Source organism: Phoenix dactylifera, chromosome 1 (genome assembly GCF_009389715.1).
Source record: "Phoenix dactylifera cultivar Barhee BC4 chromosome 1, palm_55x_up_171113_PBpolish2nd_filt_p, whole genome shotgun sequence".
Classification (NCBI taxonomy): Eukaryota; Viridiplantae; Streptophyta; class Magnoliopsida; order Arecales; family Arecaceae; genus Phoenix; species Phoenix dactylifera.
The window spans coordinates 32,484,515-32,740,524 of record NC_052392.1 but is presented as its reverse complement, the minus strand read 5'-3'; the positions used below and the strand labels follow the sequence as shown (position 1 = coordinate 32,740,524).

The 256,010-nt window shown below is 41.2% G+C and overlaps 12 protein-coding genes, 1 long non-coding RNA gene and 2 other non-coding genes across 38 annotated transcripts in view; 8 read left to right on the top strand and 7 right to left on the bottom strand.

The window, feature by feature from the left end:
* Positions 1-12,432: 12,432 nt before the first annotated feature.
* Positions 12,433-23,906, top strand: LOC103706553 (cleavage and polyadenylation specificity factor subunit 6-like). 2 transcript variants are annotated; one of them, XM_039132261.1, is made up of 3 exons: positions 12,433-14,550; positions 16,590-16,749; positions 23,522-23,906. In XM_039132261.1, the coding sequence occupies exon 1, from the start codon at positions 12,562-12,564 to the stop codon at positions 14,386-14,388; it is 1,827 nt and encodes a 608-aa protein (XP_038988189.1). In that variant the 5' UTR covers positions 12,433-12,561; the 3' UTR covers positions 14,389-14,550; positions 16,590-16,749; positions 23,522-23,906. The 2 variants fall into 2 exon arrangements, with proteins under 2 accessions (XP_038988189.1, XP_008788908.3); XM_008790686.4 differs by lacking the exon at positions 16,590-16,749 and having other exon boundaries at positions 12,434-14,550.
* A 722-nt stretch (positions 23,907-24,628) lies between these two features.
* Positions 24,629-24,701, top strand: TRNAV-UAC. The gene has a single exon. It is a non-coding gene; the product is annotated as a tRNA-Val (tRNA).
* Positions 24,702-35,958: 11,257 nt separating this feature from the next.
* LOC103706554 (protein MICROTUBULE BINDING PROTEIN 2C-like) lies at positions 35,959-45,734 on the bottom strand. The gene is made up of 5 exons (XM_008790687.3): positions 45,460-45,734; positions 45,288-45,362; positions 44,351-44,701; positions 39,061-39,279; positions 35,959-36,317 (listed from the first exon to the last, which is right to left on the bottom strand). The coding sequence occupies exons 1-5, from the start codon at positions 45,673-45,675 to the stop codon at positions 36,168-36,170; spliced, it is 1,011 nt and encodes a 336-aa protein (XP_008788909.1). The 5' UTR covers positions 45,676-45,734; the 3' UTR covers positions 35,959-36,167.
* Positions 45,735-59,165: 13,431 nt separating this feature from the next.
* Positions 59,166-72,698, top strand: LOC103706556. 13 transcript variants are annotated; one of them, XM_008790690.4, is made up of 7 exons: positions 59,167-59,852; positions 59,962-60,066; positions 61,508-61,590; positions 67,421-68,387; positions 68,990-69,711; positions 71,627-71,708; positions 72,255-72,697. In XM_008790690.4, exons 4-7 carry the CDS (start codon positions 67,491-67,493, stop codon positions 72,351-72,353), a joined length of 1,800 nt encoding a protein of 599 aa, XP_008788912.2. In that variant the 5' UTR covers positions 59,167-59,852; positions 59,962-60,066; positions 61,508-61,590; positions 67,421-67,490; the 3' UTR covers positions 72,354-72,697. The 13 variants fall into 13 exon arrangements, with proteins under 13 accessions (XP_008788915.2, XP_017698142.2, XP_008788912.2 ...); XM_026804471.2 differs by lacking the exon at positions 59,167-59,852 and having other exon boundaries at positions 59,862-60,066; positions 68,990-69,515; positions 69,615-69,711; positions 72,255-72,698; XM_008790693.4 differs by lacking the exon at positions 61,508-61,590 and having other exon boundaries at positions 59,166-59,852.
* Positions 72,699-74,749: 2,051 nt separating this feature from the next.
* On the bottom strand, positions 74,750-76,994 carry LOC103706555 (dof zinc finger protein 4-like). The gene has a single exon (XM_008790688.4). It carries the CDS (start codon positions 76,717-76,719, stop codon positions 75,754-75,756), a length of 966 nt encoding a protein of 321 aa, XP_008788910.1. The 5' UTR covers positions 76,720-76,994; the 3' UTR covers positions 74,750-75,753.
* A 13,488-nt stretch (positions 76,995-90,482) lies between these two features.
* LOC103706557 lies at positions 90,483-98,746 on the top strand. 2 transcript variants are annotated; one of them, XM_008790694.3, is made up of 6 exons: positions 90,504-91,040; positions 91,531-91,631; positions 93,701-93,798; positions 95,205-95,413; positions 95,624-95,676; positions 98,371-98,746. In XM_008790694.3, exons 1-6 carry the CDS (start codon positions 90,644-90,646, stop codon positions 98,416-98,418), a joined length of 906 nt encoding a protein of 301 aa, XP_008788916.1. In that variant the 5' UTR covers positions 90,504-90,643; the 3' UTR covers positions 98,419-98,746. The 2 variants fall into 2 exon arrangements, with proteins under 2 accessions (XP_038988140.1, XP_008788916.1); XM_039132212.1 differs by lacking the exons at positions 95,205-95,413; positions 95,624-95,676; positions 98,371-98,746 and having other exon boundaries at positions 90,483-91,040; positions 93,701-93,802.
* A 1,661-nt stretch (positions 98,747-100,407) lies between these two features.
* On the bottom strand, positions 100,408-100,942 carry LOC120112699. The gene is made up of 2 exons (XR_005514297.1): positions 100,855-100,942; positions 100,408-100,771 (listed from the first exon to the last, which is right to left on the bottom strand). It is a non-coding gene; the product is annotated as an uncharacterized LOC120112699 (long non-coding RNA).
* LOC113462694 lies at positions 100,895-101,021 on the bottom strand. The gene has a single exon (XR_003385638.1). It is a non-coding gene; the product is annotated as a U11 spliceosomal RNA (small nuclear RNA).
* Positions 101,022-101,043: 22 nt separating this feature from the next.
* LOC103706558 (protease 2) lies at positions 101,044-116,573 on the top strand. Of its 3 annotated transcripts, XR_003385628.2 has the most exons (13): positions 101,044-101,549; positions 102,361-102,518; positions 103,131-103,353; positions 103,465-103,606; positions 103,719-103,922; positions 105,496-105,630; positions 106,322-106,450; positions 109,393-109,808; positions 110,563-110,776; positions 111,532-111,725; positions 112,675-112,976; positions 115,894-116,011; positions 116,223-116,573. XR_003385628.2 is itself a non-coding variant. In XM_026804472.2 (11 exons), the coding sequence occupies exons 1-11, from the start codon at positions 101,185-101,187 to the stop codon at positions 112,880-112,882; spliced, it is 2,388 nt and encodes a 795-aa protein (XP_026660273.1). In that variant the 5' UTR covers positions 101,044-101,184; the 3' UTR covers positions 112,883-113,096. The 3 variants fall into 3 exon arrangements, 1 of the variants encoding a protein (XP_026660273.1); XR_003385627.2 differs by lacking the exon at positions 115,894-116,011; XM_026804472.2 differs by lacking the exons at positions 115,894-116,011; positions 116,223-116,573 and having other exon boundaries at positions 112,675-113,096.
* A 22,040-nt stretch (positions 116,574-138,613) lies between these two features.
* Positions 138,614-144,102, top strand: LOC103706560 (rhamnogalacturonan I rhamnosyltransferase 1). Of its 2 annotated transcripts, XR_005514267.1 has the most exons (9): positions 138,614-139,560; positions 140,535-140,602; positions 140,730-140,818; positions 140,988-141,153; positions 141,245-141,534; positions 141,650-141,854; positions 141,952-142,109; positions 142,578-142,992; positions 143,682-144,102. XR_005514267.1 is itself a non-coding variant. In XM_008790696.4 (8 exons), exons 1-8 carry the CDS (start codon positions 139,212-139,214, stop codon positions 142,819-142,821), a joined length of 1,569 nt encoding a protein of 522 aa, XP_008788918.1. In that variant the 5' UTR covers positions 138,614-139,211; the 3' UTR covers positions 142,822-143,406. The 2 variants fall into 2 exon arrangements, 1 of the variants encoding a protein (XP_008788918.1); XM_008790696.4 differs by lacking the exon at positions 143,682-144,102 and having other exon boundaries at positions 142,578-143,406.
* Positions 144,103-151,438: 7,336 nt separating this feature from the next.
* LOC103706606 (protein TIC 20-v, chloroplastic-like) lies at positions 151,439-152,420 on the top strand. The gene has a single exon (XM_026804473.2). The coding sequence runs from the start codon at positions 151,454-151,456 to the stop codon at positions 152,069-152,071; it is 618 nt and encodes a 205-aa protein (XP_026660274.1). The 5' UTR covers positions 151,439-151,453; the 3' UTR covers positions 152,072-152,420.
* Positions 152,421-155,397: 2,977 nt separating this feature from the next.
* Positions 155,398-167,583, bottom strand: LOC103706561 (transcription factor BIM2). 6 transcript variants are annotated; one of them, XM_017842643.3, is made up of 14 exons: positions 166,969-167,583; positions 166,771-166,857; positions 165,951-166,310; positions 165,218-165,281; positions 164,968-165,125; positions 164,532-164,649; positions 164,185-164,222; positions 160,377-160,471; positions 160,163-160,258; positions 159,097-159,135; positions 158,772-158,964; positions 158,525-158,672; positions 157,229-157,367; positions 155,398-155,942 (listed from the first exon to the last, which is right to left on the bottom strand). In XM_017842643.3, the coding sequence occupies exons 1-14, from the start codon at positions 166,985-166,987 to the stop codon at positions 155,832-155,834; spliced, it is 1,665 nt and encodes a 554-aa protein (XP_017698132.1). In that variant the 5' UTR covers positions 166,988-167,583; the 3' UTR covers positions 155,398-155,831. The 6 variants fall into 6 exon arrangements, with proteins under 6 accessions (XP_017698132.1, XP_017698134.1, XP_017698135.1 ...); XM_017842645.3 differs by having other exon boundaries at positions 164,968-165,092; XM_017842646.3 differs by lacking the exon at positions 159,097-159,135.
* Positions 167,584-212,696: 45,113 nt separating this feature from the next.
* Positions 212,697-226,202, bottom strand: LOC103706562 (O-fucosyltransferase 27). Of its 2 annotated transcripts, XM_008790703.4 has the most exons (10): positions 225,923-226,202; positions 225,082-225,166; positions 221,877-221,947; positions 221,703-221,791; positions 221,358-221,601; positions 219,033-219,145; positions 218,838-218,928; positions 218,605-218,733; positions 217,946-218,496; positions 212,697-213,590 (listed from the first exon to the last, which is right to left on the bottom strand). In XM_008790703.4, exons 1-10 carry the CDS (start codon positions 226,100-226,102, stop codon positions 213,128-213,130), a joined length of 2,016 nt encoding a protein of 671 aa, XP_008788925.1. In that variant the 5' UTR covers positions 226,103-226,202; the 3' UTR covers positions 212,697-213,127. The 2 variants fall into 2 exon arrangements, with proteins under 2 accessions (XP_008788925.1, XP_026660275.1); XM_026804474.2 differs by lacking the exon at positions 225,082-225,166 and having other exon boundaries at positions 225,923-226,185.
* A 20,122-nt stretch (positions 226,203-246,324) lies between these two features.
* LOC103706563 (phosphatidylinositol 4-kinase gamma 7) lies at positions 246,325-250,775 on the top strand. The gene is made up of 2 exons (XM_008790705.3): positions 246,325-246,588; positions 248,048-250,775. Exon 2 carries the CDS (start codon positions 248,325-248,327, stop codon positions 250,275-250,277), a length of 1,953 nt encoding a protein of 650 aa, XP_008788927.1. The 5' UTR covers positions 246,325-246,588; positions 248,048-248,324; the 3' UTR covers positions 250,278-250,775.
* Positions 250,776-255,124: 4,349 nt separating this feature from the next.
* The window catches only part of LOC103706565 (calcium/calmodulin-regulated receptor-like kinase 2), a 19,753-nt gene continuing 18,867 nt past the window's right edge, over positions 255,125-256,010 (bottom strand). Inside the window, exon 8 of the mRNA XM_008790707.4 lies at positions 255,125-256,010. This exon is cut by the window's right edge and continues 7 nt beyond it. Within this exon, the coding sequence (XP_008788929.1) occupies positions 255,700-256,010 (311 nt within the window). The 3' untranslated portion in view covers positions 255,125-255,699.

The window sequence follows — 256,010 nt, the reverse complement described above, 5'->3', positions numbered from 1 at the left end:
CCTTGGATGGGTGGTGGCTGGTGTCGAGGACTTGTTGGAGGACTCGGTTGGTGATGAGGTTGGGGCCTCGGTCTCGGCCGTAGCACAGAGGGTGGCCGAGGCCAAGAGGAGGACAACAAACACGAGAGCGTGATTCATTTTTCTTTGTAAGAGATAAGGACCAAAAGGGAAAAAAAGAGAAAACCAAAGAAAGAGTAAGGATGGTGATTTGGGGCGAATGGGGAGGGAGATGGGAAGGGGATTTATAAGAGGAGGGAGGGCGAGGAATTCGGAGAATTCAACCGTTGGAGGGGAAGGCCAGAAGCAAGGCTATAGGTGGGACCGGTAATAGGGAGGTTCAAGCATTGGTGGTCCACCCAAAATGGCGCACGGGTTGGAAGGGTCTTGTTCATTGATCGGTGCTTGTGGATTAGAGAGTCATGAGGTGGGGAGAACTTCGTTGACTATGAAAGGAAAAGGAATGGCGAATAAATAAATAAAATGGATGAAGGAGCAAAAGATCAAAAAAAAAGTAAAATAAGACTAGTGGCATTTTGTTGTATTTCTCTAAAAAAGAATAATGAGAGGAAAGCTATGTTGACATGTCTTGTGTTCCTAACATATTTAAAGTATAATTCTTTTAAGTAATAAAAGCTTAATTACTACATTGACAGTGCATTGTGCATAGAGTCCATCATATTCTATCTACATTGTCATTTTATGTAATTTATATTTTTCTCTATTCAAAAAGAAGATATATTGTTGAGGGCGTCAGCTAGTGAAACAAACAAAGTTTTTGTGGTTAGTATCAAGGTTTTGGGTTCAAAATCACATCCTGACTCGGATTTTGGTCGAGATTTCTCAAGTCCTAGTTGTTAAAACAACAGAAGACATATTGCATGAAGCTATGTATGCTTTGCTTACATTTGAACCGATTTTCTTCCCATTCTCCATAAGATAGTTTTTATATTTTCTGATTTTATGCTTGTTATGTGTACCCCTGGGAGCAAGTTCTTCGTTACTTGATTTCTTCCCATTCCCTGGAAGATAATTTTAATATTTCATGACTTTATACTTACTATATGTACCTCAGGAACAAATGCTTCTTTTTTTTTTTTTTTTTTTTTTGCTGAAACGGATACTTCATACAGTACGGGTATGAATACACCCAATAAGATCAAAATACAAAATCTCGCGGAGTGCCAAAGGCAACTCCGCCTCCCCCGACCACAGGGCATACCCCGAGTGGTGGGCCGCATGGGCAGCCACCCAATCGGCTGCCCCATTGGCCTCCCTGAATACATGCTTGGCCAGAAAGGCCCCCTCCTCACACATCATCACAATATCGCGAATCAAGGGATGGTCTGTGCCCTCACCCCTCAACCCCCTCTGTATCCACCGGACGACAGTGGCCGAGTCACCCTCCAGAATAATCGAGCTGGCTCGCAATACTGCCCGCGCATCGAAGGCCTGCCCAGGCTGCTCGCAGCTCAGCTCCAGGAACTGAGATATCGAACAACTGACAGCCACCGGCGGCCACTAACCTGGAGTGCGGGCCCCGTATGACAAAGCCTGCACCGCCACTCGTGCCGCCATCCCAAAACCGATCCATCGAAGTTGACCTTGAGGAAGCTCGGGGGTGGGGGCTCCCAGGTGAAAAACACCAACTGAGGAGCTGCCGAAGCAGGGGGGAACCCCAGGTGTCCCGAGCTGTCAAAGGTCGGTCTGAGTGAGGGGCGGGGTCTGATCTCCGAGGTCTGTGCTCGAGAAACTCTGCCACAAACCTCGGCGACACCCTGCGCTCACCGAGAGTGCGGGCATTCCTTGCCAGCCAGATCTGAAGTGCTGTGCAAGTAGCTCTAATGCCCTCCTCACGGGTCCGTAAACTGGCTAACCACTGCCGTATCACCCGGAGAAACTGTAGCCGCTCACTCCGGGCCTCCTGCGGGATCCCTGCCCATGCCATGTCGACCTCGCCCATGTACACTGGAAGATAACGTGGTCCACTGACTCCTCAGCTCCACACGTCCCGCACTCAGCCGGACCCCCAACCACGCCCTGGCTCAACTCTGCTCTCGTAGGAAGGCGGTCCCAGAACACCTTCCATAGAAAGAGAGCTACCCTCGGGTGAAGTCCGGATCTCCAAATCCACGTGCAATCTGGCCCCGGCTCGTGCTTCTGGCTGAATGGCGCGCGTGAGGTCTCTCAGCCTGGACACTGGCGCGCGGCGCGAAGTGCCCCACACCCCTGACATCTGGCCCCCCGCATTTCCTGGTAACGGGAGGGATCGAATCCTCGCAGATAGGTGTACCCCGATAATAGCCTGAGTCTGGCCTCACTCCCACTCTACACCTCCTGGTGCTAGGAGTCGCACACCCGTAGCCCCTCAGCTGCCTCTGTGTCAAACATAGTCGGGCCAACTGCTCAGGGGCAGGGAGTCCACCCATGAGTCGCCGGTCACATCAATACTACGGCCGTCGCCAATCAAACACCTGATGTGTGCCAGATACTGACGGCAGGTACCTTCCGATCTTACGCCACATGAAGATACTCGGCGACCGCTCTGTGCCACCCCCCAAAGCCCCTCGGCCATATCTGGCTGCCATCACCTGACTCCAGAAGCCGTGTGGCTCTAATATGAACCGAGCCGCATGCCGAGCAATGAACGCCTCGCGCCTCTCAATGAGGGACTGCACTCCCAGACCACCCTCACTAGTGGGACGGCAAACCTGCTCCAAGTACCAGGTGCACGCCGTGACCTCCACCGTATGACCCCCACAGGAAATCCCGAAGAAGGCGTTCGGATCCTTTAACAGGACCGTCTTCGGAACCACTGTGTTGGGCCATGAGATACACCGGTTATAGATCCCAGCACCGGCTCTGACCATCGTCACTCTCCCCATCATGGATAAAGAAGACGCCCTCCAACCCTCCAGCCTGCTCTGAACACGCCTGCACCAAACCGGAACACTCAACCACCCGTAGCCTCCGGCCAATAGTAGGCACACCTAAGTAGGTAAGTGTCCCCTCCTGCTCCGGTATCTGCAGGATCCCTCTGATCTCCTGTCTGACTCCGCTCTCTGTGCTGGGGCTGAAAGAGATGGTAGATTTGGAAAAATTCACTCTCTGTCCGGACGCCGCGCAGTAGGCCGCCACCACCCGGCGAAGAACCCGAGCCACTGAAGTCCGTGCCCTGGCCATAAGAAGACAATCATCAGCAAAGAGTAAGTGGGTGAGAGGGTGGGCCCCCGTGGCTGGGACATAAGCCTCCAGCTCCCGGCTGGCACACGCTCTCTGCAGAGACCGAGATAAAACATCAGCACAGATAATAAACAGATAAGGGGATAAGGGACATCCCTGCCGTAGTCCTATGGAGGACTCGAAGAAAGGTGTTGGTGTGCCGTTGATCAAGATAGAAAACCTTGGCTCCCGGACACACCCCATAACCCAGCCGATCCACTGCCTGGGGAAGCCATATGCCTCCAGCGCCCGCTGAAGAAAGCTCCACCTGATCCTGTCGTAAGCCCGCTCCATATCCAGCTTGACTGCCATCAGGCTGTGCCGCTTCGATGCTCGCCGGAGATCCCACATCATTTCCTGGGCCAACATGACATTATGAGAAATATTCCTGCCGGCCACAAAAGCCCCCTGCTCCTGGCTGATGATACCAGGCAGGAGGGGTTTCATTCTGCCTACCATAATTCTTGCCACAACCTTGTATAGGGTTGTGCACAAGCTAATGGGCCTAAAGTGACAAGGTTCAGCCGCATTTTGACGTTTAGGTATTAGTGTGATGAAGGTGGCCTTCCAGTCCACAGGCATAGCTGCGTGGGCAAAGAAACACTGGATAGCCTCCACCACCGCGAGTCGAATAATACCTCAATACTGCCGAAAGAAAAAGGGGGGAAACCCGTCAGGGTCCCGGGGCCTTGTCCACTGCCAAGGCCCAGACTGCCTCCTGTACCTCCTGTGCCGACACCTGCCGGGTCAGAGATACACTCTCAGCATCACAAATACCTGCATCCACCGTCAGAGGGGGGACCCCATCACTGGCCTCCTCATCCTCCGTCCATCTAGAACAGAAAAAATCGAGTAAGACCTGCCGGATGGCAGGCTCGCCCTCCACACGATGTCCAGATCCATCTCGCAGTGAGTGGATCATGCTCCTCAGTCTCCGGATAACCGTCGACCGATGAAAGAACCTGGTGTTGCGATCACCCTCGCTTACCCACTGCACCCGAGATTTTTGTCGCCAAAAAATCTCATGCTGCCGTAGTAGCGAGTGGTGAGTCGCAAGAAGTCCCCGGAGATCGGCCATATCGTCCTCCGGAAGCACGCCTCCTAGGTCTTCCTTTCTCTGCAGCTCAGCGATCGAGGTCTCAACCCCCTCCAGTCGCCGAAAGATATCGCCCACAACTTCACGGTTCCATCGGCGGAGGCGCCGTTTGGTCAGCTCAAGTTTGCGGGAGACCCGTTGCATGGCATCGCCATGCACCGGGGCCCGCCACGCATCGCGAACAATATCCCAAGACTGGGGGTACGACAGCCAGACCTTCTCAAAGCGGAAGGGGCTGCGGTGCGTGGGGCCTGATGAGGTGGACAGTAGCAGTGGGCAGTGGTCCGAGGCAATCCGTGGCAAATGACTAACTCGGCCTGTGGGAAAACGGAGGATCCAATCAGGGGTCGCAAAAGCCCTATCTAATCGCTCCCAAATCCTAGCACTGCCCAACTGATTATTGCACCAGGTAAACTGTGGTCCCGAGAAACCCAAGTCTACTAGGCCGTTCCGCGACACAAAGTCTCGAAACTCTCTCCTGTCCACTCGATCCGTGAAAGCAGCTCCCCCCCGCTTCTCATTCGCGCTCTGGATACAATTGAAATCACCAATTGCTACCGCCGGGGTGCCCTGGGCGGTCAGGTTGGTGATCTCCTGCCAGAGGACTCTCCTAGCCCGATGGTCCGTGCTAGCGTACACACCACACAGTACCCATGGAGCAGCGTCGGGTCGTGATACTATCATGATTACTTGTTGGGAGCAGTTGTGGAAGACATCAACTGTCCCCACACCCCGCCTCCACAGAACCAAGATGCCTCCCGACAGCCCCTGGGAGTCGACTGCATAGGTCTCCCAATCCCTCTCCATGCGTCGTCTCAAACGGCTGAGCCCGTCGCCAGATAATCGAGTCTCACATAGGAAACATATCTCCGGACTATGGACCTGGACTAGTCGTTTGAAAGTAGACATGAAGGACGGCTTGGCCGCCCCCCTACAGTTCCAAGCAAGTATCATCATGGGTCACAGTCCACATAGTCGGCCTCAGACCCATCCTCTCCCAGAGTCACGGAACCACCCTCAGGCTCGGCGCCCCGGCAGTCTCGCCCCTCCTCGCCACTAGCTACGGCTATGACCCCCATGACTGCTGCCCTGACACGCTGCACGGCAGTAGAATGGTCCGTGCCCCCTCCTAGTGGCGGTGCCTCAGTCATGCTCCCCACCGCATGTGGGGTGGGGGGGGTCCCCCACCACGCACCTGCCTGGGTCAGCATCCTCCCGCACCCCCGCAGCCGGTGTGCCGAAGCGAAAGACTCCATCCGGGCCCCCCCCAGGGCCCACGACCTCACCCCACAGTCGCGGCTCACTTGGTGCACCCTCCATGCGGTGGTCCTGGCCGTCGACCTGAGGGCTAAACTGGAAGGGCCCCGCTGGTGCCACAGGTCCCCCAGCCCGGGTCAGCTCGTCCTGGGCTGGGGAAGCCGGGACACACAGGTCCCCCGGACCCGAGGCTGACTGGGCAGAGTCCAAAGGGCCCCCACCCGCCAGACCCCAGGTTGCCCGGGCCTCCGGGCCAGCCCCAGAGGCCGGAGCCATCAGGGCCTGCGACCCCATGGCAGATTGGGCCCGCAGGCCCTGCAGCTCAAACGGGCTCGCGCCCTGCTCACTGGGAAGGATCCCCGTGACAGGCGCGCCCTCAGCATTGGGCGCGCCCGCGGCAACGGGCGCGGACCCCGTGCGGGGCGCGCCAGCAGCCATCGGCGCGCCGCCGGCGCCTGGCGCGTCGTCAGGGGACGGCGCGCCGATGGCGCAGGGCGCGCCGATTAAGCGGGCCGGCCCACGTCCACGGCGCCCAGCCCGCTGGGCCCGTGCGCGTTGGGCCTGCCCAGGGGCTTGGTTAGGCAGACCTGGGCCCCCTTGTGGGCCGCGGCCCGCTGGGGGCCTGGGCCGTTTTTGGGCTTGGGCCCGTACCACGTCCGTCCCACTGGGCCCAGGATCAGCCCGTGGGAGGACCGAGTCGACCGAGACGATCTGGTCGACCCGCCAGCTCGGCCCCAGGTCCACCGGTTCAACCGAGTCAACCCGGACGGGGCCTGTTAGGAGGTCCAGAGCCGCCCTGTCCCCATCCCCGGCCAGCGGCGACCGGCGGCGCGCGACCTTCGTTGGCTTCTGCCAACCGTCGGTGTCCGCCGGTGACGCCGGCGAGGTCGGGCAGGCCGCCGTGGGTGGCACCCGGGTCGATGACGACCCAGACCCCTTATCGGGCCCAATCGTCTCCCCCGGTCGCGGCGGAGGGTTTTCCCGTGGAGCTCTCCGCCGTGTCGCCACCATCCAAGGGCCAAAGACTGGCCCTTGGTCCTCCTCCTCAGTGGCCGGAGGCGACTGATCTGTCCCGCCCCCCGGGTCCACCGCCCCCGAGAACGAGCCGTCCGCGGCTCGGCCCTTCGCTGGGAAAACGACAGGCGGCGACATCCACATGACCCATGCGCCCACACCGGGGGCAGATCGCCGGCACGTTTTCAAAAACAAAGGGCTGCCAGCGAACCTTCTTGATTCCCTGGATCAAAACCCCCCGGCAACAGGGGCGCCGTGGTGTCGATAGCAACCTTTACCCGGGCAAAGCCCATAGCCCCCTGTTGCTCGGTGATTTCGTCCACCGCAATCGACCGGCCCGCCCTTGCCGCAATGTGGAGGATGGTCGAAGTCGACCAATACTCCGGCGGAAGGCGGGGCAGTCGAAGCCATACCAAAGCCGTCTTCACCGTGTCGGCGTCCGGCTCGAAATCCGGGACCCAAGGGCTCATGGCGAGGAGCTGCCCCGCCACCACCCACGGGCCCTGGCTCAGGGCACGGTCGCGGTCCTCCGTCGACCGGAACCGGAGGGCGAGATGGTCGTCCGCGAGCGGGACGGCCACCACGTCCTTCAGTTTTGCCCGGGCGGCCACATCTTTGGCCACCCACTCCGCCGGGACGCGGCGGCCAAAGCTACGCGCCAACAGAGCACACCCCTCCCATTTCAGCCGGGCCGCCGCTATCGGCTCCTCCGGTAGTCGGAGGACGTCCGGGAAGCGGCGGCTCAACCGCTCCACCTCCTCGGCCATGGGCCATTGAGTAACCCACGGCCCCGGCCGTGACCAAGCGCCGGAGTTCCCACCGCGCCCAAAGGAGTTGGACTTACCTGGGCCTCTAGCCGCTCCCTCCGTCGTCTTCCCCGTCGGCTCCGTCGACTTCCCCGCCGGCGCCTTCCCTTTGCGGTCCATAGGGTTTCCCCCAGCCGCTCGAGGACCACCGGAAGCCGAGGGCACTCGCAGAGAAGGAAAACCCACGTTCCTGTGTTTCACACCGCCCCGCCCGTCCGCCGTGGATGCCACACCGGAAGGCAGGAGCCTAGCCAAGCGCCGATGAGACGCCGCCGGCTAGCCGTTAGCTTTCTCGCACTTCGCTGGAGCTTCTCGCTCTAACTAGCCGTTAGCTTTCTCGCTAACCAAAAACGAACAAATGCTTCTTTGCTTGATTAAAAATGACCTTTCATAATAAGATATGGAAATGTCCATTGGGACTTGATCCATACATTGGGTCACTTAAAAATACGGTCAATTCAAAGCCAACTCAAACCATTGGATTACCAAATCAATGCCCACTCAAATCTACCATGTACTTTTGTCAAGAAACTTTTAGCCTTGGTAATTGAAAGTAGATAAGAATATTTTCTTCCATTGACCCTTTGATAAACTCATAATGTTACCCAAACTCAAATTTTAAGTTTGCCCCCCCTGTATCTCTTTGTCAAGTCTACAACTGTTTATGTTTTCGACTATAGTTAGACTCTCTCAATATTAGACAAGCTAAGTTAGAGCCAGATCCCAAGCTCAACATGACTAAGCTCAAGATATTATTTATTATTTATGAATAAATTTTTATTTTATAACTAATTACTAAAGATTAGTACAATGTATGCATAAACTGTTGTATTTCGATTTCGATCAGAATATTACCACATAATAGTGATAAAAAGCTTGAGGGACCTTAGGCTTTTATTGTGTCCCTTAATTGAGTTGTTTGTGGGCAGCTCGAGCTTGACTTGATTACAAAATAGGACAACCTTGGGCTAAAATTAACTGGTTAAAACTTGGGTTGTTGACATTCATAGCCAATCCTTAGAATGTCATGTCAAGATATGCCCCCTAGTATCCCCATGCCTAATTTAATTAATTAGGAGTCGTCCAAGTATGTTCATTGGTTTTTTCTATGTTTCTTTTTTAAGGTGGTAAGAACTACATTGAGGGCTTTTTACCATACAAAGATGTGCATGAGCTACCTTTGCATCCTAACCTAACCACTTTTAAGACCTCTATATACATCAACAAACTATACCCTCATATATGTTCAACCCTACGCTTTGTACCGCATAATCATTCATGTCTTTACATCCTACTATCCCTTAAATGATGAACTTTTATGAGAATTATCATTTCAGCATTCACAAGGTACTACCTTTTAGAGTCTCTTGTGTTTTGGTTCTTACACTAATTCTAAGTAGTCGTAGGAAACAGAATTTTGATTTCCTCTTGCAACAAGCTTGTCTCATATCTCCTCAAAAAGCCCCATCCATTGGCTATGAAACTATTTTGGTGTTTTATAGCCGTATTAATCTATAGATGATCGCCTTTTTGCTTGATAGCCGACAAAACATAAATCTATCTCCATATCATTGAACTTTCCACCAATTCTAACAATATATGCTGATTTCAATCCATCATCTTCTAGCTAATCCTCTTCTTAACATGTGATCAAGCTTATCCGCACACTAACCTTCTAGAAAATCTAAATGTTGCCCTTACAAGAAAATCCAAGCCAACTCTAACTACTCTTCTCCAATTTCATCCCTAAAGGCCTTCTAAATTTTAGTAGTACTTCTACACTTGTTATGATCCAATCCTAGTCTTCTTAGACATTCCCATCTCTCACACATGAAACTAATTTAAAACATGTTGTGCCTTTAGATACTATCTTAGCTATTGATCTAAAATAACACTCTTTTATTTTTTAATCATTGTTGCCTTTTTAAAGAGTCGGTCTTCTACTACTTGAAATGGTAGCCTTCCCGCAAGTCACTACTAATTTATTTGTAAAAGATCTAGCCTCTTCCCTTCCCTTGGAATCCTAAATTAAGCTCTAACCATAAAATCCATGCAATCCATAGCATGCAAATTATAACAAAATCAAACAATCATTACAAATATTTTAGTAAATAATTGATTTTTTTTAAAAAAAGATATTTTATTTTTGTGATGTTTCATTTCTTCAGAATCTCATATTTATGACATATTAGTTTCCTAAGAAGAAGTTCTATAGGAGCTTAAAAAAGATCATAGAAAAGAAAGAGGTCGAATGGCACAAGATAGAGAGAGCATGGGTCGATCTATTGATGTGATTTTTTGAAATTGCATATTATGGGCCATTCAATTCATCTTAAATTATGCATTATCTGGTTGAAGCAAATATGGATGTCTTGTTTGGGACTCTTAGAATTATGTGATTGGAGAGAAAAATATTAGATAGAGAGAATGTACAGACCACTTCTAACCATAAGTAAGGTATTTTATTTTGTGTAAACTAATGAAACGATGAATCATGGTATTGAAATTGGTCATACATGGTTAATTGGATGTAGATTGAGATATGGATTTATGTAATTTTTTCTCTCCTTTTATCTGTATGGTAAAATATTATTTTATCTAAATGACAAGATGTTGTTCATTAATTTATTTTATAATATGGAAGCTAATTGGATGATACCATGGTTGAAGGTGTTGGTTCAAAGTCCATGCAGGCGATGATTCGAAGTCTTAACCCCTATAATCACGGGATAGGATTGGAGAGGAAAACATTAGATGGAGAGAGAGTGAGAGGCTATGTTTAACCATGTAATATTTAATTATATTTTATTTTCTTCAAAAAATTTAACAAAAGCTCTGAATTCATGGTTCAATAAGTGAGATACAGTCCATTGAATTAGAACACTTCCAAGATAGACACTAGAAACTACTGAACTTGTCATGTGGAATATAAAATAAACAAAGATACAACCATGTTATTTGAATTAAAATTGGGTCATGTTAACTTGTCCTACTTATTAGATCACTGAATCATGAGAACCACCAAGCCACGCCCTCAAATCTAGTGAAAAAAAAGGCTTTTATACTTTTGAACATACTAGATGGACATGATTTTTCAACCACTTGGAGATTGGACATGGCAAGGAGTGGAGTCCTTATTTTCTTTTCTTTTTGCTTTTTTTTATTTTTTTATTTTGAGTGGGTTTCTATTTCTTTGTAAGAAAGACCTCTTTTTCTTTCTTTCTCATGCTGCAATGTTAGTACTATTCACACAAAAAAAGTGGCTTTTTCTCTGTGTAGATGCCTGATCACTCCCTATCCTTCAGCAATGCATATCTTCCACTTCTAAACCCAGTGTCATCCTCTCTTCTTTAAATGCGGATATATAACCCGAGCCCTTCTCTGCGTGTGCCTTACCCTTTCCATGCATGGATCAATAGAGGGACCAGGGCGTTTCTATGTAAAACAAAGAGAGGTGAGGAGTAGGATATTGAACTCAGTGCCACAATTTGGTAAAGTATGAATCCAGTCAATCAATGAAGGATTTCTAAAAGATGAATTGAAATTAGAATTTAATAATGATAGTTAATTTCTACTAAGGGCCCATTTGCAAGAGGTTAGACACTTCTATGATAATTTCTTACTACATAGTTGAGCACTTGATTGTAAATCCAAATCCATTGATCGGTAGCTTGCCCTAATGAAAACTAAGTTCTCATCTCTCAATGTCCAGATGATTATTCAATTTATTTTACATTTTATGAAATTTATCTTGGTAACTATGCTATATAGAGTCCCAAAAAACTTACAATGTTGTTTACAAGAAATTAATTAATTTAACATAATAAGTTTTCAACCAATTAATTTAACATAAGAGGTTGTCGCAACCATAATTTAACATAATTCAAAAAGCTTCACTAAGATGTTCAACTTTGTTTACTACTCCGATATTGATCTTAGAATGAAGGAGATGACCAAAGTATAGCTGCCTGGATATTCATCTTGCGTAATTGCTCAAGAACTTCATTTGTTTATAATTACAAGAACTTTGTTTGCTAAGTAAAAAGATATTGATTGATAAAATTTACAAATACAACAAGCAAGATGACAAGGAAATAAGTGATGACTCTTAGAATGCAGTAATCTAGTATACATCATATGTATGGAATTGTTGCTACGTATTCTCTTGTTTCCAGTATCTTATGAAGTAGGAACTCCTGTTAGTGGTAGGTGGGATCGAAGTGGAAGGATATTTTTTCACACAATTAGGGCATGTTTGAGAAATTCAGTAGAATTGGGCTAAATTTTTCTTAGGAACATGGATTATAGAGTCTATTTAAATAAGGCTCATATCACCTAGTATCTCTCCAGCTCAAATTCTGTAGGAAGAAAAAAAAGACCTATGGAGATGAAAACTTGGATGGATCTTTAGAAGAAAACGGGTTGAGCATGTTAATATAATCAATTCCTATAGAAAATCCAATACAATCCTTTAAACGGGCACTCATTTTGCCATAATTTGGAGCCAACCATCCCAAAATTAGCCGTGCAAGTCTCATATCGTATCAATTATCAAACTCTAAGATGGCAAGTGACTCATATTATCTAGGAGGAATATCTACATCACTGGTTCTGAAGCTTACGGTTGGTATTGTAAATTGTTGGGATTTCAAAGTTGGTTGTATATGTCTGGATGTAAATATGGTAGTATGTATGATGTAACTTAAAACTTCGTTTTTCTGTTTTAATCCAGCGTTAAGCACCCCTTTCAGGAAGGAGGAAAAAAAAAAAAAAATCCAAGGCGGTCTTGTCTTGTGTGGGTCCCAGTTGATACAAATAAGACGGTCAAATCCTATTCCCTGGCAGCAATCTTGGTGTTGGCCGCCAGACAACAGATCCCACACAAGGATAAAACGGCGAAACTCGTCGGCGCACAGCTATTTTGGCATCCATCCAACGGACGGTCCAGATCGGTCGGAAGCCGCCAGATGGTGAGCCAAAGCACGCTCCACACCTCGTGACAATGGCGACACGTCACTGCGAATGATAAAGATCAAATTAGTGTCGAAAAGAAATCCGATCCCCTTCTCTTCCGCCCTGGTACCTTCTTGGAAGCCTTCCAAGGGACTAGGGTTTCGTCCCCATTCCTCTTCGAAACCCTAACCGTACCCGTAGCCGAGGATTTTCGCCATGGAGCCCGGCGGGCAGGGCTTCGCCGGAGGCGTCGGAGACCGCGACGGGTTCCACCGCAACGAGGCGATCTCCGCTGTTCAGGACGAGGAGCAGTTCTACGGGGAGGACGACTACGACGACCTGTACAACGACGTCAACGTCGGGGAGGGCCTCCTCCACTCCGTCCACCGGAGCGACGAGCCCAGGGGGTATCCGAGGGAGGAGGGCAACAGGAGCAACCCGGCGCCGGCGCCGGCGCCGGCCCTCCCGCCCGCGCCGCTCCCGCCGTCCGGGAATGCGCCAGAGAAGGTCCAGATCCCCGGAATCGCTGGCGACCCGAAGATCGAGAGACCAGTGGATGGATCCGGTGGTTTTCATGAGCAAGGGTTCAGGGGAGGCGGGGAATTGGCGGTGGCGGCACGGCCCACGGCGCCACCCCCGGCTGGAAGTAGGCCCGAGTTAGGGCAGTCTTCTGGTCGACCCGGCGGGATCCAGGGGCAAACGGGGAGCTCTGGATATGGGAACGAGGGTTATCGAAGGCCAGGGAGTGGCTTTGGAGGTGACGCGAGGCAGGGAGGAGGCGGAGGACTGGCAGCGGGAGGAGGGGGCGTTAATGGAGGAGGAGAAGGAGCTGGGGGGACTACTCTCTTCGTGGGGGAGCTTCACTGGTGGACGACGGACGCTGATCTCGAGGCAGAGCTCAGCAAGTACGGGCAGGTGAAGGAGGTGAAGTTCTTCGATGAGAAGGCGAGTGGGAAGTCGAAGGGGTACTGCCAGGCTGATTTCTATGATCCAATGGCTGCTGCAGCATGCAAGGAAGGGATGAATGGGCATGTGTTCAACGGCAAGCCCTGTGTTGTGGCATTTGCATCGCCGAGCACTGTTCGTCGGATGGGCGACGCTCAAGTAAAGAATCAGCAGATGACAGCCCAGTCGTCAGCACTAGCTCAGAAGGGCAGAGGAGGGGGAGGAGCCCCATCTGGTGGTAATTGGGGGAGGGGGGGTGGTGGTGGTAATTGGGGGAGGGGTGGAATGGGAAACCGAGGACCGATGGGGAATATGAGGAACAGGATGGGGCCGGTAGGCGGCAGAGGAATTATGGGAAATGGCGGGATGGTCGCTCCACCTCCTCCAGTGCTACACCCTGGTGCCATGCTTGGTCAAGGTTTCGATCCAACTGGTTATGGAGCAGCCATGGGGAGAATCGGTGGCGCATATGGAGGGTTTCCTGCAGGACCAACGGCATCTCCATTCCCAGGATTGATGCCTTCATTTCCTCCAGTTGTGGCTCCTCATGTGAACCCAGCCTTCTTCGGAAGGGGAGGGATGGCTGCTGGTGGGGTTGGGATGTGGCCGGATCCCAGCATGGGTGGATGGGGAGGTGAAGAACAGTCAAGTTATGGGGATGATGCTGCTTCAGACCAGCAGTATGGAGAAGGAAGCCATGGGAAGGATAGGGGTCCTGATCGGGATTGGTCGGGGGCTTCAGATAGAAGGCATGACAGGGAGAAGGATATGGGTCCTGGGCAGGAGTGGTCAGAAAGGAGGCATCGTGATGAAAGAGAAATGGGTAGGGAGAGAGATCGTGACTGGGAGAGAGACAGGGAGAGGGAGAGGGAGAGAGAAAGGGAGAGGGACAGGGATAGAGAGAGGGAAAGGGAGAGGGAAAGAGAGAGGGAGAGGGATAGGTATCGGGATGACAGAGACCGTCATGGGGATCACTACAGGCACAGGGACCGTGAATTGGAGCATGATGATAACTGGGATAGAGGACGATCATCAAGGCAAAGAAGCAGGTCACGGGAGGTGGAGCATTCAAAGAGGCGGCATTTGTCATCTGAGTAAGATGGGACCTTACCGAGTTCCTTAGCTAGGAAGGAGATCAATGATTCCTGGACAAGCATGTTGTCAGACTTATTTAAGTTTTAGACTTAGTATTTTCATGCCTATGGGACACATGTGCAGAGGATGCTTGCAGGGACCTGTTGTTGCTATCATTTTAGATATGTAAGTCTTCTTTGTCACTGAAATCTGTATTTTTGATGCATCTCTTGTTTGTAATCTTGCTTTTTGATTTTTGTGCTTTCTTTCAAACCAGCGCATTTTGTAACCTTTTCGTGCAATTTTAAAAGCACGATGTAATTGTCATTTATCAGATTAATTTATTCTCAATGTTCAATGCATTCTTTATTAGGGGTGAAAGTGGACCGGATATTATCTGATCATATCTGTTTTTATATCCAAATCTATCCAAATATAGATAGAAATTTGAGCATGCGACTATTATCCGTATTTGTACATATATCCGTTAAAGAAAAATGGATATGGATATGGATAGACAACTACCCGACTTGTATCTGAATATCAGATTCTATTTGTAATCCTATTTTATTTTATATAGCACTCATGAATTTTTGAAGAAATTATATGACCACATTGACATGCTATTAACTTAATTTACCATCCACTTAGTAATATCTTTGATTCTGTTGCTATAAAGTTTAATTATCCAACTTATATTCATATTTATATCCATACTTTCAGTATTCGATTTATATCTGTATCTATTAAAACAATTATGGATATGAATTTTTGCATCTGGCTAATATCTATATTTGTATCCGTATTTGGCAAATAAAATAAATATGGATATGGATATATTGGTATTTGATCCGGATTCAACCCTATTCTTTATGCATGCAACTGAGCTTTTTTCCATGAAAATCTTTTAATCGTTTGAACTTCTGATACCGCTTACTGGAATAACAATGATATATGAGATTACTTGCTAGGGATGGCTGGAGAATCTTCTTTTTTTTTTTTTGAGAATCTTTATATGATAGGTCGCTTAATTTGGAAATCGAAGAATTTTCATTTATTATCATTTTTTTAATTTTATGCTCAAGTTGTTCGCAGCAGCATTTGTTAATTTGCTGTTCTTTGGTTTTTTCCTTATGTTTTAATATTGATGTTTACTTCCCATATTTATATCTATGATACTTGCTTTTCATTAAGTATGCAAGAATTGTTGTTAACATTATCTGATAATGAGATGGCAACTCTTCTTTCCAATGTTTGGTCATTTTGTTGTACTATCACATTCCCTTCCTACATCTCTACTGTTGATATGTGATGTCCATAGTTAGAGTGCTGAGTGCTGAGTGCTGTGCCTTAAGCTTCTAAAGAATTTGTATGTTTTTGGAGTATTCAGATTCACAGTATTTCCTTATATGAGTACTTCCTTTTCTAAGTCAAATTTGACTAGGTAGTTTCAAATTCTTGGAAAGTTTGGCACGAGTTGGAAACATCATAAAAATTTTATGGTTGCTATTTTCTGAAACAATAAGTACATTTATGGTTAGTCTGTTGGATATACTGAAAGTTTAACAGAGATAATAGAAGCAGAGTATTTTTTATGATGGAATGGAAGGATAGACACAGTAGAGGTCAGTGACCACTACTTAAGTTGATGGATAAACAATGGAAAAGTGTTCCTACCTTATGGAATGTTGCAGACATAAATGTATCAAGAGATCATGAGCATTTGAAAGGTGATAACTATTACCGAGGAAGGTGCTAGCAATTAAAGGTAAATGAGGTGGTTATATAAGTATTACTCGAGGTTAATAATTGACTTGCAGGTAGAGGTGAAGCTTGCTTATTAAAAGCATTATTCGTGATGAAGCTTTCTGGAGGTAGAGATGAGAATCCATTTTGATCTTAAAAGGTTAAAATTCACGATTTTGGTTGGGGCAAAATGCATTAAGAAAAATGAAGGTTATGATCAGATAATCTGCTGGCATTCCGCTGCTTAAGAAAGGTCCATCAAGTCCATCCAGTTGTAGTTGTGTCTCATTACTATGTTAATTTTGAATATTTTATCCCTTAAATTATACTTAAATATTATGTTTATATATGAATATATGCATATATGTTTTGACTATAGTCAACTTAAGTTTTTTTTGGGTTTCTTCGATTTTGTGTCATTGGCTACCTGCATGTCTAGTTATTGCAAAATTGTCCTTTTTCTCATCTTTATTTTGCAGATAGTGCAGATGCTTTAAAGTGCTGTCAATTGGTGCTAATTGACCTGTGCCACGATATCTGTGGGTCAATTTACTGTAGACAAGGGTGATTTAGGGTGTTATTCAAGCAACATTCAAATGATCATATATAGGTCAAGGATTAATTCAATCATCTTGAAGGGTATTACTCTTAGCATCATCATTATATGGAGGAGTTCCTTAATTTTTTTTTTTATCTAAAACTTTGAATTATCTTGTACTTGGTGCAGCAACTGATATAGGGTGCATCTTCAGAAAGAATTAACTGGCTTATTAGCCACAAGGACCAATATCATTTACCTATCAAAGTTTCCGTTTAAAATGTGCACGGTATTTGGAAAACATTCAGAAAGCAGAGGGGCCTGATGTCAGGAATTTGTGGATTGCCAGGTTACTCTGTAGACTGAAGTCATGGAGAAGTATAGGGCATTAAGTATGACCAAAGTAACCACCTTGGTAGTTAATCTTTATAAATTTTTTGAGGATCTGAACCAAGGATTCCCTTGGTTTAGAATTGCCAAACAGGGAGATTACAGGTAATATGCAAGCAGTTCTGGACTGGCTGTAGCATTATTGAATTAAAGAAGCAATTTGGTAATAAATGGCTAGTACAAAGAGGATAATCCAAATTGTATCAAAGTTGTTTTTTCCTTCAGACCATCACAACCTGAATGGTAATTTCTGCACAAGCTTACTCTGGTAAGCAGTTAGGAGTTCAGAGACCATGACAGATGCTTAACTTTTAACAACTTTATGGTACAGTCTTCTTTATATATGTTGATTATTAACTTGCTCAGATTGATCGGTGATTAATAGGCAGTTTATGTTTGAGTTGATGGATTTATGAGTTTAAAGCAACTAAACTCACAGTTTGGATGGTTTTGTATTTGATAAGAGTGTTCTTTAACAAATCCTAGATGCACTTGTGCAATTGTTTAATCTTGATAACTTTGCATTTGGTAACATTGATCCTAGCTACATCATTCAAGTAGAGTTAACATAGATTGCCTGATTGGTACATGCAACATACAACCCAAATAATGTTGCCAACAATGTTATACCGCATCCATTATCATAACTTCTTATTTTTCATTATCATTTTTATTTTGCTTGTGTCTCTTTGGGGGCTGGGAGTGGGGGTAGGGGCAGGGATAATGTAATATAATTGTATCCAGGGAATGAGGTACCATGACGTACTGGTCTGTATAGTACAACACACATTGTGCTAATAAGGTATCATCATAATACCCCTGTACCATGTGTTCCAGTCCATGCTAGGTCAATGTCAGTCCAAAATGCACCAGCATTACTGATATGAGCCAGCATGGACCCATTTTGGCTGCCTTGAGCCTTGGCATGTGGCCTCCATGGGTAGGTAGTATTCTAACATGCACAGTTCATGTGGCTGCATGGTGAGCCATCAAATGCATGCATAGGCCCCAGAAGCCCAAGCAAACAAAATTCTGATGATGATGGATGTCGCTTCACCTTCCTAAGAGGAATATTGTTCTTCGGGTGTATTTTTGAAAATTAATAATGTAATCACCATATCTTGTTTTCTCGTTAGGTAATGACATTCATTTTTGTTGCTCATTTTCAGTCATTTATCATTTGATAATTTGTTATTTTTTTCATTGCTTTAGTTTATTCAGATTTTGAGCATAGTTGATGGATATATTGTTATTTTTTGGTTGATACAACATAGTATACTAGAATAAGGTCTCAAATAACTAAGGAATAGCATGCATACAGTATTCCTTTTCCCTCTGAAATTTCTTATTTGTTTCTTTTTTAGCTTATTTGTATCTTTATGCATTATGTCTAATTTTAAATACTTTGACATACCGACTGCATAGGTGCCTACATATGCACCTACGTACTGCATATGTTCTATGCCGTATCTCGACCACCCACTTTACTTCTTGATTGTATTAGTTTTATTGGATCTTCATGTTTGTACCTCATCTTTATTTATATTTATGTATCAAACTCATAGGGTTACATCCCATCATAGAGAGATAAATAGGGCTATCAAGATTGGTGGTGGTCTTCTGGAGCATTGTATATTATGTAATCTCACTCTTAAAGTTCCATTTTGTTGAAGATTCAATGTTTAAATATGTTGCATATTTTTTGTGGTGTTAAAAGACCGCATATGTTTTTTTTGTTTGCGCTGTATTTTTTCTCATTTGTTTGGTCCATTATCTCCATTATGAGTGTAGATGTAATGAGTGATAGACATCCAATACAGTGGAGTTTTGGCCGGTTGACCATTTTTTACTACACCATTAGCATGATAAAGGGACACGAGACAGTTGGGATGTGCTATTTTTTCTTCTTTCCAACTTTTTTTTGGTCTCTTCTTTTTAATTTTTTAATTTCTTTCCATTCTTGGAAAATTATCCCATTAAGAGCCTGTTTGGATATTCGTACAGGATTGGGCTGAAAATCATGTAGGAATCGGGCTTGTTGGCTCATCTAGCTTGTATTTTCAAAGTGCATGTCTAAACCTAACCTAGATCCTAGCCTTTGGGCTGCTGGAAGAAGAAAAAAAGACCTATGGAGCGGTCTTTTTTTTTTCTTCTCATAAGATTGGGGCTGGGTGGTATTTGGTTGATACAGGTCCATGCTTAATTGGGCAGCCCAATCTACGAATCCTTCAGAATTTTCAGCCCAATCCTATAGGAATATCCAAACAAGCTCCTTCAAAAGAATGCACAGCCAGACATTATCAGGTTGCTGGTATGTTTTTTAGATTCATATATGGCCCCTTGCTACAGAAATTCAGATTTAGGATTTTGCTAATTCTTGTAGTCTAGAATCACTGGCCTGGAATACTACCATCTTCCATTCCTCCACCTGAAGGAGAGGAGCTCGAAATATATGCCTTGATCAAAATTTTCTCAGATTTCTCTTCTTTTTTTAATGAATATTATGTGGTAACCAATAAATGCAACAGTGGTTCTCGTGTTTGTGCATTTAATTGATGCTGCCTCTCTTGCTATATGCTACATACCATTTGGTGGACAAAGAATGATATCGTATTGAGTATTTCTGACTGCCTTTGTTAGTCAATCTTTCCCTTTATAAACTATACACAAGTGATGTTTGAACCCTTCTGATATCATTGAATAATAAAGCTTTCTGTTTTTTTAAGGTTGGATGCTCTCATCATGTCTGATCTTTATGCTAAAAAATAGACAATGAGGGACAGACAATGATCCAATTCCCACCCATTCTGAAGAACAGTAGCCTCATGCCATATTTTTTTTCCCCAAGTCCATTGAGGATACTGTTATAGAGATTTGAATGGTAAAGATGAATAAAAGGCAAGGGGTGTGTGTAAAGAGTGTGTACAAAACATTTTTCCCCCAATTTCAAATGGTGATGATGTACTAATTGAGGATATTGCTACAGAGTTTGAATGGTAAAGAGGGAAAAAGGCAAGATATCCATTAAGGGGGTGGGAGCAGAGAGATGGCTGGGAAGTTATACTCTGGGGATTAGAGTTGAGTGGTGGACCTTTTTTTGGTGTTGGTTGTTTTGTTTTTGTTTTTGTTTTTTTTAGGGGGGGGGGGGAATGGGGAGATATTTAATTGAGAGTGAAATTAAGAGACAACAACTAAAATAGAAAGCCTATATGCATGTGTGTGTTTCATACATGGCGGAATTGTCCCGAAGTGGGTGGTTCCGTCCGTTCCGAGCTGTACTGGTGGCTCACCGATATGGTTCGGGTTGTAAAATTAGCACGCTGTCGGAGCCGGAAAAGAAGAGAGAGAGAGCAAGCGGGGGAGGAAGGGAGAAGGAGAGGCGGCGGACGTCAACAAAGAGTTGCGGGGGGCAGGTGGAGGCCACGATAGTTGAGGCCGCTGCTGGTTTTTCTATTTCGAACGAAACAAGTGTCCGACTGCTTGCCAACTTTACTTAAAAATTTCGATTTTTTTTTAGCCGCGGCTGGACCCCTGTTTCAGAAAAACCGGCCGCAGCCTTTGCTGCCGCGTTCTCCGCCGGGGTCCGCCTCCTCTCATTCTCCCTCCCTCCCCCGCTCGCTCTCTCTTTCTCTGCTCCTTCTCCGGCTCCGGCAGCGTGCCTTCTCTTAGTACAGGCCCGGCATGGCCTGTGCCGAGTCGTCCCGCCGCAGAACCGGTACGGTGCCTTGTACCGGTTCCTCCAACCTTGGTTCATATCATATCATATATGTATGTATATACACAGAAAGAGAGAGATGCCTGCATCTATTCAGATATTGGTCAATAAGGGATCCATTGTCGTATATGCACGAGAGGTTTTAGGGATGGAGAAATCAGTTCTTCAGGATATCAGATGGGACATTATTTCAGGATAGTGGGAACTCGTCATTTACCCTCTGTCCTTGGTGGGGCTCATCTAAAATATCAATTGAAGTGAAAAGGAGAAAGCATGGTGTGCATAAGAAGTTTTAATCTTCAAGGAGAAAGATAGTTATAAAGAGGCCAAATATTTACTTTGTGTTTCATGTTTGTGTATACTTGAAGCAAAAGCTTGAAAAATTGTTGTTTTATGCGAAATAAATTTTGATAGAGGATCTGTTTGAAATTTAGAATTTCATTTTCTTGACGTGATATATATTTGCTGGAACGTTTGTTGCAAAGCTGTACATTTGATAGGTTTAAACAGCAAATTTTAATGTTTAGAAGTGGAAAGAGGGGATTTTGAACCATAGGAAGGAGAGGAACTAGGTTTCTTTTGAAAAGAGTTTCTAAGAACCAGAATGCTGATTTAAATTTGATTCTCCATTGTTCTGAAAAATTTAGGATTAAGGTCCACAAAACCGGCATTGAGAACCGTATTGACAAGTTACCCATTCAGAACAGTATGGTACACATCCTGTATACAGGCTCATGACACTTCTTTTTCATTCCCATCCATGGTATGATCGGTACGTATTAGCATGGCAAACCTTGTTTAGGATATTTTGAACAGATATACGAGGGAAAAGAGTTGAAAAATGGTAGGAGAAATATAGGCAAAAATGAAAATAATGGAACAGAAGGAAAAGAAAATCGTAGGTGAAAATTGTAGGTGATGTAAGGGAAGGAAGACAAACATGTGCAAATGACAAAATCCCTGTCTCGGCTGCAGCAGACCCCTGTAGTGAACAAAGTGGCAGTGCATCTATTTCATTAGTTAGGAATCCTTTCAGGACGGTATGGAATAACAATAAATGGAAAAGTAAGATAAATAAATTATTATGAGGCAGTACCGTTAGGCTGACATTATTGGCTGGTAGTGTGTTAAGTCCTAAGATCTTAGTGCAGTTAATTCCTATTTTAAGAGATGTCTTTTTCTTCCATAGAAACTCTTGAAACTGAAACAAAAAGTTCATCTTTGTTCCAAGATTGTGATTGCTGTGGTAGCTATGATCCTTTTAACCATATCTGGATCCTCTGGCCGAAGTAGGTCAGAGACTAAGTCTCCACATAGGCCATTGGTGGCTGAACGAAATCTTGCTGCTAACACAAGGATAGGATTTTCATTTTATCCTGTGATTCTTGGTGGAGGTACATGTATGAAATTGGATTATAACAATATGCTTTAACAAGCATTATGTAGGCCATCATGTTTGCATGTACTTTGTTGGATAAAATTTTTGTGAGGAATGTCTGAACTTTTGGCTGTTGCTAGTTCCACTGACAACTGCTCACTTGTCTACAGGACATCAGATAAACGTTTTTCTCAAGTTATGATAATTGGGTCATCATTTAAAAATTTTTCTCTTGATTTCAACGGGAAGAGTCATTAGCATGGTGATTGGATGTTTTTGGAAGCAACTATTGCAAAGGTGGCATGGGTATAAAGTTTTCTCTGCAATTAGTCTTGATCGTCAGTTACCTATACGTTTAAGTTGTACACATCATGAAGTACCATAACCAGCAAGCCAGATCCCATTTATGTAGAATTAGCTTTGTGAATCTCATCTCATTTTTGTAGCAGGCGTTTCATGTGTCATTGCTAGATGGAAGTGGTTGTGTTTTCTCTCATGCTATGGGAGGTAGATGATTTTGTTGGGGACCATATGATTATGATGATGCAAAATTCAGTGTATCATGTAAAGTGAACCTTAAAATTACTGCAACTCAGGTGCATGATTATCGCATAATGATTTTCGTGAAAATTTGGTGGCAAGCCCCAGTCATGGAAACATGGCTTTCAGTAAATTCTTCATCTCTTTTGGTTGCTACAAGGAGCCTCACATATCATTGCAGGATTCTGCTAACTTTAAAAGTAGTCTGTCGTGATTATTGCGCTATTCTGTATAGTAATTGATATGAAATGGGGTTTTTAACTTTGTTAATCCAAAAAAGGTTTTAAGTACTGTATGCTGTCTTGACACTGATCTGGCATACAGCTCTGCATGTGTCTGTAAGCTGTAGCATCTGCATGCCATTGCCACATGCTTGGCACCTTCATCAACGAATTGAAATTACAACCGACTTAATAATGATTCTATGGCCATTTCTGATTTAGTGTTTAATGTGTTTTCTTTTGTTACTTTGTAAGCTCCTCTATCATCAGACTTGTTCCTGTATTACCTTAGTTCTATTTCCAATGTCCGATACAGATACAGTTTCGCTTTATTGAGAAAGAATCACCCATTACAATGCAATGTTAGTATGTTTTTATTTCTAGTGTATGATGTATAGTTTTGCGATATTGCTTTGTAAGATTCTTCCAAATCGGTCACGTTCGGATGTCATCTTTGTTCTATTTCCGCTTCCTGATTAACTTTATTAAGCAAAAATTTTGTCGTGTCCTCAGGCTCCTTAAAACCGTATTGTTGATTTTTGATCAGCTTTACACTTATTGCATGTCTATTTGTTTTTGGTCATGAATAAATATGATGTGTTGACTTTCCCCAATTTATGGAAGCGCAGGTAGAAGAGCAGTTGGAAATGGTTTGGCTACAGTAGCAGGTCCCTCTTTGTCATGTGGATGCTGGTCTTCTTCTGAGCTTACAAATTGAATGAGTGATGCGAATGATTGCATGTATTCTGCTCCAGAACTAATTAGCTGTACTCTTTGAGTTTGAAACCTTTTGACTGTATTAAAGTGCTGTAGGAAATTTCACTGCCTGGAATGTAAGAATTAAGTTAAAAGACAGGAAAATGGTCTTGCTGATTTACATTGGTTCGCTGTTTGTGCAATATCTGATCTTGCGCAAAGCGATGTCGGGATAGATCTTTGGTTAGTCCTGGTGGAAACAGGTGCTGTTCTTGATTTGCTATTCTTTTTTAATGTATGATGATGTTCATGAAATAATTTGCTCCAGGGTTGGTTATCAGATGCATGGCTCCCCTTTGATGTATTATAATTTGTAATGACTCAAGCTTTTAGGAGTTAGCAGGGTGCAGAAGGCGAGCTTTTGATGGTCTATCCTTCTTTTCTTTTCTACACAATTTTTTTTGTAAAGATTACCATTTATAGAAGATTCTGAGATCACCAGCACTTGCGGTGCTTGTGGAGCCGCACCCTTCGGAGCTTGTGTGAGACTTTCTTCAGAACTTTGAATGATTAGTCTGCTTCATGCTGTTTATGATCTTTTACGAATGGATTATTTCCACAGGAAACGGCTGAACTCGCCTTGCAACGGAGCGCCAAATTTGCAGTCAGGGATTGAATGGAATCCAATCCAGTTATATATCAAATTCTATGTAATTGTGGTTGGTGTGAACTAATTATCAGCCAGAATGTGTACTATGATTTTTTGTTGTTGTTGTTGTTGGAGTCTGCTAGTCACAGTTGACATTGGTGTGATGTTATTGTTTGGAAAAATAATTGATCTCCACAGAACTATATTGGGAAATATCTTGATCTCAACCCCTTTGTATCAGCCAAGATATCCGGATATGTTAGATTTTCCCGGGCCAAAATCCTGGCTTCACATCTCAGATGAGCCTTGGCAGTCCCTCTTGCTGCTTGAGTCGGGATGAGACTTCCCTCCTCACCCCATTATATTGTTTAAATATCTGTCGTGTACTAACGATGCTGTGGTGTAGTGGTTATCACGTTAGTCTTACACACTAAAGGTCCCCAGTTCGATCCTGGGCAGCATCATCTTTTTTATTTAAAGAAAATGAGTAAAGTTTTTCATAACTTTTAGTTTTGCATTTGAAAAAAAGCAAGCCTAGCTAATACTTTATAATATTTCAATAGTTGATAACTCTAACATTTAAATTTAAAAATTGACATAGCCAAAGATAACTTTTATTGTTTTGATGGGATGATGTCTCCTTTCAAGGTTGGAACTCATCCATCCATCATTAAAAGAGAAAAAAAAATGCAAAATATATTTAAGACTTGTGAGAACAGAAAATGCAAAAACATCATAAATAAGATAAGTATATCAATGAAATATGTGTTACATATGAGTGTTTATTTATTCAATTGTTAAATAAATCCTCACATGCAACTCTTATTGTGACTTATAAATCAATCAAATTATTAAATGCAATAATTTTTTCCCTCTACAACTTTATTCTACATAAAGAATTGATCATAAGAGTTGAAAGAACTGGTAATTGAACATCATTACAAGCAATTGAATCTTGAATGTGTATCCACAATTATTTGGATTGTATAATTTATCTTCTTCTTTTCTCTCTCAAAAAAAAAATAAAGGAAGAAAAAAATGTAGCATTATTAAGGTTTCAACGAGATAGGTGGATTAAATTTATATTTTTGAAAAATAACTTGTTCAATATAAAGGTTGACTAAGAAAAGCAAATATGCTAATTAATTGGTTATCATGTTAGTCTTACACACTAAAAGTCCCTAGTTCGATCCGGGCAGCATCATCTTTTCTTCTTAAAGAAAATAAGTAAAAATTTTCAAAAGAAATATTACTAGCATAGGAGCTAATTTTTAGTTTTGCATTTGGAAAAATGCAAGCCTTGCGAATAGTTTATAACATTGTAATAGGTAATAACTCTAACATCTAAATTTAAAAATTATGACATAGCTAAAATATAACTTTTATTATTTTGATGGGATGATGTCTCCTTTCAAGGTTGGAACTCATCCACCTATCGTTGAAAGAGAGAAAAAAAATGCAAAATATACTCAAGAATCATAAGAACAGAAAATGCAAAAACATCACAAATAAGATCAATATATTAATGAAATATGTGTTACATATGAGTGTTTATTTATTCGATTGTTAAATAAATCCTCGCATGCAACTCTTATTTGTGACTTATAAATCAATCAAATTATTAAATGCAATAATTTTCTCCCTCTACAACTTTATTCTACATAAAGAATAGATCATAAGAATTGAAAGAATTGGTAATTGAACATCATTATAAGCAATTGAATCTTGGGTGCGTATCCACAATTATTTGGATTGTATAACTTATCTTCTTCTTTTCTCTCTCTAAAAAAATTAAAAGAGGAAAAAAAATGTAGCATTATTAAGGTTTCAACAAGATAGGTGGATTAAATTTATACTTTTGAATAGAAAGGTTGATTTAGAAAAGCAAATGCTAATCAATTGGGTATAGATATAACATACCTTGACTCCTTTTTCTGAAGTTAGGGAGAGTAAGAGAGAGAGATATATATATTTGTTCAACCTAGAGTTAACAATATTACAGTGTGACAGCTTGTTGAACATCTGAGATGATTTGGAGACTTGGAAATTCTGGTGAGGCCATAATTTTTTTCCAGAATTGTAAAAAATTGAATATTTTAGAATATATATAGATTTGAAGAAGGTGGTGAGGGAGATAATCGGAAGACCTTAAAACCTTCCAAGGCCTTGCTTTTCCGAATACTTCCAGAAGAATTCGAGGGAAAGGAAAACTTGAGAACTGTTCACAAGTTTCAACATAGAGTTGTGATTTGTAAAGAGAGTTTACATGGAATTAGGACATATTATCTGAAAAAATAGAATGCTAAAAGATGAGATATGAGCAAGATACAGATGCATCCGGCATCTTTTCTTGAATGGTGCATCACTCATCCAGATTGCAATGTCAAGTCCTCATGTCACTGCGATGTTAATCTACAACATAGTAAGCAATATAAACTCTATCTTAAGTTTACAAAATATAATACATTGGATCAAGGTTCGCGGTCTCGGTACTGAACCCCATAACGTTACTACACTAGCACAATATTGACATGATATGGTATTGATTTTTTTTGACGTACCGAGTATCGATATGCCACCCGTACCAGATACTGGTACCGAACCGATACAATACCGTACATTCTGTACTGCTCGGTTTGGGCCAATATGGCAAACTATGTGTTGGATAGTTCATCATAGCAGAGATTCTTGGTTGAAACCGAATTCTATAAGCAACAAGAATTCTGAGTTTGCACATGATATCAGGTAATGACAATCTTTGCTGCGACATAGAGTTTTGTCAAACACTTACAAATTACCATACTTCTATGAATAACCATCTTTCAAAGTCAGCGTGCATCTGGGTGTACTTTAAAGGGCTCAGGAGCTCATTGCCTTGTGAAGCTGCCTCCAAAGAAGGATTCAAAGTATCCTAAAATGTAAATCCCTTGAAGAGAGGTGGATGTTTCTCATCAACCAATGCCTCAAAGAGGGGTGATGAGTTTGTTGATCGAGCTGTGGACGAGTTTGTTTGCACCTGGTGTTCAACACTCTTAAACTTCCCATTGCTCGGGACCTCCAAAGCCGCAAAGAGTAGTAGGCTTGTCATTCACTTGAGAGGGAAATAACATTCTTAATATTGTTTTGTTTGATTTATATGTTTCCTTATAAGCAACCCTTTTATAGTAAATTCCAACCATTGTTAGAAGCAATTTCCAAATACAACCGCATTATCTCATAAAGAAGCATCAGGGATGGGATCTACAATCTACATTCAGCCAGTCCCCACTTTTAAAGCACTTGGAGGCCACCCAAGTGTCGTATAAGTTAAGCGAACCAGATGCATCGGAGTGCCCTGCATCCCAATGGCGAGATCGGGGGATGCAGCATGGAGAGCAAATCGATTGTCGGGATTATATTTCGAGATCAAAACATGACTTGAAGGTAAACTGAATTGAAGAACCTTTCATTCGATAAAGGAAGTTCTCTTCAAAATTGTTTATTAATATATCAAAACCAACCCTTTATACCATATATTAGAAGCACATAAGGGATATGACCCCTCATTCGAGCATAATAGTTGTTGTGGAGGGAGAGGGGGCCTTGAATTTAGTCCCACATCGGCTAGTAGCGGAAAGGTTCCGTGCCTTAAATGGGGGGTGGAAATCCTTTCCTCTCGAGGGCCCTTTTGTGGGACAAAACCGTGAGGAGGGCTCCGGGTACGCTCGACCCCAAAGCGGACAATACCTCGGGAGGAACGCGGTCCTCTTTCTCTGCTAGCTTAATGTGGGCTAGGCTGTTGTGTGAGGCTCCGGCAGAATGCCGTCCCCACAACAGATGGCGCGCCAGGTAGGGGCGCCTCCTCTCTCCATTGACTATCCTTCAGGACTGTGGGGGCCCGTTGGGGTAAAACCTGCCCGGAACCTTCCCGCTGGGGGGGCTATGTTGTGGAGGGGGAGGGGGCCTTGAATTTAGTCCCACATCGGCTAGTAGCGGAAAGGTTCCGTGCCTTAAATGGGGGGTGGAAATTCTTTCCTCTCGAGGGCCCTTTTGTGGGACAAAACCGTGAGGAGGGCTCCGGGTACGCTTGACCCCTAAAGCGGACAATACCTCGGGAGGAACACAGTCCTCTTTCTCTGCTAGCTTAATGTGCGCTAGGCTGTTGTGTGAGGCTCCGGCAGAATGCCGTCCCCACAACAATAGTCGGTACAAAATTATGCTAAAATTAGAATTCAATAATAAAGAAACATGCTAGAATTATTCAACTACAAGTATAGAAGCTCGGCTAAAATTTGATACTATATCCAATGAATCCATTAGCTCTTTCGAAGGTTGGCATAGTCCAATTGGTTATAATACCTGCTAGCTGCACACTGTGCTGCATCATCTCGCCTTGAACATGCAGGATGGTACGGAGGGCACTCTATATTGAAGATTCTGGGGGTGAGGGAGCAGGAGGGCACGATGACATACTTGGGGATTCTTCTTTTTGGTCGGCGGCTGCGAAGTAGGGACTGTATTCTCTTTGAGCTCAGCATCAGGCGCCGATTAGATAGATAGGGACCGAAGTGAGAACAGAACAGACCAGAGTGATCCTACCAATCATAGAAAGTGAATGCAACCGCCATTATCCCGGTGGCAGTCTTGAGATCACTTGAGCAGCTTTTCAGGAATTTTATCTGGGGAAGAAGCAGTGGTAGAGGTGGCTTAACACTTGGTGGCTTGGGAGGTTGTGTGTATGCCGATCAGATCCGGTGGTCTAGGGGTGCAGTACTTGGTGGCGAGGCGGGAGGCGCTAGCGGTGAGACATACAGTTAGATTTATACTTGAGCCCGAGAGTATGTGGTCATCGCTGATGAGGTTTTCAAGTATGGTGCTTTGGCTCCTGGGGTGCGTGCTGGACGTCATCACTCTCCGGTCTGGAGGGAGATGTGTGCTAGGGCTATGGTGGTGTTGCCGGAGATTAGATGGGCCATTAGTGATGGTCGATCTATTGATGTGCTGGAGGATAGCTGGGTGACCGAATGGCCGATTTGTCGTATGCCGATTTTGGTGGACTCGACGAGATTGGCAGGTTGCAGGGTTAGCGATTTACTGGATTCAGAGGGGGGCCGATGGAGGGAGGTGGTGGTTCGGGAGGTCTTTGAGGAGCAGTTGGCGGAGATGGTTCTGGCTCTGCCAGTCCCTACCGGGGGGTGACTAACAGTCTAGTTTGGATGCCGACAGGACGATCACGGGTATGAGCCAGTGATCTTCACACGCTGATCAGCAGGGAGCCGACTCGTCAGTTTGCAAGTGGGTGGATATAGAGATTGAGGATTCACCCCCGTGTAGCACTCTTCATCTGGAAGGGGGCCTGGGGCGGCCTTCCGACCAGGATCTTGCTAGTTTGGCGCGGCATGCGGGTCTCTCAGTGCTGTGAGGTGTGTGCAGATGTCGACGAGACTACGAGCATGTTTTTCTGCAATGCCCTAGGGCCCGAGAGATATGGCAATGGTCACCGGTTCCACTACTTGACTCGGTGGGCTCGGCATAGGACCTGATTCATATGTTGAGAGATTCCATGCGAAGCCCCAGATCTGCGAGGGCGGGGATTCTTATGGTGTATTTGTCCTACCATATTTGGCTGGACAAGAACGCTAGTCTGTTTGAGGGGAGGCGGTCATCTTCGAAGATGGTGATAGATAGAGCATCACTGCAGGCGAGGGAGGTTATGGAGGTTGCCTCTATGTTTTCTTTTGAGATGGCTAGGAACATCTGGGATACTTTCCACGTTGGTTCAGCGCCTCGTTTTGCCCTTGTTTCTTGGGTATCCCCACCCCCTGGCTATCTCAATGTAAACTTCGATGACAGTAGGTCTGTGGATGGTGTGACCGGCAGAGTTGGATTTGTGGTCAGGGACTACCATGGTAGGATGGTTGCTATAGGAGGACGACGCACCCCAGGACTTATAGTAGTCGGGGCAGAGTTGCGGGCGGCCTAGGAGGATTTATCCTACGCCAGGCAGGTATTGCGTACCGAGCGGGTGTACCTCGAGGGAGACTCTGCTATGGTGATCGACTGGATCCGGGGGTCGGATAGGTATGGTGATGGTCATCCCTTATCCGGGAGACGCGCAGGATGGCTCAGATGATGGGCAAGTTTCAGGCTGTACACGTTTTCAGGGAGGTGAACCGGGTAGCAGACTGGGTCGCCTCTTTTGTAGCCCGACACTCCGGGGATTTTTTTTGGACGTCTGTATCAGACGCTCCTACTCCTTTGTCTTTACTGCTTTCTCGCGATTTGGCAGGTTGTACTCATGTTAGAACTATACGAAATGAGTAGTTGTTTTTACCAAAAAAAAAAAAAAAAAAGCATGATAGTAGTTCAAGCTCATATATAGGGGATGATCTACACCAAATTTGTTGGATAGATGCATCTCTTCAAGTTCTAAGGCTAGAGACAGTGAGCTGGAAAGCCTTGTTCTAATTTCCTGTTTCTCCTTGGAGTTGGTCACTGCAATCTCTCTATAAATATCAACAATAATGTATAAGAAAAATGGAAGCAAGCAAATTTTAGCAAGTTGAAGATTGATGCGTGTATGGATACCTCGAAGCAAGCGGTTTCTTAGGCCTTTATTCCACAGCACTTCTAGAGGATGGCATGGGTGCCCGAGGAACTCCCTCCAAGACCCGACCTTCTCCTTGTGTATGTTGAAGCTGATGGCTGTTCTAACCATCTCAAAGGGATCAGAGTAGAGGCAGGAAGTCTTCAACTGGCATCTCAAAGTGCTTCTTCCCCATGCTGTGCATCCTTACCATGATGTCTTTTGGAACTCCATGGTTTATGAATTATGATCTGTGAATTTTTAGAACAGAAAAACATAATTTACAAACTAAATGGAAATAAAGAAGGAATACAAAAATAAGCAATTTACAAGGGATGCTTTATAAATATGTGCTCATTGCATCAGTTGAATGATTATATCTTAGAGTAGGGGAACCGTTGGGGGAAAAAATGGACCACCCCACAAATACAATTAAAGCACCCAAATCCGACAGTGAGCCGAGCTCAGAAGGCTAAGGCCAGAAGGCTGAGCACAGAAGCTGTCGAGCTCATCCAGGCCGCCGAGCACAGAAGGCTGCCGAGCTCATCCAGGCTGCCGAGCTCAGAAGACTAAGGCCAGAAGGCCGAGCACAGAAGCTGCCGAGCTCATCCAGGCCGAGCTCATTCAGGCCGCCGAGCACAGAAAGCTGCCGAGCTCAGAAGGCTAAAGCCCAGAAGGCCGAGCACAGAAGCTGCCGAGCTCAAAAGACTAAGGCCAGAAGGCTGAGCACAGAAGCCGCCAAGCTCATCCAGGCAGCCGAGCTCAGAAGACTAAGGCCAGAAGGCTGAGCACGGAAGCTGCCGAGCTCATCCAGGCTGCCGAGCTCAGAAGACTAAGGCCAGAAGGCCGAGCACAGAAGCTGCCGAGCTCATCCAGGCCGCCGAGCACAGAAGCTGCCGAGCTCAGAAGGCTAAGGCCTAGAAGGCCGAGCACAGATCCAGGCCGAGCTCATCTAGGCCGCCGAGCACAGAAGGCTGCCGAGCTCATCCAGAAGGCTGCCGAGTACAGAAGGCTAATCATAGAAGGCCGAGCTGACCTCAAAAGGCCGACCTCGTCCACATGCTGCGGCCATGCCCTGCAGCAGCCTTACCGCACCATGCTTTGCTTGCCGGCCATGCCACGACATATTAATCAGGAACCATACCCTGCTACGACTGTCAACGCCTCACCATTCCCAAGAATGTACTGCACTGCGCGCCACAAGCAAGCTCTGGTTACGTGCCATCTCCTCCCATTATGGGAACGGGCCATCCACGGCAACTCATTACTTCACACGCCCACGTCCAATCGTGACAGTAACCCATTAATTCGTCCAGTCACATCACAGGTAACCCTGCCACTCTCCCTATAAAAAGGGAGGCTTCTTCCTCCCAAAGGGGGTTTTTCGGACTTCTACATACAGTCCCTCTTCTTCTCCAAAATTAAGCCCCCCTCTGACTTAAGCATCGGAGGGCCAGCGCCGGAAAAGCCCGGCCACCGGCTTCTTGCAGGTCCCCCGGAGGACGCCGCTCGCCGACGGATCGCCGTCCGCCAGTGTTCGCCGGAGCTCCTCCTCCTCGGGTCACGGCCGCCCTCGGGTCCAATTTCCAGCAACAGTTGGCACTAGAGGAAGGGATTGAACCTTTGACTCGATCTCCATCGACTAATCGAGCTCGGCTCGAGCTCCATCGACTAATCGAGCTCGGCTCGATCTCCATCGACTAATCGAGCTCGGCTCGATCTCCATCGACTAATCGAGCTCGGCTCGATCTCCATCAACTATCGAGCTCGGCTCGATCGCCAACAGACAAGGCCAAAGAAGGCCGCTGAGTCAACCTGGAGCACTTAACTCCAGCTGCATTAGAGGTACACCCTACTTGGCACGCACATCTCTATACATATTTGGCTATATTACAGGATGATCGACGACTGGCCTACTTCCTTCGCCCGAGCCAAAAAGCAGCTCGAACTCGGAAGTCGGGGGGTAGTGTTGGGGGGAAAAATGGACCACCCCACAAATACAATTAAAGCACCCAAATCCGACAGTGAGCCGAGCTCAGAAGGCTAAGGCCAGAAGGCTGAGCACAGAAGCTGTCGAGCTCATCCAGGCCGCCGAGCACAGAAGGCTGCCGAGCTCAGAAGACTAAGGCCAGAAGGCCGAGCACAGAAGCTGCCGAGCTCAGAAGGCTAAGGCCCAGAAGGCCGAGCACAGAAGCTGCCGAGCTCAGAAGACTAAGGCCAGAAGGCTGAGCACAGAAGCTGCCGAGCTCATCCAGGCAGCCGAGCTCAGAAGACTAAGGCCAGAAGGCTGAGCACGGAAGTTGCCGAGCTCATCCAGGCTGCCGAGCTCAGAAGTCTAAGGCCAGAAAGCCGAGCACGGAAGCTGCCGAGCTCATCCAGGCCGCCGAGCACAGAAGCTGCCGAGCTCAGAAGGCTAAGGCCTAGAAGGCCGAGCACAGATCCAGGCCGAGCTCATCCAAGCCGCCGAGCACAGAAGGCTGCCGAGCTCATCCAGAAGGCTGCCGAGTACAGAAGGCTAATCATAGAAGGCCGAGCTGACCTCAAAAGGCCGACCTCGTCCACATGCTGCGGCCATGCCCTGCAGCAGCCTTACCGCACCATGCTTTGCTTGCCGGCCACACCACGACATATTAATCAGGAACCATACCCTGCTACGACTGTCAACGCCTTACCATTCCCAAGAATGTACTGCACTGCGCGCCACAAGCAAGCTCTGGCTACGCGCCATCTCCTCCCATTATGGGAACGGGCCATCCACGGCAACTCATTACTTCACACGCCCACGTCCAATCGTAACGGTAACCCATTAATTCGCCCAGTCACATCACAGGTAACCCTGCCACTCTCCCTATAAAAAGGGAGGCTTCTTCCTCCCAAAGGGGGTTTTTCGGACTTCTACATCAGTCCCTCTCCTTCTCCAAAATTAAGCCCCCCTCTGATTTAAGCATCGGAGGGCCGGCGCCGGAAAAGCCCGGCCACCGGCTTCTTGCAGGTCCCCCGGAGGACGCCGCTCGCCGACGGATCGCCGTCCGCCAGTGTTAGCCGGAGCTCCTCCTCCTCGGGTCGCGGCCGCCCCCGGGTCCAATTTCCAGCAACAGGAACAAATCAATTAGATAATCCGTGAGCCAATGATCCATGCTTTCGCAATCATGCTCAGATCATGGACTGGAAGATTATATTACACTGTAAAAGTTGTTTATCTTTCAAATTTAAAATTGACCTTCTCTATGACAGTCTATAGTACTGATCAACCTATGAAGTTTCTCTAGTTACAAAATTCACCATGGATCGTTGGATCTATTATTTACACTGGTAAGGAAGTCAATATGCTGCTGAAATTTTATTTAATTTCAGAAATAAAATTGAACCAATATGTAATCATGGAAAGTAGTGGTCCTGCTGGATATATTAACCTGAAAGAAGCCATAATCCTCACAAGCCTCTTCAATATTTTCGATAATGGTGGATTTTGAGGACCCTTGTACAGGGCTCAGGTCTATGGGAGGCATCACATGGTGCCTTTCTTCCACCGGAAACATATATCTCTGTCACAGTGAGTGCATTCTTACCATGTGTTAGGAGCTGGTCTTGTCCTTTGAGGAAGTTTCAATTCTCTCTAAGCTTCGTCTCTTCTTAACAAAGTTCTGTACTGGTCTTAATATAGGTTCAGAGATCTCATGCACAACATCAAACAAGGAGATGCATAAGCAAAAACTTAAGCATGTGTTAGGCCATCTTCATACAGGATATGATCAAGTGTGTTCCTGAGCATGAGCCAATCCATAGGCAATGAGATTGATAATTGATTTTTTTCTTAATATCACAAGTTGCTATGCTAAAGACAGACCTAGTATGAAAGTCTAGTTGAAAACATGAACGGCTGTAAATTGATATTTAATTTAAAAAGGTTTTGTAATTTTAGCCATGCCAGTTTCTACTTGTTTGGATGCTCAGAAGCTTTCTTTATGTATAACAAGGAGGGAGAAAAGACATCAATGTCAGCTTGTCCATACTCCATGCTGCATACTCATTCGCCTGTATGGGGAAGGTATCTAATTCATCTTATGTGATTTCATGCATCATTCTTCCTTGGCTGCAGAAAATATTGAGATAGTATTAGAATATTTTTTATCTATCTGAGTCAATGATCAGCATGTAATTGTTTGCTCCTAAGAATAAGGCATATATCTCTGGAATACTTCAACAGTTCATCAAAGTGCTGAATACTATTTTCTACGCCAAACGGTATCTGTATACTGAGGGAATTATTAAACACAAATTCCAGGCCTTTTTAAGCAAGGGATAAGTCTAGTTACGAATTGTAAACTATATATTAAGTAGATTGTCGCACATCAAGAGATACAGCTAAAAGAGAGTAAGACAGACTTTGAATAGAATCCAAAGGGTTATCTTGTCTCATCTGGAAACTTTCTGATACTGTTTTTCAGTGCCTAGAATGTCTTGAACTGGAGCCACAGCAGAGATGAAAGAGCAACATATATGTGTACTTAAATTAAGTTTCCTGGCTTACCAGAAAATGAACAAAAAATCTAGATGTTTTCTGACATACCAGCTTTGAGACATGTCCAACTGTTCAAGATATGCACCTAAGGCAGGATGAGCGACTAGCTTACATGCCTACAAGTTACTGTTTATAATGTATGTACTTCAGCGATTACAGAATCAGGCCATTTGAATGGAAAAAGTTTGAATATTGTAGATCACAGTTCATTCTGATGGACTCCCATATCTCAATCTCAACTCTTTTCGCTGCAGTTTAAATTTCTCAACACATTTCTTGTGTCCATCTAATCAGCTCTCTTTGATTATTATGAGATATATATAAGTTTTGTATAGAGCTGCATATAAATACAAAGTGAAAGCAAGAATGGTTGTTCTTGCTGTGTATTTTATTACTGGTTGGATAATTGTCTCAACCAAGAAATGCTGTTCCTTTAATCATATTAGAAACCAATGCCCGTTTTAATCTTTGTACAGTTCCTTGAACAACAAAGCATCACATGTTCATGATCACATCAAACATATCAACCTCAACTTTGCTGTTTGCGGAAGATCAATAATGAAGCATCTAATGAGAAAGCTTGCATCAACAATTGAGCATACCTCATAACAGTCTGGGAAATGGAGCAAATGCATGACAAGCAAACTAATGGAACAGCTATGCCATATAAACCATTTCTTGGAAATATTTATCTGAAACTGTGAGAAAAGCATTCTCCTCTAGATACAAAACATGCACCATGATTGGTTGCACTCAGTATACAATCATCTCTGTTGCACTCAGTATACAATCAACACCAAGCATATGCATTGAGATTGACTTTGAATATTCCAAACTGTCAGGCTAGCATACAAAAGCTCGAAGCCTTAACCTTGCCTCAGCTGCTGCAGCTAATGAGTCATCAGTGGGGCTCTCTTTTGCAGCAGCAACTGCTGCAACGTAGGCTGCTCTTGCCTCTTCCATCTTCTCTATTTGAATTTCATCAATATTTTCCTGTTGTCAATTCCGATAAGCACTCAGCTTGTCAAAAGATAAGCAATTGATGAGGAGAAGAATCAGATGGCTAAATACAGCAAAAATATGAAACTAGCTATCTGGTCATTCACTAGTACATTATGGCATGACAGATAATGAACATAGATATGCATGTACTAACTTAATGCTTATGTCACCAAACAGAAAATATTCCGTTTGTTAGTCTCTTACATACTACTATAATGAAAATTGTAGTAGAGATGGACAAAGTGATAAGTTGGCATTCAATTTGACTCTCTCATGGATATGGTCACCTCAATCATCTCTAGCCAACTTATTGTTGCCCTTGGCACCGAAAATTCAGATGCTTTTTCATAAAACCGCCAAGTGCATTCATATGAAATTCCTAAAGCTAAAAGACATATTAAATCCATGATCCCTGCTCTAATTTCTGTCAGCATATAGGCGCATTTACATGTATCCGGCCTTCCTCCTGCATCTACTCTTGCATTGCATACCTCACTCTTGATCATAGCGATGCTCATAAAATACCAGATGAGTTCCTTGTAAGTTGACTAATTGAGCCCTTGACTATAAGTTGGAATTCTACTGCACTAAACGTTCCAGTTAGAGCTACAGTGCCAAACCAATTAACTTAATATCCATCCTGTTGAAAATCCAAAAAGAATTAAGAAATTGCATTTGAACATAAATTAGATTTTCTGCTAATTATAGTAGCCTGCAATTATTGTTTTGGAACAACTTTTCAATGACGACCTTTTTGTTCAGAAAAAAGTAAAAAGTAGGCATGAAAGGTGCCTTCATGCCAACGTATAACATATGACAGCTCCCCCTTCGAAATAGTTATGCCTATCATAAGCAAGTCTGACAAGCACGGCTACTCCTTTGTTATGCCTCCTTCCCAAATGCTGTTTGGCAGGCATAAGGCTTATTCCAAGCCTAATGCCTACTTTTTGCCTGAACTAAATGCAACCTAAGTTTCAGAAGCAATACTAAAGCCCGTATGCAAACTACTTATAAGCTCATACAAATACATACTTCACTAATGGTTTCCATGATTCAGGGGGAAGAAAAGCCCACATTATTTACAAATGAATTCCAGAAAACAGAAGGTATAAGTTGAGTCTCTCGCAATTTCCTTTTGCAATTAGACATGTTATTTGTTTACGTCCTACTACACTAAATCCTTCTTAAGTTTACCGTACTGTCCAGACATCTATCTCAACATTCTCATCTCTGGCATGTTCATCTTGTTTGTTTAGGCCTCTTTATTGCTCAACATTCTGAACCATCCAACAATGCGAACCTTATCACCATTCTATAAAAGTTTCCTTAAGCAGCCAATACGTGCAACTCATGTTCTAATATTTTTTCGACATTTTTCTTGTCATTCTTATGTATGATAATTGATAACCCAAGATAACAAAGCTATTTGCACTATAGTATCCCTAGGACATAAGTATTGGTCATACACTTATTTTTTGTTTCAATTTATATTCAAATTGCATTCCATATGCTCTACTTTTCTGCTACTAAATTTAAGGCCCTTAATTACTAAAATTTCCCTCAAGAATTCCAGTTCATCACTTAACCAACTCTTTTTCTTATCAATCAACGCTCAACATAATATTATTTCTCAAATAATATAGAAAATGGTATACTTTTTCAAATATCAACAGTAGGTTTACCAATGAGTAGTAAAAAGAGAAATGAGGTCAGCATCAACAATTGGCCAACTGAGGCTACATACTAACCATTTCACCGAAACTTCAATAACTGTGACTTCTGTGTGTGCGTGCATGTCATATCTAGCTTCCCCAATCTTCATTGTCGTCAGCCATATGCTATTCCCAAAAACTGTGACTTCTGTGTGTGCGTGCATGTCATATCTAGCTTTCCCAATCTTCATTGTCGTAAGCCATATGCTATTCCCGAAAATCTCATTTCCTACAATTGGATTCATCACCATGTTTCCTTATATCAAGACCACTTGAATGCTGATTCTCTAAGGAGATCTCCAATGTCAGTTTCAAACAAAAACAAAAGCTTAGGAGGATGAATGTTACTTGACATGTCAGTTGTCAAGAAAACAAGCTATACCATTAAATGATCTTGCTCCAAACTCCACTGACCAGATACTGAGTAATTTAATGAAATTTCTGTAAATTAAACATTCTCAACCACTAAAACAACATTCTAGGATATTTAAATATAAACTAGTAAGTTACCAAAAGGACACTAAAATGAACATTTTAGCAATAATCCTTTCTGAATTAATATATTTAAAGAATTATAAGCTAGAGGATCAACAATTTCCAAAAACTTTTTGTTTCTTTTTGATAGAAGAGGGCCATAAGCAATGGGCTACACAATGGGGGGGGGCAGCCCTTCCACAAAAAACCCCTAACCCACCAAACCCCGGTAATGATGGGATTTGACCTCAAGTCATTTGGTACAATTGCCAAAGACTTTACCAGCTTGGTAAACGAGCACCTTTGTAATGCCATAAATTTTCAAACAAAATAAGCAACAGCTAGTTCCAAGGCTAGCGAAGTTCAGCACCAACAATAGTAGTGGTATCCTTTAAATAATTCCCTTTTTCAAGATTTACTTTTAGCATTTATAGGAGAACTGAATATTTTCTTCTATATCTGCTGATTACAACTAGTGAGACCTAACAGAAGAAAGAAAAATAAAGAAGCTATATTATTTATAAGAAAATAAGAAAAGACGAGCTTACTGTAGGTGGAAGTGGTTCAAAATCAAAAGCAGCAGCAATGCTGTCATCAGGATAAGCAGCTGAGTCATTCTTTGTTAGTTTCTCAAATAACTGCACCAGTGCAGCTATTTCAAGGTCCATAGAGACTGCATTCCCTTGAAGTTCCTCAACTTTTCTATTTGACATCCTTGCTTCCCAATTTAATTTCTCCAAAGCCGCTTGCTTGTCTGCAAGCATGATCTGTAAAAACCAAAAAAAAAGGACTTCTTTGAATAATCTATGCAAACAGTATTGTTAAGCCATGGAAGGACTACAATATTAGGTTGTGGATGAGTAAAGTGTAACTTGGTAGCACAAAAGCTTGGCAGATAAAAAATGAACATGACAGAACAGCTTTGGGGCGAAAGAGGTTTCCATAATTTATAGATAATAAAGGCAAAAAAATTTATGTGACTGAAAAACTGTGAATGAGTTATCTATTCCAAACAACCCAAAAAAATTTGGTTTTGTTACCAAAATTATACTGCCAATACCATGAACTTCGATCATACCCAATTTAGTTTGAGTCTTTGAGCCATGAAATATTTTTTGATGTAAATGATGGTAAACCATCCATTCATTAAGTAAAAGAATAATTACATCAAAAGGACATAGAAAACTTCTGTCAGAAGATAAAACCAAAAACAAATAGTAGAAACTAGAAACACAACAAAATCTAGATGAGCTGGATCAAAAAGTTCCAACCCAGTACAAAGAGCATGAGGTCCCACAGATTCAGCAGATTTAAGGTGGTTCCAGATCTCGTGCATGCCAAATACACCATAATGAAGCAGCAGCTATTGTATCCCATAAATCCCTGTTTCTCTTTTTTGATAAAATCCTTCACCATGAATCCCTGAAGCCATCTAGGAGCAGAACTCTATTTCGAAATTTGAATACGATTAGGAGATCCCAGCATAAGCACCTAGAGAAGACCTTAAAAATAAGTGATTCCTGTCTCCTCTTGTTAGGACTTTGTTTTCCGCAAAAAGACATTGAAACATTTTGATCTTGGTGGTAACTTAGCTTTCCAAATCCTCCTGGACCAAATGCATCCTATCCCAACTTTGTTGATAAGAGTATAGACTTTGTCGTGAACGCCAACAAACACCATCACTTCCTCCTGTAAGTTTGTCCTTGCTGAGAAGTTAAAAAAAAGATTTTAAGCCTCTGCCATAAGATCTGATGAAGTTTCTTTCTCAAGTATTAGCTGCCACTTGTTATTTATCCAATAGTCTACCACCTTCGCCCTTGAATTTGCAAGAGCATCAAAAAGCTTAGGGAATAATGTCTCTATAGTCATACTGGTAATCCATTTATCTCTCCAACAATTGTTTTGTCACTCATCTGCCATCGAAAACTTGATAACAATCGCTAACATATCAGCAACCTTAGTCATCTCCTTCCAAAAATAGGATCCTCATCTTCCTAAATCATTTAGAAGTTCTGTTACAGTGCCATCACCAAGTATTTCGCCAAAGGTCTCCCCATATCCAACTGGCGAGCACCTTCCACCACCTTTTGCACAAAAGTGCACAAAAGTTCCACATATCCAGGATCTCAAGACCACTTTTTTTGCCTTTGCAAAATGAAGCCCAATTGACAAGATGAAGAACCTCATCCCTTCAAGACCTTTCCCAAATAACCTGGCTCTGATCATTCAATTTTGCTGACCAACCATTGAAACAGCCAACATACATTCATCCAATAAATCAGGATAGTACTCAACACTGCATTTAGTAACCAATTTACCCCCCGTTGGCAGCAGTTTGCCCTCCCAATTGTCCAGCCTTCTCTCCATTTTTTTCACAGAGGGTTCCAACCATTCTTTGAAAGAGGGGAATTGCTAATGGGTGTGCCTAAATATGTGATGGGGAAGTTACGTAGCTTACAACCGATGGCACTAGCAATCCATTAAGCCTTTTTTCTGGCAGATGTTCATAGGGATCACTTCTAATCTATGAAAATTAATTTTAAGCCCACGAGCAGAGTTGAAAGGTAGAAGAAAGAACTTCAAAGCCATGAGCTATGAACGTAAAGCTTTAATGAATAGAATGGTTTGTCCTCATTAGAGGCAATTAATGGGATTCAACAATGGTGCCGGTCAAGTCCTCCATATAATCCATGCCCACAAGCTTTCTGCAAAATCCTTGCTAAAGAGTCCACAGCCAAAAGAAACAACATAGGAGGCAATGGGTCGCCATGCTAGAGACCTCTTTGACAATAGATAGGTCTCGTCAAAGATCCATTTACCGCCACAGATGAAGATACCTTTGAAATGCTTTTGGTCCACCTCATCCATTGAGGACCAAAGGACCTAGCAGCCAAAGACTTCATGGACGTCATAGGCTTTTTGAACTAGCTTCAAGATGATACTCTAAATCTTCTCCAAATGGCACTTTTAGATAACTTCTTAAGTAGCAATCAGCCCCTCCATTCCTCCAATATCACCCAACCCTTGATGAAGGTTGTTTGTTTAACACCTACCATTTTACTAACAACCATCACTGATGTATTAGCAAGAACTTTTTTGAAAATCTTATAGCTACCATTGAGTAAACTAATTGGGAGATAGTCACCAGGGTTGCAAGGCCTCTTCCTTCTTCGAGATAAGCACAATGTTGGATGCACTCAGTTGACCTAGAGCAGAAGAGTCTCAGGTAATCACTCTCATAAAATTGATCATATCTTCTCCAACAATCTCCTAAAAAGTTTGGCACAATGTTGGCTGCATTCAGTTGACCCAGAGCAGAAGGGTCTCAGGTGATCACTCTCATAAGATTGATCATATCTTCTCCAACAATCTCCCAAAAAGTTTGGCACAAAAGTAGTGGAAGACCATCCGGGCCCGGGGTCTTATCTCCACCCAAGTCGGAAAACTGTTTTCCTAACCTCCTATTCTGAAAAGTCAGCAATATGGTGAACTAGGGGGCAGCTCTTGTTGGAAAGTGTAAAATCCTTCCAAATTGGTTTGGCAGAGGCATTTCAGAGATTTCAAAGAGATCAGAAAAATAAACATGAAAAGTTTGAAGAAGACTGGAATCATCCATTCTCTGTTCAAAGTCTAGCTCCTTTAGGATCCCCAACTACCTTATGGAGTAGCATAGAGATGTTTGTGAGAGTCCTTCAACTCAAAGAACCCAAAATTTGGACTTTCGAAGTTTGATCACTCCCAATTTCTCTCAATTTTCTTTTTGTTTGTTTGGATCCCTAAAACTAGTTTTGAATTAAGGGTTTCACGTAAGGTCTGTCGTACCGGTACCGGTTGGCGTACCAATGGCGGCCCGGACCGGTACGTACCGGTCCCATACCGGTCTCGTACCAGTTCCGTACCGACTTACCGGTCCCATACAGGTTCTCCAACGATAAGCTACCGGTACCGGATTCCACACTGATCCGGTACTAGTCCCAGGCCAGACCGGTATGTACCGGCCCATACTGGCCGGTACGGTAGACTATGATTTCACGCATCATTGGTGCTCTTTGTAAGTTTTTTATTCTCCTTATATACTTCTTCTCGTGGAGATGAAAATTCAAAGGGAGAGAGGCTGAATGAAAATTCAAAGGGAGAGAACTGTACAAACAATGCTATGATTAGCGCTTAAAAACTTCACCATACTAAATAGCCAATTTTTCCATGCAACAACAAGGACATATGTGTGAGTGCATGTCCATTGTTAGATATGCCAAATTAAGCCATGTGGAAACTTTGCATGTTTGTGGTTAGTTAGTTTAGCCAAATCAAGGGTTGAAACTAATGGAAGTTCTATTTTATTCTCTAAAAAAGTTAATGAAACTACTTGGGCTTTGCCTTTGTTAGCAAAAAAATTAAGGGTTGGAACTAGGCCAAGTTGGGATCCCATGCCTCCTAGGCCAAACGGAATGATATTTCTGCAACTTCAAGTTAAGCTCTGGCCCAAAAACTTTTTTTAGAATCAAGCCTGAGCTCGAACACAAGCAAGATCCAGATCCCAAATGGGTCCAACCTAATGAAGCCCAACTAGGCCGAAAGGCTCAACCAAACCCAAGTTAGCCTAGCTAGCCCAAAATTCTCACCCTGCAAGAGGAGGAGATGGAGGAAGATTAGTATTTTTGACATCCCCCAAGTAGAGAGAGGGAGAAATTTAAGGTTAGGGTTTTGAGCTTAAAAATGGTGAAGGTGAGAGAGAGAGAGAGAGAGAGAAGACAAGCGATAGCGAAGAGATCTCTATCGAAGAGAGTGAGAAAGAGGGTGTATGGAAAGCCTATCTATAGCAAAGAAAAGGAAAGGTGGAAATCTTGTCGGTGCACTTGACTTTGGAGATGAGCTTCACTTTCATCGTCTACACAAAGTCCCCGAAATCATCCATCATCCCTTTCTTGTTTTCCTTCACAAAGAGTACCCCTCGATGTTGAGGTCGATCTCGATCTGGCCATGTAACTTAATATTTGATAAAGGGTCTAATAACTTCTCCCCCTACCTTCCGTCCTAGAACTTATTAATATAAGACATAGATGGCCCCTATCTTCAATCCAATTACTCATTGATATGAGAGATGGATGCCTCCTACCTTCAATCACATAACTTAGAGATAGATGGCCCAGATAGAAGGTTCATGTAACTTAGAATTTTGATCCATTCATCTATCAATCTATGTGTATATATGCACAAACAAACATACAAACCATCTGACTCTTAAAAGTTCATATTCATAGTCTACCAAGCCAATTAAAGTGTGGATACTAATGCTTCTAATGACAGCACAAATATTGTCGGGGAGTGGGTTCTATTGTCATATGGAGACAAAAGTAAAGACCCTTAAGGTCACCCCCTGGACGTCAAAAGAAAACGATTAATGTGACTTCTACAGTACATGCACCCACAGACAATCTCCTGAAAAATAATATTAATAGCACAAAGTTCAAGGTTCATCCCATATTTGTAAGGATACATTGTAATTAACTAGGTATTGATAGGATCCTATCTTAGGGATAATATGAAGGTAAGAGCATCTAAAATTCCATGCACAAAATGCATAAATAGTGATATACAGATAGGGTTTTTTTTATAAGTCCATACAAAAATGAGGTCTATGCTGATGAATTGTAATGTGTCGTCTACTAACGGATCCTCATCATCCTCAGACTCAAACTCACTTACAAGTTCTGTTATTAAGATTTCAATATAAGCAAAGAGGGGGCAAGAGAAAATAGAATCATTCAACATCTTGAAAGTAAGAATCACTCGACATTAATTGCAAACCAAGAAAAAATATTATGCTCAACTGTATACCTTGGCATTATATAATTGTGAATTAGTAGATCTAATCATAGAATCCTTCTCTGCAACCTGGCGCCTCAATTCATCAAGTGTTGCATTTGCTGCATTCATTTGATTTATTGAATTTTCTGCAGACTTCAGCTCTTCATCTTTCTCTAACAATTTCTTGTGTAGCTCATTGACCTGTTCCCGCAGCATAGTCAATTCTTCCCTCTCCTTTTGCACATTTTCTGCGGTCAACGCCCTCGATGAGAAAAATGATATGTCATCAACAGTGTCATCTCTTTGGAAATTTTCTGCACGATCCCTCCGTTTTTTGGCTGAGATGCTTTGAGCTGTTTTTCCACCTCTGAGTTCAGCATTCTGTATTTTGTAAATCTTTTAATTAATTTTTAGTTTAAATCATTGAGATGAGACTGGATGTCATCTTTCTGTTTAGTTTAATAAAATTGTTAATCATGAAATTTATTTCTAACACCCGGGACATCTCTGCTATATTAGAGTCAAATGAAAAGAGTACCGAAAGTAAACTAGAAAGGCAAAGAAATAGGCTTCTCTATTTGTCCAACAAGATAGTGGACTGCTGCAAAGTCCAAAACATTACATAATTTTGTTTTAATGAAGCAAAGGAACTAGACATTAGCTTTGCATCAAAATGCGGGGGAAAATCCAATATTTCTTTTCCCAATAGTAACAATGATAACTAAAAAGCGATACATAAACGGACATATAGCAAGTTCTCTCCAGGCGCATCACAACACGATCATTTGATAAAACTGACCCTTCATTTCGTTCACATTTTAGAAAAAAGAAAATTACGGAAACATATTGTAGAATCAGCAAATCATTGCAAGGAACCACATTTATATACTTATTAAATCGCGAAGATTTCAAATATTCAGAGATTCATGATACAAAAAAAGACAAACGTCGGGATCAAGCACCGCACCTTCTTCGGCTGGGACGGGGCAGCTGTGTAGACCATCGATGCCCGCCGCGTAAAGGACGATTTCGCCCTCCGGTCCTAAAAATGAAAAAAAAAACCCAAAAAAATCGGACACAAAGATCAAGAAAACTGCAAAAAGGGGAAAAAATGGAGAGCACTGGAAGAAGGTGATGACCATCAGCGATTCGACGAGGGGGACCATCTCCACTAGGTTCTTGAAGAGGACTTTGTCGACATTGCCGCCGTCCCCGGAGGTGGCGCCGGCGGAGGAGGGAGGAAGGATGGAATGCGGCGGGGAAGGCGGCGAGTGGCGGCGTCCGCCGGCGATGGCGGGGCTCCCGTGGTCCGGCGGATCCGGGAAGCTACGTTGCTTCTGCGATCTCTGCAGCATTTTTTTTTTCCCCTTGGTGGGGTTGGGGGCGTTTGGTGCGTTAGAAGGGAAGGCGTGAGACCAAGCGAGAACTGCGAGACTCAAAAAGGGCCGGGTGGTTCTATATACACCCCCCCTATTGCTAAGGACACCCCCCAAAAACCAAAAAAAAAATACCCAAACTAACCTTTAGTGTAATTACCATATTGCCCTTGAAATTTTCTCATACACCCCCCTTCCTCCTCCTCCGTTTCGTTTTGAAAAGAAAAAAAAAAAAACACCCCTCAAACCCCCCTTAAACCCCTCGATCCATTTACATCGTTTCGGCGATCTTTGAAGGAGATTTAAGCCCCATTCGAAGCATGGACAAGCAACTAGTGATTTGGGACGAAGAATCGGCCGCAAAGGTACGTGTTCCACCTTGTTTCGAAATTTTTTTTTTTTCACGGTTCGTGCTCCGTTCGGCACTGGATCGCCGAACAAAAGGCTTATGTTCGGCTGAACAGTGCCGAACAGAAGCCTTCTGTTCGGCAACCCTCAACCGAACAGATCTGTTCGGCTGCACAGTGCCGAACAGAAGGCTTCTGTCCGGCACTGTTCAGCCGAACAGAAGCCTTTTGTTCGACGATCCAGTGCCGAACGGAGCACGAACCGTGAAAAAAAAAATTCGGGAGAAGCCGGCGAGGTGGTTCCGGGAGAAGCCGGCGAGGTGGTCGGAGATCGGGAGAATGCCGGCGACGAGAGGGAGAAGGGGGACGGGGGGGTTTTCGGCGTTGGCGAGGTGTTTTGGAGGGGAAGAGCGGGGTGGGGGGGTTTGGGGGGTGTAGAGAGCAATTTAGGTGAGGGGGTGGGGAGGGTGGGGGGTAATTTAGGAATTTTTAATTTTTTAGGGGTGTCCTTAGCAAATGGGGGGGTGTAGAGAGTATTTAATTTTTTTTTAATTTTTGGGGGTGTCCTGAGCAATAGGGGGGGTGTATATAGAACCACCCAAAAGGGCCGGGCTACGCCCCTTGCCCCCGGGAAAACGCCCCGAGTTAGTGGTAAATTACGTAAATGCCATCGACTTGGACCACCGGGCCGCCGGCCGGATTCATTGGCCGGCTTATAATGGAGTATTAAATTTTCACGCTCTTTGATTTGAGGACTTGGAGCAGTCCGCTGCCTTGCATACCCACTTTTAACAGCATCCCACTTTGAAAACCTATCATTGACAAATTAGACAGAGATGCCAACTTAGAGGAAGGCTAAAATTCTTCAAAAAGAATGAAATATTTTGACATCTTGGCCAATATATATGAACAAAAAAAAAATCAAATTATCAAATGACAGATTAATATCTAGATTAATTTCCTACTTTGATTTTTTTAAATTTTGATTTTAGATATTAATATTTTAATTTTATTTTGATATCGATGAACTGTTGGTCATAATTAAAAATAAAAAGAAATGAAAAAGAAAACGAAGAAAGAATGAATTTGTTTGTTTGTTGATGTTTATTTTGTAGGATAAAATCCTTAACAACATAAGATGATATATCTTTATTTGGAGTTCGTTATTGAAGATAGCTAGAGTTGCTATGATGCTTTTAGTAAATGCATACCTAAATTGTCATTGTAAGACTTTAAAATTCACTCTTATTTCTTGAAAAGCACAAATTTATGGATCGAGGGTTGTAAGCATGCTAGATCGATCAGGATGATCTAAGAAATATGATCGATCGAGGAAAGTAAGTTCCGCATCTCAGTTACAAAAATAAACATTTTAATAGAATGTGAATATTACAAAGAAAGAAAGCATTAAGAGGGAGTAATAAATTATAGGTAAGAAATAACAACAAAAAGATTGATTACATAGAAGAAATATAATTGAACATATGGACAAGTAAGTACTGGAATTGCTCTGGGTAATCGGACTCTCATTTGAAAAAGATGGAGTTCGTCACTCTAAAGCGCGAATTGAGTAACTTCATATGTAGTTAGTCACTTTGTAAGCACTCTGTTAGTTGGAAAAGAGGAGTTGCCTAGAGTGCTCTGGGGCTGCTTGTTTTCTGATTTTATTGCAAGTATGCATATGAGAATTGTATGAATTATCCGTTTCAGCAAAAAACAAAAATCTGTCTTCTTTCCTGCACATGCGCTCCAGTCGCCCCTACTTGCACATGCAAAGCATGTGATCAACCAAGAATATTTTTGTCCTGGTTTGGGCCACATGGGTTTTGGGTTTTGGTTCTTGGGCTCGGACTGTTTTAGGCCAGATGGTTTCGGGCTTATCCAAGTTGTCCTACGCTTGGCTTAGCTATTTTGGGCTGATCCAAACTCTTTAGGCTGGCCAAATGGGCAATTTCAGTACCGTATCAGGCCTCAAATGGGCCGGGGATTACTTGCATGAATCACTCCCTCCTGTCCTCATAACTTCATTTAAAAAGTTAACTCCTGTAATTAAGTATCTAAACAATTTTATAAGTGGTAAGTGGCCAAACATATTTCTTTCAAGTATCATTGACAAATAATTAACCAAACCTTGATTTGCCTTATATTTTTTACCATTTATATAGTTGGTTGATGACCGATTAAATTTTGGATATAGACAATATATTGTTATATTATGTGCCATAAGTTTTCTTATGAGATCCATTTTCCAATTCCTCTAGATATAGAACCATCATTGGATGGTCACTCTGTTTTGATTTGGTAGTATTTGAAAATGAAGATCATAGAAATCAAATTCTTGGACCGCTTAAGAAAGAAAAATGTCTATATTATGAAATGTCCTTCCAATACCCAATATTTTAGGTCATAATTACATATTAAACTATTTAATGTGTACATACATCACAAATGTTCTGCAGCCTCATCTTAGAGTAATCTTGACCAAAACCACTAAATACTAATAATTTTTCCATCATCATTCATCAAAGTCTCATCCATATCTCCCATAATCTCATTAAGATTATATTGGAATCTATTCAAGATTGATTAGTCTCCTCATGATCCAATAGATCTCATCTGCACCCTCTACAATCAAACACAGAATATTTTTCTAGAGTTGTCGAGATCTACAATATTGCAGAATATTGTTTACAAACATTATAAATAATGCACTACATCATGATGCCCAACTATGCCAGCCAATTTCCAAAGTAATGCTATATTTCATATGGTCCAGCATCAACATGTTTTATAAAATCTAGGTTACAAAATCTAGGTTATAGGACTCAATCATAAGGTTTAGAAAATTAGGGCCACTGGGAAAAATGGTCTTCATAAGGACTCATAAGCCTAACTGGCTCCAATAAAAATTTCAAGTCTAGCATATGGTTGGAGTCCTAAAACAGTAGAACTATATCTGTAATTTTTATGTCTTCATCTTTTACAACTACAAAATCCTAAAATTACTCCCCCATCAAGTTTATGGATAGAGAAAAGGATCTGGCCATTGTTTGCAGAAGGATTCGGCTTCATTACATTTTGTTGTCCATGCATTATCATCATTGATCTGCCAATATAGTTACACCAATATGTGATACACAAAATATAAAAAAGCATTCTATATTCGTTCAATTAACAGAGGAAAAAGCACATCGAACCTACACGCATTCGATAATTACGTCTGTAAGAAATGGATATGTAAAGATTTTTGTTTCCCATGCATCAAATTCCTAGTGTTATTTTTCCTTCTCTCCATAAGTGCTCGTCTCTAGAAATATTTCCGGCTCTTAGATTGCATTTTTTTATTTCATCATCAATTTTCCTTTTTCGCTCATCTTCGACATAGATCTAATGCGTCGTTCTAAATTTACAGTTTGTTTGAATGGTTTTTGGGAGACACCTTACTTGAGCCCTCCACTGCAGTCCACATGTAGGAGATTGAAGCCAAGCCATAAAAAGATTGTATTAGTTTTTCACTATCTCAATCATTCTTTAAACTCTTCTAGAGAGAGAGACAGAGAGAATCCCAGCTAAGTGTTTGACAACAGCAGAAGCATATACTGTTCATGGAGTCAGTCCATTTGGTGCCTTCACAAACAATCCTCAAAGCCATGGCTGTATTGTGCTGGTCCAACTCATTTGCCAATCCAACATGCAGAGCTCACCTCCCAAGAAATTATTAGAACACGGATGTGTGGATCCAAAGAAGTAGCCATTGTTGTCCAAAAAAAAAAAAGGGTCAACGCTCGAAACAACACTTGGTTGGAGAGATGGCAGAATGCCGACCCACCATTTATTAGTCTTTCCACGCTCGAAATGTAGCCTGGTCAAACGACATGATTGGCCAGTCTCTGCCTCTCTTTCTTACAAAGTTAACAAGTCTTCATATGGAACCTAAAAACACTTTGAAACAGAGCCAAATGTGAAGGCATCATTGCAGGGGAAATTGTCTTGCAGGAAAAACGTTCACATCCACAGTCGGCATCATTTGATGGCATCATTCTTTCCTTGGTACTGTTGATGGACAATGTGACACAAGGGCCCTCAGGAGAGGATAAGTCAACGACCATTGAATAGTACATGGAAAAGAATGGATATTTTAATTTTCCCTAATCAAGTTATCCACATTTCTGACCTTGTAACCACTCACCATGCATTTATAATTGTTTCCGCATGCTGAAAAAAATATAATAATTCAAAATTTCACCTAAAATACAAAATAGCTAAAAATATTATATAAATATATATTCATATGCACATGTTTTCTCCGTTTAATTCAAATCTAATCTCATATATCATAAATCTGATCACAAATATTCATGGCCAGCCAAAATGGATCTGTACTGCTATATCCCTAAGTCTGCATGGATTATAGGTTAGATTCATTTTGATGCCACTTGCAACAGCTTAGGACCTTCCAAAAAAGCTATTAGAAGATAGTACTTGAATTCTTTACTTCTGTGTAGATATCTAAGATGTATCTAGCGCATATTTAATATGGGACTAAATATACATGCGTACAAATTTTCTTATAAAATTATCTTATCAAATATGGATGATTATGATCAGCCAACAACCAAACCCACCCAAGCATAAATCGAAGAGGATCCAAATCCTTCATTGGAAATAGGTTTTGAAAAAATAATTTTCAAAAATCATTCTCGCTGCTCATTCATTTGTGCCTATTGTTTCGCCAAATCGGCTGTTATTTATTGTTCAAGAAAAATTTGAGCAAACTCAAGTTTGACCAGTTCTTCACCTGCACTCCACTAATGTCTGAAGTTTGCACTCTTTGGTTATGTTTATGCCTAAAGCTGATGTTTGAGCTCAATCTACTTACACATGACCCTACAGTATGAGAACCAGCCTAGTCAGACTAACCTAATAAGCATGATAACTTCATCGAGGTTAGTTCAAAATCTTGGTGCAGTCTACTACACACAAGCCTGGCTTTTATCTAACTCATTCTAAACCATTAAATGAATGGATCAGGTCAGAATCTAAATCTTCGATTCCAAGCCGATAAAAAAAGAAGAAGAAAAGTTTAGTTGAAGCCAGAGCTAGATCAATGCACCTCTTTTGATTAATTTTTCCTAGTCTGCTAACCTAGCTTGAACCATGTATGTTCCTTCTTGTAAACCATTTAGATGGATTAAAGAGAAAAAAGGGTTGGTTATCTAGTACATGCAGTCAAGTATAAAAATATGACAAATTTAATAGTGGTACAGGTTGCATGTGATGCACACCATACTCATGTGAACATTGAAGGGCTACCAATAAACCATCAATAAGAGTTTCCTTAAATTTAGTTTGGGCGCCGCTCATGGCACCTTCCTTAAATTAAAGCAGAATAGAGAAGACCAGAGTTCAAAGATTCTTTTTTTTTGTTTTTTGTTTTTTTGCTAAAGCAGATATATCATACATGGCGGATACGAATACACCCAAAAAAGTCAAAAGATAACAAGTTCCAGAGCGCTCCGAAGAAGTCTTCCTCCCCTAGCCAGAGGGTCTCTTCAGAATGGTTAGCCATATAAGAGGCTACCAAATCTGCTACCCCGTTGGCCTTTCGGTACACATGCTTTGTTTGAATGGCCATCCCCCCACACACCATAGCCCGAATGTCCATGAGCAGTGGGTGGCTGTCGTCCACACCACCCACGTTCTATTGGATCCAACCGATAACTGTTGGCTCGAAGAAGTGAAGAAGTTTGATTTTCGAGAGAGAGAGAGATCCTCGTGAAGTTTCTCATAGTAGCGAAGAAGTGGAGACAACTGGCTGGCTCGAAGAGGCTTTTGATAGTAGAGAAAAACTATGGCTCCTACTCTTAGATTTCATATTCTCTTGGATGATGTATTTTTTATGGAAGCCACCATCTTCTGTTTTCTCAAGATCAATTCTTTGATGTCAATGTTCAAAATAGAGATAAATTTGATTAGTTAATCTTATTATTAAAAATGATAGTAGTGCACTGGTGGCAGCAGACGGTGTTACATTATTTGATACTACAGTTTTGGTGGCAGAGTTCCGAGGCATATGAGAAGGTCTTACACATTCTACAAAACAGCTAAAGGCTTCAATGGTCATGTGGCTATCAAATTCATTAACTACATACACCAATTCTCAATCCATGACACATGATTGCCGGAGAATGGGAGTTTCTCTATCTTTATATAAGATGATACATGCCTATAGAGAAGTTAATAGTGTTATAACTGATGATATATACGGCCAATCATGCATAAACTGCATTATGGACTTTTGCGATAGATTTTTTTATTTTTTACATATTTTATTTTCTAAGGTGGAGTGTGTTCAAGAGTCCAAGACTATGGCTCAATTAAAATGATTGAATTAATTGATATGTATTTCCCACTACATTAGAATATAGAATGAAGCCACTGAAAGAATAGATGCCCTACAAGCCAATCGCAATATGTATTGCGAAAGATTTTTTTCTTTTGATTTGTCCAAATCATGTAAGTGATATTTAATTATGAATAAAGGCATTGTGTTTTATTATACGTTGTTTATTATATTTGTGATGAACCTCTTAGATTAGGGCAATGGTTTTAGGGCTATGATGAGATCATACTAGTGAGACCTAAAATCCTAAAACTCTAATCTTAAATATTTCTAGTCGTTGGTACATTGAGTCGGGGATCAATGTTTACCGGAAAGACTGATCTCATAGTTACTTGTGTGGAGACACTAATACAAAGATGTGGGTGCTCATTAGAGGAATGAGTTCACCGAATTGACCTGCCAAGAGAATATCTTATGAAGTCTTACTTAATATCAAAAGATGATTCTCTTAGTGGAAGTTGTGCAACTGATCCTTTGACCTGAGATCACCATGGTATCTTGTGCACATAAATCCATGTTTTGGTTTATATTTATTCATGACAATAAGTTGTGTTACTTGTGTACGAGGTCTTCTGGATATGGTGGATTGTGTATGAAGATTATGAGTAGGTCAACAAGGAATCAATCACTTCTAGTAAGAGAAGATCGCATCCCATTTATTCTAATCATATGATAATTCAGGGAGCCTTTGATCAAAGCAGAATGAAAATTAGAAAGAGTTTCTAATGTTTCATGATTCGAATTATCATTAGAATATTAAGAGAAATATGAATATAAAATTGAGTTTGACATACATTCATACTCATATACATATTCGGGATGCAGTTTGATTGAAGGATTGAATTGCACGGTAACTTGCCACTGAAGGATATTTTTGGTATTTCTACCAAATTCCATATTTTTCGGATAGATATGACACGTTGCTAGACGTCAATCTTGTCTTATAGGTTTGATCGAATTAAAGAGTTTAATTCGATCACCAATTAGAAAGGATTCTAATTGTTAAGTTCGGGTTCGCGTAGTTTGGACCTAAATCGATTAGAAGAGTTCTAATCAAGTTAGGTCAACTCGCACTCACACCTATTGCTGGCTAAGTATGGAACCCAATAAGTCACACACAAGAAAACTGATCAAGGGTCTAATTAGTTTAGATCATATTTGCAAGATGAACATGCTAGCACGTGTTGCAAACCTTAGCTCCTGATTCGAATTGGATTCAAATCTGATTCTTAATTGATCTAATTTGATTAGATCATATCCTAATATGGGTTAGCCAAGAATTGGCACCTAATTAGCTTGGTTTGAGTCTGATTGGATTAGATTTGATAAATCATTCATTTTAGGCCGTTGGATCATTATCTACCGTTGGATGAAGACATAATGGTGAGGTGGTTTGAACCCAATTGGATTGGGTTAGGTAGGGCCTTTAATCATGATCATTTGATCTTCATCAGCCATTGGATGAAGACATAATGGGATCATGATGAGGCGCCTTGGATTGGAGCCCTTGGATCATCATCAAACCGTTGGATGATGTCATAACTCTCTCTCCTTGATCATGATAGCATGAAGAGGTGCTTCCTTGGTTAGTTACGGATAAGGCATCCTTATCTCTTTATCAGATAAGGATTACATCTTATCTCTCCATAACTTTTCTATCATGATATGCTCTCTCATCAAGAGGCACATCCTCCCACGCCTCCCTTCATTGATGAAAGGATGGGATGCATGCATCCCTACGCCATCTATAAAAGGGGAGCCATTCCTCCATATTTCATCCTTCGAACTCCACCGCACTCCTCTCTTCTTTCTTTCTTACATTAGTTCCTTCTTTCTAGCATTGCTTCTAGTGTGTCCTAAGCCAAGACAAGGTGGTCTTCTTTAGGACAAAAAGATTAGAAGTGATTTTAGAAGGTGAAAGAAAAATAGAGGAAAAAGAAAACAAGCCAAATTAAATCCTTTGGAAGGATTTATCATTAAGGATCAAAGTCATTGGAGCCAAAGTCTTGAATCAAGCTTCGTGTGGATCACCATAGGAGGGTGGACACTTGAACGCCTCGTGGAGATCATTCATATTGGATTAGCGTTAGAGGTATTCTTCTATTCCTACATTTATATTTTTATATTATTTGATTGTTACCATTAAGGTGATCTAGGCTTATAAGGATTTTATGTTAAGGGACTTTATTAAGAAATTTTTAAAATTCGTAGCTTTCACTGCCCATTATGACATGTTAGAACCCTATAGCCACCACATGCATCATGAACAATATTTTGTAATATATTTCACAATATGGACAAAGTGGTTTCCTGTTTAGAAATGAGATGGATAAAATGAGAATAAGCTGCAATTATCCTTCATGAATACATTTAATTCTAGAATATGGGATTAGTGTTTTTTTTTTCCTGTTGGATAAATAAATTTTGTCCGGCCCATATCATGATTAAGATGTACCATAGTACAACTAACAGCAAAATAAATATCTTCCTTTGAGAAGACAAAATTGCTGACAGTTTAATATTTTTTCGTTCATTAAAATATTCCTGATGATTTCATAAATAGCTTTATGATATAATCTCAAATAAAAATAACTTTAGAGGAGTCATATTTTAATTTTGATTCTAAAAAAAATGTGAATGCCTTAATTTTGCAAAATTCAATCTTGACTCTCCCGTAGCATTCAAATTGTAAACTCATTAAAAAATAAGGCCAATCCAATTTTTATTCCAATTTCGATTTCGATTCGGATTTTAATTACGAACCAAATGCAACCCTAATTCTGAAAACCCAAAGGACACCAATTATTGTTCATCGCCAACTTGAATAAGCCATCAAGGATCGCAGTTCCATGAATCAAAGTATCTTATTTATCACTTGTCATGGGACAAATGTGAGATGACTCAATTACCTGACCTCTTATCTTCTTTTCAAATTAGGCCTTAGAGCATTCTAGATTATTATAAAAGGATAGAAGTATGGAGACCCAATAGTTTTAGCTATAGAGATAATTATCTATAAAGAGTGTCATTTTGATGATACAGTGGTTTATGGTTGCACTAGAATTATGGTTCAGATTTTATGTTGAAAGATGCAAGAGATGGCTCATTTTTAAAATTCCTCAAGGTTATTAATTTCACATAAAATTCCATAACTGGCTGAATGATACATGGCCCCGGCTGAACTTTTATGATACTTATGCTCACTCTTTCATGCATCGTACCAATTCTTGGTTGCCTTGCAGGGTGGATGAATCGAGTCATGATAGAAACATAACTCCATAGCATGAAACTTTTGTGTTTAGAAGAAATTCATATAGTAGATAGCATCCTGGGGAGGGCCACCTGCAACTAGATCTGTATGTCCTCAAGAAAATAGGAATATTGATGCCATTGTGTACATCATGCATCTATTATTCACGTACTTGCTAGTTACCACTCCACCAACAAAAAAAATATCTATAATAAGTAGGTATTAAGGTAATAAAATAGCCGTAGACAAAAGAAATAGCTTTAAACCAGAAACTAGACTTGATCCTAACACAGAAATACCTCAAGATAGATTGTTGAATGAGACTTTGCATCCCACAATTTCGTTTGGTATTTGTAGACTAGTACCTCAGAAAATCTTAGATCAATTTTCAAGTTGTTTTGTCATCACTATCTACCGAGCAGCTGAAAATTCAATTATTCAGTGCCGGTGCAAGAGATTGTGATTTTCTCATGCTGGATATCTAGATATCCATCAATACGTATTGCGTCATATTTGTTGATATATTTTTCTCATAAAAATGTAAAAATTAATGTACCATAACATGATCCAGTGTAAAAATTTTGTATAGAGCAATGATAGCCTGAACTTGCAAGTATATTCTCAATCTTAGTACGAATACATTCAAAAAAAATTAGAAAATAAAATATCACGAAGCGCAGTTGGGACAACTGGCATATTGGTCCACAAAAACTCTCAAGAATACTCTGCTACATAGGAGACGAGTCAATTGGCTGCTCCATTTGTCTCACAATATATGTATCTGATTATGAAGGATATGCACTCATTCGAGATCCTCCGAATATCATGCAACAGGGGGTTAGGGACAACCACCTTTGCATGGCCTTAGATCCAACTGACTATGTAGCTGAGTTGTGAGGACCCGTGCGGGTGTGTGTTTAGTCCCACATCGGTTATTCGCTGGGTAGATCTTGGGTATTTATAAAGGATCAAGGAATCCAAATAGTAACTTACGGCTAGCCATTTTGGGTGAGGTCCTGGGTTGTTATAAATGGTATCAGAACGGATCCGGTCGATAATCTATGTGTACTAGGGGACACTGCAGCACGAATTCATTGGGACTAACCATGAGCCGATCGTTGTGTTTGTGATTAGATTTGAATAGATTTAAAATCTTAGCCTGACCAGGACGTCAAGACTTAAACAGGGGGAGTATGTGAGGACCCGTGCAGACGTATGTTTAGTCCTACATCGGTTATTCGCTGGGTAGATCTTGAATATTTATACAGAATCAAGGAACTCAAATAATAACTTCCGGCTAGCCATTTTGGATGAGGTCCTGGGTTATTACAGAGTCATTCTCAACTACAATGTCACCGGTCCTTAGAATCTGTTTAGGTTGCCTAGACCGCTCTCAATTCTGTTTCGGAGACTGAGATATTAAATTCCGCAGTTCCATCAACTGCCAAAAGTCTCGGATCCAAGCTTTAGATCATAAAACTAGCTCATCCTCTACTGCTGTATTAGACACACTAGCATCAAAGTTAATATTGATAAAATTTGAAAATAAAAAATTTTAGATAAAGGTGGGTTTGGAATATCTCAGCAAAGCCGAAGACTCGGCACATTAACATTCCTCCAAATGGTCCCACCTTCTTGCGCGAATGGTCGTGGTTGGGTCAATTAACACGACACGTGTGTACGAGAGCACCACTAACCATATCTCTTGCGTCATCTCTACGTCTAGGAAGGAAAATGCTTCCCGCGAACCAAACGAGCCCTAATGTGCATCCACACTCCGACATCTTCCCGCACCCGACACCATTCCGCATCAAACCATGCCTTCCGTCATGCCCAGCTCAATTATTTTGGAGGATGATTCAACTATGATGATCAAGTAGATGCAGAAGGATCTGAGAGGTGTTGGTTTGGATCATCCCTTGCTTTGAAATATCAAAATGATGGTGAGAGATGAAGAGGCCTTTTAGACCAAGCATGTATTTAAAAAAACTAACAGAATTGCGGATTGGATGACTGCTTATATGGCCAGTCATGCTAGAAGTACCATATAAGCAGAGGAGGGGAGCTGCTTTAAGCACTTCATAATTTATTGTTTTCTAATTTTATTGGGTGTATTACGTGCTTTAGTAAAAAAAAAAAATCCATGCTTTTTCTGACATTTTCTCTCGTCGCAATTGAGCGCTCCGCTGGTCCACGACCATCCGTAACGGCATTACCCAAGGGCGGTTGACTGATTCCTGAGTCCCCAACCCGATCCTAATAAAAATTTTAAAAAATTACTACAAAATTCAAATTCTAGTGATGTAATTAATTTAAGAAATTAGATACCACAGCAGATTGACTACTACCAATTTTTGTCCGTTATATTCAAGCATCCACTCCATCACAAAGACTTTTTTTACATTTTTTAATGTTTTAAGCATTCTAATAATTTGTTTTTTATTAAGTATCAAAGGAATTTAATTCGACCTAAACAGGTTATTTAAAGATCTGCTCAGTTCACAGGAAGTGGGCAGCTTCACAATTCTATGGTCATGTTTGGGGAGTAGAGCTAGAAAAGCTGTTAGATATTTTTTCTTTTTTTATTTTGCTAAAAAACAAGAAGAGGGTGAGAAGCACCTAATCCACGTAGCAATACTTTCTCTCTGCTGAAGAATATTCGATACAGATAAACAAATTTTACTCATACCGATAAACCAGATAGTGACTCCACCGAAAAAACTAAACAGAGAGTATCCGATCCTCATATTTAATAGACACCCACGTATTTCGAACTTAGACTACTCCGATAGAATCAAAGCTCCTTTCCCACCGTGCTATCACCTTGGTGGTAAGCCTCTAACTTTTAATGGAGTTGAATTAGATTTGATTTTAAAGTTGGTAGATAAGTGTGATATGATATATTAGATTGAAGGCGATGTTCTTTGTCACTGTGTTGTCTACTCTTTATTTTATTTTATTTTATTTTATTTTTACACAGATGGCTACGTGCATGCAGGACTGGTGTGAGTAACAATGTACCAAAAAAAATCTATCTCAAATAAATAATAATTTATTTAAATTCAAGATTCATACCGTAAAGTATATAAAAATTGAATCCATATATTTTGATGATCTTTAATTTATAAATAAAAAAATAAATTAGTTAAAATGATACTTTCAATCAACATGTCATAATAACTAGAATAAATTTTTATTTAGATATTTTATTATATATTTTAACCTATTAGTACAATAGAAACAATTCATTCTGGTACCGTAGATCGCACACTATCAACAAAAAAAAAAAGAAAAAAAGATTTAAATACTCTCTCGAGCATAGCCTATAGTATTTTTTATTTAAATAATGTTATTTTCATCTCTATCTTAGGTTAAAATATTCGTGACCGCATGAATTTTGATCTTTGAGCTGAAAAGTCATCAAAAAGTTCCGATACTTTTTCACGACAAATGAATTTTCTTATTTGTATCTGCATGCACAGTTAAATCTCGCCGGAAATCGCTTCTAGCTCGATTTTTTCCCCCAAAAACTAATTTTTTTTTTAAATTTGTGCCATCGAGGTGGAAACCGTTACTGGATCCTTGCCGGGAACAGGGCTTCCTCTTCCTCCATTCCATCTATCGATCCTCTCTTATCCCAAACTTCAAGAAAGATATCATCATTAGGGCCCCTATTATTCCCAAACCCTAATCCTAGAGCACGAGGCTCGCCGGCGGCTGTCGGCGGTAACGGCAAGGCTCCGTCGCCGGCGACTCTAATGGGGGAGGCCGCTCGCCGTATTAAATTGGTCCCCTGCCGCGGTATTTCATGCCACGAACCTGCCGTCTGTTTTGGTAGCGCTGGGGAGCAGAGACGGAGAGTGAAAGAGGGAAAGAGAGAGAGAGAGAGAGAGAGAGATAGCAACTTAATAAAAAGTTAGAACCGTGTATTAAATGCCTTCTCTCATTGGACTTTATTGTTGTGGCAGTGCCCACCGTCTCGCCTCGCTTCCTTCAAAGATTCATATCTTCTCATATTAAATTAATCCCACCCCTTCACCACCATCTCCTCTCAAACCTTCTCTCTCTTCTATTCCACCTCTTAAAACCCTAGCTATTAAAAAAAAAATTGAGAAAGATAGCGGCCTTTTTTGCCTTCGGCTTTAAGGGATCCAAGGTCTCGATTTCTGGGCTTATCTTTTTTTTAAGCAATGGTTTGTATATAATATGTTATATATAAGCATGTGAGAATACTTTTTTTTATTGTTTTGTTGGAATTCTTTTAGCTGATAGCTTCTTCTACTGCTGCTGCTTCTGCTGCTTCTGATCTTGTCTTCAAATGGAGGCAAATGAGTTTTTTTGGCTTTGGGGAGATGGAGAGTTTCGTGGGGGTAAGTCCTTTGATACGATCTGGTGATGTTTTGGTTTTTCTTCAGCTTTTGTCTCTTTCTGTTTTTTTTTTTCCTCTAAAAAAATTACCTTTTAGGGGATTTGAGGTGGTGGGATATGGGTTGAGATCTTAGTGGCTTTTGGGACTTTGGGTTACAAAGTGTCTTTGTTTCTTTGAGGTAGGAGGAGGGAGCACCCGATTGGATTCTATCCTTGTTGTAAAGAATCTAACCGAATCAAAAGTCCCCAGGGAGGAAAAGAAAAAGAAAAGAAAAAGGGAATAGTCTCTGAGCTTTTTAGTTCTTTAGCCTTTTTTTTTTTTTTTTTTAAGATCTCTATTGTGACTGAGAAATTCAAATTTCAACGAGCCACAAAATCCTGGGTTGGTATCGAGCTGTATTCGGAAAATTTTGTTGCTGAAGAGGAGGCAGGTTCTTGTAGGTCCAGTTTTTGATCTTAGATGTCTAAACATATCTTCTATGATGTCTGATTGTTTTGGTTCTGAGACCTTCATTCAACCATAGTAGATTGTTTTGGAACAGAGTGCCTTACAGTTGGTGACTGACACCCTGTTTTTGCAAGCTGGAATGCTTCTAGTTGCAGGTACATGGTTCATATGGGTTGTTGGCCTTTCATCAAATTGGTTTTGTTATCTGTGTCATGTCCCTTTCTGATTTTTACTACAGTACTGCTCTGATTCATTGCAACTTTTTTGGCTGCAAGTTGGTGCATTTAGTTCAGCTGTCCTTGTATACTGTGCACAAAACATGATATCCTTTGAAATGCGCTCCCATTGCACATATGGTTTATTGTGGCTCCAGAAAGATAGGGTACTGCTCTGTTGATGTCCTCTGTGGTACAACAAGTGTTCCAAAATATTTGGCATGGGAAGATGGTTCTTAGGTTTCTTATTATCTTCTTCTTAAGCTTCCTATATGCTGTCATGGACTTCTTCCACTGCTTATTAATATCTTATTTATCAGTTATTGAGAAATATGCCGTTTGCTATCTAGTTCCACTGTGAAGGGTGCTAACTTTGCTTTTGCTTGAATTCAGCTACTGGTTATTTCTTCCCTATCTGGCATTATCTTGCGCCCAGCTGCTAGCGACAGTTTTTGCCTTTTTAGCTATTTTCCTCCATTTTTAAGCTTAGCTTCCTACGCCATTTAATAGTCATTTTGTCTCAAGTGCAAGAGTTATCTAGTTATAACAAGAATAAAATAATATTGCAGCTGTAAAATGAGATTATTAATACAATAAACATTATAAATTTTATATCATGCATTTCATCACTTTAGGTTCTTCTGAGTGCCTTCCATTATCTTGAACAAAATCACCTTGTGCTGGCAATGTGAACTTATGTATTAGATAACTGCCATCAAATGCATTCAGTTAAATTCATTCTATATTTTTGACTTGTTGACATTGATAATTTATTGGCAGGAAGCATGATTGAGTTTCAAGTTGCCTGAGTAGGGTGTTATAAACACTGGCTATGCATTGATCAAACTAAAAGCATGAAATAGTTACTGTGCTAAACTGCTAATTATGTTTCCTTCTGCTGCACATGTTTAGATTTTTATTTTGTGCTGACTGTGTGAATTATGTTAGAATAATTAATAACATAGATATTTGGATGCAGATTTTAAAATTGGATCTTTCATTATTTATTTCATTGCTTAGTCTACAGAACAGAATTGTCATTGTCTTAGTTATAACTTAGCTACCCTCTTTCTCTTTCAGATTCAGCCTGCTTGCTTTGTCTATGGAATGGAATTCTCATTTTAGTTAATTCGCATCTGATTTTGTTTGTCGGTGCATGCATGAGTGTCTGTGTGCAGTGCACATGGATGAGGTTAGTTTACATGCAGTGCTATAATTTAGTAAATTTAGTTAAACATTTATTTCCAAAATAGATGTTAGAATGCAGTATGAATCAAATGTTAGATTTGAAAATTATTTTTTTAAAGATTTCTTAAAATGATTAATCTGATATGAAAGTACCAGTATATAACTAGAAATCTTTTTCTTTTCTGTTGGAAATAACTAAAAACTCTACTATGTCTGATTGTCTGTAGTTATATATACACCATGGGTACATTTATACTCCGATACTCAATATTATCGATATTCTGCTTCTGGTTCCAAGTTTGCAATTAAGTCTCTCACTCTCGTGTTTCATGTGTTTCTCAAACATGCGCTTTTTTTTTCTATCATGTTTTTAGAGAGACCGATTCTTGTGCAATTAAAATATTATTAGTGACTTCAAATCAATAATTTATCATTTGCAGAAATATGTTGTGATCTGTTTTAGGCAATTGGTTTCTGCATTTTTCAGCATTGAAATGAATATATTTTCTTTTCTGTTATGTTCAGTGGTTTTAAACTGTGGAGCTCTACTTTAGGAAATGTTCTATTCATTGGAGTTATAACATACATAATCTCATGCTTCTTAGTGAAATTTTGGAACTTTTTTACTCTTTATCTGCAGAATCTCAAAGATGTGCATATTTTAGTACATTTCATCTGTTCAGTTAATTGCAAAATCATGTATATTTTGGGCCGTTTGGCTGGTTTAGTTTTTCATTTCTTTTGGCCAAAGGTGATAACAAGTTTAGCAAAGCGGATGTTTATTATTAAAAAGGGAGTGCCTGTTTAAAGAAGCAAAACATGAGTGAATGGGGGATGATGGGAGAGGCTGGTGGCTAAGTGTAGGGCCTAGCCATAAGCATTTCATGGAAGGCTTCACACCAGCCTTCTGTGGCTAGAGAGAAGCCTTCCATATTATAGTACTATATTTCTGCGTGTGTGATGCAGTTGTAAGGGCCTTTTTATCTTTTTTATGATGACAAGGTCGGGGCTTGCATGATTTTTTTTTTTTTTGAATGAGAGGAGCCCGTAGAAATGGAGGGTAAACAAAGGGAGAGGGGCAGATGAGTATTTAATATTTAAGAACTATGAAGCCTTGAGGCTTGACACCATGAGGCATGCCTGAAGCTGGGCTCAAGGCTTTCTTGTTATATATTAGTAGATTAGATCACCATCTAACTAAAAACCTTTTCTACTACGTATGTAACAATAAATTCACCCCTACATTTGGGGCACTTGTATTGCTTCCCCTTCATATAAAAGGTGAACTAAGTGAGATGTATCTATCAAACATAAGACTTTCTATAGAGGTCAGGAGAGTGGAGGTAGTGATCATCCATGTTAAGGAGTTGCTATTGTTTTTGTAAAGGACCCAAACCACCAAGATTTTTGAAAGCCAAGGTATAATTCATCTTGGTAACAAGACATCAATTTGCTCTGCTGATATGGAAAGTGGAAGAATTTGAAAACAGCCAAGAGTTTTCAAGATATCATTGATATCTTTGGGTCGAGGGCCTATATGGTAAATCCGAGATTAGCAACTATCTTAAACATTGATTTAAATTTTGTTTATTAAAGGAAGTTATTAAGCATATCAACGGATATATTAGGATTTACTGGTTTTTCTTCCCCATGATAATAGGGGTTGAATTTTTGCATACATCGTATGGGGGTTTTGGGGTGCTTGATATAAGTATAATAGAGATCTCGGCCGAGATGAAAAACCATGGTCTCCACACATGGCTCAAGGTATGTGAGCTGATAAAGCCTGTGTTGGCCTCACATAGCCAGATACAGAGGCATTTGCATTATATAATATTGCATTCTTTGGCCATTACAAGTATCAATTAAGTAGGGCTGCCTTCAAATTTACCCACTAATATTGGATTTTCAATACTTTATAGTTTTTAAAGATAACTGCATATACAAGCACTTCTTGGGCACATACTCATTTGAAGTCTTCAAATTGCCTCATTATTGCTGTCATTTATGAAATCTGTGGAGGATAAGAAAGTTCTTTGTAAGTTGGATCATGGTAATTTTGCTGGACATTAGCATTTATGATGTTTGATCTTAATTTATATTTTTCTAATATGGGAAGTATCCACTTTTGCAACATGTTTAGAAGTCTAGATTGCTCTACTCTTAGTTTGTTCATACATCATCTGCAATTTGTTTGATTCTAACTCAATTTTATATAGTATGTCATTTGCTTATTATTTATTTAATTTTTGGGTTGCTAAGTCAGGTAAGGATAATCTGTGGTTAGTTGATGCATAAGATCTGCTAGGACAATGATTATAATCAGATGAGTCAGGATTTATCTTTGTACATTTTTTATGACTTATGAGCATGGGGGCCAATTTTAGACAGTTTTTATTAGATTATGTGATTGTTTTAGTGTACATAATTTTGTAACTACCTGCTCAACATGGGTAAAACTTAATTAGCTAGTCTTGTTTTTGAGGATTTTGTGCAGCTAATTCAGGGAGAGGAAATGCAAGCGCAAGTGAAGTTGATAGCTAGAATTAACTAATATATTGACAAGAAGAATCGAATCAGAAACAAAATCTTATGTATTCTTTGAGAGATGTTTGCACTTAGTGAACCAATATCCACTTTCTCAATGAGTGCCTTTGTTGTATAAGAAACATTTTGGGAGTTGCATACTAGAAAGTTACAGTAGTAACCTTTTCTATATATGTGACAGCTTAGAAGCCTTTTTTTTTAATGCAAGTTTGGCAACAAATATGTTCAATATTATTTATGATAAAGAGTGGATTAGGGCTTAGAGGGTGAGCCTTGGCGCAACAGTAAGGTATTGTAAACAGGACTATATTTTTATTTTTCATGTAATTTGAACATTCATCAAGGTTTAGTCAATGCCAAGGATTTTAAAGAGTAGCATGAGGATGAAGTATCCTAAAATCATTGAGATCTGCACAGCATCAAGATAGCAATTGGTACTGGTTTAGTAATAACCGGATATGCTATAGTTTTTAAGATTGGAGGTTTATGGGTTGTGATGTAACTTGGTTCTATTTGGTAGTTATGTTCTAAATTATTTTTTCAAGTGAGAAGGAACATGGAATTTCGAAGTTGAGTTATTTTAAGAGGATTTTTTGGTTGCAGAATGAATTTTTTGTAGAGGAAATACTAACATAGAGCAATTTAATATCATGAAAATTAAAAAGAGTACAACTCTGATACTATTAACTCTTTTTCAACTACTCTGTGCAAGTATAGGAATAAAAATTTAACTTTTGTCATGAAAAAATAGGAAAAACATTTAATAGGGATTGTTTGTTTTGCAAAAAACTATAGAACAATACTAAAGATAGTAACATAATTCTGTGAAACCTAGAATTGTAGTTTCTACTCTCTCTCTCTCTTTTGGGGGGGAGGAGGGGATCCAGGCAAAGCCTTAACATCGGCTATTAGATAATTAAGCAATGATTGTTACAGTAAAAATCATAAGTCGAGGCTAGAAGTCCCTGATGTTTTGTACTAGTTATTTATCTAGTGTTTCAGGTACAATTTAGGTTATCTCAAGAGTCAAAGTACTGGCTTGTGCCAAACTATACTTGGCATACCTTACCATACTGGTAGAGAACTGGTACTTTTACACCCCTCGGTACCGTATCGCACCAACATATGGTAGTTGTGTCACCTTTGTAGTGCCACCATCAACAATAGTACCTTGTCTTGATATTGTATGGTACATGTACCAGTAACAATACTTCAACACTTGCATTTTCTTGTGTTGAGTTGGCTTAAATTAGTTCAGATGTTTCTAGGACAGTCCTCTTGGAAGATTTTGATGAGTTAGTAAGAGCTTCATTTTTCCTTGTAAAGTGTTCTAAGAAGAGGGTTCAGGTTGAGTTATTTCAATACTTGAAATGATTTTATTTTAGGTGCATCCCCCTCTTATATTACTCCTTTTCAATTTCTAAATATCTTGTGTGTGTCATAGTTTTGTTCTTATCCCAATCCTTGTATTAAATTTAACCAATTAGCCTGGCAAGGACATAAACTTTCTCCATTTATTTGACAAATTTTGTAACTATTCCCTTTTACGGTTCTGCTCCTAACACTCTTTTCTTTAGCTTATGGGCCTTAGAGATGAATGCAATTCCCAAAAAAAAAAAAAATGAAAATGGTGAATTTTCTTTTTCAATTTCAAATTTTCATTCATGAATTTTCATTTGGAAATGAGATGATAGGTGGATTTTCTTGTTGATCAATATTAGATGGTTGTTCAACATAGTGTAATGTGGACCATTCTTGTCTCTCTCTGGTTCATTTCAAAGGTGTTGCGGTATAGAGTCATTGTATATCTGAGTCTTTTGTTTTAATGGTCTAGATTACAGAAACCTCATTTTCTTTCCATTTCTATTGTATCAATTGCAAAATGTTAGTTAAAAATTAGATAAACTATTAGATTGCTCAATAGATATATTGGATGATTTTGTTATTGGCTTTCACCTAGACCCGTTCCAAGTTCCGGTTGCAATTTGATGATACAAGCCAGATGATACAAGCCAGATCGTTGTCTACTATCATAATGAGAGAAGATTTTGTAACCAATCTTTTTTTGTGACCCACATACCGCTATGTAGCTGGACTTGTTTATGACTAAATCTCCCTGCTTAGAGTTCCAATACAACCAGAAATGAGAAATATTTAAAAAAATATTTGAAGTTTCAAAAAATACAAGCCAGATCGTTGTCTACTATCATAATGAGAGAAGGTTTTGTAACCAATCTTTTATTTGTGACCCACGTACCTCTATGTAGCTGGACTTGTTTATGATTAAATCTCCCTGCTTAGAGTTCCAATACAACCAGAAATGAGAAATATTTTAAAAAATATTTGAAGTTTCAAAAAATCTCAAAGGCCCCAAGGGTCCTGTCATGGAAAGTAGAAGGTACCTGGGATCCATGTATCTCTAATATGATCTTTCAAATCCCAAACTTATCTCCCAAATTCCAAGCCCGTTGACTTTTCTATTCTATTAATCTGCCTCTCTTTTCCCCTCACATTGTTCACTCTTCTCAAGCAACATGCTATGATAAACACTAGCAGGATATAGCATAGGTATCCCGATAACTGCTATTCTATATTTCATGGTATGCTTCTCTTGCCCGGACTTAATTGAATTCAGCACCAATTTATTGAAGGCTGAAGTCAGGCTGTCTTCACAAGTCTCATTCTGATGGGAATGATTGATTTCCTTTCATTTACACACCAGTATCAATAAAACATTTCAATCATGTTCAGGAGGAACAGCAAATACAACTAAAGATTTTCATCAAAGATTGTTTTTCTAAGATTTCATTGATCTACATATTACCTGAAATTCATTCTTCTCAATATTTAATATCATGTTGCAAGAAGTTGATTATCACACACAAATTTGCACCTTTCTTGATATTGCATCTAAGCTTTGCAATGTCCTTGAGCATTATGATCTATGCTTGTTTGCAGATGGTGAACCACTACATAGTTCTAAATATAATTTTGCCTCCCAATCATTAGACATATCGACAATCATGTGATGGTTAGCATGGTGGATGTAGAGAACAAGGTGGTATGGGAAGGAGAAGATGATCTTATGTCATCTATACAGAAAAAGGCTCGTGAATACTCAGATCCATCAAAGCAAATTTTTGTGGGCACTGAAGAGTCCTTTAGTGGACAGATGAATGATGGTAAATGTATGGAATATCCATTTAACATTCCTGCTGATGAAATTAAATTGGGTGAAAATGAGACAGTTTTTTGCACTGAGAAAACTGTTACTGAAATTGAACTGCCAGAGATGATAGGCTGTTATAAAGATGGTGCCTTTAACAATATAAAGGACATATGTGTTGATGAAGGGATATGTTCCCTTGAAAAGATTTTGGTGGAAAATGATGAGTCAAGCCAGCTGTTTCCTTCTAGTTTTAATTATCCCGTGGCAAGTGGAAATAGTGCTCTGAGCAAAGAAATGGCAGATGCTGCTGCAACCACTGCAGATGATTTCAAGTCTACATCACGTGAGCATGTTACTTCTGTTGACAAGGATGGAGAGGAGCAACATGCTTCTGGGAGTTTATCCAAAGTTGGAGCTAAGTTTGATACAGCTAATCCATTCTTAAGTGATATATCTGATGAGAATATCAGTCTAAAACAATACCTCCCTCTGCATGAGTTTGAAATAGACCCTAAGCAAGTGGAGCCAACCAATATTGACTGCAGCGATGATCATAAACATTCTTCTGAGAGTTTATCTGAAGTTGGAGATGAGTTTCGTTCAACTAATCCATTCTTATGTGATATACCTGATGAGACAATCAGTTTTAAGCACTTCCTCTCTCTGCAAGAGATTGAAACGGATCCCCAGCAAGTGGAGCCTACCAATTTTGACTGCAACACTGAGCAACTGGCTGATCGTCAAAAATTTAATCAGGTACTCGATGTGCAGCAGCACTTTCAATTATTTCTTCTGATATGTAAATATAAAACTTGGTCTTTCGTCCCTGAATTGTCAGTTACTGAAGTAGATTCTATGATAAATTTTAAATGATCTCCATGACATGCCACTATCATATTAGATAATTTGAGATAATATGAAATTTCCATGATATATTATTCATTTAAAACTGCTAATTTATATTGAATTTTCATGGAGTGGTTACCGACCATGTGAGATAGCAACTTTGTGACCAGAATAAGGGTCTTTAAACACCTGATATAATCTTGTTACCTTTTGAGATTAGAGGTTCAAGAGGAAATAAACATGTCTCCATTTCCTGCATTTAACTCAAAGTATCTCCTGTTTATTGTTAATCAGGAATTGAAGAAGAAAATGTTAAGTCAACATTCCTACAGGTTAGCAGAATAGTTAAATCTTCTCATGCTTTTCAGTTGCTGTCCTGGGTTTCTCAAATAATAAATGTTTAGTTATCCATGTAGACCATAGAAATGTGCTTCTAGTGACAGGAACATGATCGGTCAATTTGGAATATTTCATGACAGGAACATGAAATGTTTGTCTTTGGTTTATCACAGGGTGCACTGGAAGAGGAGTGCTTTATAACCACAGCTGTGCCATCTGATGCCAGACAATCCAACAACAGCTGTGGGTCCAAGGAAAATGTTACTATTTGTTTATCACAGGGCACAGTGGAAGAGGGGTGCTTGATATCCACATCTGCTTTATCTGATGTCAGAGAGTCTGGGAAGAGCACTGGGGTCAAGGAAAGTCCTGCTAAAAGTTTGTCAGAGGATACATTGCAAGAGGGCTGCTTCACATCGGCTTCATCTGATGTCGCTGAGTCTGAGGAAAGCAGGGAAACCAAGGAAAATCCCAGTAACAATTTATCACCGGGTCTGTTAAAAGATGTTTGCTCTCCGGATACAGCTGTGCCATCTGATGCCAAAGAGGCCAACCAAAGCAGTGGGACCATGGGAAATCCTGCTAATGCTGAGTTGGAAAGTGGAGTCTCCGGAGCAGCATCCATAAGTGGCCAGGAGGAGAGCAGCCAGAAAATAGACCGGCAGAAAGATGGACAGGCTAAAAGTGATCCGGTAACTGGTGAGGCATTTTCTGATAATGCTACTGCCTCAGCTCGAAGTTTGTTTGTTCATAATAATCATGGAGACTTAAACTTCTCCGAGCCTGTTTGCTTGTCAGGCCCAATTGCATCATCAGGGCATATACCATATTCAGGTAGCATTTCTCTTCGGTCTGATAGTAGCACAACCAGCACACGTTCCTTTGCATTTCCCATGTAAGTACATCATTCCTTCTGAGCAATTCCAATTTTGCATTCCAACTACCACATACATGCAATTCTTAAATTGCAACTATTTATATTATCCAATTATAAATGCTTGTGTTTGACCCAGACTGGCCTGTATGTTCGCACATTAAGTTTTAACCTGTATCATTCCTGTCATACCGACAATCTCTTATTATATGTGCACTTCTGGTGAAATTTTTTATATGCTGAAAACAATGGGGAACTGTTAGATGTTAATGACTGGGTGTTTGCAAGAGAGATAGGTGGATGGCTTATCAAATGCATTTTCCTGCTGACTAATTTAGCTGTGAGAGATCCTGACTAGAAAGGATTGCATTTGTTTCCTGGTTGCATGCTAGCAAGATTACAGGAAAGAAATGGGAACAAGGAAAACAATAACCTGGGTGACAAAGGTAATTGTTACATATATAGTGTATGTAGCAGTCCATTAATGGTAGGAAATAACCAAATGTGAACTATTTATTTGGAAATTCATTCATCTTATTAGCATGTATATAGTTACTCGTTTTCTTTATATTCCTATCCTTTTCCATTATTCATTTTCTTATGTTTATATACTTTGCAAGTTCACTAACACAAAGTCACTGGGAGATCAGTGGACACTTTGTCTCTATAGCATTTAAGACGTTATTTAGTAATTGCATAAGTAAAGGAGAAAGTGAGAATTTCTCCAGGTGTTTTTATCCGAATTCAGGATGAAGGTTTAATTAAAGGTTGATGATACCAATGAATACTTGGATTCACGCGGTGTATCAGAGACATTCTATATCAGAGGATTTGACCTTGGATAGGAAAACATGACATAATAGGATGTAAGCAACCCCAAATTTATGGCTTAATACTTTACATGTGTACCCCCTACACTGGGTTTAGTTCTAATATGCTTGTTTTGCTACATGGCAGCACCAAGCTTTTTTAATTTGGGAATTTGCTTTATCCTTCTCTTAAGATACTTTTAACCATAATTTGCGTTTTTAGTTCTGCTAACAATTTGAGCATCATCTTGAATACATCAAAGTGTTTTTATCTTACCATCATACACATACAAGCTATGACACCCTAGCATGTTGTTCCAGTTTGCAATTGCTGGGTCATGTCTCTCTACATCTGTTTCATCGGTGAATCCATCAGAATATCTGTCGGGAAACACTCGGTGAAAAGATTTTGAAATTCGCTATTTTGGAATTTCATTTAGCTTCCAATTTTGTCTGAACTACATGGGAGGCCATGAAGGTCTTGGCTTATTATACTGCGGCAACTGGTTTTAATAACTTCCAACTGAATATAGGCTGGTTGAGACCTCTCCCTTCATGTTATTCTTCTCAGTTATTTATTAGAAAAATTCAGATATGCAAACGTATGCTGTGGGTAGGTATCTTCGCTGATCTGCTTTAGAATATTGCTGTACCTGGTTTGCAATGTAGACAGACAGGTTAGATAAACAAGATAATATTTGTTCTGGGATGTGTGAACTAAGCAACACTCTAGTGGTCATACCCCTGCTTTCCTTAAGAGAGATGTTTTGGATTTTCCGGTTGGTATATCCCAAGTACATGGACCTGGGTAATTTACTTTAGGTGGGTCTTCCATTCCATTCTATTTTCTTCTAGTGCATGGACATCGTTTTTTACAAGTAAAGAGTTTGGAGATGGAATTTCAAACAGTTTTGTGCAAGGAAAAAGGGAGTGGGGTCTTTTGTGTCATGATAACCTTCACAGTGAAAATTCTTATCTCTGCACATTAAAATCGGCAAATTCATATAATGTGTATCTTACCATGCACATCCTAACTGTCTTAAACTGGTTCATCTTCCCTTGATCTACTTTTTGTTGCCTGTTTTACAGCCCCAGTAATTAATGTCATGGATTTTGTTAATGCACAGACTACAGTCAGAGTGGAACAGCAGCCCGGTCAAAATGGCAAAAGCAGATCATAGTCATTTGAGGAAGCACCGAGGTTGGAGGGTGGGACTTCTTTGCTGTAGATTCTAGATCCACATCATTCCCTTATTCAGTTTATTCCATTATACATCATTGTGATTTTGCATCATGATGTTAGATCCCTTGAGGTTCTTTTTCCCCTTTTCCTTTTTCTATCCTGCTTCTTTATTTGTTCTATAGCGGTTTCAGAGTGTTGTGGCATGGGATAATGGTTTGTATCATGTAATCAGAGATGTGGGTAATATCTTGTTTTTACTATAAGATCTTTGAGTAGTTCTGCATGTACATCTCTTCGTAAAGAAATGATTCTGTTGTTTGATAGAAGAGATTTATTTCTTTCTTGGCCTTTTCCTTTGTCAAGGTTTGGTTGTCTTAAGTCTAGTCGGATGGGATCCACTGGAATGGTCGTAATACATAATACATATGTTTCTGTCTTGGTAGGAGCTGTAAATTATAAAGCTGTGGGTAGTATCTTCTATCTTGCTACTACATAATCACTTGTACATCCTCAAAAGTTACAGCAGTCATTTAACAGAGTTGTTCTGCTGTAATTCCTTTTCTTTTCCCCAGGCCAAATTTTCTCACTCCAGATGTTCAGTCTCTAATGCTATCCAGAAGTCTAATCCAAGAATAATCTTCAAATGGTGCTTCCAATGTCCCCAGCAGTAAAAAAATTCTTTTTCTCAGGCTATGCATCATTCTGCATTCAGGTGCATCCAGCTCCCCTCTTTGATCATAAAAAGAAAAAAGAGGTGATGGAGGTGACGTCTATTTCATGGAATGCTGGGAATTGGGATACCATTCGAGCTCTACAGAAAATATTTGTTTGAGAAGTTGTGGGCTCGTTTGGTTTGCGGGAAGTATTTTTCCTTCTAAAAATATGATTTCTAGGAAGAAGATTTCTAGGAAGAGAATGCCTGAAAATGTACTTTTGGCATGTTTGGTTAAACATGGGAAAGTGAGAGATTTTCAGAGTGTTTATGTGTGGTTGACCATCTACTTTTTTGAAAAAGTTATGTGTAATTTTTATTATATCCTTAATAAAAATTAGGTCTTTAATGATTCTTTAATGCTGAAGGGTCTTTTTGGGAAAAAATAAAAATGGAGTGATTCTCGCCTCATGGGAAAGTAACTTTTCCATGTTTTTCATGGGAAAGACTTTTTCATGAAATATATTAATCATATTCTTATGAGAATACAACTTTCTCATCTCTCTCTTTTGAAAACTCAAACCAACAAGAGACATCTCGTTATTTTCTCGTTGACTACACTTTTTTTCCTTCTTTTCTGCGAACCAAATGAGTCCTGCATGATTAAGTATTGATATGCTTCTTATAGCTCACCAAAAGGTCCAACTAATTGAAATACGCTACAATGCCAACATGTGGTAGATCGGGAGTGGCCATTGGGTGCACCCAATATCATACTGTCGAGTTTGCATATCAGGAGCTTCCATAGTTGGTTGTATCCTAATTGGGAGATTTAGTGATCATCGAGTTCTCACTGATGTGACAGACAAGACGTTATCTGTGTGCGAAGCATTCACACCTGATGTTCGGGTCGTACTTAAGCCACTCACTTCTGGTTGACCTATATGTTCTAATTTTCTGGTGATATATAAATTCCTCCATTGGATATACACAAAAAGAAGGGACAGAGTGACAGAGGAGGTAAGCAAGAAAAACGCCCTAACAAACTAAAAGACAATCTTCTCCTGTCCTTTGATTACCATGCTGACTTAAACATCAGATGGTCTCCTGTCAAATACGTGCCGGCTATAGGATTTCTTTTCTTCTATGCTGTTTTAGGTTGGAGTGCTGTCATTCAACGAGAATCTCGGTTGCAGTGACTAAGCGTCGGTTGCCTTCTCCAATTCCGACCAGAGCATCCGACCATCGAGCTCTCTAATGTCACACTTTGCCGCAGTGCCTAGGGCCAGTCCAGTTCTCAGCGGCAATGGATATAACTATAATTTTAAACTTTTATATTTTTAACCTTTTAAATGTAGGAAATTAGAAATTGTTGATCCCTAATGTTTTAAAGATTGTTCAGAGCGACTTGAGAAGCTGGATGATATAATGTTGAAAGTTGTGATCTTGATGATTAGTATGCTTGTATTCATAGCTTTTACAGGCCTCTTGGTAAGGTCTTTTTGTCATACCTATGCATAGCTGTTGGGAGGGGTTTGCCGTCCATGGATTTTTATGCGGATACATTTTTGCTCTTTTATTTACTTTTTCAAATAACACGGCAAAAGGACATTTGCTAGGACCTCTTGGTTAAGAACTCATATTTCCTTACCTTTGAATTTGAGAATAGAATTGGGATGAAACATTGAATTCACTAAGAAATTCAGGATCCTTTAGTGTTTCAGGCCAACCGCATTCTCAGAAACATGATTATTGGCACAAATTACACATGTTACAAAGGTAGGCATGCCGTAATTTGACACTCCAACAAAAGTAAATAAAGTTTGGATCCTCTACAGTTCACTTCTGTCTGGTTCCTTTTGTTAAACAAATAATAATCTATTCATGCGGATAATCTTGTTCGTCAGTAGCTATTTATTAGTTGGAATCATTTAACAGACGATGGTCATTGGACGTAAATGCGCAGTGCTCGAACAAGTTTGCTTGAGCTTGGCTCATTTGATAACTGAAGAGAAGCTTGAGCTTCCTCGGCTAAGTTTAACTCCAGGTCTAGTTACTCATGGACCACTTGTTTAAAGGATTCAGTGAAAGCTTGAGGTATGGCAGGCTTTCTTAGACATAAACTTCAGTTAGTGTTCATGACTAAATCTCAATGATATTATTATTTAATAAATAATTATTAAAATAAATTTTAAATATAATAACTTAAATTAAATAATATATATAATTTTCTTTCTTTTTTTGATTTTGGAGCTTAACCGCGTCAAGCATGAACAAGCCGAACAAAACTCAAGCTCAAATTGCTTAATAATGAAGTAAATTTCTCTTAAATTGAATTCCGAGCTGAATATAAGCTGCTCACAAACAGCCTGAACACCCGACAAACCTAACAATGAGTGATTTAATTCAAAGAGCTTCAGAGAAACACAAATTAAGAAGAATCCTTAGTCAAAAATGATGTACCAGAAGACTAACATAGCTGCTGACTGGATAGCTTCCTACGCAGCATATCACTCTCGAAGTCTTTTTTGAGAGAACGAGGAGGATGTTTCTAACTCTCTTATGTATGTATGGTACAAGGAGTGCGGTGCACCAAAAAAAAAAAAAAAAAAGGGTAAAAAATATAGCATTCTCTCGTCTGGGTAAGCATGTTTCCGAGAAAACTTTTGGACATTCAAATGGTATTTGTAGTAGCAAATTAAGTGGAGCAATACTTGTAGATGATCACAGCCACCCAATATTCTCCTCCTCCTGCATCACACGTACAGGTGCCAGTATTTTTATGCACGCGCCCCTGGGGCCGAGAGCACAGTGTACAGCGGAGGCTGGGGTCCACCAACTGGTCTTCCAGAAGCATCCACCCTGTGGCCGGCCTCAGCGGCGAGTACAGCAAGCGTACGGCCTCCCAAGACCAGCTGTCCTTCCAACCAGAACCCACCACGTGGCCGAAGCCAGCCTCGCCGGACGACACCAACTCCCGGTCCCGACCACCACCACGTGAGCGTACGACGCCACGCGTCATCGGTAGTTCCCCCTCCGTACCCTGCGGGCCCACCGCCGACGTGGCGGCGGTCGTCCTCCCTTCCCTTGATTAAGAAAACAAATCCTAGATCTGCTGACGCTAATTATCATAATTAACACAGCCTTTGGCACCCCACACAGCTAATATTCACCATATAACCATTAATTAAGAAAAAGACTAAGAGCGAAAAAGATGACAACTCCTTGCAATTTGTTCTATACTTTTACAATTTGGAAAACAAAGCCAAGTCAGTCGTAATCGACAAAAAGATAAGAAAACCAAACACATCCAAAAGAAAAACCCAATTTAAAAAGCAAAGAAAAAAAAAAGATATACATGGAAATCATTCTTTTCTTTAATAATATAGTTTAGGGGAGGGAGGTTAATGAGGGATTAATTACGGAAGATAGAGGGAGGGATCCGCGTCCCCCCAGTGGTCTTGGTTCCAGTACGCACCCGGATCGACGGCGCTGGTGAGATCAAAAAGGGAAGGGTCCACCGTTGCCGGCCAGTCCAGGCCGGTGAGCCCCCCGCCGCCGCTGCCGCCAGATCGCCCCTGAAAGAGTGGAAGATCCACGGGGGCCGAATGATCCATGAGTCCCGGCATCCTGATCTCCTCCGCCAACGTCGCCGCCGCCTTGGGCGGCGATTGTTGAGGTCCGACACCGATCGGCGGCGGATCGGAGAAGTTGAACCCTAAGGCCGCGGGTGAAGTGGTGGCGGTGGCCATCAGGCCGGTGAAGGTGCTGCCCGCAGCCGCCTGCGAGAAGATCTCGGGCGCCTGGTGGCCCAGGGTGTCCAGCGCCACCGTTTGCGGAGGTGGATCGAAGGGGGGGTTGGGGTGGGAGGGCTGGGAGGAGGCGAAGAGTGTGGAGTCGGGGAAGGAGGCGGAGACGGTGACGGAGACGGAGGCGGAGGTGGACGCTTCTGTGGTGGCGGCGGTGAGGCTGGAGCTGTCGCTGCTGGATCGGGAGTTGGAAGGCCGGCGGCGGTCTTTGTCGCCGGCGGTTGAGGAGGATTTGGTGATCTTGGAGGAGGAGGAGGAGGAGGAGGAGCGCTTGGTTTTGCGGCATCCCCCACCGACGGGGACGTTGCGGAGGACGCCGCCCTTGGTCCAATAGCGGCGGCAGGCCTTGCAGAAATGGCGTGGCTGGGAGAGATTGTAGTTGTTATAGTAGCAGAACTTGGTATTGGTGGAGTCACAACGGGGGCACTTGACCGGCGGTTGCTGCTGTCCCGCCGCCGGGTACCCCCTTAGCCGCCGCATGTCCGCCCCGCCTCCCCCTCCCCCTCCCCCTCCGCCGCCGCCGCCGCCGCCAAAGATGCGGCCGGAGACGCCGGGTATCGACTGGAAATCCTGCATTAGGCTTCTGGCGGCGGAGTTGTTTGGATTCCCGCGAGGAACCAGAAGGAGAGTAGCCTACCGGTTAGAGAACTGCTTCTAGAAAATTCTCGACCTCCTTCTTATGGCGAAGGTTTGCACATTTATCTCCGCCCGCCGGGTAGAAAACTGCTTCCCTCTCCCTCCTCTCTCTCTCTCTCTCTCGCTCTCGCTCTCTCCTTTAGGAGCAATTGCTTCGCCTACATAACCCATTGCAAATATCTTCTGTTCGCCCCCGTATAAAATTACTAATTCACCCCGACTTTTGACATAAATCGACAGAAATAACACTATTTTTTTTTCACCGACTTCCCATACCGCATGCATACTAGTATAGCCATATTAGTATAGCCAATAAAAACAGAAAAAATATGTTGACTAAGAGAGTAAGAGAAAACTCCAGAGCGATGTGAAGAAAAATTGCCACGGTTCAGAGCTAACCAAAATTGTACACATCACACTTTAATAGGTGAGCATAAAGTCAACATTTTTTTAATTATCCTAATATCGCTGGAATTTAAGTCTAGAAATGTGGAAGAGCTGTCTAGCATTTGTTTATAACAAGAATGCAAATAATATTTTACAATCCTTTCTCCTGCCTCTAATTATTTCAAATTTATTTTAAAGGAATATTTTAACTAAGCTACAGATTAAGTATTATTTTGATAGGTATGTGTTATGAAGAGAGAAAAGGTGATAACACTATTTTTCCAAATTTACAATATTGTTATGAATTCATACTCTAATTTGTTATAAAAGCATGACATTTGACATCGAATAGTGCTTCAACAAAGTTTAATTTGGCTACCGTTGTCATCTGGTTCCTGTGGTCCGGGGTATCCTCGTAATTTTATTTGTGGCTGGAGGGCAGCTGTCCAGTACCCGTGGGAGTGGGTCGGGAGTATGGGAGGGGCCGTACGTCCGTGGCCTGGAGGGGCGGTTGATCCGAAAGCGACACGTGGGCTATCCATGGCGGTGCCTCGCCACCACTCAATCCTGCTGTCGGCCATCAGGCTCGTGTGTGGTCCTCCGCGGCCCACGTTGCGCCCTCCCATTGGCCCCCCCTCCCAATCATTGATCGCAGCCTTTCTCGCGCGGACCCCACCTACGGTGCCACCATGGCGCGGCACTCGCTGCTGCCCCACCGGCCGACGCTGTGCCGCAACTCCTATCCCTTCGGGTCCATCGATCGGACGTCCCGATTTTGCTCGCATCGCCAGGGGATCATCTCAACCATCCGAAAGGAGGTTGATCCGCGGCTCCATCCTCATCCTCTCGGTACGGGCGGGAAGCTTGATAGCTTCAAGCCATGGCACGTTATTTGGAGCCTGGCTAGCTTCGCTATCACGAGGAGATTCGTTGCAATGTGGCACCATGTTAAGGACCTAAGATTGTGCACCATTTTTGAGAGGGTGGCTAGGACCTATACTTTTAGGTCATGTACTTAATTTCTGCAAACAAAAACGTGCCATAGTACATGAAAAGAAAGAAGTTCTGGTGCATTATGCAATAATTGAAACAAAAAAATTTTGAGATGATATTAATCAATTTGAGATGCGTCTATGATTGGCCTGACTAGATAGTCATATATTAGCTCTGCACAAAAAGGTTGAGCTCAAGGCTCCACTAGAAGAACAACTTTCTTTGGTTAGAAAATGTGTAATTCTGCATTAGAGGCTAATGGTATGGGGTCTTTTCAAGTTTTCCAAGAAAATGGATTAGTGGAGTGAGAGGGTGATAAATTTTTTAATTAAAAAAAGGGCCCATTTATGCATGAGTAGTGAGAATAGTATGAGAGTGTGTAATAAATATTCTGTTACAAAAATAAAATTAATTAAGTTTATTGACATATGAATTATGATGTCGGTGTATGAAATTTCTATCCACTCATATTTTCTCTACTATCTCAAAATTATTAACAATTTATTGTCATTTTAATATTAAAATGTACCGACACCAAGTTATTGCCATCCAACTTTTTATAGCATCATGGTTCATGAAGTCAAAGCAAAATGATAGAGAGCTAAGTGAATTTTCTTCACTTCCAATCCTCTTTACCTTGTTTTAGGTGTGCATCGCAATTTGTTGGTCCATGTAATATTTGTCTGCCATTACCCATTTTTTCAACATGTATGATGTTCCTAGGACAACAAAGGTTTCATGATACATGGATGAATTATTTGTCGCACTCCATTGAAGTCTAATTGTGTCGTAAGAAGTGCTAGGTAGGACGTAAGCAACTCCAAAGAGTCGATGGCTTTAACTAGAAAAAAAGCATTACTATTGACATCGAATCTAATCAGTCTATTAAAATATGAGACAATACGAGCTATTGAACACTCATATCTTGGACTACTAGTGGCAATTATCTTATACCTGAAAGCACTTTGGGACTACTTCCTTCTTCTTTTTCAATGAGACAACTTGCAATGGTTTCTAGCCCTCATTCAATTTATTGAGGTAATATAGTTTCAGATAGTGACAGGTTACTAGTATCTAACCTTCAATAACTTTATTAACTGAACTAATTACCATTCACTTGTAAATATTGTCGGAAAAACCACCTAAACCCCATGCAATTCCAACTTGATAAATTTCCAGAAATCTAAATCTTGTGCTTCCTTACTTACGTTGCATACGTGTCGGTTGCAGTTGTTTACAATTGGATATTATCAAATGCACATCTAAAGAATGCAATGGGATTTTATAAATTTTGCATCTCATCTCACATGTGATATTCAAGGGATCATGATTCTTAGGGGCCATTGCATTTTAGAAGAGATCATTGAATTCCACTTTCTCATCTAGGTGGGAGAAACATCAAAGCATCACTTCGTTTTGCTCTAGTGAGATGTTGGAGAAATTTAAAAGCAATCAAAACAATCTAGGATCGTCGCAATAAAATAAAATGCGACAAAGATTAACAATCATCATAGGACTCATTGAAGAGGTTAAAAAAAAAAAAGTTAAAATTAGAATTATAGATCACCGCCCAGATGATAAAGATTGAAACAACACTATATCTTAAATTGTTGGAGTCGTCACAAACTCCAACAAGCTTATCATTTAATTATTAATTTTTTGTTTTGATATGCCGCCCAAAGTTAGCTTAGATTAAGCTTTAGATTCAACATACAAAAGTTATCTTTTAGAACATTTTGGTTTTTCATTAGCTTTTGAGTTGGTCTGAAATAGCAACAAAATTTTTTTGTCTTCTAGATTGGGAGAAAGCTGTTGAAGAATTTTGATGGCGCAAGTTATCTTTATAAAAAGTATGGGAGGCGTCCTTCTTAGAAGCACGAGAAGAGAAGGAAGAGAATTCATTTTGAGAAGAAAAAAATGTTTTAAGAAGATTTGAGTCATCTTTATGTGAGAAGCAATTTTTTTTTTTTTTTTGGTACATCGGCTATTCACACTGCTCTTACATAAGCACAACCAGCTACATCACTAGCAATAAGGCTACACCAAGCAAAGAGAACAGAAGACTGTTGGGTTTAGAGAAATTCTTCCAAATGATGAGCAGCGAATGAGGTGACCCAATCAGCAGCTTGATTCGCCTTCCGAAGGGCATGCCCAACCTGGACCGCACGACACCCGCATCATCCGATGTGTGTCACCTAAAATCAGGTGCTCTGCCTTCTCCAGCCTCATCTCACGTAGGCGCTCAACCAACAAGACTGAGTCTCCTTCCAGAATGATGTAGCCAGCCTTCAGAACATGTCTCACATAGCCAAACCCCTTCTATGCAGCCTTGAACTCCGTCCTAAATGCTGAGACCTCGAAGGAACGACGTTCCCCACCGCAATCAGCCTAGAACCATGGTCTCTGATCACACAACAACATACCATGCTATATATATATATATATATATATATATATGCGGAATTATAGCCTTTGTTTCATAAGTAGCCTCCTTAATGCTTCAAAGTGTTTGTTGGGGCATTAATGCATGGTATATACATTTGATGCATGATATTATTCTACCGCAATAAAGCCACGAGACCAAGTGCACGAAGGACGGTTCTTTTTCGCGTCTTAAAAGGAAGAGGACGCAAGCGCTGATGCCGTTCGACGGGCATTGGGATGAGAGGAGAGCACATGGGACGGTGGAGTTTGGTGGGGGGGGAAGGGATGGAGCGTGGAGGAAATGGCCGAGCCCTGAGGGTGTCTCTTTCTTTCCACATCTCTCTCTGGCGTAAGGAAATGGCCTCCTAACTCTGGTGGGGGAGAGAACATGTGAAAGGATGCACTTCTTCCTTTCAAAAAACCCACCTCCACTCATAAGATAAAATAGATTATAGATCTGCTTTTATTGTTACGATAACTGGTATTATTTTTGGTATATATGATAATTGTTATTGTGAAAAAATAGACAAAACGATTCATATTATGGATACATCCAATAAAATTAGAAAACAACAAGTCTCGAATCGCTTTAAACAACTTTCCTTCTCCAAAGAGTAACTGACTACATACGAAACTACTCAGTCTGCGACCCTGTTAGCGTACGTGGATTTGTTTTATATTAAGATACGTCTGATATGTTAAATATCATAATATATCATAATATTTATATAATATTGTTGTAAATATAAAATAAGAATGAGAGATAGAGCCAAAGGAATGTACAAATTTGGCAAAAGGAGCAGGCATAAGTCTATTTCAAGAAAGAAGATGCGAAAGAAAGAGACACCCTTATAACAAATATAGAGGGGCTTGGGATTCCACATCTCTCTCTCTCTCTTTCTCTAATGGGATTCCATCTCCATCTCTACCACATGTGTGTGTCTCTTTCTTTCACGTCCATTTCCAAGAGCTCCTCCATTCGAACCAAAGGACCAGTCCTTGTCACACGGAACGTAAAAAAAATCAAGCAATTCAAGTACCCTCAAGGATTTCGTTCCCCTCCATCCTCCTCTCATGCTAGCTGAGCTGCAATTCCGGGTGGACATCGCTGTTTCAGTACTGCATTTAATGAATAGAAGTAATTGTCAAAACAAAGTTGCAACAAATGATTCATAAGTTGGAAGCTGAAAAGAGACAATAATCGAGAGGAAATTTGTTACCATAAGTATAAAACATTATTAGATGCTTTGAAAAGACTTGTAAACATGGGCAAGAAGTCCCAGGGTTCACATCCCCTCTGATCTGTATTTAATTTTTCACTTGGGCATTGCAAAAGGTTTTTTTTAAAAAAAAAACCGGATTTGGATAATTATAGTGTTTGACGGGTCTTTGTGCGACTACATTTTAAGTAATATTGCGAACATATTCTGCATGATGAAAAGCATATGGATGGCCTGCGATCTTGTATTTCTAGCTAAAATATGTAGTTCTAATTTTAGGTAATGTACTATTATTTTTTTCTTTATTAAATGAGAATCGAATTGATTAGAGCATTTTTGTTAATAAGAAAGGTGTGGGTTACCATAAACATCATTATGATGGAGAGAAAACCTCATAAATTATAGAAGAAGCAACAGAAAAGAGATGGATGTGAGCTTTACAACATCTAATTGGATATGAGTTATCTATATCAAACCATCAATTATCCACTTTGAATACATGAGTCAATACATAGAGAAGACCGCCCATTTGCAAGTCTTTGAGGTTTGACTCATGCTCCATTTATTTATAGTTTCTGTGGAGGGGCCCATCATCTTAGCTGGTTTTTGGGCCAACTAGCTTTGAGAATAGGAGTCAATTCAAGTTTACTCAGCAACAAAACAATAATTTTGATTGGAATGATACATTGTTGATAGAAGGCCTTGAGGTTTTAATTTGAAAGAAAATGGTAGGTTCTTGTGAAAGCGATCATTTGCCATGCATGATGCATTTGATTTTTTGTGAAAATGGTGTGGAGTTCTAGACCCACGCCCTATCCTATACTTGCACATCCTCCATCTAGGGCAAACCTAGCTCCCCATGGAGACCAAGCCTAATGCTCATGGAATTGAGGTATTGAGAAACAAAGGTTTGTGAAAAAGGGTTGATGCCCTTCGACATTGAACCCCTGCCCCTTGCCTTGAGTGGGTCGGGGTGCTACCATCTGAACTAATGTTTGGTGATGCCATATATGTGTTTTAAAACTTTATGCCATAGATTAGTAGTGCTCGTCAAAATTAATGATACATGCAATAAAATGGTTCCTTGGATCTCATATAAATTTTCTCTATTTGTGGTGGAACATAGATAGCATGTCATTTTTCCTTTGATAAATTTAAAATGGATGAGAATCATATCTAAGATTAGATTTTGAGAAGTTCTTAGCTCAATCGGCATATCATTCGACCAAGTATACTTTGACGTGTGTATCACTTGCGTTCGTTTATTATAAAAAAAAAGCATAAATGTTGCAAGCGCATGTGGACACCATCATTGCAAAGTTGATTCTACCATACATTGCACCATATTTAACGAGAACGAACATGTGGATGTTCCCCATATCCTCCCGCATCATGATTAAGAAAGCGGTTAAACCATGCAATCCACATGGGCTTCAATTAATCTTTGTCTTGCTTTGTTAGGGCAATAAAGATTTTGTGTGTGGATGCCATGGTTTCTTCTCAACTTTTTTTATCTAAATGCGAGCCTACGGCGATAAGAGATTTTGACCACTATGATCCCCTAGACTCAGTCGTAATGCTCTATAAAATATAAAATTAGGTATGAGATTTGGATGATGATTTGTGGAGGGAGATTGTGTGATGTATGTGCCCCTTCTCTTTGTAACCATGATTGGTAAATGTTAGTGTCGAGCTTTTGGTATTGAATGCACTGTCATGGGCCCTTGAGGTGTTAGTTCCCTCCCTAGCACGTGTGACCCACCCACATGTTGCGTGTCACACGCACATTTGTTTGCTTGGTGCAAAGGCATGGTCCCACTAATTTGAAGGGATTACTATTACTACTTAATTTTTTACCCTCTTTACCCTACAAGTGGATAACTATATTTTCCCCTATTTTTGTAAAAGATGAGCTTAGTATTATTGGTAAAATATGATCCTAGTTTGTCTCATGTTTGTTTATAAGTACCATAGCAGCAACTTCCACCTGTTAAATTATTTGCAGAAGAAGAAGAAAACAAAAGAAAAAGAGAAAAAAAATGATTTTATTTTTTTGTTCCATCATATTTGGCACGTCTCAAAGATTATATATACTCGTGTACAGCATATAAGAAAAACAATATAAGCTGATATAAGATCAAGCTAACAAAAGAAAATAATACTGACCGATACAGAATCACGCTAATGAAGAAAAATAATATAGGCTGATACAAATTATCACGTGATTCCTAAAATTATGCTAACGCACTCAAAATTGCAATTTTTCTTCAGTACAAAATCAATTGGCAACTAATAAATACATCAGCTAGTTGAGCTATGCACATGATGGAGAACAAATCAATTGGCAGGCTGGATGGATGGATAATTCGTGTTGGATAATTTGTGGTCTATAAGGGCTTAAATGACATGATTAAGCGCATAAAAGATCCAAGTCCGAGCTTATTAGATTGAGATTTGAAGTAAGAAAATAGAAATATTGATAATAGAATCCTAGATAAAAATTTTTTGGTTAGGGTTTTGAAGGTAATAGACCACAACAATGTGCTCCAAATAGGATGGAGCAATATATAATAGTTGGCATGAGGCTTCTATAGCCCTATGGCACCAACCACCATTGTGTGGACTGTTGGTTGGTCAGGAATTGAAAGGTAAAGATATCCCTTGGGACAAGGGATCTTTATACTCCACAGATAGCCGTAGAATGTGGAGCTGTGGATGGAAATTGACACGCCATTTGCCAGTTTCAGTGAATCCTTTGGACTGATTGATTCCCTAGGGCTACACACAAGGTGCCAAAAGCCCCCCCAAGCCACTTTCTTTGGTTTTGGAATCCCCTAAAGATCTCCTGCGTCAATATCTGAACACTGTGCTTGGTTCACATCAACCAGCTCCTCCATAGCTCAAGTGAGTCACTTTGTTCACAGCAGGCAAGGCTTATTGATGATCTACAGCCATACCACTCATTTCTCAAGAAAGTGGCTCAAACACATTGCGCGGCACATGTGCACGTGCATGCGCACACATGCGTGCACGAGCGAGCGAGCGCATGCGCATTTGGTTGCCCTAAAGTTAGGACCATCTTTCCAATTGCTTCTTAATCAGAAGGAGCAAGTCCTCATTAGTGTTAAAAGGACATGCCAAACAGGTTAAATTCAGGCTTATTTTCGATCCGTTTACCAATTTTAGCAAGGTCGTGGTCGGAGCCCGGTTGCGATCACGGGGTGATCGTTTTTACTGTTGTTGCATCATGGAAGCATCATGCCGGTCCCCTTCGCGCTCTTGGTGGACCCAATTGGAAATCAAGTGAAAAAAATTGTTGCAGGGGACCATGGAAAGCAATTCGATATGATGCTAAATTAAGCTTGCTCTATAGAAGTTAGACTTGTATGAGCTGCAAATGAAATGCTCGATCATGGGAATTAAGAAACCATGGGACTTGGGTGTCTGGTTCATAATCATCAACATGTTAAAGGGATGGAGAATGTCACCATCATTCATCAAACACCGTACATGGGCATATAATATGTGATGAATGATGCTGGTACTCTTCTAATTTATCAATGTAACAGTTGAGCAACAGTGTACCAGCTGTGACCACTGACCAGTGCAATGAGGAGGATGGATACCGGCCCACTGGAGGCATTAAGTCGTGATAAGCTGCACCACCAACAACCGATGCTGATGGACACCAAGCATGGGGCTGACAACTAGACCCCATTCTGGCCTTGCTTTAAATCACCAACTCTCATTACATTGGGTCGTAAATTTAGTTCAAAAGAAGGCAGTGACAACTGATATAACATTGATAGAAATACAAGTCGAAAAACATCATCGAGCGTAGGCAAAAGCAGGCAAAGGGAAGGCAGAGAGCGATGGGCGACAACGGTGCAGGTTTTGTAATCAGAGAACCCAATTCCACCTTGATTGCTGCAGGTAGGCTGGGTTTGTATGATACGCCTTTGCCAATGCAAGAGTAGAGAGGGACATGGGAAGGTCGGGTACGCAATACTTAGGGCTAGCAATGATCGGGTGGATTGCACGCTCTTATCTGAAAGTTGGAAGATCAATGCTTCTTTGCAATTTTTTTGAAGCTATACATACATATCGAGAGGCAGCCAGTACAACAAATGCTCTTGTAGTGACCAGACATGCGATGGTACCCATGGTATCCTAAGAGCTCCCACCCCCTGATTTCCTCAAAGTGAATTTTGACGGCAACATCTCGGAGAGTGGCAGGTGCTGTGGTGTGTGCTTTGTAATCAGAGACCATAAGTTTAGGTTGATTGCAGCAGGGAAACGTTGCATATTTGATGAGTCGGCTCCAGTGGCGGAGTTGCGTGCGGCGTGGGAGGGCCTCATTCATGCTAGAGCACACCTGAAGGCTCGACGGATACTATTGGAGGGTGAGTCGGCTACATTGGTCAATTGGATCAGGAGTGGAGCTAGGTCAGAGCTATACTCACTTGTCCAAGATACTGGTCACCTCTTGGAGGGCCTCGACTCATTTGGGGTCGCACATGTATTACAGAAGGCGAACAGTGCAACGGACTGGGTCGCTTCCTTTGCAGCACATCATACCGGAGCCTCTTTATGGGAGGGCGACACCCCCACTCTGCAGAGTCTAGCCCGTATTTTGTATTGTGATGCTTCAAGGCATACTCATAATTTATAGTGAGATGTCGATTTACTAAAAAAACAAAAAAAGACAGTACATAGATTGCCCGGCAATAATTTGTACTCTGATTCCTCTGGCTGTATCTATACTAGGGATGTATAATTATACCATCTCATGGGGAAAAAAAAAAGAAATCATTGAGCCAATCCTGACAGCTAGTGATAAAGCTCGTTGGCGTGGACTGTTAAAAAGAGGACAAGGTTCTAATCGAACTCATGATGTTGCGCCATGAACAAAGCACAAGTGGAGATTAGTAGCCTGTGCCTGCATCTTTTGTCTCAGTGGAACATGGTGAGAGGCTTTCAGTTTCCAAAGACTGATTCGTGTGAGGAAATATGACATGGTTCACCTGCAACTAGGGGACAAGAAGTCACTTCATCAGGATAGACATTCAGCAGCAAGACAGGGGAACCTAGATTAAGCAAAGATGATGCCTAATGATATAATAATTCTGCATCAGCCACAACCTACTCAGGCGATGTGACACCAGTAGTCTTGGTTCTAAGCATAATGAGTTGAGTACCTGACATGCAAACAACCTTCAAGGTCATAGTTAGCATGCTCTGTCCATTTCAAGATGTTGTAAGCAGTATCATAGGAAATTATATGCATTCCCTGGAATTTAACTGAAATAAGTGTAAACCAGGGTTCTTCATGAACTGCTAGAGGCAAACTAATGCATTTTGAGGCAGCTTCCGGGGTATGTAGAGCGCGCTCGTTTTTTTTCTTTTTTTTTTTTTTGATAAATCGAATTTATTATGCCAATCTAGTATAAATACATTCATGGAAATCAGAAAATAAAATACATGCAAAATTAGAAAAAATACCTGTCGTAGTAGTCCACATTATAGTCTTTATATAATTGGCCACATATGCCGCCATCCATTCTATAGCGCTGTTAGCTGCTCTATAAACATGTTCCATCACATATGAGCTAAAGTTGGACCTAGGAGCGTAGGTAGCTTTGTGCTCAGACCCACCCCCTCCCGGCATTGGGACAAACAATTCGATAGAAAAATCTAATCTTGACCTAGAACCTGCAAGCTTTAATCAACCAAAGTTTGATCCAATGAAGGAAACTAATTATGATCAGCCCCCGACCTAATGTTAACACTCCAAAAATTAATCTGCCTATTCCAGAATTACAGATAAGAGATTATAGCAAAACCTGAAAGGCAGTAGGAATTGTCGAGAAAACATATATATTAGTGGTCATGCGGTTTAATCTCATGGAACCAAAGTAGAAAACTGGGCAAGGTTTGATATAGTAAACTGCATCCTAGAACAAAATGTTTGAATGCATAAACATTCATTGTCAACAAAAACAAGCGGAATATCTTCATGAACCAAGGTGCAACATCAATATGAAAGCATGGTCTGGCTTTTACATAGCTAGCACCAACACATTTGACAATCTGTTAAGCTTACTGCAGTAATATAGAAAAATCTTGTGTGCTTTGCAATGACGTTGTAACAATTCCGGTTCTCATCCAAAAAGACTAGCTGAAAGATATTATTTAGGTTCTTTGGTCCTGTATAAGTACCAAAATCTATCCAGCGAATAATCAATGTGGGACTAAATACACACCCACACGAATCCTCACATATTCCCTCAATTCAAGCTCTGACATTCTCACCAGACTAAGGGTTCAAATCAATTTAAATATAATCGCAAGCACTATAATCGGTTTATAGTCAGCCTCTATAAATGCATACTACAATGTTCCCTAATCCATATAAGCTATGAGCCGAGTTCGATTCCTGGGCCTTGTATAAGTACCAAAGATTTATCTAGAAAATAATTAATGCGGGATTAAACACACGCCCGCACGGTTTTGACAAACGTGCCCGAAAATATGAAACCAGTTGGATTCTTTTTTTCTTAGATATTATCAAAGCATTCAGGCTCTGCTAAGTAACAACTCAAGAAGAGATCTGTGATGGTTCAAAGTCAAAACACCGTCAAATAAGTCTGCAAATAACGAACTAGAAGAACAACACTAGAGCATAACTGCGAATAACCAATATCAAAATGTTACAGTTAAGTTTTTTTTATGTATAAATTTGTATGATTTAATTTACCAGTCCATTGTCTCATTCATCTGGGGTCAGAATTGCCATTTTATTTTTCAATTTCACTCTCTAACGATTACATTTCTCCAACCTATGTTGGTTGTTGGCAACACCCACCTATTTACCAAAAAAGAAGGCCCTCAAGGCCCTTTTAGTCTCAACAAGGCCCACAATAGCCAGCCCAGATGTCCATTAGCAGCAGATAGGGCTGAGAACAGGATAAAAAATCTTGTATCTAATCGGATCCGGATCCAAATCCCGATATATATATATATATATATATATATATATATATATATATATATATATATATATATATATATATATATATAATTGGATCCGGATCTAGATATTCAATATTGCACTAAAATAATTGGTAGAAACCAATGGGCAAGTGGCAAGCACCTAACCACCATGCTACTGTATGCGTTTCAACCTTATGTAGGTGATTTATTTTACTTATTCTTAGCTCATTGAATAATCATTTGATATATATTATGATATTTCATTTTTTAGTTATTGTTTTTATGAAAATAGATTCTTTTTTCTTTGATATAAATGAAAATTTATTCCTTATGAAAATTTTATTGCTAAAAATATTTAAAAATTAATAACTTCTATTACTCCCATAAATTAATATAAATTCAGTTGAACCAGTGATATGGACCCTTGACCGAGTTAGTATCCATGCTAGTTTAATAACTACGTCTTAAATCCTTAGTTATTCGTGCCATATGCATTTTGCATAGTAAATTATGTTCCGGTCCTAATGATTATATAATTAAGGTTAATTGTCATCATTAATTTCTTTAAAAATCAGATTTATATCTGGATAATATCCTACTTATATTTGTATTTGGATAAAAAAATATAGATATAACTAATATCCGACTTCTATCCATTTCCGTTCAAGTAAGATATCGATATATGCTTAACATTCGATTTATGTTCTTAGTCATTTAGCATAAATATGAATAATAATTTTACCATCCTTTTAACATAAATATGCATATTTATGTTTGTTAAAAAATATAAATAGAAATAGAAATATAACAATATCTTATCTGTATTTGATCTGAAAACCTATCTCCAAATACCAAATTGTGGTCTAGGCCCACAAAAGTTGGGTGTAGACCTGAAAATTCCATTAGAAACAAAGTTGGCCACAGTTAGACCTACAACAACTAGTGCGTCCAAGAGGCCTGCAAATAATTATATGGTACCACAAAACTCACAACCAACCCTACATATCCACCGTCAATGAATTATGTGCACTAAAAGGCCGTCAAGGTGAGCTACAGGTCATGTAGGCCCGATGTTAGAGATCAGAATATCCTGTTTGCCTCATTAATTGGCCATAAAATCCATTAACTCAGAAAGAGCTCCAAGCTTCTCTTTCTATCTTTTAGTCAATCTAAAATCGAATTATGATAAAATTATAGGAAATTTAAACCATTGCTCGCGCAATGCCTTTCAAATAGAATAAATATAAGTATTTTTTTTTGCACGAAAAAAAAATCCACCTTTTATTTACATGAATTTATTATTGAATCGCGCAACGACCGTTTTAAAATCTATGCAGGTGAATGGATAGAAAAATTTGAAAGATCTATTCATAATATAATCCAATGAAAGATGCCATGAAAGAAGAAGATCAATCATTATTTCGCCTAAAAGATGCAACCCTCATATGTACGGTGGCACATGAACTTTTTTTTTTTTCCTTTTAAAACAAAAATTCACATTACTTACGTTAACCTACAACATTGGCAGAAACTAGTAATCCCATGGCACGACACATAGCTGTATATCTTATGCATGTGCCAAGTGGCATTCATTACCGTTAGCATTCCACCGATCCACAGTCAAAGTCCTCGTTTTGTCAACTAACAACCGTGGATTCTGTGCTCGCGGGTCCCCAACATTCTTTCCGGACGCGATTTAGCTTAATCTCTCCTAAAACACGTCTTAGGATCCAACCGTCATCGCGGTCGTCGCAGATCCCCTTCTCATTCTTTCCCCCTTCCTTCTAACATCTCAATCCTCGCCCTTTTCTTTATTCCTCTCTCTCGACGATCGGGAGACGACGGCGATGGATCTATGGGAGAGGGCTAGGGTTTTCGCGGAGGAGGCGGCGAAGCGGTCGCAGGAGATCTCCAAGGAGGCAGCAAAGCGGTCGCAGGAGCTGACCAAGGGGGCCGCCAAGTTCTCCCAGGAGTTCGTCTCCGAGACCGCCAAGAAGTCCAAGGAGCTCGCCTCCGAGGCCACTAAGAAGGCTGACCTCATACGCGCTGAGGCTATCCGCGCTGCCGACCAGATCAAGACGCTCGCCGTCGACCTCCCCACCCTCCCCATCTCCCCCCTCGCGCCAGGCGGATCCGCCGCGCCGGACCCGGCTGCGGATCCGCCGCGCTTCGGCATCACCGAGGAGCTTAGGGACTTCGTCAAGGGGATCCCCCTCGGCACCTTCCGCGATTTCCCCATGGAAGGTCTGTTAAAAGAAAGAATATTTTCATCAACATCTCAATGCGATGCTATTGATTTTTCAAAAATTATACAAAATATGCCTATATTTCTTTAGATTCTAGGGCATGTTTCCTATTATTCGAAATTCTCGGTCGCAGGGATGCTGAAGAAACTAGAAAGGGAGGATTTTTAATCTTTTTTTTTTTTTTTAATGAAGTTGAAGTTTTTTACTTTTTTTAGAATGTAATGGATCTATGAGATTTATTCATAAATGCGATAAATTTTGTATGATTCTGGGCATCTGGGGTTTTTTCGCAGTAGTGATCTTATAAGGTCTATCAGTTGTGGATTTTGTAAAGCAGGCTGCTTTAGGAGTTGGCTTCTGTTTGTTGTTTTTCAGTGATAGATGTTGGGATTGGCTTCTAGTATAAACAGTCTGTTTTGCTCTTCTCTTCTTTCTTTTGATTTTAAAATTTATAAATTATTCAGTCTTTTAATATGCTTTGTTTATAGATGAACCGGAAATGTCAGATGTTCCAACAGTGTCAAATGTCAGGCAGGATCTTAATGAGTGGCAAGCGCGACATGCTATGCTTGTTCTCTCAACAGTTAAGGTATTTTGTCTTTTATCACCTTTTATTTAATTTTATAGAGTTCATAGCTCAATATGATCTCTTTCATTTGGTTTTATCTTATTTTCTTTTGGGCTCAATTGATGCTTTTCGGGTTTGTGATTTGACATAAATGGATATCTGATTTTCCCCCTAATTAGCTATGATAGTCTCCTTCCATACTGTCAGCTGAAACATAAAAAATCTTGTATTGCAAAAGATGTAATCAGCCTGTACTAATTATATCGGGTGGATATATCTGAGTCAAAAAAAAAAAAATGTAATACAAGTTCCAGCTGCATCGATCCACTAGTGGAAACTGATGCTGGCATTTTCATGTTCCAGTTTGGTGATTATATGTATGACCGGAGCGTCTAATATCTTGCTACTGATTAACTTGTCAGACATCATAATGAGCATAAAGCAACTTCAGAGTTAGGTAATGATGAATGTTACCACCACTTTTCATGCTACTACAGCCCTAACAGCCACCTTCTACTCATATTTTAAATCTGTTTTTGTTAAGTATTGCTCATTTTGAAGATGTTGAGAGATTTTTGAATCATTGTGAAACCCATGCTCTAAATTAAGATGCAATACGATATACTGATTATACCTATTAGAAAGTTTTTTGAGAATTGAGGAGTTTAAATTTGCAGTTAGGTAAACTTTAAGAGCTGATTTCTGTACAATTTAATCTGTCTAATACTTTGCTAATTGAGAGAATGATGTTGCGGCACCTCTTTCCCAAAGGCAAGATAGCAGATGTTAGGGCTCGTTTGGTTCGCGGGAAAAGAAGGGGGGAAAGTGTGGTCAACGGGAAAGTAATGAGATGCCTCTTGTTTGGTTGGAGTTTTCAAAGGAGAGAGAAGGGAAAGTTGTATTCCCATGGGAATGTGATTCCCACATTTCATGGGAAAGTCTTTCCCATGAGAAACATGGAAAAGTTACTTTCCCATGAGGCGGGAATCACTCCATTTTTACTTTTTTCCAAAAAGTCCCTTCAGCATTAAAGAAGCATTAAATAGGCATTAAAAACCTAATTTTTATTAAGGGCATAATAGGAATTATATATAACTTTCCAAGGAAAGTTGATGGCCAACCAAACATAAGTATCTTGAAAATTTGTCACTTTCCCATGGTCAACCAAACATGCCAAAAGTACTTTCCTAGGCATCCTCTTCCTAGGAATTTGTTTCCCAGGAATCATATTCCTAGGAAGGAAAATGCTTCCCGCGAACCAAACGAGCCCTTAGTGATATCTTACAGGGAATTTGATACGTCACATCATGCCATGGGATAGTTGTTCTCAAGAGACATGTAATTTGTGCACTTGTAATGAAATTGATAATTCAAGCTCTTTAAGTGTTGGAGAGGGAAGAAGTAGGAGAAGAATTGATGGTCTGCTACTGTCGAGTTGGATAAAAGCCTTGTCAGTTACTTGGATTGGAAGGGAGCATGAGAGTGGATTAGGATTGCCAGAATAGTGAAATGGAGCTCATAAAAAATAAAAATTGTGGTACATATGTGGTTAGAAATGCTAATATTGTAAATTTACTAATAATTGCATTTTGGTAAATGGAGAATCAATAATAAATAAGTTAATGTAAGTGCATCTCTTATTTTAATAATATTGATTTTGATAAAATTAATAATAGAGATAATGATACTTCATTCAAGATGTCTTGGAGTCTTAGGAATCAGGTCTTTGGAACATGAGTGAGATTTGGAGTGTATTAATCAGGTTGAAGATTCTAGTTTATGCTGATTTGTCAAGCTCGTAGAACTAGAGCCTACAGTTTCAAAATTGGTTTTGATGAGTGGGATGTGCCTATCATTCATGAGATCAACTTGCATACTTAGATTAGTTTATCAACTTGTATGCTTTTTTCCTTCCCTTTTTCTCTTTTATTGGGTAGAAAGGATTGTCGGTTTGCAAGCATCTTTGCACAGTATCTCTACTTAGGTGCTGACCTTAAGATTAAGCATTTATCGTATGCTTTCAATTCCTCTGGTTTCATTTATATCTCACGTTACATGAATTAAATAGATAAATTACTTTTGTATTTCAGGAAATATCCAAGCTTAGATATGAGCTATGCCCACGCCACATGAAAGAGAGAAAATTCTGGCGAATATATTTTATACTTGTAAACAATTACGTGGCTCCGTAAGTATCTTCCCTTTGTGGTTTCTTCCATCAGATAATTTTTTAATATTTTATTTTTTCGAACCTGTTTGATCAACATTTCATGCTTAATGTTTCGCCTGCTTCACCTCTATTTATTTGACCCTGACTCTCTTCCATATCAGAATCATACTCACAACCATGTATTACATCATATACAATTCTTGCCCTAGTTTGATTCATCTGTGCATACATGCGCGTGCGTGCATGTGTGACTGCATATGCATTTACCTTATACCGCTATCGCCAACTAAATAGCTAGTTTTGCTAATTGAAGAACAATGTAGTTTTCACATGTACATGTATTTTAAGATGTAGAATCAATACTCTACATTATACCAGATCTGAGGGAGGGGATTGCAGTGTTAGAAAAGATGTAGGACATTACTAAATTTCCCTATATAATGTAGGAAGAGTAAATTGGAATCTTTGATAATGGGAATGCTACTGGGTAATCTAGATGAAGAGAATGATGTTCTTAAGGAAGCTGTCTAAATAACATGAGAAATGTAGATGAATCTTATAATGAAACCTCAAATGTAACGCAAGGGTGCTTTATAGCTTGAAGTAAATATTTGAAGAATGTAAGGTTCTGATGGAACAGCTCATGCTTTGGCAAATGTAGATTATGTGGGATGACTTTCACTCCATCTTATTTAACAATTTCTCATATTATGCTTTTCATCTTTTGCATTCTCATCTATTTATTCTGAAAGCTTGTTGAACGAAACAGTATCATGTGAGTTAGGTATTCTTCAAGATAAATTATATTATATTTGATACTTTAAAATCTGTAATGTTCTGAATGCTATTTTCCATTTAGTTTTAAAATTTACCTGTTCATAACACATGCATGCAGGTATTACTAAGTTTCTGCTACACATATTGCCACTATTTATTGTGCTCTCTCCTGTTCTGGTGTATGATGCGAACACATTAAAAAAAGCGAATTTTTAATATTTTGGTGAATCAACATTTCTTCTAACTTATCTTATGATAAAGTAAGTTTGTCAAGCAGATTGGCTGCAAAGCTTTTATTGGCTATAAACGTTGTCATTGATTCTAGTTAGCAAATGCCTTTGGTTGGACAGTTCTTTGACCTTTAATGCAGTAACTTGTATGAAATACTGTATAAACTATTTCGTTGTTGATGTATAGCTTGAAACTGTGCAGTTGAACTCTGCAATGCTTTCAAAATTGAACGTGCAAAACATTTACTTAATCCATTAGGTGTATTTGATAACAAGCCAGGGCTTGGAAGCTTTAAAGAATGCATGCTAATTCATTGTTAAGAAGAATTGCTTTTTATAACATGACCATTGTATGGTTTTCTTCTTAGAAAATAAATATGCAGTTACCTTACTTTAGTTCTATGTGGATCCAATTAGTTATGAAATAAAATATATGGAGGAGTTAAAAATGAAGGCAGAACAGGAGCAAAAAGATAGCCTTACGGAAAATATGACTGCTGCACCAGCTACTAAGGCAGAAGCAAAAGAATCGAAGTTGCCAAGTAAAACTTCCACCTCATCAAATACAGAGCATGATTTGGATGTGTTTCTTCTGGGGGACCTTGGAAGTGATGATGATGGTCCAGGTAGGCAATTTGCGTTTTCGTATTTGTTGTCACTCATTTATCAAAAGGATGATAAATTTAACCAAAGAGTATATGTACTAGCACTTTATTTTCGCTGTCCCTAGGTATTCGTGAAATATCTTCATTAGGAACTGCTGGAGGAAATAATTATGTAATATAATTAGTAACTAACATTTTCTGACGTATGCATGTGATATGCTACTTTTTCAGATGATGGTGATGATGGTCTTGATGATGAGTTTGATAAGGTTGGAAGCAACTCGGTAAGATAACTCAGGCATTTGCAGCTTTTGGAATTTCCATTTTAATTCCCTTTTTTCTTTCTTCCTTCATGCATGCATGTAACGTTGCAATAAATGGTTTATGAGATTCTTACTGGGTGACGCAGCTAGGTTGTTCTTTTGGAGAAAATAAACAATATTAGTTTTTCTTTTGGTACAAAAACAAACTAACAAACAATTTTAGTTTGCTGAACCTTTTACGAATAAATGCAACAATATATTAAATCTGGATATGTGTGATGCAACTTGCATGTGTATCCTGTCTCTAATTGATGATTGAATAATTATCATGGGATGCTTACTCTTTCAAACTACTCTACGTTGGTATACTATTACTTCTGTTTCATAACCACAATAATGAGGAAGCAGGATAACCCCCAAATTTCAGAGATATGTTGCATATACTGTTCTTTCCTATCTAACACCACACACCATTTCAATTTGCAAAGATTATGAGTCACTACTCGCATTCGTTTCTTCCATCTTCCAATAAAATTACACCTAAAAAATGATCCTTTCGCCAATTGTTTATCATGATTTCTGTTGAGTTTGACAAAGTATTTTTGCATTACAGGCTTTGGTGATGTGCTCTTCAGTGTTTTAAAAGGCCGCTGCAGTAGCAGGCGGTCAAGAACCGCATATAGTTTATATGCTATATTTGATGCATATAAAATATATGAAAGAAGCCAGGAACCATGTTTGCCTTCCCATGTCCCATCTACCCCTTAATCCACTGACATGTCCTGTTTTTCTTCAAGAAAATTTTTTACTTGAAAAAACCATTCATTATTGAAGTCATCCTAGCCATCCTTTTTGTGCAAATGTCCTCTAAGTTCCTCCGCCCTTCTCCTAACACGCCTACCTTCAGTCGTTCGTGTCCTGCTAATCTAGCTAGGCTTAGAAATACTAGCTTGATATGGTTCACACTTATGTTTCAATTGAATCTGTTATCTTGCTGTTTTTCTTTTTTCCTGGTTAATTTTTGATCAAGTGCAGCTCCTCAAATAGGAAGAGTTCTTCAAGAAAGGATATGTGCCCATTTTGAATCCAGGTCTAGGGTTGGAAATCTTGGGAAGGCTGCTGTTTTGAATACTTAAGGGCCCTTCTGTCCCCCCCACACAAACACACACACAAAATGGCAAAAAGGAAAAAGAAAAGCAACCCTTTTCTATGGTTAGTTCTTGCCTTTTACTCTTATTGGATATCTGAGAGTCTTTTGAAGTGAAGATATTTTATTGGGTTGGGTATTTTGAATTTGAGATTTTTATTTCTGATGAGATTTTTGACTTGTGCTATTTTGGTGGTCTGGATTTTGTTGTTTTTTTCCTGGGCCTTGTGGGTCTAGAAAAGAGGGAGAGTAGGGGGGGTGTGGAGGAGATGAAAGGGCAAGATATAGAGAGCAGTTAAAAGAATTAGGATGTTTGTAGTAGGGATAGAATCATGGAGGGATTGCACATGGTAGAGACGAGGACATAGAAGATGAGGATGGCTGGATAGCTGTCTTGTAAAGGCATATCTGTCGGAGAACAGACCGTTTACTTTATCAACTGGAGAAACCCAATATCCTTCTTGCTTTTTCATTCGTATGCCTTTTGGCGACCAACCAGAGGGCATGGGAACATAGGTTATGAAGTTTAGTGTGGCCGCCACTTCCCTCAAAATATATTAGATATAATAATGAAATCATTTTTTTATGAATATTAGCAATATTAATAATAACATATTAATATACATGTATCCAGTATGTCTGAAATTCACATCCAACCTGACCATCAGCCTGGACCTGCCCCATTCATATGTGCTCGCATAAGTTGGGGGCATGTGTGTGTACAATGCTAAGTGTGCCTTATATGTGGCTGTATATCAATAAGCAAGTTGTATATTGCAGCTAAACAATGTTAACTTTGCTGCATATGCACCACATAGTACTTAGAGGACTGCCTCTTTGGCCCATACGCGCCCCTATCGCGTATACTAACTGCATATAGGAAATGTTATGCATTCAAGGGACTCCATCTGCATATGCAGCCGCAGGCATTGCATTTTAAAATAATGATGCTTTTTGTAACCTGGTCGCTTCATTTGATTTCTGTTATACAAAAGCATTTTGTTAATGAACCATTTGTACCAAAAGTTTAACACTCCCTCCCCTCCTCCACGTGCCAGCTGGATCACACGTGTGGAGGGATGAACAAATTATACAACTATCGAAATGTGTTTAGATGACAACCAGGTTAATTAAATCAATAATTGAAACTGAAGGAGATTTTAGCTTGGGGCCTCGAGCAACTTGAGCTATGAGAGACCATGGTACCAATGTCTTGAAAACAAAAGCTTATTCTAATAAGGAATGGGTCAATAATGTTTGTCAGGGTCAACACATTCATGCCATGATGTGATCTGCTGTAGTTAACTGTTGTTGTCATCCTTGAATTCCTCTTTTTGAGGGATGGTCTAGGGGACTTCATTACATACATACAATAAGTACAAACATAGTTTTCTGTATGCCATTTATACTCTGCAATTTTTCAATACTTTCCTATTTTCAGAGCATGAGTTATTGTATTACCACATGCTTGTGCTGTCTTTGGTTTCCTTAAAGCATTTAATAAATTACTACCTTTTGTTTCAAAATTACAAATTGATAGATGCACTGCAACAAATTGTGTTTGACAGGGTTTAGGTAGTGATGATGATGAGAGGAAATCCAAAGCGAGCAAGTAAGGCAGCCAATGCAGCAGAAATTTGAACATATTGGATGGGAAAGAAACCTCAGCTAGAGTGGCTTTGGTTAAGAGTTCTTGCCTGGCGACAGTAGCAGTGCATCACTGTGTGAGAAGCCTGCGGTTCTGGGTTCTGCATATATCTCATTTGATGTGTTTACTGTTTCTTGTGGAATTCCAATTTATGCCTGTAGAGTGTCTATGAGACACCTATATCTTTTCCTCTATGGGCAGTCGATCATCTGGCAGATGGGCAGGATACTTTATATCATGGATTGATGATAGGCAAATATTTTATTTTTTGAAGTGGTTTTTGTATTGTTGATCAATGAATAAGTGAGAATTCTTTTGTTTCAGGGATAGCCTTTTGTCGTGAAAGGTCTCAGGGTCTGTCTAGTATTTTACATGATGTATGATGACAATTTTCTCTCTTTTGGCCTGACAGCCGAAAGTTGAAAGGGGTGTGCAAAAATAATGACGAAACTGCACATTTGAACGAAACGGGTTACTTTCAAAAAAACCAACCAAACTGCAAACTTGAAGCAAACTGGCTACTTTGGTTTAGTTTATACATGCACACATTTACATACAATGGATAATGATAGTTCTACGTCATCCGAGTCGTTGGATGTGATCTTTTTTTTAAATTATTTTTATATAAAAAATTATTTAATTTCGAGATTTCTGATCTATATATTAAGTTGTCAAAAAAAATTGATGAATTAAATAACATGAAGTTATATTTGTTTTCTTTAATCCTCTGCAAAGATTAGAGGTGATTTTTTGTATTAAAGTAGTTTAGAGATAATAAATTACATCTAATTTGATTAGTATTTTATTCTAAGTATAGACTAATCCAGCTATATGTATGCATGTTTGCATGCTTATCTCACCATCTATTTTCTTCACCACCATAGCCATTGAAGCTTCTTGATCTCATTGGGCTGCCACAACTATTCTTTTCTTATAGGACCTTATCTTGCCACATCTCTTGTTCTACTCACCACTGCAACCATTAAAATGCCAATCCAAAGATACTTGGAAACGAAGAGATATCTCTCTCGTGTCTTGTGGGACATCTCTCATTCATGAAGCTCGGCGCTGGGAATCTCTCTTCATCCAAGTCCTCACCACATTCTTTCCTCTTTATTTTTTTAAATATTTTCTCCTCTTTCTAATTGATTACTTCATACCTTAATGCCTTTTTTCGGATTCTGGGAATGGGAAGTATAGCAATGAGAGGTTTAGAAGTTAGACAAATATAAGGAATTGGAAAGCATCCAAAATCTTTCGCTAATCTACCCTGACTGCAAGGCCTATTTTCTCTCTCTTTTTCTTAATATTTGTAGATATTTTAGGTAGATTTTTCAGATAAAATCTTCAAAAAACTATCACAAAATAGCAATACTCGAATCTTCTCAATATGATACCATGAACCTATATTAGATCTTCTTAATCCAACAAACTAAACCGAAATAGAACAGTATTTCTCGGTTCAGTTTCATTGTTTTTCCATATACCATCTCCGAAGCGAAAAAGCCATACTATGGGCTGTTTAAGAGCATGCCAAAAAATGAACATCGCAAGGCATTACCCTTATTTCATTATTTGTGTGCGTCTTTTGTGTCTCTCACCCACCCACTCTCTTTTTTTTTTGGTTTTGGGGTATGCTCTCCCGGGAGAGTCATTACGTCCTCTGTATACACAAGCTGTATAAAATGCAAAGAGAGATTCGAGTATTATTAGCTAGCCAATCAGCAAGCGTTTTTTTTTCTTTAATATAACGGTAGTTCATGTCAGCTTAGCATGAATACTATCTTTAGTAAGGTTCGCTGTACCGACCGTACCGACGTACCGGTGGATACCGGTATCGGTACTGTACCGTTTCGGCTAGTTCGAACCAAAAGCCAAAAAAAATTTGAGGTCGGTATGGATCGGTATGAGCCGGTACCGGCCGATACCGATTGCGAATAGTCGGAACTGAAAAATATAGCTGTACGATACCAGTTCTGTTTGATACTGGTACGTACCGTTCTGTACCGTCAGCATCAATAGAAAGAAGGCTACATAAAGGTGAGAGAACAGAGTCGGGCTCAGTCCAAACAATGTGAGTAGCAAAAGAGGTGATGCAGTCTGCAGTCCTGTTTGTCTTCCGAACCATATGGCAATCTGAATCGAATACTTATCTGTATATATGATCAGATTGAAATCCGCAAAGAAGACCCGCACAAGAGGCTGAATTGTCCATGAAATTCCTCTCGGAGTAGCCTTGGAAAACCCAACTCAGCAGCAGTTAAGAACGCCCATTGAAAAGCCCACGCCTGGGCAAGGATAAGGCCAACAGAAGGCAGCATCTGGGAACCGATACAAAAGGCGTCAGCTTGGGAGTCCCAGCACCAGCAGCACAAATAACTTCGCGGTGACAGCCGTCTATTACCGAGAGAATATAAGCGAGAGAAGATTATTTTGACGTGAATAAGAGGGTCGGCCGAGCGAGCCAACCCTACTAGTTTCCACAAATTATGTCGGCCATATGTCTTGATATCCATACAGCACCCACCAACGAAGGATGGGCGTGGCATACATAGCCAACCGACCCTTTTAATCTCCAAATCGCCGTTTTCCCTTCTCTCTTATAGCCGACTCCTCTCCTGCTCCTCTCCCCTGCTTCCGATGTGGGACTATTTTCCCCATCCTTGTTTTCTGCTCCTTCTTCTCGCTTCTCGGTTTGTATTCCTCTTTCCCTGCTGCTGACTACAGAGCCGCCATGTTGAGGAGAAGGGGACTCTTTCCCTCTTTCCCTCTCCCCATATTTTCTTCTCTCTTCTTCTCCTCTTCCTCTTGTTGCTATTCTTCGTGCAAGCGGAGGCTCCCTTCTCTCCCTTCTCAGAGACCGCCCGTCCCCAAGAAGATCCCCTTCGCCGCCTCCGCCCACGGGAGGACCTGGGAGGATCCGTACCGTTGGATGTCCAACACCGACGACCCGGATCTCCTCGAACATCTGAACCGGGAGAACGCCTACGCCGAGGCCTTCATGGCCGACACCCGCGATCTCCAGCGGCGGCTGGTCGCCGAGATGAAGGGCCGGATGCCGCCCAAGCTCTCCACTCCCCCCGAGCGATGGGGCCCCTGGTCTGCTCCAAAACCCTGAACCCTTCCCTCTTTTTCGTCCCGATACCTTATTCAGAGCATTTCCTCATGAGTTCCCTATTTTTTTGGAAAAAAAGTTGGAATTTTAGGTCTCGCCGATTAAAGTAGTTCTAGTTAATTAGTTTTGACCCCTAAAATTGAAACTTGAGGCATTTTACTTCAATCCTTTGAATTTTATATTAATTTTCAAATAAAAACAAAGATAGAGTCCCTTTAAAATAATTTTAATTAAGTCGCGTCAATTGAGTAATTCTAGTTATCCTAGTTTAATCAATGAAGAGAGAAACGTCTGCTTGCATCATATACGTTTTTCGAAACCAACTCCTAGTGGTTGAGTGGCTTGGAACATTGTGAATGATCAGAGGTCCAACACTTCTACTTTCGATATGTTCATGTTAAAGTCTGAAAAGGATTAACTTGGAGTCCTCGAAATACTGCATGATGTCCAAGACCGTGTCAGCATTTGGATATCTTAGACCTTAGGACTCACTGCCGTTTCATACTTTGGTTTTACTTTGAACAAAAAATGAAATCAAATGCTTTTTTTTTTTTAGTTTCATGCTAGTTAAACCATGTAGTGGAACAATACTGTACTCAAAATTGTGAACCCTACATTTTGTGAGCTTTGTTTATCCGGACTCCAACAGTCTTTAACTTGGATGAGCAGTTCATGGCATTCGCAAGATTGTAGCCTGGACATACTTTGTCTATGTGCTTACATCCAAATTTTTTTCTATATATTCATTGTATTTCTTTTGGATTATGTTAACTGGGCTTTAATTTCTTGCAACAGGTTATATTATCAATACATCCCCGAGGGGAAGGAATATCCTGTCCTGTGTCGGAGGCGTAGTCATCCTGATGGTTTCACAAAAGCATTCCTCAATTACATGAGAGGCTTCGGGAAGGAGGAACTGTTGCTTGATTGGAATGAAGTTGCAGAAAAATATGGCATGTGTTTGTGATATTACTTTTTTTGTTTGTTTATTTGTGGCCTTGGTTTTGTGATCAACTGATGCTATGTTGCCTTCATTATATCTTGTTCTCTCATTTGAATGCAAATTATATACTTGATTTTGAACTGAAGTCTTTCACGGGAACTACTTTATATCTTCCTAGCTAGAGTATAATTTACTTTTTGTTCTGGTTGTGTGTCAACTATAGTCATCTTTTGCTTTCCCTACTACTGCCCTATTGTTTAGTTATTGAGTTCCTCCAAGGGTATTTTGGAGGATCCCCACAACAACACCAACCCCCGCCCTCCACCAAAAAAAAAAAAAATCTGAAACCTAATCTGCATTCTTGACTTCTTGCTTAACCTTTATAAGAATTTTGACATTTATTTTTATCTTACTGCATCAACTAGCAACATAATCACCATGTGTTGTGTATGCTAGTTCGATAACTTTTCCCTCTTTTTGTGTGTTTAGCTTCTCCTTTTGGTCTCTGGTCCAATTATTTTCTTTTCTTCCTGGTTACATGGAAACTACTACCTTATGCTTCTTTATCTTCTTTATATGACCTCGGTAAAATTAGCTTATTAATAAGTTGAAATGTGTGCAGGTTATGTTCATATAGGGACTTGTCGAATTTCTCCAGATCACAAGTTCCTTGCTTATACGCTGGACACTTCTGGTAGTGAATTGTTTGTACTCCAAATTAAAGATCTTAGAACTGGAGATATCATTGCAAGTCCCAAAGTAGAGGGGGTTGTTAGCTTGGCATGGGCTAAGGATTGCAGTTGTTTATTGTATACTGTCTGCGATGAAACTCAGAGGCCTAACAGGCAGTTCTCTTCCCTTGTATTTAGATTGTTTTAATTGGAAAATGAATCTAAGAAAAACTGTGAGTTTACATTTAGTTTGTTTTATTGTTCTGGAATGGCTTTGGTTGGCAGGGTTTTTTGCACAAAATTGGGGTCTGATGGAGCAGATGATCTGCTTTTTACTGAAAACGATGCGAGTTGCTGTGTGGACATTACTAGCACAAACGATGGCAAGTTTATCACCATCAATTCTAACTCAAGGACGTCATCTGAGGAAGGTCGCATTTCTAGTATCTCTTTTCTGTCAAATCAAATTAATTATATGAGCTCCAAGAAGTATCCTGTGGCCATGCATCCTTATGGGTTCAATTTTTATCTCATTACAGGTTTATGTGATTGATGCAATGAATGTAAAAGATGGCCTTTGGCTGGTTAGGAAACGTGTACCTGGTGTGCAATATTTTTTGGAACACCACTGTTGTTTTTTCTATATTCTTACTAATGCTCCTTCAGGAGACATAGTATCAGCAGTTGGAAGCTATTATTTAGCTAGATGTAGAGCTGAGAAATCTCTGCTGGCAAGATGGCAGGTCAAATTCTTCAATACACATAGAATATCATTGTGATGTTGGGTATGAGTTATTGTAAACTGCAAAATGTGTTTGGTCATGATGATGCATGCTGCAAGGACCAATGGGATTCTATTTTGCACAAGCAGTAGATGCATGCTTAGTAACATGATAATGCATCATAAACTTATACATCGAGAATATTTTGTATGGCTTACCACATTGATATTGCTATGCATGCAAAGCTACTACCAGTCAACTCTTATTGTTATTCTAGTATCTTCCCAGTTGATCATACTAAATTCTTCATATTTCGTTATGCAAATAATGTGATCATATACAGATTTTGACTAAACAGTGATTTGATCAAGAGGGACTAGATTACTATGGAAGTTCAATTATCTTTGGTCATTTTGCCGAACAACTTGCTGGCAAAGGAGAAGTTTTAATTGTAACAGTGAGTAAATCAATCATGATTGAATAAAAAATAGGAGAAAAAAGATACTTTATATTTTTTCCAAATAATTTGGTAATTTAGCTAGCTATTGGGTTAAACCTGGTCATTAATGTTAGATGCATCGGTTTGGACTTAAGGAACTAAAATGATGGCATTATCTACTTGAGACTTGAGACTGCTAGAACCAAGGTTTTAAATATCATGGGATGGGACCTTCCAGGGTTTTACATGGAACGGGATACCCTATGTACCGAAACTCGACACAGTGAATGTCCCATCTCGTCCGGGTCCATTTCTTGACTTTCCCCATTCTGACACTTAGGATGGTCCCTATCCTGACATAGACATTTTAAACCCTGCTTAGAACATTCCCTTTTTTTCACAGAGATGCACTTCTATGTCATCAAGTGGATGATAGATCAAGATAATTGAATTTTGACCTTAAAGTCCTGTTATTAAAAAGTAAAGTGAAATGATAGTATTCATTTATTAAACCACTAACTATATATAAGACGCCTGTTAGTTACCAAAAAATTTCAATACTATGTCATGTTCTTTATCCTCATTGTTTAGTGACTTCAAAGGTTTTAGTGCAAGATTTTAGAATTTAATTTTCATGATATCATTCATTTACTCGATTAATATTCTTACCTCTTGTTTGTGTCTATCTAAGAAAAGTGTGATGATTAAACTAGCTAATACCCAGTTAGAAATGGTGTTTTTATCCTTGATGTTGGATAAATTTTCTTTCTATCTAAAAGCACAAATAAGGCACCTACCAATTCTACCACTGTTGTGTGTAGCACAGTTCAATCTAGAAATACTTCTCTCATCAATACAGCTGTAATTAGCTTTATACATACATATGTATATGTATGTATTTATGTATATGTATATGTGTGTGTATGTATATATATGTATTCGTATATGTATATGTGCATGTGTCTGTGTGTGTAACATGAGCTTTAAAAACTAGCTAAATCTCCACTTGATTATTACATTTTGGTGTTTTGGTCCTTTACGACAGATGATATTTTCCGTTTGTATCTCAAATATCAGTTATGCTATGTTTTTGAAGAGCTTAAATGTCCATGTCCAATCTGGTGACTTTTGAAATCTATCTTTTTCTGTTTCCAGGCTATTGTTCTACCAGATGAGGGCATCACCTTTCAAGACATGGATATCTTCCATGGATATTTGGTGCTTTTTCTTCATCAGAAGGGGATTCCTTTATTTTGCTCCATAAATATGCCAGTCGATGTCAATATCAAGGTACTGTTGGCTAACAAGTTTCTATTTATGGATTGTGTTACTGAAGGTTGTTGAAGTGAACTGTTCGAGGTTTCAAATACTGGTAGTGGACCTCATATCGGTTTTTTGCTGGAATGGTATGGTACCAGGTACAGACACATGGTGCAAGACTGTGTCCTGTACTGATGCACTGTGTACCAGTGCTGAAAACATGCTGGAATGGTACAGTACCATTCATACCATCCCATTCAGTTGGTATATGAAACGTTGGACTTGTTAGTTGTTTTCCTCAACAATTCTGTAGGTATTAGTTATTATCCTTAATTATTCTGTTGATATGCTAACCAGTGTAATTTAGTGAAACTTGTGATATGCATTCATGTATGTATTAGAAGGTCAGCCACTTTTTAGCATTTTATACAATTTAATGCTTTAAGCATCCTCTTCTTGAGGACTAAGATTTTTTTTTTTCTTCAAATCCTTTACCGTTTCATGCAGTCATTTTCTTCATTTGAAGTTGAACCAACCATATTGAGTATACATTAAGGCTTAAGTAGTTGTAAACGAAGGCCATGAAATATAGAGTAGGATCACCAAGAAGCCTTATCCCAATCTATTTACTTTTATTATCTTAGGACTAGTTATTCTTTCTAGCCTTTCAATAATAGCTGTTCTTATTATATGCTTACCCTTTGATATATCTGTTTTGCAGCAAGCAATAAAAATCGAGGATCTCAATCCATGGTTTTTCCCAGTACCCTCAAGCCTATGCAATATTGTTCCTGGCTCAAACCATGATTTCTTGTCATCTACTTACCGTGTTGTGATATCTTCACCAGTGGTACAACTTTCATTTGGTTATATTGATAAACTTTCACAAGTTTGATATTATAGCTTAAAGTCATGTTTTTCTATTCTTCAAATTCATAATGAAACTGAGCTGGTGCCATAAAGTCGTTGGAGAATCTCAAAGTAACATGATGGTATGGAGAAAAGATGTATCAAAAGAGAGAATATGGCCAGTGATGTGGAATGAAAATTCAAAGGCTTAGGCCCTGTTTGAGATTGTTGTTGGCAGTAGAGCTTTTAGAGCTTTCAGGAAGGAGAGCTTTTGGAAGTAGAGTTTTTATAAAAACTATTTGTTGTTTGGTAACTACATTTCTAAAGTATTGTGAAGCTTGAATATTTGTTTGGTAACCAAAATGAGAAAGTGCTTTTTGGTATGATAAAATGACAATAAAGGATATTGCATAGTATTACATAGTGAAGTATAATATAATATAATATTACATATTAAAATATTATTATTTTGTATAATATTATTATAATGTAGTATAATATAATATTGAATACTATAGCATAATACTATAACATAATATGATATGATATAATAATATATTATTAATAGTACAATATTACTACAATGTAATATAATGTAATGTAATATGATTCTAATATAATCATATAATATAATATAATATAATGTAATGTAATCTAATATATTATCTTGTTATATTATTAATAGTATATTATAATATTATTATAATGATAACATATTATATTATCAAAAAATAACTATTATTATTATAATAATATAATATGATGATTGCAATAATATGTTATATTATGCTTATAATATAATATAAAAATATATTATATTATATTATATATTACTAAAATAATATAATATATTATACTATTATAATGTATAATAAAATATAATATAATGTAACATTTTATTAATTTATTATTATATAATATTATATTTAGAATATAATAATATAATATGATATGAAATAATATAAGATGTAATCATGAGATTTGTTGGTGGGCATTTTGGTCATCAAAAAAATTTCATTAAAATCAAAACAGCTTTCCATTAGCCAGAAAGCATTTTTCGATAGAGCTTTTTCCAAATAAATGTTTTTAGCTTTCTGGTAAAGCCAAAATAACTTTCCGATTTTTTACCATACACCACTATGCCCCCGTTTGGGAGAACTTTTGGAGGTTCAAAAAGTACTTTCTGGCCCTCCAAAAGCACTTTTAGATAAAATAGAGGTGCTTGGTAAAAATTTTGGAAAGTTGTTTTAGCTTTTTTAGAAAGCTAAAAATAAATTTTTAAAAGAAACTCCATTTTGGAGCTTTTCGGAAAAGCATTTTTAGGCCCGGTCGGAAAGCTATTTTTTTTACCAAGATACCCATGATAAAATATAACAATTACACAAAATGTCCATTTAATAATTGTTTAACCAATTTTATCACCTAGCTAGAAATTTGTTATATTATGAAAAATTAATTTACGCTAATAATTATAATATTTATACCTTTATTATTGTATTATACTGTAAATATAATATTATATTATATTATATTATATCATAATACATTGATATGTTATGTTAAATAATTTAATATTATATTTAATTATTATGCTATTGTATACAATATTATATTACTATATTATAATAATATTATATTACATTACAGTAATATTATACTGTATCATATATTTATGTATTAATATATATTATATTTTATGATGCTCTATTGTCTAATACTATATAATATTTTTTATGGTCATTTTGTTATACCAAAAGTACTTTTTTAGTTTGTTTAACAAACATATGTTAAAGTGGCACAGTACTTTAGAAATTTAGTTACCAAACAACAAACAGTTTTTTATAAAAGTTCTACTTCCAAAAGTTCTACATCTAAAAGTTCTACTGCCAACAGCTTCCCCAAATGGGGCCTATATCATTTAAACGTGCTTTTGGAGGACTAAAAAGTGCTTTTAAGCCTACCAAAAGCTTTGCTAAATGGGGCCTTAGAGCCTGTTGCTTGGTATGTAGCAGGCCAACAGTGGCTGGAAATGTCCAAAAACAAAACCCAGTAATCTTGGGGAGATATGTTAGACCCTATCTGAGGTGGGTTGGAGCTTTCTTTTTCCAATTCCTCGCATTTCTGGACCTCTCTTTTCTTATCCTAACTAGACATTCTTTCTTAATTGTTATACTAAGAGTTGCATAGGGGAAGGATGAAGCAAGAAGAGCGTGAGATATTAAGAGGTAATACAGTGTTTCAATCCTCTGTTGATTGCTAATATTATGCAGGGGCCAGCTTGGATGCCAAAGAAATATTGATATATATTTCTTAAAGAGACTTAAGCTATCCAGAAATGATATATAATCTTATCCAATTCTAAACTTAAACCCAACTGCTTATGGATGAATCCAGCCATACCAAAACTATCAAACTGCAAATTGAATTACATGTCCTAACTTCTTCATAATCATTTCAAGGCCCAACAAACTGTATTCAGTTAGAGATTAGATCCGGTCTCTCCTCAAGCTACAAAAGAAGTACTGTCCATTCTAGCAAAACAGATTCCTATTACCACAATCTATGGCTGGGGTTGTTACTGGGACTACTTAAAATTCTGGATTTGCTTTGTGCAAGCAGTTTATTAGTAGCCCTCATTATGACTTCTCTTTCACTGAATTCAATAATTATTGATTATTCCTACTGTAGTATAGCTGCTTCTTTTCTTTTCTTTTCTTTTTCATTTTGCATTATAGGAACCAAAAAGTAGTGTGCTCTTGAAATTTTTATTTTGCATGCTGTTATTGCTTATGGTTTACTTGTTAAAGCAACTTTAGCTTTTGACTACCGTGACATACATCTTATATACTTCTTTGCATGAATTCCAAATTATGTACCTTTATTAAGACCAGAGGTCAAGCTTCAGAAAGGTGTTGATGTTTTGTTCTACTCTAAAAAATGCAGATGCCTGATATAATGGTTGACTACAATATGGAAAAGCAGACATTCACAATTGTACATCAGGAGGAGGTAGTGGGCTTTACTAAAAATACTCAGGCAAATTCTTCTTCTGAGAATTTGCTTTCGAATCTTTTTAGCATTCAATCTCACAGCAACCAGCATTTGCAAAACTTAGAAGACTCACAGAAGTGGAATGATCTTTCTGTGTTATTTGGCTGTGAAAGGAGGGAAGTCATTTCATATGATGGTGTTCTAGTTCCCCTAACCATTTTGTATTCACGGCAAGCAAAAAATACTGGTCCATCACCTGGGCTCTTGCATGGATATGGTGCTTATGGAGAAGTTTTAGATAAAAGTTGGTGTTCTGATCGCATAAGCTTGCTCTCTCGAGGTTGGGTTCTTGCTTATGCTGATGTCAGGTAAGACTGTTTCAATGCCTTTAGTTGCTATCAGTTTGCCTATTGTCTCACGGATTGCATGCACATAATTTTTGACCGTGCGTTTGTTGAAAGTTAAGCTAATTTGTTTTGGTAGATCACATGATCTTTATTATCACTGGCCATGCTGCAACCCAAGTTTGACCCTGCTCTGCCAATATATGCCATATTATGCAACAGGAAATAATGCTGCACTGACGTGAGCGCCACTTCGATAGTTGCTATGGGGTCTATTACATTTTAAAATTATGAGCAACAAGGTTTTGCTTATCTAATCACATAAAGAATATGATATTTCATTACTGTATAATCTAATATACGCATTGAGAGAGTACATTAACACTGGGTTTTATTCACATGGATTGGCGAACTCTTGGAGCAGTTGGTTTTTACTGATATGCCATTACTGGTGGATGCTTGCATCATAGTGCTTTTTTTCATCAAAGTTATAGAAGCTTGCATGACTATATCTTTTGCTATTTATGGATTAGTTTATGTAAGAGAGAACATAGAATGCATAATGTTTTGTTTTCAATTGGATTTTCTTAGTGAATGTAGCTACTTAAGGGTAAGTTTGCATCAAACTGAGGACTTCGATGCTTCATGTCAACTAATCTAGATGTTTGTCCAAAAACTCTTCAGGTTTTAGGGCAGTGATATTGGAATAAATATGTAAACTCGTTTTGATTCAAGTGCTATCATTGCTAATACAATGTAAATAATCATGTTTTCATAGGGGTGGAGGCGGCGATGCATCATGGCATCAGGCTGGCACCAGATCATGCAAATTAAACTCAATTAAGGACTTTGCTGCCTGTGGCATGTATCTTGTCAATGAGGGTTTTGTTCATAAAAATCGGCTTGGTGCTGTTGGCTGCAGTGCAGGAGGCCTTCTGGTTGGTGCAGCTATCAATATGTACCCTGACTTGTTTTGTGCTGCCATTTTGAAGGTAATTGTTGTTTTAGTCCGCAATCATATTTATTTAGTAATGAAAAAGTGAGCTCATGCATTTCGTAAGACTCTTTCTATGATTGCCTACATCTTTTTGTGATAATCTTGCAGTGATGGTGGGGAGTAGACATGAGATACGCATAAAACAAGAGGACAAACAACAGAAATAATTTATATGAAGTCAGCAGTCATAGTGTTTTATTTGTTTTTCTAGGGAAGGTGGTGGAAGATATGGTGGTCTGTTGTAATAGGATTTAAGTGTTGCATCTTCTGACCATCCTATTTCTTTGTTTAGCCAGAAGAATGAGTAATTAAAACAATGGCATTCTTTATTTTTTTATTTTTTTAAGAGAATATGTACATCGAAAATATGACCATTGGTAGAGAAAAGTATATTTCATTTGGAGCAATTTTCTTGCTAAAATTGAAGGTAAAAGAAAAAGGATATGTAGAATGATAGAATTTGAAAATTCGTGAAAGATTTTCAATTCTCATCTTCGAGATTTTCATAATGTTTGTGGTACACTCAAAAGTTCATTTTAATGAATATAACTTTTTCAGAAAATGGCACGGTCACTCTAGGGATTTAATTTTTATTCAATCATTTGATTTCTGAAAAATATTTCTAAAATGTTTCTTTCCTTTTGGATAGCAATCATTATTTACATGGAAAATACATAAGTAACCTGTGATTTGTATGCTTGTATTATGATGAGTTACAACTAGCCTCTTTTTGGTTATGACTTGATGCAGGTTCCATTTCTCGATATCTGCAACACAATGTTGGATCGCAGTTTACCTCTCACCATTTTGGATTATGATGAGTTTGGTGACCCTAGAAACCAAGCTGACTATGAGACAATTCATAGTTATTCTCCATATGATAACATATCTCCATGTGTTTGTTATCCTTCAGTGCTAGTTACAGCATCATTTCTTGACTCAAGGTTTGCAGAAGTTTTTATCTACTTTGATATTTTTAATTTATTAATTGCCAACTTTAACCAACTTTTTGTTTAACTTTTTAGCCTGGTTTTAGGAAGAGATGAAAATAATAATACAGTATCAGTTTTCTTCACTGTTCCCTTGTAGGTTCTTTTACGAAAGTAGCTGAATGGTTATATGTAAACAAAATGTTGCATTTTTGATCCTATGCCCATCTATATTAATGCTCTATCTAAAACAATGTTAACAATGCAGTCTAGCATACTTGTAGTCTCTCCTGGGAACTAAAAACGAACGAGAAAGAAAAGAACATGGGTGAGAGAGGAGAGCAGGTCACCCAGCACATAATAATGTAACCTGACATACTTCTTCCCTCAAGGCTAATTGACAAAAAAAGTAGAAAAGCAAGAAGACAAGAAAGAGAAAGGGGAGAGGTGGCTGCATGGTTTACTCTATGCGCTGTCTCTTCCTTGGGCAATGGCTTAGGCAATCACCTGTGGGTCAAAACACAGTTCATTAAATGATTGACCCCTATTTACATATGGACTCTCTTTGGCTTTTATACACTTTTTAAATCTACAGTTGCGATGTGCATATCTCCCATATGCCCAACTTTGAATCGATAGACTCATGTCAGGAATGTTTAAGAGGCTTCAATATGATGTCTTATTTGATTTTCTACAGCTGCATGTGGTATAAGTAGCTTTCCATCCTTGTTTTCATTCAAAAAAAAAAAGAAAAGAAATTACCTGTTTCTCAATTCCTCACCTTCTCACTTATTTCCTTACCCTTTCCTGCAGTCAGTATTTATTGATGGAAGTTCTCACTTTTCAGATATCTTTTTCTATCAACAATTTTTCAGTAAAACCATTATCATTTGCCTGATTTGGTTTTGATTTTATATATCAGTTCTAGCTTGTAATGTGATGCTTCTGGTTGCCGTATCTTCAGGGTAGGAGTCTGGGAAGCTGCTAAATGGGTGGCAAAAGTGAGAGGTAACACATGCCCCACTTGTTCGTATTCGGTCATTCTGAAGACGAACATGAGCGGTGGACATTTTGCTGAGGGTGGTCGTTTCATACATTGTGACGATGCAGCTTTTGAGTATGCATTTCTAATTAAAGCAATGGGACTGCTTCAAGATGAAAAGCAAGCTTGAGTCCTTGCAGAGAAGCCTTTGTTGTTCCTCATCATTAGAAAGATGGTGTTCGGGCTACTGAAACTGAAAATGCTTGCTCAATCTTCATCTAAAAGTAATTGTTGCCCTTTCCATGAAATGTAGATGCTTGTCTGATTGCTTGAGCCAAAAAGTATGCCACATTTGTATGTTTTGAATGTGACTTCTGTGCATGCAACTCACTGGACTGCATCAATTTACTCTCTCTCTCTCTCTCTCTCTCTCTCTCTCTCTCTCTCTCTCTCTCTCTCTCTTCTCGGGGGGTTTGGGGGCAGGGGTTTTAGGCACAATGACTTTACCATTACTTTCAGATGTGCTGTACTACATTCCATGCATAACCTAATCTCTGTACTAAATTAGAGTCTTTAAATGTTGTTCATCATATTTAAGTCCATTATAACCACTAGGCCACACGTTGAAATCTTTTCTAGAACTTTGCTCCTTTTTTTATGTCTTTGCATAAATACACAGATACTTCATCTATTGTTGTCTGTCAATTTTTTTTGGTGCATCGTTGTTGTCTGTCAATTTTTTTTGGTACATCATTGTTGTCTGTCTTTTTTTTTTGGTACATCATTGTTGTCTGTCAATTTGTTTGGTTTTCCCTTGCCTTTATCTTTAAGCATCTGAGAAACTATTTGATAATAATTATCTCAAAACTTTACTCTATGTTCTTTAGCTGAGCAATTTATCTGTCGCCCATTAATGACTATCTTTAGTTCTTTGTTTTTGTTTTAGTAATCATTCTAGTCAATTCTTGTAGCTGAATTTTGGGAATCTTTAGTGAGTGCTATGAGCCTGTAAAGTGTCCGACTCTGCTAGGCATTTCTTCTGTGGTTGTTTTTTTTTCTGATTAATCCCAAGAAGGATTTAATTGGACACCAATGAGCATGTTAATCTATCGTATAATATCATCTGTGTAGTTCCTTTTCCAGTAAGACTGAGAACTGAGAGCTAGCTTCTGTGTCTTATTTCCCTTTAAAATGTGGAGTTCTGGTTCCTTTCTGTGTTGAAATTGCGCAGATCAGCAGCAGCTGCACTTGAATATCCTAGGAACGAACTAATCATTCTACGTGCATTCTATGTAAAGCATTCTTCTGACGCAACCCTCATCTGCTATCGGGTTAACTTTCACCTGATTCCATGTCAAACTAATGATTAACTGTCTTTCTTTCTGGATCTTGCTCTAGCAAAAGATAAGCACGAGTGGATCTTTCGCTAACTCTACAAGTTGATTGTGTTCTTTTCTTAATATAATCCTCTTGGCTCTTTGCTTACTTTTTGCGACAAAGAAACAAGAGCAGTATATCGGTTACCAATTAGAAGTTGGAATTTACTTATAGAATTCACATGAATAGGAGAACATGTGGTAAAGAATTGAACTCTAAACTATTCTGGTTGATGAGATCAAATGCGTACATCAAATACCTTGCTTCAGTCATGTGATTATAAGAAATAATGAGACAGCGTTATAATATGTCGCATGCATTGCATCACAGAATCAATTACACATGTACATCATTTTATTTCTGTGATATGTGGTCGGATGTTATGAATCAAGGTGCAGTTCATGAGTTTGGCAATGTTTGATAGATCATTCTCAGCATGCTCATAATCTTCTGAATTTGTGTTAGTTTCCTAGCTCAGATAGCTTTAGGTAGGTTAAAATGGTGCTTCATGGAAACATAGTTGGTAGATGAGGAGACAACTTATTTTTAGTTTTGGTAGGCTGAAGGGTACCCACAAACCCTGTTTGAGATTTTCTACTCACTATTAGGGCGTGTTTGGTTTGCGATCAAAATCAAAGTCGGAAGCATAATGGGTTGGAAGAGAAATAGGAATGGCTATATCCTCTAATGCATTTGGGACTTATTTGGTTTAGGGGAGTTGGGTTTTGGAATGGGAATGAGAATGAGCGACTCTAATTTCAATCGTTTGGTTGAGGGAAGTCTTATTTTGATTTCGATTCCAATTCCGGTCATGAACCAAATGCATTGGAGAATCTGACTATTCCAATTTACAATTTAGATCGCGAGCCAAATATAATGCATTGGAGAATATGACTATTCTGAATTCAATTGTGAGCCAAACATACCTTTGGTTGGTGAACGCAATTGGAATCGAAATGAGATTTGAATACTAGGAAAGAGTATAAATTGGATTTTAGCGGAATGGGACATTCTCATTTGTCCCTAAAATTGGAACGGAAATAGGACTTCTATTGGAATAGGAGTTACTCGTTTTCGTTCTTGTTCTAAAGTCCAAACTCCTTCCAACCAAACATACTATTAATGTATTAGCATGGCTCCCAGTTTGACAAGAGCAAACATGCCCTTAATGTATTAGCATGGGTCTCGGTCACAAAAAATGGGCCACAGAAGCCATCTCTAGGGGTATGGAAACCATTAAATACTTGTGGAACCAAGTGCATTCAGTGGAAGGACACCAGATTGGCTGAGTCCAGACCCATGCGCGTGTTAATTTTCCTCAAATTAAATCTCCTCATCAATGCTGACAACCACAAGAAACAAGAACGGAGGCTAACAGATGCCTTCTTTCTACCTCTACCTCACACTTTACAGACCTCGCTATGCCAAGTATGCTTGTTCTTCTTTTTCTTCTGTTCTGAAGGTGGGTGGGCTGCGATAAAAGACTGGAGTTGGATTGGTTCCATCAGTTTTAGGAACCACCCACCGGCTTTCTATAAGCAATACAAATATTAAACTTGCTGAGTATTTAATCATTTGGTTCAGAAAGAATGATTGCAGCCGAACCTGTCCTGCGCCGGCAGTCGGCTTCTTACAATACTAGAAAAAGATACCATTGCTAACATCTGTTGGCGATTCGATCACGGACTATTAGTTTTTTTTTTTCCTTTTTTTTTGTTTTTTGCTACAACTATTAGTTTTTCTTATGTCTCTGTATTGTGTTCTTAATTTAGTGTTAAACTGGGTTCCACTATCTCTGTTTGAGGTACTGAATCATTGGATGAGGGACCGCCAAAAGCCTACAGGAAGTAGCTGATTTCTTGGTTCCTTCTGAATCATTGGATCACTAGGAAGTCTTTTTTAAGCACCAGCCAGCTTACATGTATTCAATTCAATTCAACAGGTAGGAGTTTATTAATCAAACAGCAATAATGTGTTAATGTGAAGACAGATGTGGGGTATTTTCTCAAATAAGAAGATGGTTGTGGGGTATTAGATCGCATCAAGTGAATTGAATGCCTGATGTAATGATTGTGAGTGGTTTGTCTTTTGATTTTTGAGAAGTACGATAAATGCCAGTGTTTAACTTTGATTCTAAAACTTTTCTTTGGCAGATGCATTAAGGAACGGGGTGCCAACCAGCACACTGAAGGCCTGGTGAGGATCTAACTATTGGTGCTCTCAAGTTTTCCATGTGATAGAACCTAATTACCTTGTACCAAGTGAACTTGTTATTCTATTTTACGGTGATATATCATTTTCAGATTTAATTCTGTACATCTTATAAATCATTCCTATTGCATGTATATTTTAAATTAGCATGCAATGCTTGACAAGGATCTGAAACAGTTGACTCAAAATTGTACCTTATGGTTAAGAGTTAAGACAATTTTGAGTCAGCAGCCAGTGACTTGGATTCGTGCTCATAAGATATGGTGAAGAGTAGTTTGGAGCCTATTTATCCAGATATATTGATCAGACAACTAATGAGTTAATGTATGCATATTTGACTGTGTGAAGTGAAAGAAAGACTTCATGAATTGTTTGTGAACCACTTGATACTGTTCTATTAGGTTTGGTAGTAGTCTGATTGTCATTGTTTCTTCTTGAAAAATTAAGGAAAAAAATAAAAAGGGGAAGGGAGACTCATCAGTGGAATGACATAAGCTTAGATACTTCTCTAAATGCTTCCTAAGTTCTGAATCTCAATTCTCCCTCCTTTGGAGGAGCAATAATTAGTAAAAAGTTCTCATACTCAAGCTTTCCTCATTTAGTTGTGTAATCACCATGTAATGTATGAACTAAAAGGGGCAACCAGCTAGATAATTCTCCTTTGTGGGGCCAATAACTGACTAGGATGTTGGTCATGATATTTACTTTATATGATGCTATAAAATTTTAAATTATGATTTAAAAAATTAGTTATTTGTTGATATAAAATTTATTATTTTCTTAAACTAAAGCAGATATATAGCAATAATTATAGCGAGCAGATCACAAGATAAGTTGAGGATAAAGATACAACAAAATTAAACTAAGATTTCTTCTGCTTTCATTTAGAAAAGGACGAAATAGGACAAAAAAAAAAAGGGGGAAGGATGAATATCGAGCGTTCCAGTATTCCACATCACAGAATTATTATGCTTAAATTTTTCTATGAATGTTTTAAATAGAAAATAAGAATAATGATATAATAATTTAGGTCATTAGGATCTCAACTATGCAAATAAATCTTGTTTCTTAAACAAATAAATGAGTTATATTATAACTATGTTTATAAATATGTATGTTTAATATATAATATTCTTAAATTTTTAAAAATTTTATTATGTGATATTAATCAATATGTGTGTGTGTGTGTGTGTGTACATTACATGTATAAATATGTTTTTGTTTCTAGCTTCTTTTTCCAATAAATAATAAATTCATGAAAAGAAATTAAAAAATAATTTAAAAATATTAATATTAAGTAATAATATTAGATTAAGTATTATTATTGTTAAGAATTAATAATGAGAACAAACATATTCATAATGAGAAATCAATATCAAGCCCCTTCTTTTCCCAATTGTATCTTATGTTTGAGATAATTCTAAGTTGATATCTAATGATTTAGGATTTGTGCCAAAAAGAAATGATGAGAGAGTCCTTTAGATCGGCCCCTACGTCCAGGTTTATCAATCAAACAAACTAATGATATGAAGACAGAAGTGTGTTGAGACTTTATGGAGTGACTGAGATACTTGATGAAGTGTTGCGAGTAGCTTCATATTACTCAATTAGGTTTGTGCTTCGCTTTGATTGCTGTTCATTTTTATAGATGCCTCATAAGTTATGAAATATTTCTCTCAACCAAGAGCTATAACTTGGTTCACTATTACTATCAAGTTGGCTTGGCTCACTCAAACTTTCCTTGTTTACTACTGAAATCACCTTAATCCTTTAATCTGATGATGTAATCTGACACATTTGAATGTTTAAAGCTGTCTACTGAATTGAGTGCTGACGCAGTATCCCACACCTGAGGTTCTTGGTAGGCATGTTGGATGAAATATTCTAAAGCATTTGCAATGAGTTAACTATAATATAATATATCAGTAATCTTTCTTCTTCTCATCTCTGATAAAAGGGGTCAAATAATAATAAAATAGAAAAGTTGGTGTGAAACACAATACTCTTGCATAGAAACTCAAAGGGGAACAACAATAAATCAAATGAATCATAGCTCAGATGTTGAAGCCTACCCCCCCCAGGCCGAGTTAAAGCCACAGAGAGAATATGGAGCACAGCTGGTGATGGATGTAACAAGGGAATGCAAGGAATGGTAGGAGAGTATATAATTTAGAGGACAAACATCCAAAGGTAGTTGTGGGGTATTTTTCTCAAGAAAGAATAGAATTGTGGGGTATCAGACTGAATGAAGTGAATGGAATACCTAACGAAATGCTTGCTATCAAACTTGATGCAGTTTGAGGTTTTTAGTTTTTTTCTGAGAAATAAGGTGAGAATGTCATCATTCAAATTCTAACTCAAAACTCTCTTCAGCAAATTCAAAGTCCTCTCCTTTGTAATCGATCACCTTGTGACAAGTGATCCATGCTATCCGAATAATTTCAGATCCACGCTGTGCATAGCATAAAATAATAGATTTGATGTGGAAATGGAAGTATTAAAATCGAATCATGGACAGGATTTTTTGTTGGTGCCCATCCACCCACCGGGGAATGAGTCAAAACCAAGAAGGAATGAAGTACGTCAAAAGTTGGCAATGGGTGGCGACGGAGGGGTCGCGTCAAAGGGAAAGAAGAGAGGAAAGAGATTCGTCGTCCACATCTATCTTATGTCCAGTGGTGACTTGTTACCGGATGCGAACCATTTTCGTCTGATGTTGGCCGACCATCGTCAATGTCAACAAGGATGGATGCCTAAATATTTTATACGTTCACCAACCGAACATGATGATTTTAACCGAAATTAACGGAGATGATTTTAACCAAAATTAACGGAGATGATTTCGATTATGGTTTTAAAAATAAAAAATCATTTAGTTTCAATTTTGATTTTGATTTCAGTGAATTCGCCGATCCGAACCCAACCCCAGACCGAATCTCAAATCAAACATATTGGATATCTTTTGGTACTCTTCGTATGTAGTGTAAATTCTATCCCTCTATCTCATTCAATTTAGATCATTTATAAACCATAGATGGGTAAAAACCATGTGAATAAAACCCAGTGTTAATGTACTCTCTCAATGCGTATATTAGATTATACAGTAATGAAATATCATATTCTTTATGTGATTAGATAAGCAAAACCTTGTTGCTCATAATTTTAAAATGTAATAAACCTTGGGCAAACTCCGAAGGCTAAAGAGGTGGCTATTTTTTTCTTCCTTCGGTTCTTCTTCGTTATTATTGTGTTTGTTGTACTTATTTTCTTTTATATAGTTAGACTTATTTTTAACTTGCATTATTGTATTTGTTGGATAGTTGTATTATTATTTTAAAATTGTTAAGTTCGTTGGATGGCTGTGTTATTATTTTTGGACATATTTATTAGTTGGGTTGCTATGAATTATATAAAAAAATATACATAATATCTTTAATTTGAATATTTATATATATAAATTTTAAAATGAATAAAAAAAGTTAAACAGTTTTCGATTTTTTGGTTTTGATTTTGCTTTTTTTTTCTTGGGGCGGTTATGATTTTTTTCTTAAAAAATTATTTGGTTTCTATTTCAGTTATAGAAAGTGGTAGATTTCATATTTAATTTTGATTTTTTTACTAACCGCACCGAATCTTCTCCATTAATATGCCTACTTTCTCTCTTATCCTCTCTGTCTCTTTCACAGACCCACTAATTGCTGCCTCGCAAACCCAATGACCCCAAAAACACTTGGCTGGGTCCATTTGGGTCCACCATACTCCAACATTACATGGAGCTCCTAATGATGAGTCACTGCTCCCATCCACATTGCCCATGGTTGTGTACCTATTTCCTTTATTGGCTGGGGCATAGAAATCTATAGCACTAGGAATAGTTGGCCGATATCTTATATCTTTATAACACTACTAGAATTAGGGTTGGCAGAACCGTCCCAACCGAGCAGTTTCGGCTATTCCGAGCCATACTAGCGGCTCACCAATATGGTTCCGGCAATGAAAACAAAAATTGTTGCCAAAAGCGGAGAAGGAGAAGAAAAAGAGAGAGCAAGCAGGGGAGGAGGGAGTCCTACGCTAGGGCAGAAAGGGGAAGCCACAGTCATCCTCCTATTTCGTTCGAAACAAGGGTTGGTTGCTTTTTTAATTTTGCATAAGTGAAGTCTACGGCTTCCTCTTTCCGCCCCGGCACCCGCCCTCCACTGGCTTACATGCAGGTTTGCGGCGATCTCGTCCCTAAAGTACAACAACCTAACTTAGCTCAATCCTCCTCTAACAAGCATGATCGCTAGGAAGGCTTGACCGAACCAACTCCTTCAGATGCCCTAGAAAATAGAAAAAAATAGAAAGCAGAAAGTTGAGAGGTAGAAAAGCTTTGTTGGATTGTTTTTGCATTAATCTCAGAGAAGTCTATTTATAGACTCTATCTGACAGACTGAAGAGATGCAATGGTTCTAAAGATACGTCATATTTCAGAAATACCGTATATTTTCGAAAACCAACATTTACTTTTCAAAGTGTAAGAACTGCTCTAAAAAAGAAGCCTCAAAAAAAAAAATATTTTAAAACATTTAAAACAAGTAAAGTTTGGGGATAAGAAAATTAATTTTTTTTTAATTAAACTCCAACATAGTCTCCTTTCCATTTCCATCGATCCTCTCTGCTAGCTAGCAGTCAATCTTCCATCGTCGTTTTGGGAAGGTGAGCAACAGGAGATAGCAAAATCGTCTGTCTCCTCCCTCTATTTCTTCCCTTTCCCTATCTCCCATGACCACCGCGAACCTCTCCATCTCTCTTCTCCTCTTCTTCCATCTCTATATTTCTTTATTTTCTCCACTTTGAGCTCGTCGTGCCCTATCTCCGCCAAATTCACAATCGCCACCTTGCCGGAGCAAGGTAATCGCCCGGCCGCCTTCCTCATCTTCCTCTCCCCTGTTCTTCTCTTCTTTAGCCTCGCCACCCCTTTGGGCAGTTGTTTCCCTATTGCCTTCCCCTGTTCTAGTGAAGGGTGGGGGAGAAAGAAAAAAAAATGAGGAGAAAAAAAGAAAAAAATGAGAGAAAAAATAAATAATATAAATAATAAATAGATAAAATAAAGTAACATAGGAGATCCTATCTCCGGTTGAACCTTTCTCTCTCTACCAAATTTGTAGATAAGTGTCATGTTCTTTCCCATGTACCCATCAGGTGGACCCCAATAGAGGGTCCTAAACCAATGTTGTGACGACCTCTTGGACCAGTCTTTCCTGCCTCCTTTCTCAAATCAAGTCCATTTTAACCTCCTAAAGTTTCTTATTTTGTATTTAAATTTTTAAATAATTAAATGTAAATTAATTTATCTTCTTAAACGATTTTGGATAAGCATAGCCGATTTGCCGCTTTGAACCTAGTAATATTTGGGCGAGCCAAAATAAATGAATGTGGCACAAATTTTATTAATTTTGAAGTACCGATCAATTTCAAGTATAAACTTATGTTTGACATGACCGGCTATGTGTTTTCTTAGGAAAATTTAGGACTGAGCATATAATTGTGAATGATTCATGTTTAGGCCAAATAGTATTGTTATTGAATACTTTACTGTAAAATATTTATGGATTATGATTATAAAAAATTTTATATTACTTTAACATGATGCATTTGACCTTTGTGAATGTCAAATTTCTATGATGCTATTTAATTCTTTTAACCTATTTATATAGGTATAATTTATAAAAATATAAAATGTTTTACGAGCTTTCAAGTGGCTATAGCCATCCCTAGGAATGGAGGATCAATCGACATCTTAGAGCGAACATCCAATAAAAATGACCCAATACCAACCGATTAAAGTTGGTAATTGTTGGGGGAAAAATCCCAAGTCATACCGCCACGGAGGCGCGCGGCCAAAAAGCGCCGGCCGGAAAGGCACTCGGCCAAAGGGTGCCGACCAGAGAGCACCAACCAGAGGGGTGCTCGGCTAGAAAGAGCCGACCAGAGGACGCCGACCAGAAAAGCGCTCGATTAGAGGGCGCTGACCAGAGAGGAAAGAGCGCGAAATAAAGGCGCTCGGCTAGAAGGCGCTCGACCAAAAGGCGCCGACCAGAAGCATTAGAAGCGACCCCGCCACAGGGCGCCCCATTGGGCGACCAGCTCGGCTCGGCACCCCTGCCGAGCCGATTGCCTTGACCAGATGTTCAACCCCTGAGGGACTTGACAACTCCACTACAACCTGCCGCTATCTCCAAGCCGTCAAGGCATAAGATCTCCACAGGTATTTGGCACGACCTGCCATTAATGCATGAGACCCCCTCAAGTCTCCGATGCACTCAGTCATTTAATGAACACGGCTCAAGACGATCTCCGGATCACTGAACCATCAAAGCGTATGGCTCTCCCTGACCGCCGGTTCACTCGGTAATAAATGCACTTACCATCCATGGACCCCGGGCCTACCACGGCCGGCGGTTCAACCACTCCAACAGGTCCGATCGACCGTGACAACTCCCTGACTCCGATCCGATTCGGCCTTATTCTCCACTACGCCATTAATGGGCCAAATCGTGCCCAATTATTACAAAACAGGACAAACCTCCTGTCACCTCCCAGGTAACAAAAATCCTTCTATAAAAGGAAACATGGGGAAAAAGGGAGGGGGAGGGCCCGGACTCGGACCGGAGGAGAAAAAGAAACAACACAGACACAATGGAGCACAATATCCTCTTCATCTTCTTCACTCTCTGGCTTGCACTCTCCACATATTGGCCCCCTCTGACTTAAGCATCGGAGGGCCGGTGCCGGGGAGCCCGGCCACCGGCTTCTTTTTGCAAGACAGGACAGGACGCCCTCTTCGTCGCTCACCCCACTCTCCACAGCCTCCAGGAGGACGCCGCCGGCCGGCGCACCGCCGTCCGCCCTCCCCGCAGCGGAGCTCCTCCTTCCCCGGCTTCGCGGCGGCCCCCGGGTCCAATTTCCAGCAACAGTTGGCGCTAGAGGAAGGGACCGAGTTCGCTGCCATGAAGCTAAGAAGCAAAGGGGCTTCCAACACCTCTCGACGTCCTCCACCCAGCCCTGAGCATTCCGTCCGATACTCACCACCTCCGGCTGAGTCAGTTCATCATGTTCGGCCGGAGCAGTTTGATGCCCTGGTGCAACAGGTGCAGGCCCTGGCTACCGCTGTCCAAAGCCTGCAGCCCAGGGGCATCCCAACGGCACCGCCTCCTCCGGCTCCAGTTCAACTGGAGCCCCCTACAAGCGGACTTCCCCTTCGAGGTCAGGACTCCCAAGTCCAGGCCTCCCTCTGGAGAGAGCACCCAGCCAGGGGCCACGGAGGCTGGCCACAGCCTTCAGAAGCTGAGTCGGTTCCAGGGCAACCTGTGCTCGAACGAACCGCTTGAAAAATGCCGGGGCAACTTATCAAAGGCTGGTCAGCCGAATCTTCAAAGACCAAATAGGCCGAAACATGGAGGTCTACGTGGATGACATGCTGGTGAAAAGCAAGGTGGCGCAAGACCACATAGCCGACCTCAATGAAGCATTCTCCACACTCCGAAAGTACCAGATGAAGCTCAATCCAGCTAAATGTGCATTTGGGGTCACCTCCGGCAAATTCCTCGGCTTCATCATTACACAACGAGGAATTGAGGCCAATCCAGAGAAGATCCGAGCCCTCCAAGAGATGGCGCCTCCCAGGACGGTCAAGGAGGTACAACGGCTCACAGGCCGAGTCGCAGCCCTCGGGAGATTCATCTCCCGCTCGGCCGAGCGCTGCCTTCCATTCTTTGCAGCCCTCAAGAAGCCGAAGAACTTTTTGTGGTCGGACGAGTGCCAGCAATCTTTTGAGGAGCTCAAGCATCTACTGGCTTCCCCTCCCCTGCTCACAAAGCCTCAACAGGGAGAGCTTCTTTATCTATATCTAGCTGTCTCCCCTGTAGCAGTAAGCTCGGTCTTGGTCCGAGAGGAGGGTAAACTCCAAAAGCCAGTATATTACACCAGCCGGGTCTTGAGGGACGCCGAGACCCGATACTCCAAGCTGGAGAAGACTGTCTATGCTCTGGTCATCTCAGCTCGAAGGCTCCGACCCTACTTCCAAGCCCACACAGTGGCCGTACTGACCGATCAGCCGGTCAAGCAGATCTTGCAGAGATCAGACCGTGCGGGCCGAATCACTAAATGGGCCATCGAGCTCGGGAAATTCGATCTCGAGTACCGATCCAGACCGGCGATCAAAGCACAAGCGTTCGCAGACTTTATAGTCGAGTGCATCATACCGGACGAGGCCGAGCCCGAGCCTGAGCCACCAACGGAGCCGACCCCGAGTTTGACATGGACTCTGCATGTCGATGGCTCTTCAAACTCGGGGGGTAGTGGAGCGGGACTTATCCTCACCAGCCCGGAGGGGGTGGTCGCCTAGCAAGCCTTGCGCCTCGAGTTTCCCGCTTCCAATAATATGGCGGAGTACGAAGCGCTTGTCGCCGGGCTCAAGCTAACCAAAGAGCTAGGAGTGAAGGACTTAAAGGCCTTCAGTGATTCTCAGCTCGTCGTCAACCAAATTATGGGCGACTTTGAAGCCAGAGACCCGACCATGCAGAAGTATCTTCAGAAGGTACGGGATCTCGCCTCGACCCTGGATTCTTTTCACATTCAACATGTTACCAGGTCGGAGAATCTCAGGGCCGACTAGCTATCAAACCTGGCGTCCTCTCGCATGAGCGAGCTTCCCAAAATGGTAGTACTGGAGTATCTCCAAAAGCCTAGTACAGACGAGCCTGAGCAGACCCTCTGCACTGAGTTCGAGCCAAGCTGGATGGATGAACTCACCAGCTACTTGCAAGACGAAGTCCTCCCCACCGATGAACGAGAGGCTCGCCGAATCAAGCGCTCCGCCACTCGATACATATTATATGAGGGAAGGCTCTATCGGAGATCTTTCACATCTCCCCTCCTCAAATGCCTCCGCCCAACGGAGGCTGATTACGCCATGCGCGAAGTCCATGAAGGAATTTGTGGAAATCATCTGGGAGGGCGAGCATTGGCCCACAAAATTTTACGCCAAGGATATTATTGGCCGACACTCCAGAAGGACGCTATGAACTTCGTCCAAAGATGTGACCGGTGCCAGAGGAACGCCAATGTTCAACGCCGACCTTCGGCTCCCTTGACTTCAATCAGTTCTCCTTGGCCTTTTGCCCAGTGGGGAATTGACATTCTAGGGCCACTTCCACTGGCCACCGGGCAAAGAAAGTTCCTAGTCGTCTCCATCGACTATTTCACAAAGTGGGTGGAAGCTGAGCCCCTCGCTCGGATCACCGAGCAGAAGATGCGGGATTTCGTCTGGAAGTCCATAATCTGCAGATTCGGGCTTCTCCGCATCCTCATCTCTGACAACGGTCGCCAGTTTGACAACATTCACTTCAGAGAATTCTGCTCCGAGCTTGGCATTGACCACCGCTTCACCTCGGTCGCGCACCCTCAGACGAACGGAGAAACCGAGGTAACAAACCGTACTATTTTGCAGGGTCTCAAAGCCAGGCTCGACAAATCCAAAGGACAATGGGTCGAAGACCTATACAATGTCCTGTGGGCTTACCGGACTACGTTCCGCGTCCCCACCGGCGAGACTCCCTTCAACCTGATATACGGGACGGAGGCTGTCATCCCACTGGAGATTGGAATTCCTTCTCCAGGAGTTGAGCATCACGACGCCAGCTCCAACTCTTTGCAGCTCAGAAGTAACCTTGACTTAGCCGAGAAAACAACGGAGGCCGCCCGAGTTCGTATGGCGAGGTATCAGCAAAGGACAGCTCAGTACTACAACGCCAGGGTCAAAGTCAAATCTTTCAGACCAGGGGACCTTGTCCTCAGAAGAGCTGAAGCCTCCTGACCAACTGAGCAAGGGAAGCTGGCCCCGAACTGGGAAGGACCATACCGAGTCGCGCGCATCCGCCGATCCGGAACTTATCAATTGGAGTCTCTAGATGGGACTCCCATTCCGCGGAGCTGGAACTCTGAAAATCTCCGCATGTACCATCAATAAAACCCCAAGGGGTCCCCCATTTGTTCAACTATGAATTTCATTCTGTGAATTTTATTTTATGATGATCTGCGTACTTATTTTGAGCTCACCGACACTCCTGATTATCTTATGGTGTCAGGTTTATTTTTCCTCCCCTGACCACGGTTGGGATGCCCCGATGCCTCGGGATGGAGTACCTGCGTGGACTCCCTGAAGATGTTCGTGAGTTCGTGGTGCGCTCTCCATCGACCAACGAGCTCGGCTCGTTCTCCTACCCTGACCACGGTCAGGATGCCCCGCCACAACGGGATGCCCCGATTCGTCGGGATGGCCCGAGACGTCGGGGTGCGGTCTTAAGTGACCAGACGAGCTCGGCTCATTCTCCATCGACTTCCATCGACGAGCTCGGCTCGTGCTCCATCGACTATGAGTTGCGGTCCTCTCTGACCAGACGAGCTCGGCTCGTTCTCCTACCCTGACCACGGTCAGGATGCCCCGAGACGTCGGGATGCCCCGAACTTCGGGATGCCCTGAGACGTCAGGATGCCCCAATATATTGGGATGCCCTGCCACAACGGGATGCCCCGATCCGTCGGGATGGCCCGAGACGTCGGGGTGCGGTCTTAAGTGACCAGACGAGCTCGGCTCGTTCTCCATCGACTTCCACCGACGAGCTCGGCTCGTGCTCCATCGACTATGAGTTGCGGTCCTCTCTGACCAGACGAGCTCGGCTCGTTCTCCTACCCTGACCACGGTCAGGATGCCCCGAGATGTCGGGATGCCCCGAACTTCGGGATGCCCTGAGACGTCAGGATGCCCCAATATATTGGGATGCCCTGCCACAACGGGATGCCCCGATCCGTCGGGATGGCCCGAGACGTCGGGGTGCGGTCTTAAGTGACCAGACGAGCTCGGCTCGTTCTCCATCGACTTCCACCGACGAGCTCGGCTCGTGCTCCATCGACTATGAGTTGCGGTCCTCTCTGACCAGACGAGCTCGGCTCGTTCTCCTACCCTGACCACGGTCAGGACGCCTCGAGACGTCGAGATGCCCCGATCCGTCGGGATGCCCCGAGACGTCGGGATGCCCTGGCTATAGGGAGGCTCGAGACGTCGAGATATGAGTTGCGGTCCTCTCTGACCAGACGAGCTCGGCTCGTTCTCCATCGACTTCTACCGACGAGCTCGGCTCGTGCTCCATCAGCCAACGAGCTCGGCTCGTTCTCCTACCCTGGCCACGGTCAGGATGCCCCGAGACGTCGGGATGCCTCGGCTATAGGGAAGCTCGAGACGTCGAGATATGAGTTGCGGTCCTCTCTGACCAGACGAGCTCGGCTCGTTCTCCATCGACTTCCACCGACGAGCTCGGCTCATGCTCCATCAGCCAACGAGCTCGGCTCGTTCTCCTACCTTGGCCACGGTCAGGATGCCCCGAGACGTCGGGATGCCCCGGCTATAGGGAAGCTCGAGACGTCGAGATATGAGTTGCGGTCCTCTCTGACCAGACGAGCTCGGCTCGTTCTCCATCGGCTTCCACCGACGAGCTCGGCTCGTGCTCCATCGGCCAACGAGCTCGGCTCGTTCTCCTACCCCGACCTCGGCCGGGATGCCTCGAGACGTCGAGATGCCCCGATTTATCAGGATGCCCCGATGCGTTGGGATGCGGTCTTCATTGACCAAGACGAGCTCGGCTCGTTGTCCGCCGGCTTCAGCCAACGAGCTCGGCTCGTTGTCCGCCGGCTTCAGCCAACGAGCTCGGCTCGCTCTCTATTCTTGGATTTCTCTGCCGACGTCCCCAAAAAACGGAGTCCGAGTAGAGAAGCGTCTTCAGTCGCCTCGGCGCCAGGACGCACACGGTACAAGGTACCCATTTACTTAATGTTTCTACGTTAATGTCTCTATATTGTCTATTCTATTCTTGGATTTCTCTGCCGACGTCCCCAAAGAACGGAGTCCGAGCAGAGAAGCGTCTTCAGTCGCCTCGGTGCCAGGACGCACACGGTACAAGGTACCCATTTACTTAATGTTTCTACGTTAATGTCTCTATATTGTCTATTCTATTCTTGGATTTCTCTGCCGACGTCCCCAAAAAATGGAGTCCGAGCAGAGAAGCGTCTTCAGTCGCCTCGGCGCCAGGACGCACACGGTACAAGGTACCCATTTACTTAATGTTTCCACATTAATGTCTCTATATTGTCTATTCTATTCTTGGATTTCTCTGCCGACGTCCCCAAAGAACGGAGTCCGAGCAGAGAAGCGTCTTCAGTCGCCTCGGCGCAAGGACGCACACGGTACAAGGTACCCATTTATTTAATGTTTTTACATTATCTATTCTGCTTTTGGATTTCTCTCTGCCGACGTCCTCAAAGAACGGACACCGAGCAGAGGAGCATTTTCAATCGCCTCGGTGAAGGGGTACTCACGACACCAGCACAATTATACCAAGCCCGGTGAATCCCCGTCACGAGCTGACGAGTATTCAACCCATTCGTTGGAAAAGAATCCGACCCGCCCCGGCAATGTGGGGCTCGGACCCAAAGTTTACTAACTTTGCTAAAAAGTCCCAGTGACCGCTTTAGGGCTTGGTCGAATTCTGGGCTAGGCTCGGAAAGACTCTCCGAGCCCAAATCCCTTAAGCACAAGCGTTGCTATATCACTGGTCGAAGGGCCGAGCAATGGAGCTCGGCAAGCCGAACCTAAAACCAAACCCTGTGGCGGGTAAAGCTGAGGCCCTAGAGCCCATATCCTCGGAACCTAAAATGGATCCGAGCAGAGAAACTTAGTAGACGAGTTTCCAAGAAAGTATATTCATTTCAAAAAAGGCCCGTAGGCTAAGTACAAAAATTCGGATTTAGCCCTTACAAGTATGGGGGGCCATCCCGACTTTACAAAAAATAACAAAAATTACATCAAGTCTCGAGCTCGACTACTTCGGCTCCAGCAGCACCAGGAGTAGCTGGTTCACCAGTCGGGGCCTCTTCGGCGGCCTCGGCAGCAGCAGGAGCGACCTCGGAGGCGACCTCGGTGACTTCGGGGATCGCCTCGGCCGCATCACCCCTCTCGACCCCTGCTCCCGGTTGGAGCAGGTTTACGTCAAAATCCGGGAGGAGCCGCCGCAATTGATTGCGGAAATCCCGGAAGCCTTGGATTAGCCCATTCACGCCCTCCTCTGCTAGGAGGTCGTGAAACTCCTCCGACTCGCGGAAGAGCCTTACCGCGTTCTGGGCTTGCTCCCGAGCCTCGAGCTCCCGAGCCTCGTGGTATGCGGCCTTCCGCTCGAGGGTTTTTATTTCCCGCTCGAGCCCAAGTGTCGGAGGCGGGCATTCCCCACCTCCTGCTCGCGGGAGGCCAACGCTAGCTCGGCTGCGGCCAAACGAGCCTCGGCGGCGCGCACTTCGGACCTTATTAGTGTGTGCGCGCCCTTCTCTTCATCGAGCTCGGCGGTCAGAGCTCGAATTCTTTTCTCGGATGCTCCAATTCTCTCTTGGAGCACCTGACGTTCGGCCTCGGCGGCCTGGTACCTCGCCTCGGCGGCCAGGTACCTCGCCTGGGCCTCCTCGTAACCGCGCTGGCACCTCCGGGTCCGCTCCCGGTAGTCTTGGACTATGTGCATCAGCATTTCCGTCTCGTGCAAGTGCTGTAAAAGAGACGAAAAGAAAAACATAAGGCGCTGCAAGTAAACTTTTTACAAATTACACAGATGAAAATTTTTACTTACCCGGACGGCGTTGCAGCGGGTAGCGTCCATGAAGGCATTGTAGCTCATGGACTGTATCGTGGCCCGGTCGGCCGGGAGCAGCGCGACCCGAAATACTTCACGCGCCACTCGAGGGTTTTCGAGGGCTGAATCGCCCTCGAATACCGACCAGGTGAGTGCAAGAGGCACTCGCTCCCCCGAGCCTGATGGGCCCGGAAGGCCAGCATCGGCTGGCCTAGGCGGAGCCGACCCCGAGGCTCCGTGACTGCTCCCCGGCTCGGAGCTAGGGGGCTGGGGTCGGACAAGCGGCCGATCTGACTGCCGCACGACTGAGGCGGGGCGCGCAAGCGCGGGACCCGCGGAACTCCTCCCCTGGTCAGCAACTGAAGCATCCTGCCGACCAGGGATTTGTGCCAAGGGCACCGGGCATGGGAGCACCACCGAAGCTCCCCGGGAGCCCGAGCCCCTGGAATCCGCACCCTCCCTCTGACCAGCATCGGGGTGCGCGGGGCGAGAAGGCCCCACCTCGGAGTGCGCAGGGCGAGAAGGACCCGCCTCGGCCACTGCTGTCGCCGGGGTCACTGGGGTCGCCGAGACCTTCTGTTTCTTTCTCGGCTCGGTGGGCTCGCCCGAGAGCTCGGCGGCCCTCTTCTGGAAGCGAGCATAGAGGACTTCGCTTTTAGTCACCATCTTTGCGATATCTGCAAAGGCGAACAGGATTAGAACATTAGAACAGTAAGGAAATAAAAAGAGACACTGTAACTATCCTTACCGTGGGGACGTGCCGAGCTCAAGCCCACGTTCACCAAAGCGTCCTCACATATGAGGCCGTTCAGTCAGATGCCGTCCCCGAGGCTGCGGATGGCGTCGAGGATCCCCTGCTCACGTGGAGAAAGTCTGGGGGGTTTGTTGATAGACTTGAGCTGAGCCGGTCCCCACCTGGGGTCAAACCCCCAGGATTGTGCAGAACCAAGGAAGAAGAATTTCTCCTTCCAGCCATGAATGGATGAGGGGGCACCATGAAAAAGTGGCCGACCCGCCCGAAGGGCGATATACAGCCACTCACCGTCTTCCGGATTCGACTTAAAAATAAAAAGCCGCCGGAAAACGTTGACAGAGGTCGGAATCCCGTGCAGTAAGCATAGTGACAGGAAACCGATCACTGTCCTCCAGGCATTCGGACCGAGTTGCGCCGGAACCAGCCGGCATACCATCAGCAACTCATTCACGAAGCCGTGAAGAGGAAATCGGAGACCGGCCCAGAGTGACTCTAGGTACACTCCAATCCGGCCTACCGGAGGATCGGTTACCCGATCCCCACGCCTGGCGGGTTCCAAGCGGAACCCGTGAAGAGGGAAAAACCACTCTTCGGTCATTTCGACCTCCAGGACGCTCATGGTAGACTCGACCTCACTGGGGAGAGAACCCATTGTAAGGGAAGAAAGGGATTAAGAAAGAAAAAAGGACGACCTGGGGAAGACGCCGGAGAATAGAACTTCGGACCGTGAAAGGCTGAAGGAAGAAAAGCTGGAAGAAGGCGATAAGAATGGGACAGAAGGCCAGGGGAGAGTTTATATAAACCTCCCCAACGGCCCCGATCGGCAAAAAGAAAAGCCGCACCCCGTTGAGATGACCACACGTGTCGGTCCAAAAGACAGAACGACGCATTTAATTAGGGCTAACGCTTCGAACGCCGAAGCGCCCCATCGGATCGTGCGGCCCCATCATGAGCCCACGGCGCGAGGACGCCTCGCAAAAGGTGTCCCAATAATAAGGCTTTTCGGAAAAGAAGAGACGCCGCCTATTAAAGGCATCTCGAAGCGTCCGATAATCCAAAATGCGCAATAAATTAAAATTTTCGGAATTCGTAACGACCCAACTGAAGCTACTTCCCGCGCTCCAGCTGGTAGCCAACTGGAACTCGGAAGTCGGAGGGTAGTGTTGGGGGAAAAACCCCAAGTCATACCGCCACGGAGGCGCGCGGCCAAAAAGCGCCGGCCGGAAAGGCACTCGGCCAAAGGGTGCCGACCAGAGAGCACCAACCAGAGGGGTGCTCGGCTAGAAAGAGCCGACCAGAGAGCACCAACCAGAGGGGTGCTCGGCTAGAAAGAGCCGACCAGAGGACGCCGACCAGAAAAGCGCTCGATTAGAGGGCGCTGACCAGAGAGGAAAGAGCGCGAAATAAAGGCGCTCGGCTAGAAGGCGCTCGACCAAAGGGCGCCGACCAGAAGCATTAGAAGCGACCCCGCCACAGGGCGCCCCATTGGGCGACCAGCTCGGCTCGGCACCCCTGCCGAGCCGATTGCCTTGACCAGATGTTCAACCCCTGCCTAACCCCCTGAGGGACTTGACAACTCCACTACAACCTGCCGCTATCTCCAAGCCGTCAAGGCATAAGATCTCCGCAGGTATTTAGCACGACCTGCCATTAATGCATGAGACCCCCTCAAGTCTCCGATGCACTCAGTCATTTAATGAACACGGCTCAAGACGATCTCCGGATCACTGAACCATCAAAGCGTATGGCTCTCCCTGACCGCCGGTTCATTCGGTAATAAATTCACTTACCATCCATGGACCCCGGGCCTACCACGGCCGGCGGTTCAACCACTCCAACAGGTCCGATCGACCATGACAACTCCCTGACTCCGGTCCGATTCGGCCTTATTCTCCACTACGCCATTAATGGGCCAAATCGTGCCCAATTATTACAAAACAGGATAAACCTCCTGTCACCTCCCAGGTAACAAAAATCCTTCTATAAAAGAAAACCTGGGGGAAAAGGGAGGGGAAGGGCCCGGACTCGAACCGGAGGAGAAAAAGAAACAACACAAACACAATTGAGCACAATATCCTCTTCATCTTCTTCACTCTCTGGCTTGCACTCTCCACATATTGGCCCCCTCTGACTTAAGCATCGGAGGGCCGGCGCCGGGGAGCCCGGCCACCGGCTTCTTTTTGCAGGACAGGACAGGACGCCCTCTTCGTCGCTCACCCCACTCTCCACAGCCTCCAGGAGGACGCCGCCGGCCGGCGCACCGCCGTCCGCCCTCCCCGCAGCGGAGCTCCTCCTTCCCCGGCTTCGCGGCGGCCCCCGGGTCCAATTTCTAGCAACAGTAATGATTAGGAACTATGATATTTTATTGATTATGAAAAAGGCCCTATCATAAATTATAGTGATTGGAGCACAAAAAATCTACAAGCACCATTTTAATAAGTAATGTGACTAAATAGTAAATATCTGACGATTACGAATATTTTAAATTGCACTTAAATTTTGTTTTATAAATCTGCATGATTTATACATACATGATTGGATTGCCACGATGTGGTCTATTGTTATGCCTATGAAATGCTTTATTTTATAGTAAAAATTTACTTTTTAAATAGTGCATTAAATCATGTAAAAACTTATGCTTGATCCGATAAGATAATGTATTGTTACTTTTTAAGTTGCGAAGCTCACGCTTCTCTTTATTTTTTTCAAATAAATAAAGATGCTATAAGCGGGGAGAGATAAACTAAGTAAAGGTCAAGATAATAAGCTCCAAACATAATAGCAAGCTGATAATAAATTTGGCTTAAGACTATAAAATTATGAGTTATTTAGCATTGAATAATTAAATGTTGGATTTAGGCGTCCTATACTTAGACTTTTTGTTTAATAAATTCAAAAAAAATGGACCACTTTTGTTATTATCTAATTACTTACGCAAATTTTTATTGTAAGTTTCATGCTATTGTGGGCAACACCTCACAGTAGCATGGTCATGCCATATTTCAAATTTAGAATGCGACAAAGTTGGGCATCAAGGGCATAAGAATATTTGCAATCTAATTCTCCAACTTGTAATAAACTATTTAGACTTAATTTTTATTTACTTAATGTCGAAAGAAGTGAAATCGTGTACCTGTGTGCTTACTTCTTCCACGAGTGATTGGGTCCATGTGGTGAAACTTCTAATAATTTTGTACAGCTAAAAGCAATAAATAATCCAACATTATCTAGAAAGTACCTCTGATGGTCAAGTCCAGGATGTGGCTCATAGCGCTTTGCCACCAATCTCGTCTTGTACCCATCAACCTTGGCTTAACTCTCTTTTTTTTGTCTTGAAAACCCATTTTATATGAATTGCTTTGTGTTCTTTTGGAACATTTGTGAGTTCCAATATATCGTTTTCCTGATTAATTTAGATAAAATCGGATATTACTAGAATAATTAATGCTTCTTGTTCCTCCTTTTTTTTTAACTTTTTCCTTCTTTTCTTTGGGAACACGTTTGGCAGAATTAAAGGCTTTACAAGCCTTATTCGGCTATATTCCAGTAGCATGACGTTGTCTCGTGCCCACAATTCCAATGGTCCCTCCACACACATTGATCATATGAATCACTAGAAGATCCGATGGATCCTGGCATGGGGAACGTCGAGATCAAGCTCCATTCCGAGATCTCCCGTGGTTAGTCACACGTCTGCATCGGGATCAAGGCCCGCCAAACATATCGGTAAGGTACCAAACTGATATACAGTACGCTTAGGCATGCTGCTTCCATACCAACACACCATTTTTTTCTGTAAAATTTTTCAAATTGATTTAATTGATAATCGATTTTTTAAACTTTTTCGATAATTTTAAGTTAATTTAATTTTTTTTGTTGTTTCCATGATTCCGGTTTAAACTAAATGATGCATTTTATTATTTTAAAATTATACAAATCATAAAACGATTAGTAACATATTGTATACTATAAGAAGCAATATGAAATATCCTCAAATCAAGTAGTGAGTTAAAAAATATCTAAATAATACAATCAATTATATATATATATATATATATATATATATATAAAGTACAACATACATACCAATATTTAAAATCTCGTCGAGTGGCGATACCTCTCGTAGATATCCGGATCATTAGCATAGTCAGGAGTTATATCAGTCTACCTCCCTAACCAAGGGGCGTTGTAGTCTTGTATGTTCATTCCATAAGGAACACACTCCAAGTTATAAGCACTCTCGAATCTCTTGCTGAAGCTCTATCTCTGAGAGGTGTCCTCTGGCTGATAAAATAGCTGTGAAGAAGCCTATCCAAATAAGCCGACAGCAAAATTTGATCCATAAAATGCTCCGGGCTGCGTAGGATAGTAGTCACTGAAAGATGCCTCAAACGCACCATATCCATATCTATATCCGTATGGGTTATAAGCTACATGTGGCTACGGGTAATAAGATCTATGTCTTAGAACCTGATACATCTATGGATCCTACTCCACATCCGAGATCATCTGCAGTTGCATCGTGTCCTCCTAAATGATCTCGAGGAGCCCGTTTTCTATATGCAATCGAATCCTCGTGGGCTCCAGATCATGCACCATAGTCCCTATCCTGTTAGTATGCATAAATTGGAACTCACCGGTGAATCGAAGACTACCCTACGGTTGCATCTCATAAATGGTGGTCTCTATCCTCTACTCCCTCCTGGCCAGCAGATTCATGACCACCAAAACTGTTGCTCTTGGCTTCTGAATCTGAGTGAACTGGCTTCTTCTCTACACTCTCCATTGGGGATACAGGTGTCTTTTGTTTTTCTTTTTTGGTGTACTGGCCAGGTACCTTTTTACCTTTCGTACTACTTATTGTCTGTTTATCTTTCGTGCCCCTCTCTGTCTAGCTACGTTGGGAGGATGTATATCACCCTCCTGACTAAGTTGACCAGGTAGCATAGTGGCCTCGTCTAAGCATCTCTCGATCATATCTCTTAGAGGATGTCTCAAACAAAAGAGTCATGTGGTGGTCGATTCTCCGGTAATTGTGGCTGGTCGGCTGAAAGGATGCGTGTAATATTACTTTTTGCCCTTTGCCCTGCATCGACTCTAGCCTTGCTGGCTACAAAACTGGCTGGTCGTGGAGACAATCTTCACTCGTCAAGCTCCAGCTCCACTATTGGCCCACATGCCATCGGATCATAGAATTATCCTCATCTTCAACGAAAGCACTATTGATCGAATCTGTGTATTTTAGCTCCACTTCCTCCTGAATGCACTTCGGCCTCAATCTCAAATTGTAGTGAATATATACAAGGTTGTTGAAATGCTTCTGTGTCAAACGATTCATCTGCTTGCTGTGGATGAGAGCGAAGATGGACCAGTTGTGCTCACAGCGACTCGAGGAGACCGTCTGAAAGAGGATCTGGATAGCTAGTCGCTTAAGATTTTTTACAGACAAGCAAAATAAATCCACAATTTAGCTGTAAAATATTTAAAAAAATTACATATAAGATAGTACCATATTAGTAACCATCTAACGCCAAATAAATGTCCTCATGATGTGTAATATATCTAAATTCATATTTTTCTTACTTACGACTGTTGCCAAGACTCCAAGTTAACGGTGCTCTTTTTAAATATTTTGATCTGTGAAAAAAAATCGTATTGTAATATGTTAATAATTGAATATACCAGTTAGCTTACATGTCTCTTAAGTTAAACCGTATAACTTCTGGTCTCAAGATCTCTCCTCCTGTATACTTTTTAATCAATGAAAGGACCCATATATGGTTATAAATATATTTAGTGATGGTTTGGGTTATTCTGCTGCATTCTACGAATCTTCACAATGTCAATCAACATATGGTCGATATAATGTGCAGTATATTAGGTCCAAAAAATATGTGGCCGCCACTTCATCAAGATCTCCTCGACAATCTTATATTATGGCCTATGACCTGTATGATATTCTCTTCTCGTACTTGATCAATCACCTATTCTATCAATTTGAGGTTGTACGTGGCATCGTGCACCTGATCAGAAGCATCAACCGATTTATGGAAGAAAGTCTTTGAATTACAATATGTCAAAAAGTTAATAATGCTCTTCCCAGTAGGACTAATCCAACCATCACATATCACCGTCAGTCCATATATAGGTCACTTGTTCTTGTATGAGGCAATCCATTTCTCAAGCTTCTTTTATTATTGTCAAGAAGCTCACCGTAGATGTCCTTCGGGCCTGAAGGATCTACACTGAAACCAGTAGCCTTTATTGCATAATCTCTCCTTATTTTGTAAATTTCGAGCTATTTTTTCAAGCTCCCCCAAAAAATAAAAGAATAAAATAGAAGAGAGAAAGCACACTTTATTTAGACTTGGATCTCCTTCAATCGTGCTAAATCGGTGTGACTTTTACCGTAAGGAGAATGGAGAAAGCCGGAGAGCTTAGAAACGATGCAAATTGAATGGTTTGCACCGAGTTCGAATGGAACTGGCAAGTCCTAAATCAGTCAGAACTGGTTCCGAACCAACCGAAAAAGGCCTGAACCAGTAAAACCAGTTTTCCATTGGGTCAGCTCGGCATGGGTCAAACCGAGCAGTTCAGTCTGGTTTGGCCTTTCTTGCTTCCATGCAACCCAATCACCACCATCGGATCAGATGGGCGTCCAGTTCAGTCCAGTTTCGGCCTTTCCTGCTTCCATGCGACTCAATCACCATGGTCCAATCAGATAGGCCCCATATCTCTCTTTGGACCCACATGATGACCATGGTTAATTGGCTTTCCAACTAAAGCTGATAACAGAGCAAAGTCACATTCATCACCTTCCATTTCTTTTGTTGCTCACTGTATCTCAATTCCTTTTATCTTCTTTTAGGGCAAGTCTCGATTCCTTTTATCCATTCCCCTTGTCATATTTATCGCTTTCCTTAATTTTCCTAAATTTGAAGTAAATTTTTGTTGTGAAGTTTGCATTAAAGTTCATCTAATTAACGCTTTTGAAACTAATTTTGCAGAAGATGCATTTTTGGAAGATTTTTGATGTTTTTGATACACACATTTAAAACACGATACATTTTCAGTAAATATTTAATGCTAACTATTTGACAACTGTCCATCTTTTAATCAAATATATAGCTTCTGAAACAAATTTAAAGAAGTAAAAATATCGTGTGCACCATTTGTCCAACCATGTTGATGTATGCCATCAATTATTAAGGTGTATTTACAGTAGGTCCATCATTGAGATTAGTGCAGGATGCATGGACTCCATGATAACGCAGCTCGTGATTCGTGGGAGCACCCCGTACTGTAATATTTTTTTAAAAGTAAATAAAATAAAACTAGATTCTAAGAAAATTAATAATTTCTTTTAAATATCTGAAAATTGATTAAAGTATAAAATAGTTGGGGGGTGGGGGGGGAGCATGAGGGGCTGCGACGATACCGGGAGGAGAAGCCGAGCGTTCTGACGCGGTACGCCGTCAACTAACGGCGCGACCGACAGCGCCTGGCGCCCCTAGAAGGCTCCAACGGAGCGGCAAACGGTCGTCACGAAAAACGCCGCCGTCCTCCCACCCCCAGGATTAAATCCCCCGCCACGCGATCCCAGCCGTCGATCCCATCTACCGGCGCCCGTCATTCCGTGTACCCAATCATTCGAGGAGGAGCATTGTCTGTATCCCGAGATCTGCCCACGTGTCCTCCTCGACGCGTGAACCGGACGGTGGGCCCCTGGGGGGAACGGAGTTGCGTGCCCAGCTGGCACAGATTGATTGGTTGTACAGCGGGCGTCGCCTCGTACATAGGCCACCGACGACCGAGGCGACAGCTGCTCTCTTCTATTTCAAAAAAAAATAATTAAAAAAAAAAAAAAAGAAGCAGCTGTGCTCTTAAATGGAAGGGGATGGAGCGGCCCCTCTCCCACGGTTTCGTCTTCTCGATGCCGCCCGTGCCCTCCTGATTTCGCCGACGATTCAAGCCGGATTCTTGGGCGAAACCACGAAATCGAGCCTCTAGATCTCGATAGCACGGAGGAGCGGCGGTTTCGGCCCGTTCGCGGGCGAAAACCAACGGCTTGTGGCCGTTTGTGGAAGGAGATCAGGTGGGGGACCTGGATTGATACATGATCGGACCGGATTCGATGAATGGAAGCCTAAAGAGGTAAAAGGCCGAGACTTTTGCTTTTTGGCAATTTTCGCTGGATTCGACGTGGGAATCGGGGTCTGATCGAGAAATTTGCGAGTTTTGAGACGAAAATTTCGTGCTTTGGAAAGAAATCTGGAGTTTTTAGGGGTTTCTTTTTCGGCTCTTGCATTTTTTGAGGGTTTTAATTCGCCCTGGGATTCTGCATTGGCTGGAGTCGAGGAGAGTTATTGGTTGCCTTTGTTGATTTGGGCGTAAAGGTTCTCTTGCATCAACGCCTCGTGAGACGTTGATGGTTGGCGTGGGAGGGGATTGTTGTTAGATTCTTATTTATGGGGGGCAAAGCTCAGTGGTTCCCGAGGATGTGCCGGTTGGAGAAGTCGATCGGATCTCATTACGCCGGGGAGCGGCAGGTGGGTCTGAAGGCCGGCGGCGACGACGTTGGGGTGAAGATGGAGAAGCTTAAGGGCTCGATGGTCTCGAGGTCTCGAGTGAAGCTCTGGACGATCCGGGCGACGACCACCGTGCTGCTGTGGACGTGCGTGGTCCAGCTCACGGCACTCGGGGAGATGTGGGGGCCGAAGGTGCTCAAGGGCTGGCCTTCTTGCTTCACCCCCTCCGATTCGCCTGTTCTGGTGAAACCCTCTTCAGTGGTCGACAAAATCCCTCCTCCGCCCAAAAGTGAGTTCTTCGTTCATCAGAAAATCCCCACATTTTCCCCATTTCTTGTTCTCATCTTTTGCTGTGTAGAATTAATATATGTTGTTATTTGTTGGTATAATTTTTTTAATTCTAAGCTTGTGTGGTATGTCTAGGTCAGCAGTGACTTTGGATTCCCGGTCTTTTAGCATAATATATTTTCTGGATTTGTTTATTTGTCTCTTTAAGGTCATGCTTTGTTCTCTTTCACCCAGATAATATTTTTAGTGTTTGTTAGAAATTATTGGAGTTATTGGTTGTTATTGCTTTCTTTTCGGCCAGCTAGGATCTTGTTGATGAGGATTCCTCTAGTCTTCTATCTTGTAACAAGAAGATGTGCAATTGTTGCTTACTTTGTGAAAAAAAAATCCAAAGAAGTTGTGCTCATACCTTGTGCTTTATCTGGTTGAAAATTTTATGACTTGTAATGATTGTTCCTCAATAGAAACTTGAAGTCTATTCCATCAATTTGTGCTTGGCTATGTGCTTCCTGCTTTTTCCTTGTCTTCTATCCTCGGGCAATTTTCAAAATCTCAAGAGGTTTCTTTGATTCACCTCTTACTGCTCCTGTCCAAGTTTTTGTGGTCTTACCTTTCTTTCCTGGCACACCAACCTGTCTTTAAGCTCCTTAATCACTTGGGTTGCAGATGCCAAAGCCATTTCATAGTTGCCCTTTCTTACAACGTAGAGGCAACTCTTATCATTTCTTTAATGCGTCTTCTTTCTCACTTGTGACCTCCTAGTTTTTACAGCATATCCTTCGCAATGCCCTGGGTCTCTGCTCTGTTCATTATATACATGTGGGACCTCTTCACCAGCCAACACCTCTAATACATACAGTCGAGCCTTTCTTGCAGTAGTTAGATAATTTTATCTTATCACAGTGTTTCGTTGCATGATGGTTGATATCAGTTCTGCTTCAGCTGAAATCATAGCTGCATTCCTTCTTCTTATAGGAATATATAAGAACAATGGTTATTTAATGGTGTCATGCAATGGTGGGCTTAATCAGATGCGAGCAGCGGTAAGCAATCATTTTCCTTTACTGTTCTATTTTTAATAACCTTGGATTATTTTTTGTGGCATTCCAGCTATACACTTTCTTGGATACTCGATGTTGTAGGTTCTGATATTGCAGCTCTTCCTTTCAGATTTGCGATATGGTCACCATTGCTAGATATTTGAATGTGACACTCATTGTACCGGAGTTGGATAAAACATCATTTTGGGCTGATCCTAGGCGAGTCTGTCCTTTTCTTTTGATGAAAAAAATTAGCTTATATTATCTTGATAGTTTAATTCTGAGAAGCTGATACAGTTAGTCCTATGTAAACTATCTTAACCTTCTTTTCAGACTCTATTTCTGCCATTTTTACTTGCTAAATTTATAAACCTTGTTGATATGGCAGTGAGTTTCAAGACATATTTGATGTGGATCATTTTATTAAATCATTGAGAGACGAGGTTCGGATATTGAAAGAACTACCTCATAGGTTAAAAAGAAGGGCAGAGCTAGGAATGGTATATTCTATGCCACCTGTTAGTTGGTCTGATATTTCTTATTACCAAAATCACGTAAGTTCTCCTTATTCCTTCATGATAGAGATAATATCATTATTGGCAAGTTCAAAGTAGAGGCTAATGGTTATGCTTGTCTTGCATACAGATTCTTCCTTTGATACAGAAGCACAAGATAGTGCATTTAAATAAAACTGATGCTCGGCTTGCTAATAATGGCTTGCCTTTGGAGATTCAGAAATTGCGTTGTCGAGTAAATTATGCTGCTCTGCGATTTACCTCCCAAATTGAAGAGCTAGGTAGACGAGTGATTAGAATGCTGCGACAGAATGGTCCATTTCTGGTCCTCCATTTACGGTATGAAATGGACATGTTGGCTTTCTCAGGCTGTACTCAGGGTTGTACTGAAGAAGAGGCAGAGGAGTTGACAAGAATGAGGTTTTCTTTCTTTCTTTTCATCCTTGTTCTTCATATTTGCTTATTTTTTATAAATTTTTTTAAAAAAACCTGAGTTTGATAGCATCATGAGTAATTTGCGTGCTTTGATTTGCAGATATGCATATCCTTGGTGGAAAGAGAAAGTTATCAACTCTGACCTGAAGAGGAAAGATGGTCTCTGTCCTTTGACGCCAGAGGAAACCTCTCTGATTTTGAGGGCATTGGATATTGATCGCAGTGTCCCCATATACATCGCAGCAGGAGAAATGTATGGTGGACAAAGGAGGATGGCTGCCCTTACTTCAGCTTATCCAAATGTGGTCAGTATCTGCAACAGTTGTTTACTTTTAATAATTAATGTTTGCAATATCTGTTCTATTTTCGATGTACTTATATTGTCTAAACATTGGGAAATAGGTGAGAAAGGAGACGTTGTTGGAACCTTCCGATCTTAGGTTTTTCCAGAACCACTCATCACAAATGGCAGCATTAGATTACTTGGTTTCTTTAGAGAGTGACATTTTTGTTCCTACATATGATGGTAACATGGCCAAGGTTGTCGAAGGTCATCGCAGGTATTGTTTTCCATATCTTTAGTGATGTATGTCTGCATTACTACAACTTAGTCGTGTAACTATAAGCTCCTGCATGGCTGGCGTTAACTGACTCTTTGCAGGTCAATGTTTTCTGGCTTATATTGGTATTTGATAATGAACGATCTGTTAAATTGAATTTCCATCCCCAAGCTTCATGTTGCTACAAATTCTCTTCATTTTGTATTCAAAAGATGCTTTCACTTTTTCACTTAGCTGCTTTATGACACCTCTACTCTTCACCTGCTAGAAGTTGAGAGCATTATATCCTCCTATGATATTGCTTTTTTTTTAAAAAAAAAAACTTGGGTGCATTTGTGTCTGCAGTTTTAAGTGGCTGATCAAATAACAGCTAATTATAGTAAATAAATCATGTCGTAGCATGAATCTTTTTTTTCTTGAAACCAGTAATATATCTTACGAGGTTTCTTTTGTGGGATTATGTTTCAGGTACTTGGGTTTCAGGAAGACAATCCAATTGGATCGAAAGCTCCTTGTTGAGCTGATAGACCAGTACAATAATGGTTCTTTGGGTTGGGATGAGTTCTCCTCGTCAGTTAAGGCTGCCCATGTTACTCGGATGGGAAAGCCCACAAGGAGGGTAGTGATTCCCGATAGACCCAAGGAAGAGGACTACTTCTATGCCAATCCCCAAGAGTGCCTGCATCAGCTTGATGAGCCATGGACTTTGTGAAATTATTGGAACCCTTCCCTATTCTTTCATAAATGCAGCAAATCTATATCCTTTTTCCAAAGAGGTCTCCATTGGACCCAACTGATTACAGTGGAGGAGGTTTGCTTCAAGGAGAGGTTTGAAAATTGGAGGAGGTCAGCTCATGCTGGAGGTGTTCTTCTGATGCAACTGGTAAATACACATATTTATAATATGAGATAACTTTATTTATACTGTTCAAAGAAAAAAAAAATTGATTCTTGTATAGAGGGTGATTTTGAGAGAGAGAGAGAGAGAGAGAGAGAGAGAGAGAGAGAGAGAGGAGAGAATCAGCCCATTGCAGGGAAATACCAGCTGCATGTACAACACAGCAGATTGAAATAGAGAGATGTCAGTTGTTAATCAGGATACAGGGGTCTTGTGGAAGGGTCCGTTCCCTCACCATCGTCATCTCCAAGAATTTTGTCTCCAAAATCCCTCAACCTAGTTTTCTCTCATATTAAAAATTTTTCTTTGCTGTTTTGTGACTCCAATCTATGTTATAACTTATCAGAAACATTTACAATATCCTCGCATTTCATAGATTGATTCAACTCTTGTTCTGTTTATTGTTTGTAACATTTTGTGCCATCTTTCATATACACTTTCTCTTATCTTATTTCATATAATAAACACTTCCAACAGGGACATCTTGTAAACTCAAGCAGATATAGTAACAAAAATTAAGATCTAATCGCTTGCTCATAAAATAAATCTTGCAGTGCGGTACATGCCGTGTCAAATGATTACTTTATAGTTTATTGAATTCAGATATTGGGGTCCTCTAATGGCCATCACTTCAACCCTGAACGCCATTTTTAACAAGTATTATAATGACGCAGGATGGTCGCTTACCACTTCTGCTATCATGATGGTAGACTTTTTTATGTGGGTGCGCCTGGTGGTGCGACGATGATGGTGACAAAAATCGTGTCACGGGCTGAAATCTGCACTTCGGATGGCGTCTCCGTTGAAGACTTTGCCGGATTTAGTTGTTTGGTCGAGTCCACTAATATGGTCTTTTCGCTGGAAGTTGCCCGCTAATGATTCCTTTTCGCGGGAAGTCCCCTTCCGCTCCCACCAATTCGAGCGTGGGTTTGAGTCCGGGCCCACTCACCAAACTCATCCATTTCTGGTCCCATTTTAGTTGTTGTAGTCGCTAAGGTCAGCCATCGTTGTTAATATAGCATACGACTCATTTTCAAGGAAGGCTCAGCTGTGACGATCGCGATCATTATTATATAGCATATAACTCATTTTCGAGGACGACTCAATTATAGTGATTCGGAATCAGAAATATGCAGACAAGAACAGACTAGTGCTTCTTGATATATACAGACTACTGAAGAATTGTGGCTTCCAACAGGCCACGCACGTTTACAGAAAAGCAAACAGTATAGCAGACTGGATTGTTTTCTATGCAGCTCATAACCTTTTTAAGATTTATATGGATGACTCGTGATACAGTGCCGTTATGTTTTTTGATTTTGTATGCTGCTTTTTGTTACTTGTACCTAAATATAATAATAATAATAATAATAATATAGCATGCGAAATAGATTGGTGGGGATGGTATTAAAATAGCCATCGATTGGGCGGCCACCATCTTTCCTTTATGGAACTTTTGGAGTTGATGCGCGGTGGGCGATCCGATGCAGCAATTTTAATCTCCGTCAGGCCTCGCCAGCGAATGGGAGATCGCCACGTGCTCCCGGCAGTGCACGAATCTTGAAGCGCTCTTCATCGAATCGCGATGCGTGCTGCAGGGAATCCGCGGCCGGCGGGGGTTTGCCGCGTCCCTGTCGGCTTTTTATTTTATCAATTAATTTGAAGATTCCGAACGGGTGGGCGAGAGAGAATGGCGGGACGGGCTTTTGTACGAACGGCACGTGGCGGAATAGTGTCGTTCGGTGAGGCTGGGAGTACGTGTCGGGTGGCGATGGGTGGGGACCGGTGAGCTCTGCACTGGATCAGAGTCCGGACTGCTAATCATGATAAAATATAATGAAGTCGGGCAAGTTGCGGTCCGAAGTGAGGACCGAAGCATGGCTTCAGCTTTATGCCCGCTGGGGTCTCAGAGGAATTCATTGGCTTAAAATTGCAACTCTCCGAACGTGGTACCTAACTATAAGTCACAAATTTTGTCTCTCTCTCTCTCGCGGGAGGTTAAAGCGGTAAGATGAGCTTTTGGGCCACCCCTGAGTAAGATTGTGGGTGGCTACGAATAATGCACTCACCCTGTAACCAATTGTGCTTATAGAATGGCCCTGTGGATGTTGTGGATCAGTGGTTGTTGCTATTTAGAACTCGTTTGGTTAGAATTAACAAACAAATAAAAATAAAATTTATATTTAGTTGAAGTTTTTGTTAAAATAAATAAAGGAATAGTTTTTTTTATAGAAATAAGATTCATACATTTTATGGAAAAGGAAAACTTATATGAATATAATCAGAAAGTCGAATTTCTACTGGCTGAGAATTAGAAAAAAAAATTTCTAAAAATGCCCTTAAGCTTTTAAAGATAGAATGGGATAAATAGTTTTTATGTTAAATATATAATAAATAATTTTAAATAATTTTTTTCAAAAAAGTAGATGCTTAATCAAGCATAAGGTACTCTAACCAAACATACAAAAACAACTTTTTTTTTTATGAACCAAATATGTCCTTTAAGGTAAGATAGGTAGAAGAAAATGAACGTGGAAAGCAATACATAGGGAGGTGATGACAAAAAGGGAATACTAGCTAACATCAGCTACCATCTTGGATACACGTAACATCTGGAAATGGCAAACTAATGAGAGAGAAATGAGAGATGTTGCAAGTCGAAAGTTTGGAGAGAGATTTGAGATCCTGGCTTTCTACTGCTTTAGTGATTTTTTGGGCGACAATGATTTTCCACTAAGCTCTTTCTTGTGCTTCTTGCAATTCTGCCTGCTGACGAAGCCAAAGCAAATTTGTTACTAAACATTATTTTTTCTAAAATCTCAAAATAAATGATCATGGAATGTTGTGATCTGCAAATAGGTCCTCTCAAGCTCTAGTGTGAGCAAAAGAGAACTCGAACGCTTATTTAGTCAAATGTCTCAATACGTAATATATAAATTAAATGCTTTAGAAGTACATATGTGAAACTTTTTAAAACATATTCCGCCCGCTTCATTAGATGACAAATCTTAATTTTCAATCTAAGCTTGCGGGCAACTGCAACAAATGGCAGTTAAAAAAGGATTGCTTGAGGGTGGCAATTGGTTTTTTTTTTAAAGAAAAGTGACAATTGGTAAACTCTCTTGGAAGGGACCTAGTTCCAATCTCACCATCATCAGATATTCAAATAGACTTCCATCCATTCTTGCTACGCAATCCTTTTTTACTCTTTTTTCTTAAAAAAATTAGATGAGTCGTATAATACATTCCCAAGAGTTTAAAAGCAAAATGTCTCGAAGAGGAGATGGTAAGACTGCACCATCCATCCACAGTATTTTGTTGGAATATTATGCAACAAAAGAAGCAACTCAATCTACTGCTGCTTTTTAATTACGTAATCTATTTTGTTACAGGAAACTTGCATTTGAAGGTGCATGAGGCGATCATCAAATGGACAATAGTAATGCATGCTAATTTAACATATCTAATTAGAAGAAGATGAAGTAGGAAATGCTCCTGTTCTCCTGGCTGCGAACCTTGGTGTGAAGAAATAGAACTTCAAATATTCTGACCACTAGCTGCCATTATTCAGTTCCAACCTTTTTTCTCTTTGTTTTTTTAAAGTATACAACTACACATGTAACCAGTGGAGGCAAGATGGAAAAGGATGGTCGACCTTAGAATTTTAGTTAAAAGAATAGATATTCTCTAGTCCAACCTCCAGTATAAAGCTATATAGTTCGTAACTGCCTCATAATAAGCTCGCTTTACAGCAAGGAAACCATGACGCTTGCTTGTGCCAGGAGAAAACGGCCTACGAAAGTTGTTTCAGTTTCTAGTGGCCCAAGGAATCATGCCTATACGATGCCTTTTCTTTCTCTCTTTTTCTCTGTTCTATATGCTCATAATTGCTGCTTCTTCTGCTTGTTGGAAATATATATAGCTTAGCAATTAGAAATTCCCGGAATCCTGCTTGCAAAGCTAAAGCAACTTAGTTTAATGGAAACTAAGAAGTAGATGAAACAAAGCTAAGAAGAAGCCATCAAAAACCAAAATGGTGAGCATGTGCTCTTTCTCATGTTCTTTTTTGTTAGAAGCCAATTGGGTCTGACCTGGCTCTAGAAGCATGAGGCTCGAGATAGTGCACTCATGTGCTGAAGAAAACTCATACTTATTAGCGAAAAATAAATGCATTACGAAAAAGAAAATGGAAATTTTTCGGCCTCGTCATCGAAGGTGGCAATCAGATCGGCTATGTCTGGAAAAAAAATGGGACGATAGATTGGTATTTATCTTAAGAAGCTATAGCTAGTTGCGTATTGCATTTAGTTGTGTGATTTCGCTATTAGCTGCTGGATATCTTCATTATTTTGTATGATTGATGAGGGCCTTCAGTCAAGTCAAAGGACCACAAACACATGGTTGTAAATTGTAACAAGTAATCCTCATTGACCTGGCTTGATAATCTTGCCATCTTTCATATTAAGCATACCGTGTTACTTAGTTTTTGAGATGACATGAAGTTTGAGTGCTAAGTTTATCTAATTCTTGCAAAATAGACGACTGCATACATTTCAACTATATGAAGTCGATGGAAATTTATGTTCGAGTGTCGACACATCTTTGCTCCTCCAATCTTTCTCCTTCCAACTTATCTGATCTTCAGTTCGTTGTTCTTTTATGTCACTCTTATCAACAAAGGCATAAAAAAAGCCATGCCTTTGACCATTCTAGGCTTTGTTGTCCATGGTACATATTAGGTTAAACTACTTCCAATGGAGCCATTTGCGATGAGCAAAACCTCCTTTTAAAAGGCAGCCGTTTTGCAGACTCTTTTCCCTCCCTTCATCTCTCTCCAACTGCCTCCTACAGTACATGATTCCTACCATGAATAGTTATAGCAATCCATTTGCAAAGTAGTGTAACAACTTAGAACCTCACCTAAAATGGCTAGCTGGAAGATATTATTTGGGTTTCGTAATCCTGTATAAGTACCCAAAATCTACCTAGCGAATAATCGATGTAGGACAAAACACGCACCCGCATAGGTCCTTACAAATAGTGCAACGTGCGATGTCTCATTTCATCAAACACCAAAATTGCCTTGTTTGGAGAAATAAATACAACCACTCCGAGGAGGCCAATTCCTATAGGAACTGATGCATTCAAGGATCCATGCATTAATTTATTAGCCACACGCTGAACAAATGATCCAATCCCAGCTGCACAAATTGCCATGTCAATACATAACGCTGCATGCACGCCCACCAAGTGGATGCATGCAAATTGAACATTGGGCCAACTTGAGTCAAGTACGGTTTGATTTGAGTTAGATCAAGTTCCATAACAACCAATAAATGAAACCTTCACCCATACTCCACCCAACCCAATTTCAGGTCACATAAGCCGTCTCTGGACTCACTGATTCCATGACCTACTCCTCTGTGGCCCAACCCAAACCAATGCATCATCCATTACTTTATATATTACCTGACCTTGTTATGACGCCAACCCTAGAAGTCTAACCATACTTAGGACTTATTTGGCTCGCGAAGAGAAGGAACAAAAGTGTGGTCAAAAAAAAAAAAAAAGTTGTTTTATATTTGGTTGGATTTTTTAAATAAAAGAGAGATAGAAAAGTAGCTTTTCTAATATTTAATGAAAAAGAAAAACTTATATGAGATATGAGAAAGTTCAGTTCCCACTGAGAATCGAGATAATTTTTTTTTCTAAAAGTGCTCTTAAACTTTTTAGATAAAATGGGATAAATTTTTTTCTTTTATTAAAGGCATGATAGGTATTTTATATAAATTTCGAGAAAAGTAGATACTCTACCAAACGTAAGCCACGACATATTTCTATGGTCAACCAAACATTCAAAAACTACTTTTTCAGGCATCATATGCTCGAGCATCATGTTATTAGAAAAAAATATTCCAGTGAGGAGAAATTATTCCTACGAACCAAATGAGTACTTCAAATCCTAACTTATGACTATGGTGTAACCAAAAAAAAAAAAAAAAACACACACACACACACACACCTGAAAATATATAATATGAGTCGGGTAAAAGCTATATTCATACTCCGGCGCATTAATATTTGGAAAACAATGTTGATCCCAATGTGGTTCAAATTGAAAAGGCCCACTACTCTTATAATGCTTACCCAAATTCATGGGCCTACAAAAAATGCGCTTCAAAAGTTATCATATGAGTTGGCCCAGAACTCTGACCCATACTTTCAGGTTTACAAGGACTGTTAAAAGTTGATAAACCATGGATCAAAGCCTGGCCCACGGTCAGATTTTATCAATGTATGAATGGTTATTTGAAATCATCTGAAAAGTGGATCGCTGCCTCCCTTCGGGCATGTTTGGCATTGCCTTAAAAAAGTGCTTTTATGACTTTTAAAGAAAAAAAAAAAAAAAACTGTTTGGTAACATCTTCTAAAAGTGCTTCTAGAAGTAGAAAATGTCAAAAAAAAAAAAAAATCTACTCAGAAGCTAAAAAGATCACTAGACCCGATGAGAATCACTCTAGTTACTGTGGGAGGGGACTGAACACATACGGGAGTCAGATCATCCCATCAAAAATCTGAGTCGCACATCAAACTTCAAAGGTCCTAGCTTGTCTATATAGTATTTGATTGACATACCTGCTTTTGAAAATCGGATAATTTTTTGACTTCTACCATGTGGCACCACCCTACAAGAATGTGGCATACCAAGCCATCAAGATCAAATTTCATAATTTGGATCTCGAAATGAACTGGCCACAAAAAAAAAAAAAAGATCAATAAAAGTTTTGACCAGGTATATCTCTCAATTAGAAAGAATTAACATAGAAGTCTAGATGTACCTCATATGAGGTTTTAGTTTTTCTATGATTATTTTTACTAGTCATATCTATTTATAAAAGATATAGGCTCTTTTAAGACCTACAAGGACAAATGCCACTGGTATAAATAGAGACTTATAGCTCACTATTATTGTTTATTAATGAAAGAAAATGACACCTAGATTCTACTTTTGACCATGTTTTAATTTTTTTTTTTAAAAAAAAAAACTTCAAGTTAAATGGGTCGCAGAAAAAAATATTTCTTGATCAGATCATACTTTTTTTATAGAGAATAAGCAATACTCAAATAGAGTGCTGGTGATCCAAATAGGACTAGATGCATCTGTTCGCCTATAATTTTGTGTGAATCAACCCTGCTTATAATGCCCATGTTCTTTCTCCCGTCCAAATACTCCACCCAAGTTCTTCAAGGAACCTCATATTATAATATCCTTGTAGGCTAGAAGTCAAGGTCCACAGCAAGAAAAACCATGCTCATGACGATTAACTAGAAACAAAACTTGATCTTGTGCTTAGAAAACTTGAGCTCAAACTGACTAACCAGATATGCAATATTAACTTAATTTGGTCTAGCTATCAACCAAAACCTAACCTAACTCCAAATATTTTAACTCAAAAATTTTTGACATAGTTTCAATTTTGAACTCCTCTTGGTTTTCAACCATTTGTTTTCTCATATTTTAACTCTCAAAGACCAGCGAGGCTTGTTTATCTGCCTGTAATTGGATAGATGTCAATTCTAATGTCATAATTGGAAATACAAGCAGCTAATTAGTTCATTTTTATTTTCTAAAGCTTCGATTTATTTTGGTTGGTTCAAGGCTAAAGGTAGACTTATTCATGGGTTGGGTGGCCTGCCTGATTCACTCGAGCGCAAAGCCCTTTGGGCGAGTTTCTGCCAAAGATTGTAGGCTTAGTAGGCCGGGCCCATTTGATAAACGAGTTGAGCTTAGGTTTGGGTCCACTCCTTGGCTTTTTTTTTTTTGTCTAAAGGTTTAGTAAATAACTATTATTGGTAAGTGAATATAATGTGATAATAGATATATCATAAATTGTTGACAATAATTAAATATTTATATTTAGTATTTTTTATTTTTTTAAAAAATAAAAATAATCATGAAGTTTGAGACTAGAATTGAAGCTCGAAGCCTATGCAAGGCTTATCCAAGCCTAAGTAAATTGTGTTGACCTACGCGCAAAGGTCGATCCAACCTAGCACATGAACAAGTCTAGCTCTCTTCGTGATGCTGTGTTTTCAGATCTTACAATGAGCAACTCAAACTTTAAAATCAATCTAAGCCGAATGCCCTAAATTACATGTTAGATATGGCTTAGGATACGTATCGTAAGAATCATATTGAGTTCAGGTTACCCAAGTTGTCAAAGTTTAAAAGCAAACCCATTTGAAGCCCACCTAAACCTAAAGAGTGGGTGAGCATGGTCTTCTTTTTTTTTCTTTTTTTTTTTTTTTTTTTTTTTTTGCCCTGTGCCCCAATTCCTAGAAAAAAAATATATAATAAAAAAATCCTTCCCAGTTTCCACCCTTATCCTCTAATATAAAATTTTCCATAACAACAGCGAGAGAGAGAGAGAGAGAGAGAGCAGCCATGGCTTCTTCTCTCCTCTCCTCCTCCCTTCTTCGCCATCTCCCCCCTTCCTTCTTCTTCTCCCCTAAAACCTTCTCCCTCCCCCGCCCCCAGGTCTTCCTTCGCCGCGGGCCGCGCACCGCCGTCGCCACCCGGGCCAAGAAAAGCGACTCCGGCGCCGACCCCCCCAACCGCATCCTCGCCGCCGCCTGCTACCTCTACCCTTTCCTCGACGGCGTCCAGTACGGCCGGTACGTCCTGGCCCAGTTCCCGGCCTTCCAGGTCCTCCTCCAGCCCCTCCTCCCCGCCATCCGCCTCTTCCGCTCCTCCCCTCTCAACGGCTTCCTCCTCTTCCTCACCCTCTACTTCGCCGTCGTCCGCAACCCCTCCTTCAGCCGCTACGTCCGCTTCAACACCATGCAGGCCATCGTCCTCGACGTCCTCCTCATCTTCCCCGACCTCCTCGAGCGCACCTTCAACCCCCGCCAAGGCCTCCCCCTCGAGCTCCTCCAGAGCGTCGACAGCACCGTCTTCTTCTTCCTCCTCATCTCCTTGGTCTATGGCTCGACCTCCTGCATCCTGGGCCTGGTCCCCAGGCTGCCTATCGTCGCCGACGCTGCCGAGCGCCAGGTCATGTGACTTTCCTGCTGCTCTCCCTCTTCCCATTAGGAAAGTTTCCATCTTTACCATATTTTTCTTTTTTTTTTCCTTGGGATCCTCTAATTGGTCATTTGGGTTAGTTCTTCCTTGTGGTTTGAAACTGGAAGCAGGGGAATTGGATTCTGCCTTTTGATTAAGCTTAAAATTGAATATAACTGGAAACATGCTGCTTTTGGGATGCTTGGGTTATTGTTTTGTTGTCTCTGGTTGTATTGCTGGTAGTTCATGGATTTCATACTCTAAATTAAAAAATTCGCTTCTTTTGTTCTATATGGATGGGAAATCTCTTCCCCTAGCTAATAAATAAATAGTAGTGATAATTTGCAGAGGCTTGGCATTTTTCTTTGGCCGACATGGATAAAAGGTTTGAATGATGCATAATGGTTGCTAGGTTCTTGTTCTTAGATACTATTTCTTGTCTCAGTTCTTAGAGCATGATGCCTATGTGGTAATTTCGGATGCCGTTTAGTGCAAGTTTGTTTCCCCGTCTCCCTATTGAGGGCAAGCTTATCCTTTTGGGCTTGAGCAAAATTTCAAGTTAGTATGACTGAGAAGTAACAGGGAGGAGCTTAAGATTTAAAGGTGATATGCTTCTTGATAATATAGGATTTTCTCTTTTGGTTTGTGTCTTTGACCACCCTCCAAAAAAAAAATCTTGAATGGATTAGCATATCAAGAAGGTAAGCCGTATTCTGTCAATCTCCTATAGTTAGTTCAATGTTATAAGAAGATGTGTCATTGGAAAGGTCTAGTCTTTTTTTGCTCCCGTTCATTGCTGCTCAGTATTTGAGAGGGATCTTTTGGATACGTTATGTAGCTGCCCTTTCCCCTTTACGCCATCTTCTTTCTTTCTTTCTTTTTTTCTTTTTTTTTTTTACTCTGTTGACTGTATTTAAGCTCGAGCTGTGTGAGCAATTATTGTACTTTAAAAAAAAACTTAAACAATTTCTGTGAAGATATTGAATCATCTCTTGATAAAAGAAGTAGGTTTTTTTAATTTCTTTTCTTCATCGAAAAGACATCAAAAGGGTAAATCTATCACAGTTAATTCCGAGTTGTTAATGAAGATCCTTTTGGTCATATCAAGTATGTCTGTATTATGGTCCATGATCGCTTATCCCCTTCTATTCGATATTATGGAAATATTCTTTTAGGAAGATGCCTCAGCATGCTCTTTTTTTTTTCCTATGCTGTCTAAAACTCTAGAGTAGGACTTAAAACTTTTGAATTGAGCTGCCACCAGCTGTGATATGATGAAGGTTACTAGTTAAATTGTAGTTACATCTAAACTTCATGGCATTGATTTTATTTTTTATTTTTTTTTTCGAGTCCTTCAACACCATCGAAGGACTCCTTGATATGACATCACCACAACAGTGCTCCTCTTGCACTCCTAAACCACCTCTCTCCCCCCTTCCCAACTAATATGGCTTGAAATGCTACGAGCTGTGGCCAAATGTACCTCATCATCTTCAACTGCTTCAAGGTCTTGCGGAGAAAGAGGGAGGGAAGGAATGCAGAGATGAGTGCTTGGGAAATGGGAGGAGAGGGAGAGGGAGCATTGACACGTCTGTGGTTGTTTGACGAGTTCTTGAATGGTGAAAAAAAACAAAGGGGGAAAAGAGAGAAAGTAGAAGGAAGCTGAGCTCTAAAATCTCAAACTTTTGTATCGCATGATGAAGGAATAGTAAAGCTACGACACTAGTTAGGCAATTATGGGCTCTCTTAAGCCAAGGAAATTTACGATTATTATATCACTTGTATGGATTCCATTGGGTATTTTGCTAAATATACATGCATCATTTCATTGTTCTTGGTGGTCTTCTTCAAGAGTTTAGTAACTTTAGTTTGCCGAAGCAACCTCCACCATATCTCTATATGCTACTTAGCAGTGGAAGATAAATCAATACTCAATGCAAATATTATGTCATTTGATCAGAATGTCCATATCCAACTATATTCGATATGGAAAAATTTACTTCCGAATTTGTTACATTTCAATCTATCTTTGAGTTTAGTGGTCCTAAGGAGATCCGAATAAGCTCAAGAGTGGTGATCTTTCAGCAACGAAAGCTTACAATATAAGTTGGTCCAAGAGCATGGGTTGCAATTAGAGCAAGCAACAAGATCTGTGACAATCCGAAAAGAGCTCAAGATCAATGCCTGTTGCTTTTTGATAACCACTGAAGAAGCTTTTAGTATGAATCTGGTTGATGATACTTACTGCTGCAATTGCTTGATGTGGCCTTCAAACCATTGAGAAAGCTGTCTCGAAACAGCACATATATGGCGAGAGAGAGAGAGAGATCCCAGGCCCATGTTAAAAAAGATACTGTATATATATCTTTTTTATAATTATAATGGAAAATTTCCCATTTTGTCTCGGTTTCATGTTCTTTATTTTAATAATTTCTTTTTCCTCCATCCATTAATGCGAACTTGGTTTCTCTTTTTCTTCTTTTTTTTTTTGTTTTTCTCCTTTTGTTGGTTTGCAAAAACAAGTGATCTTCCCAATCACATTTAAACATTCCTTATAACAACGTCTGACATTCTACCGCTCAAAGCACTCCATCCACGCACCCTATTTAAGGATTGCTTGGTTGTGAGTTTTCTTAATCAGATAATATTTATTATAATTTACATGAACATGTTTGATGAAAAATGGGAGGATCTCTTTTTCTTTAAACTTTTTTTTTTCAGATGTAAGAACGATAAATTTTAGTAAAACGAACAAATTTTACAGATGATAGTTAATAACCATTCTTCTTAAACTCAATTCATTTTGAATATTGTATAAATTTGTTTCAGACTATCAGTAATCCTTGCCAACCACAAAGCCCTCAAGAAACATTATACAAAAATCCTTCAGAATTCACATCATATAAAAACTAAGTTTACGTATAAAGGAATTGGAGAGAGGGAGAGAGAGAGATCCTAGGCCCTTTTTGCCCGCGTTCGGCAATTTTTTTATTCAATGTAACTATTATTTCCTTTTCCAAGGGCCATTTTTTTGCTCATTATAAGAAATCCTGGGTGGCCGACTCCATGCACAGTTTCCCTTTCAAAAGGGAAAACCAAAAAAAGAAAAAAGCAAAGAAAAAAAACCCTGCCTTATTTTCTGCAACTACTGGCCCTCTTGGTCTTCAAAATATGATAAATAGTACGTGCAAAGATCTAGTATATAATAAAAAAATTTAGTCTACATAGACGATTAAGTACTGGAAGACAAATGCCCTACTTACGATCGATAGAGCATTACACAAAAAACAACCGTAATGCACGGATGTCAACCATTACAAACAGTCAGGACAAGTAGAGATTTATTCAAGCACAGAGATCTATGAAACATATATTAAGCTGCATCTGCTGATCTACAAAATCCACTCAATTTTGACGCAAACGGTGCGATCAATACATGACATTGTAGAGTGTAGAGTTTCGACCTGATAAATTTTCTAATTCACATATACTGCCATCAAAACACAATTAGAGATTATCCAAATTACCATACAACAGGGGTCCTCCTCACAGAGAAACTTCTCATATGCATGGAAGCCTGTAAGAAAAGCAGCTTCGCAATTTGTAATGGAAGCCTCTTCTGGAAAGCAAGACAGAAATGAAAGAATACCCACAGCTTTTGCCTGTCCATTGAAGCCGTAAAGGCCAAACAGAATATACATTCATCAGAGGAGTTCAGTGACATGACAAAGTTAAGTATGAAACCCAGAGGACAGTAGCACTAGCTGTTGTCTACTTTGTGCCTTTTCGGTGCTCGCGAAGATTCCTCGACACTGCACCCCACCCTAGAATGTCCCATTGTTTGATTAGCAGATACAGGGTCTTCATGGTCCTACAACCCAAAGAAACGGATTGTTTTACAAAAAAAAAGAGAACCCGAATGCCAGTAACAGGACTTACGATCTACAGTTTTGCCGGTATTTATTTGTGCGTTCATGTGTTAGTATTATGACACTGTTGATAATATCAGTAATTTAACCAGACATAAGAGTATGAAGAGCAAAGGTAAAACATACGAGTGATCACGCTGCCACCAAGAAAGAGATTAGGTGAATTTGAGCATGAACAACCATTAGTTACAAAATATTAGATAAATGAGGATGTTTTTAACGCAGCTCCAGGCTAAAATATTGTAAATAGGAACTTCAAACATGATCAAACAAACATGATATTAAATGTACATGGAGGCAAGAGTCGATTTTTCATTTGAGTCAGGTACTTCAGAATAAAATAATAACTTAATGAGCTTAAGCCATAAAGGGAATAAACATTTTGATTTTGAGTGATGGAACTTTGTCACTAACAATAATGCCATAAGTCAAGGCCCCTAGAACTCGGACTTCTCAAACCTATAGCTGAAACATGGGCTCCAGAAGTTTGGGGTGATGTAATTCAGCATAAGTCATGGAAGCCTAAGAGAGTAAAGGCTATCAAGGGTGGATTCCTAAGCCCCTACAGATATCATATACGATGGCAAGGTTGACAGGGTACTTTCTGGTCCTAGGAACTGCAGAATATTAATAAAACTTACTCGGAGAGCACGAGGACTTCATAAACATTATAAAATGAGACTACATTCGAACTAGCGATCAGGCTAGAGAAAAGCACCATCCATTAAATGGATCACCTAACAGCCAACTGGATAATGAATCAAGATTACTGGTGACTCATGTTGTGATGCTCAAAGAACCTCTCATGCTGACAATTTCTGCAATGAGTATTCTAGTGTAAGTTCTGCTAGACTAACCTGATCTATCAGATAAAGAAGTAATTTCATTATCTATATATATATATATCTATATATATATATATATATATATATATATATATATATATATATATATAAGAAAGAGATCATCAGCATATACTCAACAACAGCATCAAGTTGTTGATTCAAACAATTGGTCAAGCAACAAAGATCAGTGTGAGGTGGCAGGATTGTAGAAATAGAATTGTCTAAGATGTCTGCACTTCCTATTGGGAGATGGAAATGAAATATCAATTCTGCTCAACAAATAGATGCAATATGTGTCGTGACCTCTCCCTCTAATTAGTACTAATTTGTACGGACAAAAATAAATACAAGTCACAAAATTCATCAGAAGAAAGAGCATATACCTTAGCACCAGAAGTAGTCACTGTGGCAGCAGGTCTCTTATTAATTGCTCGCTTGCCAAGGTTGATCTGCACAGAGAGAGTGGCTTGAGACAGATCTATACCTGAGCTCTGTAGCGCCTGAGTTAGCGTAGTCAGCAACCTGTCTTATACCAACAAAATCAAAAGATCATATTTTAACTTTAGGGTGGGATGGGTTCTTATAAAGATTCCAAGTTAAGAAACTAGAGCTAATAATTGCCATGCTCCTAAACAAGCTCAACACGAAACTTGCCATTCAGTGTATAGATGTATCTGTAAAACCTTCTAAATAATGAACAAATACGTTGGAATTGTTGACTGACAAACTAACATTGATCTGCAGGGAATTCAAATTTGCAAGAAGAAAAATGAATATAATCAAAAAAGGCAAAAAAAAAAAAAAGGGGGTAGAAGACAACTTGGTATCATCAATATAAAGATATCAGTTAGGTCCATCCTATCCAAAGGCAGATAAGCATAGTATAGGAATCCAAGTAAAGAGGATCTTGGCAAAGATTGCCATATTTATGCCTAAATTCGTAAAGCACAATGGCATAAAGCTAAGTTCATCAGAATAAAAAAAGATGAAAACTTGTTAGACTTCTTAGATAAAAACAGAACATCATTACATTTCGCCATAAGAAGTACGAAGAAGGTTCGGGTTCGATATAAATGGGTTTAGATCATAAACAGGTCAACCTATCTAGACCTATTTATTAAATAAGTTAGATTCAGGTATAGATCTTTGACCTATTTGACCCATTTTGACATGTTTAATAATTAGGTTGGATCATTGACATATTTAAACCGTTCAAGACCTGTTTAACCTGTTTAAAACCTGCTTAATTTGTTTCTGTCCTATTTAACCCGACATGCTTAACTTATTTAACTTGTTTAAATCCGTTTAGTCCATTAAAAACCTACTTAACCTATTTAACCCATTTAACCTGACCTGACCTGTTCAATAAACCAATTATGTAGGTCGGGTCGGATTACCTGTTTAATATACTGATTGGGTTCAGATCTGAATTGTTAACTTGTTTAATAAATAGGTTGGGTTTGGAGTGATGAATTTTTTACTCAACGTGCATCCTGGCCCGACCCGATTGCCACCCCTACATTATAGAGGCATCTTTCCAACATCCAGGAATATGCAGATAAACCGGTTAAGAGCTTACAGAAAGAAATACTAAAGAAACAAATCCTGAAAGAAATGTAGTGATATCCAAAGATTATAAAAACAAAGATTAAAAAGAAATTAACTCATTGAATACGCACCCTTGGGAGTAGGCACTAGACATACTTATTGTTCCTTCATCGATTGTCAGCTCTTGTTCATTCAGTGTTTCACCACTAACAGCACAGTCAGCACTACCAGACGATCTTAACCATTGTGGTTGGATCTGGGTTGTCACGTTATCTGCATCTGAAACCAACCTCTGCTGTGACTAAGCAATACTAGTTTCTCTTCCAATATAAGAACACAAGTTTGGCTGCAAAAGAGTAGGTGTAGCAGCCATCTTACTCGCAAAGTTTGTAGGAGTTTCCATTGCTTTGTAAGAGAGTCCAGCAGCCATATCTGAATCAGTTGGATTCTGTGCAGTTGAGATCATTGCTGGTGCAACCGGGATGCTATTGTCACTCCCAGAAAACATATATCCAGGGGGAGCAGAACCAGAGGGATCAGATATACCATCTCCAGAAGACTGGTTATTGTTCTGTTGCAAAGGTGAGAAAAGGGAATGGTTATAATAAGATCTCTAAATGGAAGAATATCACCATAAGAAATTCCCAAGGACAAAGATGCATATAATGTCCAGTTTTGTTTAAGTTTTCTAAACGACTGATACCCGTGCATTTTTCCAGAATGACCTAAAATAGACTTTTACCTGCCAAAAAAAAACCAAAAAGTGAAAATCAATAAAAACTCTTTTTGTTTGCAGAAATGATTAAGATATCCAATTATTTGTTGGGACCAGCTAAAAGTTCACCTAGAAGTGTAGAAAAACAATACAATCTAACAAACAGTCTAATACTTGCATATGAATAAGGAACCAAGAAAGAGACTAAAAGAACACTCGGTCTTCATCAAAATTGTTCGTTTAACTTGGTTTAAATATGATAGTTATTTATTTCAGGAAAATACCTTATTCACTGAGTACCATTTCACTAAATAAGGCATTCGGGCTGGAGGTAACAACTACAAAACCTAAGTTGACTTTCACAAAACTTTGCAAAATTGACAATATAATCATACCAGAAGCATAATATTACTATGCATCTGTATTAACAGTTCTAAAAACATTACCAAATCATATGAAAACCAAAACCACAACAAAGGGCACTGATAACATGCACCATAAGACCATTGTCAGATAATATATTGACTCAATTTGTTTGCAGACTCTGGAAAAATCTCAAGTCCCCATTAACAGTTATGAGTACTAAAATTTTCAATTGTCTTAGAATGCAACCTTTTGCAGGACAATAAGCTCGAAATATAGTATCCTATACAAGAAACAGAAGATCATAATGGTGTCCCTAGGCATCAAGACATTAGCAGCTCCTATCAACAATGATATTTTTACTTGTTTTGAATATATACAGAGTTTACCTGGTGCATGTACATAGTTTACCTCATGCAAAGTCACAATATATATAAATATGGAGCATCGAGACCACATCCACCCATGTTCCAAGTGGATATGTCCAAAACATATAATGTATAGGCAGACACCAATAGGTGGCTGCACTTAAGCATGCAAACTTAAGTAAAATTACCTTAAGCTGGATCTAAGAACGTATAAATAGGTATCTTACCCCATCACCTATCAATCCTACTCACCACAGAATATCTGATGCAACAATGCATGCACGCTCGGCCTATATACATATAGAGAAAGCTTAGCACATTACCCATGGCATTAACTTGGCATTATCTTGACTCCATGCCGGGTATGAGGACTCATACTTTTGTACTTTCTCTTGTAAAAACCGAATGTACTCAATAACCTGCATGACGAATATAAAGACATATGCAAAGCAATATGAAGATATATGCACTTTCAAAGAATTTGATTGCAGAAGGGGGAAACAATACAACTGAACAATTTAGGATGATTCCGCATACCTCCAGAAGGAATGATGCTTTATCTCTCTTCTGATCACTATGTGGTATAAGTTCCCTAAGTATCTGAAATCTGCATGACAGGTTCATGGTCCATTCTGAGTATACCAAAAATTTATAATTCAACAAAAAATGCAATTACATTAGACTTTATCTGTAACAAGTAGCATGGAAAACAAGTGGTAGACAACATAAAGCCAAAGTACAAAAAAGTTCATATTAAGATTCAGAGCCTCACACACATAAATGTCTACCTAATCATAAATAATGATAATTTGGTTTTGCACCCTCCATGTTCTGGGAATTATCTTCCCATCTTATCTCACAAGCATCGCCTAATACCCAAAACTGGGGAATATTTTGATAATTCATCATTTTTATGTTTTGATTTTCATCATTTTCAACTCCTGATTTATCTGCTTTAAAAAAAGTTCTCCTTCAACAACACCCAAATCAATTTGTACCCTGCAATCCTGCACACGATTTTCAATTATAAATCAGACTACACCTCACCTTCTGCCAGTTAATATCTTGACCACATCATGGAACTTAGATATGTGAAAAGGACTCTTTAATTATGGAAACTGAGAAAGTGGCAGTTCAGTTCCACTCCCTTCTACAGGAGCAAACAAAATTGAAAACCTTAAAAAGAGATGTTTAATGGTGCAGTCACCAACACCACATCAAAAAGATTTCTTTAAGAATTTGAGAAGGTTCAAAAAGGAAAGATGCTTTGGTTTGTTATCCAGTTCTCAAGTTTAACTAAATGTTGGCATAAATCAGTGTACAAATGCATAAAGGGGTCAAGAAATCAGCAGTTTTCTTCAAATACCATTTGGGAATAAAGAGCTAGGATGCAACAGCTACCACAAATTATCAAGTAGCTAAACAAAATTGATCAGGGATGTAAACAAATGCGGAGGTTGCAAACAATCACCTCATCCAACCTCCTTGCATGAATTAAAAGTAAAAAAAAAAAAAAAACTTAAAAACGTGGAACAGGTGAAATGGTTGGGTTGCTTCATTTATCTAATAACTGAAAAATTATCCCAAGGAGGTAGCAAGCTCCTAAAGTTGAATTCTCAGCTTTGTTAGGTTCATTAGTTCTAGGGATCTGAGATGCCCTGCCTCTTAGGAACAAGTGAGAGGCCCCTACTCCATAAAAAGATTTGGGCTTTTATTTGGCTATCTTCATGAAAACATCATGACGGATAACAACATAAACAGAGTCATTTGGTATTGGCAAATTGATGTAGGTATGGTCATTTATTGAGTTGTTATTTCAATGAGCTTTTTAGGTGGAACATGTTAAATATGATATTCAATGTGATGCATTAAAGACTAAAAGGGATCATTGCCAACATTCAACAGTTATAACGAAAGTTTGTCGTCTTGATACCGGACCCATAACGGTACCATCCTATTATAGTGTTGGTATGCGGTACGGTACAAGATGGCAAGACGGACCGGGTGTCGGTATGGTACGAGACTGCATCCTAGTTCAGAACTAGTATAGTGCGGTACCGACCGGTATGGCAAATCTTAGTTAATATCCTATTCCAGCCTAATATATATGAATAATATATGAAAACATACAAAGGGAGAAAAATCGGCTGGAATATATTCCTTAATCAAACCTCAAACAGCATGCTTGTTGAATGATGGCAATTAAGAGGGCCTTATAGGTGAGGTTATTTTCTGGGCATTTGTATTCCTTTTGTATTTTTTCTTCATATCTTGAAATTGTACTATGTACATGCTCATACACGACATGATGCTTTATTAAGAAGCAAAGTTGCATTGATCTTCATGTTCCACTCTAGCATATCATGCAACGTTTTCTGCACTTATGCAGGATCCACAATGTTATTGCCCATCTTTCATCAAATAGAAGTAGTGATAGCACTATTCGCTAATGGTTGTAGAGGCCTCCGTAAGTGTCATGAACACAATGACAAACAATTTATTCTTCTCTTTATCTTAGATTACCACCAACCTCTTGACATTAGTATAGTTTAATAACAAGTAAATGTATGAGTGATCAATTTCCCTCTATTTCAGTTTCTATCATTCCTATCTGAGCTTGTATTTATTTCTTTTTTTAAAAAAAAAAAAAACTTACAACAGCTCTATGAATATCTGTCCCTGGTGCAAATAAATACACGGTTGTGATATCAAATGTATATATTGAATGTTTTACCAATAGAAAATCACTAAAAACAAACCACACTGACTAGGTAAATACTAGTATCTGATATGAAATCAAGGTTCACCGTACTGATACTGATAGGCGTATCGGTCGCCTACCAGACCGGTACGGTTCCGGTTCGGACCGGTTTAAACCGGTACCGGACCGGAACACTATTTTCCGCCGGAGCCGGGGAATAAGAAGAGAACGAGAGCAAGCGGGGGAGGGAGGGAGGAGAGGAAGCCCGCGGAGGGCCGCGAAGGCTGTGTAAAAAAATTTAGGATTTTTAAGTAAAGTTGGCAACCAATTTGCCGATTTCACTTAAACATTCCTAAATTTTTTTTCCATGGCCGCGGCCGGGGCCTCAGCCTCGCCCCCGCGGGCTCCCTTGCCCACCACCCCCGGCAGGCTCCCCCCCGGCCTCCGCCGGCCCCCAGCGGCCCTCCACAGACGGCAGAGGCCTCTCCTCCCTCCCTCTCTTTCCCGCTCTCTCTCTCTCTCCTCTTCGTCTTCTCTGGCTCTGGCTGGGTTCGTCCTGTACCGGTTTCCACAGCTCCAACGTACTGGTTACAAGCCGGACCGGTCCGATACGACCCAAACCGGCCGGTACGGACCGATTCATCAGACCTTGTATGAAATATTTTAAAGGGGTCAAAAAAGTTCCCAAACATTGAAGAAAAAGGATTATAGCGCAAACGACATCCATTACAACATTGATGCCTGTGAAAGGTATCAATTCAATCTTGATATGTTCTTTGTTGATATATCAAACAACCACTCTGGTGTCAAATAAGCTTATCTTTATAAGGAAGATATTCTTACAGGACAATTTGCAGAAAAGCAAGGATTTCAAAAAAAAAAAAAAAAAAAATCTGCACATCCTTAAAGTTCAAATGAAGCTCAACAAAAGATTTGGTTCAGTATTCCAAGTATTGGTGATAACGCTGAAGAAAGGTCATTAAGAAGCTCATTATAAATATCTTTATTTCTATGACTTATATACATGCAGATGCCTATAATTTGAGATGTACTTTTCATGAAGCCTGCTGCAAAAGAGTACAGAATGGTTCTTCTCAATTTAAGCATTATTTACTTATGCCTATAAAAGCTCATTAACTGTAAAATTAGACATACTTTTTTTTCCTCCAATTCTTGTCAAATCAAGATTTCTTCAATTATAGGTAATTTAATTCACTCTCGTTTTTCTTATTTCAAAAAGATAATTGGTGCTCTAATATCTTTCTCCTCCTCACTTGATTCCTCATTCCCTAAATTCAAACTTACATTCAGAATAACATTTTGACTTCGCTTCTTACACGATCAAAGAAATTTTCGCACAACCCCAATGTTTCTCAGGCTCTGAAAGTCTATTATTAGTCACCTCTCGTCATTATAAGAACAACCATAGAAAGATACAGATAGGAAGGCCCAAGTCTTTAGGGTTTTATATAGATGTGAAAAATATAGAATGAGAAAAAGTTTAACAGAATAAATTTATCAATAACTCTATATGAAAACAGCTGAGCTTATCATAAATCAGTTAACCAAAAAAAAAAATCCGGCATAGTTAAGCATCTTGAATACAAATATGCATAGAAAAAAGAAGCTTAAAAGAAGTAAAACCTTGTCGTGGTTTTCGACAACTGTGTTCAGAAACTTGCCTAGCCAAATAGAAAAGTTGAAGTCAGAAAGTCTGAAAAGTCCTATTGGAGTAAAGATTCACCAAGTTCAAGTTAAATATTCACAGTACCAGTATAAAAACACTTTGATCTCCACAGTATAATCTATTGGACCCAAATTGACCAAAAATCATATAGTACAACAGTGCACCAAATAAAGCAATGCACAAAGTAAACCACCAAAGAAAATTACTTCAAAATCAAAACAAAACTACATTATTTAAAATTTACTTTTTGAAATAAAAAAGTCAAAAACAGAAAAAAAAGATCTTTGATACAAAACAAACTTGCCTGTCATTTATTTTGCTCCTTCTCCGCTGCTCCGTAGCAGAATGCTTTGATCTTGGGGTGTTGGGCCTCTGATCATTGTCGCCCCCTTTGCCCTTCCCATCTACTTTCATCGTCAACTCTGCTACAAACAAAAATTATAAGGAATTTCCATTCCCAAAAAAAAGGACAATCGCGGTAGCATAATTTCCGCGAATTTAGCTAAAATAAGACAATAAAAAATCAAAATATTGGATTCTGTACTTCAAAAATCATTTTCTTAGAAAGAAAACCCAAGGCCTGGTACAAGGCTTCAGCCAACGACCACCGGCGCACGTTAGCCGACTTTCAACCAGAACGCTAACTTGCTCCCGTGGCGCGCATCCAACACCCGGGGGAAAAAGGAAGGAAAGAACCGAAAATTTAAAACTGGGGAGAAAAGGAAAAGAAAAGGAGCGACCTTTATGCGAAGAGGAGCCCTCCCTCTTGCCGAACTCCTCCTCCTCGTCGTCCTCGTCGTCGAAGCCCTTGCTGGATCTCGACGCAGACTCCATGAATCGCGGCTTCTCCGGCGCCGGATGATGCCTACCCCAAAACCCACCTAAACTCTCAGAAACCCTAGAAAAACCGAAACAAAGCCCTAAAGGAAACAAGAACCCTGGAAGAACGATAATAACCAGCCGTGGAGAGCGGATGAAATGGGCACCGACCTGGAGGCGGAGGGAGATCCGAAGCTGCCGCTGCCGCGGGCGGCGAAGGACGACTGCCACTGCCCTGCAACGCACGGGAAAACCAAAACAACGCCGTAAGCGACTCCCCTTCTTACTTGAAATATTATTTCAAACAAAAAAAAAAAATACCACGGATTTAAAAAAATTAATAGCCACGCCCCAGCGAGCGCCAGTCAGGCGGAGGTCGGCACGCTGCAACGTTTCGTCTTTTTTTAAAAAAATATATATTTATATCATAACCGGAGCATCGGACGGCCCACGGCACCGGATCCGACAGCGACTTCAATTCGGTTTTGGGGCCGAGAGTTTTGAGTTCCGGAGCGTGCCGCGAGACACGTACGGGGCCCGCGTTAAAGACTGGCCCAGATCCCCTCGTGACGGCACGTGTCAATCACGTGGCCTCCGTGTGCTCCACCAACCCTTTCCTATTTTACCTTGCGCCACAACAATCCCCATTCCCCACATCCATTCCTTTCTTCGGAGAAAATACGTCACGTGAACGCGGGTCCCACCGACCAACTTTTACAAATGGAGTGAGTTGTGAGGTTTACTCGTCATGTCGTTCGTTATCCTCATAGTATAATATTCTTATTACAATATTGCTTATATTTCCACTGCCCGGAATCCCGTCATACATAACGGTAACGGCACGCCATCCTAAACAAGACCACCTGGGAGGAGGACCGACCGGGGCCGTCCGATGGGATCTTACCTCTGGACGCGGGGTCTTTCGCGGCGGACTCGTCCCAGAGCGCGAAGGGGACGCTAGCGGCGTACTGGGGGCCGTAAGTGACGCCGTTGGCGTAGAAGGGCTCGGGTTTCCGTTCGACGTCGACACCGCGGCACGTGCCGCGCTCCGGCTTCACCAAAGCCAGCGGGGCAGGGTCAGACACGTGGGTGATGCTGTACGTCCCGATGCCGCCCGGGAGCACGTGCTCCACCGAGGCCGCACGGCCTACCTCCGCGGGGCCCACGCGGGCGACGGCGACGTCGCCGCTCGCCGCCTCGTCGCGGTTGCCCCTCACGGCCCGCTCCAGCGGCTTCAAGAAGTCATGCGTCTTTAGAAGGCAACCTGCGATTAAAAGAACTATATAAGTAACGCGATTAGATTGATCAAACGGATCCTAAAGCTTGATAAGAAAAAGTTGGCGGCCATGATGGAGCCTTATGTTTCTTTCCTGCATTAATTATCACAAAAGGCAGAGACCCTGGGTAGATAGAGATAGAAGTAAAATTGAAACAGTTTCACAGAATGCTCGTCCATGGCATGGGCCAGGTTTGGCGGCCGAATTTGGAGACCATTTCTTGGAAAAATGTCTCAACATATAGAGAGAGAGGGTGGGGAATTTGAGAGAAGATGAGAAATGATTAAGAAGCCAGGAAGCTCTATAAACACGCAATTTTATTACAATTACGATAATTCATGAGTTATTTATAAGAAAAAGGTGAGAAATTGGAAATGAATTAAAAGCGGGTAAATGAAATTCTGAGAGCTGATTTTAATTCGAAGTAATTGAAAGATTCACAGCTACCTTGGGAAGGAGGCCTTGGATCCTGGTGCTGGAAAGACGAATCCTTGTTGTAGAGCGAAAGGAAATCATGAGTTGTTGTTTTCTTACCTGAAATATTTCAAATTCCATCATCTCCAAAATAACAAAAAGCTAAATAATAACGTTGAAAAAGAGAGCGAGAGAGAGAATAAAAAGAAGGCTCCTTTATAAAATCCAAACCTTGGAGCTCCATCCTCATACGTCGCCGCACTCTTCGATATTATTTTTAATCTTCAACAATCCTCCACGCTAAGCGCAGAATTTCTTCCACTGTTTCCGCACGATAGATCCTCCGATGTTCGCGCACATAAATTCCCAAAAGAATGGCGAATCCCTTCGGTTGGAAGGCTTCCGGATCGAATCTCGAGCCTCCGGCGAGGAAACCGGTGGAAGCGATCCGATCTTTCGAACACTATGCAGGAGCCCGCAGCTCCGCTGCCGGTGTAAGGCTCCACCTCCAACTCGAACTCTTCCGTCGAATTCTCCTCCAAATACCCAGAATTCTACGCAATTCGGCACTGTCGGAGCGATTTCAAACCAAACCAACGATCGATCTCTCCCGAACCCTAGCTATAGAGAGAGAGACAAAGAGAGCCTAGGAGGACGAGGAGGAGAGCCAAGGGAACGAAATGCAGCGAAATTTGGCTGGAATTCGAGGAAATTTAGCTGCGAGTGAGACACAGAGATTTGTATCGATATATCTCCGGAAGAGCACTGCGGCGGAGGAGACGGGTCGGCGGGCGTCCTCCAAGATCTTTTTATGGCGCTATTAATTTTCTCTGCGTCTCTCTCTCTCTCTCTCTCCTCCCCCGATCTCCTTTTATCCTACCCTCCTTTTCCGTCGCCGCAGAACGGCGTTACCCTCACGCCGTCCAAACGAAACTAACGCCCGTAACGACACACTCCCCTGTCCTTTTCCCAATCTAATCCGTCGTCTACCGCTTAATAAATCGCACCAGCAAAATTACTCGAGCGGTTCACGGATCGGACGGTGGAGGCATCTACCAGGGAAAAAGAAGCAAATGAACCGCCGCCCATCTAGATCGATCCGACGGTGATGATTTGTCCACGATATTTAACGGGGATCACGTGTCGTACGACGGGTTGACTGTGGTTTGATGGTTGACACTGGGAGCTGTAAGTGGGAGAGAGAGGGAATAAAGAGGGGATGATTAGCGCTAATCCCGATTACAAATGGAGTTAAAGTAGAAACAAAAGAGAGGGAGTTCGCAGCAGAGCGTGTGGGGCCCGCGGGGGAAGCGTCACGTGATAGGCCGCAAGCGTGGCTGGTTCCGTGGGGGGGGGAGCGGGGCCCACATACGCTTCCCCTAACGCCTTTCCCTCTCCCTAGAGGCACATGACCGGGAATTGCGGGCATCCCGTGGAAGGCCTCATGTGCGTGGGATCCCTCCACTCATTTCCACCACCTTTTATTCTATTCATCACCTATCTTTACCCAAAATAAAATATATATATATATATATATAATTTATTTATTTTAAAATATATAAAAAATAAAAAAAAATAATACATACCATCCTATAAAATTATTGTAATTATTAAGAATTTTTAAAATTTTATATATTTATAGAGATGTATCAGTATTATTGATTAAATGACATATACGGCGAAGCACATGGAATCTACTTTATCGGCATCGATGGCTTTTTCTTTTAATTTAAATTATCTAATTTATGAAAAAAAAAACTAGATGAGTTATCTTGATTTGAAATGAGATATCAATTAACTATGCTTATGAGCCTTGTTGGAACTCTTAGCTGCCACCTTTGTGCATATTTAAATAGCCATACGTTCATATACGGATGCTTCTTCTAGGGTGGGTTACGACAAACCAAAAGAATAAGAAAGAAAAAGGAGGAAAATATTTGAAAAGCAAAGCCTAGGTTCTGTTCAGGACGATCTGATCCACTATAAGCATGGAGGGCACTTTGTTTTGTGACAACCATGATAGCGGGTTTATGTGATGACAGAGACATGCTATATAAAAAGCAGTGTTATCTAGAAACAGCAGGAGCCTCGTTGGAACTTTTTTTCTTAGTCTTTTCATGTACAGTTTGATGTAAGCCGATCGAAGAAAGTTCGGGTAGCCATTTGCTTACAATCAAAAGAAAATTCTATGTGCTGGTAGTTGAACTCTGTGGGAAGCTTTTATTGTATTCTAGAGGGCTGAGTTCGTAGTTGATAATATGAATCTTCTCCTACCCTTTTTTATCTTTCTGGTGGTAAAACGAAAACATTAGTTTTGAATGTTAAAGGAGCCAAAACGCTTGCCCATCCAAGGATTCCAAATACTTAAAATAGCATCGCCCTTTTGAAGGCTTGCATCACAAATATAATAATCCCTTGGTCAATTTTCAGTCAAACCAAATGTCAAACTAAACATATTCATTGAACTAAGAGCTCTGTGTTTGGCTTTCATATGCTGCAAGCATCGCCCTTCTGTTGCTTCTTTCTGCGACCTCACCATTGCTCTACAGTGATGGGGAGAGATTTAGACATGCCTGCTGTTTCTTGTACTCGTTTGCTTGATTTCGGATTGCCTCCTCTTATTTGTATGTCGGAAATTTATCATCAAATGGCATTTATCAACTGTTCCTTTGGCATGATGGGGAGGTTGCCAATGAACTTTTTACAATGATAATTAGGATGATATATTGTTGATGAGAGTACCTAAAAGTTGTCGAGTGTTTTTTGCTAAAATGACCTATATAGTGTGCTTAAAATAGATTCAAAGTGTATATTATAAATGATACGTATGAATACAAGCATAACCATGTGCTTCTCCAATTAGCTACCTAGAAAGGGATGATCTATGATGTCAATTCTTTCCAACCATATCAATCATTTTAATAATCCTCAATAAAGAATTGTGTAGAATAACATAGTCTATTGTTATTTATATTAAGATATTTTTTTCACTTAATATTGTTGTTGTTTTATAAATAGTGCAAAATATGATTTTACTTTCATAATGAAAATAATTTAGATGTCAAATGTATCCCATAAACTTGAAAAGTGCAATATTCTAAAGGAGTTCTCTTTAAGTAATACATTCATGAGGGGTCATTGTTTGGTGCAATTATAAAAGGCTTGAATTGACAAACGCATTGGCATAGGTTTGAGTTCTACAATACTCACTTATACAAAGGAAAGCCAAAGGTTAGATTATTACCATTTTATTTTCTCTATGCATATATTATAATCAATTATATACGGCCCTTAAGCAGCTGGGGTAAAATATAAATAAGAATATACTTAATAAATCTATAAAAGCTAACAAAAACATTTTGATTAGAAAGTAGCAAATTAGTTAGATGAACCAAATCTACCTACCACTAGAAAAAGTCCAAATTGCTTCTTAAACATAGAAAGTTAATTCCAACACTAGGTTCACTATACCATATCACGTCTAACAATAATTAAGTGGTGAGAACTCATGCGGGCATATGTTTAGTCTCGTGTGGATTATACATTAGAGAAATCTCAATATTTATATGGGGCAAAGAAATCCAAATAATACTTTCTAGTTGGTCTTTTTGAAGAAGATTCTATATCATCACAAATTATGTCATAGTGGACTAGTTCATGGTCCATATAGACTAAGAGATACTTCAACAAATATCTTTTTGTGCTAATCATGGTATTTATAGTTGGATTTGATTGCATTTCAGCCTTTAGGCAAGACTGCCAAATTTAAGTGAGAGGAGCATGTGAGAGCCTATTTGAGTGTGTGTTTAGTCCTGCATCGATTATATGCTAGGAATATCTTAAATTCTTATATATAGGGTTAAGAAGCCTAAGTAATACTTTATGATGAGCTTTGTTGGATGAGATTATACATCATTACATAAGTAGAACCTAATACTAGTGACCACATTTTTTGCTATAGTTTTTTGTACCTATATATAGAAAATGAAAGTTGAGATTCCCTTTTAATTCTTTTTCGTGTTAACTAAGAATTTAACTCTAAAAATTTAAACTGCTGGGAAGAAAGAAGGGAACAATACATATTATCCTTAACAGACTCTAAACTATATATGGTCCAAACTCGGAACCACGCACATTAAGGGATAAATCAAGACAAGACACAAGATGAAATACCAACAAATATTTTTTATTAAATAATGATATATCAACAAAGTTTTTATTTTTGAATAATGAAATATCATGAAAATTGATTTAATAAATAACAAGAGAATATGAACTCACAACCTCCAACAACCATTAGACTTCAAAAGCTAAAACTATCGGAATATAGATCATCAATGTACATTGCAGAAATTGCTTTGATTCTCAAAATTAATCATCTTCTCACCAAATCATTCAAGCACTTGATTTGCATAATGGATGATCTATATGTATCGAGGCGAGAATGGAATATACACCATAATCACACAAAATCAGCTTGTCACATAAACTAGATCAAACTTTGGTTCTTAAAAAAATTCTTAAAAAAAAAAGAGAGAGAGAACTATTTTAATTCCTCTCTCCATCTGTCATTGGTCCAACAAGCACAGGGGAAGGCGCGTCCCGCAAGCACGAGCCGACCCCTTGGCCCGTGGATGCTGACACGGGCGCGTGCACCTGCGCAGACCGAAGGACCGGAGACTGGCACGAACTCCAAGACGTGATCTATGTCTCAGAGCCTACTACGTACGGCAACGCCAGCGTCCCGAGAATTGGCAGGTAGGGGCGCGTGCGCACTGGGCAGGGCGCACGTGCAAACAGTGGAAGAATTGTCCAGACGCGAGACCAGGAGCTCCAGTCAAATGTCCATGGCGCTGAAAAGTTCCAAGTACTTGAACTAATGTACGAGACCTCGCCCAAATGACATGCATTTCCCTCCAATGGCTTTGCTTCAAATTTACCAACTTTTACCGGTCAAAATCTACCCCCATGGGTCACACCACGAGGAAAAACGTTGGTGTCATCGATGGAGAGAACAAGCACTCAGTCTCTTCGAGTAAAGTTGGTCACACACACACACACACACGGAGGGTAAAAAGTGAGTCATGGAAAAAGCTAGAAAGAAGAAGTTCAGCTCACTGCATAGAGTTCAACACTGCCTCATCATATTGCCACCGGCAAGAAACCAGCTAAAGGAGGTCAGTTGGGCATGGACGTACTTGGAACCAGGCATCTGGAAATTGAATCATGCTAGTTGGTGATAAATGGCTACATCTATCAATATACCATGCACGCTGTAATCCCTGCAGAATTGCAACTGATCAGGTGTCATGCTTGACCATCAGCTATGCTTGTATATATGAAACACATGTAAGCTCCTTTTTGGATTAACCTCTCCTTGAGACCTTTTGGTTTAACAAAATGAGATTTTTCGATTTATGTTCTAGCTAAGGTCTTGGTAGTTGCCTTGCATGCACTACAGAGAAACTCAGCGCTTTTTATGACCTTTACCGATGTTTATAAGCGTCGGCTAAAGTTCCGGCGATGCTAATAAAAGCATCGGCGATATCAGAGTAGCAAAAGTTTTTGCCGACGCTACACTAAAGCATCGGCAAAAACAGAAATTTGCCGATGCTTTTAAGCGTCGGCAAATCCCAAATGGATACTAAGCTCATGCCTTGTACGGCCTTCATCATGCCTTCTCATCAAGGAAGCCGTCTTTGATGATGCATACATCCTTTCAATCTAGGTATGAGAGAAAAATACCTTAAAACTTTAGCTCTTTTTTTTTAGACTATGTAGCATTCACTTCATTCAACAAATCATGTTCGTCTTCATTTTGTTTTTTCCATCATGAAGATCCATATGTTTGGCACGAATCTTCGTTAATATTTTCATCACGGTATAAAATACAGTTATTTGGACAATTGTGTATCTTTTCATATCCAAGATTCAAGTCTTTTACTAGTTTTTTGGCTTCATAAGAAGATGATGGCAAAATAACACCTTCTGAAAATGCATCTTTTAATAATTAAAGAAGCATAGTAAAAGACTTGCTAGACCATCCATTCAAATATTTCAAATGGAATAAATGCACCATAAAAGAAATCTTCATAAAATTCTTACAACCTGAATACAGTTCTTGATCACAATCTTTCAGCAAGTTATGATACCAAGTTGTGTTATCTTCAGAGTCTATAGGTTCCTCAACATGTATAGATTTAGTAACGATATGCTTATCACCTATTGGAGCTCCTTCTTGCTCTCTACTGAAATCTGTTAAATTTCTAATATTATGTTCAAAAGCATCTCTGAGTAAACCCCTAATATCATCTTCTACAACAGTATTTCTATCCGTGTTACTAGATCCAATACTAGCAGTGTGTTCCATAATTAAGGGTTGATTACATGAAGATGATAATTTAGACTCTCCATGGAATATCCATTCTTTATAACCTTAAAGAAAATCATTCCATACCAAATGTTCTTCAACAATTTTTGGAGCGAGAGCAAAACAATTTACATGTTTTTACATGGATAAAAAATATTTCCATTCATATCATATTTTTCAAAAGCAAATTGAACAAAATTATGAACTCCATTCAAATATTCGACGCTGGATCTCGACTTATTTATCCAACTTTTGTCCATCCTATTAAAATACTGATTGAACTGCAAGTAATATAAAAAAAATAAATAAAATTAGGATATGAATCACCAATACAAACTCATGGATCTATAGGGTGGCTTTTCAAAATTAAACTCTAATTGATACATGACTGATTGGTTTTGCTGCCTGGCATGATCATATATAAAAGTTATTGGAGCTGTAAAGAATTCTAGAGGACTTCACCAGGATCGGAAGGGATTGGACAAACCGCCATAAAAACCCACTTAATACTCTGTCTAAATGCTTGCATTCAACAAGCTCTTGCATGCAAGGACTTGTGATTAAATAGATAATGACTTAAGGCACTCCTAGAAAGTTCAAGGTAGTACTATCTATCTCCAAGAATCATTTTTTTCTTGAATACATTGTGGTCCAATTTACATCAGAAAAGGTACATTGTGACCAGTGGAACAGATAATCTTATGAAACGACTCAGTCATCAATATGGATGAGACCGGTTTCTCTGTGGTGGTGCATTGCCATCAAAATAGGCAAAAGGAAGATCATGGAGTAAGAATTCCAGGAAAATAAAATTCCAATGTATCAAGGCTCTGCATGAACTTCTTAGTTGACTAAATTGAACATTTAATGAATGCCGCTAATTGCACTCTGCCTCTTTCTGATTCTCAAATTTCAGAAACAGCAACAAATCCTCGAGGAATTATTGTAGAACTTTCATGTGCATGCTTCAATTATGTGTGATACAAGAAATTTAGTTAATCTGGAAATTGCATGAAGGTCCAAATTTAAAGGCTCTGTTAGTGATTCCTCATGAGTAGTAAGAAGCTCTACAATAATGATATCACTCGATATTATGTCATTCATTTGCATCTTTCAGGGATCTTTATTTCTGAGACAGAGCTTAAAATAATTTTGTAATTAAATTTGTTAGCACTTAGTTATTGATATGCGATTAAATTTTGGTAAATGTTGAACAATTTTGACAACTTCAGTGACAGCGAGCAGTTCCAAGATGCAAAAGACTCCAAAACAGACATGTCCCCAGGATAGAAAAAGCCCTTTCGGTGCGATATAGTGATGCAAAATTGTGTTGCTGGTGCTATTTTGATCATCAAAACAATAATTAATTGCACCAACAATCCTGTGGTAGCATAAATATGGATGGAATCAAGCATGTTATCTAATGTTCTATGTAGAGTTGGGCAACGGGCCGTGCCGGCCATCCAAGCATGTTATCTAATGTTCTATGTAGAGTTGGGCAACGGGCCGTGCCGGGCCGGCCCGGCCCAGGCCCACCGAGCCTAAGGACTAAACGGGCCGTGCCTGGCACGGCCCGTCCAGCACGGAACACCAGCCCGGCCCGGCCCCAGGCCCCTCTATTGGTGGGCCGGGCCGGGCACGGCACGCCACGGGCCGTGCCAGGCACGGCCCGTAACGGGCGATAACGGGCCGTGCCAGGCACGGCCCGCAACGGCTCCAGACGGGCCGTGCCTGGCACGGCCCGTAACGGCTCCAGACGGGCCGTGCCAGGCACGGCCTGTCTGGAGAGGGGGGAGGAAAATAGCCGTTTTCAACGGCTATTTTCGTGAAAATGACCCTTTTACCCCTCCCAACAGTCCAATAACGGCTGAATTGAGGGGTATTTTGGGAAAAAAAATTTGGGCTTCTATAAATAGCCCATTCTTCCCTCATTCTCACCACACCAAACCTCTCATTCTTTCCTTCTCTACTGCTATTATTTCTCTCTTCTAAAGTGCTCTTCTAGCAATTTAATTTTTAGTTTGTTCAAGTGCTACACAAGAGGATGTTCCTGTTGAGAAGAGAAGGTCGCTTCTGTTGAGAGCACAAGAGGAAGCTCGGAATCTCGGCTCTGCCTCTGCCCTCCGACCCTATACTCAATTCCTGCTTGCGGTTAGTTTTTATTTTTTGAATTAATCATAGATATGTCATCTTTTGAGGAAAGTCAGTTTGGCATTCCTCCTGTTTCTGAGGGAGAAGAAACTAATCCCCAACCCTATGTTCCTAGTTCCTCTAGAACTGGTGAACCGAGTGAAGGTCAAACCTCTTCTCGTAAGAGGACTAGTGCTGTATGGAATGAATTTGATAGAGTTATGGTTGAGGGAGTCTGGAAAGCTAAATGTAAAAAATGTGCCAAACTTTATAGTTGTAGTAGTAGTGGGGGAACAGGGCATTTAAAAAGACATCAAGAGAGTCATAGGATGCATAATTCTCATGCTCAAACTCAAAGTACCCTTAATATACAAGGGGGATTACTTGTAGGTAATTTTGCATATAATCATGAAAATCAAAGAAAAGCACTTGTAAAATGGATAGTTAAGGATGAATTACCTTTTAGTTTATGTGAATCTTTTAATTTTGAAGAATATGTTCAATTAAACCTACAACCTGCTTACAAAAGAACTAGTAGGCGTACATTTAGAAGAGTAGCTATGACCAACTTTTTAGCAATGAAACAAAATTTAATTGAAACACTTTCTACTTTAAATGTAAAAATTTCATTAACTTCTGATATTTGGTCGGCATCTGTAGGTAGTAATTGTTTTATTGCCATTACTGCTCATTATATTGATAATGATTGGCAATTAAATAAACGTATTCTTGCTTTTCGTACTTTTGATTTTCCACATTCTGGACAACAAATTTCAAATATAATTTATCAAACTGCATGTTCATATAATATTAATGATAAAATTATGTCTATTACTTTTGATAATGCATCTAATAATAATTCTGCTGTTGCATTATTAAAAGACTCATTGCATCTCATATTAGATGGAAATTTACTGCATATTAGATGTGCATGTCATATCTTAAATCTTTCTGTTCAAGCTGGCATGGGCATGATTCAAGATGTGATTTCAAAAATTAGAAATGCAGTTTCTTTTATTCATGCTTCAAGATCAAGACTTCAAGAATTTAAGGAATTATGCGTAAATCATGGTAAACATTCTAAAAAATTTAAACTTGATGTAATTACTCATTGAAACTCCACATATAGCATGATACATGATGCATACCCATATAAGAACTTATTAAGTGCATATATTAATGATCGTGGATTAGGCTTTACATTGTCTGAAACTAATTGGAATAAAGGAAAAATTTTTGAAGATTTTTTGCTTAGTTTTTATAATGCTACCAATGTTCTTTCTGGTATTTATTACCCTACTTCATGTTCATTTTTACAACAAGCATATATAATTAGTCAAAAATTTGCAGAACATAGATATGATGATGTTTTAATGCCTATTATTGACCTAATGGAATCTAAATGGAATGAGTATTGGGACAAGATATGTCCTATGCATAACTTAGCTGCTGTATTTGATCCTAGAGTTAAATTAAATGGCGTGCTAATTTTACTTGATGCATACTCTGAAAATATGAATCAAGATTCTGAATCTGCTAAAAATGAGGTAAAACAACTTCTTTATGATATTTATGCTATATATGATGAAAAAATTCGTGGATCTAGAATACAAATACAAACCTCTATTTCTCCTTCTAGTAGTTCTCGTTCGTCATCTATTTTTTCATTCATTGCACAGAGAAGACACACACATGCTTCAAGTTCCTCTTCATCTTCTTCATCTTTAAGTAGTGAACTAGAATTTTATTTACGAAATGATCTTCAGTCTGCATATGATGAAAATCAAATAGAGAATCTAGATGTATTATCTTGGTGGAAGAGTGTTAGAAATCAATATCCTGTTATGTCTGCAATTGCACGCGATATTTTAGCTGTGCCGATGTCCACGGTAGCATCGGAATCCGCTTTTAGTGCAGGTCAGCGTGTTCTTGACGAAAAGAGAAGTAGGATGACGGGCGAAACGGTGGAGATGCTTCTCTGCTTCAAGGATTGGTTGGATGCTGAGGCAAGACTTCAAGATAAAGGTGGACATAATACAACATCCTCTGATGATGATGATACAAACACTACTGAAGACTGAAGACTGAAGACTGAAGAGTGAAGACTGAAGAGTGAATACTGATTCACTGAATCACTGATGATTAGTAAGATTTCTTAATTTTTTATAATTGTACATTTTTATTGTATTCTGGAGGTCAGACCAAGGTCCAAACCTCCCTTCATGTACCATTTTGATTTAAATTAATAAACTGGTAGGGGTCTATGCCAAACCCCCCACCATTAAGGTGGCTTTATATTCATAAATCCTTAGTGTTCAATATTTATTAATTTATTAAAAAAATTTATGAAGCATTAATTTTTATCGGGCCGAGCCGGGCCCAGGCCCGGACCGTGCCAGGCCCGCGTGCCAGCCCGGCCCAGGCCCTTATGGGCCGTGCCGTGCTGGCCCGCAGGCCGTGCCATGCTTGGCCCGCGGGCCTAGACCGGGCCGTGCCAGGCACGGCCCACGGGCCAGTACCCTGTGACCCAGCACGGCCCTATCAAATGGGCCGTGCCAGGCACGGCACGGCACTGTAGCTGGCGGGCCGTGCCAGGCACGGCCCGCTTCGTGCCGTGCCGTGCCGGGCCGTGGGCGGCCCGGCCCAGTGCCCATCTCTAGTTCTATGTGAAGCAAGCTACTGCACTAGCCCCATGCCCTACTACCAAACTTTTCTTCCTTCTCGAAAAACACCGAAATCCAACCATAACGAGCATTATAAAAAAAAAAAAACAGTCCAAAGAAAATACATCAATAAAACCAAATTCACCGTTTAATTAACATAACCAAGAAATTAGAGGGAGGGTTCTTCCATACCTATCACGAGATCAAAAACTGAGAAATTAGAATGGAACAAGAGATTCTCAAAACAAGAGCAAGAGAGGAGAGTTCTTCCATACCTTCGGCCGAAGATTCGTCGGAAGAAGCGGTTGGAGGAGAGGGTGGGGAGCCGGTGTGCGGAGGACGCCGAATGCTGGAACGCTGCCGCCGAAGAGAAGGGAGAAGGAGGGGACAAAGGTCAGCGCCGGAGAGGAGGGACAAGGGTTGGCTAGGGCTTGATATCGATTGAGGATGGAGGAGAAGGGGGGCGGCCACTGGGTTTTGTTTGGAATTACATTTTCGACGATGCGTACAAGCATCGTCTTAGGTCACACACTACAACAACGCTAATTAGTGTCGTCTATTGCCGATGCTTTTTAAAAGCATCGGCCATTCTTAGCGCTAGAGCGGACATACAAGCGTCAGCACAAACTATTTTTTCTATAGTGCATGCACATGCGCGCGCGTGCATAGAGAGAGATGCAGTAACTATAATCAGCTTAAAGCCGTATAAGCTGTTCTTGAAAGCCAAGAAGAAAATAATTGTCACGTACTCTACGAAACGGTTTGGTTGCGTAGGATCTAACAACATCAAAATTTAGGAAGTTTTATTGCGTGTCTATGTATAGATGGAGGAGCTTGCTTCAAATTGATTTGATAAATCATTGTCGAATATCTTCAACAGTTAGTATAATTCAGCATGTAGAAGACTTTTACTGAGCGAGGATATGCATACGTATTGTATATAAGCTTTTGTGTGGCTGAGCGTGAGTACCACCACCCCTTTTTCTATACTACGCTTTGTCATTACTCATTAGTATGGCCGACACCACGCCAAAAGGAGGGAGGCCACAAGCTTTTCCAAGCTGGCGAGATCCAGAATCTAGTATATAAAATGTATGAAATTTCTGAATATATGTGAAGAAAGAGAGAGTATACTATGTATTCGGATAGATGCAGGCAAAGGTTGTATCTTTTGTGTGAAAAGAAGGTGTTGGGGGGAATAAGATTTTTTTCCAAAATGACATAAATGCCCCTAAGAAGCCGTGCAACTTCCGACCCCGGACGACCGAAGTCGGCGTCCGACTTCGGAACGCCCGACCTCGAGACCTCCGACCTAAGAAAAACCCCGATGTTCGAGGTCTACTCTTGTCAGCCACCTACTACGGCCGTGCGCCTCAGAGGTCTGGCCGAGGACCATACCCTGACATTTATTGCGCATGGTCGCTGTAACCCTCCGGCTTACTCCACAATAAATGCGGATCTCCGGCTTACTCCACAATAAATGCGGATCTCCGGCTTACTCCACAATAAATGCGGATCTCCGGCTTACTCCACAATAAATGCGGATCTCCGGCTTACTCCATAATAAATGCGGATCTCCGGCTTACTCCACCATAAATGCGCATGGCTCCTGTCATCTACGGACTCTCAGCTCTCTACGGCAAATCAGCCCAGCAGAGTCTAGTCAACTATGATAAGTCTCCGATCTCGGCCATACCTCCGACACCAATGCAATAATTCGTCTGACAGCGTGCTAGTTCGGGTTATACGACGCCCTCACCGCCGACATCAGAGCAATGATTCGCCTGACCATGCGCCGACCTGAACAACATGCCGAGCCGTACTACGGCCTCGCCCTGTTACATCGCAGGTAAACCGACCCCCGCCTATAAAAGGGAGCCTTGGCCTCTCAGGAGGGGGTTGGAAGATTGATACACTCTACAGACATTATTTATCTCCCTTTCTACACTATTTGTCCCCTCCCTGACTTGAGCGTCGGAGGGCCGGCGCCGGAAAACCCGGCCACCGGTTCGTGTGCAGGCACCCGGACGGAGGACGCCACCAACTGACGGATCGCCGCTTCGCCATGAGGACCTGCCGCCCCTTCTCTCCGACTGCCCCAGACGGAGGACGCCGCTCGCCGACGGACCGCCGCCCCGCCGTGAGAACTCATCGCCGCTCCCTCTCCTCGACCGAAGACTGCCCCCGGGTCCAATTTCCAGCAACAGTTGGCGCTAGAGGAAGGGCCCGAGTAGCAGTCATGAAGTTGAGAAGTAAGGGAGCCTCTAACATCTCCCGGCGTCCCCCGCAAAGCCCTGGACACTCTGTCCAGAATTCTCCAACTCCGGCTGACCCAGTTCCTCTGGTCCAGCCGGAACAGTTCGACGCCTTGGTACAGCAAGTCCAGGCCCTGGCCGCCGCCATTCAGAGTTTGCGGCACGAGGAAGCCTTACCTACGCTCCCCCCACGGGCTCAGGCCCCGCCGGAGTGTCTCCCCAACGGCCCGGTTTTCCCAAGCCAAAACTTGCATGGCTCTTCTAGAGCCAATAACGGAGAACGAGCTTCTCCCCGGAGGGAATTACCGGGAGAAGGTTTCGATCGGAGACCCCAACTTTCTGAGGCAGAGTCAGCCCCAGATCACCGTGAGCCGGCGCAAACCACAGCGACAATCCCACGGGCGGGGGAGCTCGACCGGAAAGTTGAGCATCTGGAGCGTCAGATTGCGGCGCTCCACAGCAAGAAGGCAAGACAAGAGGGAGACTTTGAGTTCACCACCAAGTCCCCCTTCTCCCGCCAGATCGAGGATGGGCCGGTTCCCGCGAGGTTCAAAATGCCTCAGGTGGAACCCTACAACGGGACGACCGACCCTCTCGACCACCTGGAGAGCTATCGGGCCCTCATGGCCCTACAAGAGTCCTCGGAGGCCATGCTCTGCAAGGCCTTCCCAGCGACCCTCCGAGGGACCGCTCGGCTTTGGTTTTCTGGGCTGAAGCCGAATACGGTGTCCTCTTTTGAGCAGCTCGGCAGGCAGTTCGCCACCAACTTCGCTGCCAGCCGGCGCCAGCGACGGACGTCAGACTCCCTCCTCGACATCAAACAGAAAGAGGGGGAGCCCCTCAAGGAGTACCTGGACCGCTTCACCGCCGCCACATGGGAGGTTCGCGAGCTAGACCAGTCGATGGCTATGTCGGCTCTGAAGACTGGGGTTCGCTCCTACCGGTTCCTCTTCTCCATCGAGAAGAGCTTCCCGGCCGACTTCACTGAAATGTTGGCCCGAGCCCGGAAGTATGCCAAGGCCGAGGAGGCAGTTGCATCCAGGCGGGGGGCAATTGAGCCCGCCTCCAAGAAGCAGAAGAAACGCCGCGAGGAGCGCGGCCGACAAAGGAGCCGATCCCCCCGCCAAGAGAAGAACCTCCCCAGACTGAGAAGTCCGCCCCGACAGCAGAGGCGATCTCAGCAAAGGACCCCTCCTCGGCCGAGGTCCCCACCACGGCCTCGGACGTACCCGGGAAAGTACGAGAACTACACACCCGTCAACGCTCCCCGGGCCGAAATCCTGATGGAAATCGAGGGTCGGGACTTCTTCCGACCCCCGCCTCCTATGCGAGACACGGGATTCCCCCGGAATCCCAAGAAGTATTGCCGCTTCCACCGAGATCGTGGGCACGACACGGAGGACTGCTACCAACTCCAGGATGAGATAGAAGCGCTCATCCGACGGGGAGTAACCGACCTGAGGAAAGGAGGCCGGCGGAGAATGTCGCACCAACCGAAAATCCGCGCGACAACAGGCCCATCGCCGGCACCATCAACATGATCGGGCGGGCCTCGGCAGGAACGGCCGCCCTGGAAGCACCCCCGAAGCGCCCACGTACTGGTGAAGTCATCTCGTTCTCGGATGAGGATTTAGAAGGGGTCGAAACCCCCCATGATGACGCTGTGGTCATCTCTATGATTGTAAATAGGTTCGATGTAAAGCGTGTCCTAGTTGACAATGGAAGCTCAGCCAACATTTTGTATTATCATGCCTACCAAAAAATGGGATTGACAGAAGGGCATCTCCGGAGAGTCAATGCCCCGTTGGTTGGGTTTACCGGAGATGCAGTCCCGGTTGAAGGTGAGGCTAGCTTCCTTGTCACAGTCGGCCTCGCCCCCTGGGAGAGCACAGTGAGGATGGACCTCCTGGTGGTCCGTCTGTCCTCAGTCTACAACGCCATCCTTGGGCGCCCAGGGCTAAATGCCCTTCGAGCCGTAGTTTCAACTCGCCATTTGCTCATGCGGTTCCCCACCGACCAAGGAGTAGGCGAGGTCCGCGGAGACCAGCTGGTCGCCAAGCAATGCTACATGGCGGCCCACCCAGTAAAGCAACCAGACGAGGCGCCGGACCACCCGATGGGCCCTTCGCTGCCCATAGAAACCCTCGATGCGAGGGACATCCTCTGGAAGAAGCAAGTAGAGCCCGGTGAGCTCCTTATTCAAATCCCACTACAAGAAAATTTTCCCGAGCTAACTGTGCAGGTCGGCTCCGGCCTCGGCGCCCGCGAGAGGGATTGCCTCGTCAGCTTCCTGCGGGACAACGCTGACGTCTTCGCCTGGTCGCCCGCGGACGTGCCAGGAATTGACCCTGAGGTCATGGTCCACCGACTCCAGGTGAGACCGACCAGCAGGCCTGTAAAGCAGAAGAAAAGAGGCTCCGCCCGGAACGACAACGAGCTGCGGCTGAGGAGGTGGACAAACTCCTCGGGGCCGGCTTCATCCGGGAGGTCTCCTACCCGGACTGGCTCGCCAACGTAGTCCTCGTAAAGAAGGCCAATGGGAAGTGGCGTATGTGCGTGGACTATACCGACCTGAACAAGGCCTGCCCGAAAGACAGCTTCCCCCTCCCGAGCATCGACCAACTCGTCGACTCCACTTCAGGACACCAGCTGCTAACCTTTATGGACGCCTTTTCAGGGTACAATCAAATCCGAATGGCGCCAGAAGACGAGGAGAAGACGGCCTTCATCACCGACAAGGGCACCTACTGCTACAAGGTGATGCCCTTTGGCCTGAAAAACGCTGGGGCCACATATCAGAGACTGGTCAGCCAAATTTTTAAAGACCAGATCGGCCGGAACATGGAAGTCTATGTGGACGACATGCTGGTAAAGAGCCGAGCGGCGGAACACCACATAGCCGATCTCAACGAGACATTCGCCAAGCTCAGAAGATATCAAATGAAACTCAACCCGGCGAAGTGCGCGTTCGGGGTCACCTCGGGCAAGTTCCTGGGTTTCATAGTGACCCAGCGCGGAATTGAAGCCAACCCGGAGAAAATCCGGGCACTGCAAGAGATGTCGCCTCCAAAGACTGTTAAGGAGGTGCAACGGCTCGCGGGGCGGGTTGCCGCCCTGGGAAGGTTCGTCTCTCGGTCAGCCGAGCGATGCCTCCCCTTCTTCAAGAGCCTTAAACGGCCGAAAGACTTTCGGTGGACAGAAGAATGCCAGCAGGCCTTTGAAGAGCTTCGGAGCCTTCTGGCCTCTCCCCCGCTGCTCACCAAGCCCCAGAAAGGCGAGGTCCTTTACTTATATCTGGCTGTCTCCCCAGCTGCAGTAAGCTCAGTCCTCGTCCAGGAAGAGGACAAGCTCCAAAAGCCGGTCTATTACACCAGCCGGGTTCTCAGGGATCCTGAGACCCGATATTCTAAACTTGAGAAGACCATCTTCGCTCTCATCATCTCGGCTCGGAGACTCAGGCCTTACTTCCAAGCCCACACGATAGCTATATTGACCGACCAGCCTATGAAGCAAATACTGCAGAGGTCGGATCGTGCGGGGAGGATCGCCAAATGGGCGGTCGAGCTCGGAGAATTCGACCTCGAATATCGGCCTAGGCCGGCTATGAAAGCTCAGATACTCGCCGACTTCATCGTGGAGTGCACCCTTCCGGACGACCCCGAGAGGCCACCCGAATCCTTAGAGGAGGCCCCGAGGCAGCCATGGGTCCTGCACTCGGACGGGTCTTCGACCTCGGAGGGTAGCGGGGCCGGACTCATCCTCACCAGTCCAGACGGAGTGGTGGCAGAGCAAGCTTTGCGCCTCGAATTCCCGACCTCGAACAATGAGGCCGAGTATGAGTCTCTCATCGCCGGGCTCAAGCTGGCAAAAGAACTAAAAGTGGAAGACCTGACGGCCTTCAGCGACTCCCAGCTGGTAGTGAACCAGGTCCAAGGAGACTTCGAAGCTAAAGAGCCATCCATGCAAAAGTATCTCCAAAAGGTGCGGGAACTCATATCTGCCCTGAATTCTTTCAATATTCAATACATCCCCAGAGCGGAAAACCTCAGGGCAGACCAGCTATCCAAATTGGCAACCTCCCACATGAGCGAGCTTCCCAAGGGAACAGCGCTCGAGTATCTTCGGATCCCCAGCACGGAAGAACCCGAGCCCACCATGTGCATCGACTCCGAGCCAAGCTGGATCGATGGGCTCGTCTGCTACCTTCAGGACGGAACCCTACCTCACGACGAGACGGAAGCTCGCCGAATCAAGCGCCAGGCCCTCCGGTATGTCTTATACGAGAATAGACTCTACCGGCGATCATTTACTTCTCCCCTCCTCAGATGCCTCCGCCCCTCCGAGGCGGACTATGCCCTCCGAGAGGTCCATGAAGGGATCTGCGGAAATCACCTGGGGGGTCGGGCATTAGCCCATAAGGTCCTGCGACAAGGATATTATTGGCCCACACTCCAGAAGGATGCAACGGATTTCGTCCGGAAGTGCGATCGGTGCCAGCGAAACGCCAATGTCCAGCGCCGACCTTCAGCTCTGCTGACCTCCATCATTGCCCCCTGGCCGTTTGCCCAATGGGGGATCGACATCCTGGGGCCCTTTCCCCTGGCCACCGGACAGAGAAAGTTCCTGGTCGTCTCCATCGACTACTTCACCAAATGGGTCGAGGCCGAACCCGTCGCCCGGATCACCGAGCAAAAGATGCGAGACTTCGTGTGGAAGTCCATAATCTGCAGATTCGGACTGCCCCGTATCCTTATATCTGACAATGGTCGACAATTTGACAATGTTCGTTTTAGGGAATTTTGCTCTGAGCTCGGCATTGATCACCGTTTCACCTCAGTCGCTCACCCCCAGACAAACGGGGAAACTGAGGTAACTAACCGCACTATTTTGCAGGGGCTCAAGGCTAGGCTTGATCGGTCCAAAGGACAGTGGGTCGAGGACTTGTACAATGTCCTTTGGGCGTACCGGACCACGTTCTGACTGCCCACGGGAGAGACCCCCTTCAACCTAGCATACGGCACTGAGGCCGTCATCCCGTTGGAGATCGGCCTGCCTTCTCCAAGGGTGGAGCATTACGACCCCGACACCAATTCTTCCCAGCTCAGGAGCAACTTGGACCTCGTCGAAGAGACAAGAGAGGTTGCCCGGGTCCGCATGGCGAGATACCAACAGCGAACGGCCCAATACTACAACTCTAGAGTCAAGCCCAAGCTCTTCAAAGTGGGGGACCTCGTCCTCAGGAGAGCCGAGGCTTCTCAACCAACTGAGCAAGGAAAGCTCGCCCCAAATTGGGAGGGGCCGTATCAGATCGCCCGGGTACAACGACCAGGGGCGTATAAATTAAAGTCCCTAGAGGGGACCCTGATCCCGCGAAGTTGGAACTCCGAGAATCTACGAATGTACTACCAGTAAAACCCCTAGGGGTTCAAGACAATCAGGACAATGGACTCAGCTTCCTTTTCGCAAACAATTCTCTTATCTTGATGGCTGTAATTCTCTTCTAATATTGGGTCGTCTGTGATCCTCAGATTCCCCGGCCAAAATCGGGATGCCTCGAGGCTCGACCGTAGAGTCCCAAACTCCCTCAACCTTGGGAAGAATCGCAGGACGACGAAATATCGACTTGGCGCGAAATTCCCTCGACTAAGGTCAGAATGCCCCGGTTCGTCGGGATGCCCCGGTTATAGGGATGCTCGAGACGTCAATCTATGAGCACGGTCCTCTCTGACCAGACGAGCTCGGCTCGTTCTCCATCAACTTCCATCTATGAGCACGGTCCTCTCTGACCAGACGAGCTCGGCTCGTTCTCCTACCTCGACTAAGGTGGGATGCCCCGAGGGTCGATCGTAGAGAACCAGACTCCCTCGACCTCGGGAAGGCGCCGTGAGGGGTGGAAAGGGTGGCTCCACCCGGGGCGCCACGAAGTGGACCCCCGGGAGCGGTCGACGATCCCCGATCCCCGAAGCGAGCGATCCCTCGACCAAGGTCGGGATGCCCCGAGGGTCGACCGTAGAGAACCAGACTCCCTCGACCTCGGGAAGCGTTGCAGGTCGGTAGAGCGTGCCCAGACCCGCCGACTTGACGAACGATCCCTCGACTAAGGTCGGGATGCCCCGAGGGTCAACCGTAGAGAACCAGACTCCCTCGACCTCGGGAAGAAGCCGTGAGGGGTGGAAAGGGTGGTTCCACCCGGGGCGCCACGAAGTGGACCCCCGGGAGCGGTCGACGATCCCCGATCCCCGAAGCGAGCTATTCCCCGACTAAGGTCGGGATGCCCCGAGGGTCGACCGTAGAGAACCAGACTCCCTCGACCTCGGAAAGCGTCGCAGGTCGGTAGAGCGTGCCCAGACCCGCCGACCTGAAGGACGATCCCTCGACTAAGGTCGGGATGCCCCGAGGGTCGACCGTAGAGTCCCAAACTCCCTCGACCACGGGAGGCACCACAGGTCAGCAAAGCGTCCACGGACTCGCCGACCTGACGCAAGATCCCTCGACCAAGGTTGAGGCGCCCGAGGTCCTACCATGGGATCTGAAACTCCCTCGACCTCGCAGAGAGCTACAATTCAATAAAGCCTCGCCAAATCCTCTCAACCTCGGTGGGCGCTGTTGGGTCCGTGAGAAACCCGAGCCCCCCCTTTAAGTCAAAATGACTCCGGAGGTCAATGAGGAAAGGAGGCAACCTACTCCACCATGCGAAGCGTGACTCGGAGAATGCAAGAGGTACATCCAGCTAGACGCCCTCCTTGTTAAATTTTATCTACATATTGCTGAGCGGAATCCCAACGTTGGAGTCTTATCTCGCCCCAAAGTCGGGCCTCTCCAATGGGTCGGCTTAAGATCGACCCCCTAACTACATTATGCAGGCTCCGTTCGTCAAGTCTCCGCAATCTGTACGAAGGCTTCATAAATTAGGGCCCAACTCGGCTCTTCTACGTAAACTCCGACATCTAGCTGAGAAAGTGGTCCCGACCACGAGTGTATCAGCCAAACATGGATACCAAGGCAATTTTTGGAAATCCCAGCCTTGCTCACCGAGATCTCGGCAGAGTCCGAGAACGATAACTACGAAAACCTTCGACGATGACTTACTTATTAGCCCGCGCTCCCTACGAGGGGTTCGGAGTTAAGTTCGGAAACCCGACTGAAATCTCCGAATAGCAGCAGGCATAGACCTAGTCCGGTCTTACTTGAAGGGCTAAGGCCCGACCTCGATGCCTTGGGATTTCCCTAAAGGCTAAACGTGATGACTTCCACGATTCTTAGATCCGAGCTATGGGACTTAGAGGAATTTTCTAAAAAAAACCTAAGACTTGGAGCTCCTTTTGGTCGGAATGACTAGAACCCGAGAAGGCTAAGACATAGCCCGGAAAAAGGGGACAACTTCGTTAAGCAAACCGAAAACTAAGATGTGAAGTTAGAGGTCGTCGAGGCAGTTAGCTAAGGCTCTAGCCTCGTTCGCAACAAAAAAGAAAGGCAAACACACAATGATGAAAGTGTTTTTCATTAACAGAAGGCCGAAGGCCGATTACAAAATTGGAGGTCGACCATTTAAGAGCCGACCTCGGATACAATGAAAAAGAAAGGAAAAATACGCTAAGTCCTAAGCGGCGGGAGCAACGTCCGGGGGGTCGTCCGGCACATTGATGATCTCGAGGTTTTCAGCCGGCACAGGCTCGGGGTCGGGGGCAGAGGCCTCGGGTACCGCCTCCGGGACGGCGTCCGTCTCGGCCGCCGGAGCCGCCTCTATGGTGCCAACCGCCTCGGCCGCCCCCGTCGAAGGCTCGGCGGGGTCTTCTTCGTATATCCCCGCCTCGGATGTCAAAATGGTGGGGAGGGCTTCCACGTCGGACCCCAGGCCCAGGTCCTCCCTCGGACGGACCGTCGAGAGGTCGTACTGAGGGCAGTACCGGCGCATCTGAGCCCGAAAGTTCTCGAAACCTCGGAGGAACCCGTCCACTGTCTCCTCCTCCAACATGTCGCGGAACTCTTGCGACTCTTTGAAGAGCTCCACGACATGTTCGGCTCGCTCGAGTGCCCTCCTCTCCCGGGCCTCAAGTTGCTCGATTCGGAGGCGGGAGACCCCGTCCTCATGCCTGAGGGCCGCGACCTCGGCCTGGACCTCCCCTAAGCGCGCCTCCGTGCCGCGCAAGGCCGACCTGGTTAGGGCGTGGGCGGCCTTCTCCTCCCCGAGCCCCTCCGCCATGGCGAGGCGCTCAGCCTCGGTGGCCGCCCACCGAGCCTCGGCCGCGGCCAACGCCGCCTCTAGCTCGGCGACTCTTTTCTTGGCCGGCTCCAGCTGTCGGCCGAGCTGTCGAACTTCTTCCCGACACCCGTGGGCGATGAACGCCAAGGTGTCGAGCTCGAGAATATGCTGAAAAGAAAGAAACGAGGGTGTTGTGAGTTGAAAAGCACACAAGTACGCTAGTAACTCAAGGAAATTAAGAAGGAAGCTTACCCGGGCGGTGTTGCAGTAAGCGCTGCCAATGACCTCCTCCAGCGAAACATTCCGGAACACGGCCCGGTCCGCTGGAAGTACCGCACGCCGTAACATGGAGCGCGCGACCTCGGCATCCTGAAAGGCCGAGCTCCCCTTGGGAATAGGGGAGTTCGGCTCGACCGACTCTTCTCGGAAAGCCCGGGAAGAGCTCGGCACGACCGGGCCCGAGGTCCCGGAGCCGCTCGCTTCGGGGCCTCGAGCAAGCCCGGGTTCTGGCTGCTGCGGGGCCATGGACGACTCCCCCCGCTGGGCAAGGGGGGCAGGGCAAGGAGGGGCCGACGGGCCCGCATCACTAACGACCCGCTCCCGCCTCGGGTCGGCTGCAGGGGCCCCCGCCTCGGGGCCACTCGTGCCGGCTGAACTGGAGGCGCCGTCCGACCTCGCCCTCTTCCGGGGCTGGGGCCTAGCTCCCCCGGCCTCGGCCTCTCGCCTCCTCAGGCGAGAGAAAAGTGATGTGTTGCTGGTCGGCAGGCGGGGAATATCTGAAATCAAATTTTCGTTAAGTGTCAGACCAGTGACAGTAAAAGCAAAGAACGAAGAAAAAATAAAATAATGTAACCACCCTTACCCTCGGGGCGCGCCGAGCTCAGACCTACGCTCGCCAGGGCATCCTCCCGCAGGAGCTCGGTCAGGTCGTTGCCCCTCCCGAGGGCTCGCACGGAGTCCAGGGTCCTCAGCTCCCTCCTCGAGGGCTCGGAGAGCTTATTGAGGGTCTTCAACCGAGGGTTCCCCCACCTCGGGTCGAACCCCCAAGGCGCCTCGGACGCCAGGAAGAAAAACTTTCCCTTCCACTCATGAATCGAGGAAGGGGCACCCTGGAAGAGTGACATACCGCCCCGAAAGGCGAAGTATAGCCACCCTGCATCCGCCGGATTCTTCTTTAACAGAAAACACCGGCGGAAGAGGCCTACCGAGATCGGGATCCCGTGCCCGAGGCACAGGGACAAGAACCCGATTATGGTCCTCCACGAGTTCGGAGCCAACTGCGCCGGGACGAGCTGGTACTCGGCCAGCAGCTGGCTCACGAACTCGTGGGCGGGAAAACGCAGGCCAGCCCAAAGTGTCTCGCTGTAGACCGCGATCCGACCTGGGGGCGGCTGCGTCACCCTGTCCTCCGGCCCCGTAGTTTCAAGACGAAACCCGGGCTGAAAGAAGAACCGGGAGCGGATCAGCTCCAACTCCTCCCCCGACAGGCTCGATCCCACCTCCTCAGGACCCAAACCCATTCCCACAGAAGAACGAAATAAAAGTTAAAAAAAAAAGCGGAAAATGGAAGCTGGGGAGGAGAAGAAAAGAGGAAACCCTAGTGAAAACAGGGTGAAAACCTACTGGACATCGCCAGAAATCGCCCCGGGCACCGACGGCAAGGTTCGGTTAAGAAAGGAAGCAAGGGAGAAAGGCAACGAAAATAAGAAGCAGCCAAATAAGACCTTTAGGGCAACCTCGAGGGATTTATATAGACCCCCTGACGGCCCAGATCGATGGGGTCGGTTCCCATCCCCCGATCGGGTTGCGCCACGTGTCGACCTCGTAAGCCGAGGCACCGTATTCACTCCGGATTAATAAATCGGGTACGAAATCGAAGCGTTGTCCCGTCGGATCTCGGGGCCTCATCATGGGTCTGCAAAATCAAATCGTCTTGAGGAACGAGCGGACGCCGCCCCGCTCCCCTCATTTAATAAGATCTGGGACACGTGGAGCCTCGATGTGGCCTCCACCTCTCCGGAATAGTGATCCAGTAACACGAAATCGGAAGCGTCCGACCTTGGGTCACGCCGCGTGTCCGTTTTAAACCCCGTAACGGCACACTCATTAATGAGCGAGAAGCCTCGATTACGGGATTGAGGCACCGCCTCGACGAGCTCGAGGACCCCCATCATTAATCCGCCGTAAGGCGATCCTGGCGATTCAAGAGACGCCACCTCCGCTTCAAGAAGCGTAATGATACGAGCTTCATCATAAGCTCACTGAATAAAGCAGCCTCGAGACGCCAAAGGGCGCAGGTTTCACCATGAAAGCTCCGAGTAGCGCAAGGGGGCGGACGAGACTCGCCCCCCAACCTCAGTGACAGACTTTACTTCCCTGGTCCGAGCCCACAAGTCGCTCGAACTCGGAAGTCGGGGGGTAGTGTTGGGGGGAATAAGATTTTTTTTCCCAAAATGACATAAATGCCCCTAAGAAGCCGTGCAACTTCCGACCCCGGACGACCGAAGTCGGCGTCCGACTTCGGAACGCCCGACCTCGAGACCTCCGACCTAAGAAAAACCCCGATGTTCGAGGTCTACTCTTGTCAGCCACCTACTACGGCCGTGCGCCTCAGAGGTCTGGCCGAGGACCATATCCTGACATTTATTGCGCATGGTCGCTGTAACCCTCCGACTTACTCCACAATAAATGCGGATCTCCGGCTTACTCCACAATAAATGCGGATCTCCGGCTTACTCCACAATAAATGCGGATCTCCGGCTTACTCCACAATAAATGCGGATCTCCGGCTTACTCCACAACAAATGCGGATCTCCGGCTTACTCCACAATAAATGCGGATCTCCGGCTTACTCCACCATAAATGCGCATGGCTCCTGTCATCTACGGACTCTCAGCTCTCCACGGCAAATCAGCCCAGCAGAGTCTAGTCAACTATGATAAGTCTCCGATCTCGGCCATACCTCCGACACCAATGCAATAATTCGTCTGACAGCGTGCTAGTTCGGGTTATACGACGCCCTCACCGCCGACATCAGAGCAATGATTCGCCTGACCATGCGCCGACCTGAACAACATGCCGAGTCGTACTACGGCCTCGCCCTGTTACATCGTAGGTAAACCGACCCCCGCCTATAAAAGGGAGCCTTGGCCTCTCAGGAGGGGGTTGGAAGATTGATACACTCTACAGACATTATTTATCTCCCTTTCTACACTATTTGCCCCCTCCCTGACTTGAGCGTCGGAGGGCCGGCGCCGGAAAACCCGGCCACCGGTTCGTGTGCAGGCACCCGGACGGAGGACGCCACCAACTGACGGATCGCCGCTTCGCCACGAGGACCTGCCGCCCCTTCTCTCCGACTGCCCCAGACGGAGGACGCCGCTCGCCGACGGACCGCCGCCCCGCCGTGAGAACTCATCGCCGCTCCCTCTCCTCGACCGAAGACTGCCCCCGGGTCCAATTTCCAGCAACAGAAGAATTCCCTTTCTTTTGTGTAAGCCGACTTTTGTTGGCACAATGTCTATATGTTAAATGCATGCTCTTTATAGAGTAAAACTCTTGCGAAATTATTAGTTCCTTCTCCTTGATGGTATTGCAAAGTATCCTTGTTCATTAGATATATATAAATTACAACTTCTAAAGGAAAAAACATTGTGCATATGATTTATATTTGTTTCTTCATATGTGAAAATAATACCGTCGGAAAACCTACACATAGACTAAATTGATTTCGTTACATGGCTGTCACGACCCCCGCCCCGTTCCCGGCGGGCCGCCGCGACGGTCCTAGGGTGCGGGTAGGCATAAGGCCACCAGCCACCGCGTAGAACCCTACTACCTATAAATCATCAATAGATCTTGAAAAAAATTGGCATGATACATGCACAAAATGATCACTTTTCCTATAGTGACCTGTCAGGATTATCTCAATACATACAACACACTACCTGTCAGAGCAGCAATCACATAATCTGTCACATAATAAACCTGGACAATATATAGCAATACATTATCACAGGCACACAATTGATCTGCACACATATATATATACCTGCTTCCCAATCCATCCATGGTCAAATCCATATCCACAACAGGATCTATGACTGTAACTATGCACTATATACAATAGAAGGTTTATAATACACCAAAAGATATAAACCTCTATCTACATTATACTATACTATACTATGGAGCGGCACAGCTAGCAGGCAACCACTAATCCTGCTCCTCTCTATACAATACCTTTCCTGCAATCAAAAACATCAAACTGGGGAGTGAGTATATAAATACTCAGTGAGTGGAGTAGAGAGTACTATGCACATGAGACAAAATATAATCATGGCTCGAGATGAAATCTCAAGATCAATAACAACATGAACATGAACTCAACATAGAGAATATGGAATAAATCATCAATATTACCACAATCAATATCAACTCATCTGAAGCATATATGGAATAATCAAGCAAACATATATGCTACTCATGAATATGCTCAACAGATCATAATGCTGGAACATACAAATCAGGTGTCAATATGCTGAAATCATCACTAGACAGCTGTCGGGAGGTGGGTTTTACGCCCCAGGCGAACCAGCAACAACTCCTTACTGTCACATGCATATGTAGGATAAGACACCACACTAATCATGTAAATGCCGGCCAGTATCCAGAACAGAAATCCATCTCACATCTACATACTAAACGGCACCTCGCGGGAATTCTACATCCGCGGAAAGCCATACTGCACCTCGCGGGGTCTTACTATGCCCGGCGGCAAGCAGAATATAAGTCGTAGGACCGGCCGATCCTACGCCTAGGGCCGTGTCCCCCCTAGGAAGGGACTGGGCTCCGCCCACCCAGAAGGCTACTATGTGCACAAAGGCCGATGTTCAACCCCATCGACTATAGGTGTCCTGCAGATACTGCCAAGCCATGCATAAATGCCATAATGCACCCTCCCAATACTCTACTAAAAAGGAGTATGATCAAGACTACCACTCACTCGATCATGACCCAATCATAAACTAACATCAGGGTTAGGAGTGAGGGTCAAGGAAGTGCAATACAACTCAATATACCACTAAGAAGGCTCTACAAATCTTTGAAATGGAGGAAATGAAATCAATTTACAAAAGAAGTTATTTCACAATTTGGAACCAATTTAATTACTCATAAAAGAGTATAATCAAACTACGACTCACAAGTCTTTAAAATAGAGGAAATGAAATCAATTTACAAAAGAAATCATTTCACAATTCGGAATCAATTTGATTACTCATCAACCCCTCGTAATTCCTCTCAATGTTCCCTCAAATGCATGTACAGAATAATCAAGCATGGAGAATCAAGATTATAGAGGAATCTACTACAATATCAATCAATATGCTCAAGTGGAATCAATTCACACTTGGCGACATTCATGAAAATGAATTAAGAATGCTCATAGTGCAAAGTACATGACTCCCACTGATCACCTGCCAATCCGGCACGGCCTCGATACGCCTCTAGAATTCTACAGCAGGCAGTGGGGAACTTCTTCCTCTCGTTTCCTAGCTTCTTGCCCAACTGTGACATGCATTTACCATACATTTAGTCTTGTATCAAGGTCATAATCTACGTGCCAATTATAATATAGGGAACTTTAATTGATTCAACTCCCCCGTTTCCTAAATCTTTTCTTTTCTTTCTCTTTTTCTTTTTCTATTAATTAACTCATCATTTATGTGTATTAGGGACTCCCTTGCACGAGTACAAGGTCTCCCTTAGCCTAATCTAGGCTTAATACCCTATTATGGCATGAAATCCCTTATTTTCCACCCGGATGAACAGTAACCCGAACTGACAGTGGGTTACTTCATCCGGGTTTTGATCCACTTTCAGGACTCCAAATTTGATGAAATTTTTACCTAACATTCTACACTCATAGAGGATTCCAAAGAGATAACATGCATCATCATCGGAGGCCGTTTGACCCCCTAAATAATTTGCCGAAGTTGGGACTTCGACACAGTTTTTCCGTAGTGCCGGAAAAATTTGTTAAAATCCGATTCTTCCTCTTTTAACCACCTCTACAACCCTTATCCGACCCCTCTAGACTATATCCACTCTTTGTATAGCCTAATGTCATCAAAAGACTAGATAGGGACGGATATTTACCTTTTTCTTTTTGGAAATCGAGGTCCTTGCGTAGAGGGGAAGGAGATCTACACTTTTCCCTTCAGCTGGCAGCGCAACCGGGATCTCCTTCCTCTTCCTTTCTTCTTTTTCTTCCTCTTTCTTTCTTCCTTTCCTTTCCTCTTCTTCTTTTTTTTTCTCTCTGTTGTCGTCTGAGAACCCTCCCCCTCTCCTCTCTGTTTCACTCCCGTGAGCCAGCTCAAACCCTCCAATTAAATCACATCAAAGCACTATTCACCTTTGTTTAATATTATTAAATTCCAATTTTACCCCTAACACTTCAACATATCTACAACTATGCCATTATCTTTTGATTCCTTCCAATTTTACCCCTTATATCAATTTTAAAGGACTATTCTATCCCTTTTTATATAAAAAAAAAATTTTGGGGTTGTTACAATGGCAAAACAAAATTATGAATTCATATAAAGAACACGTCTTGTTTCCATACATATGCCCTAATTTGAAGCTATCGTGTTAGTGATATTGAAACATATATGATACGGGAATTTAAGGTCATGTCAAATGAGACTATATATTTGCATGATGCCAATATGCTTAAAGGATCCCACCAATCGGGCATTAAGCTATTATCTTATGAAGCTATACTTTATTTGAAAAACAAATTATTTTTGAGTCTCTCCCCGCCGTACATATAACATACCATTGCAACCGCATGTGGTAAAACTATTTTATACATTACAAAAAATATATGTTGTTAGATATTAAATAGAGCACCATGTAAGAGTTGAAAAAAGATAAAATATTAAACTAGAATATATTTTCGTGGCAAAATAAAATGCTATCGTATATATTAATTAACTTTGAGCTAATTTTTCTAATCTTCACCGCACCCTGGGTATTTACTTATCTACGAAATCATAATTACATAAAAATAATTGTCCAACAATCACATCATCAGCATACATAAGAATATCATAAAAATATTTTACAAAACTGATTAGAAGATTTACTAATATAAAGTAATTTGATTTATACACATCTTTACGCAGTATTAAGAGGAGAATAGAGAAAAGTTTTCAAACTTAAAAACTTGGAAAACTTGAACTAATTAAAATTTTCGACCCATATTTTGTTTACGGCCTCTATCTCTTCACTTCTTTCGCCTTCTAATGTAATTTTTTTATGGTACAACTGTAGTTTACGTTCATCATCAAAGATAGATGCAGCCAAAGAATGTGGGATATCGATATACAATTTTTTTAAATAAATTTTTTAAAATGGTGCGATTCAATCAGCGGCTTGGCTGAAAGCAATTTTTCCTCTCATGTGCGTCGTACCTATCTCTTGTTTGATCCCATGGTGCCGTAATCACCTGTCCTGCTGGTTCCCTAATAACGTGGCACAAAGAGATTGATGTGATTCAACGATGGAGCGGCGCTATATAGTAACTATCAAATAAATAGCGTTGTTGACCAGTTATTAAATTACTGACACCATCCAAAATCTCAGAACGATTCGCTGCTAATAGTTTCTATGGGTCTATCCATTTACAACTCCCAACTTGCTTCCCAATATCACAGTCACACATTCCTAAACCAATTAATCCCTATAAAACCGTATCCTACCACAGTCCAAGGAGATACCACCAATTTGCCTTGGATATAATAATGATCTCATCCATCTTGGAAACAACGTAACGTGTCTTGGGCACCTTGGTGTCCCCATCTGCGGCCGGCACGTCGAAATATTTATCTATGAACATGAGTTCAACCATGACCAATCCAATCATCAAAACCTATATATATATATATACCACAAGAAAACACCCTACTAGCAATGGTAGATCCGCATGACTCCTATTAACCTCTCCATCTACAAACATTTAACCAAGCAATCCTTTCTTTATTGTTTCAGACTTCATTGGGAGGCACACATAGATTACAGGGAGATCAAGATTTCAATGCATACAAAAAGTACTTCAATGCTCGAAAAGAATTCGATCATTGTAATTAGATGGATTCAGAGTAGTACCAAATATTCAGGCTATGACCAGTGACGTCTAATAGGACTGCAGACTGGATAGCTTCGTACGTGACTAGTCATTTCAAAGATATTATGTGGTTTGAAGAAGAAGAGTTGGTTAGAGCGTTTTAAAATTTATTGTTTTTTGATCTGATCTTATTGAATGTATCTATATTAATATTGCATGAACTATCCGTTTTTAGCTAACAAAAATGAACTCCATATTTATGAATACAGCTTGAAAGGCTCTCCAAGTTATTAGAGGAAGCTATTTATATATATTTGTATCTGTAGGAGACTCATGGAGGTAGGAAGCAGGATAAGGGTGGAGGGATTTGTTAATTTGTTTGGATCCAAGGACATTCCCAATCTTTTTTTAAGGTATCCATTTGGGGATCAGTAAATAATGGTTAACCCGGACGGTGGGGTAAGCTTAGAAAGATAATAATCCCCATCGCCGTGTTCCCGCTAATCTCGCGGGGCGGCTTTTAACAGCTTCGTGAGAGACACGTGGCGAGAGGCGGGTGGCCTTGAATAAAAAATTGTGTGGGAAAGGACTCGCCAACCGCCACTCGTCGCCACCCGAATCACGTGGCCAACTCACGGCGGGTGGCGCCGCGGGGCCCACAGTTGAAAACCGGGTTGTAGAGTGGGGGTCTACAAGGCGGTTTCGGGTGGCGGGAAGCGGTTTCTTTTTTTTTTTTTTTTTTTTGAGTCGCTGTCACTGGATGGGAGGAGGCACGTGAGGAGAGGGGTGCTAATCACGTGCGACCGTCGCTGGCGGTGGTCCCCGCCGACCGCGCGCGGTTTTGTCGCGGCGCGGGGGGGGGGGAGGTGACGGCGTGACATCCGCTGCCGTTAAGTAGCTTACGGAGCCGTCTGGACGGTTTTGGACGTTCCGTTTTCTTCTTTCTTCCGAGGTTGCCCCTGTTAGTTTTACGTTAATCTTCCATGTGAGTGAACCACAAGACGAAGTAATGAAATAAAACATAAATTTGATGATGCTTATTTGCCTATTTTAAATATTATTATGGTGATTATTTTTTTCTGTTATTTAATTAATTTAATGAATATAGAGTAAATATTTTGTATTTTATGTTAATGCATCAAGCAGGGGCGGCCCAATACATTTGGAGGCCTAAGGCGAATCCAATAGATGAGGCCTTTTTTTTAATAATAAAATTTTAAATAAGTATAAAATATTTTTTAAAAATGATATAAAAATAGATAGTAATCAAGTATAATATTTCAATAAAGATACACGAATCTAATAAGAATAGGTAAGAAGTCTTTTCAATTTAATATAATTTTTGAATGAAAATATAGAAAAGTAATTAACCTAAAAAAAGAGCCATGAAACTGATTAAATAACTGAGATAATGCTTAATAATACTTTTATTCTGTCAAGTAAGAGCAGAATAGGAAAAGATCATCCTATGGCACTCTTTATGGGAATTATGGTAAAGCAAGAGCAGAATTTGTCCAGGCCTATTTTATAAAAGAAAGTAGGAGCATTATGGAAAATTCACTCGATCTAATTAATAAAAATCCCATCCCACCATCTCCCTTTCAAAGTGAGTACCGAAGCAGCTACTGCAGCATCACAGCACAGCAGCCATTCAACACACACCCCCCCCCTCCCCCCTCTTCCCTCCTTTTCTCTCTCTACCCTCCAAGAAGTCCATCTCCAATCCCCCTATCTTTTTTCCCGATGGCCCAGGTGGATCAGGAGTATTGTGAGGGAAGGAAAACCAAGACCAAAACCAAAAAAGAGAAGGGATGAAAGATAAGAGTGGCTTCAGGCGGGTATCAAAACAACCAAATCCCTCCTCTCTCTCTCTCTCTCTCTCTCTCTCTCTCTCTCTCTCTCTCTCTCTCTCTCTCTCTCTCTCCCCCCCTCCACCCAAAACAAAACTACTGTCCCCAACTTCCCAAATTGCTCCTCTGCAGGCCAGAAAACTCTCCACCTCCCTTCCATCAAGGGAGAAGACTCGTAGCCAGCTCCTGTTTCCGTTTTAAAAGGGGCCTTTGCTTCCTTTTGATCACGGTGCCAAAAACTTCCCCCTCTCTCTCTCAATTTCTTTTCTCCCTTCACCTTCCGGGGCCTTTCATTGGCCCGGGGCCTTAGGCGACCGCCTCGATCGTGAAATAATTCATATGAAACTGGTTCGTGAAATAATATTCTCATATTATAATAATTAAGTTTGAAACAACTCTTCTTACAATATTATAACTTGCCATAAATTAATTTGAAGCACTCTCAACACTATATATATATTTTTTTAATGATTACTATTAAATTATTATATTGTTTGACGGCTGTTATCTTCATTTATATCAAAAAATATATATTCAAATTTAAATACCTTTATAAGCCAGTAATTATTACCAATAAGTAGCGATGCAACATCCATTATGTTGCAACAACTAATATGGTTGTTATGCATCAATTTAAGAGAAGTTGCATAAATAATGATAATTATGTTCGTCATACATCAAAACTTTAAATATTTGATGAAAAAACAAATATATTTGAAATTGATCATTACGGTTGTTGTAATAGATGATGATTATATGATGTTTCTATAGATGGAATTATAGAGGCCAGCTACCTTAGATAGTGGTCGTGTTGTTGCTGCTGATGATGATATGTTCGATTATATAGACCGAATGACTATGTATCAAAAAAATATAGACTAACTTATTTAAGTACGATGGTAGGGTTGAAATCAAATAGAAAATAGATTAGATATTAATATTTTATTTGATACATACAGATATGAATAAGGAGGATGTTAGTCGGATGCAAAATATATCCATATTTATTTTAAAGTGATACAAATATAAATTGAATAATTAAATTTTATTACCATAAAATCAAAGATATTATTAAATGGATGAAACTAAAGTTAATTAATAGCATATTAATATGATATTTATTTCGTTTAAAAATTTATAATAGTTATATAAAATTAAAATAAGATTATAAATAGATTCAAATATTTAGATGAAGTAGTTGTCTATTCATATCTATATTTATTTATTTTTTGATAGATATAGATATGGATGTAAATATTAATTAGGTGTTCAAATTTTTATTTATATGGAAAAAAGAGAGATGGGCATTTTAGGAAAAGGGTAGAATTTAAAAGAGGTCCATTTCGGTAAAACAGAGAGGGGGGACGTGAAGGCAAAGCAGGGCCGGTGCGCTCCCAACCTCGTGACGAACTACGGGGGTGCGGCGGGCCCCGCAACGAGGGGGCGGCGAGCTCCGCACGTGTTCCGGCCCTGATGACCTGTCCTCTTTTTTGGTGCGCGTGCGAGCTGCGGAGTGGGAGCATGACGTGGTTGCCCACGTGACGCCCTCCACTCCGTCGGCTCACACGCACGGACCCAGCTCACAAGCGTGGCCCATTAACTCCACGACACGTGTCCCAAACATCCCTATCCTCCGTCTTATCACCTTTTCTAGCCAACTCTTTTTCCCCCCCTCAATTAATATAATATGATCAAATATATTCATTTTCTTTTTTGTTTTATTTTTTTCATGTGCAAAATTCATCCACTTTTTTATCATTGTATTAAAGCCAACGAAGTCGTCTTCTAGATGCGTGCATTTTAAGATACGGATGGTGTTTAAATCTATCATCCATGGTGTCCTTATAAAAGCAATCTTTATCTCTCCCATTCCATTGACTCATCATGCTCGAGGAGACAACATCTTTGGATGGTGAGGCCGAAATTACGATGCATGATATATTAACCGCCATCGAGAGACTTTCTATTAAAGTTTCTCTTTCATTCTTAGCATGAAACTTGCATGAGTTGATATAGAAGACTGATGGAAGTCTTGTTGGTGACACAAAAACATAGACCAATTATCTACAACGAATGTAAGAAAATCATAAAGTGCACAGCTAAGTTTGAGGTCAACCATTTAACAGTTGATGACTCTTGTGTTTCGGTCCGATGTACCTCAGATACAAAGAATTATGATGCCATTGTGGCTGAGTGCATTGCAAGGTAGACCAATTGAGATTTATGTTATGGAAATGATTACTTTTGCATGGATCTTTAGCATTTCTTGCATCATCCTTGAAACACACGAGTCCTTGTTGGCCATGAGTTGCACCTAGCCTTATGAAAAGTTTTTTCTCTACATAGTTGAACTTAGGGATAATAACAGACTAGATATGGGTCAGGTAGACCATTATCCATACTTGTCTATTACTTACATCAGGGCAAAACAGAAAAGGTAGAGTCTCAAGATGGGATAGGGAGGATAGAGTTAGACGAGACGGATTGGATGGATCTAGATCGGGTAAAACAACAATTTTTTTATGCAAATCAATATATATATTGGGTTTGGTTCAAGACAAGTTTTACATGTTTCAAATCCATAACGGGTTGGATAAAATCTATCCCATTAGAGTTGAATTGGGTCAGATATTCAGTGAGGTGGAGCAAATTAATTGCCATCCCTAGTTGAACCAGGCGATGATGGGCAAATGGTCTGATAAAGCTCCTTTTCAATCAGGATTCCACATCAACATTTTCATCAATTTCTTGGTCCACAAGGTTACTTAGGAATGTAAATGGTCTAGCATGTGGTCTTAATTTTTATTGTTTGTCGACGGACAAGGCCTATTCAAAATGTCATTATACCGTTTCTATTCAAAATGATGTGTGCAAAGTCTAAGCCCAACCCATTGATATAGTGGATGAAGTTGTATCTTTGGCACGAGAGAAGTATTCACCTTCCTTCGCATGGATCTAAAATTTGATTGCCCAATGATTGCTCTGCGATATGTGCAGATGGATGAATGAAAAGGTCCAACAGGCAATGCTGTGAAAGAGGATCAATCATCGTTTCGCACGAAAGATACGGCTTGAATTGTATATATAGTGGGGGCAATGATTAAATATTTAAATGAAACCATTTTACGTGCCTTAACATATCAATTCAATTATTATTATCATCATTAATTATTATTTGTAAAGAAAACACTCCAAATCTGATCACCCAACCATATCAATGGCATGCCAATCAAACCCTAATGTTATCAAATTGAATCACACCTTTTCGCTAATTATAGCAACCTTTTCCCATTTAAAGAGACTTTAGAATTAATAGTGCATGTATGGGGCTAGTTTGGACTAAAAACTGCCCTCTCTGGTCTCAAGATTCACGCATGCATGCCCCCAGCTCCTTCCAAACCTTGTCTCCACGTGTGAATGAAAGCAGCCACATTCACGTCTGTTTCTCCTCTCAGTACTCCACGTATCCAAAAGCTTAACAGCATCAGAAGAAGATAAGTGAAGGGAAACCAAGGCAGCAATTACCCTGAACCGAATCCATCTTTCATCTCCCTTGCCTTCTCTTCTCTGTCAAAACTCTAGTATTAACCATTTCACTCCCATTCTTTGATCTCTCATGCCTTCACAACGAAGCCAGACCTCCTTGCAGGCCTGTAAACCGTCTGCCACCCTCCTCCTCTGCCTTCTCTTCCTTCCATCACTCCTCTTCACTCTTATCTTCTTCTCCGTCTTTGCCTTCTTCCTCTTCTTGCCCATTGCGTGCATCCTTTCTTCTTTCTTTCTTTTATCGTCAGCCATAAGCCGAATCCCGATCATGCCTTTGGGAGATTGGCTACAAAGGTTTGCTCGTTGGAGGATGATTGGATTGTTGGAGATGTTCCTGAGCTCATCGAATTCGACCGCTCCGCGGTTCCGGCATCAGTTGAATCCTCTGAAGAGGAAGAGCAAATCAAGGAGGTATGTGAGGAGGATGGTGAAGACATCTACGAGGAGTACAGGCAAATTCATGCTGGTCAAATTCCTTTTTTTTTTTTTTTTTTTTTGGTAAAAACGGCTACTCATATCATATAGATCGGACGTGAGTACAGCCCTCCAAATCACGGGAAAGCAAAAAATACAACTGTGAAGGGACGTCTGCATCAGACGTCCACAAAAAGACACCTGAGTGCCGAGCGACAAAGGAGACGACCCAGTCTGCTGCCCGGTTCGCCTCCCTAAACACATGTGCTGCATGGAAGTCAACCATCATCTGAGCCACCCTACGGGACTCTCGGATGAGGGGATGGCCATCCCCAAACCGATCCACACCCCGAATCAAATCAATCACCACCGCTGAATCACCCTCGAGGTACACCCGCTCGGCCCCGGATATCTGCCTCGCATAGGAAATACCCTCCCAAGCCGCCTGCAACTCTGCACCCACCACTGTAAATCCAGGCGTGCGCCGTCCACCTGCTGCGATCAGCCTACCACGATGGTCCCTGATGACAAATCCAACCCCTCCATACAAACCATCTGCCGACCTGCTACCATCAAAATTCACCTTGAGATAGCCAGGGAGTGGGGGTGCCCAAGAAACAAAGGCAAACCATGGCGCTGAAACAGCGTGATGAGCACCCCAGATGTCCCTGACCTGCCCAGAGGTGACTACCGAAGTCGCCCCAATAACCTCCCTCGCAAGCGCCATCGCCCGATCTACCACCATCCTCGGAGGCGCCCTCCTACCCTCAAATATACCGGTATTCCTGTCCAACCATATCTGGTAGGACAGGTACGCCACAAAAATCCCTACCTCAAGAGATCTGGGCCGCCGCACGGAATCTCTCAGCAGATGGATCAGATCCTGCGCCAGCACCACCGAGGCCGGTAACAGTACCGATGAACTCCTCCATATGTCTCGAGCCCTAGGGCACTGCAGCAGAACATGCTCCATAGTCTCCTCGATATCTGCACATATCTCACAATACTGAGAAATCCTCATACCACGCCGCACTAACACACTCCTAGTCGGAAGGCAGCCCCGCGCCACCTTCCATATGAATAGTGCCACACGCGGGTGAATCCGCATCCTCCATATCCACCGCCCCTCCATCTGTCGCACTGGCTCCCTACTGAACACTGCATGAAGATCCCTAGCTCGCACCCGAGATCGTCCCGTCGGTATCCATACTAGCCTATCCGCCTCCCCCCCCCCCCCCCCGGGGTCGCTCGGGCTAGGACCAACTCTGCCAACTGCTCCCCAAAGACCTCCCGAACCAACTCCTCTCTCCAACACCCTCCCTCAGCATCCAATAAGTCACTGACTCTCCACCCTGCTAATCTCGTCGAGTCCACCATGGTCGGCATACTGCATAGCGGCTCCGCAAACAACCACCTATCCTCCATCACATCGATAGACTGACCATCGCCAATAGCCCATCCAATCTCCGGAAGCACCATCGTGGCTCTGGCACACATCTCCCTCCACATCGGGGAATGACGCCGTCCCACACGCACACCCGATACCAAGGCGCCATACTTAGCCCTCATCAACGAGGACCATAGACACTCGGGCTCAAGCACAAATCTAGCCGCATGTCTGGCTGCTAGAACCTCACGCCTCGCTGCCAAGGCTGGAACCCCCAAACCACCACAGCTGGTAGGCTGGCATACCACCTCCCACGACATCAAGTGAACACCACCTCGGCCGCTACTCCTCCCCCATATAAAGTCCCTGAACAACCGCTCCAGGGATCGCAGGAATCTCATCGGGACAATGGCATTGGTAAGCAGATAGATGGGGACTGATGAAAGAACCGAACGCACCAAGGTGATCCTCCCTGCCATAGATAGAGTGTGCATCCGCCATCCCGCTAATCTGCGTCTAATACCAAGCTCACAAGGCATACAATCCCCGCTCCGCAACCGCCGAACAGACAATGGAATACCCAAATACGTCATCAAGCCCACCTGCTCACCGACCCCCAAAGTCTCCAATATCACATGCTTCATAGCCAGTCTGATCTTCGGGCTGAAAATGATAGCTGACTTGGTCAAATTCCTTTGGCGAGCAGACAATATGGCAGTGCAAGTCATCTCCTCTCTCTCTCTCTCTCTCTCTCTCTCTCTCTCTCTCTCTCTCTCCTCTGCTTCTCTTCATCTGAGTTTCTCCGGACTCCAAAGAATTAGCACCTTAATTTACTACCTTGTATAGATAGAACTTTTAATGTCTTGAGATTTATCGATTTATTTTTATTTTTTTATTTTTATATGTCCATTCTACCAATAAAAATCTCAGAAATCAAAACTTCTATAATGGTCCTTTTAGTCACCATATCATATCTTAATCTTATGCCCCTAGTTAATCACATCATTGATTTGGTGTGATCGGTATGCTTTGGTCCTGATTAGTACTGAGTTTACTATAAGTGAGCTTAAATTGGATTTGACTAATGAGAGTGGATTAAGTCTATATGGGTTGTGTCAAAACTAGAGGTGATCACGGGCTTTCTGGCCCGCCCAGCCCGGTCCGAAATTTTTCGGGCTTGGGCATTAAAAAAGAGCCATTGGTCGGGCCTTGGCAGAAAAAGCGGCCCGACCAAAAAATCGGATCGGGCCTGAAATTTTTAAAAATAGCCCGGCCCGGCTATAAAATATAATATATTATATATTATAAACTTTTAAGAAACCCTAAAGTCCTAACTTCCCTCGCTGAGAGCCTGATAGCCGCTCTCATTTCCGAGTTTCCGCCGGTTTCCCTGTAGCCGCCGCCTCCTCTCGGTGCCGTCGCCTCTTCAACGACCGACCGGCGGCTCTTCGCGTCCTTCTCCACCGGACGGCAACCTCCACGGCTCCGGTATCCGACTCACGGTCGCCGGTAAGATTTTTCTCCTCCTCCTCCTCCTCTTCGAGCTCGGTCCCGGATGGATTTTGCTCAACTCCGGATGGAAGAGAGAGAGAGAGAGAGAGAGAGAGAGAGAGAGAGAGAGAGAGAGAGAGAGAGAGAGAGAGAGAGAGGTGGGGGGGAGAGAGCTCGGAAGTAAAGCCCGGAGCTTCGAGCCAGGATGGAAGAGAGAGAGAGAGAGAGAGAGAGAGAGAGAGAAGGAAGGAAAGCCCCATATAAAACGGAAACAGGGGCTGGCTACGAGTCTTCCCCCTTGATGGAAGGGAGGTGGCGAGTTTCCTGGCCTGCAGACTCTGATTTTTTTTTCCCGAGCTTGGAGAGAAATTTGGGAAGTTGGGAACAGTAGTTTTGTTTTGGGTGGAGACTGGAGAGAAAGAGAGAAGAGGGATTTGGTTGGCTTGATGCACACGTCTGAAGCCACCATACTAAGCCACCCGTATGGCCGTATCTTTCATCCCTTCTCTTTTTGGTTTTGGTCTTGGTTTTCCTTCCCTCACATTGCTCCTGTTCCAGCTGGGCCATCAGGAAGAAAGATCGGGGGATTGGAGATGGACTTCTTGGAGGGTGGAGATTCTTTTAATTTTCTCCTCTCGGTTTCTTCTCCCTTTTTTCGGTTGGATGGGGCTTTATTTTTATTATGATAAATACTACTATCCCAAGTAATAAAGGGATGGTTTGTTGATAGGATAATTCTTATGAACTGAATTTTTTTTATAATTAGCTGTATAATTTTTTGATAGGCTTATGTCAATGGCAAGCGAAAGTTCATCTATTCCTGTGGCGGATAATGAGCACGAGGATTGTTATGTCGAGGATGGTAAAGCAAAATCAAAGGTATGGATGCACATGGTCAAGCTTCCAACTGAAGATAAGGACATATTGAAAGCACAATGCAAGTATTGCAAGGAGATTTTTTCAGCTACTTCTAAGAATGGTACGTCTCATATATGGTGCCACTTAAAAAGATGTTCTAAACGTTTTCATTATGATATAAGGAATTACACTATTTCAACTGAAACCACAACTTCTGGAAGCACATCTTTGCATTTGAAAAATCCCAAGTTTGATTCGGAAGAAGTTCGTAGAGCTATTTGTATGTTTATTGTTGCTGGTGCACATCCTTTTACAACTTGTGAGGAACCTGGTTTTAAATATATGGTATCTGTTATGTGTCCTCAATACAAAACCATGAGTAGGCATACTATTAGGAGAGATTCATTGAAATATTACATGGATGAAATGAAGGTTGTGAAGGAGGAGTTAGCACAAGCACCGGGGAGAATATGTTTGACTTCTGATAATTGGAAAAATGATTACACACAAGATGAATATATTTGCATCACAGCACATTGGATTGACACTAGTTGGAAGTTGCAAAAAAGAATAATTAGATTTGCAGCCTTAACCCCCCCTTTTGATGGGCTTTCTATTGCTGATGAGGTCGCTTTATGCTTGGCTCAATGGAAAATTGATAGTAAGGTTTTTACCTTGACATTGGATAATGCATCTTATAATAATACCATGGCTACTTCTCTCAAGATTCGTCTTCTTGCAAATAAATCTCTCTTGCATGGTGGTGATTTTTTTCAAATTCGTTGTTGCTGCCATATTATAAGTCTTATTGTGCAAGCTGGTCTGAATCTCATTGATGGTGTTGTTTGTAAAATTAGAAATGTGGCCAAGCATTTGAAAAATTCAATTCCAAAGAAGAAGAAGTTTTATGAAATTGCTGAAAAAAGTTTTCATTTGGATACCAGAAAGAGATTGCGTTCTGATTGTTGTGTTAGATGGAATTCTACTTTTTTAATGTTGGACCGTGCTGTTTATTTCAAGGCAGTTTTAGATCACTGGGGACAGCGTGATAGAGAATTTAGAATCTTTGCACTTTCTGAAGAAGAGTGGGAAAAAGTAGCTATTCTTCATAAATTTTTGAAAGTGTTTTATGATGTGACTAATCAGTTTTCTGCTAGTAAGCATCCAACAGCAAATATTTATTTTAGGGGGGTGTGGGAGATACATAGAAAATTGATAGAAACTGTTAATGGCCCATATGATTTTATGGTTGATATGGTTAGAGAGATGCAAGTTAAATTTAACAAGTATTGGTCTGAGTATAGTTTGATCTTATCTTGTGCTACAGTTTTGGATCCCCGTTGCAAGTTAGAGTTAGTTGAATATTGTTATTCTAAACTTTATGGGGAGGTTAGTGCAAGGGAGATGGTTCAGAATATTAAGAATACTTTGTATGATTTATTTGAGGAGTATATGCTGCGTTCAACTTTAGTCTCTTCTCCCAAGGTTGGAACTTCTAGTGGCAGTGATGTTGGTAACCATGATGCAGATAGTTTTAAAGATTATGAATTATTTTTGAGTAAAAAACAAAAGCATGATCATGGGAAGTCACAATTAGATGTTTACTTGGAGGAGCAAAATCTTGGGCTGCTTATCGATTTGGATATTTTAGTGTATTGGAGAGATGCCTCAGGTCGTTTTCCCGAGCTTTCATCGATGGCTCGTGATATTTTGGCCATTTCCATATCAACAGTTTCTTCAGAGTCTGCCTTCAGTATGGGTAAAAAGTTGATAAATCCTTGGCGAAACTCACTTTCACCAAAGACAATTCAAGCTATTACATGTTATGAGGATTGGTTGCGAGCAAAGGGCTTCTCATTAGGTAATTGTTTAAATCTTTGCTTGTTCTTCTATTTTTTTCTCTAATATATATTTGAATAAAAACTAATTTTCTATTGTTTCATATTTATTTATTTTTACATTTTTTTTAGGACAATCGGGTGTCTTGGGAGCTAACATGGAAGAATCTAGTGAGGATGAAGATGACGCGGAAGAGATGGAAGAGGGATTACATGGTTCGGTCATTTAGATATTCTATTAATAACTCTAATAATTATTCATCAATCATTAACAATTGCTAATGTTTCAATTTTGTGTTTGTAGGTTTTGAGAATTAGAAGATGCAAGCATGTTCTTCTACAGTTTTCTATCATGGAAGTGGCTTCAAGAATTATGATTACATTTACTTTTGAATGCACAAAGATGCATGTTTGTTATAATGTTAATGGGACAATGTAATTTGTATTTTGTCTAAATATGTAGTTGTCTAACTTTGTAGTTTTTATTGTTGGGTTGTAATTTTTAGCTGGACAACAGTATTTCATACATTTTATTTTCTTTCTATTGGCTTGAAGCTGCAAATTTTTTCTTTTTAATGTTTGTAGAATGTAGATATATTCAAATTGCAAAGTTTGAAACTATCACCAACACTATCTATTTGAAATAGGCTAGTTATATCCTTAACATTAATCAATTAACCATTGGAGAAACAAAATAAAGATAGAAAAATACATCTAGTTTTAGAGAGCTCATTAAGCTGTTGGGCCATTTTGGTCCATTTCTAGATTCCAAACACACAAAAAAATCGGACCTGTCGGGTCGGGCCTGGGACCAGATTTATAAAGTTGGGTCGGGCTTGGGCATAGCCAACAGGCCTAATTTCTGCTGTAGAGCCTGGTCCGGGTTTTGATCAACTCTAGTCAAAACTGAAGATCTCACCGGGTTTTGATCAGCTCTAGTCAAAACTGAAGATCTCACCTAAAAAAGACTAGCTGGAGTTATTATTTATGTTTTAATCATTCAAGCAACACGATCAACATGTGATTAGCCCCAATAAGCTCGTTCTATAGTGTCCTCTAGTCCACGTAGGCTATAGGCCAGGATCTCACAAAAAAAGCTGGCCGGAAGGTATTATTTGGATTTCTTAATCCTGTATAAGTATCCAAGATCTATCCAGTGTATAGCTAATGTGGGACTAAATATATGGATCTTCACATGTTGAATTCTTCTCCTAATATTAGAGACAATGCGTGACTGCAAAGCTTGTCGTTCTGGGGTAATCCAGCAAGTTTTTTTTTTCTTTTGTTTTTTGACCGTAAGGGAGCTAATAACCCTCCCTCCTTTCCTCCCCAAAAAAAATTAGGGAAAAAAGAATAAGTTTGTCAAGATTTCACAGAATGGGAGTAGTTAATATAAATTTACTATAAGAAAAAAAAATGTAACTTGATTGACATCTAGATGTGCAAGTGCATGCAAATGTAGATTTACATATGTCTGTCACCTAAGCCATGGTTAATTTATTCAAGTCATAAGTTACTTAAAATTTGGTGATAGATTAGTGCTGTTAATAGTGTTAGAATGAGTGGCATTTCATGTTAGGAGGTTGGACATGAGAACAACAGACTTGTGCTCGACCTGTGCATTTTTCAATCCAAAAAACCCATTCTGTCCAATGGAACGGTACCAGCTGTTTGATACCGGTCCTTTTTTCAGCAATCCGGATCTGCCAAAATCCAGACTTCAACAAAGGAGGAATTCCCCTTCTTTCGCCTTCTCCTGCCTCTTACGATACTTGAATCCCTAATAGGATGTTAGCAATAAGAAGAATAGGCTGCATCCAATTCCTCTTCTGCCTTTTTGATTTAAGAGAGCCTTGGATTGCTTTCCCGTCCAGCTTTAACCTAGATTATGAAAAGCTTTAACCTAAATTATGAGTAGCTTGTCAACAAATGTTGAAAAGCTATATCTTCAATTTGAAAATTTAATTTTGCTCCAAAAAATTGTGAGGAAGTGGTTAATTTTATTTGCTTATTTGCCAATCTCCAATTCTTGTTTCGGATCATGTATTAATAGACATGATTTGCTTTAATATGAGAATATGCAAGGTATTAATGTATGTACTATTTAGTTCAAGGCCTTTCCCAACTCGAAGAAAAAAGAAAAAAAAAACAAAAGAATGTGCAAAATGGAAAAGCTTCAGGGACATGGTCACCCCACACAAAAATGTTATATAGATGATCTGCAACTCACCTTTATATATCAGCTGTATAACAGACTTTTACTTGTGTATGTGAGATATCTATGTCATGCTAGCATTGTTATATGTGAAATTTAAAATAGTATATTATAAATGCAAAGTTTGTTAGCATGTTAAATTCTAAAATTATGTATGTGCTAAGACTTTATTTTTAAAAAAGGTTATATTTTAATGACCATTAAGATTGCCACATAAATTTTGAGATTTCTGCTTACCTTCTAATTTCTTGTTTCCCCAATTTTTCTCTTTACAGTTCTATGAAATACTATCATTTTGGAGAAGCAAAGAGAGAGGAAGAGTATGAAAGCAGCTGAGACAGAATAGATGTAGAACTTTGTATGATAACCCGTTCGCAATAAAAAACTATTCTGCTGCACCAAAAAAAAAAAATAAAATCGAAGAACTATTCTTGTTAATTGGTTTCTTTTTCTTACTTCGGCGAGGAGGTCCAAAATTCTGGTTAAAAGTTTAGATATAATATAACAAGGAGTAAAGTAAAGATTTAATAATTGAAAGATGCTTTTGGAACACATAAATTTTTTGTTAAAAAGACAGATACACATCTGACATATAACCTTTTTATTGCTCCTGAATCTGGTATCCATCCTGTGGTTCCAGCGAGATAAGGTTCAATAAGGGAGCATATAGGCTGTGTAACCATTTTGTGCAAAATTTTCATGTTTATAGTAATTTAGTTTTATGATTGCACAAGCCATTATATTTTTCTTAGTCCTACTTTTTCATAAAATTTTGTTCAAAAATATTTTCAAAAAAGATGCGACAAGGTGTAGCTTTTTCTTGGTAGACTGGAATCATGGAACCAATCTCACATAAATACATCAGTGAGAATCTAAAAATAAAATATTTAAAAGTTCATAAGGATAAGGTAGAATCAGTATAATTTGCCACATATACTGCTATCCAATCTGTAATACCATTCATCTCTATATAAATATGTTCCACCTCAAATGCCCGTAAATTTGCCCTTATTCACCAGCAATCCAGTCTTAGCGGATGGATATTGATTTACAAGATGTTACTATGCCATTTGTGTTTCAAATATTGCATTAAAAAGGAAATAGCTGGTTATCCTAATAAAGTCCATTCAGCCATGACTGTTTGCTGCGCCTATCATGAGAAGCATACACATATCTGTGTATTCACTGCAAATTCTCTTCCAGACATAACACATTCTTGTGCTGTAAAATCGGCAAGCTCTTCAAAAGTCTTGCAGTGCGTGCATGCACTGCACACGCATACATGTATGTGCAGGCGGCATGGGTGTATGCTCGTGCATGTAATGTTCGAAACATTATTTATTGAGACTACTTCAATGAAATACTTGAGAAACAACCTCATCAATCAAGACTCAAAATAGAACTCGTGCAGCAACTAGGCTACATCCGATTCGCTGAAGCCCTCCCAAGCTGCTCTCAACTCATTCCCCCAATAGAACCGTTGTGTCATAAAACGAACAACCTCCCGCAGCTACAAATGCTGATTTGAAATCCTGAATGATAAACCCTGCTCCTCCAATATTGGCCTTTATTCATTTTGAAGAAAATTAGGAGGTAGGGTTTCCAAACTTATGAAGCTTTCGAGGATCAGATTTCTGTGAGAAAGGTTTTGTTATTCTTTCGAGCTCCATCTAGGCTCTCAGGAAGAAACATACAGACAGGAAAGAGTGAGGAGTTTTTTGTTGGCCATGTAAAAGCTAGGATTTTCAGCAATTAGTGCATGAGTTTGACCAACTTTGTCAAACATAGAGGAACGCCGCATGGCCCGCATCTGAAAGGTTGACATGTCCCCTATCATATTAATCCCCATACGTTATTAATAAATACCACCCGTGCATTGGTCTGGTACCCAAGCAGCATCATATCATTGTGCGGTTCACAGTTCATGCAGATCATGAATTATCCAGGCGTACAGGTATTTGGACGCAGCAAAAAAATCCAGATTGAATCGTCCAAGCAACACTAGCAAAGTACAATGAAGACCTTCATAGAATGAAGTGTGATGGCAAGAAAACCTTCAAACACAAAAAAAAAAAAAAAAAGAAATCTATATTGTAACTTCTCTTACCAGACAACTACAAATTTTGCTAATATACAATGTCAAGCAGCTTAGAATGCAAGCATTGGAGAAATGCTTAGCTGCAGCCAGCAGCTGCCACAGGCCCTGGGGGCAGTGGATCCAATGGCCAATCTCTGGAATCATCCCTTCCAACTAAATGCACCAATGAGAACCACCACTTCCAAGAGTTGTGATGATCACCAACCCCCTTTCTTGCCTTCAGCCATCTTTAGCCCTATCCAGCAGCAAACTATGACTACCAGCTGATGTTGTATCTCTTGATCTTGATGAAGACTGGGAAGGGGGTGCATAGAGCTTGGTGAAGAGTGGATTGTGCTTGGAGAACTGCTATGCTCTCTATTAGAATGTCTGTTTGTCGTGCTATGGGCCTGAACTTCTGAAACTCATAGCTGAGATTTCTTGAGTATCAAACTCCAGAGCCTTCCAATAATGCATGATCATAAAAACAAATTATACAAAATATTATGAATAAAATAACCAACAGACTACCTGCTACAAAACCATTCCTAGTTTTAAACCATTATAGCAGAACAGCTTAACTGGTATAAAGAATAAAACAATTTTACCGTCCATCGAAAGCAAGGAAGAAAGGCCAACAAAAAAAAAGGCGTTTTACATAAACTACAGAAATTTTCATCTCTTACAATGGGGCTGGCCTCAACTAGAAAACTCAAACTCAGTGAGCAATAGAACCAGAACCAATTCAAAATTAATCAGGCCAGTTGTAGGCTAGATCTTCTAGTTCTTGCTGCGTCGGTGAAAATCTCCTACCCCCATGATGGAAGTTAGAATTATTCTCTGTTTTACTTTTCCAGGCACCCATTCCATCTCTCAGAATATACAATATCAGCCAGGAAATTAGGGTGGCTGATAAAGGCCTTCGAAGTGATCGTTTAAGACATTCACCGTTTAAACCCAAATCATCCTTCACCACCCTCGAGATCCTCTTCATCCTCTAGTTGGGCATCTTCTCTGCCATTTATTTCGGTACCACCAATTTCCTGACTATTTTTCCATTGAAAAGATTGTTCAGACAGGAAAACGCCAGCCTCCTCTGTGTCCGCTTCTTTCTCAAAAACTGTGCTAATATCTGTTTCCATCCAAGCAGGGCATGAGTATGTAACTCCAAACAAACCCCGAGATTCCAACCTTTTGGAGGAACCAGCAGCACCATCAGATGCTGCTTCAAATCGATCTTGCCTTAGGCACGAACATTCGGGAATTGGGTGCGAGAGAAATGACAATGGCTTCAAGTTCATGGATGCTTCATTGAGTCCATCCAATGCAGTTCGATTGAGGTGTTCACGTACCAATAGGCGCCAGGTCTGATTTCCTTCATATAGATGACTGCGGGTTTCCTCAAAAAGCTTAGCTACAACTTCCCTATGAGAATACATGTTAGAAAGTAATTACTGTCAGAATGACTACATAAATAGCATGAGTTTGATTGAGGAAGACAGTGGGCAAACAATTAAAGTACATTGACCTAAAATTGCGCACATGTACAACTTGAATGATTCACATAATTTCTTTTTAACAAGCATGATGACAATGCACCACTACCAAGGTTTGAATGCTGGACCTCTGCCAACAGCAAGCCCGAATAATAATATCTAGGAAGGGTAAATTTTTTTTTTCCTGCATAAAATCTAGTAGGAATGCCATTTTTTGTCACTAGAATGATGTTGTCAGAAGCTCAACTCCAAATTGAAGGACACAAGAGATGCCGCTACACTGCCACTTTTTTTGTACATAATATACAGTATTCTTTAATTAGTTTACCTTGCTAGTTGTATTTTTGTTATGAGAAGTGGTTGAAAAATGTACAGGTAAACTTGAGATCATCTATCAAAAACTTAAATAGTTAAGGGGGGCCCCAAAATGACAGCCTTATCCCAAAAACAAACGAAAAAAAAAAGTGTCTTGTAGAACTGTAAGAACCATTGCTTAGGCCTGTACTTTATTTCTAGCGTTATTTGGCATGTTCATGTCTCTTGAACTTGTCTTAGTAATTTAATGAAGTAGGCACAGCAAAAGAGCATACGGAACAATTTAAATCTTTGAGACTGATCGTATAATTTCATAATCTTTTCCTGTAATGCCTACATTAGAACCTCAGCTATGTAAAGAATCCAAAATTTATACGTAGAAATTAAAATAAAAATCAAGATATTTTATGTATTCCTAAAGGATATGTTGCAATTATTCTTCATCACTTATAGATTTTTTATCTGAAAATGAATTTCCACATTGCTTCTACCAAGGGATAACTTAAAATTGAAAACTTAGTTTTAAGATTAACATGCCTGCCTGCAAAGATTATTGTCTGTAAATGCAGCCACATCTCTGTATGGCAAAACTTAGCCTTCAAACAGGACCAACTTGCAGATTAGCTCATCAGATAGCTGAATTATTTTATTTATTATGTAGGTTTTAAATTTGCATTGTTCAGATTTGATGATGATGATGATGTATGTATCTATATTTATATGTGTTTTCATGTGTCTGTCAATTTGGTGTTTTTGTTACAAGTTAGTTATTGCCTAAGTTGTTTTCCTAGCCAGTATCATCATTGACCGTATTTTTTTGATTGGTAACATTTATACACAGTTTGGTCAAAAAGGGAGCACCGATGGCGACAAATACACTATGAAAAAATGATGGCTTCAAAGGAAAGAAAATATAAAATGAGATGCTGAGAGTTCAGACCTAAGAGTCACCCTAGAAATTACACCAAAAAAAAAATTACAAATTTTAGTACATATTCCATTCTTAATGGCTTTAGATGGCCACGCACATATGCAAGAAAAAAGAAAAAAGAAGGGTATGCACGCAAAACAAATGATTTATAAGGGTTTACATGTAAATATTAATTTTGGGAGGGTATTCATGCAAATTTTAATATTTAGAAGGATATGTATGTACAAAACTCCTAAATTTAATATACTAGATATTATATTTTTCAGTGTGCATATTTCAACAGTCCTTTGAATTTTCTTATTCAGCATCATCACATTCACACGCAAACAGCATGCCCTCTAATAACTAACATTCACGGTGGAAAGTATAAATGGGCTTCTACAGAAAATTACACAGTATGCTTATAAATTATAATATTATTTTTATAAATTTATAACTTCAATGATTCAAAAAATTGATATAAAAATTGATCTTGGGCGATGGTTTTGGATCTAATACAACCCAAAATCTGCACTAGTAGGTATTTTTAATCCCAAAGCCAACAGCTAAAACTGATTATCAAACCAAGTGCTGGTGCAGTAAAGTGTAAATTATGTTTAAGCCAAATAGATTTGAATAAGCATACTTTAAAATGTTTATCATAGCTCAAAAATATACCGATGCGACCAATTAAAATCCATTGAGCAAACAGGGAAAGTTTGGAATGCAAACAATAAGCATGAAACTTATTAGGTTCTTATGGTGTCTTATATTTATAGGATGGATTGCTAAAAATGCCTCTCTGCTCGGGTTTTCAGCCCAGGGATAAGACCGGCTGCAGGAGATCACACCTTTGTATTTTTGGGGCTTTTGAGTTCTCATGGGATCAAGGACTTTTGTATTGGGGGTTTTCTCCTCTTTGTACTTTCTTTGCTATTGGTGAAGCTTTCTATGATAGTCTCCACCTGTGGACGTAGGCTACAGGTCAAACCATGTAAATCTGTATTCTTCTCTCTCTCTCTCTCTCTCTCTCTCTCTCTCTCTCTCTGTTTGTTGTCACTAGATCTATTCTCTTGCACAACAAGGTCAACTTCAAGTTTTAATTGAACATGAATTAAGGTATTTCTTCATGATGGTACATGCCATACAAAACATAATAACCCAATTGGAGACAGGCATAGCACAGCAATGCGAATCAGTATACCATCAATATAAACCATATTGTCCCATATTCGGTCATAATGATCTGATATGGTTGGCACGAACCAGTTTAGTTCCTTAAAGACTCAATGTCCCTTTTTAGAGGTTTTGTGGTGTCTTAGGGGTTTTGAAGGGAGAAGAGAGATCTGACACCCACCAACACAAAAACATTTGAGTTTTTCTTGTTGACTTTGGTGATGAGCTTTCTCACCCCATTGCGTAATTGAGCCTGTATGTCAAGGTAACAACATGTTTTCCTCTTTTAGTTTGCATTTTTCTTTGTGAAAAATTCAAACTTTACCCTTCTTTTGTTTGAATAAGTAAAATCTGTTGCCAAATACAATTTTAACCAAATTCATGAACTTGATTAGGAATCTAGGATTGTAAGGATCAAGATATGCCAAACCGACTTGAAACATCCAATTCGGAGTGTACTAACCAAACAGGCATAGTACTGTGTTGTTTCAAGGTTCAGCTTGGTAAAGGATTCGAACCAGGCTGAACCGGCCCGAATCAAGCAGATCCACCCATTTTCCACTCAGCTCAGAGCGGTTTGGGATGGTTCGTGTCCCTTACCCTTTTTCTCTTTTCCTTTGTCTTTCTTTCCCTTTTCTTTTCTTCCTTCCTTACTTTCCTTTTCATCTCCCTCCCTTTCTTTCTTTCCTTTGTCTTCTTCTTCCCTTCTGTTCTTTCCTCTCTCTTTTTTTCTTTCCTTCCTTTCTTTCTTCTTCTTTCCTACCAAGAGGCTCTTAAGAAAACAAAATTTTCAATGGAAACTTTCGTCAATTCAGAGTCATACAACATAAGAAAAAGGAAAGAATGGAACCGGTGAAAGAAACTAGCATATGTAATTAATGTTCATATCGATTCACCTAATAGACAACTAAGACCAGAAAAGGTGCAGCTAATAGTATTTATACTAATATATTTGATCATTATCTCTCTCATGCAACTACACTAACTACTGGTTACATTTCTGCAACTGGTCTTGGTAGCTTCTTGAATCACATGCTGGCCTCCATGAACACCAATAATGCTTGCTTCTAGATTCTATATATCATTTGCATCAAAGCTCCTAGAACTCATTATCTCTAATTAATGGTCTGTTGCCATAAGGCATCAACCCAACTCACCAATTAGGTCATCCCTCCAATTACCTCATCTATATTTTACTATATCATAGCTTATCATCAGTGGATACATTGTACATAATAAATTGGTTCATCTCATGGTAAACTCTAGGGTTACAATCCACTTCAGTTTAAAGAGATTCAAAATGTTTTGGTAGCCTTAAAATAATCCTCAAAAACAAAAAGAATTGAAAAAAACAAAAAATAGCCAAAAAATGTTGTATCAGTATCGAACTGGCATGCATTTGTGTATTGAGCATCGGTATACTATGGTTCGGTACCAGACGAAACTGGTCAAGTTCCAGTACAATACCCGGTAACAAAACTACGGACCTTGGTAGGATAGCATTTTGAGAGAGTGGGGATGAGGGAGGTGGACAGATTTGACCCAAATTCCTCCCCCTAAAGCACCATCATTTGAAATTGATTTAAAAAATAAACATTATGTGCATAACCACTATACATGCATATGTACATATGTGCATACATATATTAATATATGTAAGTGTATACACGTACATATATATAAAAATGAATAATATATGAAGACAAAAGTTAACATTCTTTTTTTGCTTAAAAACTTAACAAACATGCTAGTTGCTAAAAAATAATATTTTACTTAGATATAACAAATGAATTCATTAGTTGGCTCCAACTAATTTACTGGATATTCAAAATAGATCGCCAAGTATGAGTATATATAGGGTTTATCCTATGAATAACAGATACCTGTTTGGTCGAAATGTTTTTGATGCAGCATACAGATAAAGGCGATGCCCCATGACCATGCTAGCAAGATTTGGGTGTCCCTTGCCATCTTGATCAAATCCAGGGAAAAATGCATCCGCTTCAACACTGATGAAGTAGTCTATTGCTTCCCAAATGAGTTTGTGAGCATTGGTTCTTAACTCCATGATTGTCATCTCAGGCTTTTCATTAGTGTTGGCTATCCAGCGCCACCAATCATTGCCAGTGGATTGATATTTAGGTCTTTCAGGAGGTGGTGGAAGTGGCCTGGGTCGAGGACCTGATGTTTTCCATGCCTCAAGCAACCCTTCTTCCTTGTTCAGAGGTTGCTGAGGAAGATCACTGAGAAGGGATTCCTCATGACCATAAATGCTAGAAAGCTCCTCAACCGTGCTAATTGAGGTCCTATCAATGGCATTCTCAAACATACCATGAAAAGGGATCATTATCCTCTGCCCACCAAATAATCCCCCCCCTGAAACATATATTATTGTGTCCGATGAGTAGCCAAATGCACGTAGAAGAATACCAACCTGTAAAATTAATTCTCTGGCTAACATTACAGGACCTTTTTTTTTCATATACTGAATGTCAAACATGGTGAGGCAAAAGTATATAAACATGTTTCAATCATATAATACCTCCTCAGGCATAAGCGGACATGAACCGTTAAGCCTTCGTTTCATGGAATCAACAGAAAGTTTATCCCTGATTAACTTATGCTTTATCATCCACCATCTTCTGCGTTGTATAAGTTCGGTGTGTATATCCTACAATAATTGACAATAAGATGCTTTGGTTGAAGACATTAGAGATTTATAGATATGAGGGATACTTAAGCACGAGTCATATTTTTAAGACAAGAAATCCATACCTGGAAAAGTTCAGCACAACCATGATAAGCTAAAGTATCCAGAGTCATTCCAGCATCATAAGCTAGAAATGGCCTCCCAGAGACACGTAACCTGACAAGTTTTAAGGGGCAAAGCTGTTATGGGAATAAAAGGATGGATGCTTGAAGGGAAAAAAAAAGAATGGCTACAAGTGGGAAAAAAAAAAAGCTTCTAACCTGCGCAGCATTTTCATCCCAAGATCTTGGACTTCCTGCCGGAAGAGAAGAGCATGAAAAGCAACTCTACATCTCAGCCTCTGGTATTCTTCAAGTTGAGGTGGAAGAATAGCCTGGGTTATTTTAATGCAGAAGATAAGTTTTTCACAAAATTGAGGGAAGTGGATTGAAGTTTTTGCAACATTGCTCCTAGAAATTTATGCAATCCCCTAATGAAAAAGATTTTCACAAATAGTTCCAAGTTATTAACATAGGACAACAAACATTCCATTTATTATATCAAATAAGACTTATCACATCCATTGTCAGCTTCTTATTGGAGAAAATCTATCTCATTATTATTAATTAGTCATTTTGACCCTAAAAGCTTAAGCTTATAGGGAAAGGGTCAACGACATACATCAGGTTTAACATTCCCTTCACATGTGGGCCCAGGAGATGCATGTGGTGGGATAACTGAGTCAAGACAAGCCAAAAACAGAATAAGAGATAATCAGAGATCACGAAATAAATAACTAGAGATTCAAACTCATGACCTCTAGCAAACCTAAGCTAGTATAGTATGTTAAGAAACCAATAGACTCTAAAAGTTTATAGAGAAAGGTTCAACAATGCATATCAGGCTGAACAATTACAAGGCTTTTCTTGTCAGCCAGCATTGGATCTGGCACCAATCCTACTTGTAAATAAATATTGAACACCCATTCTAGTCCTCATAGTGCAGTGAATTATATTTAGAAGTAACTAAGCATGATGCAATCACCACCAACTTCTCTCATTATGAATCTCTGTCGGTCCAAAATATAATGATTGGAGCAAAAATACAATAGAAGATAAGATTTTCTTTTTTTTTTTAAAGTACTAATACTAATCAGACTGAGGCATGGAAATCTTGCTCTCTTTAAGGAGATTCAAGCCCTATGCGGTTGGCAAAGCCCATGAGCTGGTACGGCAGACCTCTTTGGCTTGTCCCCTCCAGGATACAATAGCTCGACTGGATCGTCGTATGGCTCAAAACCAACTCTACATAAACCAAGAGAACACCTTTCTTTGGCCAGAGTACTCTCAAGTTTGTTGGCATGTAAAATGAGGATGTGTTGTGTTGTGTGATTATAGGTGAATGGTGAAGGGTCTATTTTTATAGGTTCATGGAGCCTTTCCAAGTTAATATGATCGATTATTAGCCAAAATAGTGGGCTAGTAGGGTGAGAGCAGGGTAGACCGTACTGGCCCAAACTGGATGGTACGAGGCATACCGTATCGGTTCGGTACTGGTATCCAGTACGAATGGTGTACCTACACTCGGTACGTAAAAAAAATTCCGTACCATACTATACTGTGCTGATATTATGCTAGTGTGGCACCAGTACGAAGTCCGGTACCGACACGGCAAATCTTGGGTGAGAGGATGATAAATTTTCTGTTACAAAAATAAGAATAATTAAGTCTTTATCATATGAGTAGTGAGAGTAGTGGGAGAGTGTGTGATAAATATTCTGTTACAAAAACATAGGAATAATTAGCCCCATTAGCACATGAATAGAGTCAATACATAGAACTCCCATGCACATGAGCAATGGTGTCAATGCATGAAACTCCTATCCATATATATTTCGCCACTATCTCAAAATTATTAACAACTTATTTTCATGTTAATATTAAAATGCACCAACAATATCTACATCATGTCAATAAGATGAAGAATCAAAACTAGGATTTTGGCAATTGAACCTTATCACAAAGCTCCAGGAACACTGAGATAGTCGATGTTAGGGACTACTTTATAGATTAGTTTTGGTTATTCTCACTGCTTTGGCATGTTACTTTTTCCTAATACAACCATCAAAATAACCTATGTCACAAACTAATTTCACAAACCTGTATTAGTGTGAAAAGAGACTAGGCATACTAGGTTCAAGCAAACATATTGCATTTCATTTCACAACCAAGTTTGTGTTTTTAGTAAGTAAGAATAGAAATGGCCAGAGTTCCATCCGTCTTCCACAAATAGATCAGAGAGTTACTAATAATCCATCAATAACTTCTCTCTCAAAAAGGGAAAAAAGCCAATAACTTAGCACCAGATGCCCCTCATGCAGTCATGTAAGCAGTGAGTCAGCTTCTTCTGGCTCTAAAAATTCAAATTATCTTATGACAAAAAAATGATTTATCCTCTCAGATATGCTGCAAATTAATTTCTATCAATCAAGGAAAGCCTAAAATCTATTTTAACCTTAAAAAATAAATAAAACATAAGAAGTTCTCTTTAACCAAAACTTCAGCCGATGGGGAAAAAAAATTAAAAGAACCACAAACTGAGGATACCTGCAAACAACCTCCCTCTGCAACTTTTAGTTCTACAACCACATACTGTTTTAGTGCTGGAAGAACTACTTCAAGATAATAATCTGGTGAAGCTGAGTAAGGCACTTTAAAAGAAGGAATCTCTTTCCTCCTCTTGGCTGCTTTAATATTCTTTGGCAGGGCTTTTACAACACTGATGTCCTTTGCTAATGCTACAATAAACTGATCCTCGTTGTAAAGGTATGTAAAGCTCTTGAAATCAGAGCTGTATAAAAGCATATAATTTTGAATGTCAATAAGATTGGTACAATCAATTAAGAAGTATCAGATTAAGCTAAGAATATACATTGAAGTAAAAGAAGAGACCTGACACCCTTGTTGCCAGTGGTAGGTTGAAGGACAGGAATCACTAAAGTAGCATTGAGAAGCCTTGAAACCGCAACAACATCACATATCTGGAGGCAAAAGAGAAATGAGATGGCACTAGTATATATATATTACTCTATATTTCATATTATAGGCATAGTGTGCATGGCTTACCGAATTTCTTATTTCATGAAAACCTCCTTGTATCTTGACAAAAATATAACCATTGGCTTCTGAAGTAGGAGCTGTCATTCAGTACAAGCAGGTAAGATTAACGACAGACATGGATATAAACCACATATTACGAATTGCTTTACTGGTATACAAAGCATGCATGATGGAGAACATTCTCTAATCTGCATATATTTAATCATATGTGGAAGAAGAACGCAAATTTTAGTCAACTAGAAAGTTTGACGGAGATATGGCACAGTCCGCTTCACATGCAAACTCAGATAAATATTTGCAATCATTTCTATGTAATATGTTTTTATTGGAGGTAAATATTAATAAATCAAAAAATCAAGAATTTGTGTAATGAAATAGTCGTGAATACAATCAGAAAGAAACAATTTATAGGAAATTAGAAAATAGGGGAACCTGGATCAAAGGTGAGCTATACACTGCTCTAGGAGCGTTATTGCTTATCTCATGCAGTATAGACAGCTGTAACACCCCCAAGGTACAAATGATCCCGGTTCAACTTAGCTCCTCCCTAACGCGACACGAGCACGTGGAAGGCTTGACCCATTCAACTCCTTTAGTTTTCCGAGATTAATACTTTGAAAATATAAAACATGAAAAAATAATTGTACAAATAGTGGAACAGGTAGGCAAGTAAAGAGTGAAAAGAGACCAGAAAAGAGAGAGCAGGATCTGGCCATCACAGGGAGAGAGAGCTTTCTGATAGGTAGCATCAAGGACCTGATCATGCCCTTTATATGGAGGCCAGTTAGGTAACAGCTCTAACGGCTAGTAGCAGCCCATAAAGGACGCAATAAATCTTGTTGTATTTAATCAAGGTCGTGCTTGGTTGCTATTATCATTCTAGTACTCCAAATCAAGACACCCACCTTGGTCCATATTAGGAATTAATGAACCTCTACAGATTTAAGTCACACCCTTTCAATGGTCAATTTATTGTCTTTGCTTATCATTATCTAGCATTAAATTGAAGCAGCGTCTGCATGGAAAAGACTAGATAGTTGCACAAAGATATCATAATAATTTAGTTAAAGGGTTTGACCCATAACAAATACATGTTTTACATGCTGGATTTATAAATAGGGAAAATCACAAAAACACGCCTCAAGTTTGGTCGAATTTCACTTACCACCCCTCTTGTTTAAAAATTTTCAATTAGATCCCTTAAGTTCATTAAGTGCTGCATTGTGGTCTCGCCATCCATCTTGCTTTACTTGAGCTCACGGGATTATGTCATACAATGGTCATGCAACATGTTTAGGACTATAATACCCTAGACTAAGATAAGGCTTAATGAAGAGTTTGGGCAGTTCTCGAGCTCCTGAGGATCAAGGTGTGGCAGCGAGAAGGGTGGCACAAGGTCGGAGCATAACATCAACACCAATCATAGTAACGAAACTAAAGAAATCCTAAAAATACAAAATCTTGAAAAAATACAAAAAATTAGAAAAAAGGAGAAGGGAAAAAGAAGGCTTAGACTCACCATTCTCTCACAAGTAATAAATCAAAATGGCTGCAAATAGTTGGTTATAGAAGAACCATCCAAGATTGCCTCGTTGTCGAGAAAATAGTTGCTTTTTGTTCAATAAAGTAGCAAAAATCCTCATCTAGGAAGCATCATAGCCTCCTCGTATAGAACACAAAAGCAAAACAAAGAAGAAGAATAGAAGCAAGAAGGCTACCGAAGGAGCACAACATCATAGCCATAGCCCTAGCCTCCTCGCTGCACTTTCGATTAAGCCCAACAAGGCTACCGAAGCCACTACCATCTAAAGGGCCACCGGGACTTCCAATAGTGGCCGCCCCACTACTGCCTTGCCACTCATCATCTTCCCTCACATCCAAAAAATTGCCTCCCATTAGAACATCGAGATCGACGCCCTCCACCACCTCCAGGAACCAGATATGATCTTTCTCCTGTGTCCTTAATGAGTCACTTTTTTCTTAATCAATTTTTGTCGTGTTCTAAGTTTAGTTGATGTGATGTGATTACAAGAATGATAGGCTTCGATCGGGATTGGAGGAGGTTTGCAAGAGGTATTGCCAGGTGCTATTGTCGGTGTTGGAGCAATGCGTGGCGAAGCAGCTAAGGCAGCTAGTGGCCATCATCTTCGGACAAGCCTAGAGTAGGTGCTCCTTCAGAATGGTGCAGGCCTTGCTTCTCTTCCTTCCATTTTGAGGCATCGATGGTGGCCAAAGTGGCTCGAAGCAAGTTGCTCTAAGGTAGAGAAAAAAGATGAGGGCATATTTGGACGAGGAGGAGGTGACTGCAACCAAATGGCCACAGACACATCATCCTCCTTATCCTCCTCTTTGTAGATGCTATCTTCAGAGCTATCATCCCCTTCAACCTTGTTGCTACCGTGCAACATCCATTCGCCTCTCCTCCTCTTGCTTCAGCTAGATCTATCCCGATCCCATCCCGAAGCCTCTCGTCTTTGCAATCTCCATCCCTCCATCCTCCTCTATAATTTTTTTCAGAAAAAATCCTTTAAAATCTACAATCTCCATCCCGTCGCTACTGCTATCATGGTTGGTGAATTCCACGCACCACAATGGCTGGCCAAATCCTGGTACAAGCAGCAGCAGACCGGGGGTGCCACCGGCTCTGCCTTGGGAGCTATCGATGGATAGCCCACGAATGAACCCCACAGATAAGATCATGTTCCAAGGCTTGGAGCAAAGCTCCAATAGCCCTTTGTACTGATTGGAAATTTTAATAATAGTGAGGGTAATTTTTTTCATTTTAGATGGTATTTTTAATGGTGTTGGATTGTCAGGTGTGGCTCGGGACCATATTGCGCCACTTAATAAACTTAAGGTATCTAATTACAAATTTTTAAACAATGCCAAACTCAAGGGGGTAGTGGCTTTTAAATTTAGTTCTTTGGTGTAAACAAAAGATAGCATTTCTCTTTTTAACAGGATCTGTTCCATTTTACTCTCACTTTTGGATCATACATCCATTGCATGCTCACAACACCTAAAATCCGGCATCAGGTACATAAAAACATTTCTTGGCCACATGACATCCGACCAATATTATCTTCCAAAAAAGTTTAAGTACCAAAAAAATTCTGCGACTATAATGATCAGTCAAACTAGGTTAAAGGATCTACAAATCAATCACATAAAATAGAATGACACACAAGCTAAACATGCAGATGGTACTAACCTTTGTAACTTCCTCTAGGGTTTGCATGTGGCAACATAGACTTCAAAGGCCGAATTGGTCCCCATAATCTTCTATGTATTGGACTCTAATCATCCATATAAACGTACAACACCCACACAAAAAGAAAGTCAAGCATAACATAATGGTAAATTTTGTTAAAAAAAGCAGCAGGTTGTTCATGTCAATATCAAATAAACCTTACAAATAAAAGATAAACACTCAATTCGATTGTTTCCAAGATTAAAAAATGATGATGTAGGTGGATTTTATTCTCCTTTGAACTAATCTCTCAATTAAAACAAAAACCTGCCAACAATTTTGGAAGTAAACAAAGGAAAACAGCACAGAGGACCTGAATTGATAACAAGGAACACATTATCTATATAATCAAACTATCGCAAGCGCCGGCACAAACCTTCAATCATACAAATGGCCACGAAGGAAGGTACAGAAGAGAGAGCACACATTTTAAACTAATGCATGTTATTTCCGCTTCTCTTTTTCACATTTCATCTCCAGAACCATTTTAAACAACAACAAAAAAAAATCCTGTTAAAAATTTAGCAAATGCGTAACAAGGATAAATGTTGAAATTTCAGTAAAGCTGAACAAACACATAAAGCCAGCTGCTTCCAATCTTACCTCGGGAGCAAAAACATCCCCAAAATCCTAAAGAATTCACAGAGGAGACAGGTGCGGTGGAATGAAATATGAAAATAAGGACACACGGCCCAGTATATCAGCAAAACCCAAAAACAAGTACCAAAGTTCACTATTTGTACTCAAGAGGTGAGATCTAGCAAAAGGAAAGTTGGGATCATTGTGGGATTTTAGGGATTACCAGTGCGGGAAGAACACCGGTCTGAAATCTCTGCACCCAAGACAACACTGCTCCTGCCTCCTGGTATTGAGATAGGCTCCTCCCAGAGTACACTGCAAGGAGGAAGTGAGTGACTAGAGAGAAGACAGAGAGCACCAGCCCTCCCAGGGCCGCCCATTTCATCCTGGACTTGAGCCCCATCTCCCCTCTTCTCTATACCGACGACCACCAAAGATCTATATCCATAGTAGGGAACAGGACTTAGAAAAACAAATCTTGGAAAACAAAAGAGAAGCAAATCCAACAAAAGTGGGAAAATTTATGAAGGATATAACCTTTGCCTGTGTGTCTGATATAATTACTGCAGCTATTTAACGCTTGGGTCGAAAATTATTACAATCTACGCGAAAGTCAAAAGGCTGGTGACCTGGAGCACATTGGGTTCATTTGCCGAGGTGGTGGGTATACGGCTACGGCAGGGATATCCTTTATCTCCCTACTTGTTTATTATCTGTTCTGATATCTTATCTCGGCCTTTGCAGAGAGTGTGCGCTAGCCGTGAGCTGGAGGCCTACACCCCAGCCACGGGAGCTCGCCCTATCTCACATTTACTTTTTGCTGACGACTGTCTTCTTTTGGCCAGGGCACGGACTACAGAGGCTCGGGTCCTTCGCAGGGTGGTAGCGGCATACTGCGCGGCGTCCGGCCAGAGGGTGAATTTTTCCAAATCCACCATCTCCTTCAGCCCCAGCACAGAGAGCGGAGTCAGACAGGAGATCAGAGGGATCCTCCAGATACCGGAGCAGGAAGGGACGCTTACCTACCTAGGCGTGTCTATCACTGGCCGGAGACTGCGGGTGGCAGAGTGCTCCGGTTTGGTACAGCGAGTCCGGAGCAGGCTGGAGGGATGGAGGGCATCATCATTATCCATGATGGGGAGAGTGATATTGGTTAGGGCAGTGCTGGGATCTCTACCGGTTTACCTCATGGCCAACACAGTGGTTCCCAAGACGATCCTGCTAAGGATCGAGCGCCTTCTTAGGGATTTCCTGTGGGGGTCATACGGTGGAGGTCACGGAGTGCACCTGGTTGCCTGGGAGCAGGTCTGCCGCCCCACTAGTGAGGGCGGTCTGGGGGTGCAGTCCCTTATTGAGAGGCGCGAGGCTTTCATTGCTCGGCATGCGGCTCGGTTCATCTTGGAGCCACACGGCCTCTGGAGTCGGGTGATGGCAGCTAGATATGGCCGAGGGGCTTCAGGGGTGGCACAGCGGGGCCGCCGAGTATCCTTCATGTGGCGTGAGATCGGGAGGCACCTGCCGGCAGTATCGGCACATATCAGGGTTTTGATTGGCGACGGTCGGAGTATTGATGTGGCTAGCGACTCATGGGTGGACTCCCTGGCCCTGAGCCGCTGGCCTACTATGTTTGACACAGAGGCGATTGAGGGGTTGCGGGTGTGCGATCTCCTTGTACCAGGAGGGGCAGTGTGGGATGAGGCCAGACTCAGGCTATTGTTCGGGGTACACCTAGCTGCGAGGATCCGATCCCTCCCGTTACCAGGATGTGGGGGGCCAGATGTCAGCTTGTGGGGCACCTCGAGCCAGGCCAGCGTCAGGTTGGGAGACATCACGCGCGCCATTCAGCCAGGGCATGAGCCGGGGCCGGACTGCACCTGGATTTGGAGGTCCGGACTTCATCCGAGGGTTGCTCTCTTTCTATGGAAGGTGTTCTGGAGCCGACTTCCTACGAGAGCAGAGCTGAGCAGGCGAGGTTGGGCGGTCCCAACTGAGTGCGGGACGTGCGGAGCTGAGGAGTCAGTGGACCATGTGCTCTTCCAGTGTACATGGGCGCGGACGACATGGCAGTGGGCTGGGATCCCGCGGGGGGCCCGGAGTGAGCGGCTACAGTTTCTCAGGGTGACACGGCGGTGGTTAGCCAGTTTACGGACTCGCGAGGAGGGCATTAGAGCTACTTGCACAGCACTTCAGATCTGGCTGGCAAGGAATGCCCGCACTCTCGGTGAGCGCAGGGTGTCACTGAGGTTTGTGGCAGAGCTTGCTCGAGCACAGGCTTTGGAGTTCAGACCCGCCCCTTCTACAGATAGACCTTTGACAGCTCGGGACACCTGGGGTTCCCCCCCTGCTTCGGCAGCTTCCCAGTTGGTGTATTTCACCTGGGAGCCCCCACCCCTGAGCTTCCTCAAGGTCAACTTCGATGGGTCGGTTCTGGATGGCGGCACGCGGGGCGGTGCAGGCTTTGTCATACGAGGCCCACACTCCAGGGTAGTGGCCGCAGGTGGCTGTCAGTTGTTCGATACATCGGTGCCTGGAGCAGAGCTGCACGCCGCCTGGGCAGGCCTTCGACATGCGAGGGCAGTATTGCGGGCCAGCTCGATTATCTTGGAGGGGGACTCGGCCACTGTTGTCCGATGGATTTAGAAGGGATTGGGGGGTGAGACTACAGACCATCCCCTGATTCGCGATATTGTGATGATGAGTCAGGGAGGGGCCACTTTGGCCAAACATGTTTTTAGGGAGGCCAATGGGGCAGCCGACTGGGTGGCTGGCCATGTGGCCCACCACTCGGGGTATGCCCTTTGGGTAGGAGAGGCGGAGCTGCCATTGGCACTCCGTGAGGTCTTGTATTTTGACTTTATTGGGTGTATTCGTACCCGTACTGTATAAAGCACCCGCTTTCAGCAAAAAAAAAAAAAAAAGGAGACCGGTGAATTATAGCAGCGAAGATCCGGATGGACGGCGTGGATTGAGATCAAGGGGTTGGAGAGACAGGCGCGCGGGGAACATGTGTGGTGCGGCACGTGACTACGGGTGTCCTTTTCCTTGCCGTGCGAAAAGGACAGCTGGAAGGAAGGAGAGGGAGTGGATCGGGTGAGTTATTACTCGTATCGGACAGCGAGATCAGCCAATCGTTGTAGTTAGTTCAGGGTGGGACCCGCAAGCAGCTGGTCGGATGATGGCACAGCGTGGCAAAACATAGGGCGCGACGTAGGGGTGATCGGCCCTTCCCGCTTTCGAAATGCTAGGTGGCGTACCGGGATTGGTCGCAAGTTAGGTAAACGCTCGAGTAGGATCCTCTACAAAACCTTGGTCGTACGGTATTTTTTGTGGATGGGTATGCGGCCACCGGTCAATGCATGCACTGAAAGGCGAAATTGATTTTAAATGGAGAATGAATCTCACTTTTTTTTTTTGCAATTAATATTTGGACAGCCTCGAATCTTTCCAAATCAAAAATTGACGGAAGAATTATCTATATTGGGGGAAATGTTCAGTTTTTGATTTTTTAAATTTTTAGAAATTTTCATATACCAAAGTTATATGAGTTTTCTCCATTTTTTTTTTGGTAATTGAGTTTTCTATTGATCTTTTCAATTCAAAATAGGATTGCTGCCAATCTTTTCAAACATGATGAAAGAATTGCCTATACTAGGGGTGAGAAATTCAATATCAAAAATTTTCATATACCAAAGTTAAATGAGTTTTCTACAACTTCTTTTGGTAAATGAGATAGGATAGGTATGCAATAATTTTTTGCAAAGCCTTAAGTTGGCTGAATTCCAAGACCTTGGTTTCTCTGGTTAAAACATGTGTCAGCAACAAAAAGTGAAGCATGATATATTTATAGGTCAAAGATGAGCTTATTATATGTGCCCTAATGCAAGACTGAAAGGGTGTTCAAGCTCAGGATGTAGCTCTCAAATGCAAAATTCGATGAATAATGGAGCTTAAAACGATGAACAAAATCAATGGATTAATTATTAAAAGATGACCCAATTAAGGTCATAGGTGCCAGGATGGTTGGCTAGTCCTACCCATGTTATTTATTTGACCTTTACTACTTGCAGGTACAATTCTCATGTTTATGGTAGTTTAAACCATAGAATTAAGAAGTGCCACAGTATCAATTAGTCCCGGTTCTACATGTAGTTTTCTTTTAGAAAAATCACAACCATCTGTTTTATTAAAAATCTCTAGCCCTAGTGTTTATAATAGATTAGTCAATCATTTAAGTTGTTTGTGCAAAAGAATACAGGCTTGACAATATCCTCCCAAATCTCATAGCTTTATTGGATGTCATAGAACTAATCTAATTTCTTTGGGAGCTGATGGTAAATGTTGGTGCATATCCTTTCTAGGGTAAAATCATGAATATATAGCTTCTAGGAATAACCTACCTAGGATGTGAGATATGTATCCCTATCAAACAATGAATTAGCTTCATTGAATTGATTTGGGTCAAATTCAAGCATAAATAAATTGTTTTTTATTTTTTTTAAAAAAAAAATTCAGATTGGTAATTTGTAATAGCCCGGCCCGTTTTCTTTGGGCTAATGAGCCGGCTCGATAGGCCAAGGCCCACTAAGATCAAAGGGAGCTTGATTTCTCCTCCTTTGTTTCTCTCGCTTCTCATGATTCTATGGACACAGAGTCCCAAATGTTTTTATTATGGACCCGGGTTGACCCCAGTAGAGAATTGTGGACCAGTGTCATTGCGACCACTCATCATGCTAGTCTTATTTTGACCATTGCCGAGTACCGCTGGATTCTATCATCATAAACCTCTACTTTGTTACCGTACTATGATTTGATTCTTGTTTCATAAGATGACTAGTTTGATTGATCAGAATGGACCGACTCGGATCGTCAGATGTTGCTACCTAGTCGACTTTGTCTGTCCTGCACTTGGTTATTGTGAACTACCATTAGACCCATAATTAATAACTTCTGATTTATTATCTTTTTTTGATTGAATATATATTTTTTGATCAAATGAATTGAGTTACATTGTACTGACTGATTCGAACAATTGAGCGTTGTCATCTAGTTGGTCTCGTATATCTTACTATAAGAATCTATTTTCATATTTAGCCTTAGATTTATATATGGTTGCAGTCATCGAGACAGGGAGAAAGAAGCCCAACGGGATTCTATACTCTAGTTTTAAATTGAGGTAAGGCTCCGACCTTTTATTTATATTTAATTTCTAGTTAAAGAAGAATGAAGAATATGGGTAATTCAAATATTAAAACTCTAAAATTAGATAATTACTGAATAATTAACTCATTAATATGGTGAGTCATTCATAAGGGATAAGTTAATGTTATATTGATATTAAATTAAACGAACATGTTAGGTGTGGATTAATAGCATTGTGGATGCATTGGATTGCGATAGAGGTAAGAATTTCTATATCCGGTCACTATATATGTGTGTGTGTGTGTTTATTAACTTGTAGTGCTAGATTTGCATCGTAAGATTTATATCGATAAATTTGGTTTGGCATTTTATGGTATATTTTATATAATTTTGATTAATACAAATATATTCGTATGGTTATTATATATATCAGATATTGAGAACATGATTATGTGAAAAAAAATATCTTGAATTTGAGAGAAATTTATTGCATAAGTGGTAACTGATTTGATAAGAGTAACATATAAATCAGTTAAACAAGATAGGGTTTAGACTAATCTCATCATGGAATAGCACTCATGGGTTAACGCATGGGGATAGCCTCCATAAGCTTATGCGTGAGATAGCCTCCACGGGCTTTAGCGTGATATAACGCACGTGGGCTAACACATGGGGATAACCTCCATGAGTTTATACATGGGATAGCCTCCACGAGCTTAAGTATGGTATAGCGCCCATGGGCTAACGCATGCCTCTATGGTTTTAAGCATGGTATCGTGCTCATGGGCTAATGCATGAGGATAGCCTCCATAGGCTTACGCGTGAAATTTTGTCAGTCTTGAACTGAGTCGTGATCTTGGTTAGTCCAAGGCCGGAAGTTAATCAATGAGAAACATGGGAATCAAGTTAATGAGAAACGGATGACATGATGTAATAAATTGTTACTGAGCAATTAGTTATATATATATATATATTTCTTTGAAAAGATGATAATGAGAATTTATGTGCATGTTATTTATATGAGCTTTCTAAGTATTGATACAATATTTATTTATCTGGTATTGCTAATTAATTATTTTTTTATTATTTATGGTGTAGCGGTTCGGAATTTTTACTAGGCTATAAAGCTCACAACCTTCTTTTCCTTTTTCTTTTCAGAGTTGCAGGTTACAAATGGCTTAACACTTGGCTATGGTTAAGATCATATGGGAAAGGGATAAATAGTTAGAGTATCATCGATATTGGTTGGATGATTACATTCTGTAATTGGATTAGTTTTATTGTTCGTTATAAATTGAGATTATTATTGTTCACAGATATTGAGATTGTGACAAAATTTTCAGGCCTAGCATATTCTCTAAGACTCTACCCTAGAAAGTATATGGCGTGTTATATGCTCAGACCGGGTGTCACGTTCAGAGCGTGACATTATTGATTTGATTCTGAGTCGAGGACCTCTGTGATCCAATCCAATTTAAATCAAACCAGTCTATATTCTTTATAAAGTTTATGACTTGATCAAATATTTCAGACAAATATCAATTTTGAGCTGGACCTAGATGCCCCAAAAGCTAGATTTTAGATGATTTTGTACCAAAACTTGAAAAATCCAATCCCAAACCTGAACCATTTACAACATTGTTGTTATATAGTTATGCTTTAAAATTGAAATCAAGGAGCTGATCCCTGTATTTATTTAAATAGCTGAGCTTTATCCAAAGAAAATTCTATTCTTTTTTCAACATCATTGTCATGTCTTCAACAGTCTAATTTTCTTTCAAGCAGCCTAATCTGCTTTCAAGTAGCACTGCAACCATGGCAATGAGAAATTAGTAACAACCCATAACAACGGGCTGGATTTCGTTTCTAGGTCGATTGAAACCTGTCATATAAATTTCCTAGGGCCATGGCTTTTCTATGGTGGCAGGAGGGAAAACAAACCGGCCCATGGGCATATTTCACATTAATTGCCTGGGCCCATCCCATTTGCACTACCAGGCCGGAGAGGCAAATGCAGCCACGCGAGGATGCAATGGTTATCAAATCAAATATTATCTCCCACTTTTTACTTTCTCAATAATTGGACAAAAATGCAACCGTAATACAAAGATCTTAGATAAAAGACTAACACATCTAATAGGGAATCTTCTGAATGCTGTTGTTAGAATCATTATAGGACAATGTGCCAAATTTAGTCGGCCTTACCAAATTTCGTCAGCCTCATAATATATATAAAGACTGCTCCTGTACATTGTAAACCTAGACAAAAATACAATTCTTTTCTTTCATTATTCCTTCTCAACTTGGTATCAGAGCCAAATTGTTCTGTCTCGGTGTTTCTCACGTCAGAAGCTTGAAGGCTTAGATCGGCTACCGTGCCAAGCCTGTGGAGGCAAAAACCTTTTCTTTATTCTGCAGCGAGAGGGGAAAGAATCCCTGAGGATTGACGATGGCATAGATCTCAGATCTCCGAGTCCACGCCATGCAAGCATGCCATCTCTCCATCTATATATCTCTCCATCCATCCATTCAGGTCTGGCCTCTAAGTTCAGCCGAACTACTTTCTCTCTCCTTTCTCTCTCTTCCCCACTTTCTCTCTCTATAAAGTTTCTCTCTCTTGATCATGGCTAGACATGTTAATTGATCTAGGTTGACCATACCATTGACTACCAAACCCAAACCCCTGATTGAACTCGAATTAAGATTCTCTCTCTTGCTGGACTTTTTCTCTCTATTGGAATTTCTTTCTCTACTCTCTATAGCGTAGTTGGATCCAGTAGGGACTCTTCACAGTGATTTTGAATTGACCCTGATGAAGGATCTTGATCTAGGGTCGTTGGGTGGCGTGTCAGTCTCACCCTGATCTCTACCAAGCACTGTTAAATTTGATCGCCCCAATCTTTGTTGAACCATCTGTGCCCTAGTCGATGAATTTCACTTTGATCGGACTGACTGGGGTGTCGGGTACTCCCACTTGGTCTATCATGTGAGGGTGTTGGGATTTAAGATTTTTATAATTATGATAAAATTTTAATAAAAAATATAATTTTTGGATATTAGCCTCTAAGAAGGATTTTTTGATTAATTGAATCTATTAGTTTGATTGCATTTGCAAGGTAAGTAATGTAACATTTTTCTAAATTTATCGGCAAATTATAAATATTTTTGAATCAAATTATTTTTGATTCATAAATTTGATGCATGGTATTATATTCCTTTTTCTAAAATATTGAATGATTCTTGATTGAATGTATTGATTTTGATATGGATTATGTTTAATTGATTTCGATATTGCATCTTTTAATTTGGGATACTAAACATATTTTGAGAAAAACAGTTTTGAATCGAAATAGATTTGGACTCACAATCGGGCTATACTGAGGACCCCACCAATGGGGCTAATACGTTGGTACATAATTTGTCCTGAAGGTTGTCCAAGATAATTAGTGGCATACTGCCAGTAGACCAGCGGCCTTGAAGGATTTTGCTGCACAATGATATGCAGCTCACCTCAAGAAGATTAGTCAGTGTTATGACCCTACCACAAAGAAGATGGGGCAGTAGTTCTTGGCTGTTGAGTTGAATTCGATGATTTGAAAGAAATTAATTTATAAATGATAGTTTGATTTTAAGAAAAATTCAATTTGGCGTAAGTAATGTATCACTTTTTCCAAGTTTATCAGCAATCATTATTATATTTATGACTTGATTGGTATTATTCATGATGCATGAATTTGATACATAGTATATTATCATGCAATATATTATTTTGAAAAGTTATGACGGTATATGATCTTATTATAGATCTAATCGATTGATTTTGACACTCTACGATTTAGAACTAGAATATAAAATCTAGAACTATATGAATTTCGACTTGGTTATGTTGAGGACCCCGCCAATGAGGACTAATACGTCGGCACATGATTTGTCCTGAATGTCATATATAAGATGATTAGTGACATATCATCAGCAGACCAACGGTCTCAAAGTTTGTAGCAAGATGATGCACATCTCACCGCAAGATGATTAATCGGTGTTATGATCCTATCACAGGAAACATGTGGTCATAGCTCAGGATTGATAAGATGAAATGAATATTTGAAAGAATTTGAATCCATAAACAGAAGTTAATATTTTAAGAAAGATTTGATTCGTATATTATTACTGCATATATGCTTATTTTCTACATATTATTATCTATTTGATTGTCTGATTTATCTAGCTAAAGTGTTCATTATTTACTAGGTTGTTTGGCTCATTATATGATTGTTTTTTTTTTTTACAAATCCAGAAAACTAATCTACCAGAGTTTTTAATATGGAAGAACGACTAGAAGAACTGTAGCAGAACTTATCTCAGATTAGAGTTTATTAAATTGATATTTTACCTTAGATTAATGTTAGAATTGCGAGATATTGTAGGTTGAGTTAGTTAATAAAATAAAGTTTGCATATTATTAGTTAAATTGTTCCGCTGCATATTTATTGAGATACCTTGTATGCTTATGAGGAGAGTTCTATGTAAGTATACAGATTGCTGCGACCTCTAGCTTACGATTTCGGTCGGAGGCGTGACAACGTATGATAAAACAAGAACTGAAGTTAGAGCTGGAGGGGATATACGGTAGAAGTATTCACCAGGATGTACGTAAATCAACCAAAAGCGTTTCTTGATTTCCGAACTTCCTAATTTGTTGACCGGAGAAAGAGAGCAAGAAAGAATAAAAAAGGACCCAAAAAAAAGAGCCTGCCGAAAGAGAGAAGAAAACAAAGAAGTCTTTTTAGCTTGTTCCACACCTCTCCGAAGCCTAGTAGAAGAGCCATATCAGTTGTTGAAGAGGTCGATAGCTTTGTAGGCAACAGATGAGCAAGAAGAGCTTTTGCCAAGAAAAAATTCTTGTGTTCCTTTCAATCCAACATGACCAGGTTAATGGAGAGATAAGCGTCAAAATGGCTGTCTGAACATCTTTGAGGAAATAATAGGATTTTCTCAGGGTGGTGCAAAGATGAAGCAAAGTGACCTCACGCATGAGCACTTCCCGAGAGATTCTTGGAGAGATTGGGGTGAGTATTTAATTTGTTCAAGAAAACAAGCCACAAAACATACAAGAGCACAGTTTTCTAAGCCCTGACTACCATTAGTCTGTAGTTAACTCTAATAAATCCATGATGTAGACTACTCTGATACTATTTATAATAACTCAGAACTTCATCCAAAAAGACTAGTCGGAACGTATTATTTAGGTTTCTTGATCCTATATAAGTACTCAACATCTATCCAGCGAATAATCGATGTGGAACTAAATATATGCCTGCATGGTTCCTCAAGATTCTTGTCTCCTCATTCCTTTTTGAAAAGGTAAACTCTCTCCAAACGAGCTCTGCGCGAGATGCCCAAAGCTTGATGTGAACCCTTCCAAAGGAAGCATCTTCATAGGCGATCAATCTTTTCGATGACCCATTTGGGGACTTGGAAGAGGGATAAGTAGTAGATAGGGATGGCCGAGAGAACCGCATTAATGAGAGTTAACCTGCCTCCAAAAGACACAAGCTTGGCTTCCCAACCAGCAAGTTTGGCTTCAATCTTTGAAGTGAGAGGAAGCCAATTAGCGCAAGGTAGCAAAAAGGAAAAAAAAAAGAAGAGGCTCTCTTGCAGTTTAGCCAAGATGCACAATTCATTGCAGAAGTTGATAGAAAGCCCGGAGACCAATTCATTGGCGAGTTAATTCATGTTGACACCTGCTGAAGAATCTTTTGGTGGTGGTAGCTATCATTTGGATCATATGGTGATAATATTCGATGTACGTTATTATTCTAAATGGACTTGGTGATCAGCTTCCTCCAAGCGAAAGGGGGCTAAGAACCTTTTCATCTGTACATTATTGTTTCCCAGAATTGTGGCATTCTTTTCTTGATATTTTAATTTTTGTGGTCTCCCATGCTCTCATAGAGGGCTCGTTTGGTTCGCAGAAAAAGAAGGGAGGAAAGTGTGGTCAACGGGAAAGTAATGAGATGCCTCTTATTTGGTTGGAGTTTTCAAAGGAGAGAGATGGAAAAGTTGTATTCCTATAGGAATATTATTTCCATATTTCATGGAAAAGTCTTTTCTATGAGAAACATGGGAAAGTAAAAACATGAAAAAGTTACTTTCTCATGAGGCGGAAATTACTTTATTTTTATTTTTTTCCAAAAAGGCCCTTCAGCATTAAAGAAGCATGAAAGACCTAATTTTTATTAAGGGCATAATAGGAATTATACATAATTTTTCCAGGAAAGTGGATAGCCAACCAGGCATAAGCACTTTGAAAATTTGTCACTTTTCCATAGTCAATCAAACATGCCAAAAGTATTTTTCTAGGCATTCTCTTCCTAAGAATTTGTTTCTCAAGAATCATATTCCTAGGAGGGAAAATGCTTTCCGCGAACCAAACGAGCTCAGAAGAGAATCAAGAAGCCCATTGGTTCAAGAACTAGGGAGGAGGAAGCTCCAGCCATCTGTCTTTGCAAGCACTTTCCTTTCCATTGATATACTAATAGAAGGATCTTTATTTTTTTCCCCCTTTCTTTTCAATCCTTTGCCTTTAATTATTTTAATAAAAGTGATTAGGCTACTGTCTAATCTTTCACTCAAAAAAAGAGAAGAAAAAGAAATAAAAAGAGCGCACTCAATCATTAACACATGTCATTTAAGGGAGAAATTAGCATTTGGCATGCTAGTCTTTAGTTGCCACCCTTATAATTAGAGCTGTTGCAAGGACAAATTGAGTGTTATGTGTAGGGATTAACAGTATAATGTTGACATCTTGATTATACCTAAAGTTCGCCCCAAGCAAAAGCGAGAGATTAGATGGAATCGAGATAGCTTTAGTGGAGAATAATTTTTTTCGTCGGACCACAAATTGGTTGCTTCCAACAATTGCAATTAGAATCTATGCCTCTCCTTTTGGTTTAATAGAATCTTTGCCTTTACAAGATACAATTCATATAATAATTAGTTGAAGCCAAATTAGAATCCCTTGTAAGAGTATCTCTTACAAATATTGACCCTGCTTCAATAACATTGGCATGCATAAAATTTCCTGAATAGCACCACAAAAGCTTGATTTTAGCGGACCAAACCAATATTTTCACTAGCTACATTTGCAGACAAGCATAATTAAACTCCAATCATGTATCATCCATGCACGTCTTGCTGCTTGGTCGGGCAAGCTATCTATATCAAGAAAGGTAGCCTCCAGCCAAGTGAAAATAATGGGTAGCGTTAACCTACCATTAAACTAAAAGAAAAGATTGGGTTATATGAAGAAAATTGGTGTATATAAGATTTGAAACCATAAGTTTCAATTTCGATATCATGTTAACTGGCCACTAGATATCATAAATTGAAGTTGTTAAAGGAGTCAACAATGTTCAATTAAGGCTGCAAATGGGCAGGACTAACCTGTGACCCAACCCAACCTGACCCAACCTAATTAGACTCGACCTGACCCATTTTAGAGGATCCGTGGGGTTGGGTCGGATTCTAAAATTGGATCCGTTGTATTTTTCGGATTGGGTCTGGTTTTACTGAATCTCGACCAGACCTGGACCCAACTCGACCTAAATCCGACCCGATCCAATTTTTTTTGAGTCAATTTTGGATTGTTTACCCAAGGACCCGATCCGACCCGACTAAAATCTAGATTACCCATTTAGGCTCCCAATCCGCAGACCCAAACTCAGTTTACTAAGGCCCAAGTCGCTCCGACAATTCAAATGTCCGATTCATTCAATCACTGCTTTATTAAGTTTTCAGCCTAGGCTTAGCCAGAGACATAAGCCCATTCGCTTTCTCTCTCGAATCTCGAATCTCGATCTTCTGATTCTCCGTTCCCCTAAGGGCTGAGCCGCTGAGGAGAAAACGATCCTTTCTGGATCAATCTCCAACTTCATGCTCGTAGAAAACACTAGAGCCTCTAGCAATTCAGTGAGTCTCTTCGGCGTTCGGCGATTTTGGCGTACTTCGCTCCTTCTCCCAAGGTATCTTCTTCCTCCGAAACTCTAGATTTGCAACTTGCCCTACATTGTTATCCTCCATCCTCCCATCTTTGGTTCTTCGAAACCCTAGATCTTTCTTCTCGAGATATTACTCTGGGTCGGTCCTTGTATAACCCTAGGTTTCAGCATTTTTTCTGATGTTTTTGACTACTTGTTGTTATCATTGGCATGCGTAAAATTTCCTAAATAGCACCACAAAAGCTTGATTTTAGCGAACCAAACCAATATCTTCACTAGCTACATTTGCAGACAAGCATAATTAAACTCGAATCATGTATCATCCATGCACGTCATTCTGCTTGGTCAGGCAAGCTATCTATAACAAGAAAGGTAGCCTCCAACCAAGTGAAATTATTGTGTAGCGTTAACCAACCATTAAACTAAAAGAAACGATGGGTTATATGAAGAAAAATTGGTGCATATAAGATTTGAAATCATAAGTTTCAATTTTGATATCATGTTAATTAGCCACTAGATATCAAAAATTGAAGTTGTTAAAGGAGTCAACAATGTACAATTAAGGATGCAAATGGGTCGGGTTGAGCCGTGACCCAATGCAACCCGACCCAACCCAATTAGACCCGACCCGACCTGTTTTAAAGGATCCGTGGGGTTGGGTCGGATTCTAAAATTGGATCCATTGTATTTTTCGGGTCGGGTTTGGTTTTACTGAATCTCGACCCGATCTGGACCCGACTCGACCCAAACTCGATCCGACCTGTTTTTTTTAGTCAATTTTGGATTGTTTACCCAAGGACCCGATCCAACCCGACTAGAATCTAGATTCCCCATTACCTGCAAACCCAAACTCGGTTTACTAAGGCCCAAGTCGCTCCGATAATTCGAATGTCCGATTCATTCAATCACTGCTTTATTAAGTTTTCAACCTATGCTTAGCCAGAGCCATAAGCCCATTCGCTCTCTCTCGAATCTCGAATCTCGATCTCCTGATTCTCCGTTCTCCCCTGAGGGCTAAGCCGCTGAGGAGAAAACTATCCTTTCCGGATCAATCTCCAACTTCATGCTCGTAGAAAACACTAGAGCCTCTAGTGATTCAGCGAGTCTCTTCAGCGTTCGGCGACCTTGGCGTACTTCGCTCCTTCTCCCAAGGTATCTTCCTTCTCCGAAACTCTAGCTTTGCAACTTTTCCTACATTGTTTATCCTCCATCCTCCCATCTTCGGTTCTTCGAAACCCTAGATCTTTCTTCTCGAGATATTACTCCGGGTCGGTCCCTGGATAACCCTATTTTTTCTGATGTTTTTGACTATTTGTTGTTTGACGTTTTCCATGCATGCTGTGTTGAATATACTTGATGAAATGCATGCTATGCTGAATATGCTTAATGAAATGCGTAAGTGGGCTGCATGAATGCTAAAAGACGGTGTTGGTCGATAACTCGATATACGCTGCGCTTAAGATGGTCCATTGACACCACTATGGTTCCGACCTTGACCTAGCCCAAGCCAGGTCCATTGACACCACTATGGTTCCATGAGAAGCTAGTTTGTCTCTACGAAGGATTGAACAGAGTGAACCAAGAAAGTGACCATCGCTTAAGAATTAGTTGGTACATGCAAATAAGCGGGCCGATATGTGCATGCAAATTGTTCGGACTTTAACATGGCCTATGTATTGAGTATGCATCTGATTTAGATATTTTATGGAGAATATTTTAAATATCTACAGTTTTTTCCTTACTTCTTCAATCTAGCTCATATTGAAAGTTATCTAGACCCAAACCTAACTCGGACCTGGCCCGGACCCGAGCTAGATCCGAATTTTTTTGGTCGGATCTGGGTTATATATGGACCCGACCCGATCCGATCTTCAAATAGGTTGGGTCTGGATTTAAAATTAGAATCCGAATAAACAATCAGGTTAGGTCGGGGTCACTCAATATCCAATTCAATCTGGCCCATTTGCACTCCTATGTACAATAGGCCTTAACAATTAGGTCATAGCCCAATCCAATTATTTCAAACTTCAGCAAATCTAAAATATTACGGTAGAGGTGATTGCATTGAAAATTTTATAAAATTCATAGATTGGGCCAATATAAAAAAACTAAATTTACTCTATAATTATAAATATTCAAAAATAGTTTTAAAGTAGGCCGGCAAGTAGTTAATTGGAATTAAAAAAAAAACTCAGTAGATTTGTTTTTTCATACGAGATTTGGTCCACTCCAAATCTATTTCTCGTTATAGGTGTAGTACTAATCAAATCCATAATTTTATAATTTTATCAGTGGTACTGTTCTAATCTATAAATTTTATAAAATTTTCTGTTAAATTATGCTCTGTCGGATTTTTTTTTTTTTTTTTTAGCTGCAAAGAAAACAGAGCAGATGCTTTCAAAATGAACCGAAGTTCAATGCATTGGAGAATATTTACGTAGCATAAAAGACAAAAGGACACCAATAAATTCCAGGTACAGTGGACGTAGGCTTGGGGATTCCAAAACCAGGGGCTGAGAACCGAAAGAGGACGGCAAAGGAGCCGTGGAGACAAGTGGCCGCGTAACAATGAGCAGTACTGACACCCAATAAAGATACACACAGAATCAAGTTCTAACGTTAAAAACTATTTTTGATGGAAACTTTTTTTTCGGGGATGGATTGCCATGGAAGAGTTTTCCAAGAAGGATTGGCCTCCAACACAAATATAATAATTCATATGCCCTTATTTATATAGACTGATGTCTCCTAAGATTAATTAAAGCTTTTGTGGTGCAATTATGTTGAGCCTTGTGGTACAATGGGAAAATGATTGTTTACAGGGGCAAATCCCTGAGGAGGTGGCATGCACATGAGCTTGTCCAGAGATCATAATTAATGTCATCATGTGAGTTGGCTCTTGGAATCAAATGTACTTCTGTAAAAAAAAACACTCCCAAGGCATCCAATGCACCTTTTTTTTATCTCATTGACTGTTTATACTTTATAGTGGGGTTGAGGGCCTTGGATGTTCCTCCTTGAGTAAGATTTAAAAGGTCATATAAGTTTTTTAAATAAAAGAATAGTCTATCATCCTGATATATAATATTTAAAATATTTTTGTTTAGAAATATATATTTTGGTTTTTTTTTCCTCTGTTCATAGAGTGAGCATATGATGGCAACAATGGTATTGGGAGTCAAAAAATATGGTGGTTTTATAATTTGAGAATCAGTAGTTATTTTACATTCGAACAATAATATTTATTTTGTATAAATAATGATTTTATTTTGTGCTTATTTAATTTATTGGTAAGAAATCTTCAAACTCTTAGTTTTTATTTTGCATGATCGGGATATATTACACACTATAATTGATGGAGTGAATTTTCATTTTGATTTATGGGTTTGGGCATAGATTGTTCTAGTAAGTTGCAATTTAACTTTATGCTTCTTGTTTTATGCTATTATTCTCCTGTAGCTATCAACTACGCGTGCTCGGTGCTTATTTTTTGAACATGTAAACATACTGCCAAATGACAATGTACCCCATGTAGGATGTTGCTATGAAATATTCCTTGATCGATAGTAGTATATTATTGGCATCAAACCAAAACCTTAAATAGCATTGATCTTATTATACATTAATCCTTAGTGGTAGGCTAGTGGTTTAGGCAAAGTTAATCAAGGGGATTATTATAAACAAAAAATTAAACATTTAGTAGACACTTAGTACATATGTCTTTGTTTAAGGAAATTTAGTAAGCAGTCCTCTTTTTTATATTATTTGGTTAGATTATAGCTTCTATATGCCAGAGCATCCTTGTTAATTTTTTATTCCAATACCCTACCAAATTATAACTTTTCTTTCATAATTAGCATAGTTTATTTTTTGATGTAAGTCTTGTTTTTTTCAGTTACTTGCAAGGCACATGCATTTTGCTTGCTCTGCTACATACAATGTACATTAAATATTAAAAATGGACCTTTGTTTTGATTAGTTGTCGTTAGTCATAGATATTGCCAATATCGTGAGTCTTGTTTGTCCATATCGTATTATTTGGACCGGGCATCTTGATCTAGCTTTGCACAACAATGCAGATTGTTGCTACATTATTAGATTTGACCAATTATGATGTTCTTGTGTCGTTATTACCGATAATATTATGGATAGTTTGTGCTCCCATTTGGTGGATATATATATTGACAGTGTAGCTTCAAGTATTCATGACTTGATTTCTCTCATACATGCCCTTTGAAATAGTCGTTGGATGATCTCACTTTACATGTCCAATAGCACTACAATTTGACTCTCGATCGCACTACTTATATTTTCATATGTGGACCATCTCTAGAGTATACAAGAAACCAAAAAAGACATATACATAGTGTAAGTACAGCAAGATATGTTCAACAACTAACGAAATAGCCTAGCATCCTCATCGTTACCAACTAACGGTGAAGGAAACTTTACATGTTATACTAGATTGAAAAAAAAAAAAAATCTTCAGTCCTTTTCGTGTGCCAATTTTTAACCTAATACCTCGCAAGCAAGCAATTTTTTATCTAAGGAGAGGGTTCATCGTCCTATGTTAGTTAATTGTTACTTTCATCTCAGCATCATTTTTCTTCCACCATTGGCAACCTCTCTGCATTGTTAGGAACAATACCAAGGTGAAAAAGAAACAAAATACCATAGACCCTATCATCCAATCCACTTCGTTTGAATTCTAGTGCAAGGATAGAATAGACTTTATCATTCTCTATAACACGGATCTCAAAGTTTATTATCCGAGGCATCTTGCTATCCAATGGCCACAAAGAAGTCATTCTGCCGTGCGATCATGCACGAGATACCCTTGCATGGATATGCACGAATTTTGTCACAATACGCAAAGCCAAATAAAGCGCATCTCCACGGGCAGGCGAACGGTGGATAAGCCGTTGAAGAAAGGGGTTGCCGACCTTGTTAGCACGAATCGCAAAGACCACTTGTATCACCGCTGGGTCCAAAGGATATGTTTTCTTTCACCTTCTAGGAAATGGAGCTGGATCCCGAGGCCGGGCCCACCCGCGAGAGTCGCTGCCATTGGGATCGCTGCGAAGTGGGTGACATCACTAGGATCCATCCGGTTCCGAGTTCCGACGCAGGTCCTTGAAATTCCAGGGATAGTGGATAGCTATGCTCCCCTATTCCCCAGAATAAAGCGGATAAGCCCCGCCGATCTCTAACTAATCTAATCATTCCACGTTGCTCCTGTCATGCACTCCCTTATTTATATAAAAACACCTATATTTTAAGAACAAAAGTCCACTTTATTATTATTATTTTTTTTTAATAAAAACGGCTGCCATATAAAACTCTCGTGAGTACAAAGAGTAAAAACAAAGAAAAAAGAACGTCTAAAGCAGACGTCCATAAAAAATCTCTGAAGTGCTGGGTTACAAAGAAGGCGATCCAGTCTGTTATCCTATTCGCCTCCCTGAACACATGTGCTGCCTGAAAATCACTCATTATCTGAGCCATCCTACGAAACTTCCGAATAAGAGGATGAACATTCCCATACTTGTCCACCCCCCGGATCCAATCGAGCACCATAGATGAGTCCCGCTCGAGGTACATCCGCTCGACACCAAGTATTTGTTCGGCATATGATAACAAAAGTCCTCCTTGCAATAGAGAAAATTGTATGAAGCAAGCTTTCTTCAGTGCCGTCGTCTCCTATAATATACATCTTGATATCCAAGAGTTATACTGCGACTCCGATTCATAACTTCATAAAAAATAAAAAAAATTATGATACACTCTTTTTTTTTTATCCTCATCTTTGTTAGCCTATGAGATTTTTCTTTTTTTTAAGATATGTATCGGGTTACAAAATGACTAATTTACTTGGTATGTATTATTTAATCGTAGATTATGTATTGACGAACATCATATTTTGAAAACTATGTATCGATTTGCCTAAAAGATCATGAGTCAGTACGTCAGCAATATTTGAATTATTACTAGGTATATATTAAAGAAACTTACAATATATATCTGGAAGCTAATAAGTGTGTATTAATTATTTATGTACTCGAGAACACAATGTTTTGAAACCTATATATTGATATATTTAGAAGTGTGTATTGGATTATTGAATGACTAATATGCAAGGTGTGTATTATCTAGCTATATACAACGTACAGGTGAGTACCATATTTCCAAAATTATGTATTGATTTACTTAGAGGTATGTATTAGATGGCTGTTAGGTATACATCAAAGAAGTTTAAAGTATACATTAGCAAATATGTAGTAGTCTCAAACTCTACATCATATAACTCCAAGTTCTATATTTGCAAAAGAATACAAAAGTTTTGCAATCCTCAAATAACCTTACAATTTCCATTTGAATTAAAAACTCCATCAACGAACAAAGAAGAAAAGTGTTACGGACAGAGGCTCAATGAGGAAGAGGAGAGGATGGATCATGATTTTTTTTTGGTTTTTTTTAAAAGGTTACAGGATGGATGGATTTGTTAGCAAGAAGAGTATTTTCCTGTTAAAACTCTTAGGTTTCCATATTAAAATATATGCTATAGAACATATGGCAAATGAGGAATTTCCCTCCTTACAATTTCTTCTTGTCCGTGCATAAGAGGAATTTTATTCAATACAATATCTTCTTGTCCATGCACTGGAGGAATTTTGTTCAATATTTAAGTTATCAGACACATAACTCATTGTTATGTCTGCGTATGTACTAGGTCCAATGCTCTACAGGGAAGCCAGGTGTAGGTCCATTCATCAGACGATCAGAATCCATTCCTTACCAGGATAAGGTTGTATTTTTTATTCCCAAAGTGACCTTACAATTTTGCTCCTGGCTTGCCAGAATCGAAATATTCTCGTTCTTATCATTTTAACGATAAAGGAAAACGTCAAGCTCCTTCGCTGCAGATGAGTACATAACGCCGTAATCGACCTCGGCTTTGCGCATAATTACAACACCAGCCTGACAGATGCTTCCGCCGGATCGAGTGCCGATATCACCGTCCATCCGGCTGAGAAGTGCAGTTTGGACGGTCAGGATGGCCGTCTTGGCCGGGGGAGGCCATTTCTGTTATTTGGACAAGAAGGATGGGCAATTTCGTTCTAGACCGTAGATCTCGGATCGCACGGAAATGCCAACGCCAGTACCGCCTGCCGCTCTCGCGCCGGCAAGCGGGCCTTAAAGAGCATCCCTGCGGTTCGACGGTAACGTCACCGCATGTGAGCCAATGGTCCTCGTCCACGTCACGGGCCCATCACTCCTCCTCGTACGGAAAGCGTGGCGGAGATCGGATGGCTCGAGATCTCGTCTCCAGCCCATCGGACGGTCTACATGCCCTCTTCTAGAGACTTCGAATCGGAAAAAACTTGGACAGTCTCCGAGAAGGGGAGAGAAATAAATGAATATAATAAATTAAGAAGTAAACTGAGGTCGTGATCTAACCACGGTTAGTGTTCTAACCCCGATGACCGCTTGGGCGGAGTTAAAAGGGGGAGAAGATTCGAAGAGAGCGGGCGAGAGAAAGAGAAAGCGAGCGCGAGGGGGAGCAAGAGAGAGGCGAGGAACCGGTGGAGGGGGTGGGTGATTCGAGGGAGCGCTGGAATCTGAGCCGTTGTGTCTGCCGCGTGATCGGATCTGCGCCGTGGGTCGCCGGTCGTGGTCGCGCTGGGGGCCGGGGAGGCGGTCGGCGTTCTTCCGGGCGAGCTTGGCCTGCTTCCTGACCAGATCCGAGGCTCTGGTGAGTTGGATTTGGAATCAGTCTCGAATTTAGTTTTATGCAACTGGAATCGGTCTAGGAGCGTGTTCTTTATGGAATCATTTCGTTTTTTTTTCGTTCGATCGTACGGGAAGTGCAGGGACTGCTTGAATGTTGATTTTGTGAATTGTTGGGCGATTTTGAGGATTATTTTGGACTCGGTAGGGGTTTGTTTGCCGGTGATTTGATTCATGGGAGGAAATGGTAGGGTTTGATTTGTTTAGTTGAGTTTGGAACAAGATCTGTGAATAGTTTGAGCGATTACTCTGAAAATCTGTTGATCTTGTAAAATACGTTCATTTCCTCCCGAAATCCTTCATTTTTTTAGGGTACATAAATCTTTCATTTTTTTTCCGAAAAAGGATCATTTCAGTATGTTGGTCCACGAAAACTAGGGATAGTGATCCCAGAATTTGGAAATGATGTAAAATTGTACATGAATTTCTCTTTATTTGTCGTGTACAAAATTTTTCCTTTTTAAAAATAATCACTAAAAATTTATTCTTTTCATTCCTTTTTGTATGATTTTGTGGAAATCTCAGGATTTTTTATATTTTTTTGAAATAATTGTGATTCTTCGTAGTTATTCGGTGAATATTTAAAATTTATTTCTTAGCAGTTTATTATGATTCTTCTACAAGATATCAGCAGAGCTCTCTTTCAACTCGCCGCCCCCCCTCTCTTTCCTCTGTCCTGATATTCCATTCTGGATTATTAGTAGAATATGCAACAAATAACTGCGTCATTGATGTGTTTATGGTATGACAGTTTGTCAGGTTTGCTTCTTGGGGAGAACTCACTCATGTCGTGATTTATGATATTTTATTCTGGATTATTAGTAGAATATGCAACAAATAATTGCGTCATTGATCTGTTTATGGTATGACAGTTTTTTCAGGTTTGCTTCTTTTCTTTTTTGGCGTGTTGCCTTACTTTACCATTGGATGTTTGAACTAAAGGGGGATTTTTTTTTTTTGGATCAGAGCCTTTTTACTATTTTAGATCATTAATGAATTACTTACCGAAAAACGTCATTAATGGATTGAGTTTTCTTTTTTATTCTTTAAATTTGGTTCATAAATCCACAAGTGATTCATGCTGTGTAATTAATATTCGGCCTGCTTCCTTCCTCTTCTCCACTGGCTTTGTAGCCATAGAGATGTTGTCAAAAAGATGTTTTTTTCTTCTTTTGTTAGATTTTTCTTTCTTCTCCTCCCTTACTCCTCCCCATCGCTCCCCTTTTTTCCTTCCTCCACTTACACCACTTTTCATTTCATGAAAAAAAGCATAACTTTTTTTTCTTCTTCAAAAAACTGTTGTATTAATTATTAAATTGTATCATGTAAACTAGCAAGACTGTAAATGTTGATAATTTGATGCATCATGAGGTATAAATTTTGGGGTGCTAATAATCATAATATTAACCATTTTTCTTCTACAGCATTCTGTTCATTTGATTCATCCATCTTCTGAAAAGATGGCTTCCCCGTTCTCGGGGAGGCGCGCCATCTCCACCTATACTTCCTCCACCACTTGCTTTCTGCTTCTTCCGTTGTGAGGCCAACGGTCACTATCTGATAACCTTGTAGTTGCTACATGATCAATTGTGCTGCACATCTTCCTCTCTTTGTGACCACGTCAGCCTTGGCGTTTGGCGTGCGCGCAAGAGTGAAGAAAAGGAAGAAGAGGACCCTCTGCTGCATCCGACGGTGAATTCCATGTCTCCTAACTTGGATAGCCCTGTCCAGACTCAGATGGCAGTTGCAGTCTTGAATTGCACCCGTGGCAGTGAATACCATGGGAACAAGAAAACTGATGGAAAGCCTGCAGGGAGGAGACGTGTGTTCGTCCAAACTGACACTGGCTGTGTATTGGGTATTGAATTGGATCGTGGAGACAATGTCCACACTGTGAAGAGGAGGTTACAGTTAGCCCTTAATGTGCCCACCGAGGAGAGCTCACTCACATTTGGTGATCGTGTTTTGAAAAATGATCTTAGTGGGGTTCGGAATGATTCCCCATTACTTCTCACTAGGAATTTCCTTCACAGGAGTTCCTCCACCCCATGTCTCTCTCCTACTGGAAAGGAACTCCAGCAGAGAGATAGGAGCGGTCCAATTGAAATCTTGGGGTGCTCAAGCCGCTGTTCTCGAACAAAACAGCTTGTCAAGGACGTAGTGAAGGCTATTAAAAGCGGTGTTGGGCCCATCCCCGTTCACGGTGGGCTTGGGGGTGCCTACTACTTCAGGAACAGCAGAGGTGAGAGCATTGCTATCGTGAAGCCTACAGATGAGGAGCCATTTGCACCAAACAATCCAAAAGGTTTCATTGGGAAAGCCCTAGGACAACCGGGCCTCAAAAAGTCAGTGCGGGTTGGTGAGACAGGGTTTAGGGAGGTTGCTGCATACCTCTTGGACTACGATCACTTTGCCAATGTTCCTCCAACAGTGCTTGTCAAGATAACCCACTCTGTGTTCCATGTCAATGATGGGGTTAACGGTGCGAATGGTAAGGCTCATGACAGGAAGTCTGAAGCTGTCAGCAAGATTGCATCATTTCAGAAGTTTATCCCTCATGACTTTGATGCCAGTGATCATGGGACCTCTAGCTTTCCTGTTGCAGCTGTGCACAGGATTGGTATACTTGATATTAGAATCTTCAACACAGACAGGCATGCAGGGAACCTTCTGGTGAGGAAGCTTGTAGATGGAGCTGGTAGATTTGGAGCTCAGGCAGAACTCATTCCAATAGATCATGGACTCTGTCTGCCAGAGAGCTTGGAGGATCCTTATTTTGAATGGATCCACTGGCCACAGGCATCTGTACCTTTCTCTGAGGATGAACTTGATTACATTGCTAATCTTGATCCTGTTAGAGATTCTGACATGCTTCGGATGGAGCTGCCTATGATCCGTGAAGCATGCCTTAGGGTTTTGGTTCTTTCCACAATTTTCCTCAAGGAAGCTGCGGCATTTGGGCTTTGTCTCGCAGAGATTGGTGAGATGATGAGCAGGGAGTTCAGGACTATGGAAGAAGAGCCTAGTGAGCTGGAGGTTGTATGCATTGAGGCAAGGAGACTGGTAGCTGAAAGAGAGGTAGCTTCTCCAGAAGCTGAACCAGTAGATGAAGATGTAATCCAGTTTGACATTGATTGTGAAGATAGTGGTCCGGTGGTGCCAAAAACACCACCATCCTACCATTTTGGGTTGAAGGTGGGGAGTTCCAGAAACCCACTGTCAAAACTAGAGGAGAGCTTGGAGGAGGAAATCAACGATGACAATGAAAAAAATAATGTGGAAGAGGTTACTTGCTTCCTGCCTGTTATCAATCAGTTTCCAAACATTTCAAAGTTGTCCACATCATTGAAGGGCGTGAGCCTTACTGACAAAACTCAGCGGTATCTGGGTGGTGTTCCAAAAGGGAATGATACTACAGTTAGAACTAACAATAGTGGTAGTGCCAGCGGACTTCAGAGTGGGAGCAGGAGGAGTGCAAACGAGCAGTTGCCTGCAAGCGTGAGCTTTGTGACACTGGCAGACATGGGGGAGGAAGAGTGGGGGTTGTTCCTTGAGAAGTTCCAGGAGCTGCTGCATGGAGCATTCCGTGGCTGGAAGTCTGGGGCTGCTGGCCAGAGGCAGAGGCAGAGGCTAGGCACTTCTTGCCAGTTTTGAGTAGGAGATAGATCGAGAGAATAGAGAGGATGGCTGTGCGTTCTGTTGCTGTTGTTTGTTGTGCCCTTTCTGGTAGCTGTAAAGAATGGAGAAGGGGGTTTTATGAATAAGATCATCGTGGTTCGGGACCGACAAGAGGGTGATTTGTGTTAAGGGATGAGGTGAAGGTGCTTGTGGAGGTGGTCGTGGTTTTGTATATATATCTTTCAGCTCTTTGTTAAATATCAGTTACATGGAGGAGGCGAGTGTGATTGGGTTCCTCTTTCTTTTACTGTCATTTTATGCCTTATCAGACAATGGTTATTAAAAATAAACAATTAGAAAATCTATGTACATCTGCTTATGTATCTTTAGCATGCCAGTTTAGTCTGTTCTTTTGAACATATATGGTGGCTTGTACCACGAGCGACTATTGTTGGGAGACATTCTCGTGTGTTCATTAAACGATGCTATTCCTCCAGGGTGTCGGATTATGGTATGGTTAAGAATGTTGTTTTATGTTTCATAATTCTTAGCTTGCAAACTGCCTTGTTCCTAGTGCGGGCTTGGTTGGATGTTTTTGGTTCTTGGCAGTTCTAGCTTTCTGGATGTGATGTTTCTCCTGCATGAAGTCGACTAGAATGCCATTTTGTTGAGAGGTTTCTCCTGCTTCAATATGAGTTGCAGCTAGTTCTGGCTGGACATTGTCCCCATATAATCTTCTTGAATTATTTTATGCTATATGATGGTAGCCTTGGTGTTGATCTTGTAGAAGTGCAGAATCACAGACTACTTTTGAACCAGGCCCCTGTCTTTGAAGTTGATCGACCTCAGAGGAGACTTCGGGTGACGGTGGTTGGAGTTGTAGGTGCGTGCCGTTTCTAATGCTGGAAATTGGTTTTAGTTGAGTTGCTCGTATCATGCTTGGAATAAGTTTTTACTGGTTTACTGTGCAAGATGGCTTCTTTCTCTTATTTGAAATTTGATCATGGTGTTAACTGATGTATGTGTATTGCTTGGTGCTTAATGATTTTTCCTTTTCTTTCTATGCCTGCAGGCACACTTGTGTGCAAGTGCTTGCCCTCATGGTTATACTATTTTTTTCGTTGTATAATCATAAGGTTTTGGGTAACTTCTTTTTCTTGTTTGAATAGAAACTTATTTAAATCTTTGGATTGTTCTTTTCCATTTCAATTGTAGAAAACTTAAAATCATGAGGACATTTGTGGATCATCTCTTCCTTTTGTGCTGAGCCAGCAATGCTGGTTTTTGTGGTAGAGCTATACAACAAATAAATGTGGAAAAAGAGAACAGAAACTCTGTGTCTGGCTTTTCTGGAACAACTGAGTCGTACATCTTATGACCATGTACCCCACCATTTCTTTCTCCTGGTAAACTCTTGGGGCTCGTTTGGTTCGCGGGAAGTATTTTTCCTCCTAGGAATATGATTCCTGGGAATCATATTCCTAGGAAGAGGATACCTAGGAAAGTACTTTTGACATGTTTGGTTAACCATGGAAAAGTGACTAATTTTCAAAGTGCTTATGTTTGGTTGACCATCCACTTTTCTAGAAAAGTTATGTATAATTTCTATTATGCCCTTAATAAAAATTAGGTCTTTAATGCCTCTTTAATGTTTCTTTAATGCTGAAGGGTCTTTTTGGGAAAAAATAAAAAAAGAGTGATTCCCACCTCATGGGAAAGTAACTTTTTCATGTTTCTCATGAGAAAGACTTTCCCATGAAATGTGGGAATCATATTTCCATGGGAATACCACTTTTCCATCTCTCTCCTTTGAAAACTCCAACCAAACAAGAGGCATTTTATTATTTTTTCGTTGACCACACTTTCTCCCCTCGTTTTCCCGCGAACCAAACGAGCCCTTGGTCTTCTATTGCTTGTTTCTTGCACCGTGGTTAACTCCCATTAATGCCTTGCCTTGTTTGACGAGAATCACCTAGTTCTCTCGCCGTTTATTTTGTTTGTTTCCATTAAGTTATTCCTTTCTTTCTGTTCCATTAAACTCGCTATCGTCATTGCCGGAATCATCAGGCTTAACTTCGGTCGCGCCGTATGGGACGGAATCTCTCTTCGATGACTCCTACTTCCTCTCTAGACTTTATCACTACCACTTCCTCTAGAGTTTATGATGACGGATGAGACGAAGAACAAAAAAAAAAGATTTTTTTTTTTGGAGAAAGCTAATGTCTGAATGCGTCATATCTGAAAAAATAAATTTTTTATATGCGATCGATCATAAAAATTTGGTATATTTTAATTTTTTTAAAAAAAGTTATATGAAATATCCTGATGTCTATCAATCTAAAGGATTACGAATATTTTTTTTAAAAAAATAGTTCTCAGATTTTTTTTACATGTTCCATATAAATTTTATGAAATACGAAAAATTTATTTCAATGGAAACTCTCCCAAAGCTCCAACCGAACACCATCCTTTTTCCGGCGAGCCAGTCCAAAAGGACACCGCAGTGATGTGCTGCGTTCTTATCCTGAAAAGAGGAGGTTGGTGGCGAGTCGGCTTCAGTTGCAGCAGCCTTGCATGCCAATGGCACCCACCAACCAAGCAAAGAGGAAACACGGCGAACCCCAAACCAGGGGCTTTTTGCGTATCATGCACTGCAGCGCCCACGGAATGCTCTTTGGGTGGTCCTAGCTGCGTGGATTGGGCGAGCATCTTTTTTTTGCTCTGTTTTGGAGTTTAGTTCTTGGCCACATGAAGACCACCGGCGTTGATGCTGACCATGGTCATCAATGGCGGATGGATAGCTGAAGGATGGGAGATGACTCCAAGCTGGATGTGCTGCGAGGATTGGAAGTGAATTGGCTCCAAGATTGGCCAACGGAAATGCTGGTTTCTATGGGCTGTGTAGGCTGTCTTTTGGCATTTCCAGAGAGATTGCGTTCATTGGCCAACGAGAGCTATCTTTTGGGCACCAGGTTGCATCATGCAACCGAAATGTTGGCCGATAAAGGGAGGATTCAATTTAATCACCCAATGGCTAAGAGTCGGCCTGCCGAAATGTTGTCACTACTGGTACCTGACCCTGCCTTCTCGTTATGACTGATCTATTGTCAAGGAAAGCAGGAAAGACGGTCTATTTTTGGCTGCTTATTGAACTCTCTTTGACGACTGACACTGGTCTACTTAAGTTGATGAATAAGGCAGATGATTATTGGTATAGAAATTGTTGTGACACGGTCACTTTTAGTTTTCGTATAAGAAAGATTTGTTCGTAATTTCTTTGTCCGTATCGAATTGCTTGCAAAATTAATTCATGTTCCATAAGATCCTATATTAACCATACTACATAAGGGTGGCAATCGGGTTAGGTTGGGTCAAAAATTTATTGACCCAAACCCAAAATATTTATTAAACCGTCAAAATTTCAAATCTGAATCCGACTTTTTGTTAAATTAGTAATCCGACCCGACCCACATAACCCATTTATTAAATAGGTTAAACGCATTAAACAGGTTAGACGGATTTTTAACGGATTAAATTGATTTAAACATATTAAACGGGTTAGGTTAAACAGGTCAGAAACAGATTACGCAGATTTTAAACAGGTTAAATAGGTTAAACGGATCAGGTCATAACTCTATCTAATTATTAAACAGGTCAAAATGGATTAAACAGGTCAAAAGTTTAAACCTGAATCTAATCTATTTAATAAATAGATTTAAACGGGTTGATCTATTTACGACCCAAATCCGTTTATGTCAAACTCCAACCTATTTAAAGTGGATCGTTTACGTTGACGGGTTGGATCATAATTTGCCACCCTTAGCTATACAACCTTCTTGCATTTATGCCGGAGACATCGCCGGTGCATGTATATGTACGTATGTTGATTTATTTTCTAACAACTTAAACTTATGAAATCCAATAGTTTATTATATCATGTTTAAATTTATTGGAGGTCATGAATCTCGATTATTTTCTTGTTGGACTTTTATTTACATATCTTAGCTGCATTGTGCTCCATTTGGGTCAGTAGTAATTATAGTTGATTTCAATACTTTTATTTTGGAAAAACTGCAACAACTCTAGTTGTTGAACTCCGTACCATACTGTGTGCTACATGACTCTGTACATTGGAAGATTGAAGGAAGAAAGGAGAAAAAAGAAGGAAACAAAATTAGCTGCTGTGTTAATAGTACGATTGAGAATCTGAGATAGTCGTCGTTCACTTTACCGAAAAGGACTAATTAATATGAAATAAAGTAAGCTTATGCCTGAACTCCGTCTGCCAAGTAATATGAATAGATGTGGATTCCACCATGGCGGCATGCGGAACGCAAGGAAGGCAAAAAAAAGTTGTTTAACAGTGTCTTGGTCACTTCTCTGGAAAAAAAATATTCAAAAATGATTAAACCACCTTAAATGATATTAGTCGGTGCTTGTCCTGTCTTGCACTTACCATGCATACCGAAAACATTATTCATTGTGTCATACTTTTATATTCATCATTTACCTTTTTTTTCCCCTTATGATCAAAAAAAAAAAAAAAAAAAACAATTACTTTTCTCACTGCTTGATGTTCTAATGGATACTCCTAGGGTAGATTAAATGATGGTTCAGTATCCCTTCTATAAGTTCAGATATGCATCAGTACATCTATTTTTATCTACAAGCATGCAGGACAAGCACAAATGCTATATAGAGCCTCCAGAGGGTAAGTGGGTGGTGACATGTATAAAATCAAATATGTTTCATGTATCAATGGTGCTTGCATGTATCAATTTCATGCCAAGTTTCGACATTTATGAGGCGTTAAGCTAAAATCATGCCATTGTCATACTGGAGTCTCACCAACAATACAAAGGTGATCTGAAACACATACCATGAAAGAAAAAACATCCATTATGAAAAACGAGGACAACTTCAACATTGAAATTTCAGTTTTCTCGATTTGTTCTCAAGAATTTACAATTGCAGGTTCGAGACGCCTGTGGCTATTGCATGGGAGGCTAGGACGTTGCTACCTTGAAGTCATCTATCCCCCTAGACAATGATCTTGTGCACAAATTACAATCATGAAGTCCACACTGAAGGGAAAGAACCAAAAGCTTAATTTCTATAATCATTCACTGAGCCATGTTAATCTCAATGCTCATGCCAGTCCAGAGTGACAGTTTGATTGTAGCACAAGCATCGCAGGATAAAGCATTACCATACACAATGGAGGTAGCAATTTCATGTCTAAAACAAGATACATTGCCTGTACATCTGAGTTCTCCATTAAATACATGTGCACCTCAGCAATTAGCCTTGCAGGATCCACTTCAAGGATGCCTGTAATTGGAAAACCAAATAGGTAACCCACCGACGGGCAAAAATGGTCCGAAGATTGATGATCTGTACATCCTTGCTGATCATCAGGGCCTGTACTCTATAAGAAGAAAGTAATCTGAAGAACATATTATGCTATTGGGGATGGATGCTCTTTGATGCTAGTCATGGAGCTCAGCTCCACTTGCTGAAGCTCTATTCTCTTTAAAATTCCAGATATATCGCTCACCGAAGCAGCCACAGTATCTTCCCTGACCAGGCGCCGCTGTCTTATTTTTGCAATAGCCTGAGTTACATCTGCCATCGAGGGGCGCTTCCTTGGGATCTTGTGCAAGCACCTGTAAGCAATGTCAGCAAGAAGCCTGACCTCTACAGGATTGCTTTCACCCACAAGCTTCCTATCAAGTATCTCATCCCAATCAGGTTTTCCCTCACTATCAA

Excerpts from the sequence above, each read along its gene's own strand:
- LOC103706553 (XM_039132261.1), top strand. The coding sequence starts at position 12,562 with ATGGAGCCCGGCGGGCAGGGCTTCGCCGGAGGCGTCGGAGACCGCGAC.
- LOC103706554 (XM_008790687.3), bottom strand. The coding sequence starts at position 45,675 with ATGCTGCAGAGATCGCAGAAGCAACGTAGCTTCCCGGATCCGCCGGAC. Across the intron at positions 45,363-45,459 it reads CCCTCGTCGAATCGCTGATG|GACCGGAGGGCGAAATCGTC; the intron begins GTCATCACCTTC and ends TTTCATTTTTAG. Across the intron at positions 36,318-39,060 it reads TTGAACCACTTCCACCTACA|GAAAATATTGATGAAATTCA; the intron begins GTAAGCTCGTCT and ends AATTGACAACAG.
- LOC103706556 (XM_017842653.3), top strand. The coding sequence starts at position 67,491 with ATGGTTAGCATGGTGGATGTAGAGAACAAGGTGGTATGGGAAGGAGAA. Across the intron at positions 68,388-68,989 it reads ATCGTCAAAAATTTAATCAG|GGTGCACTGGAAGAGGAGTG; the intron begins GTACTCGATGTG and ends GGTTTATCACAG. Across the intron at positions 71,709-72,254 it reads GGAAGCACCGAGGTTGGAGG|GCCAAATTTTCTCACTCCAG; the intron begins GTGGGACTTCTT and ends TCTTTTCCCCAG.
- LOC103706555 (XM_008790688.4), bottom strand. The coding sequence starts at position 76,719 with ATGCAGGATTTCCAGTCGATACCCGGCGTCTCCGGCCGCATCTTTGGC.
- LOC103706557 (XM_008790694.3), top strand. The coding sequence starts at position 90,644 with ATGGATCTATGGGAGAGGGCTAGGGTTTTCGCGGAGGAGGCGGCGAAG. Across the intron at positions 91,632-93,700 it reads TTGTTCTCTCAACAGTTAAG|GAAATATCCAAGCTTAGATA; the intron begins GTATTTTGTCTT and ends TTTGTATTTCAG. Across the intron at positions 95,414-95,623 it reads AAGTGATGATGATGGTCCAG|ATGATGGTGATGATGGTCTT; the intron begins GTAGGCAATTTG and ends CTACTTTTTCAG.
- LOC103706558 (XM_026804472.2), top strand. The coding sequence starts at position 101,185 with ATGTTGAGGAGAAGGGGACTCTTTCCCTCTTTCCCTCTCCCCATATTT. Across the intron at positions 101,550-102,360 it reads CCCGAGCGATGGGGCCCCTG|GTTATATTATCAATACATCC; the intron begins GTCTGCTCCAAA and ends TTCTTGCAACAG. Across the intron at positions 103,607-103,718 it reads ACTCAAGGACGTCATCTGAG|GTTTATGTGATTGATGCAAT; the intron begins GAAGGTCGCATT and ends ATCTCATTACAG.
- LOC103706560 (XM_008790696.4), top strand. The coding sequence starts at position 139,212 with ATGGGGGGCAAAGCTCAGTGGTTCCCGAGGATGTGCCGGTTGGAGAAG. Across the intron at positions 140,603-140,729 it reads TTAATCAGATGCGAGCAGCG|ATTTGCGATATGGTCACCAT; the intron begins GTAAGCAATCAT and ends TCTTCCTTTCAG. Across the intron at positions 141,855-141,951 it reads CTTCAGCTTATCCAAATGTG|GTGAGAAAGGAGACGTTGTT; the intron begins GTCAGTATCTGC and ends ATTGGGAAATAG.
- LOC103706606 (XM_026804473.2), top strand. The coding sequence starts at position 151,454 with ATGGCTTCTTCTCTCCTCTCCTCCTCCCTTCTTCGCCATCTCCCCCCT.
- LOC103706561 (XM_017842643.3), bottom strand. Across the intron at positions 157,368-158,524 it reads TCTAGTGCCTACTCCCAAGG|GTTGCTGACTACGCTAACTC; the intron begins GTGCGTATTCAA and ends GGTATAAGACAG. Across the intron at positions 155,943-157,228 it reads TGACTACTTCTGGTGCTAAG|GACCATGAAGACCCTGTATC; the intron begins GTATATGCTCTT and ends TTTGGGTTGTAG.
- LOC103706562 (XM_008790703.4), bottom strand. The coding sequence starts at position 226,102 with ATGGGGCTCAAGTCCAGGATGAAATGGGCGGCCCTGGGAGGGCTGGTG. Across the intron at positions 221,948-225,081 it reads CCCTAGAGGAAGTTACAAAG|CTCCTACTTCAGAAGCCAAT; the intron begins GTTAGTACCATC and ends ACTGAATGACAG. Across the intron at positions 218,734-218,837 it reads GTTGTGCTGAACTTTTCCAG|GATATACACACCGAACTTAT; the intron begins GTATGGATTTCT and ends CAATTATTGTAG.
- LOC103706563 (XM_008790705.3), top strand. The coding sequence starts at position 248,325 with ATGTCTCCTAACTTGGATAGCCCTGTCCAGACTCAGATGGCAGTTGCA.